Raw genomic sequence first — 213,272 nt, 5'->3', positions numbered from 1 at the left:
CTTCAATTTCTTATTGATTTTAAGGAATAAAGGGAAACAAAAATATTATATCTCTATAGCTCCACTCTTGTCTGATTTTCAACACTTCTGCTGCATTGTCTGATTTCATAAAAAAATGCAGAAGGAGAATATACTGAGGATTTTTTCAGTCCAGATAATTTTTTTTGTGTGTGGAACATCGAGCTTTGAAAAAAAAAATACAGTCATTGTTTTGTCTGTGTGTGTGAGAACTCAAAATAATATGCAAGATGAAGCCAGAGAACTGTATCTTGCTTAACCTCACAGAACTTCTTCTGCTCTGCAGTTTCTGTGGTAAAAGTCACAAGCAGGATAATTCAACATGCAGGGGAAAAGGACAGGACATTGACCTCTGTGCATTTGATTGTCCAAAGCACACATATTTCCATGCGGTCAAGAGAGTAGTTTCACTGCCTCGAATACTTCTGTTGAAAAGTTCAGACTAACAAAGACATTGTTTTCCATTGCCTCAATGTTATCTTCGAATCTGACACTGTTGGAACTGATGATTCTGCTTTCAGAGGTGGGACTGATGACAATTATGCGAGGAACACTCTGGGGAGACTTTGGTTCAGCGTAGGGTTTTTTCCCAAGATTCAGGGAATCAAAAGAGCTGCTCTTCTGGCTGTGCAGTCGATCCCTGACGTTGTTTTTGTCATTGCACGTGTTTGAAATCTCCTCATTTACACTCTCACTGCGCCTCCTGGTTAGAACGAGTAAAGGTAGAGTAGCAATAGTCAGAGAGCTGGAAACCAGGTCAGGGTCGCAGGTGCTCAGTGGGTCACTCATAGTAGGTGGTTGCTGTACATATGGACATAATAAAGAGAAATAATGTGTTAGATTTGAGTTTTGCTAGAGCAATAATAGCCAAAACAAAGTAACAACTAAATGAATTGCATTATCTCACCTTTTCTGGTGTGTATTTATTTGTTTTCTGCTCTGATGGCCTCTTGCAGGACCTGCCTCTGTACGACTGCCTGTATGATGACATGTTTTTGAAGGAACTTCCTGATTTCCTCCCCAAATGTTCCATCTCCATATCCTTCAACATCTGTTAAAAAATTGTCAAAAGGTTTGGTTCTACTTAAGCTTTGGAAAAACATTGCATGTGCTTAGTAAAAACAGCTGTGAGAAGATACCAAAAGTTACAAAATAGAAAGAAAAAAAAATATATAGTCATTATCCAGTCATGAAAGTCTTGCAGTCAAGTGGCAGAGACAATGGAAATTGCTGAAAAGCATGCAAAATTATATTCACCATAGTTCTTTCAGATTAAAGGCAATAAAACTCATAATTGTGGGCAAATGTAGAAATGTGTGCATCATTACCGTATCAAAGCGGTTGGGTATAGCGTTGATGAAATGAGTGCGTGAAGCGTTGGACTGTCTACTGATGATGGAGTCCCTCAGAGAGGATTCGCTGATGGAGTAGGACAGGCACTCCTTTCTGGGAGCCGGAAACAAAAACCACAGACAGGGCACCTTTTCTGCCAGAGTCATCCTGTTGAGTTTGAGAATAGACAGCACATTAGGCACATGGTGTCGAAACTAGATATTGTGTGCAGTGTATACAACTAAAGTTAACCTTTTTCTCTCTCTCTCGCTTATGCAAGTGAAAAAATATATTTCTGGTCGATTGTGATCACCAAAACGATGAGAGAGTTTCTAAACTATTCTTCTTTATTTTCTTTGAAGTCAGAAATGTACATACATTTAGATAAAACGACTATACCTTTGAGAAATTTTGGAAAGCCTGGATGCCGATGTAATGATTTTGTGGGAATCTAATTCACACCATACAGGTAAAAAAAATAAGTGCCTTCTGTGGATTTGTTACCACAGACACACAGCTTCCCTCTGTGACTTCATGGGAAACACTAAAGAAATCAATCAAGTCTGGTACATTGTAGGGTATATTTTCCAGATATATGTCCATCTGTTCAAACGATTACGCAAACATCAACTCTACAAAAAGGTTAAGACCTCATGCTGCTGATTGAGAAGCTTGTGAAAAGATACCAAAAAAATGATCTCATTTAACATTTAGCACATAAAATGTATTTAGGTAATTCTAACTGATCTAGGCTGATTTAATGTGTGTGTCTTTTCACACTTGTTTCTAGCCATTCTAGAGTGAGAAAAGGACAATTCTAGCAATCCTGTAACAATAAGCATATAAAAAGGCAGTCAAAAACAAAGCCTCCTTACTGGTTACCTGTATTTGTTGTGTATGATGGCATAGATAATTGGGTTATAGATTGTGGATGCCTTTGCAATGACTGCAGGGACAGCCTTGGAGTATGGCGATAAAATGTTGGCATAGCTGAATGAGACAAAAGAAAACACATTTAAAACTTTCTCACGGTGCAATACTAAGCATAATTATTCATTTAGCTATCTGCAGCTGTTTGTTTTGCTTTTCTGGTGAAAATATAATAACATCAAAACTGAGAGATCCTTCTGATTTTTTTTTTGTTTTGTGACATAGTGAGGGTTCATATCTGGGTAGAGATTAACTTCTGCCATCTGCTAGGGACGGCTGCTTAAATCCATCTGATCATGTTTGCTCAAGTGCTTAGATGTGTTTGTGTGTTTGCATGCATAGGCCACCGTCCCCAGAGAACAACCGGGAAAAAAAGAGATGTGATTTCAGACTAAAACAACTTCATTTTAATCCAGCATTTAGCCAAAGGTACAAGAGGCTTACTGAAGGTTGGGATAAGTATAAGAGGACCAATGTGCAGATTCAAAATCTTCAACTTATCTCATGTTTCATCAAGATGTACTTTGCTTCCTGGTGACAGTAGCATGTAATGACTCATCAGAAACCTGCTTCAGAAATCGCCTTCATTCCCAGCAAGATAACTCTTAGCAAAATGCCTGTGACAATTGATTTTTGCAGTCTCTGTAATGGATGTTTTAATATGTTCTTGCACTACCATGCATCCCCTTCATTTGCTGTTAAAAATGTATCACCTGCTTTGGTTTCACCATTGAAGACTGAACAGTTGTCTCTGTGAATCTAACATGTTCTTATTCCAACATTGAGAACATGCAATATTTTCTAGAACCCTCTCTCATAAGTGTTACCAGCAAGATTAATATTTTTTTCTTTTAAAAAAAACAACAAAAAAAACAGGCTTTGCATGCAATGCAGCTGTTCATTACAAGTGACTCGAAAACAGTCTTATGGTGTTGTGGATTATGTTACATTGCAGCTCTGTTCCTCTAATATAAGCAGGAATTATTGGAAAATCTCTTTCACTGTACTTTACTGTCTTAGATGAAAAAAAAAAGAAAAGTTGACTGTTTTTTCTCTGTTTTTCTTTCGTTCATGTGTGCAGTGTATGTAATCCCAGACATTGCAGTGCAACGTTAACTTGTACTTTTACTTTTGGTAAAAGATTAGCATTGATGGCTACTGCCTTTGTTTTTAAATCTACTGAACATTTTACTTACTACTGTCCTAAATAACATATATGTGAAAAATTCATTCCCTACAGCTCCAAAACCTTTTTTAAAAATCCATAAATTGATCTTACCCAGCCCAGGAAATCAATGTGACACAGGCGTATGGTGACCAGGAGAGGACATACACCACAATGACAACAAAGGCAATCTTTGCCAATTTCCACTCACTCCTGATGGACTTTTGTTGGATAAGAGTGGTTTTTCTGACCTGAGTGCCCAAACGTTCGACCGCCCTGTAAATGCAGCAGGACAGTTAAATAAAAATCCAGGTAGTGTTTGTGATGATGTATTTTTATTTGATTTTTTTTGCAATATATAAACATGTATGTGAACATATTTACGTTACAGTACCTGCCAGTCTTTCGTATAGATAGAAACATTCGAAGATAGCAGAAAAAGATAATTCCCAGCGGTATAAAAAAGACAAAACAGCAGAGCATCATGGTGTAGCTCCTATTAGCTGTTGTATATGTAACATAATCCCATGTGCAAGATGTCATCAGTCCCTCTGGGATATAGGAGCCTACAGGGTTAAAGGAGCATCAGATGAATGTTCAGAGAAAGCAAGATCAATCTGATTGTGTTCCTTTAGGTAGATGAATTACCATCTGTTAGATACAAAAAAATTCTAAAGGGTTTTTGTAAACAGGTAAAACATGCACATGTACTAATTTCCTTAAGTCTATATTTAATTAGCAGAGCATCTTCATTTCTCCTAGAGTCAGTTTTGTCACTTTGAATATTTATTTTCTCCTAAAGCTGCTATTCGTTGAATCCTGTTACTGTATGTATGTTCGATTTGATGCACCTTTATTTCACACAGTGTGTATTGGGATAAAAGGTGTGAAATTGCAGTGATTTCAGTGTCTCATTATGTTTTCCATATTTCAGGAGTAACAGACTTTCTATTAAATGTCCTATTAGTTCCGCTTTGCTGTGGGATTAATTAGAAAATAAGTCAGATGCTATCAGTTCAAAATTTTAGTCAGTGGAGCGACTTTCATTACAGCAGACAAAGTGTCTGCATAGTGTAGTAAGAGAATAAGTAGAATTATGACAGTCCTTTCTTTGACATTTGTATGACAGTAATGAAAATTTTATGATTAAATTTGCAATATGTTCAAATAATCTTTGTCAGATTGGCTGAGCTGGTAAGCAAACTCTGTGTGTTACAGTAACAAATGAGTATGAAGGTGATATTTTGTCAAAGCTGTACATTTTCCTACTTACTCCAACCAACAAGAGGAGCCAGACTCCAAGCCAAAGAATAAAACCAGATGAGAAAGATGACAAAAATCGTTCTCCGTTTAGAACCCCACTGCATGGTCTGCAGTGGTCTGGTGATGGCCAGATACCGTTCAATCGATATGGCCAGAAGGTTTATCATGGAAGAAATGCCAAAAAGGGCACCACAGAAAGCATAGAGTTTACAGCCTACAATAAAAGAACACACAACAAAAAACAAAAATAAGTACAAAAATAAATGACTAAATAAATACCCATCTGATGTTCCAACTTAAAGATGTTTTTCTCAAAGTAAAAGTCAAACTCACCAATGTCTCCAAACATCCATTCCTTGTAGAGGCAGTTGACAAAGAAGATGGGCGACTGTGTGAAAGCCATCAGGAAGTCGCTCACCGCCAAGTTTATAATGAAGTAGTTGGGGAGTTTACGGAGCTTCTTGTTGCTATTTAAACACAAAAACAGGGAAAAGCGGAACGTTTTGAGAAAAGTAACGTTTTTAAGACCGAACTCACTTATCTGGAAATTCTAGTTGTAGTGGTCATTGGTTATTTTTATGAGCACATCAGTTATTGTGTGATGACCATGTCCTAAACTGAACAAATTAAATTAATATAAAAGCATCCTCAGACTAAAAACGACTCAAAAAAATCAATTTTTTAAACTCCTGGCTTCTACATATAATTCAGTATGTTTAGAAATGGATGGATGGATGGATGGAAAACTTTTGTAGAGTGTTTTGTCGTAAACCTGAGCTAGTTTTATCTGTTATGTTTAAGCAGGCGATGAATCCCATCTCAGACCATAGTAATTGTTTGGAGATTCTACATAATTAATTTTTTTATTAACCAAAATGTAAAAATCGCTGTCTACTACTGTGAATATGATCCAAACGATTGTCTTATTCTTATACAACTTAAAATAGAAAGAAAACTTTAAAGCAAAATCCAAATGTTCCCCCAAAATAAAACAAAACATGTTGAGTTGGGTGGAAGTTGTGAAGTGTGTCTTCGACCGTCTGTCACTTTTGACCTCTGAGGATGGACAGTGTGTTTTTTGTAACTGCCTCAGTTGAAGAATTACATCACTTGTCTGACTGAATTTCCACAGGCATTTGTCAGAGTTGGCGTTAGTCCTCCTCCTTGAAGAGGAGTTCTTGGATGCGCTGCTGCTTCAGAGTGTGACCTGCAAACTGCCCAGCAGAAATGTTCATCCTTTCTGTTGTACAATTACACATTTTCCTTAATAACTAACAAATTTTAGTAACCATAACATGACTATGAAAACTTATACCTGTGTGAAAAAATAGTTGTAGCTGCTGGAACTTCTTGTCTTTTAAAGTAGTAAGCATCTTTAAATGAGATGCTTAATTTTGCTTTTCAAATTAAATAAATCAGTTCATTTTAACAAAACATCCATCAAGTTATATCAAAATGAATATAAGGATGCAAATCAAACTTCTCTGAGCCTCATATGGACTGCCCACTATATCAGGGATACTCATTACGTAATAAAAGACATTATCAAATTAGGTCATCCTTCATATAGATAGAAACACTAATGCCAATTTTATTGAAATCATACAAACAAGTGGTACTGTTTTCAGTGTTTCTAAAATCAAAATACTTCTTGAGTATGAAAAGTACTGTAAGTAATTCTGACACAGCAGTGTTTTGCATGCTTGTTCTTCAGCCCATTTATAGTGTCTGCCAAGTGAAGAAACCAAAACAACAAAATAGAGAAAGAGTCTAATCATGTCCGTTGATAGACAGATGGAATATGAGAGCTGCTGACAATCCCCAGGACACACACACACACACACGCGCGCATACATGTGCATGGCACGCGCACGCACACCCACACACACACACACACACACACACACACACACAAGCATTCGCATGTACAACCTCACACAGACACACACACACTGACCCAGTTTCTGTGGAACAGTTAACATCAGTAGCACAAATGACAAATCAGTTTCTCCAGATTATATGTAATGCATGTACTCCCTCCAGGACTTCCAACAGAAACTTAACTTTAACTTCAAGAATGACTCATCTCTGAGAATGACGCATCAGATTTAAAAAAAAAAAACAAAAAAAAAAAAAAGAAAACATTACCTAAATCTGACTATACGTATGGCACATCCACAGTTAAAGTAAGTACAAGTAATGGCCTGTTCCAAATATTTTATGGACTTGTGCTATGGGAAAAAGCTAATTTTTTAACAGTTTACACATTAGAGAACACTTCATTGCTCATGCTTAACAGATTTAAATGTCTATACATATGTTGGGTAAAAAGGCTTTTTGCTATTTTATTTCATGTATGGCACAAAATCTTCACATTTACATTTAAAAACTTCAGGAAAATTAAAGTTTGTAAGTGTAAAATAAACCTGATGGAAGTGGAATTTAGTGTTACTACAATTATTGTGTACAATAATGTCACATTTAGACAAGAAACATGTATTTAAATTTAAATGACGGGTTAAATATGTTCTAATCCTTTTTGTTGGTTTATTTATTTCTTTGTAGTTAAATACAATATTACAATTAATGGCCTGTTGAAAAAATATGTTGCTACTCCAGTTATTTTAGTTATACATTAAAGATTGAAGAATGAAAGGACTACTTATGAATAACTGCCAGCTTTCTGGAAACTTATACAAAATTGAATAAAAATACTCTCTTTCTTTTCTGATCTGTTATGACAACCTAGTTGGTCAAAATGATCTTTTCTGATTGCTTTATTTATTTTATCCAAATAAAAATGAACTGATCACAAATCCACAAAGCCTTTTTTGAAGGCAGTATTCTCCTCATTCTGTTTTGTTTTGTGTCATAGTAGACCCATCTAAGCAGGGAAATTAAGTCTCTGCTGTGCTCTCAGACGTCTCTTGGACTTTTTAGAATGATAATTTACATTTTAAAATGTACAGGGCTATAAAAGTAGAATTTAACATTGCTATTTGAATTCTTAAAGTTAAACAAACAAACAAACAAACAAACATAAAGAACCTCTTTCGGACTCACCTGTAGAAAGCAAACATAACCAGGGCATTCCCAATGATGCCAAGTGCCCCGATTACAATGACGAAGAAAGCGACGACATAGTGAGCATGGTCGGGCACATCAACCTTGCTGTACAGGCTTCTCTTGCTGTGCGCTTCCTCGGGCTCCATGCTCTCAGTGGACCACATGATTCAGACACCTTGGCAGGATTTCCAACCTGATGGTATATATTAGTTGGTAATCCCATTCTTTCTGCCAGAGTTGAGCCTCCATGGCTTTAGTATTGGTGCTGATATATGGCATCCTGAAGTCCAAATTTTTAGAGTTTACTCGAATTATTTTTCAGTCACACAGGTTGCTCCCGTTCTAGTCCATCTGTCCAGAATTTGCTAAATTTAACCAAAGTTTTCTGCACTATATATGTTGCCAAACTGATGAAGCCACTTCATGCTGGATGTGAAATGATGTCCCCACGGCTCTCCAAGTCTGCAGCCTCCACTTTCTCAATCCTATTTTACTCTGCAGCTCAAAAGCTGATCTCCCACGCGTAGTCTTCAAGTATTTCCTGTTGATACTGCGTGAACTGAAATTATTATGTCATTCCGGCACAATAAAGCCGACCCTCGCTCCACAATGTCACTGTCAGTCCAGTCAGTGTTTGCCTGCGACCTCTTCAGCCATCACACCCAGCTGTGTGCCCAGCTGTGAGTCAGTGGCTTGGCGTTGGTTATCTCTTAAATCACTGACATCTAACCTCTCGTCTCTTTCTATCTGTTCATCTCCTCCACTGTCCCGTGTTGCTCTGGGATGCAGTTCGCTCTCTTTCTCACATCACTCAGTCTCCCACCCCCGCTGCCAAGTAATATGGCCCAGCCCTGAGCTCTAACCCTTTAACTACCACATTCTTACATAACATGGTGTTCACAGCACATATTAACAGCCAGCTATGCTCAGACATATGTCAGACATATTGTTATTGTGGCATGCTATTTGTAATGCACCGATTCTTAGCAGTGAAGTTGACGTGTGGACATGAGGATATGCGATTGCGCTCAGAGTGAGACGGCTCAGAATCACTTGTTTGGCAAAGAATGACGAGACGGAGAGGCTTAGCTGTTCACATATGGTAAAGCAGATTGGTTTCATGACGAACCACGTATATCTGAAAAGCTATGAATAAAGTGATAAATAAACTACATCACCTGCATTGCCTTAATGCTCAGAGAACATGTTTCAGTTAGTCAACACAATATATACTAAAGACGGTAAATATTTTCACATTAATCTCATTTAATTGCACAGTGGATTTTCTTTTTATATCTGGAATTTCTATTGGATCACCTTTTGAACAAACATGATCAAACTCTACAACATTAGTTGCACAACTGTTTAGCTGGACAAGTGTAAAAAGAAATATGTCCAGCTTTACATGCTGGACACATTTAACAAAGAGAGATGAAGAAAACAGAAAACAATAATGTGGAGCTCAAACATGTCAACTTAGCCCCTAAAGCAAGAAGAAGTCTTAATCTGGACAGTGGTCATGCATGTATGTGGTTGAGTGTTTGATCCGTGATGGGAAAAAAAAACTTACAATACAATCTGGCTGTAAATGTGCCATGTGTTGTTTTTGCACGTGTGTGTGATTTTACGCCTCAGCATTTTGTTTCTGGTCTTTTACGGGCTTGTGCACCGCTGATCAAAAAGTAGATGGACGGACGGATGTATGTTTAGGGATTAATGTCGCCACTTCCACTGAGCCGGTCACAGCTGCTGTGTTTATGTTTGCATGTCAGCTGGGAATTATGCATCAATAAATCTATTGCTGCTGCACATGAAGACCCGCTATTCAGCTTAGTTTTATTCAACATGTAGTGCTAAAATGTTAAAAACATGTAACCTTACGGCACTTAGCATGAAACGCAAACAAACACACACAAGCCTAATTCAAACTGAGCTGGATTTGAGTCAAATGTTATTAAAATTATCCACTTTAGTCAAAGTCAAATACTATTTTAAAAAATCTGATTCTGGTCAGTCAGTAAAAAACTGTCTGCCTAGAGAAGACAACCAACGGCGTGAAATCCTGGTTTTCTTCCATTGTCTCATCATCCGTATATAAAAGGTGACAGTGGGAAGAGACAACTATCTACAAACAGACGAAAAACCAGCAGAACCAGACTTGGGTTGCGTGGCCATCTAAATCCTCAGCGAGGGATTGGGAGTACACAACTAAACACAGATGCACTTATAGACAATATACTTTACAATTATTACTTAAAATAATGAAAACTGGTCAAATAATGTTCCTCACACTGCTGTTGAAAAACTAGTTTTGTTTGGGTTTGGTGGTAGGAAATTAGTAGTTCAGACCTTTGAATTTTTAATAGATTTAGCTCATCATGCTTATTTGATCTGAGCTTCATCAGCATAACAGTACACATTTAGCCCAAGCCGTCTAACCATGGGGCAAATGTGAATTCAGACAAAATCCACTTGGGATGAAGCACTGCCTGCATGCATGTTCCACCCCCTGGTTTGCTGCTACTGACTTCCTGCAGCTGTCCACTAATGCATAAAGTACAAAGCCAGGAGTGGTTCTGTTCTCAGTCTCACTTGGCCATTTGGGGGAGCTTGTGAGTTGCTGGTGACTGGCACAGAAACCGCAACACTAGCCTGGTAAAAACCAGCCCCTTGTTTTGCACTTTGCTTTGTACAGAGGACGTTATTTTACCCAACACTCACTGGAAGGCTTCATTCACTTCATTCTCTGCCAAACTACAACCACAGGGAGACAAACAGCGTAGAAACTTGCTCGTTGTTTTCAGCGTCTCCTTCTGTTTGCTAATTGGCCAGTATGAAATGCATTCTGGTAAATCAGGCTCAATGAGACAAATCCCATCTGAAGTACTGCAGGGAGATGAGAATCAAGCCAAATTGAGTTGGAAAGCAATGGTAAGGCTAGGTCCAAGCCCCTGTAAACTTACAGTGAGTTGTATCAAAAGTAGAAATATAATGTAAAAGGAATTATAAGCCAATAACTAAGACTGTAGGAAAATAGCTTGTTACTTGATTAGATTTAATACAGAAACTATTGGAGAAAAGTATTTTGTGGCTAAAATGTGTTACGTTTTGGAAAACACCAGCAACTGCATACTATTAAAAGTTTCTATTTTCTCAATGAAAATCCCACAAATGTAAAAAGTGTCATATACCAATCAGGCGACGTACGATCTGTGTATGTATATTAAATGCAACACTTCATGTCAACACTTGAAACACGCCTCAGGAAAGAAGAGATTACGACAGAATTGAAGCAGTGGTGGTGGAAAAACATTTAAGAAAAAGAACAATTTTCAAAACTGAAGAAATTAGTTGACATTATGATGATCTGGATGCACAATCATTTTTCTTTTACATTCAGAAAATATTCCTGTAAACAATGTATTAAAAGAGTCAATGAAAATATGCACTTTTTATTTGATCGGCCGCAGCATACCCAGCTGTGTTTTTTTTTCTCTCTCTCTCTCTCTGATTGCACCAAGTAGTTTTTTTTATTTTTTATTTCAAAGCATTATATGCTTTGTCATTATGGGTAAAGACATCAGTGGTTTGGGATACAAAGAGCGTGACCTCGACACTGGCTCAGTGTTCCACATGTCAATGAGTCATTTACTATCGAACCAGCTGGTGACACTGGTGCTCTGCCTGGGCTGTTAGATAAATAGCGAGCACGCAGAGGAGAGAGACTAATTATAATTGACTGCTGGGTACTTTCTGACAGGAGCTGCAACCGCAGGCACATGAGACCCTTGAAAAATCGATGTTACACTAGACAGACGTAAGCAGCATTGAGTGTCAACAAAGTAAGCATGAAAGGCAGTGTTAGGTGTTCGTTGCCTGGAGACGACTTTTCTTGATATCAGCTTATCAATCTTAAGACGAGGGTTCACACATGGATGGGTAAAATGCATGTGAGCTTTTCATAATACTTTAATTTTAATTAAAAATGAGTCTATGTTGAATTCATTCAAAGTCCTCTTTTGCTCAAATTTGAATCTGCTGTCGGAAACTTGAACCTGGGCATAAACTATGCGATTTTGGGCCCATTTTTAAGCAATTTTCCTGTTGTGAAACAATTTTAGTAATTGAGCCGAGTCTCAGCCTAATCGTGTGCCACGCATGTTGTTGTATGCTGGGGGTAACGAAAAGCAATTAACATCTCACAACCAGCTACTGATCAGCAATTATACGGTCTCATAAAAATCAGTGAGGTTTGAAATTCTGGTTGCCTCTTGTGAGAATATTGCACTGTTGAAGCAGCGTCATAAAATGAATTCACCTTAAACTCTCTCACTCACTGGAATGCTCCTCACAAAAGTATATAAATGACCTAGCTTACTGTAATTAGATATAACAAGTAAGATAATATATTAATAATATTACAATGTTGCTTGCGTGAAAGTAAACAAGAGGAAGAAATTCAAATATTTTGAACTTTAGATCTTCAGCCACATAAACATTTCCATTTGCATATTTAATTTCAATGTTTACTCATCACTCTCAAAATCAAAATAAATCAGTATCTTTTTAAACAGATGGATTTCACTGTAGAGAAGTTAAAGTTGAAGTTTCTCCACACAGACTGGTAGGGATTGCCAAGGAAGTGCATTTGTCTTCTGGGGCATTTTCTGTTTCTCAGGGCGAGAATCTCCAAGTTTTTCTTTTTCTTTTCAGTTCCAGACTCAAGGTTTTTCTGACTGCTTTCCGCATTTCCTGTAGCAGAAATACTCTCTCTCTCTCTCTCTCTCTCTCTCTCTCTCTCTCTCTCTCTCTCTCTCTCTCTCTTTCTCTCTCTCCTTTCTCCAAAATTCAGAAAACTGGTCCAAGATATAAATATGTCTAGGAAACTTTCAGTATGACTGATGTGACTAAAGCATTAAATTTTGCTTTTGTCTGTAGGGTATAAGTGTTAAGTTGTTTCCAACAAAATTGTTTTCAAACAAACAAAACAGGATCAGATGTTCTCCATGTCACAGGTAAATTTATTAACCTTTTTTCCTCATTAGACTCCAAGTGCGTAGAACAGCAGCAAACAGTGGCATAATGCAGAGAATGTGGGATGTTCAGCTTTGAAAGACAGATGTGATACAAGTTTTAAGCCTCTTTCATGTTTGTGTTCACAATCATGCTAGAAATCTAGGTTAGCGATCAAACCATGTGGAAAAACCAGGTCATTACAAGCTCTTCAATACTTGAAATGAAATTAAGTCAATAACAAACCAGCACAGTTAGACTTTGCATGTCACACATAACCCACTTTTTACCTGTCAATTCATAACAGTGTCTTTATTTTTAAGCCTGCTCTTGTTTAAGCAAATTATAGCTCTATGTTTGCAATTGATTTTCAACATAATATCTTAGCTTGACATAACTATAATGTTTTGTTTTGTTTTTTTATTTAGCAAAACCTCAAAAAAAGAACATATGTTTAATCTGTGTGACATCATTTTGGGTTCAAATAATCAACACTGAAAACTTTTTTTTTTCTTTGTGATGCACAAAAAGAGTCAAGAAAAGTGATAGGAAAAAATGTTTCCTGTTTACCCAAAAATCCGTATCACCAAAAAATATATCAAGAAGAGAAGAAGAGGGTTTTCTTCAGCAATGCCTGCACTTGCATTCGTCGCCATCTTAAGACCACCCAGGTCCTCTAAAAATCAAAATATTTGGTGAATAAAATGCACAACTATTCTCAGCATTTTTTATTTATTTTTTTTGTTGGCCAGTCTGCTGTACTGTACCTACCACTGGGCAGAATGTTGGACCTCACATTTATCCAGTAGACGGTGCGCTGCTGAGCCACTGTGGCCCTGAAGAAGACAATAAACACTTAAACATTATAAAACACATCCACGTAAAACACAATGTGTACACAACCAAAGATTTTAATGAAAAAAATCTTTACCAAGGTCTGAAAAAATATAAAATAGAAAAAATTACTTTACTTGAAATACACCGGGTGCATAATGTCATGTGGTATCCAGGTGTAGACCGTTGTGTTACTCTTCAGGTTGGTGTTGGCATGAGTTATGGCACCTTGTGGATTTCCGGAGCACTGTGAGTATAGCATATTTATGAATTAAAGAAAAATAGCTGCCAACCTTTATCTTGTCAAGTATTTTCTATGGATAAATTAGAAGATTTGTGAATCAGACGTCTGAACTAACAAAGTCTAAACCCACATTTAAAGCCACATTTTTTTCAGAAGACATTTCTTCTTATTAAGTTTTGATCTGAATGTTGAGGGCACCTGGAGAAATTTGGTGTCTGGAGGAGGGGTTTTCCAGCTTCCATAAGCATCATTGAAATTTTCCCTTCGGGCTTCCAAAAGGACCCCTCTGTACTCCGGTCCGATAATGGTGACTGCAGGGGCGCATAACAAAGCAGAAGTTACCCACACCAAACGTAAGTGGTTTATATTTTTACAACAGTCTCCTTGCATTGAATCAGTGAACAAGAATGATGGCTCTAATGGTTTCTGTATTCCTTTCTTATTGGAGTCTTGAAGATCTTACCGGTAACAGGCATGCCAGGTAGGTATCGCTTCATGTTGGTGAGAATGGTGTACGGAGCTGGTGACGGCTGAGGGACAACTCCTGCATGACGAGGCATCATGTCCTTACAGGCACCGGTGGGAGCCCCATTGGGGTAGCAGTCCACAAAACAAAGAAATTGTAGGGTAAACAAACCGAGCAGCAGCATCGTGTTTGGATGTCTGAGGGGAATTTAGTCACTAGAGGAACTTTTATAAACTCAGTCTGCTGAGTCATGCAACCAAAACATTATCTCTGGCTATGTCATGACCGTGGAATATGGCTTTTCACTGCCTTTTGGATTTCTAAACAAAAGAGAGATGTGATATAAATGCTTCTCATCACCAAACAAAGATCTCTTTTTTTTCCCGTCCTCAGCACACAGAACCGTAGAGACTGGTACCACGAAGAAAATATTCATGTAAACATATAAAGTTAAAAAAGACTGTATATAGACTGAGATATTCAAAACTAGAGAGAGTTTAGGAGATAGCAGATTCCTTCTCTCTCTTTTGACATTGATGATGTTACATCAAATTTTTCACAACACCTGCTTACGGAAGCAGGACTTTTGTTGAAGCTCTTGTAATGATCTTTGATTTAGTTGGTTCATTTATTACTTACTTGGAATTTGTTAAAGCAAGAATTATCTATTTATTAAAGCTGTATCTCATCACTGGTCGATAAACATGAGGAAAGTGATATTTTGGGAAAAAATAACTCAATCACAGAGAAATTAACAAACAACAGCAAGAGTTTGGTTGCCTAGGTTAAGACTGCATTATATCTAATTATTTCACTGCTGCCTTTTTCTACATTCCACTTTAATTTGATTGAGAATACACTTAATTTACAGTATCTAATGTTATATCCAGTTGGATTGGGTTTCTTTATTACCATAAGTAGTGTGAAGATGGTCAACAAAATTTGATGAATAATGGAGAATTGTATATAAATGTATTTCTATGTATTGTATATAAATGAACTGTATATAAATGTACTGTTATAATATTCTAGCTGTTTAGAAAAAAATTCTTACTAAATATAAACATTTGTAAATAAATAAGCTCATCAGTATGTCTGCAATTATCAGCTGACAACACAGTTTTAGAAAGATTATGTACATGGCTTAAATTCACATTCAGTCACACACATTAATATAAATACCCATGTTATTGTGGGCTATCACACGACACATAGCTTGAGGCAGTGTTGTACCAAAACCCTTTTATTCATCTTCCAAGACCTATCAAAACTCGAACTCTGACAAATTAATAGTTGGTCAGTAAGTTTTTCACAGTTAAAGAAACTTCAATATATTTCTCACACTTGTTTTGGTATTTTTGATCATGCCATGCATCATGTTGTATAATTTCCAAATAATTATCTTGGATAGATGTATCAAAATGTATCATAAAACCATTTGTTTTCAAAATCAAGAAGTGTTTTTGTCTATTTTTTGCTGTCTCATTCTTACATTAAGAGAATATGTTTTGTTTCAGTTGATTAAAAGATTATTGCTGTATTGAAGACTAATTAATTTCCATGCACTGTCATGATCGTGTGGTTATGTATTAGAAGATATTCAGATTTTTTTCAGAATTTAAAAACAATGGTTCGCTTTTTTAGCTTAATTTTAACTATTAAATTTAACTATAAGCGTATCTACAAAGTTAAAAAAAAAAAAAAACTGGACACGGACCTCTCCGACGCCGAACCATGGATTCGTTCACGCTGAGGTAAATAGAGCCGTGCAGACCTCAACTTAAAAGCAGCATCATATGAACTTCTTCGTGTTGTTTCCATGATGAGGAGGTATGAGTTTGAAAATATTCCTCCGTAAATAAAAATTTGCGTTTTCTTCTTTGATTTTTGACTTCCAATGATTCACTTCCTGCTAAAGCGCCCCCTGGTGGTTGAAGAAAAATCCACAGAAAAGCCGCCGGGTTATAAGCCGCATGGTTCAAAGTGCGGGAATAAAGTAGCTGTAGTCCGAAAAATATAGCAACTCAGATGTGATGAAAAAACTATCAAGAACCTACAAACCAATTAAATCATCATGTGGGCTTTCCCTAATGGCTTAATAGCATATCATCTTAGTTTAAGTAAACATTTGACCTGAATCAAAGCAGTGATGACAATCTGTTTTCTTGTTCTGTTCTCTAATTCACTCAATAATAATAGCAACTACCCTAACTGTTTCCCCTGATTTAACTACAAATTAATTGAAATGAACCTTAAACAAAGTATAAAATACGGGCTTTTTGATGTGATTAATTTCCATTAATTTTCCTATTTAAAAAAATCTGTCTTCATAACTACCAATGCAAATTACAACCAAGAAATCTGATGGAGAAAAGTGTGTTAAAAACAACATTTGCTTTAAACAAGTGGTCTGATTGTTGACCTGAGTTTTTTTTTTTTTTAGAGATTGTGGATTATTCAGGTAAGTTTACTGGGGAAATCCTTTTGTCTGCAGCCAAATGCAACATGCAAAGCCACCATGCCACCAGTTGCTTGCAATTTTACTTGGTGATTAGGTTTTGGTCTTGGCATGTAGCCAACATTTCCGTTTCTTTAAAATCTCTAATTTGCAAAAACAAGCAGATACACATCATCTGCCCTGTAATGAGTGAGCTTACCCTGCTCCTATATGGCTGCTCCAAGCAGTGCTCAGAATCTATCCTGCCACTTTAATACCAACACAGTGTTTGAGGCATGCTAAAAGTAGTCCATACACTTTTGTTGCACTCCTGAGCCTACAGAACCATCCATGTTCTGAATAAGGTCTTAATGTGATTTTAATCTAGAGTAAAAGGAGACTTAAGACATATTTTTAAAACTTAATGTTATTTTACAGGGTAAAAAAATATTCAGAACCTGTACAGATGACAACAAGAAAATATATTTGTTTACTGGTGAACATGTGATCGACATGAAAGGAATGTAAATGGTGGCATTTAATGAGGTTTGTGTCAGATGACAGTGATCTTGTCTCTCTTTTAACCAAAATTCAACCCGTGTCAAGATTAGAATGTCATGTGACCGAAACTAAAAGATAAAACTGAAGGATAATTTGGACAAGGACATAAAACTGCTACAGGCAAATGAACCCTTTAGTGTAAAAACTAAACACTTTGAATATACTAAAATCACAAAATACTTTTCAAAATGTGTCCAACTAATGACAAAACATGTCAAACAAAAGAAAAAAAAAACATCACACAAAAGACACAAACGTCCTGAAGAGTAAAAACCAAGATTATCCGGAAAGAAGGTTATCTCCGCTGGCTGCTCAAGGTCATGGTGAATAAAGTTCCTTTGGTGCTTTCAGCAATCAAAGACGGGATTACAGTAAAAAGAAAAAGAGGACACATATGGTTGGAATTGTCCCATAAAAAAAAGTTTTTTGTCCTCTATTTAGTTTTTGCAAAGACCATAATCCATGACTGTGATTTCCAATTTTGACTTTCAATTATTCACTTCCTGCTAAAGCGCCCCCTGGTGGTTGAAGAAAAATCCACTGAAAAGCCGCCGGGCTATAAGCCGCATGGTTCAAAGTGCGGGAATAAAGTAGCTGCTTATAGTCCAAAAAATACAGCAACTCAGATGTGATGAAAAAACTATCAAGAACCTACAAAGCAATTAAATCATCATATGAGCTTTCCCTAATGGCTTAATAGCATATCATCTTAGTTTAAGTAAACATTTGACCTGAATCAAAGTTATTGTCTCTCTGATTTTTCTGGTACATAGCAAATATAAATATTTTTTTTCTAATCCCAGCAGACCAAAAAAAAAAAAAAAAAGCAAAGTTTTGAGATTTTTAATGAAAGAGAAAGAAGCTTACTTTTTTGGTTTCAACTATAAGTAAAATTCCTAAGGGTTTTTATTAGACCAGCATGATCTCATAATGTTCCTGATTAAATGAATTGCTTTGGTGTTAGAGTCAATACTGATGTTCAGTGCAATCACATGGATTTGGGGTTACATAACAGTTTTAATAACGGCATTAATGAAATGGGAACACGCAGTATTACATGGGTCAATGAAATCAAATCTTAACATATTGCTTTTCGCTCTTTATTATTGATTTTGGCAGATCTGAACAAATCCTGCAATGGTGAACTACAACCTTAAACTGTTATAAGATGAGGATGACCTCAATATGACTAAATAGCTCAATCTAAATTAAAGTGCTACATTTGGCTCCCAGTCCATCGGTTTGTGTGAAGTCTTTACAGAGTTTTAAGAGTGATGTGGCATGTAAAGTACTACTCTGAAAGCAGGGACGTGTTGATCAAAAAAGATAAATTGAAAAAGTCATCTAATCAACCAACCTGGTATGATCAGAAGGTAATGAACCACTTGGTTCGTTAGTTTCAGCAATCTGAAATGTAGGCAAAATGTAGGTTAACTGTTATCTTACATCACTGTACATCAAGAAATCCTAATTTCAGATCACAACAAAAGAAATGTTTTAGCCAGAGGGTTGTCACAAAACAACTATTTCAATCACTCCGAAAGGAGGAATTGAAATGTCAAATGTTTCTAGCTTTTTGTGACTGAAATGACCTGTTGAAAAAAGCAATATTGACATGGTTTGATATAATGATAATCTCTGTAGGGAGGTCACTTGTCTGTCAAGAACTGGATTCTGTTTCTGAACGGTTCACAATACAATTTTGGAGCAAAATCCATCTTCTTTGATGCAAATAAACTGTTTCAAAGATTTATGTGTTTCTTTCCACCTCACTGTGAACCTCTAGATTGTTTAAAATCAAATATGAAAGGGAAATTTGAAAATTATTTCTAACATTGCTTGCATAGAAGTTATTCTTAACTTAAGCTTTAATTTGTAGTCTGTGAAATTCAACAAATTTGGTGTTTTGTATTTGTCATGTGTATCACAGCAGCTGTCTATAAAGATGCAGGAAGCTTGAAAGGGTCAATTCCTATTGAGGCATAAACATGCTTTTTCTTTGTCTGGAGACAAAAATCAGGCCCTAATTTCAGCACACAGTCATAAGCAACACAGTGACTGTAACATGTTTGTGTCCTTCACAAACCTTGTCAATTGTTTCTACAGTTTACTCATGCTCAGTAGACATTTGTTTGGGCTAAAGAGCTTAAGAAATACATCCAGTTTATTTAAAGTCTATTTGTAACACTTACCTTTCCTCTTTTGCGGTTTGCTCATAGATCAGCCTCTTGGTGTAACTGAGTCACACCATATAGCGATGTTAAATCTTTCTGGCTTTATCATTGCTAGCAGATCTTCACAATTTGCTTTTTTTTCCCCCTCTCCCTTTTCTAGATTAATCTCATAATTTAGATTTGCTGGACAAATTATTAGCCACAGGTTCTCTGTTGGATTAAGTTTTAGTTTGTTCAAAATGCCTGCTTTGATCACTGGTCTACTTTTTAATTTTGCCTTGTGACATGGTGTTTAAAAACATTAACATTGAAATGTGCCTGGATTCTTGAGAAACGCTTTTCTTGGAAGGATGTAGATCTCATCATTCATGGTGATGGTGGTCGAGGCAAATTTGTGAGTGAGTCAGCTGTCTGTGATGAAAGGATACACCACACATGGATTGTGTCAGGATGACACAAGACCCATTGAAATTGCTCCCCCCCCCCCCCTCCTTTGTATAGTCCCTTTTTTGTATCTCCCAAACACTCTGGCAAAACGTTTTTGGAGAAAATATCGTTACCCAAGTCCTCTGGAGCCCAAGCCTGGTATTTCCTGTATAATGTCTCTCTGTCCAAGAAGTTTTTCTTGGAAAGAAACTGCTTCATTTCTGGCTCTCCTGACGGCAGAGCATGTTGACTTGGGTGAAACTTTAGTAGGAGACAGTAATAACCTTGCCTGAAGCCCTTTTAATTCAACGCAGTGATGACAATCTGTTTTCTTGTTCTGTTCTCTAATTCACTCAAAATGACAGAGTGATATAATAGCAACTACCCTAAACGTTTCCACTGATTTAACTACAAATTAATAGAAATGAACCTTAAACAAAGTACAAAATAAGGGCTTTTTTGATGTGATTAATTTCCATTAATTTTTCAATAAAAAAATCTGTCTTCATAGCTATCAATGCAAATTACAACCAAGAAATCTGATGGAGAAAAGTTTTTACTTGGTGATTAGGTTTTGGTCTTGGCATGTAGCCAACATTTCCGTTTCTTTAAAATCTCTGATTTGCAAAAACAAGCAGATACACATCATCTGCCCTGTAATGAGTGAGCTTACCCTGCTCCTATATGGCTGCTTCATGCAGTGCTCAGAATCTATCCTGCCACTTTAATACCAACACAGTGTTTGAGGCATGCTAAAAGTAGTCCATACACTTTTGTTGCACTCCTGAGCCTGCAGAACCATCCATGTTCTGAATAAGGTCTTAATGTGATTTTAATCTAGAGTAAAAGGAGACTTAAGACATATTTTTAAAACTTAATGTTATTTTACAGGGTAAAAAAATATTCAGAACCTGTACAGATGACAACAAGAAAACATATTTGTTTAGTGGTGAACATGTGATCGACATGAAAGGAATGTAAATGGTGGCATTTAATGAGGTTTGTGTCAGATGACAGTGATCTTGTCTCTCTTTTAACCAAAATTCAACCCGTGTCAAGATCAGAATGTCATGTGACCGAAACTAAAAGATAAAACTGAAGGATAATTTGGACAAGGACATAAAACTGCTACAGGCAAATGAACCCTTTAGTGTAAAAACTAAACACTTTGAATATACTAAAATCACAAAATACTTTTCAAAATGTGTCCAACTAATGACAAAACATGTCAAACAAAAGAAAAAAAAACATCACACAAAAGACACAAACATCCTGAAGAGTAAAAACCAAGATTATCTTGAAAGACGGTCATCCCCTCTGGCTGCTCAAGTTCATGGTAAATAATGTTCCTTGGTGCTTTCAGCAATCAAAGACGGGATTACAGTAAAAAGAAAAAGAGTACACATATGGTTGGAATTGTCCCATAAAAAAAAGTTTTTTGTCCTCTATTTAGTTTTTGCCAGGACCATAATCCATGACTGTGATGTGAATTCAGATGGAGCACTTGTGCCTCTGTAGTCAGTTCTTCCTGCAACCTCGGATCAAAGCTTGTTTAAACCGGAATATTTTCAAAAAATTACAGCAAACTTTGTTACTCTGCAAGTCAGAGAGATCATAAAAACATTCATGTGACAACACTTCTTCCCAGAGTGACTTCGGTATACACCCTATGATGCATTTAAAAATATTAACAATATAAAAAAACACTTTAGTTTTTACTGCTGTGGTTCTGACAAGTGAAATTCATGGTGACAAATCCAGCTGAAAAGTGTGTCGAAACTCTCCCCATATGTGAAAAAAAAATCCTCTAGTTGGAGCAGGTGTTAATGTTCTTGCCGTCAGCTGCGTCCTCCACCAAAGCTAAGTGAAAGTCAGTGGAAAGTGTAAAATGGGACACGCAGCCCACCAGTCCTCCCAGGTACTGCCTGTTTGTGTGAAGGGCGATCTCTTTCATGCCACCTATGGTTAAAAAAAAAAAAAAAGATATAGCAAACAAAAGAAAGGGAAGCTATGAAAAATACAGGAATAAAAAAAAACTAAGTGATGCTGACAGGACATAAACCACCTACCAACATACAAGGGTCCATTTATATTGAGTTGTCTCATCTTGCCAGGTGACCTGCCCGTCTTCGCTCCGTAATCATCGACCGTCAGCTTCCCTGATTGGCCGTCCCTGAAAGAGAGAAAAAAAACGTACATTCAAGCAAACGCTTACATCCTTGTGAAAAGCAGCTGCAATAGGTTCCTCTTAGAGCTCACCTGACCGCCTTGACTCTGTGCCACTTTCCATCACTAAACGTCCCGTTGACAACAATGTTAGCCATGCCGCTGCCCAAGTTATAGCTACGACAGAAATGTGTAGTGATTTAATAGCTGAACAACTCATTCTGACATGTGTTCATAGGTCATTTTCAAAGATCACTCTCCTCGAATTGTTATCAGTTTTGCTTCCTATCATTTCTGTTTGATAGGGATCAAACTTTTCTCTTCTGATGAAATCTGCGTTTCACAAGATACATCCTAAATTTCTCCACATTTGGCTAATTTACAGGCCACTTATTTCACTGGGCATTTCAGTACAATAGACCAACAAAAGTGCATAATTGTGAATTACAAGGAACATGACACATTGATTTAAAAACTTGTTTTTCAGTCTTTTTAACTCTGACACCCCTACAAGTTGTGCAACCAGTTCTAACTTCAGATGTCTCTTAATTGGTAAATAAATTCTAAGTGTTTAACCTAAACCCACTGTAAATTAGGATTCTACCATATAACCAAAACACATATAATTGGTTAATATTAACAAAATAAATTAAATACTCAGGTATGGGGATACCTGAAGATCAGAGCCCCATCCTGAAGCCCCATGGAAATAAAGTCACTGTTGGGTCTCATTGGACTGTCTCCTCGCCAGAGTAATAAACCATCCTTTGCTGTGCTCTTAAAATGCATGAAAAGGTTTGTCCTGGACCCAGACACCCTGAAATAAGAAAAAAAAAAAAAACTGAGAAGATGTAATACTTTTTAAACAGGTGTTTAAATTTATATTAATACCGACCTTTTCAGGATATCTCTGTTGTCATAGGTCAGATAGCTTCTGCCAATGAACTGGGGTATTTCTATGGCTTCAGTCACAGCTGCGTAGAGAGGGGAAGGTAATAACTGCATATGAACACAAGGTGGCAGTATCTGCGTGCAACAAGCTAAACTAGATGATACACAATACTGCTCTGTCTACAATGGGCATTATCAAAAGGAGCTCATTTCTATATATTAAAAATGTAGTAATACACTGCGTGCTTTTTGAATTTGCAGAAAATGACTTACTGTTCAAACAGTAATTCCCACACTCTGTTCAATGAAAGCATTAAAAACAAAGAAGACACAGACACATTTAAGAAAATTAGCTTCCAATATTTTTGCTTAATTACTTCTAAGTCTAAATATCATTAATTTTGCAGATAAGTAAACTATAAAAGCTTTACCTCATTAAGTATTGTAGTCCTTTTTTGTGAATTTGAACACTGACTTTTTCCGCTTTTTGCTTCATTTTCTGCATTACATTTAATATTTACCACCTTGATAAAGCAATTTCTTTCAGTGATGTGATTAATATTTAAAATCTGATGTTCTTATCGCAAGTCAAACAAGTACAATCTTCCTCTCCTGTTAACATTTCAGAAGACCGGATGTTGTTTGAGAAAGCGTGTGCCTTGTCTCGCGGGCTTTTAACTATTCATGACTGTGTTTATGGACTAAAAACATCCAAGCAACCACAGTGGAAAAGAAGCGGCTCGTTCATGGATTATGCATTTTTCTTTCCTCCTGCTGACCTTTCTGGCAGTGCCTTCCATCGTACCCTAGAGGGCAGTCACACTCATAGTCATCCCACTTTGGCCTGCAGGTTCCTCCGTTGGCACAAGGGTTTTCCACACATGGGTGTGCTGAGTTTGCGATATTTACACCGCCAGCAGAGCCGGCTGTGATTGGCATGGCGCGGTCATTGAGAATCAGCTGGGGAAGTAAAAGAGTAAAAAAAACAGCAAAAGGAAAATAAAAAAGAAAACATGCACAAGATTTTAAGAAAAGTTTAGAACATGTTGAAAATTAAACTTTCTTTTTTTTTTTGCACAGACCAGAAACATCACAGATGTAATTACGTTGTACAGTTGTAACTAGGAACTGATCCTCTGACTGTACACCCAGGCTTCTAACATTAACTATTGCAAAAATGCAATGAAAAAAGATGCCATCACTGATTCCTGTGTTATTTGTTATTCAATTCAGTCATCTATGCTTTATAAAACATACATTGTTTAACTTTACTATACAGTTTCTTCCACACATTAGTTATAATCCCATAATCTTATATTTTATGTTGTGGTTTGCTACATATTTATAGTTTCATGTTCACATTTAGATGTTTGTTATGTGAACAAATGTCCACCATGTCTGTATCTTCTACCATGATGTTATGTACCAGATGGTGTCACAGACAGCTTAACAATTTGGATCCTATTTGTTGTTATAGATTCCCCCTCTCATATATTACTCTTAAAAACACATCTATTCACTCTGGATTTTGTTGCCCCAAGTTCAGCCTTTTAGTCAGACATGTCATTGTGTTGCTGTTCCTCCGCAATTCTTGCTCTTTCTCCAATTCCGTGTAAAGTTTCTGCTTCCAAATGTGGAGTAATCCAATAAGCATAAGCAGTTCATCCCTGGAAGCTTTGCTGCCTCACGATTTTTACAATTTCCACTTCTATGTAATGGTATGGTTGCTAAGTTAAAAAAATGTAAATTATATTGGAGAAATCTAGGAGAGTTATTTCATGCAGATAGGATGCAATGACCCAAATGCTTCCATATAAAAAAGTTTTCTAGTATCTCACGTTTATTCTTACTCTTAGCTACTGAACAGATGCATTCACCTTCTGAATGATCCCAGTAAAGGGCTTCATTACACCTGCTGTCCTCTTGGTCTTTTCATAGTCTGGCACCCCACCTAGATAGAGAGGCGAACTGCAGTTGATCTGAGTGAAAGCTCCCTGAAAAGGAAATATAAGAGATATGAGATTATTTTTGGGATGAGATGGATGGATGGATGGATGGATGGATGGATGGATGGATGGATGGATGGATGGATGGATGGATGGATGGATGGATGGATGGATGGATGGATGGATGGATGGATGGATGGATGGATGGATGGATGGATGGATGGATGGATGGTGAACGAGCAGAAAATTAGATAATAGAAAGGATCATATTTTTACCATTACCAAGTCATTTATATAAAATGCATGTAACTTGCATTTGTTTTTCCAAAAGAACTCTAAAAGTCTCTAGTTTTGTGAAAAATGTAAATTGTGCAGTTAAATTTAGCTTGAAATGATCTCAATTAAATTAATCAACCTTGGAATTGAGAATATGTTTTTCCTTTTACTTTAGTTCAACCAGGAAACTATTGATGACTGTCAATAGTGAGTAAAAGTGTCAATAAGAGTCATGCATTTAAAGATGGAAGTCATGTCATTTTGACTCTGTTACACGTTTAAGTTAATAAAGCTAGGTTTGAATGATGAGTCTGAGAAACACCTCAGCAATTCCCTCCATCGGTTTTTGGGCAATTCCCTCCATCGGTTTTTGGTTGTCCACTTGCAGGATCCCACTTTTAGCAGTTCGAGATACTCTCAGCTCATGCCAGGAGTCCAGATTGATCTGCTCTTCACTCCTGCACCACAAATTACTTAGTCAGAAATCAGTTGGAGCAGGTGGCAGAGGAGGTGATCAGCGGTGATCAGTGTTTTACCTTATAACAGCTTCTCCAGAGCCACAGTCAAATCTGAACTCCAAGTATCTGTCCACCAAGTTTATGGCAAGGAAGTCTCTGCTTCCTGCATCGTCACTGTACAGCAGCACCCCGCTGGGTGCCGATGGCCAGAATGTCACCTCAAACTCCATGAAAGAGAGGTAACTCTGGGAGGACTGAGGCCACCGGATGACAGCGTATGAAAACACAGTTTCATTGAAGAGGGGTGAGGACAGAGAGAAACCTGAAGGATTGAACAAAGAACTTGAGAAAAGAAGAAGATTAGCGATGAACATGACTAAGCGTTAGGATATGTGAAAAGTGAACGGCAGGAAGAATTTAGGTGGGGAAAGCAAAAATGCGGAAAATTGAATTGTGGCAAAGCTTCTCTAACATGCAATCAATCGCTTTACAATCACGCTAGAAGTAATAATCTTCCAGCGAATAGAAGAGAGGCAGTTCTCTTCGATTGCCTCTAAAACGTAGAGCAATTACCACAAAAATGAAAGTGGTTAAAAGTTATCAGCATAAATAATACCTGCGTATTCTTTATGGAAAGGGCAATGGTGTTAACTCACTCTCTTCACACAGGGCTCCCTTGAAGCCGAGAGGACAGAGGCAGATGTAGCCGTCAGCACGGTTTGCAAAGCAGACTCCACCGTTGGCGCAGGTAACCATGTCACACACTCTGTCGCTGCACTCACCTTGCAGGTAAGAACAAAAAGCTCATCTGCACATTTAACTTGGGAAAAAAAGTCGAGTTTTTCTATTTCAGTGTGTGCTCTATAAGGAAAATACAAGAATACATTTTTAACTTATATTTTCTGATCTGTTATATTTTACGTTTTATTTTAATAGAGGCTATTACATACATAAAAACTTGCAAAATAAATAAAATAAAATATAACTAAGTGATAAAATATATGTAGTTCAGTGTTTATTCTCAGCTTTGAGCTGTAAAACAATAGTTTTTTGTTCCCATCTTGAAGCAAAAATTTACTTTTTTTGTTCTAATGAACCTTATTATATAATACAGGGTTTTTAAATGATGATGCCATTCATTTTTAAGCAAAACATATGTTTTAGTATTTTTCTATATGAAGTCACAGTTTAATTATCCGATTTCTGCTCAGCTACTGAAAAAAAAAAAAAACATTTTATATGATGCATACAGAGAAAACACATGAAAGAATGAAAGCCATCCATCCCTCACCTATATCAGCTCCGCTGAGAGCTTTGCCCAGTGGCCATGGCCTAATGTCGGTAGCCTTGTTGTTGATGGTCAGGCTCTGAATGCAGCCCACAAAGCCACGATTTGTGCCTGTCGCCCTGACCAGCCAATAAGCACCAGGAGATCCACCCACATACAGCGGCGAGCGAAAAGTAATCTTAGTGTATTGACCCTGAAGGAACAAGATTGAAAAGAACAAAGTGTGCCTTGTCCTCTGTAACAGTAAAGACACATTAAGTCTGAAGGCAAATCATTTAATATTTTTCTAGCAATAAATGACTAATGTGTTGCTTTTACATCTGATGGCAAAAATATGCTTCATTGGTGTGTTTCTGCCAGTAACACACTGATTTACATCGGCTCACAAACGTATAAAATTTATAGCTTTTGAACCTTTTCTGACCATGTATATTCAGACAAGTTGGTATTTTAGATAAAAGACAAACACCAAGTTTTGCCATTATCAAGTGCGTGGAAAGGAGGGCATGATTTTCAAAAATATTTATAAATTAAAATCTAACAGTTCTTTCATGCATCCGTGTGTAATTAACAAAAGAGTGTGCAACAATTTGCTTCCCACAGGACAAAGACCTAACATATAAGGCCAGAGTTAAAATGGAATGATTGAGATCAAACACATGTACATGTTAGAATGGCCCAGTCAAAGTCCAGACATAAATGTAACTGAAACATCATTAGCATTATTTCTCTGCATCGAGAAGGTCCTCGTCAAATCCTTTCTGCAAGGAGTTTGCAAGTTCTCCTCTATGTTTCTTGTTCCTCTCACATTCACAGACACGAGTGGCAGGTTCAACTGTCTCTACATCTCCCTGGGTTTTGTTATCTGTCCACCGGGTCTCTTTATAGCTCTGTCATAGACTGGTAACAGAAACCAGAACCCCAATGACCAGGCATGGATGGTAGTTGTAATTTATTATATATTTTCTTATATACATTGTGTCATTAAGAGCCAAGATTTCATCTATAAGAGAAACCTGTTTTGAGGTCAAATGTGGAGAGAAAACAAATACATATCTTATTTTAAATGTGTTTTTGTAAAAGCTGTAAAAGCTACTTCACAATTATTTATGTTGGTCCATCACATAAAATACCAATAATACACGCTGAGGTCGTTTGTACTTGAAAAACTGTCAAAACGGTCTGAATGCTTTTGCAAGACACTGCAATATCATTTCTGATGTTAAACATTTAAGTGCTTTGGTTACCAGTGAGCGTCCAGATATGGGGTTGTCATTGTCCATACGTAGCCAGCCGCTCATGCCGTCTCTGAATATAGTGACGATGTGCCACTGGCCGAGAACAACAGGGCTCTCGCTGATTATCTGGGCAGCTCCGGTGCCACAGTTGAACCTGAGGAGACAAATTATGCACATTATTTATTCTTGTTCCCATGAGTGATCAGGAAGATCAGAGTGATGCAAAGTGATGCAAAGTGATGCAAAGTGTGACTCCTTACCTGTAGTGAAGTTTGCCTTGAACCAAAGCTAAAGACGTAAAATCTCCGCGGCCATGTTCATTCTCTCCACAGTAAAGCAGCAAGCCGTCCTCGGAGTCGGCCTGTAGAAGAGAAATGACACGTTTCAAACACATTTCTTGACTGAGAGAAAGCAAAGCTACGAAAAAAGCCAAATGTCTTACCTTAAACTCTAATGTGATTTGAAAGGTCTGGTATGAATTTTTCAGGGGTTCAAAGGTCATGTGAGAGTAGCCATAGAACCTGGGAAAGTTCACTGTCACAGCTGAAGAAGAACAATGATAAAATTTGTAAAAAATGGATGGAAGATGGGAGAAAAACTACTCAAAATGATTATAATCATAGGGCAAGATGGCATAGCAAGAGCTTACCACCGGTACTGTCAAATCTTATTTTACATATTTAGGTATAAAATTAAGACATATAGAGTTAAACTTAGATATTTGATACACTGTGTGTTGACTTTGTTGTTTTTAAGCCACCTTGTAATCAATTTGATGGCACAATTATGTCCATTGCCAGTTTGGAAGATCCTTTTATGCTTTAAATTTCTGTCTTATGTCTTGAAATGTTGCTTCAATATGTCTATGTGTGTTCTTTCTCCATGATGTAAAGGTTTCTTTCTCATACAGAAATGTAAAAATGTAGCAAAGCAGGTATTACGTGTTTCAGTTTCTTACCCTCAGAGCAGGAGTCTCCTCTACGCCCCAGATTACAGTGGCAGCGCGAACCTCCGCTCTCGTAATCAGTGAGGCAGAAGCTGTCAGGCGGACACACAGTATCATCACAAGCCAGGTCGTACACACGAGGTATCTCACCCTTCCAGGGCGAGATGGTACAGATGGAAGCGGTGGTGGCTGAAGGTGGGCTGATGTCAATTCAAATATGAGAAAGAAGACAAAGCATAAAAGAAATAGCTTTATTTCCAATTATTAAGGCATTTCTCCAGTAACACCCTAAATGGTAAAAATGTTTCCCTGTTGTTGTTTCCAATACAGGCTTCAAGTAATGCTCTTTATATTGAGCCATTTACCCGGTAGTGGTGGATGGAGCGGTAGTGGGGGTGTCGGTAGTACCGCTACGCTCTGAAGGGACTGTAAAAACCAGATCTGTGAAGACCGAGAATATGGACGAGGGGGTCACATCGACTGGTTGATCGGTGACATTCGGAGGCACTTTGCCGTTCATGCGGTAAACGACATTTCGTCCAGATGGCGGACCAGGATGTGAACGGAGTTGGGACTTTCCGTTGTTCTCACCGATACCCGGGAACGGCTTCAGCTGGGGAATAAACAGGTTAAAAACATAACAACACGTCAAACTTTGCTCCAACTTTCTCCAACTTTCCAGTATTTTCAAATGAGCTGTGCTTTCTTGGGACTTATTTTGGATTTTAAAAAGATGATTGAAAAAAATGAACATGATTTGAATTACTAATACGCAACACCTACCTCTTCGATAAAGACATCATAATCTGAATCATCAATGTCAAATCCATCTTCATCTTTATACCTGGGATCAGTGTTGTAGCGTCCCACATCCCCACTGCCCATTTCTAGTGAACCTGTCACAAACATGAGCCAAAGGAAATATTGACGGGAGCATTATATTTAAAATACAAACAATAGAAACATAAACCAAAAGAGAGAAACCAAGAAGCATGTACATTTACTTTTCTGAAGGCAATTACCAAAACTGGTGTTAAAGTTTTTCTTCTGACTCTCAGCTCTTCAAAAGAAACAACTTAGAAAACCCCACTGCCCCCATGCTGCTCAAATTCTTCATTTATCTTAATTATCAGTGTTTTATGAATTTGTCCTTTCAGCTTTCAGTGTGTACAGTAATTAAGTACAGTGTACAGTTTAATGGAAAAGTCTTTTATCCATTAAATACAAAAGCTGATTTAGACACAACCAGCATTTAAAGAGGAATGGATGTGGAGATTGAGTTGCTAATTGGTCAAATTACATTAAAACATGAAAAAGCAAGTCAGACACACAGCTATGCAGCAGTTAAGTTATTGTATTACCCTGTTTACACTGCTGCACTGTTATTCTGGCTAAAACAGACAACTTCACATAAAGAGCACCAAGAAAAGTCAGTCACTCAGTCCCACCCCTGCTGCGCCCTCCAGCAGCGGTCCACTGTGTGCGTGTGTTCACATTTCTATTAACGTGAACAACAGTGAAGGGGTCCAGCATCACGCACTTAATCCTGTCTGATGAGACAGGGACATAACCCGCTTTCATCCCCTGCTGAGAAACAATGCTTCTGTATTGCTTAGTTTGAGTCAGTGTGTTTGCCTTTGACGCTCTAAACGGCTCATTTTGTTCCGTTTTATGTAGCTTTCATCTTTATTGCATTCTTTTATGCACTCAGTTTTGTCATGAGCTTTTGACAACAGTTAACTCAGCTTACCTGCCAACCATTTGCAGAGTAGCTAGTTAGAAAAGCCAATTAAACGAGTTGCCTTCTGCAGCCTCAAAATAATAAGTACACTTTTCCACATCACATGTGATCAACAACTGGATGTTACTACTGACAGAAAAGACAAAGAAGATGACAGGAAGTGACAGGAGGATGTTCAAAATGTCGTTAAAGCATACGGACGTAGGAGCTAATAGAGAATGAAGTATTTCAGCTATTAAAGTGAGATGGACACCTGGACTCACCGAGGGTTCGCACGGGGTTGTTGATGTGGCTGGGTGGGCTTACACCGTATATGTTGACGGCTCTGACAACAAACTGGTACTCGGTTTCTGGTAGCAGCCCTTTTAAAACCATGGAGCTGGTCTCAATGGGCTCCCGTATATAAGTCCACTCTGTGTCCATTTCTGGCCTAGGACAGAAATAAAGAACTTTACGTAGAAATAAGAGAGAAAGGAATAAAAAAACATATAGCACTGTATTTATACTTTACTTTTCCATTCATTTGTGCATTTGATTTTTCAATATGCAACACATTTTATATTATATATATTTTTTTTTATTTGCAATTTTTCTCATTTTCACTCTGGTACGCCTGATTTTGCCCATTTTGTGACAATAAAATTGATTTCTATTTTATTGTCTTCTTGTTTATGAAAAGATTTGATTCAAAAGAAAATAAAAATGGAAATCATTATTTTTTGTTTTTATTTGTTTCCTGATTAAAAAAAAATATTCAGGAAAAAAAAGTATTTAATATAGTTCACTTTTATTTCATTATTAAAATTAAATTGACCTCAGAGCGCTGGCATCGTTTCAATCCAATTCATCATGGTAACAAAAATTGCAGGAAATTACCTGCATGAATAAATAAATAGTGTTTCATTGTTTCTTCATCTTCAGCCATAGCAAAACACTTAAGGCGTCTCTTCAGCTGGGAGACGTAGAGAAGGATTTGCATCTGAGACGGCCCTTCTGGGTGAATACCAGCACATGCAAACCCAGACAGAGACATACATTCATATCTGACTGTCACAGTGAAAGACCGTCTCTTTTTCTCTCTTTGTTTCTCTGCAGTCACACAATTAAAAGCCATAAGCTCTCCATTGCAAACATCAGCACTGCAGGTTTACAGCATGTTTAAAACCTTCACAGCCCATTTTTTTACCTGTGATATTTCACCAAAAGCACATTGTTTATATATAGAAAAAAAAACCACATTGTTCACATAGGGGTTGGGCTATCATCAAAGAGACCCGAGTTACTCATTTGTGACTTCAGCGTCTCTGCAGACAGTCTAGACATAGGAGCCTCTTTGTAGTGTGTGTGCATGTGTGCGTGTGTGTGTGTGCGTGTGGGGGTGTGTGTGCGTGTGTGTGTGTGTGTGTGTGTGTGTGTGTGTGTGTGTGTGTGTGTGTGTGTGTGTGTGCGTGGGTGTGTGTGTGTGTGTGCGCGCGTCTGTGTGTGCTAACAGAATGAAAAAGAAATTCGTTCTTTCTCATGTTCCCACTGACTCTTGTGTCAAAACACAAGAGGTTACACTGAACAGACCAGCAGAGATGCATACAAAAGAGAGCTGTATAGTCAGAGTTATGCGTTTGATGAACATGTCAGATTCCCAGCCATTAATACACACTTAGAACTAATTTAAAAAATTGCTTCCAATGTTTACAAGGATGCACCATTAAATATGTTTGACACTTTAAGAGACCACCCATCGAATTTATCGTACTCTTTACCCTTCCTCAGTTATGCTTTGGATTCAAGTTTGAACAAATCAATTTTAAAAATTGAATCCCGCTTTCAACCAGATGTGTGTTTGTGCCACATGTATCTGCACAATAAAGATAACTGCAGTTAGATTTTAAAGTACATCCAGAAAGCATTTACAGTGCTTCACTTTTTCCACATTTTGTTATGTTTATTCCAAATAGTTTTAATCGATTTCTTCAAAATTCTACAAACTAATACCCCATTATGACAATGTGGGGGATTTTGAGGTTTTGAGTGTTTTGTAAATTTACAGAAAATAGAAAACCAAGAAATATGATTTACACTTCTATTGGCAGACCTAGTGAAATTCAACCCCAAATGACCTTTGTTTGCTGATAAATTGTCTAAGTAGTTTATTTAGGATTTTATCTTTACGCTTCTGTACAAATTTTGACATTTTTGTCCAATTCTGTCGTCCTTATTTTGCCTAAACCGTCTCACTACTGGCCTCTTAGGTCAAACGGTTCTCGGGTAGTTAAATATCGGTTGCAGTGGTACGGCTTGGTACAACTTCGTCACTTCGGACATAAAAGCACAGCGCCTTCCTCCAGGTTAGACGGCCGGCCAGCTCTACGTAGAATCCTGCTGGTTCCTAATTTCTGTGAGACCTTCACAGCAGCAGAAATGTTTTGGGATCCTCTCTCAGATCTGTGCCTCAAGACAATCCTGACTCTGAGGTTTATAGACAATTCCTCTGATTCCATGCTTGGTGACCTCTGACCTGATGTAAACAGTGGAACCTTAATTTGACAGGTGCGTGCCTTTCCAAATGAAGTCCAGTCCACTTTATTTCCTACAGGTGAAATAAGTTCAAGCTGTAGAAAAAAGCTGGTAATACTATAAGTGTGATTTCTTGGTTTTCTATTTTTAATAAATTTGCATAACACTTTTTGCCCCCATATCATTATAATGGGATATTTGGGTGTAGAATTTTGAGGAAAGATTTTAATTTAATACAATTTGCAATGAGACTTTAACTTAAAGTGGGAAAAAAACTGAAGTGCTATGAATACTTTCCAGTTGCCCTGTAACAAAGGTCATTTTGTAAAATGCACTTATTCACGTCTTGTCCAAGACTTGGATTAAAAGAATCTTACAGTGGATAAAGGGCTAAGACGTGATTAGCGGACTTAGCTTTACATTACTAGACTCATAAAGCAGAGGGCCTTGCAAGCCTCATTTGCCTACAATAAGACTAAGTAACAAAACTTACAACATGAACAACCGAAAACACTCGTCGTCTAACTCGTCGTTGCTGGCTGTTTGAGCCAAAAAGGGAGGCTTTTGCACGTCCATCGACAATGTCAGACATCTATGTGGTGAGTCATTGCTCTGATAGATCTCACTCCACCACAACAGATTATTGACAAAGCAGTGGGCTGAAGGACAGCCTGCACACTCACAGCCTTATTGTGTGTGCAGTGGGAGCTAGGGGAAAACAACATTAGTGAGGTTTATGAGATGAAGAAGGAACTCATGGTGATAATATGAATGCTGACAGAAGAAGAGAACCAAATGATGACCAATAGTTTTTTTGTTTTTTTTGCCACATTAACTGGATAGAGAGGAGCTAATGATAGAAGTGCTATCATTAGCTTAAATACATGCTGAATGTAATCACTTGAACTTTGCATTCAGAGTGATGTTATCGTAGAGAATTGCTGATTGGAGAAGGCACGCCATCTTGTGAGGATTGTTCTCTAATATTAAAACTGTCTTTATCCATTTTCGATTGTTTTTCCTTTAAAGAAACCAACTAGAGAGCTCTTCTCCCGAAAAAAGAAAGTCAGGACTTTTGCACCTAATTTAAATTCCATTCCAGCTAAACATTTCCACACAGTTTGGAGCGGTATTTAAGTCATAAACACTATACAAACTGAGATTAACGCCATATTGTTCTGTTTTCAATGATTTTTGTTTGTATTCTGGAGTCTGTGTTCCTGGATTGATGCAACACCCTGCATGATGAAGAGCAACTCTTTTTTATTAAGGTCTAGATTAAGACAATTATTGGAATATGCAATTAGAAACAATTAGAAACTTCTTGATGCAAAACAGGGTTTGAATATAAATCTGTCAGTCATGTCGCGTTTTGAAACTTTTTACAAATTCTTGTGCAAGACAGCAAAATGTTGTAATGAATTCAACAAACGTAATGTATGGTTCAAGGACCAGGTTTTTACAAGGCAGCTTCTTTGAACAGTCCACTTTTATCCAGAGACAGGGCTGCTCATAAAATGAGAAAATAAAGACTTCCCCCCCAACCTCCCCACATTTCTGTAAAATCCACGGCTAGAAAAGATGTTCACATAATAACGTTTTTATTTCTATTCTGTCAAGGCTTCCTCTGTCTTTAATCCATACACAAAGGAAAGTGTTCGTACTGAGAAAGATGACTTCTCCTTGTCTGCGTGCAAAAATGTCTTTAATGTGTCTGAAATTTTTATCAACTGCATTTTCCCCAGTTTGCAAATGTTGAATGAGTCAAGACTGACCTGATGTAAGCCACCAGAAAGTGAAGAACAGGGGAGCTTCCTTCACTCTCTCCTTCCTGCCACGATAAAGCCAACTCTGTGTCCGATACAGCCATGACGATTGGCTGAGTAGGAGGTGACGGAGGCATGCACATCTCTATAGGCAGAAAAGCAAATTAAATTTAGTTTATTCATGGTCCAGGCTACTCCACTGGGAACTATTAAAATACCAATTTCTTCCACTCACATATTCTTACCATGTGAAGCAGTACTGATGTCTCTGGGCATGCTGGGCCGACCCTCCCCGGCCCAACCGTACGCTCCAACACTGACTCTGTACTTGGAGTTCATCTTTAGGTTGCCAATGTTTACATCCTACAGAGCACAAACACACAAAAAAAATTATCAGATAAATTATTGAAAGACAGTGAAAGTGGGTTAAAGTTGGGGGAGACGAACAAATGGGCTCAATTTTACTTACAAAGCTGGCTTGTCCATCAAATTGCCCCTGTTGGAAAGTACAGATTTATTCAATGATATTAGAACGGTACTGTAACTTTAAGAAGACTAAAATATGACACTAAAATAAAGATGCGCTGCTCAGTGGTTTCTAAAGGTTTGACCAAACAGACAATAATATTAAAAGTCAGACTAATCAACAGTTGATAATTAACTATCAGATTTGACTTATCACTGTCTAAAGATAACAAATATAAAGTGATTTCTAATTTTTGTAATAGGTTATGCCTATTGCTTAGGTGTGTATGTGACTGTATTTTGTATATATGCATGGACCTAAACCACTTCCAGGCTTGGATGTTTGTTTCGAGTTGCTGTTGCTAAAAGATGAACCTCTGGCCCAGTCTCAAGTTTTTTTTCTACTCTAAAAGGTTTTCTTTCAGGATTATATATTTAGAACCACTGCCTTGTATTTAACACCAGACCGACAGTATTTCATTACAGAGATGGTGTGTATAGCAGAAAGTGTGTCATCCGGTCTTTATATCCGTGAAGATAAAACTTGTGAAGAGCAAAACTAAAAGTTTTCCTCTCATCTGATTTTACCTCCTGAATCGCGGATATCTGGAGGTTGTCATGAACCTATTAAATCCTTCTATGTTTAATTCCTTCCTTGCCAGCCTCATCAGTTTAAGACATCAGGTATGTCCTGATAGGTTTGCAGTCATTAGGTTGGCAGTCATTTCACACTCTTTAAGTTTTCCTTAAATGGATTTGACAGTGCTCTGTGAGATGTTCAAAGATTGACATATTGCTTTATACTTTGGCCCAGATGCACAGCACACTTTTTGATTTCTCCTTCCAAACCTTTTTTAAAGCCATGCATCATTTTCCTTTCCCTTCGCAGTCATGCACCACTGTGTTTTTGTCTATCACTTATAATAACTCCTATAAAATACTCTGAAGTTAGTAGCTGCAAACAAAGTATGAAAACATTTAAGAGATACAACCCGCTTTTGCATGTCCTTTTCGACTACTATGTCAAAACTGCCATATTTACGCTTGTTGCAATTAATATTGAAAATACCTACTTACTTTCATGCAAATATTTATTTATTCCAATGCAAAAAATCTGCATTTATTTGTCTTCCCTTTCTTTCCAACTTTGTTCTCTGTCTTTAAACATGTTGTAAAGCTTAAACTTTCAAATTGTAGGGGTTGGGTAAAGACCAGGGGGGAAAGAGCTGAATAGGACTTAGCCTCTAGGTGCTAAACTCCAGCTTTTTAATGCCAGATAACAAATAGCTCCATGTGTATACTCACAGTGGTTAGCATGTCCAAACTTAGCGGAACCTCCATGATGGATGTCGTACTAACTGGGCGGCCATTCTTCATCTCTGTGTAAAAGACCTGAGAAGTACACAAACAGATATAAATTACTATTATTTAGTTTTTGCAGTATTGAGACAGAACAGCAACAATTTATTTATGGCTAACCAGAAGAATGTAATAAAAAGAAACAGGACTTTTATTGAACTTGCAAAGCAACACACTTGCATCTCTGTAAGTTCTTGGGAAGCCAGTGTCCTGACTAATCCTCTTAGTGCAGACATATGGCCCAAGACCAAGCCCCCACAGTTACACTTATCCACAATTTCTTAATGGTTGATTCAAGGAAGGAAGAAAGAAACTTCTGGTGTGTTATGTAAGGCTCAAACACATGGCCAGCATTGAAACGGTGCATCAAAGAAAGCAATGAAACTATGCAACCACACTGGATGTGCACTTTACATTCTCTTTCTAACTATTGTACAAAATATGCATCACGTAGGTTTAAAAACAGATAATCCCACTTATGCATGTATGTTTATGTAGTATGTATTTTATTTGACCTCACCTTCCAGAGCAATATTGCACCTAAAAATTAACCATATATGTTTGGCAACGAAAGGGTTCCATTCAAATAGATGGGAGATAAGAATAACTTGTCCTTTTTCCTCATGGCCATCTTCCTGGACACATGGTTTTATGGGCACTTTAGAGCGAAGTGAAGAGTGTGTCAGCCATGCAGGAAGAAATGAGCAGGCACTCAAGAAAAAAAAACAGTGGAAATTTGATTTATTTTCCATCTCGAAAACCTTTGTGAGATTTTGAAAGGTGTTTCTGGTGTTTCCGTGTGTTTTTTGAAGACGCTCTACTTAGTAGAAGGACTTTCAAAATAAGACCACCAAAGGATGGCAGATAGGTAAAAACAGTCAGAAATAATTTCTAAATGATCACTACACTCATTAAGTATTCAAAATGTGGACAATTAATAAAGTGTCCCAGAATCTGTTTGCACCTACCTTGTATCCAGTGATCGTGCTGACATGTCTGCGGGGCATTTTCCATCGCACACTGAAGGCGCTGCAATTGAGGGTCTCCAGCTGGATGTCCAACGGAGGACTCAGACGATCTGGTTTGCACAAACATAAACATGGATATAATCAGCGAGGAAACCAACAAGATACAGACGGGGAGAGCACAAGAGTTACCAGGACAAGGCTCTCAAGAACTGTTGAGAACACATTCTGACTGACCAAGACTTAATTTTATTTATATATGTATTTTCAAATGGATTTCTAATGGAATTATTTCTATAAATGAAAGCTAAACTGCTTGAAACACAAGCTTAACAATATTCTCCTCTTTATACATTTATAAAGGTGGCTTGAAAATATTTATCAGAGGGGAAAAAACAGAATCACATAAGAACCATAACCTTTAATGATTTTAAGCTGACACAATTTTTTTTTTTTTTACAGTTTGCCTTTGTAAAACCTAAAGAAATCTATTGTTTTGTTTTGTTTTTTAGAGTTAGATTCCCTGCCTGAGAAATGCTTTCGACTTTTCACAAATTGGGAATAATAATCAGTTATAAAGATGGAAAATGAGTTTCATGAAGCTGAGGTAAAAGAGGATAGACATATAAAAGTTTATGTTTAAGGTTTTAACTCACTTTTACATCAGAGCATAAGAATAAAGGTCTTGAAACAGACGATGGTAATGCATTATCATCTAATAAAACTAAAAGAATCAGCTCCAGGTTGTTTTGATTCTGGCGAAGGAGCCATTGCAAGAACAAAAGGCTGCTTGATCAGGGAATAACATTATAACATGATGTAGCTGAAAAAGGTCTATTTTACATAACACTGTCCCTTTAACTGAAGTTAAATTAAATTTGATTCGTCCTGAGAAACAAAAAATAAATAAATCACCCCTCTTTTCATGTAATTGAGATGGTTTAATTGATAGAAAATAATTAATAATTTAGATTGATTTTTGACATATTATTACTGTGGTTATCAGTGGGAGACTGATCTTAGAAAATCACAGTTGTTTGCTCCTTTTATTCCTTCACATGATTTTTTTTTTTTTCTGGTAGGCTTATCTGCAGCTCTTGAGTAAACTTAATATCCTTAAGAAAAAAATCACTTATCTCAAGAGACTGGCTGGGAAAAAACATATTGGTTTTAATACGCAAACATTCAAGTTTGTAGGAAGATTAGGCACATAATTAACATTTAAAGACCATGTGGTTTTAAATAATAATCTGGATAATATGGTCATGCTAGTTGCTTTATCTTTGAAAGGTTGGAGGGATGACATGAAGAACTAGACTCTAACCAGGCACTAGTGGCCTTTCTTTTTCAGTATGCAGACAGGAAACAGGCAGCGAGAGAAGGGGGGAAGACATGCAGCAAATATCCTGAGGTCAGGAATCAAACCCCGGACAGCTGCGTCGAGCGCTAACAGCCTCCGTTCTACCTCTACACCATGTGACACCCCCGAACCAGCGTATTTATTTCCCTTGCTAACTGCACAGTTACAAACAAGAGCAGAGGTAAAAATAATAATAATAATAATAATAATAATAATAATAATATAATACAGTATTGATTTGGTGCTTTTCATCCTTTTAAATTGCTGAGAACTCAAGAGTTGTGTAGCTGAATATTTTTAAATTGGTCATTTTCTGTTGCAGACTGTAAATGCTGTTAGAATGGAAAGACTTGGACGTCACCTACTAAATGCATTATCAGCAATCATAAAAGGACATCACCTGCACCATGTTAGTCATTATTCTAAAACCTAAAGTCAAAACAGTGTTTGCTTGATTTCTCATCTGCTTATAATAATTGGAAAATAACCAACCAACTGAGGAAACATCGACCAGCTGAAACTACAGGTTAAGCATCATCTATTTAAATGTGTGCAAGTAGCCATAGCCTGACACATCCAAATATGTTCACAGATGTAACTTAAGACATCTACTAACATGTTTTAGATGTTAGTGTCAATGAGTACTTTATTTAGGACCTCCAACTCCAAAGACCTGATTATCTCTGTGGACCAGCATAAACCTTGGAACAGCGAAAAACAACCAATTATTAGATGTAAGGGACTCAGAGGGCACATATGAATGCAAGAGGGCTGGAGCGAGTAATTTCAGTGCCTTGTAGGTCATTGATAAAACTTTAAAGGTAATTATGAAGCGAAGAGTAAACCAGCGAAGAGAAGCAAGAACAGCATGTTCATGCTTTAGTGTGAAGTCAGAGGTCAGGCTGCAGTCATGCAAGGCAGAACTAACACCAATGTATAAAAGAGTTAATATATCTGTTGGGATGTAATAAAAGCATGCATGACCCGTTCAAAGCTTTTAAAAGGTAAAAATGATTTCACTGTAGATAAAAGCAACAGTTTAATACAGATATGTTACATGTGAATCACAAATAACCTCCAGATATTCTCATGTCACTCATTTAACAAGGATTGGTACTTCCATCAGGTGAACTTTGTATATCTCTGTTTCCCCAAACACAGACAGAAGAAAGGTCAAATCAGTCAAGATTAGGTAACTTCAATTAGTAATGTTAGATTTAACTTCACAGATATTGTTTTTGTTTTTTAATCAGCACATGCTACATCTAGTAATACTCTGTGAGGCTTGAGACATGCCCTCTTGTCTTATCGAGAAGATAATCTCAGAATCACCGCTGGTCTGTGTTTGCCAAGTGCCCTTCTAAATCCTTTGAGGCCACTGTCCACTTCAAACATGATAGAGACAGTTGAATGAATATTTTCCTGGCCTCTCATCCTGTCAACCTGATCTGTGGCTTCTAGATTGTGAGTGTTTTTTTCCCCGATTAAATATTGCCTAGAATTTAGGTTTTTCAGACTCAAATTAACCAGAAGTAATTAAAAATTATTTCAATACAAATTTCAATTTAATTGGGCATATGAAAAAAAAATTAAATTCAAATTGCAAATATAAGAAAATTCATTTGGATGTCATGATTAATCCCCAAATTTATGAACAAGTGATAAATATTTTGAATATTTTACAATTATATCAGATGTCCTTTTATGTTTCTTTTTTAATATCATGTCTAAGAAACAGAGTAAATCAGAAAATCAGTTGTCATTGTTAAATAAATTATAGGTCACATGTCTAAATTCTACCTTTGTCCAAAACACAGCAGAATAAACCCCAGAAAAAGAAAAAAAAAGAAGAAAAAAAACTTAAGCTCATCCAGAATGAGCTAGAAAGTGTTTTGGTATTCCTTTTTGTGTCAGGAGCACGGATGGATGGATGGATGGATGGATGGATGGATGGATGGATGGATGGATGGATGGATGGATGGATGGATGGATGGATGGATGGATGGATGGATGGATGGATGGATGGATGGATGGATGGATGGATGGATTATTCACATTCATAAATCCTGATGTCAGCAAAAACTAAATCTTCTAAATGTTTTGTTCTGTCTGATTAGATTCTGTATCACATATAATTGTTATTGTTTGATAAAAATGAATTCATGAACAGGAATTTTATTCGGTATGAGGATGTAACCAAAGAGCAGGTTATTTTGGTAATGAAAAATTTGGATTCTCTGTCAACTATTAATCAGCCTCAACACTCAACACAGCTTTTATGTGTTCAACAGTAATCTTATACTTAAAACAAAGCTGCAGTGTAAATAATCTGCTTATCCCCACCTTAAGATTTACGTCGAAAATATTTACTTCCCAGATTTTTGTCCCCCCCAAAAAAATGATCAGTGAGCCCCATGCAGCCGTCTTCCTTTAAAGAACAAAATGGGGCGAGTTTGAAGGTATGAAAACAAAACGCTGTGCTTTAAACAATAGCAACTGTTTTTGTCGTGATTAAATTTTAATTGTGTTCCACCAAACAAAAGTTCAAGTGCGAGAAGTGGTCGTGGAGGGTTCATTAAAATGCATGGTTCTCTTATCAACTTCATAATGCTAGATATGCATAACAATAAGAGTAAAAAATAAAAAAAAAACGAAGCTTCTGAATTATTCCATCAATAATTTAACTGTCTATTCTAACGGGGGAATGAAGCTGTCAAGGAATTAAAAAGAAAGACCACCTCAGGGGGGGGAGCTTCATTCAATTTTAACCCCTTTCTGAAAAACCACCAGCTTTTTTTGTCAAACGCTGATGTGATGCATGTGGACACTGAGCCCTGCTGACATTCTACCCTCCATGAAAACAAGCGCTGAGAGACATCAAGACAGAAAAAAACAAGTACAAATGTCACTGGCAGTCATAAATGCAGAGCTGCACCAGCCCTGTGCATGTTTGGCAGTCAGAGCTGTGACTCGGGCACTGTGCAGACAGACAGACGTAGAAGTCAACCCACATCGGCCTGAGGGGTCTGAGAGTGAAAAAAAAGTCAGTGGTCAGGGGGAATGACAGTGAGGGAAAGAGGAAGTGATGGAAAGAAAAGTAAAGGAAGTGGGACAAAGAAACAAAGAAGAAACGGATACAAAGAGGGTGTGACTGAGAAGGAATCCAAGGGTTTCAGCTAAGATGTACGCAGTAGTTTAAGAAATGGACAGAAGGAAGCTTAGCATTAACCTTTAACTAAAACTTATCTACATATTTTAAAAGCATTTATATTGTTTCTTGCAAAAAATCTTTGTAAAATAGAAGTTGAACTACATGCACTATAAATCTAGCAATGTAGAGATCAGACATCATGGTGTTGAGAAAAAAAATCACTTAACTCAAGAGCTTGGCTGAAATAAAAAAAAATTTAATTTATTTGTTATTTATGACACCATATTGAGTAGACTGCTTGGTGCTGATGTTAGGAAGATCTGTCATTGTTTAGTACACTAGTCATCTTGTAACTTCTTTTTTTTTAGCAGTAGTGTCCGACTTTTAGCTGTTTGCTCAACAAGGAAATTTGAGAAAAACAAAAAAAGAAAATTAATTGTGAGAAACTGCAGCGCAACGGTTAGGTTAGAAACAACATTCATGCTTGTTTCTGCAGTGAAAACCACATGTGATGCTGCTCCAGGGAGTTCACTGAAACATCTTCCAGTTTGTTTTGTGGATTTATTTCTGTTTTGAGTCTGATCTTCATCAAGTATAAGAGGTGATTGGGTTTGACTGAGGGCTTCTGATTGATTCCCTAATAATATTTCACCTCTTCACCTCTTTGATCTTTCTTATCTTAAAATTACAATCATTGATTTCCTGAATAATGAATGCACACACGCTCCCTCTAAAGAACTGTCTTTGATAGATCAGGTGGTGCCTCTGGATAAAAATCTTTATTCTGCAACATTTGTTTTTGCATATTTTAACTAAGAATAGTTGCTGTTTTTGTTTTTACAGTTAATAAACTGTTTTTCTTTCTCTGGAATCCATTCTTGATTGTAAGCAAAAAACACACATTTTCTAATCTCTACTTTATTTTTTCCATCACATTTCCCAGCATTTTTTGTGAATTTTATTCTTTCTTTTATTCTTCGATTTCAAATTAAAAAGCTGAAACACAGGAACAAAAATGTTTATCACTCTGCATAGCAATGGTTGCATTTAAATTTCTTCTCAGTAAGCTGGACTGAAAAAGAACATAAGTAAAAAAAAATAAAAAAACACATATTAAAATAATAATGGCATAATTGTACTTAATTTTGTTAAAAAAAAATGCAGTTTTGTTTTGTGGCATGAAATGGGCTTTGTTTTAAGTAGAGAATGTCCCAAGTTGTGTTTTTGCTGCCTATGAACACACATAAAAAGATTGCTTTGATTTATTGTACTTTTTTTACTAAATAGTGGTCCTTTGGTTTTCTGTGATATCATGAATAAAAGGTGAAAACATTTAAAAATACAGTCAGTGACACAAAGAAACCGTGTATGCTATCAGCCTCACGTTGCCATGTTACAAGTTCATTTCATTGTTATGCTCATTGTAATAATATTTCATGTTTCCAGTCCAACTAGTTTGTGGAAGCTGAACTCACCAGATCTCCGCGCATTTGATCTTCTGGCACCAAAGCACACGCTGGCAGAGCAGATAGCAAAGAAAAGTAAACATAGCAGACGCTTCTCTTTACATGTAAGATCCATAGTTTCACTTGGTCAAATCCACATTTTAGGACACATCCAAAAGCGCAACTTTATCGATAAGTAAATGCTCAGCTGGTGCGGAAGCTGTCTCAAATGAAAGCTCGTCTCTCTTCCAAATTTGGAGACAAACGCCCTCCAAAGACGCACGGGATCTGTCCGTGGGGGAAAGGGCAGCTACGCTTTGACACTGATAAGATTACAGGCTGCAAAAGATCAGTGGGGTGGGTCATGAACGGACGAGCAGCCTAGTGACCGAGCCCCGGAGATGCGCTCTGACAGACGATGGACGACAAATCTCGCCGTCAATTCGTCCTCGCAAACACCGATGAATGGTGGCCACGGTCATTTTTACGCATGATCGATGTCGTGCCACGCTCCGATTCGCCTCTTAGACAGCAGATGAGCCTCACAACCAAGTGCAAGGAACGTGGGGCCATTTAGAGCTAAGAGGATAATAAGCGTCTAATCCGCGCACTGGACACAGATGGAGAGCATGTCTTGGCGCAGAAGCAGGGGGGGGGGAGACGCTCAAACAACAGACTCTGAATATTAATGCTGTGCGTGCGGGGCAGCGGTTGTTGTAATCACTTGGCAGGAGTGAGATCTGAAAAAGTTAGTGCTTCTGCGAAATTCTGTTATGAGAGAAAGAGCATTATTTGGATAAGATCCTATATGAATTAGCTAAAAAAAAATTTTAAATGAAGTGGACCACCAGCTCATATTTCACTTTTTGTCACTTAGTTGAGCATAATGTAACTTTGCATAATAATTGGCCAGAAGGAGCAGGATTATTTCACCTATTGTTATTGACACAGTAGGCTACCATTCTAAAACCCCAGTCATCTATTGGCTTATATGTATAATAGCCTTAATTAGAATAAAAAATATATACATTTTTGACAAACATTTTATGTCAAACATAATTATGGCGTTCTAATGGATTAGAATGACATGCGTAAATTTTATTGTTGTAATTACATAATTTTGATCATTTAAGTGCATTCAAACTATCTTTATTTGTCTCCCATGGAATATGTCAGGGCCAATGCTGCATCTCAGTACAAGAAACAAACAAGTGTAAAGTGTGGTAAAAAAAAAAAAAAAAAAAAATAGGGACAAGCAACAGCAGTAACTGTAGCCTAGAGACGATTGGAAGGCAAAGCTCTTTTGAGAACTTGAGAAGATCTGGAGTTGTTGACACATGAAGCAAGGCATCTGAATTTCTTGTATTAAGGCGATACCTGAGCCAAAGACAGCATCAGAAACATTTTGCCTGAGCTAATGAGAAAACGGCTGATCGATTGCTCCGTGGTAAAAAGTCCTCTGTTCAAATAAAAGTTAATTTTGTTTATCATTTCTTAATCAAGGTTGCAAAGTCTGGAGAATGCTTGGAGAGGCGCATATTAGTTGAGCTCCAGTGTGAGGTTTTTACAGTAAGTGAAGGCTTCTGTTGGTGTTGCTCCACTGTGTTTTTGTGGACTCTGCCATCAACGCAGAGTTTGTGTTTCCTTCTGCTGACCAACTTCATTGACTGTGAAGTGACAGCCCGACTACAAACATCAAAAGCAGCAAGATTATCGCTGTATTATTATTAAAATGGTAAAAGGTCAACTAGGTTTCTTTGTCTTTCTTGACATTTTTATTTCAGCTGTGTAGTTTGAAGGTTTCAACGAGGCAGGCAGTAACACTATCTAAGGGTTTAGGACATTCCTCATATGCTTGATAGGAGGAATGTGTTGTCTTCCTTTATGAAAAATTAACCAGCACATTTAGAATGACAAACAATTAACAAAGCGCACAAATGGTGCAAAACATTTAAAGCAAAAATTAAAGTGTGTTTGCAGACTCAGTCTTTGTCTTTGTGGCAAAACTGGTAATCAAACACAGCTGAAACAAATCCAGGTGTCCTGTTCTAGGCTCGTTCTTGAACCACTGGCAAAGTTGGTTTATCCGGAGGAAGGAGAGGAAGAAATGAGAGGTAGGGTTGCAGAAGGGACAAGATCCTGTTGGCTCAGTCTGGTAATCCAAAGGAGAATGCAGCTGTGCTAGAGTTTGTTGATATCGGTACTTTGGAGAGCTGGCAGACAGGAGGTGAAGGAGATGTCTGATGCGGAGATTCTTTGACAACCTGGGTCTCGAGGATGCAGGAGGCCGATCAGACTGGATGTCCTCCAGGACAAATTTGAAGAGACGTTCAAGACAGAAGCATACAAGTTTCCTTGAAGGTGAATTCTGTTGTACCAAATAGGTTGAGGGGCATCGACTGATCGTCAGGCAGCATCTTGTGAACCCAGGCAAAGGATGAGAAGATTGCGCTCACACCTGAGAGCAATCTGCCTCACAAATGCCTCCCTGTCACTGGAAGCAGAGGTAAACAATGGTCCGTCCAGCATACCCAGCAAACTCACACCCCAAATCATGATACAGGGCAGACTTTTAAAATGGTATGCTGTCCACCTTGTCTTTTGTCAATGGAAATATATACACAGCAATGAAGCAGGCTTTGTCATCCCATTTTCAATATTTAAAGGTTTTGTTGGCTCTAGTGGCCTTTATTTGACAGCTGTCAGACAGTAGGTTGTGAGAGAAAGGGAAAACATGCGGCAAATGAAATCTGACCGGGACTCGAACCTGTAACGACCGCGTGGAGGACTAAGACCTCCATATATGGGCTGCACGTCTTAGCCTTGCGTCGTGCTCCCATTTTCAATTTTACTCTCCTGTGCTCTCAGTTATTTTTTTTTTCTGAGTGTGGAATAGTCCATCTTCATTGAAAAGAAGAATTAAATCATGTGATCATCAAATAACACATTGATTAAACAAATTTATGTTAGTCTCCATCATCCATGAAGTGTATTCTGCAGTTTTACTAAATTTAGAGGACAAAAAAAGACAAATGAAACACATCTGTAGAACATGATGCTGCTTTTTCAAAAGTTTTTGAAATTTTACTAATTACCATGTATTGACTTGACCTCCAGACGTAGCAGACTGGAAATTACATTACAACAAGAAATCACATGAATCCTCACTTTAACACAAGATGTGTTAGTATTTGCTGCACTTTGATGTAGCAAGTGCTCTTTATTTAAAGAAATAACTGTAGGTGGGTAGCCAGAAGCTGTATGTAAGTAAAAGCAGCATTACTTCAAAATAATATTACTCAACTAAAATGAATAAGTATGGAGCTGGAAAAGTTCAAAGGTTGTGTTACAGGAACGTCTGAAAATGAAAAACAGTCCACTTGCACCTTCTTGATCTTTAAACTCCTAAGTTAGATTTACTCTAAAACTCTATAGAAAAACTCTGGTTCTAGTTGTAAGAGTTTCACAGTGACATTTATGAAAAGTTTTGGTCTATTTTTAAACCTTCTTCCAGCATGGGAAACAAAAAAATAAAATAAGAGTTAGCCGTTTTGTTTGACCTTTTCAGGAGAAATGTGATTTAAATTGAAGACGTAGTTTTATAACAAAGAAAGAAAGAAAGCAGGAAACGTACTTAACATATGAAATCATTAAGTATTTGTACTTAGGTTTTGTGTTTCCTTTGTGAATCTGTGCTGAAAATCCCTGATATAATTTAGACTGTCTTTTTTTTCTGTTTAACAAGCTGGTCACATAAATTGCCATAAGAGCTTTTTGTTAGTTAAGACTTGTAACAAAATAAAGCCCCTTCTCCTGCCAGGACTTTTTATAAAAGCTACCATAGTCCTTTATTTCATTTCACATATGATTATAATTCCTTCCATCTCCACATGTAGACCAAAGGCTCTTGTTTTTTTAGAAGTTTGTAACAAAACTTAGTCATCTGCTCATAGAGCATAGCTGTATGTCTATGAAATAGACATGCAGTCCATGTAATACTTCGGTTTAGCGGCATCCTCCATTACTGGATAGATATTACCGTAATATTACAAAATAATACTCTAAATAGGAATAGATCCGCAAAGTAATTTTAGCATTACTACACCACAGCAAAGAAAGCTGATGTTTCTATAATTAAGCCTATAAAACATAAAGGTAATCTTGTCTTGGCAGCGTCTGCCTATGTAACATATATTAACATATTACTAATTAATAAATATATATAACACACTCAATATTTAGTGGGACCTGTAAGGACATCTTGATTTAACCATGTTTTAATATTTTTGTGTTTTAAATAATATTGCTCACTTTTGATTCGTTGTTTTCAATAATAATCAACGCATCTTTTTTTATTGCACTTTGTTTTGCAATTTGTTTTAATTTCTCATAGTTTTCTTTGGTACACAATAAATGGAAGAATTTATAAGACAATCTCTTGACTTTTACCGTTGATGCAGTAACGTCTACATAAAACTGAGATAAGTAAACCACGGCTGGCAGAAGACCTTCATGAAATCAGTTTATTAAAAGGTAAACGATCAAGGTAAAAAATTTCACGAACTTAGAAAATGCACAACTGTTGAGGCCAGCAGTCGGACATGTGAAAGCAGTTAAAAAGCACAATAAATGTCACCGTGAAAAAATGACTGGGTTTTCAGAACTGTTTTCAGATTGAACAAAATGCCTGTCTCCCTGATGTTTCCCCTGAGGACTGCTGCTGATTGAAGCGTTGACTACATTCAATAAAATGTTGCCTTTCACTCTGTTTTCAATAATGACTTTCATCTTTGGGGAAAACTGTCACATAACACAAACCACTGACAGCTCCATAAATAACCCTGTCAAAATGTAGAATTACTTATACCATGATACTCTCAGGGCTTAATAATAATAATACTCAAGATAAAAATATCCTAGTCTCCAAGTAATGCAGACTGGCCATCGTGTTCAATTTTACACATCAACTGGCTTAACAAGTATTCAACAAATAAACATGTTGCCAACCATTAGTCTCAATCTTAAAACAAAGAACAATTTTCATGCTTTTAAGAAGATCCACCTCATATCATGGAGATAATAGCTGTCAGCATGCCCTACATCACGTAGTAACACAATTAACTGAAAAAAGTTGCATTTAGGCTTATAATCACATTTAGAGTACGTTTCAAATGACTGATCTTTAACGTAATTGTTCGAAGTGTCAAAAAACATAACTTTTCATTGTCAGCACTATAGGTTAATGTCCTGTGGTGTGACATGCATTCCCTTAATTATAGTTGTGATACTTGAAACTGAGTGGCTGAAAAAATGATCATTTATCTCCACAAACGAAACTCAATGGTTCCCTCTCCTGGAGAAATAAAAACATATACAGTAGGAACACACATAGACATACTGAAAAACAAACACAAAGAAATGGATCTGCTATAAAACAGACATGAACAAAGTCTCAATACTTGAATTAAAGTATCAAATAAGTATTTTTAACATTACAGAATAATAAGGGATCCTATGGATGGAGGGATTTCTGTGTAAAAACAATTATGTTGTAGTATTATAGGCAGAAATAAACCATGTCCACTAATGGTGTCATATCTCTAACACTGCCACAGATTACACAAATTTCAATGTGAAATATTTGAAAATTAGACTTTATTTTCAGAAAATGCCCCACTTATTCCACAAAAGTATTTCCACACACTTGCAGAAATGTTTCCTAAAATTTTACTGCTTTGCCAAATGTATTTATTTTTTTCTCTTACAGTCCTTTTGTACTGTTTCAGGGATTCAACTCGGCTCTTACAGGATGATAACCTGAAGTAAATGATTAACTTTCTTAAACTGTTGCTGACCTTCTCTTAACACCGGTGAACTCCACATGGTTTAAGAAAGTGGACGACATCCACTCTCACAGCTCCTGTAGTCTGATCGCTCTCACCCTCGGGCCACAACAGCAGCAGCACATGGTGTTGATTACAGCCCAAACGCTGCAATGGGTCAAGAAAAATGTGCTTTTTACAACAGTCAATAATCCATTCATAACCTACAGCGGGCTTGGGAACTTGTTGCTTTTGCCAAATCATGTCTTGGATTTCTAATCTCATCTGTCATTATTTTGAAACATCCCGACATAAGAGAAATAATACTGCTTAATAACTTTGCGACTTTCCAGTAGCTGTAAAAGGTCTGACTTTTCCTGAAAGAGTTTGTCCGCCACAAATTCAGCAGCAATACAAGTTTTAATTGAACATTTTTAACATTAGTCAACATTTTAGACATTTAGATAAAGTCACAGATTTTTGTTAGATACAGGAATTCTTCAATCAAGCCAAAGTTTGAATTAACTGACCAAGCTAACAAATTAAATATTTTCTTCTTTACTTGTGATAGATGTATTGTTGTGCTTCTTTGAGCTGCAGGTTATTCTAGGGCGGATATCTGTTTGGTAGATACATTTGGGTTCAATTGCTTGAGGACATCCACATCACTTCACAAACTTAAATGAACAATTTGCAGACAATTAATATCGTATATCACCTATTTTACATGAGACACAAAGATGGAAACAGACAGCAACATCAAGTATATCTGTTTTTCTTTCTTATTTTTACAACTTTACTTAATAATTGTGCCTGGAAGTCATTACAATACATTGATGTTATATTCCGAACTCTTTCAACATTCACTTTATTTTGTGCATAGATAATCTCACATCTTTAAAAAACATAAAAAAGGTCTAAAATATTGCAGCCATAAGGTTTGCTTTGTTTTTTTTTTTAATAGATTAAAAATCCAGACAATCTTTAATTAACAGGGATTATGAATCTTGGCGTGTCATCTGGAAAACTGCGTGAATTAGACCACGCTACTAAATCTAACCTCTTCTGTTTTTACTGGTTTATCATCACAAACACGTTTGGATACATGCGCCAAAATCTGGAGAGTCGGGACGGGGAATCCGGTGGAAAGTGTGAAACCTCGCTCTCCCTTTCGGCCATCTGAATACACACGCCGACACGTTCTCAAAACATTTAACTCCACAACCAGAACCGGTTCTGGATCCCAGGGTCAGCCTTGGATGTGCGCGCCAGCCCCTCCGGTGCAGTCTGCGTGGGGAGGAGGAAACAGACACAGAGCGGACGAAGGACCGCTAGACGTCAGCACCTCTCCACATCTCCTCTGCCTCTCCTCGCAGCCAGGCCAGCTCGGCCTGGATCGATGTTCAATGGGATGGACTGAAATCAGCTGGAGCTCTCTGAAAAAGATCCGCCTGCTCAATGCGAACATCTGCCCAGCGTGGGTTTTTTTTCTAATTTATGTGGCAGACAAGTTCAGAAGAAACTTGGTGTTCCGGGTACACCAGTCCCTTCTTCTGCATCACTTTTTTTTTTTTTTTTTTAAAGACTGATACCATTTGAGTGCGTATCGCGCCATGTCCATCAGTCGGACTGAGGTGGACCATGAAGTTATGGGATAGCTTGACCACTTGTTTGATTCTGCTGAGTGCAGTGAGGCCCAGCTCGCTGCTCCGAAGCCGACAGCAGCCGGAGAGTCCCCTGGAGGCTCCGCCGGTTCAGATCCGTCTGTCCCTTCTCTCCCCGGACATGCGCCCTGCAGAGACAGCAGGCGAACTGGACACAGGAGACAGATGTAAGAGCTAAAAGTTCTACAAAAACTGTTTGTCGAAATATTAAATACGATCAGTGTTCATGATTCTAATTGTTCCTTAACTCATAAACATCTACATTATAAGTAGGGCATTAAAAACATTTAAAGTAATTGTTCATGCTGCAACTTTAAAAACATAACCATTCACACCAAGTTTTATTTGAAATGGATTTGTTCACTAAATTTAATTCCCATCAGGTGTATTCCAACAAACAACAGGATTAACCCGTTTTTGTGCTTTATGCATGCATTTTTTTTTTACATTAATGTCCTGAATTATCTTGTTCGGAAATGTTCTCAGGTTAGAAATACATGACAAAAACTTATTTGTTCAACATCAAACAACATTAACTGTAACTATGACAAAACTCGCTGCAGCTTTTGCACTGTGAATTGATTAAAAAATATAACTCTGTTTAACAAATGGATGAATTGTAGTGATAAACTAGCTGACGTTTTTTTAAGTTTGAACTCTGCAAGAGGAAACGTTCCCTGCAGTACTCTGTGGACCATATTTGTGAAGGTCGGTAGGCTAAAAGGCTTTCTGAAAGGAATGAGATCTTGGATCAAGTCCAGACTCTTAAGGCTTCCTTTTTTCCAGTTCTATTTAAAAGTGGCATATGTGTGATTGCTTATTTAATGCTTTTAAGTCTTTGATAATTAAAAATCTATCCACTTTAAACATTTTAGATGAAGTAATGACTTTAATTTGTGTTCTTGAATCTCACTTTTAAATTATAGACTCACATATTGCCCACTGGAGATGTGTGATCTCAAAGACTTGTGAAACGAACAAAAAAAGAGTGTTGTGTCTTTAAATAATTTAACACTTGTAGAGCCCAAAGCATTGTACATGCAGCAGATATTCAGAGGAACCTTTTATGCTTTATTATGTGTAGATTTTAATGTGCTTTGGTCGATTCAATCCCTAAAATACCTAGTTACTCTATGTGTCTCCAAACAATCACTGACAAGATACACAGCAGGGCCAATCCCCTAATCGTTCTTTGGGTCATCACAGCATTGATTCTTTATCAAGGCTCTTACCCATATGACATATCGTGGCTTAGTTGTTTTGAAGAACATCACAAACTCTAAAATCAACAAGCTAACAGAAAAAGTCCAAAGAGTTTTGGGAGGCGTGGGGTGGTAAGAAGAGGGAATCCTTGGAGGCTAAACAGCAAGGAGTGGACAGACAATCTGGCAACCGCTGAAGGACACTGATGGGACTAAAAGAGAAAAATGACAAAATGAGAAGGAAAATGCTGCAAGCTGCAGCCTTACTTGGAAGGTCCACTGTGAACACAAGAACCCATTGAAAAAAATGTAAATGAAAGCAAATTAAATGAAAGATACAAAACCATAAAATGAAATTAAAAATAATAATAATAATGCAGTCTTTTCCTGGTTGGATTGCCATGTATGGCTGACATATCTTCACTACAGCACATTTCAATTCAAAGCTGTCTTGTTGATAGTCATGAATAGATTCTGTTTGTAAAGTAAATTAATCTCTTGGAGTTTAATTCATTGGCTGAATAAAACAAGAAAAAAAACCCCCAGAAAAACACAACATATAGTTTTAATAACTAACTAGAGGCGAGTTCTGTGAAGCATCAGGCATGTTGGTGATTCTGGCACTTTTGGTATTCTGTTTCAGACACCATGGAGGAGCTCATCCAGAGTAACGAAAACGTTATGGACTTTATCAAAATAGTGGTCAGCAGAGTCCGTCGCTCCTCTGCAGAGCCTTCGTACACCTCCACCTCCTTTTCTTCCCACCTCAGCGAAAACTGGATCAGGACTCGTCACAGAAGGGAGAGAAAGCAGGGAGCGAGGCTGACGAAGAGCAAAGAGAGGAGAAGAGAAAACAAAGGAGATGAAACGAGCAGGAAGAGTGGAAGACGAGGAGGCGGTGGACGAGGACAGGGCTGCGTGCTCAGGCAGATTCACCTGAACGTGACGGACCTGGGCCTGGGCTACAGCTCCAGCGAGGAGATGATATTCCGGTACTGCTCTGGACCCTGCAGAAAGTCGGAAACCAACTACGACAAAATCCTCTTCAACCTGGTCAACAAGAGGAAGCTCGCCGCCAAAGACACGCCCCTGCAGGCCTGCTGTCGGCCGATCGCGTTTGACGATGACCTGTCATTTCTGGACGACAACCTTATTTACCACACTGTGAGGAAACACTCCGCCAGGAAATGTGGATGTGTGTAGAAACATCTGGTGGCTGAATTTGTTTCATTGGGAACGAGGTGTTTAGTGGTGTTTTTCTTTAGTTTTTATTGTGAAAGCTGCTCTGCAGTGTGGTTATGAAGGAATTCCTGCAAGTGGCCGACTTCAGGGGTTCTTTTCAACGAGTCATTTCTACTTTATTTCGCCTTACAGTTTTTAATATTAATCCTTAAACAAAGAACTGCCTTGCAATTATACCCTATGGAATATGTTAGTCACATATGAGATTTAATTTATGAAATGCGAAATGTTTTAACTTATTGATATTTATTACACTTTTATAGAGGAATAAATGTTATTTATTGCTGTGAAGGAATTTCAGACTGTGATAAAGTTAAAGGATTCGTGTTTACGGTGTGTTGTAGATGTCCTGCAACATCATGGATGCAGCTTTACACTTTAGCTGCATCCATGCAGCTAAAGTGTAGCTTTAGCTGCATGGATGTCTATAGACATAGACTATAGACAAAGACTATTTGTCTATGTCTATTTGTCATAGACAAATAGGAGGCAAAATCATCACGTTGAAACAACACAGAAATGGGTTTTTTATTTACTTTTACATGTTAAGCAATAAAGTAAAGACACAATGTTTTATTCAAACAAAGAAGTCTGATTTTTGTTGAATAGGGGTCTGTAAATTGTTGTTTCAAAACAAAAAGAATGGTTTTACACATCTGTCTTATTAAAAGAGAAGCATAGGTCTACCATTGCTTGAGTCTGAAATAAAAGAGAGTAGAAATAAATAACATTACATCTGAGTTACAAAATGACACTTTTTGAAATGAGCAGCTTTCAATGTAAAACTTATCAAACTAATATTTACTGTACAGAACAGGGTAAATGCCTGTCTAACATGTGACTGTTGATTTGGACCCATCATTCTGGTTCTTAACCAGTAACACATCACATCGTAGTTGCCCTTGGTAAGAAACAGCACAGGCTTGACATGGTCCTGAGCCAGAATGCAATGACTGAAGCTTATGCCAGGTCCATCAGCTTAGTGGTATGGCTGATGCATTTATCAACTACAGTACTATGGCTGAGCCTCATGCATGGAGAAATTCAGTCCGACTATAAGCTTCACGCATGTGGTTCTCACTCACGGTCCACAATAAAAAAAAATAGACAGTGGATAATTGTTTTTTTCTAGAAAATTTTCAACCTTCATACTAAGGATTTTAATTCACACTGAAAAATTCTGAGAAATAATAAATTTATGTAAGAAAAATATGAATAATCACAGGAAATGTATTTTTCCCACAATGTTTGTTCTCTCAAATGAACCTAAACAACCCAAAAACTTAACTGATTTAATCTTCGAAATGAAAGAGCAGATAATGAGGAATGTGTCTAAAACAAAAAGACAAAATATTTCCCACCCCAATGAAAACCAATAAGTCGCAGAGAGAGACAACAGACAGACCATAATAGCCTGCAGCTCTCCTATGTTGCCATGGTAATTAAGTATCTGCACCTGGGCTGACTGTCTGTCAGACAGAATGCTGGAGACAGTTTCTATACTTGTGAGACACCTAGAGTCGGTCTCAAGGACCCTGACAAAAAAACATAAGCCCTATGCAAAATTTTGAAAACATTTTACGGGAGTAGACAGGTGTATCTATGTCATGACCGACTTTGAGTCCAATAGGGTGATATTTGTGCCCGGGAGGGCAAGTTAAAAAGAGTTTTGGAATCAGAAATCCACTGTGTTGTCTCTGTGTGTTTCAGAGAGAAAGATTACTGATTCTGTGAGACACTCAGCCTCGTTTTTTTTCGCTCTTTTTTCGTAATTTATGTGGCCATTTTAACTCAGAATCCCTCTGAAAGTAATAGCTCCCTTTTTGGGATCAAGCTGAATGTTTTGATACCACTTTTGTGGGGGTGCATGCAGCGGTACGGGACGCATTAATGGTGATGGAAAAATAAATAAATAAAGCTATAAATAAATAAAGAGACCACTTATTGGGTGTAGAACAATAGGTTCCTGCCATGCATTGCATAGGCAGGCCCCAATTATTCCCAGTTGTTTTCCATGTAATTAGTCTCCAAATGCCACAACAGATTCAGCAGATAGAAATTAACAACAAAGCTTGTTTATGCACCAGAAATCTTGCTTTTACATAAACTATACAACATGTTTGTGTCTCATACATTTTTTATTTAATGCCTGTTCTACTTTCAGTAAAGTTATTTGAAGTGGGTAAAGCATCAAGAAATCATGTTGAAGTTAGAGTAGCAATGCTTCATTGTATTACTCAAGTGGAATCAAATGTACAGTTAGGTAAAATTACTCCTACTCCTGTGCTGTTTCACTTTTTCTTTCTTTCTTTTAGGTCAAACCCGGCTAGAGTGTTTGCTTAAAAAAAGTTTAGTCAAACCCGACCAAAGCACATGGTTCCACTAAAAGTCCCAGCAGCTCCTGTAGCAAAATCCAAACATTTCATGTGCGATGATTCAACAGAAAAGTTTTTTTTTTCTTTTTTTTTTTTTTTTTTTTTTGCTGCCATTTATTTTCCCACAGAATGAAACTAATCAAATAAATGGCTGGATTGCTTGTTTTCTTTTTTCTTTTCTTTTTTTCACTGATTAGTTGTGGAAAAAATACATTCATAATGGCCCCCCACTGCAGGACGTGTGTCCAAGACGCCATTTTCAGATAAAGGATGAAAAAGTGAACAATCACAATCTTTTCTGTACAAATGTGCTTTTGTTGCCAAATTATCTGCCAACTCCATGTAGGTAATCAGTAAATTTCTTTAGTATTTAAGTACACTAAATTACCAGTTTTGTATGAAATACAACATGAACAACTTATAAAATTGGAATGGAATATGTAATTTAATCCTTTTAAGAGGGCATTTTGATTATCTTTACATTATTTGATCATTTATCTTAATTTTGGGTTAAGTAGATTATCCAGTTTTCAGATTTTTTTTTTTTCAAACTGGTTGACTGAAACATGAAATGATTAATTTCTTCTTGTATCTAAAAACAGTTTTATGTAGAGAAAGGTTGTCTTTCCTCGGAAAGACTTTAAATGTTCTCCTTGTAAACGGAGCTGCACTTCAATTTCAAATAGCAGCGAAGCTAAGAACTGATACTGGAGTAGAAAGAAGGGAAAATTCGAAGTCATTATGGTGAAAATGTGGAAAACATCCAGAGATGACAACGAAGACAACAATGTTGGAACTGGAGCTGGGTCTCACTTCAATAATGTGTGTGGTACTTGATCTGCTTTTGCTCTCTCACGTTTCCGTCCGCTGTCTCCAAAGCTTTGAGTCACACAACTTCATTGAACAACTCGGCCCAACAAGTAGTTTTCCATCCCTTTAATTGCTTTATCTATTCTGCTGTTTGTTTTTCAACATAATTTACAGAAAAATCAAATCAAAGCAGTCAGAGCAGGGATGCATCCATGATTTTAGCCATAGCTGTCTTTCTGCACTTTAGGTTTATTAAATTTTAAATTATTGTACTAACAAACCTATCATTTCAATCTGTACAATCTAAACATGTTTTTAAAATATTGCTATAGAGTCATGTATCGCAATGATGAAAATCTCTGAATCTTTGATAAGAAACCACGTCTGTCAAATCAGTGACTTTGTCAAAAGAAACCAGAAGCTCAAACCAAATTGTGAAGAAAACACTGAAGATGTTCACAATTTGTGCTTTTTCTGCTCTTATTGTTCATACAGTATCTGCATAAAGATAAATCACCTGTTGGAATGTTGCAGCATGTACAGGGAAAGCAGGACATAATGGAAACAGTTGTTTCCTTTACAAGACACCAAAAATGCTGGTTCGTTCGGACTTATTTTGTGTTCATTTCAGTACCAATACATTTTGAATTTATTTGCTACATCGTATCAGGGTTTAAACAGTCAAATCTTAACAAAATGCATATTGGAGCAAAGGGTGTAGACTTCCACATGCCGTCCCTCTGCAACGTCTTTGCAACATTTTAGAGCTGATGTGCATGAATGCTACTTATGCTTCCAGAATCTTTGGCTAGAGGTGGACATACAACGAAACACATGAAAGCACAATAAAAACAAGGGAGTATAACATTTAAAAACATGACAACCACAGAATGAAGCTAAAAATGGAGTCCTACTGATACAAAACACTTTGAAACAAGGTTGATCTTCATGTCTGATTTAAAACCCCGGTGCATTCAGGCCTCCGACAGCAAATTCGGAGTATCCTTATGTTTTTAGTTAGGAACAAGGAACAACAGGACTTGATCAGAAAACCTTAAGAGCTTAGAAGGAGTGGAAGAAGTTAAAAGTGGGAGTCTGATTGTTTATGGCTTTATAGATAAGACAGAAGGAAGAGGACGGGTGATATAATAGTGAATTGGGATTTTGGAGAGATGTCCAAGAGCAAGTTTTGGGCCACCTGTAAATGAGAAACAGATTGTTGGCTTAAGCGGATAAACAGAGAGTGAGATTTTTCAAGCATTCATAAATTACAGCTTCTTACTGCAGGGAGGATAACAGAGGATGTGCTTGTTAGACTGGAATAGCTGGAGTCAATTCACTCAATGTGTCTTTTTGTCAACTATCAGTCCAAAGTGTCACCTAAAGATTGTTTCCGTTTCAGAAGACAATCTTCTTGTATGGTCTAGAAAGCCAAAGTATGGGAAGATTCTGTCAAAACCAGAATATCAGTTTAACCAAGATTTAACTGAGAAAGTTTAAGACATCAGGATGTTAGTATCAGCTAGACAACTTAGAAACACAGTTATGGTAGAGGCTTAATGGAAAGGCATCTTATAAATCAATCGTGAATATAATTTCTTTATTTTTCCTTTCACATGACTACAAAATAGCATAATATGGCATCATATTTATTATTATTATTATTATTATTATTATTATTATTATTAAGTAGTAATAATAATATTGCCTTCTTAGCATCATCTTCTTTCCAACATATAATTTCAGCCAGAGGTTTCTTCAGATTATTTATAATTATAATTCCTATAACGTCTCATTTCCATTTAGGATTAATATTTTATCATTAAATTAAACTTAATATAATCAACAGGTCTATAAAATAAGTTTGAAATGCAGACCTGAAGTACTATATTTCCAGAGGTAGCAACAATGAAGCAAGACTGTCACAGTCTAAATGTAACTTGCTTATAATTTGTTGTTCTAAAATCTTTGATGCAAAGGGTTCAAATGGTAGAAATAGCTTTCTGCTAGAACTATGAGCTAATGAGTTCACAGCAGAACTATATAGAACTATACAGTAAAACTTAATTCCAAGTGTCAGCTGCTACTGGGCCCAATACTGAAAGGATAAATCACAATACTGTCACCTATTGCTACAGTCAAGAGAGGAAACCATGAGAGCCAGTCGACACGTAGTGTCAGTTTCAGATGAGTCTTCTGTTCCTTTGTTCATGGCGACAGAGGAGCTTGTAATGAAGGCTAGAGTTTCTCTGTTTGACAGTGAAGGGATGATGTTCTAGGCAGGTGCTAAATACTGAGAGAACTGTATTAGCTGACACATTCTACAAAGAGCTAAGTCTCTTGTGCATTTTCAACTCCTTTGTATTTGTTTTCAGATTTGCAAGCTAGTAAAAAATAAAATAAAGTATCAACTAATCGTTTGTTTCATATTGTCTGTTTTATGGGTTATTATAGCATTTAGTTCCTCAATGAGGAAACTGTACATTTTCTGAAAAGTACCTTCTCAGATTAATTCGTCTCCAGAAAATGTAATAAAAAATTAAGAGTTTTAATGAGGCTACTACAGTGTTTTTGGTATCGTTTAGAGGGAAGCTTTCGCATTGGTGAACTTCTTTGAAAATGACACACTGTAGGAGGTATAGGTTTGTTATCGGTATGTTTTGTTTTTGAACCAATTTGCATTTTTTCTAAAATCTGTTTGACTTCTTATTTTGTGAAAACTGTTTATGCTTTAGGGGTCCAGGGCTTGAATCCAAACCTTAAGTACTTTGCATGCTTTTCCTGTTGATGCTTTTTGTTTTTTTTTTGTTTGTTTTTTTGTTTTCCTGAGATACTACGACATCCAGCCACGCTCCACCCAAATAAAACATGCATGTTTAGTTGAATGGCTCATCTAATCTACTCTCAGGTCAGAATATGTATGTACATGCTCGTCTGTGTTACTCTTGACGTATTTTTTTCCCTTTTCCTCATTTACTGGAGACAGGAAACACCTGCGAGGAATAAGTAGGTATAGAAAGTGGATGGACGGATGTGTTGTTCTCCTTTCCTATCTCACCTGATCATGATTACTAATCAGCACACCTGTCTCACGTGCACTCGTTACCTCCCTTGATACATTTGTCTCTTGGCTTGTTTACTCTTTGACCATCTGTCACCTTCCTCATCTGTCTTGGTTGGTCTTTTCGAGTTCATGTTTGTCAAGTTTGGTTGCAATTGCCAAGTCAGAATGTGCTGTGCTGCACTCTGCCTTCTTTACAAACTGCTTCTCTATGTGGGTCCTTCACCTAACAGCCTCACTTGAGATCAATATATATAATCTCACAAAAGGAAAGCGACTGGAAAAAAATTACATCCATTGGAGCATTCCAAGGCCAAAACCACTGCTGATCAAAAGTTACACAAAGACTAGTTTCAAGTTTACCAAACCTTTATAATAATAAGGAATTTGTTTTGGTAAAATATAGTGTTGACGAGACTAAAAAAATCTGCTCTGTAGAAGAAAATCCCAAAGCCCCCGCCATTTGTTTGTGATGGTACGCCCTAGTTCACTTAAACTTAAAAAAAAAAAAAAAAGAACAAATAAATGCAAGATTATGGAATAACCTGGTGAAAGTTCATAGTTAATTCTAATTTGGATGCTGTGATATGAACTTTATTAAACCAAACCTGAAATGGCTGAATGAAATGATTCTGCAAAGAAGAGTGGGACAGAAATGCCTCCAACAGTGATGAGAAAGTCCCTTCAGTCCCATTGCGACTGAAGGCAGTCGCTGTCATGCAACTACGTAGCAGCTTCAAGGGAGCATCACTTCTCCACATGTGCCATGTTGGTTTAAATAGATTTTTTTTCTCCTTAGCAAATAAATCACCTGTCAAAATCTTCCTTATGTTTTATGTTTCATATAAAAGCCCAAACACTTTGTAAAAGACAGAAAAACAGCTGAAATGTGAAAGGGGACAATAACATTTTCACAGCACTGTAAAGAAGAAAAACAGAAAAAGTGCCAAACTTTCTTTAGCAATGAGAAGTCATTTTATGTCGACTTTCATCATAAGAGGAAAAAAGATGTCCATATGAACAAGTTTGCCTGGACTGGTTGAGTTGAGACCAGCATGATAACCGAACGTTTCCAACATGTTTGTTCATAAGATGTCTACAAAGAGACTTTCTGAGGCATCACTGATGCACAGTGTCTGGCAGTATTTCTTAAGCTATATGATGTCAGTGTAAACCACAAAGGGTAAAGAAAAAAAAAGAAAAATCATCAAAACGTAGCCCAGAAAAGACATATGATGACATTACAAGACAAAAATCAATCTCATCTCTTTCTTGTTTTAACAAAAGAGCTCAAAGTTCTTACATCTTCTTACAATCAAGAATTTTTACTTTATGAAAGCATTTTGTTCCTACAAACAAAGGATTGGCCCCTTACAGAGTTCACTGCCACAGAAATGCCCTGCAGTGCCGTCTCTGCAACAGAAAGCAGAGGCCAGGGGGATTAAAGAGAGGCTGTTGCGCTGATCATCAACTGGTACCATCACCAAACCTCTAGTCTGGACCATCAGCTGCAGATCCTCCGCCTGTCAGTAAAGCCCCTGTGCATATTCCACTCAGATGGAATATGCACAGATTTTGGCAGTTTATGTGAGAGAAAGCAGGGAATACTCAGCATTTTCTTTTAGCATCTGGTGCATTGAGCGAAAAAAAAAGAAAGAAAAAAAACCTTTCTGACAGAATGTTTTGAATTTTGCACGGATTTTAAATTTTGCTGTACTGAAAGTATCGTAACAGCAGTGAAATACAACCGAGAAGGATCAAAAGAAAAGGAGCATCTGGGTTTTTTTCAATAATTAAAGCAACGTGTGACCGCTTGATTTATTTATTTTTTTTTCCCCAATGTGATTTAATCATTAATTCCAAATGTACTGGATATGGGTGATATTTTTTGACCCACTTTGTTGCAGTAAACGAAAAGGATCACCTGTATGTTGTTGTGGAAGAGGTGTGAGACGGTTAAAATATTCATGTGAAACTTGAGAAAATGCTTTCCAGCTCTGCACTACTGCTTCACACCTGTGCTGCATCACAGTGTGCGTGTGTGTTTATTTAAGCGAGCAAGCACATTAATATAGATTTATATATACAGATGCATGAAAGACAGAACAGCTTATTCCAGCTTGACCTCTTAACCTCTTTACAGTTTGTCCTTTGTATAAATTAAATGTGTATTTTTAATCTTAGTTTAAATCAAAATGTTAAGGTTTTCCTTGTAAGATTTTGTGCCTGTATTTACAAAAACCTGTTTCCCTCTAAAATTGCCTATAAGAACATTTTATCTGCATATTTTTGTGTTTTCTTGTTACACTCTATGCATAGCCATCATAAAAACATGTGGGACATTCAATATGTGGGACAAAAACTCTCTACATCTGACCTAGTAACAGTCATGCAAAAGAAAAATGCTGATGAAGCCTTGGTGTAAATTCAAACTGGAAAACTCTTCAGGCTCACCTGCATCATCCAATCACCACGTCATCCAGACTCCAGCCTATCAGCTTCGGGCCGCGCCCCGTCTTTGGCAATCATCGAATAAGGACCATCCGTGGCGCCATCTGCTCTCCAGAGGTGTTCAACCCGCCTCCGCCCCTTCTCCACCTCCGTGCTCTTGGCTCCTCGGGCCTCCGTCCTTCTCTGACCTCCACCACCAGTGTACTGACCTTGGGGGGGAAAGACATCCCTAATCAACATTGAAATGCTTATCCAAGCCTACCGCATTTCACAGCACAATGTCCTCCGCCGGGGTCCGAGCGCCAAAGAACTTTTATCCATTCATGTCAATAAACTTTTTAATCGCTGTTTTTTTCTCCATCTGAGTCTTTCCAGGTTTTAATAAATTTTTCACCTTTGACATTCCATGTTCCTCTCAGAGCTCTTAGTCATTCTAAATGAACATTATCAGAAAACCGAGACAAAATCAGAAGCCCTCTCTGTACCACAGATCTTCTGAAATCATATTGATTCTAAAACAGTTTCTCAGGATTGCATAACTTTCTTGAGTTGTAATGACAGAACAATATGCAGCTTTGGGTTGTTAAATATTGTCCTTCAGCACCTTTAGGCAAACTAAATCCATGTTCCAGTGTATGATTAGGCCAGAAATGTTAGAAATCTGCTTCCTTGTTTCATTATGTGTAGCCGTTTCGAACCACGTCTTGGATTTACACCATCTTTCTCCACTGAATGAAAATTTTATATAATGTTAATTTCCCAGCAGCTTTAAATACTAATGTTAATGAATAAAAATCAGATCATTATTTATTATTTGCCTCTTCTGTAAGAGAAGCTATGTCACACAGATAATGCTTGCATCTCACACACAGCTGCTGTCATTCTGGGGTTATCAAGGTTAGGAATGTGGGGAAATACACACTGCGTGCATTCTCAGTAGCCCGGTCTGCATTCTCCCCATTGTGTAAACTTTTTTTGTAAACTGAAGTACTTCTGCTAAGGTACCGAGTGGAACTGCACTAATCTTCTTTCTAAACACATTACTGAGTTGTGTGGGCTTTAAGGCCCCAGGAGGCAAACCAGATCTACCGGTCATATTTCTCAGCCGACCTCCATTCATCCTTTTCACATTCTGCGTTTTATCCCTCCTGCATCTTCATCTACCTTCCATCCTCATCCTCATCTCCCCCTGCAGCTCTGCAGACACACATTTTAACATCCCCGTCGCAACTTTTCTGAGGAATAAATTCTTCACAGCAGTGAATGGCATCCATGTTTATTTGTGAAAAACCACATTACACTTGTGGGGGGTTTGTCTGTATCTGCCTCAGAGTTTGAGTGAGGAACCTTTCGCTTCTTCAACAAACACTTCATGTTTTTGCCACACTATTAATATATTTATCCAAACTTTTAAGCTACACATTTAATTTGTACAGAATATTAGACACTAAATGTCTGAACCCTGAGTTTATGCATTCATTTATTAATTCGTATCAGAGAGGTCTTAAAAAAAACACAAGCTCACGCTGTGCTTCATAAACAACTTCCTTGGAGTGTTCCAATTTATGAAGACACACAACATTTAGAGGTCTGGATTATCACTTCCCGGCATATAAAGTTAATACTGATGAGGGAACAGTATATTTGATGACCATGCTATATTATTAGCCCAAAACACTTCAGTCAGAAACTTGTTGTTAAATATAAGCCTTGTGTGTTAGATTCCATAAATTCCTTTCAATCATTTAAAAGCCTGTTATTTCATGACAGACATCTGTTTCCCTTCTGAGGCGAATGAACTCTGAAATGGATCCCACCAGAGCAGAAAATGAATCACAGGGAGCCACTAGTTCAAACCTCTGACTCGGAGCCCCTTCAGTACCTCTCTGTGACCTGCCATCCTCTACAATGACCTTCTCATGACCTCTTGTAGTGCCATAATAACCCCTGTACACGTCCAACAGAGTGAGACAAACTGGCAGAAATCTGATATCTCCTGCCCACTTGCTCTACCTGTCACTAACACACATCATTTAACTTTGACACAAAAAGCAACCCAGAATCTGAACCTGTTTTTTTAAAAGTTACGGAGTGAACCTGGGCACACAGAGCGAACACGTTTCACCAAACATGGATAAGCAGCACACGGCTCGTTCACTTGCCCTTCGAGTCACTCAAGTTACGCCGTGTGGTAGAAAAAGTCTGTATCTCAGTGGAGTGGTGCATCTTCAAACTAACATCATTTGGACAGGAAACAAGACTGTGATGTATTTGCCCTTCACTAACTTTTAAGGTACAGAGCATAAACAAGGGTATGAAAAGAATCACAAGACAAACAAAGTGAATAAAACGTTAACGTTGTTGGACAAGCATCAAACGAGCATTCACGTTTGAAGGAGTCTGCTGATATCGGCAAACCGCAACCAAAAACAGCCGTCTTGCTTTTCCTTCTCGTTGCTCAGCTGCACCCGAGTGTCGCATCAAGAATACTCTTTATTTCCAATATTTATGGGCTGTTCTGAATTCTTCCAACAAAAAAGAAACAGCAGTTCCTCTTATGAATAAGATGAAATGGAAAAATCTCAAACCTGTCACTCACTTAATCTATCGCAGAACAAAAGATATCCTGATTACGGTCTTTCACGCCGAGACCCAACACTAAACAAACTGTCAACAGGCAGTCAAATCGCACTGGACGCTGCAATAAGGTAAACATTACATGAAGCCAATCAAAGGGATACACGGGCCTCACAAACACAAGAAGCTGTCATGGAGCAGTGAGACCAATAACAGATTATCTGCTGCTGTCACAGCCCAACGAAGGTTTAAAATGAATTAAAATTATTCTTCAATGCGTCATCTACTAGCTGCAGATAATCTGTCCTTGCTGTTGTACAAGAAACGACGTGATTTTATTTCTTACACAACATGTAAAAAATACTATAGACATAGTTCTGCACACTCACAAGAGCAAAAAACATAGCATATTATTTCTCTAATTGATTAATAAAACTTTTTTTTTTAAATCTGAGATGAACTAAGCTGAATGAATTGAATGGACACAATTTCCACTAAGAAACACACAATATCAGCCATAGATTTAAATACGCCTGTCTTAAAAAGTCGGTTTTTGGTGAAAACAAAATAAATAACTTCAAATACTTCTTCTACCGTTTATGAGACGATAAAAAATGTCTTTGAATCCCGCAACACAAACTTGTCTCCGACATTTAACTGATGCTGTACACACAACATATTTGGCACACAAATAAGGAGCCAAATTGGTTTCATCTTTGTATGTTTATTCCCTTCAGACACTACAATGCTGACGACAGACAGCATTAAGTTTTGAGTCAGACTCTCATTACAGTGGCTGCACCACTTCTCTGTGTGTTTTGGCACACAGCTAAGGCAAAGGTTGTTTTGTCTTCTGGATCTGGAGACAATTAGTGGCTGGAGCAGAATTCAAAATGCCAGAGCCATTCAGAGAGTGGGCCTACAGTTTCACAGTGGTGTTTTGATAGAGAGCTGTGAGAAAGAAAGAAAGAAAGAAAGAAAGAAAGAGAGAAAGAAAGAAAGAGCACCCATTCCCTCTCTGTTGTCTCCTTCCATACTGGAAAACAGATTGTTCTAGATAGGATTAGTCCATGATGCATTATTTTGGTTTCTGAAATGAGTCTTGGTTGATCTCTGCTTTATGTTTTCAGATCCATGCTTTCCATCCGACCTCTTCTCTCCTTTCAAAACACAAGAGTTGTGTTAAATTGAACACATTGAGTTATGAGAACATTACAAAGCACTTCCGTAACTTGTGATGAAAAATACGTCCATACAGGGCTGTCATTTGAAATGATGGTTACCTATGCCACCTGCACCTTCAGTCATCAGATAAACACACTCTGCTCTGTTTGGCTGGATGAGGTCCTGTAGCTGTGATACAGATGGCACCGACTTTCATCTCTTAACTCCCAGGGCGAGAACGCTCCTCTCGTGTCCACCACCCAAAGCTAACACACACATGGTCCAGGGTGTTTTCTGCTAGTGGTGGAAGTTATCCATCACATTTCCATTCCCACCCCCAACTCCATGGAGCCCCTCACAGTCACTTCATCTCTTCCCATCACATCTGCCAAAACATTTCTCCCACGCTTACAGTGTCGACACTTTTCAGAGGTTTCCCTGAGGGGAAAAAAAGGCCTATATGTTACCCCACAGGCATGATGGGAAGGGTTTAGAGTCAGACGCCACTTGAAATACTGAGACGTGTGTGTATTGTTCTGCACCAAATATTAGTTTTCTACTTGGTCGGTTATTTGAATCTGAAACCAACCAGCAGGTCAATCAGTCTAATGCCAAATAAACACAATGAGATATGCAGAATCCACAGTCATTCATAGAAGTGAGTTAAAATGCTATATTTTTTAAGTGTAAAAAATGAAACATTTATAAAGCAGTTTAAAAAAAAAAACGCAACCAGATTGCACAAGTGGGCACATCCTTAAACTAGATGTTAAAGGGCCTTTTCATTTAATTGCAACATTCAGTTTGCAGTAGGAGTCTGTCAGCCTCCTACATTTACAGATTTATCGTGTTTTGAGAAGATCTATTACCAACAGACCTTATTTCACTTTGTGCTGTCCTGTTTTTTTTCTTCTACCAATGTTAGTGTTTTGAAATGAGGCCTAAAAACCTACAGTTTGGCTTCATCAGTTCATTACTCCACATCCTTCGAGAAGATTGTAGTCAAACAGTGAAGTTTTCTTCAGACTTGTTTTATAGCCTTACTCCTTTAATCAGGGATATGGACAAAACACAAGACTTATCAGATAAAACATGTGCAACCTGAAACTCCTGCAGCACAATTAATGCTGCTTTTGGCCTCTTTGCAGACTCCTTAACCTCTTTGTGCCTCATATTTCTATTAAGTTGGAAGAAACATGCAGCCACGTCACCGCCGTCCTGTTTGTTTTTTTGCTGTCACTAGTTAATGCCATCAATGTTCCAGAGTGTATATCTGTCCAGAGATGGAACGCTGTGGAAGTTTTTGTTCTGACAGAGCAAATGTTGGCTCCAACTACAAAACCGCCGCCGCATCTTCATGGAACATTAACAAAGTCTGAAAAGACCCAAAGAAATTGAGAGAAAATTACATTTGAAAAGAAAACTTGGCTGTTTTGAAAGTTTATTGACAAAGTATTCATAAAAGTGAACAAAACAGAGTTTGAGCTTTCAACCAGAGAACCATAAGTTTTTTCAGTCTGTAAATCTGTGCTGCCATCTAGTGGTTTAATGCATTAAAATGCATCTGTGAACCAACAAAAATCAATAGAAAGCTGAGAAAAGGAGACAGAATAAGCACTTCAATACTTTTTTTAAAATCATTTATTATAGGATACAAATACTCAAATTTTTAAACTGACATATGAAAACTGGAGCTAAAATCTTGAAACAACATTAAAGTTATACATAACATTTAAGGAAAACACAAAGTGAACATTGTGACAAACATTTGTTGGGCAGGAACTTTTTTTTTTTTTTTTTAACAAACAGTTAAATCCTGTCTGTCTTTATAAACAGTTTGCCTCAGACAGGAAGCTCTTTAAAAGCTCCCGCAGGTTCTGAACCTCTGCCTCGTCTTCTTCTATGGCCTTAGAGCAGAGGCGCTGGACTCTGCTGTGCAGATCCTCCAGACACTTCTGCAGGAGGTCAAAGCACAGGAAACATTTGGTGAGAACAGAAACGCAGCTCCTTGAGAAGAACCATATTCTAAGAAATAAAAATAATGGACCCAAAAATTGAAATTAAATAAATTTATTCTAACCACCCATCAAATGCCAAAGACATATTCCACTCCTCTCCTCAAAATCAGTTATTAACAATTTAATATCACACTTATAGAAGTACTGTATGGTAATAATGAAGAAATTAAAGGAGAACAAGTGGTTCTTCTAAAGGAGAAGACTGATTTCTGAGGAAACGATAGTAGGAACGTTACCTCAGTTATGGCCAGGTGGGTTGCAGCTGTTGCGAACACAGAAACCAGGTTATTGGCTACGGTTCTCCTCTCTTCATTCGTCTCCTGCAGCACCAGGTGGTATCTAAGGAGAGAAGGCAGAAAAGCTCAGAGAGAAAACTACGACGACGCATCTTTATTGGTTTGTTGCTTCAGTCGGACTTTTAAGCAGACATTAAAAACACGAAAAGTAACACTTGAATTAAATTACAGCAGTCCAACGATGTCACATAAGGCACACGACTTCACCTAATGTGTTGAGTAATCAAGCTGATTTATTCAATGAGAGTTTATGAAGACAAAACATAGAAATATGCATGACAACAAAACACCAGGAAGTCGTAAAGTCTGGGTTCCTGTGTATATGTTGTGTAAAAGTTCAAAATTTTTCAAGAGTCAACTTTTTTCTTCATTGGTCTCTATTCCTTTAAAAAATGTAATGCTGTTACAATAACGTAAAGTTGTGCATATGCATCTAAAGTGGGCAGGATTTAAAAATAGGAACCACTGCAGTTCTCCAACAGTAATTACAGGTCTTCATCCAACATAGTGGACAAACGGCAGCTAGAAGAAATAGGCCTCAGTTGGCTTTTTCTTCTTAATGAGGGAAACGGAAATGAATCGATTATTATTGAGAAGCTTCCAGGTATTGATTTATGCTACTGAAATGCTGTGCGTGTTGCAGAGGCGTTAACGGATGTTGCCTACTGTTGTTGCGCTCCCTTCAGCTCTTGGACGGCCTCGTCGTAACCGTCGTTAACTTTCTTCTGGAGAAGCTTGAGGTGGTTCTCTGCAGACTCCACCTCTGCTGCCCAATCCTGCTCCTCTCGGGCCAACTTCTACAGGAGCATACCTCATCGTCAGGCACATACAGGACAAGCGTTTCTTTTATATATATATATAAAAAAAAAAAAGCTGACCTGCATATCAGTGTCCAGCTGTTCGTCCAGCTTACGGATCTGCTCTCTGATCTGCTTTAGATCGTTGGACTTGTCCACAATGTTAGAGTTGACCTAAAAGACAAAAATACTACTAGTAAAAATCCCGAAAAGATGTGCATGCAACATTTCAGCACCAAAAAATTAAAAAAAAAAATCTATTGTTACTTGTTCGCAAGACTCTTCCAGGCTGAGTTTCAGGTTTGACAGTCGGCTGTTTTCTTCCTCCACATCACTGATCAGCTTCCTCAGAAGCATCTACAACACGGCACGAAAAAAAAAAACAAAACAAAAAACACACAAAAAAGTTTCAGTTTTAGAGATATAATTCTGAATTAAAAGACGATTTGATTAAACTTTTTATTAACTTCAGTAAAAGAGAGAAAGTAACTGAAACTGTAGTGTTATTAGCTGAAGGCACCTTGATCTGTGTTTTTTGCTGAACTCCACTGCCAGTTCCACATTCAAATGACCTGATCTCAAAGTCATGACCGCAGGCGTTTTCCGCAGACATCGGGATCAGTTTCAGCTTCCGGGCCAGCTTGTGGTACTCGGCCACCTTCAGGTCCAGCTGGTATTAAAGGAAATGACATACAAAGAAAGGCCTCAGTTCAAGTCGGAAGAATGTGCGTCTTCCATCCAACGCAACCCGGCAGGTAAATGTTAGATACACGTACCGTCTCCTTCACTTTCGCCAGCGCGATTTCCTCGTTCCACCTGTGCTGTTCGGCGTCCTCAAGCGACTTGGTGAGACTGGCGATGGTCTGCTGAAGTTCTCTCTTCTCCCTGTTGATTCTCTCCACATCAGCTGGAGTAAACTTTTGGTTCTGCAAGAGGTGCTGAAGCTCGTTCCTCTCGTGCTTCAGCGTCTCCAAGTGGCTGACTGAAACGTTGCAAAACAGAACAATAAACACAAAGGCAGACAGAGTCTCTTTATGCGACTGGAAACGTTGTTTTCTCTCCATTTTTATTGGTCTTTTTAGAGTTTGTCTCCGACTTTCTCTTGGATAATGCAACTGAAAGAGCATTTCATGTCACAAGAAGTTTGTTTTTCCATCTTAAGAGATTTTTACTCCTGGCTCAGGAGCCTCCATATTTCCCTCCTAAATCAAGTCAGTAAAGGAGCTACTACTCCTTTTCATGTGCATGCTGGGTTTTCTCAAACCCGAAGTCACTCCAGCTCTGATGGAGGTTTCTACTAAATTAATCACTTGAATCAAAGTTAAATCAAATGCAAACATGTTGCAGAAATGTGTGACCCCTCTGACCAGAGGGGATTTCTTAGCAGTTGCACTTTTGTGATGTATTCAAGTACAACTGGTACAACAAAGATTCCTAAAACATCTCTGATTATTTTTAAGTATTGTATAAACTACCTATATATCCAGGCACCATCTATCCTGATTATCTTTATTAATAAAAAAAAAAAAAAATCTAATCAAGTAAGAATTGAACTGAATAGTGACTGACATTATATTACACTATATTAAATTAAATCCAGAAACACTGTCGTGCTCTAGTGTCGACATTTTCAGGAGAAAAACCGTTAGCTGCTCGTGTCTACCGGTGTTCTCCAGCTCGTCTGTCAGTTCTGAAAATTTGTTCTCCAGACTGGCTGTAAACGTCTCCAGTTTGCTTCGATAACTCTGCAGCTTTTTCAGGTCCGCCTGCAGCTTCACCTTCTCCATCCTCTTTGTCATCAGACGGTCCTGTGGAGGGAAGATGGACCAAAAATGACCGGAACCGACAAAAACACAGCAAAGTCCAGCAAACAACAATGAAGAGTGAAGGCAGAATTTTTATTTATTTATTTTTCTAAATCGCAAAAACAGTACATTTCTTTACATAAATAATATCAAGTATAATTTCACATTACTATGCTTTTTTTGAGCAACAAGTTTTTCTTACCGTCTGACTCTCTTTCTCTAGACGCTCCAGTTCCTTACTGAGGAATCTGTGTTTCTCCTCCATCGATTCCAGCAGGGCCTCGTCAACGTTGTAAAGTCGCTCTGTGGGGGAAGACGCGCGCCTTCATTTTATTTATTTATTTTTTTTCCTCACTAAAACCGTGTTTTTTGAATCGTACTCTAATTTGAAGCTCTGGAACTGCTATACTTACTCAGTTTGGTGAGGAACGCCTCATCCTCTTCCTCAAAAACATCTTCACCATGCATGAACTTGGAGTAGGTTTCAGCCATGTAGTCAAGGAAAAGCTGCAACACCGAAATGTATTTGTGCATCAAGTTATCGACTTTGATACAGCAAAGACAATTGAATTGGTTCTGGTGAAAAAACTGAATCCAACATACAGAGAAAACGGTTTTGTACGTGCTTCAAGCAAATTAGTTTAAATTGTTTTTCACTAAAGCTTTTTTTTTTTTTTTGTTTAAGTCAAGGCATCTGGATTACCTTGTTATATTCAGCTCCTTCCTCGATATTGGCAGTGTCCTCACAGAAGTCGCTCAACAGAAGCTCCTGCTTACTCAAACTCCAGTTGATCTGAAACACAAGTGGTTAGAAACCTTGAACACTTGTACTTTTTTTATTACATATATCTTTAAGGGGGCCCAGGGTTCTCCCTAAACAGTCGAGTGTTTCTGCAGTCTTCTCACCTTGACGTTATCGATGAGCCACATGAGAGCACCCAGAGCCTGGGGCCACGTGTGTGGAGCTCCAACCGAATACATGGAGCACTTGGAGAGAACGAACGGATATCTTTGTAGAAACAAGAACAGGAGCAGAGAATCAGCAATTTTCCCATCAACTAAAGAAGAATATTTGCATAAAACAATTTTAAAAAATCCAGACTTGACGCATGGTTAATTATTTTGTAATACATTTTCTATATCAATTATCTGCCATTAAATTTGTTCTAAGTTATTCTAAATTGCTCCTTTAAATGCAACCCCCCCCCCAAAAAAAAAAAACAAAACAAACTAAAATATTTTCTCAAATCATAATGTAAGCCAAATACTGTGTACAGTCCACATAATACTAAAAGTATGGAGACTGAACTTTTACCTTAAGGCTTTGAGCAGAGCTGGAACCTCCTCTTCAACTTTAGAGTTTGGCATCTCGAACGTTGGATCAAGCTGGCGGTAGATGAACTCAAACATCTTTACAAACTCCTTGGTGGAGGGCGACTGCAGTGTTTTGGCCGACAACGTTCCTGGGTAACCCTGTTCTGTCAAGAACTAAAATAATACATTTAAAAAATATATTTATTATTAAGGAAAATCCCGAAGAAGTGGCTTTTTTTTCCCCCCCACACATGCAACAAACATACATAATATTTAATCAATATCTTTGCACAGAAAACATCCTAATAAAAAGCGAGCACCCACACCACGTCATGGCTTGGGTGGTGAATTAAGCTTGAAAACTTGATGGCTAAAACAGAAATTACACAAACTACTAGTTCACATCATTATGGATGACCTTTCATAGAAAAATATATGGGCCTTACCTCGTGTAGCTGCCTGATGCATTGCTGAACAAAGGATTTATCATGGAGTGGTCTGGAATCTTTAATCTTCTCAGTTCCACCAAAGCCAGCCATGGTGCTGTTGCGCGGCATGCTGGCACCACTAGTCCTGGAATAAATGATCAATACACAATACAAATACATAAATAAATTTCCATTGTGATCTTCCCCTTCTTAAGATGTGTTTTAAGCACTAAAACGTTTTGTCTATTTTTTTTTACAGTACACAGAAATTATAAAATGAAGACATCTCCTTGGCATTAATGAATAAATCATGGTTACTTTACTTAATCTAACTTGCTGTGCAATTCCATGAAAATTAAAAATTACCATGCTACTCTGTACAAAGCTATATATATATATATATATATATATATATATATATATATATATATATGGTTGACTGAAATAAGCACTTTAAAAACTATTAATAATTTAGCCAGTGTTAACTCCATGTTTTTGTCCAAGAGTATTAATAAAAGCAGTGAAATAGGAAAAAAAAATATCCCATAGTTTAGCAGCACTAAGAATAAGTTGGAAGCATTTTGTTGTTTTCAAGGTTTTGGAAATATTTTTCCCTTACCGGGGACCAAAGAAGCTGGTTCTTCTTTCAGAGGTCCCAGATGGTGGTTTGGACATGCTGAGCTTTCCAAAGGAAGGCAGTTTACTACGATGAGATCCAAATACACACAGTAAATGGAGGAACATCATTCTACACTTAAAATGTTGGAATACATTTTTCTTTTTGCAGTTGTTCATTTAGTTTTACAGAATCATCTCAATATGTTATAACAATAACGTCCACAATAAGAAATTGATGCCCTCCTTTGTAAGATATTTATTAGCAGAATGTGTTGTGGGTAAATGGCATTTGAATAGTGCTTGATTCTAGTGGGTATGGTTTGTTGCAATAAACACAACCATAAAAAAAAAAAATTACATTTCTGAATCCAAAAAAAGATGCACTGCGTAATAACATACAAATATGTGAGAGATAAAAGTTAATTTTAAACAAACCTTTGAGGTGTTGTGTACACCATACTCATCCTGTTGCTGTCTTGAACTCTCATCGGCATGTCTGATGGTCGGCTGCCTGCTCGGCTTTTCCTTCCACTTGATACAATCAGAAATAAAGCATACGTTTATATCTAATAAACAGCTGCTACATAAAAGGCAACATTTGTAGCTACCAATTACGCTGATAATCAACCTAGCTTTGCTAGCTTAGCTGTCACAATCTGAATATAAAATAGCTTGTCGGGCTAATCAGAGATAATGCCATTTTTTTTAAATGAATCTAACGCAAATTCACGGAACATAAACTCAATATACACAATACGACTTAGTGAAACAAAGTTTGAAAATGGATATAAACCTCATAAGTCGGTCAGCAAACATCGCAGCAGCTGACTTTAAATTTAACGGTTGTCGGTTAACAAAAGCGACTCATCCAAGCAGGAAGGACATATTATACATTTTCCCTGAATTTAGTTTTCCTGCTAGATTTAATTCAGAAAAGTAACACTTACCGCTCCATATCTTAACTGTTTGATGATAAACTAATGTTTACTAAATCAAAAGTTCATCCGACTTAATCCGGCGAACCCCGCCAAAACATTCCAAAATCGAACAGCGATGACGTCATACCTATACGGCGTGCGCCTCGGTCCAAACATGCTTCAACGCATCATACGCGTTCCTAGTGGAACTGTTCATTTTCAGGTGTATGTGATTTATGTGATTAGCTTGTGTTATCAAATAAAAAAAAAAAATAAATAAAATGAATGAATGTGTCGATTATCCCATAAAGGGATGAATGACTGTAGCTATCTAGTAAATTACCTAATTTGTTGATGGTTCACTTATGGCTCACGTAGTGAACACGAAATTTATCTAAATACTTTGAAAACATGCAACATTTTTAAAATTTGGGACAATTTACTTAAACCGTTTTTGACGGGGTTAATAACCATCATATAACCATCATAAAACAAACAAAAAAGAATGTAATTAATATGGAAATTGTGACCACATTTAATTATTTAATTAAGCTGAGTAAAGACTTTTTAGAAAGCGCCAGCACCCTTTCTGGACAATTGACACTTAACACCGTCATTGATGTCCAAATCTTTCAAAATTTAATTCCTTCAGTTTTAATATCCTGTATTAAATTTTCTGTTACTGGGTCTATTATAAAATAATTTAAAGTGTCATTGTGGCGCATAAAACAGAAACCAACATCTGATTGATTAACCTGCACTTTAAGGAGAATTTGCACCGACTCAGTTTGGTGTACAAGGCCAAATCATGAAATAAATTGACAGAGCGACAGGCTAAGTTATTTAAATGTGTAAGATTGTGATTGCATGAACACAAAGTTTGAATAATTTCCCCTTTTTGCTTTAAATACATTATTGCAAGATTTAAATAATTAGAGAAAATGTTATTTGATGCATGTATTTCAAATTTTATTTAAATTATTGGGTATATAAATATTTAACAACTTATTTATTGAACTGTGGCAGTTTTGTCCCTCTATACTGGAGAAACAAACACATCGTATGTTATTTGTTTTGGGTCTATGGACTTGAAACCAATGCTCGGCATTACTGGTATAAGCTTACTGTCACATAGAAAAAGTTCACCCTAAGCATTTCAATGCAGTTACAACAACTCATTCATTATTTTTCATTTGTAAAATGAACTCATATTAACACTTTGAGCAGACAAGTGACAAAGAGAAGTAGAAAATTTATTGCAGTATTTGTTCCACCAAAAGGGTATGAATCCCCTTCCTCGTATTACTAGGGTGACCTAATACAACAAAATCTACATTTACAAAATATCCTCCTGCAATAGGCCACATATACTGCATGCGTAGTTCGAAATAGAATAAATTATATTCAGAGGACTCTGCCATTGTACAGCATGGACAAATAAACGTGAACAAAAATAAAAAATCTTATTTTCTTTTTTACTTTTTTTTCCCCCCAAGATATCTAAAAGCTAAAAGGAAAAACCCATCAGGGTGCTAGTCATATAATAAACTCCAAAAAACACTTTAATAAGAACATCAAAAAGACTAATTTCCAACATTCACTTAAGGTTTTATTCTTTTTTTTTACAGCTTTTTTTGTATTCAGAGATATAAACATTTTAGTTTTTTTCGTCATGTTAAACTATGGTACAGTGGGAGTAGAAATGAACGACTAGAATCTGCTGCACAACAGCGAAGGAGCTCCCACAACAATGTTGACAAAACATTTCCCTCCAGGTCTCTCTTCTGATAGCCTTCTAAGGGATAATTTGGGTGAATTATTCCTTTAATGCCTTCAGGATTCTATCCTCTGAACATTTACACAAGCAAAACATGAACAAGTCCCTCTAATATAAGTCTCGTGTTTTGTGTCATTTTTGCAAGAGTTAAGTCATGTAAAAGTATGTAGTGTCAAATATTCTTGCCCTCTTGTGTTCTCTTACAAAAATGAGGAAGAGGGGCTAGGTAGGAATCCAGTGAAGTTTGGCTGTGTTGTTGGAGGTGACAGGCTGAGGAGGAGGAGGAGGAGGAGCAGGGAAGGAGAGGATTTTCATAAAGTAGAAATGGAACAGGGGAACCGAAACAAACAAGAACAAAAATAAAAATAATAAAAAAAAAAAATACAGGAGCCATTAGCTAGCCCCTCCCTCCCGTGCTGCATATAGTGAGCGTAAAGTCTGTACAACTTTGTTGCTCAGTTTGTGGTTGCTGGTCAAGGCAATCTTTTTGTAAATGATGTCCGACTCCTTAATAGTGTCCACCCAAGGCACCAGTTTACGGCCGTCCCTTTTCTTGGCCTCTGCCCAGGGTCCCGAGTAAGAGCCTGCCATCCAGTGGATGGTGTATCCGTTGGGAGTCTTTTGGGTGACTCGAGCTATTTGCGGTCGGTCCTTGTATTTGGGGCAACAGAGGGCGATCACATCCATAGCTTCCACCGTTTCACTCATTCGGCCTGGATCCGAGGGGTCGCCGGCTCGCCTTGACCTTCGAGAGGACTGCCGAGGGGAAGAAGTTTTAAAATCGTTAGTTTCAGCTCAACAGGAGCGACTAAACATTGAGTGAATCTATCCGTCTCACCCCTGGGGTCCTTTCGTCAATATCGCTGTCGTCGTCATCCGTCTCTGGGCCCGCCTGATTGCGGGGGCTGGGTCCCGACATGGGCCCAGAGCCTCCCAACAGGGCGTTTATGGCTTTGTTTCTGATGTTGGCGCTGGCAGATGCCTCTCCTTCCTCGTCCTCTTCATCTGGATCCAGGTGTTCCATCAGAACCTTGAACTGTGTGCAACAAAGAGACATTTATTTCAAAGACCAGCAACTTGGTACCATCTGGAAACAAGACACACTTAGGCGACCCTGTCAAAGAGATTACAGCGCAACGTTTTACAAAGACTGATCTGAAACATGTCTGCTGCTTTATTACTTACGTCCAGATACTGTTTGACTATCCGCCTTTTTACATCCTCCGTCAGCGAGGCGTTGCTCATGTTGTTGAAGATGAAGTCCAAGGTTTGTCTTGGGTGGAAGTTCACATTGTTTTTCCTGTTCACTGCTTTATCGTACACCTTCGCTGACTCCGTTGGAGAGTACTTCTGGATTTTACTGTTGAGAGACGGAGAACGCTTCTTGAAATTTCAAGAGCTGAGCAATTCCAACTTTTGCTGAATTACCCAAACATGTAGCATGCGCTCTGTTCTAGACTCCTGATGACAACAGAGTCACGAAATGAGTTCACAACTAAGGCTGAGGATGGAACTCAACATTATGGTGATGGTAAACAGGCCCACCAAACTCAAGGCCTTCAACTTTATTAGAAAGTTGAATTATCATTATGCATTCTTCCACTGACTATTGAAAAGGGTAAAAAAAAAAAAAATGTTGACATTTTGTTGTTAAAATGTAAATAAAAAGTCTGAATAATTTGGAGCCTTAGTATATATTTCAATATTTCTAAATCTATTATTCCTTTTGACTACATTAAACACGACACGGCTGAAAATGATGCAGTCTGAACATGAATTCTGACAGAATCTTACCTGTCAGAAAATCCATACAGGTTCTTTAAATGCTGTTTGAGCACGAGGAGAAGCAAGATGCCCTGAACCGCATTGGCGAAGTCCAAGAGACCTATGGGATTATCTGGCAGAAGCCTCATTACTTTTTCCACATCCTCAACATCCAAATCCTCGAAGTCAGATTCCGAGCTGTCTGAGTTTTCAATGGGTCTTCTTGACTTCTTTGGCCGATGCACCACTTCGTCGTCATTGTCTTCATTTTCGTCACTGTTGCAGTTTTCCTCTTGGTCACTTCTGGAAGAATCGCAGTTCATCTTTCCCTCTTCATCCTCACCATCAGACGTGTTTTTCCACACCTTTACTTTCTTTTCCTTCCGTCTTGGCTCCTTTAGCAGGAGCTGAAAAGAAAAAAAAAAATTTCACAAAAACCTAAAACCACTAAAAAAGATCTTGTTTTTTTGTCTGTGGGAAGCAACATAATTATTGGTCAAAATAAAAATTGCTACGTAGAACTGCAGGGCTATTTAAAATATAAAATAAAGTTCACCATATGTCTGCAGTGGGGAAACATTAAACATGAAACTTGGAAAAAGAAAATGACGTAACAACGGTGGAAGGAAGGAATCAGAGGTGGGACATATGACTCTAGGACAAAAAGAATATATAGGAAGGACATGAGGTTGTGGAACACAAGGAATTTGGAAAAAAAACAGAATTGTATTGAAATGCAGAAGAAAAGACTGACCAAAGGGCACTTTAGACAATGGAGTATGGGATAAAGTCTCAAAAAACAAATATTTTTTAAGACCTTTTGTTCATACTTATGCAGACCTAGAAGACATTGAAATCAATTTTTTATGCTTTTTCAGACTTCTCTATATTGTGGAGGAACACTGATCCTGTCAACTTACCTCTTTAAAGGTTTGCAACAAGTTGCTGCCAGAAACAGACAGTGTGATGTCTATGTGGTGCATGATGAAGAGCGGCTCTTCTTGGCTCTGGTATGGGAAACAAGCCAAGTTGTCGGCGATAAACAGCAGCATGTTTACTTCCGTCTTCTGCAGAACCGCACGAAAACAAGGACAAAACAGATTTACAGCCTATAACAATTTTACTGCACTGACAAACAACAACTCTTCCTTAAAATAAACGATTACTTGGTATGTGATTTATAAGAAAATACCAATTTGCAAAAGGGTCTACAAAGAAGTAGAGGGTGGACATACAGCACTGTCATCAAAGAGGTTCAGTAGTGAGATGAGGAAAGCCCTCCGATGTTGCCGGTTTCCCCGGATCATCGTGTAGAGGTGGGAGCAGAGAGCCGAGTGTGTCTCATCGTGCCTGAAGCCTCTTACAATGCTTTTACGAGATGAATTGATGGCCTGCTGCAAACTGTACGACATCTTCATCCCTGCAACTGCCTTCATCTGTAATGTTACGGTACGAAAGAGTAGGCAGAAATTTCAAACCCTTGTTTGTTGAGGTCTAGTAAATCTGGCTGTTTTTCTTTTAGTTCTATACAGGAAAAAAGGAAACATGCATGTAGAATATGTTGCAAAACGTTTCATACTGACAATTCTGGTCTATAAGTAGCATGTAAAACAATCAATCAGTTACAAAAATATGTTTTCAAAGAGTTTTTTTTATATCAGAGTAACAGTAAAAATATATTTCAAAATGTTAATTATTCTATTAGCAATACAGCAGACTTTGTCTAAGGAAGTCATTAAATAAAATTGGTTGGCTGTACTGTTGCTGTGTGCGTTTTTTTTTTATTTTTTTTAATTCGTTCTTAACTTTAACAGCAAAAAAAAAAACAACAAAAAAAACCTTTAATAGCATCTTACATGGATGAATCCGGTGTATTTCTTGTCAATCTCCACCAGCTGCTGGTCGGCTTTGTTTCTCATGCTGGGCTCTGGGTCTGTTCCCATGGCAATGAGGTAGGGTACACACTGCAAGAACCAAGAAAAATAAAGTTGGTTGACGTGACAATGATTGTGACGTAGTTCTGACGGAGACAGTAAACAAAAAAAAATATCTGTTACTGATTTAGATATTTGACATCTTGCCTGTACAGGATGAATGAGACCCTGGTTGAGCGTCAGAGCGATGACATTGAGAGCAAAGTGCCGCACACTGGACTCTGTGTGAAAGAACGCCTCCAACACCTGTTTTAGATACAGCTGCATAATAGAGCTGCTCATCCCTGATGAAATGTCTCCCATCTCTTTCAGATCCTCCTGTTTGGACAGTTTCTTCCCTAAAATGATACAAAAACATTTGCAATTTTCTCCAAGATGATCGTATGAAATGAGAGCTAATTAAAAATCCCAGACCACTTTTTCATGACATCGTTATACTCAAAATACTGTGTAAGAAGGTGCAATCCTAAAGTGCTTAGAAGAAAAACAGAAGTTACGTCACTGATAAAATTAACTTACATTCTCGGTCTGCTTCCTGCATCCGTGAGTCTTCTTCTTGCAGGTACGTCTGCAGGTTTTTAAGGACCTGGATTTTGAGGTTGATGGAGGAGGAGGGGTCGGCCAGGATACCGTTGTACAAGGATTTCACCTCAGGCACAAACATCTGGCTTGGATGCATAATAACAAGAAAACCTGCAAGAACGCAGTGGAATATGATTGATCAGATATGTCTACAAAACCTCATTCTATCATCGACTAATGCAATTGGTGGCTTCGCCAAATATATGTAAAAAGGAAGAAGGAAAACGGTCAGGGAGGTTGCCCATGGCAACACTAAGGAGGCTGCAGGAATTTCTGGCAAGTCCTCCCTTCACATATCCTGGCAATCTCCTGTATTCTTTGTATGTTTGGACTAAGAGTTTTGAAGATTGAAGGAAGGATTCAAGCTTGACTAAAATAAATAAATAAATAAAAAGACTTAGTGGGAACTGTTAGGTCTGATGAAACCAAACAATTTTTTGTAGCATAATTCCAATCGACAAGTTGAGGATCTGGGTTGCGTTCCTTCAGATAGTGCAGTTTTATGTCAAGGTAAATTAAATTATGAATAGTTCCAAATTCCATTTAGCCGACAACTTTCAGGTGTCTACTATGAAGGAAGAAAGGAATCACTAACTGTGAACAAAAGACAAAGATGGAATCTGATGGATTTGGTGATCATTACAAAGTCATGATGCAAAGTCATGATGCATGTTGACAGACTCCTAGCAAAGGAGGAGGAACACTGTTTCTGAAATAATGATAATAACAAAGATCTTTAAGATGTACACAATTATACAGCAAAGTTGTTGTCGCCGCTTCCCAACTAATTAAAAGAGATTTTCAGTTGAAGTCACCTGACATCTTAACAGAGTCGTATAGACATTTGGAAGCCATTGACATTTTGTCTGCAGGAGCAAAACAATATTCTGAAAAGATCTTTGCTATTAACGTGATACATGTGTCTGTGAATGAATAAGCCAGAAACAAACTAAGTATACATATAACTTAGGCCAAATGGAAATTTGTGGAAATACTCCCGAAAAACCCACTCATATTTCTGTCTGATCTGAATTTATGCTAGATGTTAATCCTGGGAACATGAAAGCCTTATAAAAACACAGAAGAGCTTAGGAAAAAGGAGACAGAAAAACACCTGCAAGCTGGGCAAAGAGATATAGAAAAAAAAAAAAATTTTGACCTTTACCTAACCCAATGATGGCTTTGGTCTTGACCACCTCATCCTCATGTTTGGTGAAGTACAGCAGGAGCTCAAGAACCTTCTCCTTGATAATGATCTGTGAACAGCAAACATGCCATTTAATAAATTAGTCAAACCTGAAGTTTCATAGCCTTAACATTACTCAATTAAGTCAAAGCTCAAACTCAAAGCTTATAATAATGCTAAAGGTGTTGTCCCACCTTGTTGGTGCCCTTAAACTCCTCCAGATCGAAATCAAAATGTCGACCGAGGGCACCCACAGTGAAGAGCGATCGCAGCAGAAAAGGCTTGTTTGCTACTAATGTTGTGCTGTTGGGATCATCTTGATGCTGAATCTTGAATTTGTTAAGTGCACCTGAGGGGAAAAATCACCACAGAATGAAATAAAATAATAATGAAAAGTTAATGTTTTGTATTTTTATGTGTAAATGAAAGACCAGACTTGTAAAAAGACAACTGGGATACTCTGTTACACGCCACATTTTACGACAGGCGTTTTTAAGTAAATATATCTCACCATAGAATTTATTAAAGCAAGACCACACAAACTTGTAGTTGTGTGTAACTTTGTTTACGACCGCTCCGAGACAACTCACACAGTGCTGGACCACCTAAAATAAGCAGAAATACCGTTATTGTTAAACTTGAACTGCAGCATTTTATTTTGTAAAACAAAGCAAGCTTGTGAAGAGGCACCGTCACACACCGTCATGCCGTATTTGATGATGAGCTTCATAAGGTCTTCTTCAATGGTGGCAAGAAAAGTTTCACTTGGGTGCTCCATTAAGGGGACAACTAGCTCCAAGATCTTCGCCACATTGCAGATAACCATAAAGTCGTTGGCAGTCTGCAGGGAAAACAAACGAGACATTTTACCAGGAGAATCTGTTATACTGGCCTCAAGTAACTATTCACAGAGGTGGCACCAGGTCAGGACACACATGTTGCAGGTGCATCTCAAAAAACATGGTGAAAAAAAAAAAAAAAAAAAAAAAAATCTGTCTCCGAATATCTGACTTTTGGCAATAGTAACCAGTAACAACCTGGCGTGTGAAGCAGATGTGTTGAAGCAAATTACTGACTAAATCTGACTTTATAGAGCACAATTAATTGATGGTGCAGCGGAAAACAAATAACAGAACTTACGTTACACTTTGTGGTCAGATAAGGTTGCATGGTCATGGCATGTTTGACCATGAGCTGCGCTCTGATCTTGCTGAACAAGTATAAGGTGGTGATGCATGCCACAAGCCGTGTCGAGTTTACTCCTTTGTTTTCTGCAGAAAAAAAACCCCAGGAAATAAAAAACAGAGTCATTACTTTGTTCTGAAAACAGTCAAATAAAATAAAGTTTCTATAACATCAACCATTTGGATTCTATAAGGAAAAACTTGTATACCTGCTAGAGACTCTTCATATTTAAGAATGTGCTCGACCAGATTGTCGACTAGTTGAACACAGGCCTTTTTAGCTGGTTTATATGAAGCATCCTCTTCAGATTTAAGAAGCTGGAAGGAAAAGACACAATGGTTAGTTTTACAAGACTTTGAATATAAATTACAACAAAATTACAAGCCAGAAAAATTAAACTCACATTCTGCAGAAGCTGCTCAAACCAGTCGTAACCAGTGTCTCTACAAGCAGCAACCTAAAAGGATGAGAAATATAAAAGGTTCACTGTGAAACTAGAGTAGAATAGAGATAAAGTCTTGCATAAACAACATTCTATAATTACATACAAACCAAAAAGGCAGCTAAACTTACAACATCAGTGATGTTGAGAATCTTTCTGGTCATGGTTTCCTTGTCATGCGCTGGAGTTGGAGTGAACCACAGCTTCTGGAACGTCTCATTCACCAGTTTCTGCACATAAGTATTGTTAAATATATTTTATGTTCTTAACAAATAATTGTTCTCTTAAATCAGACTGATTCAAAGAAAAAAATATCTAAATGTTGAAAAAGATACATTTATAGTTTGCTTTTATTAAGAATAGAGGAAGCAAAAAAAGAAGAAAAAAATGATGATAAAAGGATGCTGCAGGTACCTTGATGCCTTCTTCATCGTTGACCCTGCGGATCATCTTCACACACATCTCAGTGATCTTACTGAAGGTTGGTTGCTCCAGACAGATGTCTCTGAGAATCTTAATTACCCGCTTTCTTACACTGATACCGGTGTCCTGTACATCAAAAATGATTTATCATATTATAAAAGCAAATATATTTACTGTTCTGTAAAGCATTACACTAAAAACAAGAAGTTTCAAATCAAATAGATGCATAAAGAGCAAGGACACCATTTCACCAACAGATGGCAGTATAAGACAGTAACAACAAGTGAACTTTGTATGAACCCATCTTCACATTTCCATGACAACCAGCCCAACAATGTCCATATGTTCACTCACCAGATGCAAAGTTTGAGACACTAATTTTTAAATTCCTTTTCAGTACATGTGGTTTTAAATAATCCAAACCAAAAAGGAAAGGTTCTCCGCTAATCCTGTTGTTTCAAACCACTTCATTTTATTCATGTAGCAAGAAATACTTGGCATTAATTAACCATTTATGTAAGTGTCAGCTAATACCTGCAGCATTCATTCATGTTATCACTTTGACATTTTGTGACCAATAAGTTATTTTATGGGAGCCTCTAAAGTCTCACCACTGATGACGCCAACATGAAAGAATGAACATATTTGGCCTGCAGGCAACAGTTGTTTAAGTATTTAGACACTATAACTGCTGTTCCTAATTGTACTAACAAGTTCAGCAACTCCCAAAACTTTCTGCTCTACACAATCCTACATAATTGAACAGACAACTTACCAATATCCTCTCTATGAGCATATCGTAGTACTGCTCAGTGAGTTGGGGTCTGCTGAGCACGAACTTGCCCAGCAGCTCCACAGCTGCCTCTCTCACGCTGGTGGAGTTATCCATCAAACGGCCATGAACGCCTCGCTGCATGTCAGACTACAAAACAAAGGAAAATAAAAGCGCAAGTTTAGCAGTATAATAGGAATTTATTCCAGTAACGATCAGGTATAAATAAAAGGGTCTGTTTACAATAAAAAATTTTTAAAATTGCACAAAACTGGACCACTGAGACATGTTCGTCACTAATATTCGTACGCTCACGTACCCTGGCCAGAATGCTGGGGTCTACAGCCACAACCTCCGACAAACACTTCATGGCTTTAGTCCTTACAGCGATGGCACTTTCCCCAAGAACTCGCAAAATCTATTGAACAAGAAAATAAAGCATAGAAAAAAGTGTTTTATAGATTACTCTAAAAAAAAAAACATGTCACCATTATTGATGTTGATGACATGTTTCAACTACTAACATTTATTTTAACTGAACAGATGTTCAGGTAACTCATCTTACCTGTGTTAAATAAATATCAAAGCTCTGGGCAAACGGCCTCATGGAGGCCAAATAACGCACAATTAGACAGGAGTCTTCATAGTCCACAGTGTCTGAGTTCATTCTGTAGAGAGGGAACAGATAAAAGGTTATAATTAAATCATTCTAACAGTGTATCATATGATGGCAAAAGATCCACGAGTCTATTAATGCACACATCAACAATCAGATTAGACAAAGACTTTACTATGGAGCCCAATGTGAAACTCTTACTTCAGTGTGGTGAAATGGGATGGTGTCGTCTTAATGATGTTACGCAGGAACTTCTTGCGTTTCTCTGCGCGCTGCATAATTTCACCAGTTGTTTCCAACTCCTTCGCATGCTGGGGTCCGTCTGATGAGTCCTCATCCTTCGGATTCTGGTTCCTCATGGACTTCTCAGCCTCGGTTGTGGCGTCGCGGAACCACTGGGCAATGTAGAACTTTCTGGCAAACTATCACACAAACACTAAGTATTAGATTAGACTCATTTGGCAAAAAGTATTTTTCTTAGACCGAGGTACTTATAAATTGTAATGATTAAAAAAATGCATGAAAATACAAAGAATATATAATTAGCAACTATTTTTAATTAGTACATTAAAAATCAGATGTTTGTTGAACAGAACACAGGATGAACTAAGTAAAAGATCTGAGTGAGCATTCATCTAAAGAGAGGGACTTTACATAGATTGCATGTAAAATTATTTATATATATATATATATATATATATATATATATATAATCAGTGTGTGGCTCACTGTGCAAAAATGTTTTGATCTCAACGCTTTAATAAGCCTGATGTTAACTCACCACCAGAGAAGGATCCGTCTCAGCATTTTCTTCCATATAGTCCAGTAAAGCTTTCTGCAGCTGCTGCGTCTCATCAGTCCCTGGAGACTAGATGGTCACAGAGACAGATTAGACTCAAATCCATCAACAACAACAACAACAACAAAAAAGACAGGATGTAAACAGCAATCAGTAAGCATCATCTTTCCTACAGTACATAACTCTCTTTGCAATTTTATTTGGTATTAATCCAGACTCAAAGACATTGATACATATTATTTAGAGGTATTTCATGAACCTTTAAACCAGCATTAGGTTTGCATTATGTGGTAATCCACAAAAAAAAGTTTAGTGTTATTTATTTTCAGGGAAAATAGAAGCGTAGAGGTAGTGCAAAATAATCTTCCCGTCTGAGAGTATGCACACAGCAAATTTCTTCATAACTGTCTGAAGCAGAAGTAATGGTGAGAAAAGTAACTTTGCATTTTCTGTTCACTGCACATTTCACATCAGAAGATCATCAGTAGTGCACAATCTCCAACCTCTGCTGCCTATTGACATTTACCCTCTTTGTTAATAACCATCCGATGCAGGTGGAACAAGATTTTAAAGGCTCATGAAAAAGTTCATTAAAAAGCTGAAATATTTCAAAGAGTGCAGCGGAAATCCAGCTTAGAACAGGAACAAACTCAGACTAGCTGCTTGCCTCAGCCTTTAGGACCAGCTGACCTGGGTTTCTTTTACATTTATGCTATATGAAAATGCCAATCTGCTACAGGAAAGACATTAACTGCTTACAACCTTTCAATAAGACTTCACTTTAAAACTCTAGGTGAAAAACAAAGCGACAGTCATGGTTCATATTAAAGTCAGATGCTTGTAAAATCACTGACCACCTTTATGGCACAGACCTGCAACTCTACAACAGCTCTGAGTTTGACCTCTGATATCAGACATAAAAGTCTGCAGCAGATTTTTCATCTTACTTAATTCACAAAAAGGAGGCTATATGAATTTTCCAAGCACATCCACTCCCAACCACACCCATTTATAGGAAATATAATATATTTAGGTAGAGAAGACCTACTTTGTTATTATAAGTAATTTAACCAGTGAAAAGTTGTTTTAGGTTTCAAGATGGGTAACAGTTTAATCCATTTGACAGTTCTCGACTTGACATTATGTTTCACGAACCAGAACCTCCCCCTAAAAGATCACTTTCGACCAAGTCAAATAAGAGCAAAATGACTCAGATTGTCAACTAAGGAAAAAAGGTGCAAGACTGTGAATCAAAATAACCAGCCATTGGTAATTACTAATTCAATAGGATCAATCATCAGCCAGTTTCAGTTTCATGGTTGAACGCTGGATGCAATGACAAAGTTTTCTACCCCTTGTAGGATGCGATCGATAGATCTCTGGTCCATCCTGCTAGTGACGGCGTCCTTCCTGAGTCTGGCAGCCACTGTGCCTAGGTAGTCCAGAGACGCTACTCTCAGAGCCATTTCTGTCTGCTTATTACTGAACTGGTGTACCTGACGGGAATAAAAGAGAGAAGTAGAAAAAAAAATACCTTAACAACAAAGCAATGCAAATTGCAATGATGACTTATTTACATGTGTATGGAAAATTGTTATTTCATTGTCACATCCAGGTCAAAGCTAATTATCTGAACAAAGCATGAGAGAGGATTGATTTTCAAAAGGTACCAAGTGGTTTTGGTTTCAACCAATCTAACACTAGCACTCACGCACAGATTTAAATATCTTCAGTTTCAAATATTTCTCCATACTAACCAACAGTCTTCCAAGAAGACTGAGCAGCAGCTCTGCTGCTGGCCACTCCGGTTTGTTTACAGTCGAGAGCAGGTCCTGGACAAAGTTTTCAAATAACGGTCGGTAGTCTTCTTCTCCCTGCTTGCTGCCACATCTGATACAAAAAAATAAAAATGGTGAAGGATAAGATTGGTTAATAAATGGTTAATGTAGTACCAGAAGGTTTAAAGATTCATCTAGTCATCATCATAATAAAAAAATGACAACTGAACTTAAATATTTATTGCAAAAGTACAACATAAAGGGTGAAAACAATCATTTTACTTTTTGAGGAAGACTGAAAGGAAGTTTTGCGCTGTCCGCATAGCCGTCTCATACGAGTTTGTTATCAGGACGTCCTGATCCACCTTAAAACAAAGAAAGATTAATCAGAAAATAAGTTTCCCACACGGATGGGGAGAAGGTTTTTGATCCGTTTGCTCTCCCACCTTGTCGTACTCTTCAAAAACATCCTTGTCACTAGGGAGATGGACCACACACTGGATCAGCTGCAGCACCAGCGCGGTCACCATCTGGATGTACATCGGTTCTCCATCCTGGTCTGAGCTGTTCAGTCTAGCAAAAAAGAGACAGCACATTGAGTTGGCTGTCATCACGGGCAACGAGCGATTCTAGGGCTCAAAGAAAAATGATACATTTCATTTTTGTTCCCCTTTGGTGCCTACAACAGTTTATTTTCGCGTCAAGAAGAACAGATGTTTAATCAAGCTACCTGAAATTCCTCAGAGAGCGCTTGCTGGTGGGTAACCTTGCCAAAGAAGTAAAGATCTCTTCCAAAATCAGCTGCCGATGCTTCTCATAACGTGAGAAAACCTGCAACACAAAGAAATGATTTACAAATCTCCGGTTTTGCAGAGCGGTAGAAACAAAAATAAGACATGGTGGAAAAATAAATCAGATGTCAAATCTAACAATGAGTTACTTCTATGTATTATTTCAGATGACTCAAACGAATTCATTGAAGTGTCTATATAAAAGCATTTTTTTTCCTTTAGAGAAAAGACTCACCGCTGTCACAAGCTTAATGGCACATAACTGCAGCTCACTGACATTCTCCACAAAAAACGGAGTTATTCCCATAGAGGAAACCTGCAAGACAAGTTAAAAAAAAATCAATAAATGATATAGTTTGTAATTTAATGCAATTCATACCAAGCTGAACAGTAGATTCCAACATTATAGTTATTTTTATTTTACATATATACATTTTTTTTTTTTTACCTGTAGGATGGTTGTGTCCGTAAGAAGCTGGATTTCAAGAAGCTCTGAAATGTTGCTGACGATGTCACAAACTTTGTTGTACAACATCACAATTACACGTTGTTTGTGTGTTGAGCATTTGGCACGCTTTGCCTTGGAGCTCAACATCCCACCTGGAAGGGGAAAAGGAAGATGTTAATTATTGACAAAGAAGTCAAGTAAAAAGATTATTTTTCCTATAACATTTTCTTGTGTGTGTAAGCACATAGGAAGACAGCTGGTAGCATCATAAAAAATATTTGAATAAAATGTAAGAATCCATAAATTGTCTCAATGATCACAGCATTCAGAGCATCATTGGGCTGAGAAAATGTGTTTTCAACTCCATGAACCATTTCCTGGAATAAGGAGTTTTCTGAGTTTTTTTTTTTTTTTTCTTTCTTTCTTTTTTTAACCACTGCCATGTCTACTGGGCCAAATCAGATTACCAGAATATAAAACTACTCCATAAAAAGCCCTGGCAGGAATTTCTGAGGTGAGTTTTCACAACAACACTTTCAGCAACAAGGGAACCTTTTTGGGACGGTTTTTCTCCCACATTTGCTTCCATGACAGGAGGCAGAGCCAAATCAGACAACTAACCTCAGCTAAAAACAGCTGTTGAGTTGCACCTTTTCATAAGCTTTGGAGTAACTTATAAATAATGTATAATTGCTGTGACAAAAAGATTTTTACAGATTTTTTTTTTGCCTGTCAAAAAATTTGATTAATCTTTGAAACCAGTAAAGATAATAATTCATAATTTCTTTGCTTAGAAAAAACCCAAATCGTTTAGATAAGCTTCAAATAGACCACTCCATTATCAGACCTCTGCTTTAGAACCTGATGGTGTTCTGTGACAATATTCACCTCCATGTGGGTCCACTCTGTAGACGGGATCATACTGTGGATAAAGTGTGTTCTGAAGGTGAAACTTGGTGTATTGTAGCACCCGCTCAATAACATCCTCTATGTACACAGCCTTTGGCATGTGTGTTGAGGTCATGATGTTAAGCGCTGTCAAACAGGCGTCGGCGGACTTCGTGACTCTCTCCATTATCAAGTCTCTCCAGAGTCTTTCCTCACTTTCAGCATCGTGGTCCTGAGGGGAGAAATGTTTTTTTTTTTTTTTTTTTTTTTTTTTTCAGAAAGCATAATTATTCTCTTAGGACAATAAAAATTTAGTTAATGTTCTGATATTTTCTTTAGAGTCACTGCTATAACTTGGTGATAAATCAGACAATTCAAGGGAAAGCACTCACATGGTTCAACAAGGTAGAGAGCTTGGCTCCATCCTGGATATTCTTTTCAAGGATGTTCAGAAGCTTCACCAATTTATCTGATGGGATCTACAGAAACACATAGGCCACTTAGACCAATGTCTAAAAAAATCACACGTAAATATGAGTCTAGATACAGATATTACACAATCTACTCTACCTTGCTGGTGATGCCCATGGCCTTAATTTTGGCAGACTCACTGCCAAGCTCATTCAGCTGGTGTTTACCAAGCAACAGTTCCTGAGGTATCTCGTCATCATCTGCTGCTTAGAAAAAGCAAACGGGAAAAGAGGTTTGATCAAATTCAAAACTTAAGTGTTTCTGCAAACACAATATAAACCGATGCTGATAATTACCCATGGTAGTGAAATCCACATCCTCCAGATTTTCTAGGATGTTGTCAATGCTTGCCAAGAATCTCTTGAATGTGGATGAGTCCATTAGCTCTTCTTGGGTTAACTTGGGTTCGTATGCTTTTCGTTTCTTCTGCTTCTCTTTCATCTTCATTTTTCTGGCAACTGAATATGGAAAAACATTTTTTTGCTGTGAAAATATTCTGTGTGGACCAGATATAAACACTTTAATATGTTAGCATCAACTTAATTTTCTATTTGCTTTCACAGAAAACAAACACTTTTCTGTGTAAGAAAAAAAATAATTTCAAAGTAATCTATCAAAGCATATAGTATTAACTTTAAAAACCTTACAAAATATGCAACAAAGGTCTTTAAAAAGAAAAAAGAAACTTTCAATGAATTTTTCATACTTTCACTCATGCTGGGTGGAGGCGAATCTTCCTCGGAGGAGTCGCGGTAGCGGCTGCCTGAGCCTCGCCGACCTTCCCGGTTCCCACTCTTCCGGTGATCCCCGGAACCCCGTCGTTCCCTTTCTTCAAACTCCCAGGCTCTGTCTTTGTCTCTTTTGTGACGCTTCCTTGCTGCTGTAAAGAACAAACATGACGACATTATCACAATTTTCCTAATATAAATGGTCTCTAAGCACGGCTTAGAGACCGTTTGCAGCCATCAGAAGGATTTCCTAGCATAAAACACCATAGGGAGACTAATTAACAAGTAACATCAGCGTTTAGCAATGATAATCTCTAATGATATACTGAATAAAGCATCTTAATATTCCTTAAAAGAAATCTCTCAAGCAAGAATATTTTACTCACACTCTCCATTTGCGTCATAGTCTTCATCTGAGCTGAATTCAGCATATTTGGGCTTCTCGTTTACTGTACTTCGTTTCCTCTTGTTCATCTTTACCCTTTCATACATTGGCATGGTTGACTCAATTTCTTCCAGTAACTCTGGCGGAAGCTCCCTTAAAACCTCTGGATCCATACCACCTAAATATTTGAAAGTATTACCTTAAATTACTAAATAACTAATGAGGAGTAGAAGAAAACGCAGCTAAAAAAACAAAAACCTATTTAAAACAGTACAAAATGTGTCTGGTGTTTCTTACTTTTCCCCGACTTTCCTGAGAACCGGTTCTTCCCAGACTTGCTGTGCCGAATGATTCTCTGAATCTGGTCGACTGAGAGCTTTTTTAACACCACGACAGGCTTGGGTCGCTTCTCAAAGTCCTTCACCAAACCTAGCCTCTCTAGTTTCACCTTAGGCTGGCCCCACATTTGACTTTCAGTTGATCCGCTGTTCTCCCGATCACGATTAATCTACAAGGAAGGAAAAAAGAAAAAGGAAAAAAATGATGTCAAGTTTGAGTACCTTCGAGCATGCTTACATAATTTTAAGACAGCTGAATCTGACGAAATAAAAATAAAACAATGATTCAAACTGACAATGTTTGTGATTTTGATGTTAAGTCCCAGAAACCCAGGAGCAAATACATAAGGAGATATTCCACTTTCTCATGATTTAGGTTAAAGGTCAACACTGTGGGAAATGGTAGAAAATGAGCCAACAACAAAAAAAAATCATTGCCACAAAACCCAAACAAAACAAGGTATAGAAATTTGTCTTTTTAAATCTTTGATTCCTTGTCCACTGAATTTAAAGCACTGACTAAAAAAGATGTATAGTTATTTTTGAAAATGACTGAAGTTTACCGTTAAATTGTTGTTCAGTCAAACATGCTTTGAATGTAGACGTTTCTGACTTTTTCAGAGATTATAGCAAGAAAAATGCTGTAAAATATGCAACTGATATTTAAGGTTTAAAAAAATTGTAAAACCAGGAGCTGAACAATAAATCAAACCATAATCATTAACCCAATATCAATGTCTGCAGTAAAGCATTCACCAAGGAGTGGTTGGTTATTATTTTTGAAGTGTCATGCATTCACACGCTGCACGGCAATGATGCGATTGGTCTGTCACATGTTTGCAGCAGCCTTTCATATAAACTACATGCATGATTTTAGTAACTCTGAAGCCAAAACTAACGATATACTGTAGGAAATTTACAAGGATGAAAAACAAAGAAAAGGTGACCTGTTGATTAGCTGGATGAAAGCAGGCAAATACATTTTCCTCTCATTCATAAGACTAAAGCAGACAGTCATAGTTTGAATCAAAAGGAGGAGGTTCTGGCTCTGATTGGTTATCTCTGACTAAGCGGTGTGTTTCTGCAGATGGCAGTAGGACCACAGGGAAGAACGAGGCAGAGGAGCTCGACTTTTTCGCAGATTTGTCTCGTCCTGTACTGTCATGACATACGCAACATTCACACTGCAGCCTGAAGTGATCTAAATCGAAAATGATCACTCAGGCTTGCAGTGTGAACATAAACATAGCGACTGATATCAATGTCTGTTATTAATATTGCTGTTAGATAGCCAATATTTACCAGTATTATACACATTTCTCCACCTTTTCAGCACATCGAAACAAAAACGATCACACCACTGCTTCTTTGCTTCAGTTACACTCCCCACAATGGCCCTATTTTATTTACCGGACCAACACTTATGTCTTAAATAGTTACTAATATTGGTCAATACCGATGTTGGTGTCAATATATCGTGCATCCCTACTATATCCATTCATCAATCTATATCAATAGGTAAGAGTTGACCAAGAGATTTTGCTTTACAGGCCAGATTTCAGCAAACAGTTAGCCACAGTGGAAGATGTCCTCGATGTATTTGCTTTTTTATGTCCACCAACTACTTCTATCTGTATACAAACTTAAAAAATATATATATCTGAGTTTAACAGATGGTTAGGACTGAGTTAATGTGCTAACAAAATTTAAAAACAAAAACCAGAATTAAAAGAAAAAAAAGAAGAAGGAAAAAAAACTTAAAATGGGAAAACAAAACTCAAGAGTGAGCAGGGGAATGATTTGGTTTTGTGAGAGCTGAATGATTGGTAGGCGGATATATATTTGGTTTGGTCAGCCCAGATCACCTTGGGGATCTGGAAGTTCTTCAGTGCTCCGGTATGCCCTCCAAGGAGCTGAGCAGGGAAAGAATCTGGGATTTTAGCACCAGTGGAAGAAGAGGTCGCTTTGGATCCGTCTTGTTTACCGCTGCTCCGACCGGGCTCTCCGGCGGCCTGGAAGCCAGACCGGTCTCGATCACTCCTGGAGCGGGAATCGGGGGACCGCCTGTCTCTACTGCTGGTCTCGCTTCGGTGCCTCCTATCCCTGTCGGACTCGCGGTCCCGGTCTCGCCCGTGCTCCGCTCGGTTCGAGGGCTTTGATAACTCTCCGCGTCTATCTGACGACTTCTCATGGTGTCGGTGCTTGGACGACTCCCGACCTTCTCTCCTGCTGTCGTGTTTATCAACCCTGTTTTTGATGACCTCCGGTCGCCCGTCGGGTTTCAACCGCAAAGCTGTGTCAGAACCTTCCACTGCTGCCGGCCCGCTTGCTGGTTCTTCAGGCCAGCGTTGGGCTTCAAGGGCAGGAATAGGAGCAGCCAGACAGGGGTCGAGCTGGCCGTCAGCTCTCCCTGCCTGCTGGAGGTCGATGCTCACCATGAGGGGAGGGCGACTGGCACCGTTTCCAGCTGCAGTGGCCTCTTGTGGGGTCAGTTTGCCTGCATTGGCCCCTCCTGTGGATCCACTCCCCGGGGCACCAGTGGGGGCCCCTGGTCCTCCTGCTCCAGGCTCAAGAGGAAAAGAGTCCTGTTTTCTCTTCTTAAGTGGCTTGTCTATACAAAGATAAACATAAAAAAAAAATCAATACCAGTTCAGTACCAATTCAATGTATTTTTCATTAACAATATTGTGACATAAAAATGAAGACATTTTTAAATCTCACCTTTGTCTTGAACTTCTTTCGAACACTTTTCACTCGCTGCCTCCCGTTCAATCCTTTCAATTTCAGCCAGAGCATCAAGCTCCACCTCATCATAAGGTGAACTGGGGGGCTGGAGACCACCAGCTCCACCAGTCTGTTGCAGGATCTGCTGCTGCTGCAGTCTGGCTCCCAAATTAGGCTGAAGAACTGGAACTTGCTGAAAGCCCAGCTCTGCCTCAATATTGTCAGAGTTCTGATCCATGCCTGGCCCAGCATCGCCTGACAAGATAAGCAAAACACACCGTGTCCAAACAAGCAAAAAAATTATACAACTATATTCAAGTGCAGATTACTAATAGACTAATACCTGATGGATCGGATTCATTTGACTTAACCCTGGATAGCTTGAGGGTGAGTTTGGTCGAGTCCTTGTTAGGAGAGCTAACAATGTCATACATGTCTTTCTCCTCTTTCACTGTGGGAGTTTTCTTCCTCTGCTGAAGATGCTGCTTCTGGTCATGTCCGCCTTCCCTGGGCGACGACGCGTAGGGAGGCGGCGACTGGAGAATCAGCGGTGGGCGAGAACCCGCTACAAACAAGCAGCAACACAGAGAAGCTCATTTTAAAGAATGAAATAACCTCCGCCAGTGCTACTGAGGCTTAAGCCTATACACATTCATTAAATACCAATTGTGGAGTTTGACGCTGATTAATAAAGTAGTCAAAGTTCTAGGACTGTATTGCCTGTTTACTCTCTAAGAGCCCTTACGTTTGGGTGTTCCCTCACTCGACGTTGGAGAGCAGCCCGACTGAGGAGACCTCAACTGGAAAGAAGGATTCCTCATGGCTGAATCACCTTCCTGCAAAACAACATTGAGTGGTCCATTTACATCAGACACTGGCTTAAAAGTTTCCAAAACATGTGCAAATACTCTGAATATAAAGTCCAAATCTAAACAATCCAAACAATTAAATTAAATCCACAATTTAGAGTCAGGCATACCTCGTTTCCCAGCCGCTGCACAATATTCATGTAGTCGTCCGTACCGTGCCTGTCTGAATGGTGATTGGGAGCATTGGATAGCTGTCCCGATACTTTGCCTTCTTGGATATTCCGTATCCCACCTGGCACCATTGGGCTCGCCACTGAAGCTGAATATATAAAGAACAAAAATTAGCACATTTCTATTTCCTGTCACAGGATTAAATTTAGGGTTATGACAAAATTATACATCTCTCAAATTTACTTGAGCATAAATATTTATTGTAAACATGTTTGATTTTAATGTAAGAACAGATTTAATGAAATCTAGCAAAATGTCCAAGTCATTATAGTTGAAATAGATAGATGTATTGCACTTATGGTGCAATACATCTATCTATTCCAGGGGTCACCAACTCCAGTCCTCAAGGGCTACCATCCTGCAACTTTTAGATTCATCTCTGCTCCAAAATGTCTGAATTCCCTCACCAGCATTCATTCCTCTCTGCAATAGGCTGGAAACGAGGAGTTTATTTGATCCAGGTGTGTTTGAGCAGAGACGCATCTAAAAGTTACAGGATGGTAGCCCTCGAGGACTGGAGTTGGTGACCCCTGATCTATTCTATCTTATTGTAAAACGTTTCTTTGGTTTGAGTTGACAACCAGTCTTGGTTTCTGATTCTGAATTACAAACAACTCAGTAAAACTGTTTAAATTAAAGATCTACAACCTTAAAGTTGGAAATAATAGTTCATCAGTCTTGAAATAGTAAAGTTCTCAAATAACATTCTAAATAATAAAATCCTAAAATTAAAAAGGTGGAAAAGGTACTAAAATTATTTGACATAAATCACAAGAACAATCTAAAAGCTGCCTGAGGTTATGTAAATAACAGTCTTAAATGTGCGTCATTAATGAGAAAATGTCCCAATTATGACTAACATTTTTCATACGCATTTAATAAAACAGGAGAGTTTCTTTAAAAATATGACTAATTTGAAAAGGCATTTTAAGTTTAGAATCTCTAACAATGATGATGTTTGTCTGTCACAACTGACTAGAGATACTGAGATACAAAATTTTAAGTTCAAAAAGTTAAGTATTTAAAATTGAAATGTTGTTTTCCACATGTTTCAGATGGCCTAAGATAAAAATAAAAATACTTTAACAGTGACTGACATGTGCAGTTTGAAGTTTAAACAACTGTTCTTTTAATGATAAAATGCATACAAGCATTTTGCACAAATCAAATTTCCACATTCCAGCGCCCACGTGCGCGCACATGAACATGCAACATGCTTACACATTTGTTGGTGTTGGTTGTAGCTGGGTGGTTGTTGATGGGGATACTGCTGTATGTAACCCGGTGCAGGGCTCTGAGGAGTGTAGGGGCTGGGCACGGGACTGTTCTGCTGACCTATGTACCGACTACTGGAACCCGACTGTGGTCCCACAAACCGGCTGGATACAATGAAGAGCAGCAGATGGAAAATTGGGGAAAAAAAAAAAAAAGAGAAGAATAGTCAAATTAATGAAACTATTTTATGTGACGTGTGCTATTTTGTATAGCGATTAAATAACAGTCCTTGTAATACTATCTTTCAAGATTGAACAGATAATGACCAGGTTCATTTTACAATTAAACCCACCTTGATGGATTGGGAGAAATTGCAGCCGGTTGGAAGTTTGCAGACTGTGCAGGGCTGTGCATGGAGTTTTGGGTGATCTTAAAAGGTGGTACCATTGGTTGCTGCATAACATCTGTTTTTAAAAAAATTATAATATTGTTGTTAAAACCATGAACAATAAAAATAATATTACATTACAATTTCAATCATTTTTTTTCCCCCCATACTTTTCTCCCTGAAGATGCCAGGGCTCCTGGCCAGCATGGTCTGCAGCAACAGTGGTGCGTCTCCCTCTGGCTCATCGCTACCCAGGTTATCCTTCAGTTCTCTGAAATGTTGCATTAATATCAGACAATGTTCAAGTAAACTGCCGTGTGGGAAAATTAATAGTAACATGCAAAAAAATTAAAATTGACTGCTCACAGATTTGAAAACAAAGTAAGGGAATTTTACCAAAAGCATTACACATTATTGGGATCTGCTGTGTTGCTGAGTCACAGAATACATATTATCATGACAAAGCGACAGAAACAAAGCCAAATATTTTCAATAAATCTTACTAAAATCTAGGACCGCCACATCAACTATAATATTCCACTAACGCTTTTAGCCAGCTTTTTTATTCATTGTTTTTGTGCCTTCTTCCAGCTTTAAAACCAAACAGGAACAATTTTTCTCAACACAAATGTTAATTGTGGAATTTTTTCACCTATTTGTTCAACACAAAAGAGCAGCAGAAGGTAAGAGCAACACAGAGGAACCTTATGACTGATGAAGATGCTCTTTAAAAGTAAACACGTTCTCTGTATGCTGAATCTTACCTTTATTAAAAGTTTGCAGGAATATTTAGACAAGAATCCTGAACTGATCAACGACATGTTCATGTGCTGATATTTGTGAAATTGACAGTTACAACTGCAACCAACAATTACTGCTGTTCTTTCCTTAAAGCTGTTTCTAAATGTATTAGATACAGTAGGCAAAAAAGACATTGACAAAATTTTACTTCAGCCTGTTTTAAACACATTTAACTACACTGATAACATCAATATCACAATAAATAACATTTAAACCAAACAAATACATAAATAATCACTAGTTAACAAATACAAATGACAGAAATCTCACTCCCCGTTAAAGCATTTAAATAAAAAGGCTTAAAAACAAGCTGCACTCAGCAATGGCATAAGGTCTATTTTTGCTTGTTTCCAGCTCAGTCTCATCACATTTGACCTTCATTACATGCTGTACAGTCAAGGTTTTTATTCTTAAATGCATAATAAGAACTTATTTGTATATATTTTTTGTTCATCTGGACTAGGGGTTTTATACCTTCGATCTACTTCAGACCTTAATGAGTCTTCAGTCTTGGTTTGCATTTTTCATATTGGCAGGCAGTAATTGTCAGATATGAGTAGGACTGTTTACAAAAAGACAATTTCATTTTGAAATTTTGAAAGAGAATTTGCCATTTCAATTAAATAATAATAATACATATATTGTGACTAATTTTAGATTGCTGCACATATAGAAGCCAAAACCATATCTCTCTATTAATGTCTTTCTATGGACCTTTCGACAGAAGGAAATAAACATCTAAAAATGTATATACCTTTCTAGTCCTGTCCAAAGCTCTAATTGTTCCCTTTTAATGGGAAATATTTAATAACATAATAAAATTATGAAGTTAAATCTGGACAAGCTGATGGCCAGATCATACACTGGAATGTATAAATTATTGTATAAAAATGTGACACATTTAACAGTTAAACAGAAAAATAATTTTAACCACAGATAAACTGAATGTTCTTATACAATATTTGCATCCTGCAAATTTAGCAGCAGTGAAGTCATTAGCATCTGTTTGTATCATCTCTGTTAAGTGTTACAACTCCACTGAAAATAAAATTGTTTCTTACACATATTAATTAGCAGCATAACAAGACGAAGCAAACGTCTTTTCAAACCAGAAGCAGAATCTAGTCTCGTCCTGCCATGCTGTCTCAACTTTCAAGCCATTTTATTTAAATGTGAACCTCTTCCAGAAACAGGCTTCTTCCAGTTTTCATATCGTTCTTTTCATCATGTAACAATATTAGAGGTCAAATCATTTTATACACTCACATGTGCTCTGTGGAGACCTGGTTAAGGCCATGGGCTAGTTGGGAGGCCAGATTCTCATCCCGACACCCCAGTAGACGGTTAACTTCCTCCGCTATCCTCGAATTGAACAAGAGGCTCTTAGTGGTGGTGGCAGGTAGAGGGGAAGGAAGCGGCAGCTGGTTCAACACTGGGAAGAGAGATAAAATTATTTCAAAGACAAGACGAAGAGAGAAAAGAAATAAGGAGCCCTACAGGTCATGCAGTTTCATGGAAACAAAGTAGAGAAAAAAATAAAGACAGCATAAAGTCAAAACCGAAAATTTTGTAGACAGAAAACTTTTTCCTCACATGGTCGCACAAACTTTGACAGTTTTTTGGTGTACAGCGTGGGGGTACTTACAGTCTGTGAGGCTAGCGATCCCAGCAAGAGTGGTGATGGGAACATGGGGCATATCCCCATTCATGCTGAAGGTGAGGGCGGGGGAGTGTGTTGATACACAGGTATATCAGGGGGTCGACGGACAACACCCGTCCTCACATCTCCTGGCACCTTGAAGAGGACGTGGTTAGAGTGAGAAAGAGACAAAAACAGAAATCAGTGAGGAGCAGAAGAGGACACATCTATTAGCAAAACAGAAATAGATTTCCAAAGCAGTTGTGGCTACTTAAAACAATTACCATGTATTGTAAAGTAATACCTGTCTGACCATTGACTGATAAAACATCTTTATGAACAGCGAAGGTAGTAAATATTCTCATCTTCTGATTGATAAGCATGTAAACCGTAGAGGCCTGTTACTTTTATTTAAAAAGAAATTAAAAACTATAGAGATCAAAATATAGATTTTAAGTTTACAAAATAATCTATAACATAATCTTTAACCTTAAAAACAACATGTCTCTGTATTGGTAAATACTTGCTTATATTGTTGTTTGTTTCCATTTATACTGTGATTGTGATTCTGTTGGCATTTCCTGAGAAAATTAAAGTTGTTCTTCAAATCACTCATGTTTTTGTTTGTGTGACTAAGATGGGATTTTAGACTAATTAGCGCAAAATTAGATGAACAAACGCAATGTCCACACATTTTAATTGTTACCATTGAAAACCCATGTATGGAAAGCAGATGCAAACAAAACAGATGCACGTAAAACAGCACATTCTTACTTTTAAGGATGCAGCTTCTTGGTAGGTACAGAAGTACATAAGTGTCTGCTCATGTTATAATGTAATCTTCTTAAGGTTCACTGTGTTTTGGTAATAAGACGAGTTATATGCAAAATACTGATGTGAACCACACATAGCTCAGCAGATTTTTACACATTTGCATGTCTGATATAGCAATTAATTAAGAGCTCTGGATAAATGAGATCCCCTTGTTACATCTGTACATTATTTTGCCTCATAGATTCTCCCGACTCTTTTGGTAGAGCTGCATGGCATAAGAAAAACACAGGATTTGCAATAATTCTTGATCAATGTCTCAATGATGACATGTCTTGTGACAAATAAAAGACTGATGCTTAACGTTAATCTCTAATTCAAGTTCTGTTGCAGACACAGAACCCAGACAGTCATTTTTTTTTTGCAGTTACTGAAAAAATATATATTCAATATTTCCACCCTATTTAACAGCATGGTTTTATTGAATATGTTAAATCTGGCTACATATCCTGTTATGAGAGTAAAATGATTTACTTTTGGTAATGTAAAAAGAAAAATTTCTCATGAGTGCAATGCCTTCCTAAATTATTGCCTGCAGCATTAAACAACAAGAATCACAAAATGCATTGTTTGTATGCAGTGCATAAAATGCATGGTAATTATGCAGGAAATACTTATTGCATTGAGCTGTTCTCTGCAATAGTAAAATTGTATGTGGTTACAGTGCCATAAGGAAACATCTGTGATACACCGTCCAAACCGAGCCTCAGGTAATTTACGTAAGGGCTAAGATAACGGCAGAGGAAAAGACATCACAAATTTGTGAATATTTAATGCATGCTTCAAAGGCTCTTGAGCTATTTATCATATTATGTATGATGCAAACATTTGCCTAATAAATGACTAAATAAATTACAAACTAGTATGTGCATTCATACTTCAGGCGGTCTCAATAATGACATACATGGCTGACACATATCTGATACAACATGACAATAATACCTTTTTAAAGAATCTCGTGCAGTCTCCGGTAGACTCACTGACATCTCAGATAAAATGTCCTGCACCTTCAGACTCCTAAACGGAAAGCATTTGTGTCAGACTTTCATCCGTCAAGTTGCACTTCATTCTTCACTGGGACAACAACATGCAAAACAACAACACAGCCTGCACCACTTCACATGCACTTATTCTTTGCAATGACACCATTCTTGCTGTCGTACAACCTTTGAGCCTGGAATGCAAAAACGTGCAGCGCTGTTAACCTCAATGTGGCACCCCTATGTCAATAACTTCTGAGGAAAGTTTTAGGTATAACTGAAGCCATGTAAACCCATCACCGCCCCCAGAGAGACGGAGACAAGAGCGTACGACTGAGATCACACACTTCAGTTTACTCGGAGCAGAGTCTTGCTGTGCACAAGCTAATTGTAACGGAGGGTCAACAGACGGATAATGCGAACTGTACATCAGTAGGTGTAAGCGTTAGCATGCTCAGTCTGTGTGGTTTTCCTCTGCACGCAGGGGCTTGGCTCTAGGCTGACAGCTGTGAGACTGACAGGCAGGAGGCAGCACAAAGGAACAGATGCACTGTGATGGTGGCGGCAGCAGTAGGGAGGGAGGGGGCTGCATCCTCCAGAAGCAAACAGTTACAATTCGCCTCTTGCAAACTAAGTAGCTGAAAACCATGCTCTGCAGTTTTCGTTCACAACAAAAACAAACTCCAACGGAAAAGCAGTCACAGCTTAGACAAAGTAGGCTGCACTCAGTCAAAACCTCCCCAATCAGACTCGTATCCAAAGCCACCACTAGCATAGTAAAAGGGTTCAAAAGAAAACAACATCACAAGATGTAAAATAATCTATGCTAACTTCAAGCTCGCGTTAGCATCTATTTTAACATTTAAATTTAAACTAAATAGCCCAGCTAAAGCTCCATACAGTCCTATAAAAACGACCGTCGTTAAACTGCCGAGAAGTTCTTGACTGTTTGGATCTTATACGCAAAGCCTGAAGCTACAGTAAAGCGAAAAAAAATACTATCTACGGCAGCAGTAATATCTGCTAAAAACAATTGTCGTGTTTTATTACCTAGCTAGTTAGGCTAACTAGCTCCAACTGTTTTTAGTTGGCTTCCAATGCTGTTACTTATTTAAATAGAAGGGGAACCCGATTCTTAATATTACAAATATAAGGAAGCGCTGGTCGCGGGTTGTTAAATGTTGGCCTATTTTCACTGAGCTCGGAGGAAAAAAGTGATGGGTTTGAAAGTACATGTACAGGCAACTGCGGGGATTGCAATTCCGTGGCAACGGCCCAATCCTCGGGCTCGACAAATGACATCCAGTGAGGGCCGTGCGCCTCGGCAGAGCAAAAACACACCTAGCTAGCTTGGCTAGCTAGTTAGTAGCTTCCGTTACCTCCCGGTCAACGATTAACGACGCCGTAGGTGGTCTTGCAAGAGAACAATTATTAACATTATTTTAAATAATTGCAGTCCCTAAGTGCTCTAAATAAGCATAAACTGCGCGGTAACATTTACCTTCGGATGTTGCGTTCAAAGGGAGGGCAATGTTTTAGCTGGGTTTGTGTCCGTATCTCTAGCTCCCCCTTTCTTCTCTCTCGCGGCTCCTCCAGAAGGAACTCGACTGGCTCGCCAGCTAGCCGACGAGCTAGCCTGCTAGCTATCAACAATAATCCGGGTCGGACCGATTCGTTCTTCTTCCGTCAGTCGAGGGTGAATGTTTCAACGTATAATCATGGGGAAACATTCGTTCTTCGGAGTTTCAGTCGGTCTGTGCCGACGTAAACAAAGTTGGTAGCCAATTTCGACCGTAAATGAGAAAAATGACGATTTTTGCGATCATCCAGAGGCTCTCCTCTCGTAGAACAAAATGCCGACCGGAAGTTCTGTCGTCTGACTGACCAAAGATCTCAGGAGTGACTCCCTCCATCGGCGCCAAACAAAATGCCATGTAGCTTTACATACATCATCCGCTAGGAGGCCCTGTAAGACAAGTTTGTCTTCTCTGACTCAATGTATCTATCGACACTAATAAAATAAAGCACCCGTTTGAATTTAACAAGCGAAATTAATGAAAGAGTTTATATTAATTTAATTTGGTTGTGTTTTAATTATTATTTCAAATTAAAAATTACGTACGTTTTAGAGGTAAAATAAGTTTTAATACATTATGCAAATTGCGACCAATTTTTGGAATACATTTGTGCAACAAAATTAGATAAATTCTACCCCATTTGAGATAATTTCCCCAAATTAAGAGTTTTTATACTCAAATAAATTACTTACTATTTATACTTACAGTTGAGCAAAAAAGAAGTTATATTAATCATTGTATATTTTATTAAACAAATGTACAAAAAATCTGCAAAATCAACAGTTCAAAACAACTTCATATTCAATTTCATTTCTAAATAAAAGCATAAATTTTGAAGAATCTTTTGAAATGTTTTAATATATTTATAACCTAGAATGAAAGATTCATTAACAGTTTCACAAGTGCAAGTCATTTGTGCACACAATTTGTGTAGATACATAGTATCCTATTTATCACAGCAGACATCTGTGGCTTATCAGACCAATGATTTATGCTGCTAGAGGTAGTTGAAAGGTGTGGAGGATATTTTCTTGGAACACTTTGGCATCCGAGCAGAGTTTAAGTGCAATAGCCTATTTGAGTATTGTTGCAGGCCACATTACTCTCTTTATGATCTTTGTTTACATATCTTCTGATGGCAACATACTGGTTTCTTATACATTATGAGTTCACTATATGACCTCCACAGTCACCAGATCTCAACCCAAAAGAGTGACTTTGGGTTGCAGGAAAATAGGAGGCCTGTAAATTATCAGAAAGGATTTACAAAAAGTGATGAAACAGTCAAAAGATTTTAGATTATGCAAAAAAAAGTGTCTTTAGTACCCAAACACCTCAATGTGTTTTTGAAGAAGTGCAGATGCAAAGCACTTGAAAAGATACTTAGGTGTTCAAATTTGAAAATACACATAATACAAAACTACACAGTTGTGGGTACTAAGAACATTTTGTATAATCATCTATAGATATTCATTTTCACTAGAAATACCAAGAATTTATTTTGAGTGTAGAAAATCAATGGAAGCTACAATCTGACTTCAAAAACAAGATTCTGATTGTGGCAAACTAAAAACGAAGGTTGTCTTGAATCTGTAATATGAGGTAGAGCATTAAATGAAATACTTAAATATATTATGGCTTACAAGTAGTTTCTCAAATGCATTTTGGGAAATTCATTTTTTCCCTGAAAACGTATAGTAGTTTGATATTAATCTAATTCCTGGATTAGGCAAAATCTTATTTAAGTAGATTAAAAACAGGTACTACACTTTATGCTCTCTGGCCACCAGTTTCTAAGGTTTAGTTTATTTATGGCAATTTTCTTCATTTCTTTAAAGATTTGATCAACATCTAGTTACCTAGTTGAAGCTGCATCTGTTGGCTACGGTTTGTAGTAGAAATAAAAACTTCCAACTTGACTTGCTTCACTTTGTCTATTTTAGCTACTGCAACCCAAAACAGATAAAACCTAATTCAGCTTTGTTTTAGATTTTTCTTCCTTGTGATGAAATAATGAACATACTTCCAAATGATTTGCTCATGTATTTTTTTAATAAAAATATTTCATGCAAATCAAAACTACAGCTATCTAATCAAATATGTTTGCATGCGAATGCATGAGAAGAAGCATTTGTACCAAATGAGTCACCAGCAACTGTAAACAAATTAACCTTTCAATTCCCATAAGTGTGTAATCTAATTACAGATTGGTCATAAGGCTAAAGGAGGATGTAGTTACATCTTCTGTATTTATACAATCTTCAAGAAACACATACATCGCAATTTGAATCCAAAATTCTCTTACATATTTATCTACAGGTCTTCATAAAAGTACACTATTTCTGAAATAACCTTCTAAACAAAATATCTACTATGAAAATGCAAATCCATATATTCAATGAGTTGATAAAGAAACAGCAAGCCAGACAAATTAAAAATGCAGCTGAAAATGAATGTGTTTAACAGGGAGCACAGTTAAATCAGACAAAATCAGTATCGGCTTTTGCTGAGAAACACAAGCTAGAAAATAGTGCAACACAGAATAAAATCTTTTATATTCTGCCATCTATTTGCTATTCAAAACCATCCAAATCTGATGAAACGTTCATGCATTTATGTTGCATCATATTATCACATATTGAGAAAATAAACAAGCTGGTAATTTGAAAAACCAAATAGCAAAGTAAATTGCATACCAAGAAAGACACCGTTTTCATCTTTTAAATGCCCCAAATTTCATGTTCTTGTTTAATCTGAGAAATAAAAGCTTAAACATGTTTTCTACTAAACATCACTGAAGTCTTTGGATTGTTTACATGTTTGAGTAAAATTATGCTTTTTTTTCCTGTTTTATTTTTGGTTAAAAATGAATGGCTTTACCTCTTGGATTAATAATCCATCACATCCTAAGCGAAGTCAGGTAAATTGACCTTGAATATTAAAGTAGTTTACTTGGCCTAGTTGACTCTAACCACTGGTTGAGGAAGCTGCATAACAAAAACAACATGACATCTTATTCCGGTTATGTGTACAAAAAATATATAGCTTCTATTACTACTACAGCTACACTTACTGCTTTGGTCAGTTGAGACCCAAAACTATACATTCCTAATTGTAGAACATACCATACCCTAATAAATCTAAAATATGTACAAAGCAGTTAAAGCCACTTGTGCTTGTGCAGGGGTTTGAAAAAACCCCTTTTGCAACAAAGAGTTTGGTAAACCATTCTATTTGAATGATATTTTACACATTTCATTAGTTTACAGAGAGTAGTATAACTATATGTTAAGGTTTCACATAAATCAGCAGTTACTCAACAAAAAGCCTCAATCTCAAAGCAGTCATTACTATGTACTCTGAGCTGCGTACTTAAGTGTTTAAAATAACAGAAATACCTCCCTCTAGTGAATGATGTTGGTCATTACATCTAGCAAGTAGGAAATATGGAATGAAGGCCACAGACAGCTTAGTTATGTATCTCAGGATGGATCTTTGTCCTACACTGTAAAAAAAAATGTCTCTAATTTGGTGGTTAAAGTTTAGTTGCCAGTATTTTACCATAAATTAGAGACATTTTTTTTTTTACATCAGAACAGCCAACATGACCATAGATTGTTTCCAGTCTGCAGGGTGTAAAGAGGAGCATCACACATTAGTGGAGCTTATTTGGCCTGAAATATGTTCAGGCAGGACATATAATTGCATTTAAAAATAACCCAAAAAATCCCTTTCTTGTGAGAATTCAAAAGGTCATATCAGAGAAAGGGTAGAAATCTCGCCACTACATTTTAGTGTCATCTGGAGTTGGCTTCTCATTCTCATATTCGTTCTCTGGGGAAATTAGATGATATGGCTTTTTCTCTGGCTGGTCAACCGTCTGGTTGCCCAACTCTAGGTCATTGACTCTCAACTCGTGCCGAGACAAATGTTCTACGATGCCAGCTCCGATGGAGTCACCAAGGACGTTGGTGGTGGTGCGCAATCGATCACTGAGAAACAGAGAAAGAACATGAAAACAGTCAAGAATGCAAAAACAGGATTTCAAGATGCACCAACAAAAGAACATAAAACACTGCGTCCCTTTAAATAATGCCGAGACTGCAGGGCATATTCAAAATTCAATCAATAGGCAAACAGAGCAATTGCGATGTATAGCTTTAGTACATTTTGAACAAAATCTGCAACTTGTTGTTAATTCGCCATTCAAAGGGAGTGGCTAAAGCCCATTCTCCTGGATACTTACAGGAACCAGTCAACAGCAATGATCAGTGAGATGTCGTCTGTCGGAAGACCTACAGATGTTAGCACTATGATCATGGTAACCAGGCCTGCCTGAGGTATTCCAGCTGCACCAATGCTGGCTGCCGTGGCTGTGATGCTGAGGAGAAAATGATAGACCCCAAAATATTATGCATCTCTTTTTTTTTCAGTAACCTTCTAATTTTGGTTGCTGTGGCATTTCTTTCTGATGGTGCTAAAGCAAAGGAATTCATATCCATTAAGCCTTTCCACAATTTATCACCCACAGCCAAAAATGTCAATGTATTCAGTGGGATAAGACCAACACAAGAGAATGATGGATGATATTAAATCTCTCTTTTGAAGAATAAATATATGCAAAACCCCCAAAGTTGTGCAGACACAGTAGAAAACACACCAAACATGGCAGCAGCTATGACTGAAGTGAAAGAGGATTGTACAAAGTGTTGACTCAGAAGGACTGAATGCAAATGTCACACTTTTTAGATGTTGTAGCACAGTTTATCAATCAAAGAGCCACAAATTTAGCAGATTTAGCTTAGTACATTTAGTTTGGGATAAAAGATTATTTAATTGAGTCCTGTTTTTTTTGTTTTGTTTTGTATTTTTGAACTAATATTGTTATGAGCAGCAAAATTTTGCAATACCTGATGGTGAGAATCTGTCCAAAGTTAAGGTCATAATCATTGACCTGTGCAATAAAGATGGCTGCCAGGGCCTCATATAAAGCTGTTCCATCCATATTTATGGTGGCTCCAACAGGGAGAACAAAACGGGTCACACGCTTGTCTACCTTGTTGTTTTCCTCCAGGCATTTAAAAGTGATGGGTAATGTGGCAGAGCTGTGTGAGAACAGAAGGAGTAATGGGAAAAGTCATAAGACACAGTGAAAATGTTCATGAAGACATCTCCTTGTCTATGTCAGTTGAATCACAAACCTAGAAGATGTTCCAAGGGCAGTAACAAGTGCTTGCAGCAGCCCAGCAATGAATAGAAAGGGGTTCTTTCTGGTGATAATGAAGTAGAGCGTTGGGAGGACTATGATGGCGTGGATGAGCAGGCCACTAATGACGGTTACTGTATACATTCCCAGTTGGCCGCCCATGGCTGAAATGTCATCCATCTCCACAATTTTACCAGCAATGAGGAACAAAATACCAACAGGGGCATACCTGAGGATAGCGAGTTTTACAAAAGGATTGAAACATTTCACTACATGTCATTTCTTTTTGATAATCCGTTTTTCTAGCTCACATTTCTAGTACATACCACATTATGATGGCGACCAGCCTCATGATGGCCTCATTGAGGCAGTCAAAGAAGTCTCTGAGGGGTTGTCCTTGTTCCCTCATGTTCCCAATGATCAGACCAAAGCACAAGGAGAACACCACCAAGCCCAGGGCGTTAATCCCATTCACTGATCCTGGCACTGGAATCATCTCCTCTTGGGCTATTTGCTGGCTGCCATTTTGGAGGAATATTGTGTCGTTCACCGTAACAGTCACATGGATTACTCTCTTGGCATAATGCGTCTTGAACTGAAGTTTAAAGAAAAACAAATGTGAGTTAATTAATTCCTGTTTTGGGAAAATTGATCTAAAAGTGTTTTATTTTCAGACTCAGTCAATGCTGTCTGGCCAGGACTGCGTGGTCTCGAGAGCGCCACAGTGCACACACAGGATCATTTGCGACCAAAATTAATTTTCTATTGCTTATTTGCATGTCCAATCACTGGGTGCAGTGGGTCAGGGCTGATTGGCCTGGATTTAAAGCTTCTTGTTTATTTCAAAATTAAATTGCTATTTTGGTGTTTTTTAGGATTAATGTGATTCAGTATTTTACATAACTGCCTGCCTGCCCAACAGCACATCCATTCATCCATTCATCCTGCTATTTTACCATTTTGTTGTCCATATCTCTCAGAGTGCTTCCTCGATTACATGCGTGTATAAAATAGGAAATGAGAGTGGAAACTTGCAAGGATCTCAACAGCTAAAGTTCCCATCCAACTTTTGGAAACTCCCCTTTGGATAATCAAATAATGCAATTACTATTCATATCGTTTTCTGAAAACTGTTTTGATGGGATTTTTCTTTTAATTTCTTCCCGACTTCAAAATTTCAAGAGCTCGATTTCATGGAAACAAACTCAAACAACATCCTGCAAAATAACTTTAATTTAAATTTTCTCTGGCTTTGGAAAATTCTGTTATACTGGCATGTTTTAATAATACAATGTTGATATTGAAAGAAGGCATGTGGGCAAAACCTAATGAAAGAATACAAATTTTTTTGTCAAAAGAAATCTCCATCATTCAGAGAATATTTAATGGCTGTTCTCTGACATCTTAAGTGATAAATTTTAAATATAATAATGCCAAGTTCGTATTATGTGACGCTTACAAAGTAAAAATATTCACCTGAGCTTTTCGTAAGAAGGACATTTGTGATGTTGGATGCTTCAGAAGGAACATGAAACCAAATCTTCATCTAGAGAAACATCATCTAGTTCAGCTACACTGGTGAGTAAATATCAGTGTAACGTCTCTTTGAGTGGCCTACATTTGGATGATATAATTTCATTTCACTTCTAGAATATTTAATTAGAGAGATCGGAAAAAGAAAATATACCTGTTTGGTGCAAGCTTCCACAAGGTTTGGAGGAAACATATTTCTGGAGAAAAAAAATAAAAACAATAAAAAGTAAATATTTTAAAGAGTGAACCTGGAGCACCTGCTTTTCTGTGATAAACAAGTTCTTCTTTCGAAATAGTTAAGTGCTTTTGAACAATTTGTGTTTCTGAACAGTTTCTAAATCTAAAAAGCAACAGTGTGGCAACTCCAAAGCGAGAGTAGGTCCTTTCATTTTCTTGCAGTTTTTTATTTCTTGCAAATAGTTTCTTTTTGTAGACACATGCACATTTTGTACAGATTTTCACTTTTCCCTACTCAGTTGCATGCTTTTTTAACCTGACATGCTATTTTAAATAACTGCATGTCATGTTCTTATGTTGTAAATTTGTATTTACTGTATAGTTTCTTCACATTTTCTGTTTCTATAATCCATTTGACTTTCACTTTGCTGCTGGTACACCTGAATGGATAAAAGATATCTCTATGTCCTTAGTCTATTTACAAGACAAAATGATCACTTACAACACATGTGGGTTTTGCTGCCTGATTTTTGGTGAAACCCTTTTGGGTTGTTTAGGAAGCACTGTTTTGAATACCTGATAAGATCCAGAAAGGCATCAGCAGGGCTGACCTGCTCTATCTGTTGCTGCTTGGTGAACTCGTCCTTGGATCCCTTTCCAGGGTGAATAATAAGCACCATGACTATACCGATGAACACAGCAATCACAGTTGTGGTGGTGTAGTAGATCACTGCCCTCACGCCCATTCTACCAGAAGCCCGTCTATCCAGAGAGGCGATACCTAAAGAGGACAAAATCATTCAAAAAGAAAAAATGTTTTGTTTATTTATTTTTATTTTTTTTTGATGTATTGCACAAAAATGTACTATTTCTGCCGCTGTAGGAGTGTGTTTATTCAGCAGCATATTTTTTCCCCCACCTTTAATATGCCAAGTAGCGGAAAATATTTGAACATATAAACAATGGCAAAAAGCTCCAATTGTGTCTGTGTACTGTGAAATTTCATGTTTGTGAGTAATATCTTGGCTAAAAACAAAAAAAGCTGATTCTGATAGCTTGCTTGCATAAGTGTGCACACCCTGATACTAATATATTACCAAAAGAACCCTTTTGAGTCTAAAGAAGCATTCACTTTTTATGGTAGGAGTCTATCAGCTTATCTGTCACATTTTGACTTTACAATATTTTCCACTGCATCTTGCAAAAGTCTCAGATTGCAAAGATATACTTTGTCTACAGGCCCTGCAGGTATTTCACATATTTTGTTTTTGCAAAATTTAGTTTTGTACTTAGACAAGGCCATTCCAAAACTTTAATTTTCTTCTCATGCAGTCATCTTTTTGTTGCTTTGATAATTGCATAGACTCACTGTGCTGCTACAAGTGAACTTCCACTTCTTTTTCAATCTTATACAGATAGCAGAAGGTTTTGCTTTAAAACAGAATACTTTTGAGGTGTTCATAATTTGATTTACCCTGACAAAAACCCCAGTTCTCCCTTTAGAAAAACAACCCAAGATTTTGATGGTAATACCACCACATTTCCAAAGCATGGGAACTTTTCATTGTTGGTTTTGTGCCAAACATATGTATGAATCAAAACCAAAACTTAACCTCCATCTATACATCTTGGATTTTTTTTTTTAATTCTTCACCAAAATGATACCTTTATGTAGTGAGATCCTGTTGATCTTCTCAAAATTATGTCTTAAGCTAAAGGAAATTTGATTCATAGCGAAATTAAATAAAAATATGCATTGACAAACAATTGTTTAAGGTTGAAAACACTAGCTGCAGAAATAGGTTATTTCAGTCTTTTTTTACTTACTTCTCATCAAATAGATTTGTTGACTTATCAGGTTAATTATACAGCATTTACATCAGAATAAATGTTAACGACATTTAAAAATAATTTATCATAATCTCTGTTATATTTTTATTCTTTAGCACAAAAGACTGTAACTTAGCAGGGGTGTTTGACTTTTGAAAGCTGGTAGTAATTTGATTGTGATTATTAGTTACGCCTGCCCACCGCAATCAGAATAGCATTGATGTGCCGCTAATTTCAGTGCCTTTGTGTGTCCAGTTAGCCTGGGAAAAGGTTTGGTGATTACAGGGGGAATACACCCAACTGGATTATCATCTCTGACTCCGACAACAAAGAGCCACAAGAAACACAATCTGACTGCGACCTTTAATGCTGGAAAAACAACACCTGCTGCTAAATCCCTTTGGGGGAAACTAATAAAATCTACTTTTATTTAGCAAATTCACAAACAGCTGCAGAGGTAAAATATCCAAAATATGGATCTTGAATTGTCATTTTGTCCACAAACCGAAGAAAGTAGTACACAATCTCTGCTTCTGCAAAGTCCGACATCTCTCTCTCTGTGTGTCATCAGTTTGTTGTGAACACAGTGTGCAGAGATGTTAGTTGCTGATTTCTTGGCTAAATCTAGGGCATTGTTTGTCCCTCAGAGAAAAGGATACAGGGAAAGGTGTAACTTTATGTACAAGTGATGTCTCTTTAATCCCTTTCAGCGCAACTCTTTGTTGTGTCTGGCAAAGTTTTTCAATTTAAGAACAAGATTTACTACTAAATTTCAAAAACCTGAAGCAGACTGAGAGCTAATGGTTCTCACAATAAACCATCTGTAGGGACAAAGATGGAAAAAAAGGCCACAAAAAAAAAAAAAAAAACCTGAATTAGGAGACAGGCTGCTTTAAAATAGTTCAATTCAACTATTATCTTTCTTCAGAGTTTTCTAAGCAGGCTTTGTCTGTTTGAGAGATTTATGTATGCCTTTGTAGCTCTTTGATTCTACAGATGTTTGCTGAGACGTCTGTGGATTCCTCAGAAGGTCAGTGTTGTTTGAAGATCACAACTTTACTGCCTGCCTCAAGAACTTTGGAGTTTAGGAATGACTCAGTAGAGTGAAAATGATTAGAAAACCAATTAGAAGTATCAAACAGTATCATTAGAAAGAGTACAAATGTGTTTGGATGGACATGCTGCCCCAGAATTGGACCTGTTTGTTCCTATCACCTCATCAGTTTAGGACTCAGGCTTTAGTCTGTCTCTTTCTGATCTTCTCCTTCTCCTCCTTCATTCACTCATCCCCAGTTTTTTTTCATCTCCTCTCTTTTCCACACCTCCATCACCATCTCTTCTTTCAGGGTGCCTTTTTGCACCCCAGTCTGTTCTCCTCTTGTCTCTCCCCAAATCTTTTATCCCTCCTCTCTTTTTTCTAGTTCTCTTTCATTCCGCCTTCGCTTTCTTCCCGTTCCCTGTCTGACGACCCTGGGAAAACTTGTTGACTTAGTCCACCCTGCACGTACTCACAATGATCTCCACACTGTTGTCCAGGCAACAACAGATGCAGCCTCACCAATTCAATCTTTTCAAAAGATCGAAAGGAACAAGATTGAAGGAGCGCAAGCTGAATGACTTTCTTTGTAGTTTGGGGGAATGCTCATCAGTCTGGCTCTGTGAGAGTCAGTGTGAAACACAGCATGTACAGTGCCTTCAACTTCCTCACATTTTGTCACGTTACAACTACAAACATTAACATTTTGGAAACTTTATGCAGTACAACACTAGAATGTGTTTTGTTATTTTCTGAATTTTAAAAGTTAAGACCTCATTTTGAATTTGAAATTGTAATACTGTATTTTCTTCTCTTCGGGCCTTTTCTTTTTCTTTTTATCTCTGCAACATAAAAACTCTCTGGTGGTCTCCCATTATTCTGTAAAGCATTTAGTTTTCAGGCTGTACTGAATCAAGTGCGATGGAGTCAACTGAAATGAGAAGAAATAAAAATGCATTAGCAAACAAAGCTTCTTCGAGGTTCTGTTTCTCACTTAATGAGCAGACCACATAAGCCTCTTTCTCATAAGTCTCTTTCTGTTGTTCTTCCCCTCATCCGCCTTACAGCTCAACCCTCTTTACCTTCCCTCATTTCTTACCTTCTGGGGCCCCACTATATTCAGCTCAAAACACTGCATAGGGTCCCTCTGAGGTCCGCTCGAATGTTTTTAGGCTCACAACTCAGCTTCAGTTGTAGATCGAATCAGCTCAGAAGCAAGACATTTTCACGTGGGACAACTCTTTTCACATAGAAGCACTACTCAGAATCATGTCCTTTGGACATGTCATTGTAGAAATTGCAGAAATAGATTATTCACAAAGTCTTGCTCAATATATGAAAAATACTGCTGTTATTTCAACAGAGTGGGATTAAAGCTGCTTGGTTAATTTAGGATGGGGGAAAAAAAGATGAAGCTAAAGTATGTGAGATTATTGTTTCTGATCAAAACACAGTGGGCTGGCAGATTCATTATTTTCAGCAAAAATGTGAAAAAAACTAAACAGTAATGAAATCAAAAAGCTGCATTTTAATATAAACAATATTAAATTACTAAATTACAAAATTAAATTGATGTCCCTGATAAAAATTAATTAGACTTACTAGTGACTCTTTACTAATTTATATTTGTGACATCAGAAATATCTAAAGTTGATGAAGGTTCATCATTTTATTAACATGTTTATAGACTTTTAAAAATAACAGTTTTAAATCTTTAGTACTTTTGTCTTTTACACTACTAACTTTTACTGTAATGACTCTTTATTTTAGTTTAGTGGTTATTTTTAAATGGCGTCTCCTCATATTTGATAATCATCAGCTGCATGATTTTTCATCAGAGGGTTAAAGTTAGCTCTAGCATTAAAAATATTATTGAATATAAAAATTAACAGGATTTTATGTAAAACAGGATTTTGACTTACTTGTAGAAATGATTATTCTAAAGAAAGATTTAAACACAACCTACCCATGGACATGGGAGTGGATACACAATTTTCTAAAGATTAAATCAAATATATGCTCCATGCAAACTCTTATTATGCTAAAGAAAACATTTTAAGATCCTGATGTTAAAGAGACAGTAATATGTAGTTTTCAGGCATATAGTAAAATTTCATAGCACAATCAAGTAAGTATGTTGACTTCAGTAGTTATAAAAATGCTATATATATTACCTAGAAGAAATTAGATTTTGTAATTTAATGCTTTGAAATTGGGCTGCTGTCTCTTTAAAAACTCCTGCTCCTCCTCTATTAACCAGCTCGTAGTATGAACTCAGCTGATGCGCAGTTAATTGCAGTTGGCTAGTCTGAAGGAGCTGAGTAGGGGAGTCACGAGGGAGAGCCACTTGGAAATTGCAGCCCTGAGGAGGAGCTGTGCCTCAAAGGTAGTACTAGGTCTACCTATTTTACACAGCTGAATTGGCAGGAGATTTAAGGCTTTCTCAAACATACATGAAAGAATCAAGGTAACACTCCAAGTATGTTACACAGGTTATAGCATTATAACATGCTGTAAAGCTCAAAAAGAGTGGATTTTACATAATACTGCACCTTTAAATACAATTGTGGCTCTGGATGACAAATACAAATAATTTTAAAATGCTACTTATTATTATAACCTTTGTTCTGTTTTTTTTTTCTTCATGTCAGACAGCTTTTTTCACTATAGTTTGGTTTAGTAAAACAAATACTGTAGGTTTTGACAAACTATGAGTTACAATTTTTTCTTAATACTATTCGGGGTACATCATATTCCTCCTATGATGCAATCCATTCATTAATTTGAATATATAGCATTTGTTAACTCTCTAAACATTGCTCAAAACTGAAATAATTACTACTTTAAAATCATAATAATCAAAAGATAATAATTACTCCTAATTGGCCTTGATGGACAAAGGAAAACAGCGCTCGAAGACAAAAGGAACTGTTGTAGTAATGTAACTGCTGATAATGTATACTTTTCTGGAAACAGAGACAAACAACCTGGAAACTGAACGACGTACTTCTGTGATCTCTACACGTTGTGGCTGAGATCATGTGTTGTGAACAAATCAGGATGCTGATGTTATGCTCTGCTGTAACACAAAGCCGACTATTATAAGATGCGTCTGTGTCATCCCCACTGAAGACCGGGCTCTCTCCCTGTCAGTCACTACAAAAGCCGCACATTTACTCCTGCAGTATTTGTCAGTCAGGGTTAAGTAAAACTAACCACTGGCTGCATCCTGGCACTGTTGGCCAGGTGATTATACAAGTGAATACAATTTCTCCTTCCAAACAAACAGCCCACGATCCATAGAAATCTCACCAGGACGCCTTCTGTTTTTGCTGTTCAGAAATACTGGTCCGACTGGGAAGGGCTCAGAACAGCACCTGGGTAACGTACATTAAACACAATAGAATAACTGCTGTTGTTGCATCCGAATCAAAGCCATTATTAGGTCAAACATGTGATTCAGAACAGAACTGCAAGTCAGCATGTTTGGATGTCGCTTATGAGCTCATCCACCTTGATAGCAACAAAGCATGTTGGCTTACAAAACATATGGCTCACTTTACCGCTTGTAATGTACTTATAGATCGGTGGAGCCGCAGAATAATAAACAAGCAGGCATCTGTGGTGTTTCACAACAGAAGGGCTTCATCCAAAGACAAAGCTCAAAAGTCAAAGAACGAAATGTAAAAGGAGTTGTTGACAGAAACAGTGTTAGAAGACGAAGGGGGAGGATTTTCTAACGACAAAATGAGAAGTAAGCTGTGGAGTCATGCAGAGGAGACACAGAGAAGGTTGGATGAGAGAAATACAATATTGTTAATACGAGGCGACGGAGGAGCATGTTGCGTTGTCTTTAAGTTGTGAGATAAAAAGGTTAAACGAAGGACCGTGGGAGTAGATCTGTGGATGTGTGTTACTGAGTATTTAAACCAGGTGCAGTCAAGGACAACACTTTTTACATTAAACAAGCTTTGAGGGTGATCAGTTTTACTACATTAACATTGAGATGCTGGTAAAAAAAAAAAAATTAAAAAAAAAGGATCAAATGAGTGCAGCACATGAAAAAACTATTAATACACCATTTAATATCTGTCTCTTTCTCTGTTACCTTTTTTCTTATTTATGTAAAATAAATAGCTTATTTATTTATTTTTCGAATTTTTCGAACCGTGGTTTTCTAATTTTATTATCCGATGAAATGAGATGCATTTAGTGATTTCAGCAGGGTGGATTGTTCAGTCAGCTTGTTAAAGTAACACAGAACAGGAATGTGTGCCTCATCAGACAATGGCCCGGATGGCCCCCTAGCTGGTTAACATTGTTCTAGTGTCACTGTTGATATGCTATGTAAAAAGAAGGCATTTTAAATATTTTGTCATCTACCCCATAGTGTACATGCAATCTTTTCTTTTTATGAACTTGTGTTTTTTTTCACACTAAAACCTTTTTACTAATACAAGTCAAGATATAACAAGCATCCAGCAACACTTCCAATTAGTTTTTTCTTGTCAAATGAATGCACGTCCTCTTTCTGATCCAGCTTGTTGTTACACAAAGCTGTTTTATAATACCTGTGATAAGACTCGAGACCAGCAACGGCAGCACCAGCATCTGGAGCATTCTCATCAGCAGCTCTCCAGGAAAGGAGAAGTACTTCACTTCACGGTAAGACAGTTTGTATGGACGCAGAGAAAATCCCAGGATTATGCCTGCAGGGAGATCAGATGTGGAGGAAAAAGTGGTAAATTATGATATTCTACTCAGGACCAGAAAGAGTCGAGCAACAGTGTTCAACCAGAACAAGTCACATGTCTATTTTTATCCAATTAGTCAATTGTTCACTCCACCACAAATATATTGACAGTTCCAGCTGACAGATTGTGAAATCTGACAAACATCCTAAATTTAACAATCTGACTTGGTGTATTTCTAGCTGCAGATGTCCCTTGCTTTAGTCGGGTCAGCTTCACCTCCTCCTGGGCAGAAGTCAGGGGTCAGTAGAGAGAATTCAAAGGTCAGGCATGGGGTCAAGGAAAGACTAGTCTGTTAAATCCATCAGCGCTGACTGTGTTAGGTCTTTGGTCCATTATGTGGGGAATTTTTACAAGGAATGATGAGGTCTCACTTGTAATTAATTAAATTGCTCAGAGAGCCCAGAACATAAACCATTCAGTGGTCCAAGAGAAAAGCAATCCCTAGACAATTTATTCCTTACCTGTAATAACAGCAGTGATGGTTAGAATGACAAAAGCATTTTTCATGAAGAACCCCTTCACTTCGTCCTTCTTGATGTTCTCCACTCTCTTCTTGGCGAGCAGCGACCTGGACTGGATCCCGGCTCGGATTTGGTGAAGACCACTGCGGCTCCTCTGTGGATTCTCTCCATTGCTTTGAGTCATATTTGTGGCTGGAATCTGCAGAGCTGCTGTTCACAAGCAGGCCTTCGCAGTGACGGAAACACTACAGATGCGCTGATGACTAGGTTCAAGTCCTGTTGCTCCTGAGTGTCACACCTCTCCTTTGGTTAAAGGATTAGTAGTTACCTGCTCAAAAGAATGACACAGACAAGAAGTTTTGTTAGATGAAACATGGAGCAAGCACAAAAACAAGTTATCTGTGTTAAATTATAACATTTCTGACTGCTGTTGTGTCTGACAGAAACAATCTTAACACCAAGACAGATAGAAATCCGGTGTATAAAAGATGTTTTAACATCCAAGTCAAGACAAAACTGCATTCTGAGTGAAACACCAGCATTCTACTGGCAGCTGTAAAGAATTTGCAAACTTCCTTTTCTGCACACACGTGTACAGTTTGGCTTAGACAGGCAGGTCAATTCAAAAACAGAAGCTCTGCTTCTGAGTTGTACAGTAGATGATAAAATATGGACACAGAGGCTATTTTCAATACCTTTAGGTTTGAGCAATAAGGTCCTCTGGAGCAATGTCTGAGTTTTCCAGGGAAAAGGTCAGGTTTAAAGCTTGGATCGGTGTGAGAGAGGTCCTTTGGCTATGAGCAGACTGTGCAGCCAGCAATGAAGAGATATTCAGTGGAGAAAGAGAGGGGTGGGGAAAGGGAAGGAGGGCTCAGCGTCAGGGATGAGGGAACGAAAGAGCCAGTGAGAAAATGGAGGCGGTGCCCTCGCAGAAAAGTGGTAGTCACTGAGTCGCACAGCGTGGGCTTGAGGGGAAATGGAGGGCGGGGAGTAGGCAGCTGAAAAAAATGAAATAAGGTAGAGGAGGGGTGCTTTTCAGGCGGAGGCAAACTTGAGGAATAATGAGCTTTTCAAAAAGAAAAAAGAAAAAAGAAAAAAGGACCTTCTTGTGTTTTTCTGTCTCTCTCAGCTGTCCTTTGAGACAGTGGTTTTTTTCATGCTTCATAAGTTCAGCCTGACCAGGGGTTCCTGCAGAGAATGAGTCAACATAGTAAAGCAAACCCTATCAAACAAAACGGGGTTGATTAGCAGTGTGTTGTGAAAGTTGAACCATGGGATAGACTGTTATAACCAAGTGGACGGCTCTCAATTAGAAGAAAAATAGAGGCTTTGCAAATATTTTTGCAAGTAAAATCTGGTGTGACTAGGATATGGATTTGGCTGACTGTGATTAGCAAATAAACAGCGTAATTAAGTTCAAAGAACAGGGGATGAAGTTGTAGAGACATTAAACCAAGGTGAGCTTAACTAGATGTAATAATAATGCATACCACCATTTGTAATGTGTAAAAAAAAAAGAATAAATTTAAAACCACTTAGACTATTCCTTCTGCTTTTATGTGCTCTAACTAATTTATGTGGGCCTGTCAAATAACACCTAAGTAAGATGTACTGACAATTTTATTTGTAACAGATGTGAAAAAGTTCAAAGGGCATGAACTCTTGGAAAGCTCAACGTGTGCATGATGTTGGAACATCTCCAAGAAGTCAGCAAAATGTGGCCTTTCAGTACATTTCCTCTATACAAAGTCCTGTTGGTGTTTACATAAAAAAAAACCATCTGTGTAGAATTTAGTATGGTAAACTAAAAAGAGACAGCAAATATTTGCCAATTGCAAGTGGGGCAACTGGCTAACTAGCTTCTGCCAAGAAAGCAACGTCATTTGTACATCATGCTTCATGGAAGTTTGTAGAAAATTAGCAGAGTGCAGTTACACTTCATGTTATTTAAAACAATGGATGCTTCACTTCCTACAAGAGTATTATGCAATGCATTGGTATTTATTCTGGCAGAAAAATCCACCAAATGTAAAACGATCAGTTTTAAATAAACAGTGGGTTGTTATGTGCACAATTTTTCACCCGAGTTGTTTTTATTAACTTTGTGTGTTTCGAACATGAGGAAAACCCGCAATATGACAAAAACCGTGGATGTATGCGTACTGATTAACAAAACAGGATTCATTAAAATTAGAAGATTTTTTCTCTCTCTTTGCTTTGTGTTCGGATCAGATTATTTAGATGCGCTTTAGGAAAAGGAGCTGCACATTATTACAGTGTTTGGTTTGAGTTAGTTTGAGGAAAATTCCAAGTGGAGCTGCAACATGTTTTAAATTATGAAAGAGTCTCCCACTGTGATGTAAAAAAAAAAAAAAAAACCTTTCAGATACAAATTGTGGTCTCAGAGGCCTTGAAAAGCTCGGGGGAATAATACTTGTGATAAGCAAGACTTTGTTTCTCAAGACGTTTTGTAGCAGATAGGCAGACACTTCATACTTAACTTATATGAACAAGTACAATGAGTTTCAAACTTTCTTTGTCAAGTGTGATTTCCGTAATTCATGTAGGACTATAAGGGTAATTCGACCGTAAGATGGCAAATTTAACCAGCTTCATGTAACAGGGAAACGGTCCCAAAATAATAGGTTAAAAAGATGTTAAGTGTCAAACTTTTTCATTTGATCCTTGGATATAAAGGATCACTTTAACTTAGCTAATTTATCAAAAGGTTCAATGTAGGACAACGAGTAACAGCTCTCATACCTTATGTCAGCATGTCATTGTGACTTGCAGATTTAAATTTGTACAATTGGCTGTGTAATCACCAAACATTGACTCTGCCTCTCATGTGAGACTCTGTCTCAGTACATTCCAGAAATCAACAACCAGGTCACTTGAGCAGGTGTCTATCACAAGCCTGGCATTCGATAGACCGATGAAACAAAACAAACAAACATGTGCTCACATACTCACTCGATCAATTTAGAACTGACTGATTTCTGAACGTGAATGTTTCATTTTCTGGAATGTAGAAGAAAGACCTAGTAAATTGGCTTGTAAGTGTTCATATTACAAAACCCTTCCACATTTTGTGACATTAAAATCACACATTTTCAGAAATTTAAAATATAATTTTATGTGAGGCACCAACACAAAGAACTTTTCTAAATGTTTTACAACTAAAGATGTAAAAAGACTTAATGAATTTGTATTCAACCTCCCAGTTAAATATTAGCAAATAATGATTTTTCTCTTCAGTCACTACAACTCTTTTGGAAGATTTTGAAGTTTCTTTTTGTTAATTAACACCCATTGCTTGCAAAGTGTATCAGATTATCAGATTGAACCGTGATCGTCTATAAAAGTCTTAAAATGTACAGGCTCTCAGTTGGTTTTTTCTTGGATCTTTCTTGCCAATGAATACACTCATTTAAACCACTTCATTGTAGCACATAGGGTGTCAGTGCTAATGCCCTCCTCCTGGCTATGACTGGTTGTTTCTGACCAAGGAGTGTGTTTCTGCAGGTGGCTGTAGGACTGCAGGGAGGAGACAGAGGAGCTTAATTTTTCACAGATTGTCTCATATTCTACTGTCAGGACACAGGGACAACTTAACTCTATAAAAGTTATCTACTGTAGTTTTAAGAGGTTTTCTTTAGTTGTCCTGTGTCCATCTTGCCATGAGAACAATCATCCCAGCAGCCTTATACTGCCACCTCTTCTGTCATGGTGGTGATTCTGTGTAGGGTGATGTGCAATGCTAGTTTTCAGCCTCACAGAGTATTTTGCATCATCTTCCTCATATTTGTTGTAAACCTACATGGCTGCTGCCAAACTATAAAGCTAATATAAGTTCATGCAGGGGACCCTGCCAGTGGCTGAGTTAGAATTGGCTCTCTAAATAATGCACTCATTGCCTGGCCTGCTAGTTTACAGTTATTTCACAGTCAATACATTTCAAATGAGCGTAAAAAACAGGGATGCTTTGAGATGTCAAAGCCACAGATATTGTTTTACATCCATCTCCCCAACTTTATTCCTGGCCTATCATCTGTCTTCTGTGGTCTTTATAATGCCGTTTCTTCTCTAATGTTCTCCAACAGAGCTCTGAAATGAAAACTAAAAAGACAAGATTGATCTGAGGGTATGCGATTGTTAGGAGATAGTTCATATTTAGACAACCTCTAAATTCAACAATGAGAACAAACAGAGATAAAACCTTTTTTAGGCAGTGAAATTATACCATAGTACAATTAGCTGTTGGTTAAATCATCATTCAGCCGAGACTCCAGGGTGAGCATTGCTGGTTTTGAGCACAAAAATCGATTCCTGTTTATGAATGTCCTTGACATGTAATCTATCAGAATCCCTGTCCATCATCTCCTGGGTTTCAGAAACCCTGAACGGCTTCTTTCAACACTTTGGCTTTAGCCCGAGTCACATAGAATGCAATGTCTGATGTTATGTTGTCAATGCTGCTGATCCGATTTTTAAACTTGCTGCTTTATTTGTTTGGACAAAGAGACAACAATGAAGGAAATCGAGGATGATCCAACAATTTCTTTCAAAAAGCTCTTCTTCGAATCTTGCAATTGGTCACAAATGTCCAGGTTTATTTTCAGAAAACTTGTCTTAACATATAGTTGCTTCGGCAGTGGCCTCAGCTTCATACATGTTACCGCATGTTAACCACATTTTTGTGGGAGGAATGTAAATATTTTTAAGAGGATTCATCCATTACTTTCATTGTTGTTGGTTCAGTCATGAGCTTATGGTGACATTCTTGAGCCAGCATGCAGGCAGTGAATCCGTCTTTAATCTGTGATCACATTTTGTATTTCAGCTTCATGTGGACTACATCAAGAGTTAATAGCAAAAGTTCTCCCTGAACATTGTATGAACAACACCAGATGCGACAGAGCCAAACTCTTGACTTTATTTAATAATAAAAAATGTAATTTGTTATCACTATTCCACACCTTCATAACAGAGACCCACAGAGTGACTGTCATACTGCTAACGTAATTCACCGAGCCAAACCACAAAAAATGGATGTTGAACGTATCACAAAACTTTTATTTAAAACTGCTAAATGAGTATGTGAAGATTTTCTGAAACACCTCTTAACCCATTTTCATTCGGAAAAAAGAATGACACGATTTGATCACTCTATTGCTTATATGATGATTTAAATGGCAGCAGGGCACATTTTAGCTTAGACTGGCTCAGTTTAACTTAGTCTAACTTAGTTTAGTTTATCTTAAGACAACACAATAAACAGAAGAGCATCTGGTTAAGTGAGTTCAAAGGTACAGGTTTCTATCTCTGCTGAAGCCCTTTTGGCTTTCTCTTTATAAGATTTGAAACTGTTTACTGTGTTCCAAAAATAACCCAACTTTCACAAGAATTAGAGAAGTAGTTCATTGATATAAATCCTCAATAAAATGGTTAAGCACTGAGATTTTAGTGCCTCCATGTTTTAGTCTCAGAAACCATGGATTGAAACCAAAAACCTTTACTGTTTTGTACATTTTTGTTTTAAAATATATTTGTCAAATTTAAATACAAATTATTTTCTGTTGGGATAAAACATGTTCTTGTAGGAATTGGGTCAAATATTTTATGTATAAATACATAGACTGAGAAGAACTCAGACATATTTTTATTTAAAGAGCTCAATCAAAACAGTGACACTCTTCTGCTACAGCTCTTTTAAAAATAATATGTGAAAATAGTGAGTAAAAAGGAACTATGCCCATTATGCAAATAATAAACATAAACTTGGAAAAAGTTTTCCCATTTATGTATGTGAATACAATCAAACATTTTCTTAAAAACGAATAACCAGAAATCGATTTTTGTATCTATGTGGATGAGGATTCTAAATACAAATATATTCTTAAAACTCATAATGAAAGAGAAGCAAAAAAAAAAAAAAATCTGACTTCTGACACATTCCCAAACGGGCACTACAATTATTGTATACTTCCGCTGTAGGAGGCGCTGTTTCTTCTGTCATGATGAGTTTATATTTGGATATTTTTTTTTAAAATTCTTTTTAGTTTCGTCACATTTTTCTATCACATTGTGAGCTCTGTGTTAAAGCAACACCGATCAATGCCAATATAAAATATGGGCATTGATGTCATGGGCTGAAGCATTTACTTTACTTGTTTAGGTGTTGAGGGCAACAGAGAGTGAGAAAATTGCAAAATGTTTTGTTTCTCTTTGTCAAAGAGTTATGGGTTTTGTTTTCAGATATAAAAAGAAAATCAAACCAAATTAAACCTTGTTGCTAGTACGTGTTTGATATATATTTTTTTATTACTGATGTTTTATGAGAAAATCCAATTACCCGAAAATCTCTTAACCCATCAGAATTAATTACAAAGAAAGAATTTGATTTAGAAAAAAAAAACTTCTATATTTACAGTACATCTCATTTCCCTTTTCATCTTATTTTTTTTAACTATCCTGCTTTATAGCAAACAGACTCTGTATTCTGTAAGTGACAAAAGCAATTACACCATCGGAGGTCTGCACTCATAAGTTAAACCAATTATGGGTGGAACGTTGAACTAAACTGTTTATTTTGTTAACTCTTGGCGTGAGTATCTGTGGACTGATTGTCGATTATTCTGTTAAAGGCGTCACAAGGAGAGCTGGGATCACAGAGAAGATTTCCAATGTTGACATAATTTTTCTAAGTCATGACAGAAAGAGTAAATATTTGTATTTAGTCCAAAATGAAGAAAAGTTCATTTCCGTTCCAACTTGATCAAATTATACAGCATTGAGAAATATTTTATTTGCAACTTAATGCAAACTTTTAAAATAAGTCATGGTTTGGTAGCCGAAGGGGGAATTATGTAACCAAGTTCTGCTTTAAATCCCCTCAGCCCACCTTCATATCCACGCATACCAACACACATTTTATCCATGAACAACAACCGTGGCCCAAGTCTCGGTACCAGAAAGAGTATGTAACTCTACCTTCTCCTAGTGTACCAAGCCAGATGGGAGTGGTCCATTCCCAGTGGGGAGATGTATCCAGGACAGGTCATAAGATCTGCAGTGTGCAGAGGCTCTCAGGGGACACTCCGAACTGGGGCTACATTGTTAACCAGCATCATTGTCTGCAAGGGTTTCCCATGGATCAAATGTTGAAAACTTCAAACCCAGAGGTCTCATAGCTGCTCAATGAGCACGCTGGGAGACAGGACTGTTCACACACGGTTTCTCACTGATCTGAACGAGGCCTCGTTGGACACAGTCACCGTGGCTCATCATCTGGATGCTGAAGAAAGAAAAAGGGGAGATGCTTTAGCAGAATAGGAAAAAGGGAAAATAAAGCAGCAGCAAAATATGCAGAGGACGACTGAAATGCTGTATTACTGTTACATAGTGGCTAAAAGCAGCAAAGCTCACTGCACAGAAAAACTAAATTTGTCATTTCATTTTCAGATGACAGTCCTTCAAACTATCTTTGCATGAAAAGAGCTGGAAAGAAAGCAACTTCATTTGCTTCATTTGAGATAATGTGACTGAAAACTCAAGATAAAATCAAATGTAAAGTTTGTGAATCAATTCTGCAGCAGTTCACTTTAGGTAACAAAACAGCTGGCGCACAGATTTTGCAATTGCATTTGCTCTAGTTGTTGAAGGTCATCTGTGTTTGGTCAAAGAGCAGCAAAAACACAACATTGACCTATAATCTTTACCAAAAAAAACCTGTTATTTCTGCCTGCTTTAGCTTAAAGTGCCCAGCAAAAGCATTCACACCGTTTTGAACATTTCACATTTTATCATGTTTCGACCTCAAACTTTTATGGACTGTATTGAAATAAAATCCAGATGTCACTTTATTAGTAATTAAAGTGGCCAGTACATAAGCTTACATTAGCTTAAATCCAGTAGTTTGTGAAGACCTAAGATGTTTGCCAGAGAACAACAGCATTATAGAGAACAAGAAACACAGCAGATGAGTCAGGGAATAGGCTGCACAAGGTTGAAGTTGATGTAAGTTATAAAACTTTATTGCACGCTTTGAGAATCTGATTGCACAATCCATCACCTAAAAGTGGAAAGACTGTCACCGTTTCATCTTGACTCTTTCCTAGACAAAGTTATTGCTGCAGCTAACTGTTTGTGCTCTCTTCCATCCTAAAGCCTTTAAAGAGGCAGTATCCTTTAAAATCAACTTTTTTAGATGTACATTTCATATTATAACATACCTGGGGCGTTGCCTTGATTCTTGCATGTTTGTGAACTCCTTTGATCTCCCATGGCAACTATTCAGCTGTCCAAAACTAATGGTTGGACCTAAGCACCACCTTCAAGGCACAGCTCCACCTTAAAGCTGCAGTTAGCTTCCAAACTTCTGCCTTACAGAGCAGCCCAACCCCATGGCTCCCCCAACTCAACACCGTCAGACTCGCCAGAAGCAATTAGCAAACCACCTTTTGTAATTGCGCATCTAATGACCTCAGGAGCTATTTCTCAATGCAACACTAGTAGAAACATTGTTAAATGGTTAATAGAGGAGAGCTGTTGTGATGACTTACTGAAGGCGGAGTTTCAGAAAGAGCAGGAGTTTTTAAAGAGACAGGTCCAATTTCAAAGAAAGTAAAATGTATTTTATTTTCTTTAAACACTACTGTGTTGTGTTTTTGCTGCTCTTTTAATATATATAGCATTTTTAGAACAGCTGAAGGTAACATAGTTACTTGATTATGCTATAAAGTGGTACTAGCTGCCTGGAAAATACATAATTCAAGCAATTGTCTACTGTCACTACATGCCCATTCTGGAGGAGTGAATTTCCTTAAATAGAAAACATTTTTTGTTCATTTTTTTTTTTTTTTATCAATTTCAATAGTGGACTGTTTAAATATGATCATTTGGAGTGAATGTATGATTGGATAGAACACAATTTTTTTGTAAAGTGACTTGAGATGCCATGTGAATTGCTGTAAACAGAACTTAAATTGAATTGCTTCATTATGTAATACGTAGTAAGATCACATATATTTTTATATGTCTTAATTTGTGTGAATATTTTATGCCTAATGAAAAGTGCATTTGGAAGCCTTCCAAAGTAAACAGGGATACAATTTCAGTGTACTTTTTTCAATCAAAAGTATTAGGTTCAATGACTACAACATTTAAGCTTCTCAAATGCTGTGTACTTTATGATCCCAATGGGGATAAGTTGAAACCTGATCAGAACTTTATTAAAAGATCTTCTCAAAGATTTGAACTTGACACAACTTCAAAGTGAAAACCAGCTTTATAAAAGACTAAAGAGACAAAAGAATAAGCAAAAATATGGCAGCGACATGAAGAACAGAAGATTATCATGTCACTTTATCAAGGTTTGCTGTCATCATATCAAAACTGCCTTTCAGATTATTGCTTTCAGGGATTTATAGTCTTCTTTTAATGTACATGGTGAATACAAGAGTATCAATGAAATAGCCTAATTTTGTTAATAAATATCAATATTACCCAAAATAATAATTTAATTTGGGTAATATAATGGTATAGTTATTTGCAACTGTAAACATATAATTTTCCTTAAATGTTGCTACATTTGCTACAAGACTTCGGACTGGAAAAAGAAATCTTGAAGAATAACACTGCCTCCCCCTAGCGGTGACAACTGCAAAGGATTAGTGTCTTTATAGTTAATCAGAATAGAATAGAATAGAATAGAATAGAATAGAATAGAATAGAATAGAATAGAATAGCTACATTATAACATTAAAAGATTTTAGCTAAGAGTTAAAATAAATAATCACATTGACATAATGGTAAATAGATTATAAGAAAAGAATTGACTAGGGAAATGTTAAAAAGCTTGAATATTTGAATACTTACTGGTATAATTACATTGTGAATGAAAACATAAAACATGATGAAATAGACACAAGCATATTATGCAGTAAGCAGGAAGCTGTGACTTTTTCCTCTTCTAACACATTGTGCAAATGAGATTGCCCTGAACTGGTAGGAACTCAAGCGTGTAATGGCTCAAGGGATGAAAATTTCAGAATCTGCTCATACTGGCCTCGAAGATTACAAAAAGAGAGCAGTTCATGGTGAGGATAACTGGGATCACAGATGATGGCGTACAGACACAAACAAAAAAAAAAGGTTGTTTCCAGCCTTTAAATAAACAAATACATATTTGTGTAACAAAATGTCTGTTTTTAAACCAATTTTTTTTTCTTAGTTTCAAAATAAATCCACAACTAATAGGTTTCCTTTTTTACTTTACTTCCCCGCTGTTTAGATGACAACCAGTCTATTGATTCTTTATCAGTCATGGATTGAGAATAGAATAGGAAAGCATCACGTCTCAGTCATGTGAGGTTCTCAATAAGAATCCTTCAGGACATAAGGTTGAACGTTGTGGGCTTGAATGGTCAAACACCTACTACCTCTAATCTGTGTAAGGAGGTTTGATAGGCTGGGACTGCAGGTTAACAGATGGCCTCCCTAAGCACCTGTCAGTGGATTTTATCTGTCCTGTGACAGCTCAGATCATTACCAATCAGCCTGGTAATGCAGAAACAGCAGACAAAAACTATCAGAGAAGCACGGAAAAGTGATTTGCCCCACATGGGTAAACGAAGCAAACCGAGTGTGGAACATTCCTCCTTTGAGTAAACTGGTTTATTTGAGCCTACATGTGAAATTGAAAACAGTTTTGTGGACCAGATGGAACTACTGGGATATATTCTGGAGGACTGGACAGAATCTCTGGACATTTTTGGATCAGTTTGGCTGGAAACATTGGGTATTTCCAGAACAGCGGAAAACTGGACTCACTCTGTAAATCTTGCAGAACTTCTGCTCCTGGATGTGCTGTGCCACATGGATCTTTTGCTGGAACACCATGCAGTTTGTTTTAACATACTGGGCCCACTCTACGCAGACGATCCATGCCTGTGGCTTTTGCTCCAGTCATGAAACAGACTCACAATGTTTTTATTTCAGTTTCTTTTTATGTATGTTTGAAGTTTACTGCCTGGAAATCATTTAGACTGAGAGGTACACTCTCCACTATGTACCAAAACAAAAAAGAAGACATATGGATAAGATATGAATATAGTAGACGATCTGTTATGTTATAATTCTGTTTTCCCATGTGATCTGCTGCTGTATTTGAATGAGCTGTATGTTTACTTGGTAGCTTTGATCCTTAAAAACTGGAGACAATTTTGTATTGAAAAGATTCAAGTCATATGTTGAAAATAAATCGTCATAATAGAGAAATATCTGGGAACATGATCACAGTCAGCGAACGAATCCTACAATACCCACAATTCCTTGCATCCCTTGCTGTGTTGATACAGCAAGGGTCAAAATATGTCCGTTACGCAATGTGGTTTCGAAGATTTCGTCTAACAGTTGGAGTTGGAAGGGAAAAAACGGAACATAACTGTCAGCTAACTTTACCCAGACAAGGTCTTCAAAGGTAAGATTTAGCTTTCTAAAGGCATTTTTAGACCTCTTGAGACTTTATTGTTCATGAAGTCCAATGTTAGCACAGTGATTAAATAAAACAATCTAGTTAGCTTTGTAAACACTTTAAAAAACAATAGCAGCGACAACAACATTAACGTTAATAAAATTAACGGTAAAACTTAAGGGTTGTAGCATGTTTTTTTCCGTATCCAAATCAGTTTCCAAGGTACAAAGCATGTTAAAGTACCATTATTTCTGGTATCCTTTTCCCCAGGTTTTTATGTTTGCTGTTAGTTTCAGCATTAGAACTTTATGTTGGTATCTATGTTGGTACCCTGCATTTTTGACCTTTCTCATTTTTGGCTTCCCTCTTCTCCTTTACTCATCCCAGCCCTTATGTCCTGAGTTATGACATCAGGCTGGTTAGTCTTCCTCTCTTGGAGATAAGAGCTGATATCCTGTAATAATGAGTTCCTGTCTTATTTCCTTCTCTCTGTCTCTTCGTTCCCAGCAGACTGACTGTCATCATGACGTTTGCACATATGATTTGATTACTTATCGGCATGTCTGCTGCTGGATTGTGTGCTGTGGTGGTTGTGGTTTTCTTCATGGCCTTCTACCTTCTCCATCGTTATGGAGACTTGAGGAAACAGCATCGTCTCGTCCTCCTAGGGACGCTTCTGTCCTGGTACCTCTGCTTCCTCATCGTTTTCATCCTCCCACTTGATGTCAGCATGGTAGGTGTTCATGTTTGCCTGAAACTTTTAAAATTTATTAACAAGCACGTTTCATTGTTTGGGTACATCAAATGTGTTTGCGTCATTATATTTCCGTTGCTCTTTTCTTAGACCATCTACAACCAGTGCATTCATGACAATTCAAACCACACTCCCTCTCAAACCAAAGGTGAACTTTCTGATTCAGCTCCTTTACAGCCTTCAAGGTAAACTCTGCTATTGTAGTATTTCTCACATTGATCATCTCATTTCTTTTCAGGTCGGAGTCAGAATGATCCTTCAATTGGTGGTTCCTCCAACATAATAACTTGTTACTTTTTAGTTAAACACAACATTTAGTAAAAAAAAAAAAAAAAAAAAAAATGTAGGGGAACCATACCAGCCTTTATCAGCCTCAGTAAAGCGCTTTTGTCCACTTTAAGCTTTTGAAACTATCTACAATTTACAATTGGTACAATACTCTTAACTACTTCTGATTTTGGGAATGTTAACCAAAAATGTGTATTAAATCCCTAATTACCTGAAGTTGTCAAAATGGAAATTCTAACAAGCTTTTTATTTGAGATGCACTGATCAGAAACTTGAGGCTTTTTTCTAATACTATATTTTTGTAAACCTTTGACCAGCTGATACAAATTTTAGATTGTTCCAATTTTTATTTAGTAACTATCGTGTATTATTAGGACATGTAAGAACGGCAAACAGTCAGGGTCTGTCATGCTGTAAGTCGTCTGATTCCAAGTGAATTTTCTCCCCCAATTGGTGTGAACACTGTAGAGCTGAATGCCATACTGCAATATATGTTTTATTCCAAATCCAAGTTTACGAAGCTGTTGCGAGCAATTTTATCTTTGTTTTATCTGACTTTGTGTGTGTTTGCTTACTTTCAGTGTAGCAAATGTGTGTGTGAAGCCCTGGAGTTACATCCCGCATCATGTCCTGCCAGTGTTTTGGAGGGTTGTCTATTGGACTTCTCAGTTTCTTACGTGGTGAGTTCCTTTAATCATCCAGGACCTTAAAATAGACTGAGACTTACACTTTTAATGAATTCCAGAGAAAAATAAATATATATGGATTTATTTATAAATATTTAATACATGTGTTTCCTCTGTGCATGACTGCTCAGGCTGCTGTTGCCCTTCATGCAGTCCTATGCACGTTCTGGAGCTTTCTCCATTGTTGGGAAGGTTAAAACAGCTCTTATAGAAAATGCAATTTATTATGGCACCTACCTCCTCATCTTCATCTGCCTGCTGATCTATGTCTCTGTTCATCTAAAGCTGAGGCTCACACGGTACGTAAATATTGTTTAAATTCATCAAGGAAAAAGAAAATATTTTGAAAATATATCATATGTTGCATATGCATATGCATTCTCTGAGCTTTTGTTTTATATTGTAAAAAAAAAAAATATCCAGTTCGGAACTCCAGACCATCAGTATTACGGCTGCTAACACCTGGGGCCTGTTCCTTTTGGTGCTGTTGCTTGGCTACGGCTTGGTGGAGATCCCACGATCCTATTGGTTCTCGTCTTCAAATAGTTTCTTACTGGCCAAGACGTACTTTAAGGTAGCGAAACTGGCAACGGAGAAAGCTTCAGCAGAGGAGGACTTGGCAGATGTTATGGAGGTGAGAGTTTTTTTATGATATGTTTCATTTAAATCAGAACGCAATTTTTTTTTTTACCTTGTTAGTTCGATGTGTTTTTTTTGTTGTTTTTTTTGTAATTATTAAAAAACTTTATTTCTGTTATCAGGAAGTTGCAGTCCTCAATGAGTCTGTAAGGTTCAACCACAGCCTCAGGACATGTGTAGACACTATTTTGACAAAGGTGAGAATTGCATAAAGGCCATTGTTTACTAAACAGTGCCAGTTTTTCTTTCACTATGCATGTATGCATTTTAATATTGCTTGATGCTACCACTCTGAAATAACCTGCATGTGAACTACAGTGTCCCATTAGGTACCAGGAAGAGATGGGAAGAAACCCGCAAAGCTCTCATTGTGAAGGTGCTTCTTTTCCTACCAAAAGTGGCCTAATCAAACTTCATGAAAAAGTATCTACCTTCTCCTTATTTGTAGTGTTGATTTCTCAACAAGTTGAGTGTGTGAAGGATGGTTAAATAAAGTTGTACTTGTTTGTGTTCAACTTAGGTCATTTCTGCCGTGCAGAGGCACAACCAGACTCACGTTCAGTGGTCCCTCTTGTTGGATAAGGCGTTTCATCTGGAAGATATTGCTAAAAGCCAGGGCAGTCCAGTGCGAGTTGTCAACAGAACCTTCTCTCCAAACCATCTCAGCTGGGTCCGCAGGTTTATCTACACTCCCACTGTAGGTGAGTTCTTTCAGGGCCAAAATCTTCAATTTGCATTTGAAGTGGATCCCCTAACGTTTAAATATTTCAGCAGAGGTAATGCGTATTGCTGCTGAATGTATTGGCAATTCTTTTTTAGAGAAACTTCTTTTGCCTCAGTGCATTTTAAGGTTCTCCTCCACTGCAGCTTTCTCAATTGCTCGTTTTGCACATGCGATAACGCCACAGCTAAACAACCTCATTGACTAAATAGCCTATGTTCCACGCACAGATACTTTGGAAGAAATACAATGCGACACGGCAAAACCAGGAACAAAACGCCAGATACATTAAATCTAAGTTCAGCTTTTGTCACAAACCAGAGCCACCCATGCTGTAAAGTTTGTCTGATAATAATTTTGAATCCACAGTTGTCGATATTTGGAACTTAGAGTCCAAATATCTCTAGGTGTTTCTGTTCAAAACCTGTACTTCTGTTTGTCATTCTCAGAGTGGTACTGGGAGTGTGCTTTCAGGAAGACTTTCTGCAGGCTGCTGGCGGTGCTCCTTTCTCTCCTCTCTGTGGCAGTCGTCTGGTCTGAGTGTACCTTCTTCAGTGCACAGCCTATCCTCTCTCTGTTTGCTGTCTTTGTCCAGAAAGCTGAACAACATTACAACTACATTTTAATTGAGGTAGACTTCTTTTTTTTGTTTCCTAATCCAGAAATTGTCATTGTGAAGTGAGTATTTTTTTTATATATAATTCTAATAATCCCACTATCTTTTTCAATGGCCTTTATCATTTTCTCCACCAGATAGTGTGCTTTGTCAGTATCCTCTTCATGTGTGTGTGCGTGTATTCCACGGTCTTCAGGATACGGGTCTTTAACTACTATCATCTGGTGCCACATCACCAAACTGACGCTTACAGCCTGCTGTTCAGCGGCATGTATGTCCATCAGTTGGAATGCTTGATTTATTTACTTTTTTGGATAATTTCTTATAGAAAGTTTTCATATGATGCATTTTCATGTTGTGTTATTGAAATTTGCATAAATGATCAGAAAAATTCAAATCTTAAGATCAAGCACATTTGGAATGGGTCATTCTAGGAGAATAACAGATCAGGTGACTTCTCAGTTTTTCTTTACTTAGGCTGTTTTGTCGTCTGACTCCTCCACTGTGTCTCAACTTTCTGGGCCTGATTCATTTGGACTCTGCCATCTCACACCAGGACAGAATGCAGACGTCTTACACCTCTGTGAGTTCATATACTGTACAGCCTCATTCAAACTACCAAATACTTCACAAGTTGATCAACTTTAGGACCACAGCGTAGAAAAAAAAAGTAATCTTTGTGTTAAATGTAAATTGTTTTGTCTTCTTGCCTCTCTGTCAGATTATGGGCTCTATGCGGCTGCTGCCTGTGATATCTGATGGATTCTACATCTATTATCCCATGTTGGTGGTGCTGCTTTGCATTGCAACTATTTACAAGTAAAGTAACCATTCAGAATTCCTGTATATAACATTTATGTTTATGTATCCCATACTATATGGCTACTCAAACCGGATGTGGAATATTATTGTGTAATGTTGATGTGTTGTAGATGTTTAAGTATTGCAGAGGACCGGAATTTCCGTACTATAAGCTGCTGCTTTTTTCACACTGAAATGCAGCTAACATAAGGCTATTAATCAACGGGTTTTGAAAGTGAAACCGGTTGTGGGGTGATGGCGGGAACGGAGGTAGGAGTTTGTTCTGTAATCGATGGGTTGCCAGTTCGACTCCATCTCCATCATTGGATCTTTGGGCGAGACATTTCACCCAACTTGCCTGCTGGTGATGGTAAGAGGGCCTGATGGTGGAAGACTAAAATACTAAAACAGTGCAGAATCGGTTGCAACTTCTCCTTCTGTTTGCTGATTGACTTGGTTGAAATTCAACCGGAAAAATAAAGGTCAATGGGAGAAATCCCAGAGAGCATACTTGAAGAGAGATGAGAATTGAGTGGAATTGCGTTGGAAGGCTAATTTGAGGGGTAAAACGTTTACATTTCCTCTCGGTTTTGGACCTCAAATAAACAATATCAGGCGTCACATTATAAATCCAGAATCACCTTTATGCCACTAAGAATGTTTCATATCACTGACAATTTTCTTAGTTTTTCTCTGATTTGATTCACTGTCTGATCTAAATGTTCTCTTTCATGTGTTCAACTTATCAGTTTTTCCTCTAATGACACTTACTTGGTTATAATTTGCTTACTTGTAGTACAAATAGAATAGAGAATGCTTGGTAATAGCATGTAATTGTGTTTCTTTGTTTGTATAGGTTGGGCTCTCGCTTCTTGAACCTCCTAGGTTTCTATCAGTTCATCACTGACAATGAATTTACCTCTGAACTGGTAGATGAAGGCAAAGAGCTAATAAGAAGAGGTATTTTTTTTTCTTATTGGCTCTGTCACTTGCTGCAGCATTTAAAAAAAAATCAAATTAGGTTTAGTTTAAAATAATCTTGAGGTTTTGGTATTCATATTTTAATGTGTCTTAATGCTGTCATGTCCTATAATGCACATTTTATAATTATCAAAATATCACTGAATGCAATTTGCATATCATGAAGAACTGCCTGGATTACAACAAATATTTGCAATTTATTTAAATACCATAATTAAGGGTCGGTATACCATCGATGTATTTGATGACACTTCTTTTTAAAGACAACATAAAATGTTTTAAAAAGGGAAGTGGCGGTAAGGGATCAGGTCACTACACAACTACAACTAATCTGACGGAAAAGCATATTTTCAGAAAAACATTGACAAGGTAGAAATAATGATTTTAATTTTTTTTCTGTAAGCTGTAAAGTCTGCTCTCTATCAAGTGTCTATGCAGAAAGAAATTAATAATTAATTTCAATTATTTGCTTATTTATTTCAAGTCATATCGTCATTGCCACATTCACCAGCATTATTGCATGTTTTACTAATATTGTGTAGCCCTGGTTTTTATTAGAAAAACTATTTTTGTGCTCTCAAAATTAGCACAAATACGTTGATTGACTATATTTATTATTTTTAGAATTTGAGGAGATTTTTGAACTTAATATAGCATTTACATACTCCTAATTCCCTATTTGCTTATTCTTTATGGCTCAAAACCCATGGCTTGTGGGTTGTCATCTCTTTCAGCTTATAAAGCTTAAAGATACACACACTGTTCCAAAGGATAAAATCAAAAGTTATTCAAGTTATTCTTAAATAAAAAATAACAATCCTCCTATGCATAAATTATGTTTAAATGGCAATGGCTATTTGAATTTGTAAAAGTCAAATAAAAGTATCAAAGTTCAATAATGTTAATTGAAATAATGTATATTTAGCATATTATATTTCAGGCCTGATTTGTCTAGTATAAATAAAGTAGATATTGAAATAGCTACCGCCTAGATGTCCAGAAGGCCAAAAGGTTGTGAAATAGTCCTTTAACTAAATGCTGAATCAGAAGCCAACTTCATTGTGGTGTTTTTATGACTTACAAATTAAATCCAAATCAAGTTTTAAATTGACATTTTCTTTGAAATGTTCATAAGGTTTTAAAACTTCTACAGAAATCTAAACATTTGAGACTGAATTAGGAACTGCCATCTTGTTACACTCGTTGCATGCATTTTTGGTCCTTTCAAAAGGAGGAAAATCTTGTTCACGAGTTTAACTGTGATTAATATTGCTCATTTCTAGAAAGAAGAATAAGGCAAAGAGCAGAGGATGGGCAAAATCGAAGATGGGTAATAAATTATTTTATTTTTTTTTATTGTCCAATACATCCTCTTTGTAATTTTGTTTCTACTATGTTAGTTCATGGATTCTGTTTGTTTGTATAAAGTGTTCTCAGGTATTTATATGGCTGTTTTGGCTTTTACTTTAGGCTTGGAGGGAACGATACAGAGTCCTGGCGACCTCGGAGCGAAGCAGAGCCAATTATAGTGAGCTGGACGAGAACTCTCCTGAAACAGAGATGAGGACAAGCGGTAGGTACTAAGGACAAAAAAACACTCAACAGCAAATATGAAGAATACGTTTGTACTTCTTGTGATCTCAGTAACTAGTGTAACAGGTAATACAGGCATTCACTGTCAATAAATGATCACGTTAAAAAATGCATTTATGTCAGTAAGTCAGTTCACTGAGTGAAACACACAGACTGTTATTTGGCATTTACAGATAATAAAAACATGACATTTAAGATTATAATATTACGTCAGTCCATCAAAATAATAAAATGTGTTTAAAACTCCAAAGTACATTTGAATTTTGCTTATTTAGTACAGATTTTTTATTATATCACTGCCTGTATACTTTAGTCCTCTGACTTTAAAGGACATTGAGATCACTAACATCCCTCAGCATGGTTCTGTTTATAAGCATGTCCTTCTCTGTGATTGCAGTCAGCAGAAGCAATGGATACATAGAAGAACAGCACACAGGTTTACTGCAGGATAACTCCGGTGACAACAGTTTCCCAAATAGAAGGTATTCCTTTAATTAAACTAAAAATGTTACATTAAGAATGTAATTTTTAATATTGTTTTCCATAAAGAACTTAATTTCCAAATTTTTGGGTGTCACTAATCTTGTGTTTTTATGTTAACTCCACAGATCTGCGGCTGGACAGTATCTGTCTTTCTCACCTTCTCTGAAAAGCTTGTTTGACGATGTGTAATCAAATCAGGCTCTCTCAGGGAATCAAAAAGCCAATAAACACTAGAAATCATTTAAGTTATTTCTATGTTTTTTAAAGACATTTTGAAGGATTGATTCTGTGGAATAAAAAGTATTGTGTGTATCTAATAGATTATTACAGTTTATAGATAAAACAAACTGTTTAAACAGCTGGTTTCTTGTTAAGAGAACTTGGTAACAGACCGGGGTATATTTATCCAGAGTATTTGGCATTTTATTTTAACCAGCCCTTTTTAAAATTTATATTTTTGTAAATTGTTTTGAACTAGTTTTACATGTATTTTTAATAAACCTCTGTACATAATGAATACTTCTTTATGACCTGTGATACTGATTCATATATTGAATCAGTATCACAGGTGAAGAAGTATTCATAATGTGCATGACACCTTAACCTGTTTCATGTTGTAGATTTTCTTTTTTTATTTTTTTTATAAAGTATTTTATTTATTTGTTTTTATCTTATTTTGTGTGTTATATTTAATGTATAATAAATTACCCCGGCAATAAATGAAAGGGGGGAAAGTGCAATTAGATGCAACATCTGAGGTAAGGACGTAAGGTGGTACTTTTATTTAACTATTGTAATCACCTATGGGGTGAATAGAAAGGTATGTATGTATAGATTCTTCAAGAGAATTTAAAAACTGAATATGGCTAAGTAACTACATATTTTTATAAAATTAAAATCATTAAACGTTTTAAAATCAGATAGTTTAATTTCCTTTTTAACGTATTAAGGATATTAATTATATAAAATAGATATTTCTAATTTAATGTATTTAAACAAAATAATAAAGGAAAGAAAGAATAAAAGAAAAACAATATATTTTACAGTTTATAAAAACAGTAACGGGTTGCACGTGCTGCATTTTCGTCCTCTCTGTAAAATACGGTATTCCATTATGTCTTGATTGCAAATCGGACCTTTCATGAAACTAATAAAAAAAAAAAAATCAAACATACAGCACACTAAAATCTCCTTATTTCCATAACAGAATGTCAATTAGCTTTTTATCTATGCAAATTTGATTATACAGATTGAACTATATCACTGTTTTGTTTTTGCTACGTCGATATGGCAAATGTCGCACGGCCCATAGAGGCATCACTACTGACTGTTCCTCCGTACCACACACAGACGTTGCTCTTTACAGGCTCGGCTGTTTGTATGCCAGTAATATTGTAGCGTTGCACATTTTCTGAAAAAGCAATCTTCTTTTTAAATATATCACAGATTATCACTTTCTTAAAACCAGATATTTTAAAGTATTTTTTTCTGACGTTCATATCTGGTAAGTAAATAGTTCTCGAGCTATCTTAACGCCAACATGGAACAATCTTTGTTGCTAACAGTGTTAGCTTAAGCTTCTGATATACTGGTTGCTGTAGTAAGTAAATTGACAGCTCACGTTTAGCTATGCTTTCTTATAATAGTCTGTATTATTTAGATTTAATTGACTCATCTATTTAACATTAACACATCCTGTATTTTTATAGTTCCCGACGTTGATTCCCATCGACGATAAAACGGAAGCCTTTTTTAATGCTGTACGATGCTAACCGTTAATACCGTTGGAGAAATGTCTCCCTTTTTAATAAACCCATAAGCACGTTTTAAACTGGCGTTATTTCATAAGGGTACAGTGTTGCAAGGATATATTCTGTTTGTACAAGTTGCATTTTTCCCTTATTTTTTGAGGAACATACCGGGTTATGTGGAAATACCCAACAGTTGAAGTTTTAAGTGAAATCAGCATGGTGTAATATCTTTTACTGAACTTCTTCATTTGTTTATTTGCCTTATCATTTCCATTAAGAAAGCATTAGAAAGGATAGTTTCGATTTTATATACCCTTTCAAAAATTTGCATACCTCTACAACATATTTCAAATCTAGGCTTTATATATTTTAATGGGATTTAATGCAATAGATCATCATAAAGTAGCACATTATTGTTACGTGGAATAAAAAGGTGGGATATTGTAAATAAAAATCTTGAAGGTTGGGTGTGCTTATTCACACCTGCCTTCAGAGGTAAAGTTATTGGTAAGTAGAGTCCACCTGTGTCTAATTGACACAAAGTATAAATCCTCTAAAGCAGGGGTGGCCAAGTCCAGTCCTCGAGAGCCACCATCCTGCAACTTTCAGATGCATCCCTGCTTCAACACACCTGAATCAAATGAATGGCTCGTTATCAGGCCTTTGTAGAGCTGATCCCGGTCTGTTGGAGTAAGAATACTTCTAAAACTTGCAGGATGGTGGCTCTCGAGGACTGGACTTGGCCACCGAACTCTGCGAATTCTTTAGAGGATTGCTAAAGCATTTGTTTGCAATAAAACTTTTGTAAACAATCAGCATGATGAAGACCAAGGAACACAGCAGATAAGCCAGGGATAGAGTTGTGGAGAAGCTTAAATCAGAGCTAAATTATAACACAATATCCCAAGATTTAAACATCTCACAATCTGGAACTGAAAATAAAAAGTACTGCACAAATTACACTTGTGAAGAAATGGTCAGCCTCCTAAAACTGACAGCCGCATTTGATAGCATTATTTTAAGAAGTAACCCAAAGACAAATCTTGTAAATCTCTGGCAGAAGATGAAGTCTCCACATCACCTTGTGTCTAAAGGTCCAGACATAAATCCAATTGAAAATCAGCGTAGCACTGTTGCCTTGCAGCAAGAAGGTCTTCCCAAAGTCCAAAAATATGACTGTTAGGTTAATTGGTCTCCCTAAAGTTCTCCTTAGGTGTGAGCGAGTGCGTGCATGATTGTTTGTCCTGTCTGTCTCTGTGTTGCCCTGTGATGGACTGGCGACCTTTCCAGGGTGTACCCCACCTCTCGCACAAAATGTATCGCTGCTGGAGATACAAGGGTGTAAGAAAATGTATGGATTACAACATCCAGTCCTCCTACTTATGTGTTAATTATTTCAATTACATGGTGCTGTCTGCAACATCTCCCCTGTTCTCTGCAGAGCTGAGTATCTAATATCTCTTGCTAAACATGTTCTGGTATCTGTATAGTGAGGCAGAATTTCATGTTTCAGGTCATCCTTTCTTTTGTTGGAATGCAATGGGATTAGTGTTGCTTTCGCATGGATGCAATATAAAAAAAAAAAAGAAAAGAAAAGAGGAATTCTGTTGACATTTATTATCTGGTTTGTAGGCCGCCATGGGTGGACTGGGGAATGGTCGTCGTGGAGGAAGAGCCCCTCCTTTAATGGTTGCTGCCCTAATTGCCTGTATCTTGGTTTTGGGCTTTAACTACTGGGTGTCCAGCTCTCGCAACCTGGAGCTACAGGTAGGTGAACTTACACATGTGTTTGTTTTGTCTGATGAAAGCTGGGTTGGTATCTTTCTACTAGTACGTACATAAAGAGCTTTCAGATTTAAGCTTTCCATGCTTTGAAATAAGTTTAAAATGCATGCTTGTTGCAGTGGTCGCTTCTTGGTTCATGTATCTGCCACACCCTGGTGTGCTGTTCACAGTTTTTGTGATTTTGATTCGGATTGTAAAGACAAGTAGTTTGTACTGACTGGTACAAAAAAAAAAAAAAAACTGTTTCCAACAAGAAAGATTCTTGTACTTTATGTGTATGAGGTATATGAAAACATTGAAATACTAAATCTTATTTCCTACAGTTAGATGAGACATTACAGAGTGGCCTACTTCAAAAATGAAACAGGAAACCCTCATAAAACTCAACACTTGTTTGAAGCTAAACTGAGCGTGCTAAAGTACACTGTTTGAATCTAAACACATGCACCTGCAGCTTAATAAAGCATGTGATAGGAATTTGCAGAGGAACAACTGCACCCACGCTCAAGCTTGACAAATAAAACGTTACAATAGCTGTGATGTGCAATTGTTTGAAAAATAAATCACACATTCTATGATAAGAAATGCTAAGAAAGATTTATGTGACACAGATATGCTCTCCTAAATCAGAACTGAGGCTTTAAAGATAAATCTTGGACATGGGATAAGATTCTAATGTTGGCTCTAAACTAAAAATCAAATCTAATTTCTTCACTTTGATCTGAATTCTAAAAGACAGCAAGTTAATAGCCTTAACACTGAATTTATTGCATTAATATTGATCAGAAAACTGTTGCTTGTCTGGAATTCTGCTGCTAAGAAGGCAGAATAAATTATACCAATGCATCAACCACCTAATCCATGCCAATAAAATGTCATTTTAAAAATGCCATTATTTAATGTAAGTCAGGTTCTAAGACCTAAACACATTTTATTCAGACACATAGGGAATGATTTACTTTCACAGAATCCAGACAAAGCAAAGTAGAGAAGCAGCTTGTCGTTTCTACACACCTCACCTCACCTAGGTATTCAGGAACTCTAACAAGTTCCTGAATACCTGAAATCTGGAAAACTTTCAGCGTATTTAAATAACTACTGAAGGCATTGCTCCGGTTCTATGAGTGTTGGATGCTGCCGTCTGTTTTTGTTCTTTTAATCCTCCTTAGTGCACAATTTGCTTGCTTTTTTTTTTTTTTTTTAAAGTGCATTTTAACATTTGTATGTGCGGGTTACATATCTTCCCTTTGTGGTGAAGGTTAAGCATCCTCTTGTCTACACGGTGCCAGGGCAGAAAGCCTTCACAGGAAAGAACTAGATGAGGCCATGAGACCCGATAAAATATTTTGTCGCATTGTCTAAATTCTCCGTCGGTTGCTTTGTGGGCTTCTGGAAATATAAGAAGCAAACATCTCACGTGTTGTCCCTATCTCCTCTCTCAGATAAGTACTGTCACTATCAGATGTGTCGTCTTGTTGTCAGAACGTGAGATGAGCACAACGGGGTGACATGAGCTGATCCAGAATCTGTCATTGTGTGTTTGAACAAAGACCAAGCTGTATGAGCTGGAAGGCCAGGTGCGACGAGGAGCGGCTGAGCGAGGCGTCGAAGAGATGAAGAAGAATGAGTTTCAGGACCAGATTCAGAAACAGGTGGAAGAGATCAGTCACATTGAAAGCCTTCGCAGGAAACAACTGGACACGTACAGCCAAGAGAAGGTAAACACCATGACCACTAAGCCTCGGGACTTGTAGGAGCAATCTAATGGTTAAACAGTTAAAATAAATAGTTCTGCAAGATTTGGACATTCCTCTCGTTTGCGGCTGTTAAAATTAATGCTGCTTTTGGTTTTGCCTGCAGGCTAAATTGCAGCAAAATATTTCCTCCAGTACCAAAACCATAGAGGAACTAAAAGGTAGCCGTTAAAATGTAACCTCTGGTTCTCAGAAATTGACTGATCATGTCAGTGTGAAGCTTACGTGTCTTACACTGTGTTTTGTCTGCTCTGCAGGTCAGCTGAATCAGATGAACAATGACTTGGGGAAGCTTCAGAAAGAGCTGCAGCGTTGCCAGGCCAACACAAGCATCCTCGGCAATAAGCTCACTGTTGACATGTAAGGAGTTTTGTTAGAAGTTCTTTAAACAATATGCTTAGTATTAGCTTGATTCATAATGAATTTATTTTTAAAAGACACAACTATACTTCAGTTGTACTTCTGAACTTTTTCAGAATTAGTTACATAAATCATTATTAATTACAACCACAAACTTCAATAGATTTTGTTTGGATTTTATGTAAGTTACCAGTGCAAGTAAGTAAATGATGGCTTTTGTTCTGCCCCCTGTTGTCTGATGATGCCCCTAAATGGAATCACTTGCAACCAATTGCCACCAAAGATTACAATATTATTAAATATTCTATGTTTAATTTAATATCTGTATAAATCCCTCTGTTCTGTGACAGCTTTAGAGATTTGTTAAGAACATTAGTGAACAAGCAGCTTCATGAAGACCAAGACATAAAGCCGTGGAGATGTTTAAGGCAAAATTATAAGAACATCGAAGCTGCAGACGTCCAAACAGAGCACTGTTCAGTCCAATGTGGAAAAAAAGAGTGTGTGTGAAAAAAATTAATCTAAAAAGACTAAAGCTGACAGAATAGACAAGAAGAGCATTAAAGGTGACTTATTATGCATCCTTGAACAAGCTGGGATGGCTCTGTGGGCTGTACAAAACATGTTCATTACATTCATACATAATATTCTTAGATATTGAGATTTAACGCTTTCAGTTCTGTCTGTTCTGTGCGGTTTTAGGGCTACGTCGCAATTATGTAAATAAACTGCTGCTGGTCAAACCCTCCCAACTCGGTGTTTCCATTAGCACCTTAAACACGTGAAAATGTCTACAAACAGATGCAGAGTGGTGCAACTGTACATCTTTGACCCGGAAGCAGAAGAAGCGGAAGCTCCTATACAACCATCAAGCCACAACCCCTGAAGGATCTGTTGCACATTTATGCCCTTATTAGTTTAAACTGTTATGATTCTGCCTCGCTTCCACCTCTGCGCCACAATCTGCTCAGCTTGAATGTGTCACCGTGTGCCATGATATGAAGTCGAGCAGCTGACATCAGCGCAATAATTTAGCACAAAGCAATATTTTTCCCCCCCACAAATACAGCTTGTTAGGTTAGAGGAGGAACATGTCTGGAAACATGTAAAAAACAAATTCAGATGATGTCGGTAATGTCCAGGTGTCCAACATGTTTTCACAAACATCTTCTCGTTGTAGACTATCATTTCTAGTTTACTACAGTTTCAACAGTAAATGTGCAGATATTGTGGGTAACATAACATGAGACAGAGGACTAGCAGAGGCTATTGTAAAGCATTGGCTTATGCAGAATAACACATTTTGAAAACATGTCATGTAATTTCCACTTCAAAATTATGCACAGTTTTTTTTTGGGGGGGGGACAATTACATAAAATCCTTTAAAAAATACATTGAAGTTTGTGTTTTCAATTTGACAAATTATGGAAAAAGCTGGATATCGATTCTTTGGTGATTGACTGTAAAGTTGATGGTTAACATGACTCAGTTGCATTGCACTTTTCTTGCAGAGCTCACTGTCAGTCTCAAGTTCTGTCCCAAAAGAAGCTGTGTGACGAGAAAGTGGCAGCTGTTAAACTTGAAGTTCAGAAGAATGTTCAGAAAGTCGTTCCGCCTGCAGGTTCTCCCACACAGGTAACTCAGCTCACCTGTTTGACTGTACGTTTAGGAATGTTTCCCTCATAACTAAAATGATCAAAACTCTTTAGCTTTGGAATTAGGGTCAGTAAAAAGGTGATTAATAAGCCACTAAGGTTAGAAATTCTCCTGTGATTCAGGAATAATTACTGTTTACATGTGCTGATAAACAATGTTTCGTTTACTTGGCGAAAACTCTGAAACAGTGTCAGTGTCTTTGCACAATCACAGTAACACAAAAATGTCTCATTTTCTTTTTCTACTCAGTTTTGGCCTCGGTAGGTGGTTATATGCATATTTACAAATGCTGTTGCGTATTATGTACATTAGTGCAACCATATCAAAAAGAACAGGGGTGGAGGTGAAACACTTTCCGCTTTGTGGGTTCTTCTGCTCGAGTGTTTTGCTTCAGCTTTGATGCAAGTAAGAATAGTTCTTTTTTTGACACTTTCCCCATCAGCAGAAAAAGGCAGAGGCTGGAGAACAGAAAGAAGAGCCAATAGGAAAGGCCGCTCCCACAGAGGCTGAAGCAGCAGCAGCAGCAGCAACTGTGAGCCAGAAACCAAACATCCCTCAGGGCAAAGGAAGTAAAGCTTCTGAGCTGCTCATCAACAACATCAACACTGACAAAGGTAACAAAAAAAAAAAAAAGGATGCAGTAATTCATGAGTTATTTTAGGTAAATGTAAAAACAATCCAACATTATTATTTTTGAAGCATACTTATTAACATTGAACATATATTGTTGATATTTAGATTTTAAATAATTCTTGGTTATCATTAAGACTGTCATTGAAAAAAAACAAAACAATTTCACTTCCAGAGTGGTCAGAACAGCCTCTGATAGACGATCTCTCTAAAGCCGAGTCCCAGAGCGTTCCCATGGTTGGTTCAGAGAATCGGAACAAACTGCAGCAGAAAGAGGGAGAAGGGAAAACTTCCGAGGCGACGACCAGAAAAGGTTTGACAAACCATCTGATGGACGATAAAGACATAGAGGTGATGGACGTTCACGAGGAAGATGCCCGAACTGAAGGTGAATTGAAGATAGTATATAGAAACGGTTTTCTGTCTGTCGGTGTCAGTGACGTTATTCTAAACAGCAGTTCTTACAGAAGCAGATCAGGGAGTGCAGGACATCCTAAACGGTCAAGAAAAGCCAGAGGAGACGGCTAACGGTCAAAGACCTGAGGAACCAGATGAATATGACGGAGACGAGCAAGTTGTCGATGGAGTTGATTTGGAGAAAGAACAGAGAAGTAAACCGGCCAAAAATATGCTAAATATGTTTCTTTTTGTTTTGTTCTGTTTATATGTAGTTGCAGAATTAATACATTTTTTTTACTCCTACTTTCTTATTTTTGACAGATAAAAACACGGAGGAGGAAATGGCCGACTACAATGGCGACGATGAGAATGAAGGAGAGTTTGAAGCTGACAAACAAGCTGCACTTGCTCAAAACTGAGGTACATGCTGAAATCTATACTCAGAGGTTTATTTGGTTTCTTATTGAACTATATAGTTCAGGATCACACAGTAATTGTAGCAAATAAGTAAATCGAAAAGTAAACCTCTCCTATATAGTCTTTACAGATAGATACACATTTCAAGCATTTACTTCTGTTGATTTTTGATAAATATGAAAACCCAAAATTTGTATTCTTAAAAATTACAATTTTACATAAGGCCAAGGAAGCCGATCTCCAATCTTCTAAAAAGTATGTCCATGTATGGAACGGTATATGCCCTCCACCCTTGGTTGGCGCCCTTTTTGCAGAAATACAATAACTGCATCAGTGTGGCATGACATGCTCTGGTCTCTCTAATCAGGCAACCACAGTCGTTACCACAGTCGTTAAATCAGACAGAGACCCTTGTCAGTGTGGTCAGGTGGCAAATTCTTCTAGAAAATAAAAGCAGCATCTCCATAAAGTTTGTTTGCAAAGGGACAGATAAAACTCTGTGGGCAATGCCTGGTGATGGTCTGATGATCTTCAGATCATCATTGACTGAAAACGTCATGAGACCTGAAGCAACTCAGACTCTGCACCTTTTCATCCAACCTGGAACGTTGACTTCCAAATGAAAATAAAAAAAACGTTTAATTTGGAGAGAGAACTTTGGAATATAAGTAAGTAGTGCAGTCCTTTTTCTCTTTGTCAAGTTGGGAAACTTCTGAAGTCGACTGTGTTTTTATTAGGAGGCTCTTGGATCTCCAGGCGAACGTTACAGCTTAAATTTCCCACAAACACTTGTCTTAATCCTACATTCATCCCTGTCGCTTCCACACCTTTTCCTACAACTTAATGTTTTTTTTTGTCTTGCACTTAATTTTCAGTTAATATGCTTGGACAGTGAGCTTCACTAGCAGTGATTTGATGTGGGTTAACCTTGTGAATGACTGCTGGAGAAATGTAAAGGCAGCGGTCTTCCCTGTGATTGTGTTCGAGACGGCACTACATGTTCCAAATATATCTCTTATCACAAAATCAGTCTGTTCAATGTTCATATTGCAAAGGGCTGTGGAGAGAACAGCAACTGTTGGTCTATATAATCCCAGTTTTATGAACTTGTGTTTTACATCTCAGGGCAGCAGACGCTCACACTGCACACGAACGGCATTACCCAAAATACTAGAGGTTTCATATCGCAACAGATTTTTGTTGTGGCAAAATTACCAATATTATCGCCTAATACCATATGCAGTCCTATTCCACAATAACATTTCCATTTCTGTATTCAATTTATTCTTCTAAAACGGAAAAGAAAATGTGTGTGTGATGAATAAATATATTATTAGTGTTATATTTTTAATCTAACACTAATTGAACTAAATTTGTTATATTATTTCGGATGCACCAGCAGCATAATGACATCATCACTTTTATTTTGTCTCACTAACAGAATCCTGCTGCTGTTTTGCAGACACAATAGAGGAAGAATCCTCCAAATCTCCCCTTTCAGAGAGCAGGAGATGTTTGTGCACCACAGCTCTGCAGCAAACACAGCAAAAACACAGACCCGTTTCAGCGTTTTCTTGATCTCGTTTAGATGATCAGATGACCAACTATCGTTGTTCCTCATTTGAGGACATGTCATCCGTTTCCTTCCTGTTTCTCTCTCTTTTTTTTGCTTTGTTTTAGTGAATGTCAGACATGACTGAAGACATCTCATAGCTTGACACCATTTGGGCCACGTCGATGTGGATTAAAATGAGAAGTATTTCATGATGTGTTGACAGCTCTTGAGGTCACTTGATAGCAACTGTGAATTCAGATATCAACTTTCCGCTGTTGGGCTTCAGGGTGTGAAATACTGAGATGAGCTTCAAGATCTGTGTGCTTGCTGTGACACGCATCAGCCACCAGAGAGCGCTGTTACTTTTCTCATTATTGTATCTTTAACAAGCCTTCACCTTTCTCCAGTATAGTTTCTTAGAATATTTTTTTTAATATTTGAGTTTATTTCAAGTCAAGTCTCTTAAACATTCTTTAAGCGTCCAGCCCTGTAGCATAAGGAAGTTACATTTCCTGTAGTTTCCTGCTATATTTCTCTCATAAAAAATGCTGTATTTGTAGTTTGGTTTAATTATTGATCATTCCTAAAAACAGAAAGGAAAAAAAACACAAACATACTTACAGTTTATAGATGATTCGAACGTTTTGTTTGAAGCATGATTTTATTGCAGTACAGTTATATTCAGTAATTAACTCTACACCATCACTGAAATGTTCAGGCGCTTCATTGGGAGCAGGCGTTTCCTTCTGAGCTGTATTTTCCACAGAGCATCATGTGGGTTACTGTTTGCATCTTTGTGTATTTGAACTGGAATAAGGGGATGCTGGAAGTGCTCTCCTGCAGATCCTAAATGTCGCTGCTCCAGGCCGCATCTGCTTTTGTTGACCAGTTGTGTGTCGACATCTTAATCTGCTGTCTCTGTGGAGGTCGAACGTGTAAAGACGGTGAGATATCTCGTTGCGCTCACAGTCTGCCGCATCCTCTGTGTCAGTATCTGGCAGGGACTTTTAAAAAATTGCTGTAATGTAATTGTAGACATTTACACGAAGCTTCGTGGCTCCTCGGAGACAGTAGAAGTGAACTGCAACTCTGAGATGCGCGTGTGCATTTCATAGTGAAGCTACACTGAGCTGGAAACTGGGTAAGTGCAAATATAAGCTAGTTGTAGGCGTCAAAGGTAACAAAAAGTCGATCTGAATTTATTGAAGGGAAATCGGTTGCCTTGTGATTTATGCAGGACAAGATGTATTTTATTTACTCAATGTCTGTAATATAGATGTAGTGTAGATTTCCAGAATGTTTTATCATCAGTTGTCTGCTCCAAGATTACATAATCTAGAAGTTGGAATGACCTTCCTAGAATGTTTTTTTTTTTTTTTTTGCATATCTGAATGATTTCCCTGCTGTACATTGTGACTTGTATAATGTTTTATAAGTGTAGATGTTATGCAGCTGAGTGGCTGAGATGACACATGTTGGAATATCATTACATATTGAAATACAGGTCAAAACTTCAAAAATGTTGTACATGTAAATAAAACTCTCACTTTTTCTGTTTTCCAAACCTTTTTGCAGCATTTTTGAACTCGTACAAACCTCTTAATGTTCAAATTTCGTCATTTTTCTTTTATTTTTTTATGATGCTGAATTATAAGATCTGACTCAAAACCCTAGCAAATTGTGGAGATCTGTTAATCTATTAAGCAGCTTTGTTTATTTTCACAGTCCAAAGGAAGAAATTGCCACAGTTTAAAGGAAAATGTCAAAACAGTTTAGGTGGAATCACAAAGTGACGTACCTGCTAACAAGCAGAGAGCCTGTAATGTAATGATTTTACCAGAATTATTTAAAGTAGAATATCAGCCTTGATGGAGAACTGCCAATGAAAATCCTTGAGTACAAGATTGTTTCTGTTTTCTTTCTGCTTTTTACATATTTTACTATTGTCCGTTAATGTAAAGTTTAGATGGTTTAATTGTGGTATTCAAATAGTTTGTGTTAAAAAAAAAATAAAAATAAACTTTTCTAAAATGCAAATGTGCTAACCTTAAAAGAAAATATGTTCTTTGTATTTTGTTTGTTTTGTTTGATTTGTTTTGTTGCTATGACTTCATTTTATTTCTAAAATGAAACATTTAAATTATCATGTTTTATTTACAATAGAGTTGAATAAAAAATGTTTTTATTAGTATCGTATTTTGTGTGATTTCTTGTAACCAAAAGTGATATTGTTCCTTTCATCATTCGATAATTGTTGCATCGTTTCTATTTTGACCAGCGAATATGTTCTTGTAACATTTTGAGGTCTTTCTGCTGATAACTTGGCTTCAGAAAAGCATCTTCTAATTTAAGCAATAAACATAGCTTCACTGATTACCCAACATTTGATCATTAGATTAGAAGTTTTGTCATTTTAGTTGATCTGTCTTCTGTTAGTAATTTTAAGTTTTCTTCCACATATTTTTTTCCCTCATCATTTTAGTTTAACTTTGCTTTTCATTCACACTACATTGTTCTTCTGAATGATGTCTGGGGGGAAAAAAAATATTTTTCTTTAGATTGTCAGAGATGAATGCACTATAACTAGCAAATGCAACATGTTTTGCCATCAGAACTCACTGACCTTTTAAACCACAGGACTTTGCTTCAGCAAAGTTTCAACTTTTAGTGACAATGTGAAAGCACACAATCTAATTGGTCATAAAACATTTGAATAATTATCTATGTGCTTTCAGATAAAAAATGTACCACAGCATTTAAATAATACAGTTATCTCAAATGCAAAGCAACGTACGAAGACAATTTGTTAGCTCATTTCTTTGTTTTCAGTTTAAAATATTCAAGATCAGCAAGTGGGAGTATAAACTGGAAGCATACTTCTCAAAACGTCTGCAGGGATATTTTAAGCTGTATTTAACTGTGTACTGACAGCCATAAATTGTCAGCTAGGCTTTTTTGCTCGATTTTATTCATCTGTGAAAGTTTTAAATGTAATTTCACTTGAAGTGGACTCATCTTCATCTGATTCACATTATAAGTAAGCAACAACTCTCCTAGTAGTTTTACTTTCCATAAACCCTGATTCTCCATTGGCCAGATGCAACTTTTTAAATGCAGCAATAAATTTAAGATAGAGGGATAAAGTGCAAACTTTATGCTGCTGTATGAACAATATGTTTACTGAACTCTGGAAACTCTCACACATACAGTTCTCTGCAAAAAAAATAAAATAAAAAGTACTATGTCATACAGCAACTCTTAGATACATATGAAAAGTTTAACTCTTGCTTTAAGGCTATTTTCAAAAGATATGTTTAATCTGACAAACAACCTAATCAGAAAATATATTTGAATTCATTGCACATGACTGTATTAAAATTTCTTGAACGTATGTAATACTTCTTTGTTCATCTCAGGTCCAGTAGATTGACTTCATGGCTTCATGAGTTCACTGTATTTATTCTGACAAAAGAGGAAATCAAGTTGGTGGTAACAGATGACGACAGGAAGAGGGGACATGCAGTCATAAATGTTAAGAATAAATACGTTTTGACAAACTTCACACCTATAAAATTGACATAAAACCTTGTTGCACATTTATGTTCCACAACAATATGACATTTACTGTGAGCTTTATAGGAACTCCTTTTACAACAAGGTTAGCCTCATTTGTGTCTTGTTGCTAAAACGTTGCTACAGTCCAGTAGCAACCTTTCATTTAACTCATCCATTCCTCCGTTTATCTTCTGTGCTGTTCTGTTCATTTGACTGATGCACCATGAGGGGAACTTGTAATTGGCTGCCTAACCAGACTAGCCAACGACAAAAAAAAAAAAAAGTCCCCCAGAATCTGATAAGGCCTATAAAACACAGTCAAAGCATCAGTCAGACACCAGAGGTGATCCACATCAAGAAGAACCAGGATGGAGCATTACTTTGTATTCCTTTTGCTGGTTGCAGGTGAGTTTTTTTTTTTTTTCCTTCTCTAGCTCCTTGGACCTTACCTGAAAGTTGTTCGGTAGACATTCTGCTTTGTGCGTTTGGTACTTGCGGCACGCTGAATGGCTGCTGTTTCTTCCTTTTCAGGTGCTGCATCAAACACTATTGAGAAGAGGATTCTTGGGAGTGAATCCTGTGGCAAGAACCGGCAGTACCACGTCCAGATAGAGTCCGCTCAGGGCGGGAAGTCCTGTGGAGGCGCTCTGCTCAACACCCGCTGGGTCATCACAGCTTCTCACTGTGCAGAGCAGTAAGACATCCACAGTTCACTTTTGCTTGTACTTTTCTTTACGTTTTTTTTTTTAATTACTGACTTTGCAGCGTGTGTTTGAGCTGATTCCATCCAGTAATTTCACTACAATTTCGTTTCTTTGCAGGACAGTCAAAGTGAAGCTTGGCGTAAACAACGATGTGTCCATTTTTACAAAAGCCGTCTCCTGGTTCAAAGGCAACTCCAAAAAACACGAACAAACTATTCTGGCCAAACAGCAGCACACCTTCAAAGATGAAGAAGGAAATGCCCATGATATAATGCTCATCCAGCTGAATGAGGACATGTCAGCCAAACTTCCTGCCATCAGCCTCCCTTCAGGAGAATGCACAAAGCTAGAGCCAAAAACAAGAGTGCAGATTGGAGGAATGGGAGCAAAGGCAAAAGGTAAGGAAAAAAAAAATATATATATATACATATATATATATATATATATATAAAATGAAGCAATTTATTTTTGGTAAAAGGAAGTGACATTTCAGGGCTTTTGTTTTTATCAGGCGGTAAACCGGTTAATGAGGTGAGATGTGCCACCACAGAGATCTCTGAGTGTGGAGAGAATGATAAACCTGACAGTAAATACAGCAGCGGTGAATCTACAATCTGCGCCTTCAAACCTGGAGTGGAGTCCTGCTTTGTAAGAAAACCATTCTACTGATATAACTATATAATACTTCAGCTTTGTTTTTCTACGCTGTTCCGCATGTGAAACCATCCTGCCTGTGATTTCTGTGTTTCAGGGCGATGCAGGCTCAGCTGTGGAGTACGATGGACATCTACAAGGAATTATTGTTAGCCAGCCTGTGGATACATGTGCTAAGACCATTGTAATGCTGGACATCTGTCAGTACATGGAGTGGATTGGTAAAACAATGAAGGAGAACTGATGAGTACGTTACAGATATATCTTGTTTAATAATTAAAATAACTACCATATTTACCTATTTATTTGAGCTTATTAGTCAAACTGCAGCCTATCATCTTAGTGTGTTTATTTAGATGTGCTTTTCAAATATTTCAAAAGTATGACGTAAGACTATAGCAAAATACAGTAATTTTGTCCAGCTGCCCATTTTACAACCACTCATCTCCATAAATAAAAAGATAGAACTATCAAAACTTCATGCCTTGTCTGCTGTGTGCTATCTGTCTGCTATCTGAACGTTCAAGGTCTCATTTCCATAACTGAAAAACTATTATCGCGTTCAAGTTTCACTTCCACTTTTCAAGCTAGAGCATCAAACTATTCCTAATATCCAGAGTCACATCTCACAATTCATTTCCCCACGTTTTTAAATACTGGCTCGGCTCAACCCACCACGGAGCAGAGCAGGATGATTTGTCTGAAGACCAACACCATAAACGTGGCCTACAGGCAACGAGGAAAAAGAAAGCACTTGCTACACAACACCTCAGTGTTTGAGGTAAAGACATAAGAAAATCTAAAAAATAATAAAAAAGGAGGTTTTACTTGACCAGGGGTATTGAACTCCAGTTTGAGAGTTACTGTTCTGCAACTTTTAGATGCATTCTTTCTCTAACAACTTACTGCTGAACTGGCTCAGCAGCACATCATCCGACTCCACAGACCCCCAAATGAGCCATTCATTTGATTCAGGTGTGAGAACATTTGGAAAAAACAAAGCACCCTAATGTGCCATAGACAAGTCGTGTTAAAGTGCAGTCTTCAAGAGCTTTGCCGCCACTTATCTAGAGTAATTTAGGGTGTAATTAATTTCTCTCAAACTTTTACATAATTGATTCTTCTTTGTCTGAATAAATAATAACATGGTAGTAATCTAATGACTGTGGGCTTGAACACTTTAGGCTTGATTGTAGTTATTTTTATTTTGACACTCCCTGCTTGTTTAAGTACGCTTAGATTAGACTGGCTTTTTAAATAAGGGAAGTCCGAGTGACAATGTTACAAGTGACTCCTGCTAGTCTACAAACAGCTGCATGCTGATGCCTTGAGCAGACCAACACACTCCTGACATCCTTGCAGGATGAATGATGTTCTGTTACTGTTACTGTTTCTTTTCTTATTTTTATTTTTTGGTTTCTTAGAGACAAGCTACCATCTTATGGTTAAATATAAAATCAAGCTGTCAAATACCCGTAAATGTATATTGTGCATATTTTATGGGTGTGCAGCTGTGTTAACAATTGACAGACGGAACCTCTCTAAGTGGTAAAGAGTGCTGTGACGGTAAATACCATTATACTACAGCATCATTTGAAGCTTCTCTTTATTTTCATTGTAGTGGCAGAGATGAGGCTGCAAAACCACAATGACAGAAAAGACTTTTAGCAGACCTAAAACTTCATCCGGATGTTTATGAAGACAGGACTGATTTTGTTTCCAAGATAGAAGTTCAGTCTCTCAGTTGTGAAATATGGATTATTTTGTTTGTGTGCTAATAAATCTACGGGAAGCACGGGAAATCTATTTCCTTGACATTTCATTGAACACATTTGAAGGCCTGACACTATCTGGACTCAATTTAGAGCATGTCCATGTTGCTAAAAATTAGAAGATTTTGACGATGTGTTGACACGCGTAATGGTTACCCGATACCAGCTGGGAGCTCGGTTATGTGCATACCCTTGTTGGGTTTCAGGGTGTGAAATACTATTACGGGTTTCAGAGATCAGAATGATTGCTGTAGCACAATTTAGCCAGCAGAGGGCTCTGAAGTACAGGCAACCTCTGAGTTTTAGCAGGATTCTCTACAAGGCCTTAACTTTCTGCATTATAAATAGCCCGTTTATTGGTTTGTTTGATGGAGGAAAACATAATACGAAGGTCTCTGATTCTCTGTGGTCGTTCTGCATGGAGTGTTGCATGTTCTCCCCGTGCATGCTTTAGCTCTTGATCTTCCACTGTCCAAAAACATGGTTGCTCTGTGATGGAATGGCAACCAGTATCTGTACACCGACTCTCACCCAGTGACTGCTGGAGACAGACACCGGCCTCTATACCCTGCAAGGATAAAGAAGGTCTCTGGATGTTGGCTTTGGAGGCTTAGCTATGTTTTAGTCCGACCAATAAAATACCAGAAATGCGGCATGCCTTCCAGGCGAGTTTCTCTGGTAACCGGCTAAGCAGATCCTCTGAGGTGAACACTCTGCAGACTCGGGGTCTAAGTATCGCAGGCGCAGATAGCTGGGTAAGTGTTAACCTTTCTGAGCAGGAAGTGAGTTGGGTCCTCAGTGAAAGGAGCCAGAGAGTGAGGGATGCAGCGCCTCACACATTAACATGCATCTTACTATAGCCTGTTTTATACTGTTACAGACTCTATGTTTATTCTAACAGATGTAAAAAAAAAACATTAAAACAAAACTTGTCTTTTGAACAGTGCAGTTTATGCTTAAGATTAAAACTAACTATCAATAAATCACAAGGCATATCCATTGTTTCTGGTTATTATTATTTAATGTAACTTAAACAGGTTAATTGCACAGGATGACTATTTTCTACTTTCTGACTAAACGTGGCAAGAGAGCAAGTTAATCAAATTTTTGAAAAATCCATGTTACTTGCTAAATACTAATTATAACTACGTAAGTACACTTTCCCAGTGTCCAGCCATATGTAGCTCTTTCTTTCTTTCTCTCTCTCTCTCTCTCTTTTTCTACTAGTAGGAGAACGAAGCTGTGCCAATAAGCCAACAGAAATACTGAAGAGAAGAAGAGCTGTCATCAATACGGTTGCAGCCATGCATGTTTTAATGTTACACAATACCGTAATACTTTATGTTTTCAATACCGTATAAGGTAAACTTTTGGTCCAAGGTAAACTTTACACCAAAAGTTTACCTTGGACCAAACGCCCCCCAAAGCAATCTCAGCGGCCCCCTCTTTAAAAATTTCCGCCAGCGCCCCCTGCCGTCCTCTGAACGCCCCCGTTGAGAAACGACTAGTGTTACACGTGTGAGTTTACTTAAAGTGTCATCTGGAGATGCCAACATGTGGTTAGGAGTCCCACTGAATTCATTTGAATACTTGTAGGTTCTCCTTACACAACCACTCCTTTCTGCAGATTAAACAATTCAGCACTTTCAGGTTCTGTTTTGACCCCAATGTGGCACACCTCACATCAAACTTGACCATTTTCGCATCACCAAATCTAGTTCAGTTACAGGAGTGTAATCTTAAACAAATTATTCTCAAACTTGCATCAAACTTGTGTTGTTGCTAAGAGTGACATTAATTATTAGGTTCAGAAGGCAATTAATTTTGTCCCAGAGTGCCAGCTGGGTTGCATAACTTTAATTTAATGATTTGAAATGTTCTTTTTGTATTTACTCATGTTATCTTTGTCCGATATTTGTGTGATCTGAAACATGCAAGCGTGACAGAAAAACAGCAACTTTTTCCTAGCATTGTATACATGAATGTCAAATACTAGATAAATTATATACACAGAGTGATCGATTTCTCTTAAGCTTACTGAATAATGTATACGTAACAGCTAAAGGAAACCAAAATTAGAAAAGTAGAACATTACATCAGTCCACCAAAAAAATAATTTTTAATACAGAAATGTCACATTATGGAGAGAACTGGAGACCAACTTGACAGCTGTTCAGTAAAGTCAACAGGAGGGTCAGCCAGACAAGATAGAGAAACTGCTAAGACAGAACTGTATCCAAAAATATCATTCGGAAAGTTGAGTGGAGGAAAAAAGTGCGCTAGAAATAGCTGAAGCAAGCAGCAACAGAAACAACTGCAGCCTTGCTATTGCTCTAAAATGTATTATTTTCTGAGAAATCCATTCTTTTTTTTTAGAATTTGACATAAATGAGCCAGAATGATCTAAATTAACAGGAAAATATTTTTGAAATACTTAACTGTGTGAAAGGAATCTATATACGACTTTCTCTTTTGAGCTGAATTCAATATTCAGGGTCAACATGGGGCCATAAGCAGCCACGAAATTACACTTCAGGTCAGCTCTGAGTCAATGTAAAAATATCTCCTTTTACAAAATAGTTCCAGAAATGACACAAATGGAGCTAAATGATATTTGTTTTCAAAACTACAACCACATAATTTAATTTTTTTTACACATTAAGAACTGGTCAAGGAGACTTAATCCATAGCATACAGCTAGAAAATAAACTCCCCCAGCTTATCTGTGAACATTTTTATGAGTGGACTGAATAAATGTTGTCCTTAACATGATTTTGAAGCCAAGTTTCTCAGTGTAAAAACTCATGCTTTCATTTGACTCAACACTACCACCAACATTAAAACAGAGATTTAATAAACTATAAAGACATGCACACATTATTACCACGCAGTGTTCAGGAGATGCTTTTTAAATGGGATAATAAAACAAAAACAATAAAAAAATTACGTTGCATACGTAACCTACATCAATGTAAATGTTTCTGATTCAGGCCCAGATTAGTTTTCAGGTCTGGTTTCACCTCAGTAAAGTGAGAAATAGAAAACAAGACACAGCTCTACATGATGTTACAGCTGGGTGATTTTATTATCGTTCCAACATGGACTGGGTCAGGGTGTTTGCGCGCTCCTGGTGCCGGACTGCGGGATTCAAATTATCTTGACAATAGGGAAATATTTGTGAGCGGAGAAGTCAAACTCTGGCAGCACCTGAAGATACAGGAAAATAAAATTCATCACACTCCAATAAAGGGGAGCTGATACATAACAACAACTATAAAAAGTACTTGACAGAAAACAGACTGCTTTCTTTTTAAAAACATAAACTAGTCTACATTTTCAAACAGCTCTAAGGTATTTTCATTGTAAATAAATTGCGTTACCTTGGTTTCCTTCTTGTGGCCCCCGGCTAGAAGCTTCATCACTACTATGTTGGGCTTGGCCACCTTCAGTGTGCGGTTTACCTGCCATCAATAATTTATTATTTGTTATTGATAGCCATAAATAATGGAGAAGAAATAAATGTTTGGGCCAACAAAGCAGAAATAGATTGGCAATAGGGATTAATGTTTGATTAAAAACATTTTAAACCACCAGGTTTTTTTTATTTAAAATGGTGCTGATCATTTCTAGGCATCAAATTTTGTCACTGTAGGAATTTAATTGTTCATAGATACTTTAATATTTATCTACTTTTAGAGCTTGCAAAAGTTGAAAAATGTTCCATCATAAAAGATTAACAACAGATTGACTTCCTGACCTCAGCGTCTGGGTTTGGCACACTTTCTAGGATGAGCTTGGCCTGCTGGAAGTGTTTGCTGGCAGCCAGGTAGAGGTCTGCAGAACCTGGTGGAGGATTGTACTTCTTCAGATCCGACATTTCCTGGAGAGGGGAAGAAAAGCAAAACAAAACGGTTCAGAAAGAGACACGTTTGAGATAGGACAGGAGATCTGCTGGACAGGTCACACACTGACTTTACCTTAAACTGGATGTAGTGCACAGGCGGGGGAGTTACTACGCTGTTGAACGGAGCAAAGCGATGCTCGTAGCGGACTTGTTCGCTGTCCAGCTCAAACTGGGGCTTTCGCACCTTTCCGTCCATATCCAAAGCTACCATGGTCTGACAGAAGAGAAGCAGGAAGGACAAGAATACTTGTCCTTTAGCATGGCAGAAAGGGTGTCAAAAAACATAATTTGTTGTTTCCTACCTTGTACATGCCAGCACACATATTCTGGTACGCCTGACTCATGGTGATCTCTTTGCCAAGAGGGCGAACTGCAAAGCAAAATAAAGCGATTTCAGTGCTCTGGAGCCTCATGTCACTTCCTCATGGAAATGAAACATTCTGAATCACGCTTAGGTTAGACGTAAAGACTGCACCTTTCTTCTTCTTCTTGGTCTTTTTGCTGCTCCGTCCTTTCAGCTGTTCCTCCAGAATCCGCTCTTCTGCCATCTGAGAGGAGTCGGCTCTGCTTAGTGTCGACATCAGCCACGCATAGAGGAACTCTGACAAGTACCTACAACCAAAAAAAAAAACAAAACAAACACAGTTGATTAGTTTATATTAGATTTTTCTTTTTTTTTTAGATAAAGCCAAATTAAAAACAATACATGAGCACCAACCAGTAGATGTAATAGTATTCATGCATGCTGTAAAGCTCCAGTTCAAAACCACTCAAGAGATACTGGATCATGATCCTCAGGTTATGATAGAGGATCCAGGTGCCGAGACAGGCCAAATGTTGCCGTTGAGGCTCCAATTTCATCAGTAAGCTGTGCAGTGCTGCATCCACCTTCTCAGCCTGAAGAGCAAAAAAGATAAATAAATAAATAAACAGCACCTAAACTCCCCAGGCTAATCTAGCTTGTAATACACACAACAAAACGCTGATTATTTTGTTTAACCTCTAAAATGACTGAATCTCACCTCATCCTGTAGCGTAGCAAACTCTTCAAGAATGTGTCCCAGTTTGTCTCTCTGCCGAGCGCGGTTGTGTCCGTGGATCTGGATGAGGTTGCAGAAAGGCTGCACCGGAAAACAGCAGGTGTCAGTGGAAGTGTTATTAAAACCATAGCAGTTGGTATGCAACAATCATATCTCACTGGGCACAGATCCCTGTAACCGCACTAATGATCTAAGCAAATGTGCATAAATCCCAGGAAGTACTTCAATGCACAAATTTGAATATTTAAAATATACCCTGGAGCAGTGAGTGACAAAGGAGTCGATGTAGTCCTTGGCCTGGTGGTTGTTGAAGAGACAACATCTGAACACAGAAATCACATTATTTACTAAATACAACACTAGTCCTAACCTTAAATGCAGCTAAACTGCTGACAGAAACAAAGACTGCACACACTACTCATAATCTCCTGATTGTAATAATGTGATAATCTTATTGCCCTACAGTTAACAAACACTTACTTGTAGGAGAGGACTGGTGGGCTAACAAAGTATCTCAGGGCATCTTTAATCATATCTTGCATCAGGTGAGTGCCGAACACTTTCTTATTGTCTATCAGGAACGTCGTCTGAAAAGAAGAGACTTACATGAACTTAATAAAAAAAACAACACATTCACAGTTTTTCTCACTGTATTCACATGAAACATTTCCTGTTTCAGGTCAAATCAATATTATTTATGTTTGCCAAATGTCAAAGCATCATTTTTAGGTATGTTTTCAAGCTGTGAGGACAATAGAGAAGACTCATATTTACATACCTGGAGAAGAGATCTGGAGAGCACACAGGGTGACTGCTCACTGAACTCACAAAAGAAGTCCTGAAAAAACAAGATCCTTCATCCACAAAACATCCTGGAGACCATATTTTACAGGACGGTTTACGGAGAAGCCAAGAATAGATAACTAAGAATCATTTGAAATGTAGAGTGACAAAAACCAATATTTTTCTGTGTTTTTTTTTTTTTAATGGAAGAAAGATATAAACAAAATGGAAAAGAACATTTTGTGTTCTGAAGTAGCTTATTGTACTGTGTTTACCAGAATGCCGTGTAGGTTTGTGGTGTTGACCACATCACAAACCGTCTTGACGCGTTCTATGAGCTTGCTGAAGTAAGCCACCATGTCCTCCCTCTTGATGATCTTGGCGTAGCGAGGAAAGGTAGGTGGCAGCAGTCGTTGGTTCACGAGAGGCTCAAAGCCCATCATGATGGGGTGGTCTGCCATTTTCACACACAAACAAGTACATCACATTTTTTAAACTAAACACTGAAAAGAGCTTGTAAAGGTCAAATCAAGCAAAATGGAGCAAGACTAAACCAATATTGGCTAAAAAAAAAAAATCTAGAACACAAAAATGCAAATAATTTATACATAACTTCATAGACAGTTTACTTAAAGCTTGTAAATAATTTCAATGTCAAAGCTTATGTTTGACTTGGTGGTTTCAAAGTGTGTGTTACCTCCTTTGGTTGTGTCATTTTGGGACTGGATGCCATACTGGATGCTGGAATGAATGGGTGGCAGCAGGTCAGCTGCCTGAGCTACAAGCTTCTGGGCCTCACTCACTGAGCTGGTCTGGTGAACACACAAATACAATACATTTTTCTTTCATTCACATCTGGTTGTGCATATTTACGTTTTCAACCTAAAAAAAAAAAGCTTCTTTATTTATTTGCAGGGCTCCTTCCCTCTTTTCCTTTCCAAAGTTTATACTTATTCAGATTCTGTCTAGTTATTAGACTTTTCCATCAGTTTTTACAACAATCTTGTCAGGTTTTTGAATTGCACAAAGCAGTTGTCAGTGACCTGTTGTACCACCAGAGTGTTTCATTACTTCTTTCAGCATCTGCAATAACTTAGTTCAAGTCTAATTCAAAACCTACACCACTATTCTTGTCAAATCAAAATGTGCAACTTTATGATTAATGAATATTCATTCTTGCAGTCTTCATATACTCCAGACCAAATAATAACACAGCAGTTTTAAAGGTCGCTATTTGGAATCTAAACAAGACCCAAAACAAGACAAAGTTTAAAAACTTTTTAAAAAATTCTCCAGAAGTCCAAAAGCAGTGAAGTTACTCTTTTAGAAACAAGCTGCAATGTGGCAAGTTAATGTTTAAAGATATCTGTAAAAGCCTTAATTGTCACTGTTTAGATTTTTATCTTCCATAGGAATACATCTGAATGTTTTTTTTTTTTACATACTTATTGAGATGTTCAAAATGATGAAAGTAGTTTAATATTTTCCAGACTTTTCAAGGCTGTATTGGAACCCTGTCAGGCAGTTTTGTTAAGGCACCGACATATTTGTGCATATATTTAATGTTCCAGTCTCTGTGGTTCTGAATTGCATGTGGCCGTTTTCCTGATCTTGCACGTTTCTTTGTTTGCACCTTACCTCTTTCTTGGTGAAGGCAATCAGAGCAGTCAGCAGCAGACGTGTAAACTTGATTCTGTTGAAAAGTGCCAGACACTGCTGGTGCTACAAAATAAATAAATAAATAAAAACACACAAGATGTCAGTGTTTTCCTGGCATGTATTTCTTATTTTAAATTAACAAAAAGTTAATCTTCAGGACAATTTCATTTCCCATATTTATTACAACAAAACTAATGGAAACTGTTCAAAAACAGTTTTAAAGCTCATTTGAATTTCACACAACCACAGACGAGATGGCAAACAATATGGGAGATTTATGCAAAAGTGTAAGGTTATTAGTTGAAGAACAATGGGGAAATAAGGTAGCACATCTAGATGTGCTAAAAGAAAATCTATACTAAATATGTGTAACACAGTAAACTCACCTCCAGCTCAACGTCTGGGTTTCTCTGCTCGCCTTGCCGGCTGCGTGTGCTCTGTGAGGAGAAGCAACGTACATCAGGACATAGAAAGTAGGGGACATTGGGCTCAAAGCATAAGCTGAACCACCTCTTGTTTCTAGGAAATGGTAAAAAACATTGATCATGTGACCAAATAATTAGGAGGAAGGCATGTTTTAGTTGTTGAAAGTAAGAACCTTATGGGTAAAACGGTTTGTCTTCTGTTTCTTAAAAACTGTTTTTCAGTTTTGAAAGTGAATTTAATCTATCATAAGTTTTATAAGAATTGCATTTAAGAAATATTTGAAAATCAGTCTCATATATCAATTGTGATATGTATGAGCTACAACGTGAGGTCATAAACTGAAGATAAAAGTGTAGCAAATAAAGTCGAAATGGGGCAAGTTGAGCCATTTAACCATACACTGGCTCAACTTACCCCATATCCTTACTGCAGTTATTTTGGGTGTAGGCTACATATCTTCAATATTAAGTCAAAATTGTGCATTTATATGATTACAGAGTGGACATCATGCCTTGTGCATGTAAACGAAAAAACAATTAGGGGGGCCACCACCAACATTCTTCAAAGAGTCAACAGTTCTCCACCAAGTTGGAGATCTACTGGATCAGCAGTAAAGCTTTGCAAGTGACACTGAAAACCTACACTGAAAAAAAAAGAAAATGCGCGTTTGAAAATGATAGGCTAAAAGGATTTTCTCAGATGCCATGGAGTTTCAAATTTCCAAACATATTAAGAAAGAAGCTAACATTTCCAAATGTTAATGTTCGGTTCCCAAGGCCACTTAAAAACATTCTGTTTGTTTTTTTTTTTCTTGATCTAGTGATTCTAAATATGAAAATTGGCTGCAGTAATAGACAGTAAAATACCTTGACTTTCCTCTGTAACTCGTCTTCCACGTCTTTGAGCATGCCTACAAAAGATCGGCAGGAGAGAAAGAAACATCTTATTTATCTGGACACACTGCATATGTTTACAACATACAACAAATAAGCACCTGTCACCCGCAGGTCCGTGACATTATTGGCCATCTTGAACCCATAAGTCATTGCCTGGAAATCCTCCTGTATAAAACATGAGTTAATAATCATTATTTTAGACACTGAAATTAAAATATGTTTCAAATCCTCTTTCTTCTTAAACGGTATAAGACATTAGTAAATTAACCAGTTTGTCAATGTAATCCAATTTGTATCTTAATTTAGTTTTTTTTTCTTTGGTGGCTAAACATTTTTAAGGAAAACAAATCCAGACTTTTCTAGACTTTACATTTCTGAGTTCTGTCATTTTAAAATGTGAAACAACAAAGTTCATTATAAATTCAATGAAAATTTGCCTGATTTTTGATAATTACTTGGCAGAGATGTATAAAATGGACATATGGAAACTTGGTGAAAAAAAGCAAGAAACTGGGTTGGATATATGGAAGTATGGAAGGAAGGGCAAAAGAGGAGGGAGATCAGGAAGGAAGGACCACAAAAGAGGGAGGTAAAAATTAAGGAATGAAAAAAAATGAATGAGTAAAAGACAACATTTAGTCAATCGGAATGAAAATATGAATATTTTCTACACTCATATTTTTTTCCCTGTATTAGTAAATCTCTGGAACATGCAGTCATCAAATTCCATACTAAATGTCCTGCGTAGAAATCTTGAAATTTGTCAAGGGATCATTTTTCTCGGAGGTAATGGCCTGAACACATTCAGTTATTTACACACATTCACACCTGGAAGCTGCCAAGTGCAGTCGTAACCAGGCCTACTCTTCAATGAGGCGCTCCAGTGGAGCTGTAATGCACCACAGTGGTGTTAATGAGTGACTTAGCATACATACCTCAAGGCTCTTCTCACTAGACTTCATACCTGCAGCCTTCTCTAACATTTATCCCCACGATGAGCAGGAGAGGTAAAACAGCTCACCTCTTCAAACACAGCTGCCTTGTTGACTTTTTCCCGCGCGATGTCACACACTTTTAATAAACCCAGGGCAAAGGCCTTGAGTGCTGGCTCCTCGATGAGGTCGGGGTTATGTACGTACAGGCAGGTGAAGACGGTCTGTGCCAACGAGTGACCCTCCAGCCATGTTATCTAGGTAGACGCATGTAAAAACACACAATGTATGAACACTGGGTTTTATGTTTTTAATAGTTTTACAAGTCTTTATAAGTACAAAACCTTTGCATATATTCTCATTAGAATGAATGTCGTATTAATTTGGGTATTTTAAGTTGTTTGAATGCTTCTTCATCATACTAGGCTGACATTAAAACAAGTATCTTTAAAGGATTTAAAAACAAGGGTTGGTTTAACAGGTTTCACTGCGGCCAAATTGCTCGATCTTTGTCTCCTCTGGCCATAAAACGTTTTCCCAAAGGACTCTCACGAGACAAGGATTTCAAATACATCGAAAATAGTTATGGATTGGACAAAGGAGGCCAACAGACAGCTGCAAGGATGCTCAGCTAAAACAAACTCCACCCAATACTGAAGAAAAGTGGTCAAATATCCAGGCGGAATTGTGCCAGGTAGACACTTACTGATGGATACAAAACCATGTGACAGACTGCTAAAGGTAATATTAACCAAACGTTATCTGACATATTATTAATCAAATTAATATGACACTTAAGCATGGATGTATGTAAACTTCAAACCAACAGAACTAAGAATTTTGTGGAACAATTGTCTTGATACGGTTTTATTAGTTCAGATTCTTCAATCCTTCAGTAAGTAGATAAATGCAAATAATTGATGTAACCAACTTTTAATGTTAATTTTTCTACATCCAGAGAAGTCTCAGAAAACCTCTGCATGTTCTTGGCCAGTCACTGCTATAATTTAAGAGAAATCCAATAATACTACATGTCCACTTGAACTTCAGGAACTATAAATAGGCAATTTACCAAAAATAAAAAAACCCTCACCAAACAGCAGAAACAAGTGTCAATGATCCCAATGAGCTCAGGAAGGCTGAGGTCTTTCACCTTGATGGCACCCTCCTGGAACGAATGTCAAATAGTAAATCAAGTTACACAAAGATCGCTGCCTTATTAGATTTCTAAATAATAGAGCAGATAAAGTAAATGTGTAAGTTGCGTGGTAGAACTTTTGCCTTTGTGTTTTTACTGCTGTACCTTGATTGCTTGTTCAAAATTAAGCACTTTCCTGTTGACCTGGTTTCCGATCATCCCTGCGTCCATCTTAGGATCCATCATTTCGATAGCAGACATGGCCTCAAACAAGCCAAACCTGCACCACAAGAGAAAACTCACTCTTTTCTCTTCTGAAGAATGATATGAAAATTATTTTGTTTTCATTAAATAGCTAAACTACAAACAACATAAAACTGAAGTGTTAAGGAATATTAACCAACAACAAATCCTCTTTTCAGTGAGCTAAACTTTAATTCTGATTAGTTTTTTTTTTATTTGAGAAGTTGCAACTAATCATGTAGTAATGAATGCAATTTTGTCATGCTTACAGTTTATCGTGAAGCAGTTCTCCAAGGTTCAGCTCTGCAAAAACAAGATAAGAACAAGTTTGTAAAAATAATGATCCCTTCTGGATCTGCTGAATTTCCAAACAATAAAATATTTTACCTTTGCAGGCACCCTTGAACTCATGAGTGATATCAACCCAATTGGCATTGTTCTTCATCTTTTCTGGTATGCCCAGCACCCAGCCAGTATCATCATCTTCAACTGCTGACTTCATCACCATGGTAACCAATAATAACTTAAAGCGAAAAGAGAAGATGAGCATTATGCCAAGGATTAGACAATGTGACACTGTAACATTATCAGAGCTCAAAAATAGTTTACTCAATAATCAGTTTCCCCCACTACTTTTTTGAAGTAATTTTTGAGTTTGATGGACTTTGACTACAGCAACATGCAGTCCACCTCCAAAACAAACTGCAAGAGATTTTTGAACTACTTTTACAGTAAATATTAGTAGTTAATGAAATTATAGACTAAGTATACTTTAAAGTGGGATTACCAAGTTTTGATTGATTTAGTAAACTGGTAATCAAAAAAAGACCAGCTTCATTAGTATAGTAATCGGTTCAAAGACCAACTCACTGGCGCGTTAAATTGACTAAATAGTGGACATATTAGCACACTTAGATCAATAAGTGGTTATAATAAAAGACTATGGCCACGATATGTAATGCAAATATGTTGTATGGGCTTATTTAAATCGATTTCACGTTATGTTCAGAAGGACATTGAAGATGATTTGAGAAACTCTAAGCATACTATGTAAGGCACATATATGGCACTAACTGCGTATTTGGGCTTTCTGCTAGTGCTTTCAGAAATATCAGAAATAACCGCGTGACATTTTACCAAAAACGTACAAACACAAAGATGAAGCCATCGCGACAGTATGATGGTAAAGACGCGTGATGATGTTAGCTAGCTTTCGCCAGTTTCAGATACCGTGTGCAAACTAATGCCAGCAACGACATATTTACAGGAAATAAAAAACAATTATGATTACTTTATAGGTTGTTTCCACTATCTCCAATATAACAAACACGAAATCTGTGATTCATGAATCATTAAATTGTTATAAACCAGCACTAACCTTGTTTTTTAATTCCTTCGAACACTGTATAGACTGGAACATAAATTTTACGTCATAGGCTGCAGTCAATCTGGGATTTGTAGTCCAAATGGGTACGGGGAACGGTCCTATACACAATATAGCGCGGAATTGACTAAATTAAAAATGTAAAAACTGAAGATAATTTAAAAGTTGTATTATAAAACGTGGTTTACATTCGGTTTTATTTTAATTACGCATAGAACAAACAAAACAGAAAGACGTAGTCACTCTCGCGTTGCTACTCCCTCTGCTCTCATCACATCATCAGCAGGGCGTTTCAGGCAAACAGTAGCAGTCCCCCTTATCTCAGACTTGATCCTCTCTCAGCTGGACGCAGCTCCTTTTCGTGCAGGTTTGAGAAATGGTATTTTGCTTTTATTGTAAGAATCTGTTGTTTTGTCTCAGCTCGCTTTGTGCTATAAATTGAGCATTGCTAGCTTATTTCACCGTTAGCTGGCCTGCTGGTGCAGACTTGCGGCCGTTAATGAGTGACCAGCACAGCAGGTGCAGAGGCCATAAGCTTCAACTGGGTTATCCAACTTGGCATCTTTAAGATAAACAATAAAGTAAAATACAAATTTTAACTTGCTGTCAGAAGCAGGAGGCAAAATTTTGTCTTTAATAAATTCTACATTGTGGGAGAAAACCGGTCTAGCGTCTGTTCTGGCGAAGAGAAGTATGGGTAATGTGTCAGTTGTTAAACTGGTTTTTTGAACGTATGAGCTACTCTTTGGTTGCAGCTTTATTCCCCCTCAAACCATAATTATCACTCTAAATTATCTGACAAATTTTCCTGCACATAGTGATGATGAAGGGCTGTTTCAGTACGAGTATGTGAAATTTTGTGGAACCCCCCCCAAAAAATAATTGAGTAAGGTTATCCTGATTTTCAGCTGCTTTTGCACCTTCTGTTCATATTGCAACAAAACTTTAGGTGAGGAAAAATTTCTTTTCTAAATGTATTTATTTTTTAAATCTAGTGTTTTCTCAGCGTTTTCCACATACTTTAGCTTTGACCTATACTCCATATACTAGTCTGCCTGGATATGAAGATGTGAAGACAATTTTTTTTCATGACATGTTCAGCCTGTTAATGCATTGCCAAGTAGAAGGCACATCACTGATAGTTTTAGAGAAGCGGCCATTGCTTTCCATCAGTCTGGCATGGTTTATACAGTCATATCCAAACAATTTTATAAGTTCATCATAGTACACTGGGTCTGCTACATTTCCTGTCACAGTTACATGACCTGACCAAACGTGATGACAACCAGGAGTTTATTTCCAAAACTAGGGTAAATTAGGCAGTAGCTTGTGTTGTCCTGAGAAGACTCTTCTTTGTAAAGCTGTAATAGCATGGATTTTGAACTTTCTCATTTGGTTTTATAAGGCAAAGGTTTGGATGTTTTTACCAAAATTCACTGCCGTTGTTGGTGAAAACCTTTTCTAGCGGTTAAGCACCTCCATGCACACCAGCAGTGACAGTGGTTGAGGGCTAATAGATTTTGACTTGTCCAATCCAGAGCTAACTATGGATTACTGAACTCCTACTCTTGTAGTTTAGAGGAAGATGTAGGTGCATTAGTCCTTAACACTAAAGCAAATCTACAACAGAATGGCTTTACATGAAAAGAAACGGGGTGTTGCAATGCTCATTCAATATCACAACCCAATGCAGTCTGTTTACCTATAAATCTATCACTCCATGACCCTAAAGCCTCGTAAGCACAAGCAATGCTCTAAATATAAATCTTACCCATTATCAAATAGGCTGTTTTACAATTGCAATGACATCAAATACTACAGCTATGACACAAAGCAGTTTATTTTGAAACACAGATGTAGTATTTATGCTTATAAGTGAGATTGACACAAATAGCTTGAGAAGCAAAGAAAAAAAAAAGCAACCTTATCTAAACCAGTTTTGGGATTTAACATGAATATAATCATTATCACTTAATGAATGCCTATTCCTAGTTGGAATGCAGGATTTTAAGAGTTCTGCACTTGCTAATGTTTGCTAACCTCAATATGTTTGTTTATATATGATTAAGAAAAAAAAATATTCCATCCGTTTATATACCTCTCATGGTTGTACCAGCAGTGTTGCACACAAATGGAGTCTTTCTGCATTTGAGTGCAGCCTATGTTAAAAAATGTAATGTGTAGCATCAAGGTTAGCAGTAAAAGAAGGCCTTGCAAATTCCTGAAACTGAAAGAGGAAGTATTTAGGTTTTATCATGAGTCTCTGGACTTTTCCCATGTTTAAGGTAGAAATGAATATGCATGTACAGGAATATTTCACTCTGATATCTACTTATTATTCAATAGCATATATCGTAATGCTGTAAAACATTTTACTCTTTCATGACCCTCCTCAGGTTGCCAGTTTGGGACGAATCCTGCACATATTTATAGACTTGTACATTCAAAGCTGGGGACAGATGAGCTTTATTGTCAGCTGGTTTTGGCATAGTTGCTTGGCCGGCTCCAGTTGAGAGTCCTGTGGGAACTCATGCGACACCGGGGGTGAAGGTTAATCATGCTTGTTTCCAAATGATGCACAGTGTTTTGACTTGTGCTCTTTTAGTAATGCGGACTTTGTTTTCATTCTCTTGCAGTCGACATGACCTTTTGACGTGGGGGAAAAAATGAACAAACCCAAAATGGCCACAGAGAAGGGGTGAGCTGATGCGTGCACAGCCACACACACGAGCAGTGATGTGTGGGAATGTGTGTAGCTTAGAGAAACATTTTTTTGTTTTGTTTTATGAGCTCCTTTGCTCCTGATTTGCTTTTATGATGTTGTTCTGTCCCTGTGCTGTTTTAGTTTTTGACTCACTTCAGAACAGCGTCTGATCCCACTGTTTATCTTCTGGTCGCACCATGTGTGACCATGTGAGAGAGAGGCTGTCAGCATTTGTGCCAGAGAGCCCTGTGCAGAGATAATTACATGGCCTCCAGAAGTAGCCATGTGAATTTGTCACGACTAAAAATAATCTGTGTTCATCTCTGTCTCAGGTTTATTTAAGCTCTACATCTGTTTTTGTGTCTTTGTCCGCTCAACATTACATTCTCCCATCATTCTTGACATTTTCTTTAATTTTCTGTCTTGATCACTCACTTTCTATTTCTGTTTTCGTCTCCGTCCCCCTCTCTCTCTCTCTTTATAAGGAATGAGAACTTCTGCTCTGCTGGGTATAATCAGAGTTTAGATTTTTCATTGTTTGCCCTTGCTGTACCAAGTGACCCCTAATCTCTTGCTTCTAGTTCAGTGCCAGGGAAGTTCATATTTTTAGAAAAATATTGGTCACCCTAGAAATAGCTAATCTCTCAGGAACAGCCATTAAGTCAGCTTTAGTAGAATAATAAATAAATCTTAAAGTAGATCTGATGTGTGTTTGGTAACTGTGGGTTACCAGTGAGGCTGTTCCTATTTATATTTCATTGTTTTTGACATGCAGTGCCTTGCAAAAGCAGCGATGCCACTTTTTTTTTCTCATTTCGTCATCTTCAACCTCAGACTTAAATGTATTTGCTACTTTGGGTCAAATAAAACCTCAAGAAAATACTGTGAAATTCATCAAATATAAATGTATTTGTATATTAGATCATAGTTCCTCTGTTGTACAGCATAGTGTGTCCAGTTACATGGAAGACAGAAGCGATATGAGAAGGACCTGTTGAGAACTTTGTGAATTCAAGTTTCAATGTCGTTTTTTTTTTTTGCCCCAGTGTTCCCAGTAACTCCAAGATAGCAATGCTCCTCTGCCAGCTGGAGAAGATGAACGAGGAGGTCCTGGTGAGAGATGTAGAAACAGCAAGGCTGGTCACAGCGAAGATCCTTCATCTTATACAGACACAGGGTAAGGGAAGATAAAAAGCAAGTCACTTAAGATATGCTGGCCTCTTTATTAGGTACACATGTTCTTGTTAACACAAATAGCAATTCAGCCAATCACATGTTAGCAACTCAATCAATTTAGGTATTTAAAAACTTGCTGATGTTCAAAACAAGCATCACAATGGGGGAAGAAAAATATTTACGTTACTTTTAGCGTATTTTATGGTTCCAGAAAAACTGGTCTCAGTATTTCAGGAATATTCACCATATTCGCAGATTTACAAGCAGTGGTTGAAAAGGAAGATGAGGAATAAGGAGGTGTGTGGATGAAAATCCTTTTCTTGCTGTCAGAGGAGAGTTGGCAGACTGGATCAAGAAAGTAGAAAAGCAACAGCAGTTTAAATAATTCCCTTGCTAAAACCAAGACATGCAGAAATGATCACTGAAAACACAGCATGCTGAAACTTGAAGCAGATGGTCCACAACAGCAGAAAAACACAACGGGTGTCTCTTTAGTCAGCTAAGAACAGAAAACTGAGGCTCCAGTTCACACACTCACCAAAATTAGACAAATAAGTGCCTGATTTGATAAGTCTTGATCTCAGCTGCAATATTCAAATGGTATGGTTAGAATTTGATGTAAACAACATGAATAGCATGAATCTGTCCTACCTGTTTGGGAATATTCTCATGACACACTATTAGCCTGGGGATGTCACTTGAGCATCGTTTAAACACCACATCCTAGCAGAATGTCACTCAACTTGTCCAACTCTGGGTCACCTGATCTACCCATTTTCTGAGGCTTACTTTCAGCAGGATAATGGACCATGACCAAAAGTCAAATCATTTCTGCTAGGACTGGACGATACAACCCTAGTATCACGATATAAGCTTTTTGCATCAGTCGTTATCAATAATTAGTCATTAGTTTTCAGTTTTAAATATCTGAAATATTACCAAACTAGTAGCGTAACTTTGCTTCTGTTATCCACAGCTGTTATGAGGCAGCAGTTATAAAGCGTGGTGTCGAAACCTAAACCGTTGCTGTGCAACTCAACAAATTTATGCTAGGTAACCAAAGAGTGAGTGAGTGAGTTAGTTTATGCCTCTCACCTTACTTAGCTGGTTGAACAGCTTCAGTCTTTTCCCTGCCTACATCCCCCAAAATGCTGTGCGGTTCAGATTGGAGTTCTATTAGATGTATCATATAGTGATATGCATCACATCGCAATATATTGTCTATCGCGACATATGTTTTTATGTATCATGATATACATATTGTTTAGCTCTAATGTCAACTAGTTTCTTGAACATGACAATGAGTTCACTGTACTATAATAGCTGTCATCTTACCATCCTGTCTGACTCCAGTAATACCTTAGGTATGAAATAGAGCAGGACAGGCCAGAAATCTGCAACAGCCATGTGATGCTATCCTCTCTGTCAGAGGAGAGTTGGCAGACTGGATCAGGATGGTAGACAATCAACAGCAGAATTCTTTGTCCAAAACAAGATTTGCAGAAGCAATCAATGACTACATAGCGTGTTGAAACTTGAAATGAACTGTATACAATGTAGGATTGCACTGAATTCAATAAATGGCAATAAAATAAACAGGCCAAAATAAAGAGCCTTCCAAAGAAAACCATCACACAACGCGATCGTCGTCCACCTTCTGGATCAGTTTTCAAATCCGAGCATAATTATCTTCAGTTTTTGCTGATTGCAGATATGAGGTTATAGCCTGATTTACTTTTAGCTCAGTGTTGCTAGGGAGCCAAATATTTATACATATAAACTTACAAAGTAATGTTTTAGCCTCTTTTTCTTTTTTTGTTCTTTTTTTAGATATTTGTAACCTTAAACAGCTAAACTCCAGCAGAGATAAATATCTGACTGATGAGGTCCGATAAGCTCACTTTTTCCTAAAAGCCACTTTGCCAAATGTTTAGTTTTTTTCCTTTTGCTGTCCTAAATTATATAGTCTCCAGTTTGTAATATTGACATCTCTGTAGACTTGATCTTTTTACTTAAAACATTAAAACACTTTATTTTTCTTCTTATTTTTCCTTTACATTTTCAAAAGGTTTTAATCAGGAGTTAAGTTGATTAAAAGCTCGTTTTACCTCTCTGTGTGTAAATGGGTGCGGCAGTGGCTGAGGTGTAGATTGACTGATCTTGAGCCTCACAGTTTCTGATTACTCTTAAAGAGCAGTCTTGATCTCACAGCGGAAGGAGAAGGCATTGTGCCACCTCACGGTGTTGAACACAGTGTAACATGAGTGCAGCCTTGTTAGCAGGGAGCCTCTGTTGTAAACTCGGATTAGTTCAAATATCAGTTTCACATTGTTGTTGCACTCTTACTCTCAATAAATGTATTTGTCTAAGTGGTGAAACTAACTGACAATTTTGATACTTGTTAAGGTCATTTATCAAGTAAATATGCTGAGCGTTCTAGTTGCGACATGTCAGGATTGCCTGCTATTCTGCAATTGACAACGCTGTAAATAGCAAACACACTCACAAAACTAGCAATGTAAAGACATGAACTCAGGCTGCTGGATATATGAAGTGTACTTTCAACAACATTTGACTCAGTCATCTCGGAAAATAATTGAATCATGAATAAAAACGTCATCATAATCAGTCGCAGATTATTGACCGATTTCCAATTCTAAGATTTCTTTTTAAATCTGCTATAATTTAACTGGTTTCTTTTTAAGGTGACAAGTAATCACATAAAAAAAAAAAAAAAATCTGGCCATTCTGTTGTGTTGTGCGGGAGCCAAAATAATAACACTCTGTAATAGGGCAGACACTGTGATAAAGTTTTTTTTTTTAATTTAAAACAGAAAATTAATTTGGAGTTAATACTTTAAGCTGTCTTTACTGTCTCACATTAGTGATCTGCATTACTAACTGATATCAGTCTGCTTGTGACCTTAAGAAATGCAGACCCTTACCGTGACGTAAGAGATTTGCAAAGGTCTAACATTTCCAATTCCAGTTCCAATTCCTACAGGCTGAACACAAAGGAATACAATGAAGCCTTGAGCATGCTGGTATCTAATAACATGTGCTCCTGTTAAAATCACTCCTACGCCATTTCAGGTATGAAATTACCAAAAATTCAGAAAGGTAAGAAATGACAGGCACCCATCACCAAAGACTGACTCTCCGCTCCAGCTGTTGAACAAGCCACATGCCGCCATAGAAAATACAGTAGCCTTTTAAATAGCTTCTTACACTGCTGTGCTTCCTCTGACTTTATTTTTAAACCATGGCCTCTGCAGAATCTTAAAGAGTCTTTATACTTTTCTCCGTATTAGGTTTGAATGTTAGACCTTGAAATTATACTAGCTCATCAATGTCATGTAGTTAATGTCGGTCAACTTTTCTTTAGCATGCCAAGTCGGTTTCTGCTGGAACTGTCATGGTGTACATTTAGGTTACTACAACAAAAACATTCCTTGAATTTTATTTGATGCTTTTTTTTTTAATAAGGTATAAATGTAATGAACTGGATTTCGACGGAACCTGCTACAGTTAACCATTCCATTATGAACCTCACTGTCTACTGTACGAAGGTGGTGAAGTTGGATGACCAAGGTGTGAAACACTGGAATAGCATTCCAATCGAAAAAAAAATGACTAGGTTATGTTAACTTGCTAAACACATTATGCAATTTAAAGTGATAAACATAACTACTCTGAGTTAATAAAATTTTGAAATCTAAGATATAGTTGTATAAAGTCTTAAATTTAACAAATTGAAACTTGCAAAATCATGTTGTAGGAGACACCTCACTGATACTGAAAAGAGCTAACTTTGACTCTTCTTCCTTCAGTAGCAACTTCCATACTGAAGAACTCAAGGTGACCTGGCAGAACCTCCTTGCTTTGTGTTCATTGGATGTAAAAATAAATGATTTTTCCGAGTTTCCAATCGGGCTGTAAATAATCTGATGCTGGTCACCAACCATTTTCTCACTCCTTCTCTTAATATTTGTAAACAAGAACAACCTTCAGAGAAACAACTAGGGAATGCTTGTGTTATGTAATTAAGTAAAGAATTTTGGTAAATCATTCTTTTTCCCATGCCAACATGCTTTGCATTCCCTCTGACCTTGTTTCCATCTCGTCTTTCCTGAATATCATCTTTCCTCTTCCCATAGTTTAGTTCTTCTCCTCTCTCCAAAGTCAAGCAGCTAATCCATTCTGACTGACGGGCACAGTGGAAAACTGTCTGTCTGTAACTCTATCAATCATGATATACAGCTGTTCCCCTTCTCATCTCCTGCTTTGCTATCTGTCAGTGCCTCCCCTGCAACTCCAACTTGAAACGTGTATGAGTATGACGTTGGTCAGAGGGAAGTGGAAGGGGGGGCTCTGACCCTGTTCACAGTAACTATACACTCCAGGAGGGACTTTTCTGTACTCTGTCTTAAGTTCAGAGTCTTAGGGGCTTAGGAGGCAGTGAAGAGGAACCTAAAGAAAGAACAAGAGAAAGCTAAGACTTATTATAGTGTCCTTTTCAGAGTTGTGTATTCCCTTATATCTTACCAACTTTTACTTGAAAGGATGCATTGTAAGCAACGATTTTCTGTTGAAGCAAGCAGTAGTTGAGTTGTTGGCAGAGTCTAAAGGGAGGTGCTTGTTACTAAGTGTGGATATCTGTGCACACACGGTAGAAGAGCAGGTGGATTGTGTTAACATCTAAGGAGATCACTGCTTGCCATGAGGGGATGCAGACATACCAATGAAGCTTTGGGAGTTCTTCAACTTTTGGCATCATTTACTGTAACATATCAAACTCAGAAGGGTTCTGATTTACTGCGGTAAAGAAAAGCTGGTAACTGGGAAAACAGTGTGCATTTTCATTCATCCCATCTGAGAAGTATTAGGTTTGTTTTGTTTTTAAAATGGATTATCACTACACCAAGAGATACTATCCATCGCTGGACTATGCAGATTCATCAGGTAGGGTGATAAATGACAAAATACACAAGTGAGTTATTTAGAGAGTTGGAATTGAGTGTAGAATTTGAAATGTGGATACATTCCTAATTCTCTATTTTTCTTACTCATTTGTGAAATTTGTCGTAGTCATAGGCACTAGCAGCACATACCAAAAATGGCGACAAAAAGTTGGATTTTAAATGATTTTGTGGTGGATTTTTTATTGATTATTTTTTCCACATCTTTTGACCTGATGACACAGACTTTACAAGATCCCAATTTCTGTGTAAAAACTGAGATATAAGAACAACTTTAAAAATGTATACTTGTAGCCTTACTGTTCTGAGTGACCATTAATAATAGATGTAGAGGTAGAATCAGACTTTTGAAAATATTTGAAAACTAAGTTATTGCAGGGTTAACATTTAAAATTGGATTTAATTAGTATCTTAGCAACAGATTGACATTACTAACTGTAAATACTGGTTTTCTTGTGCATTCTTTCCAGAATTTAGACTCTGAAGCTTTGAGGTTTTCTGAAGGTCATCAATATTTCCAGTTCAGTCATATTCCATAATATAGTTTTAAAGCTTGAAAGCTAAAACCGAGCAGCTCTTGTGTAATATATTTAGCCTTCCTGTTATCTGTTTTTAAAAATCTCCCTGTAATTGCTTGAATGAATTGCAGACATATCTGGACATGTCATAGAAAATGATTTGCTTTTAAATTGCTTCTTATATTTCCTGGTTCCTCTGAATTCATTTTAAACACCCCACTCATGCCAAAAATGACAGTGTTCACTGATCAGTAATGATCAGATTTTTATATTCCCAACCTGGTCCAGTCAAACATTTAAATTTCTGTACATCTCTACTTGAATAAAAACATAGGAGTTCACTGTGCTGAGATTAAAATGTAGGTAATTTTGTTCTGGGAAGCATTTTTACAGAAAGGCATCAATCACCTTCTAGGTGTCGAGGCGCTGATTTGTTTAGAAGCTCTTTTAAAAGTCTGGCATGTTACAAATGTTTTCAGAAGATGCTGCGCCCCTCTCCACTGATCTAAAGTGTGTGCAAGGACAGACTGGACAGACACGATTCCTGTTTGGTCTCCAGTGTAACTTTGGCATGTTTTCCTTACTGCAAGTTGTAAGAGCTGCATACTTGGCACATTTTACCCCCACTAATGACGCATTGCATGTTGTGCCAAACACGCAAAGCTGCCAGACATAAAGTCTAAAATCTCCATCAAGTAATGTAATCCTCCACTTGGGTTTTTTTATATAAGGTCTGCATTTCTGTCATAAACTGCTGACTTAAAAGAAATTTAATAACTCCATTTACGTCACTTTTAGTTCCCTTTTTGTCATTATTTTTGTTTGCATTTTTCCCCCCACTATATTTATGTGCTCTTTGTCATTGAAACTTATGAGAAATCATAAAGAGTTTGTTGCAAAGCCTTCAGTGTCTGTTCTGGGTATTTCTTGTTTTTGAGAGTTCTAATGTGTTCATTTTAATGTGTTTGCACTCGCAAAACAAGAGAAAGTATCTTTTTTATTAGCTTTTGGAAAAAAAAGAAGAAGTCAGACAAAAATGGAGAGGTTGAGTAATTCAAGCACTGATATGTTAAAAGTCGTCTTCTGTTGACTCGAAAATGTAATCTTATGTTTGAAGAGTCGTTTTTAAGTTTGTTTTAAAAGTCTTTAAAGGTTGAACATACAAGATGTTGAAAACTAATATAGATGCAAACAACGCTTTGCTATGTAAAGATTCAGTGGATTAAATGTGTCCGCCGCAGAGAATGAAGTCACTTTCTTTGTCTGTTGTAACGTGAGCCTCTGCACTCTGTTGTGGCAACCAGTGTAATTGCAAAGCATATTTTCGAACGGGAGCCCTTTAAAGTTTGAGCCGTTTAACCAGAGACAATCTTCTACACTGTAGCTCCTGAAAACAAACCAAGGACTCCAGCTAAGATGGCTGCTATAAAGAAAGGATAAAACCTTGCATTATGTCGACTCTGATGAGATACAAACCTCTGAAGGACTCTGAACTTGTTTTCAGTTTGCTTGGCTTTAGAAATCACAGGAGTTTGGCAATGGTGGTCATCACCTGCTCTGTGGGATTAAGATTAAAAAGTGCTGCTGTTCTTTTTATAAAGTCTTTACATCAGTTGAACTAAACAAATTTCTGTGTTTTTTACATTTCTGATTATTTTTTTTATTCTGTGTGGTGTTTCAGAGAGGAGTGGAAAAGAGGTGATGTCCAAAGGCTCCAGTGGAATGGAGGTCATCCTGTCTTCCCTGGAGGTCGGCACATGTTCACTCAACCACAGACTTTCTCTTCACGGCATTGCAACACAATCTGTTTAATAGACCACCTTTTCTAAAATTCAACAACCGCAGGATTAAGTTACTTTGCATGAACAGTCTTACATTTACCCTTTTGGAATCAACCACATAATGGAGGTTTTTGGCCCCTCAGATGCAGGTTTTAGAATAAATAAGTTTCACTTGAAAACCTCTCATTTATATGTCTGAAAATGTTATAGAAAATATGAAAACAATCCCGTTTACAAACAAATACCACAAAAGGAACCATAATTCAACATGAAACCATCTATTCACTTGTAACCATAGAATCACATAACTGTTCTCAGTTAAAAGGGTTTATTAAAAGCAAATTAATTTATCTTGCTCTTAGTGAACAATCTTCTCATTCCTAAACTTTGTCATTCTCCTTTAAAAACTGCAATTTTGCAGCTGATTTCACATTGATACCAAAGTCTTCTACATTTAACCCAAAAATAAAAACTTCTGAAAAAAGCGTAGAGAGAATCGCGCTTCATTTTCCAATTTGCAAACTTTTAACATGTGGTGTTTGTCACTTTGACAGAACAGCAGGGATGTCCAGACCACCTTGAACATCATGTCCATCCTCAGTGAGCTGCTGACAGTTGGTAAGACGACTCCGATTTATTTTCTTCACATTAAAATCAAGCTGCCTAAAGTCAGAATACCTGCATTTACTTATAAGTGCAATAAATGATTTTAAAACATGATACATGTTCTTAATGCATACACAGTATAATGTGATTCCACAATTAACGATGTGGTAGAAATAAATTGTATCAATGTTAACTCAAGTGGTTCTAATCTTGTCCTGAATTAGGTTTCAGCTCATTTAGTACAGTTCTATTCTTGGTTTTCTGTCTTAGGCAGAGGCCGCAGAGTGGGAGTGTTTGTTTCCAAAGGAGGAACTGGAGTTTTATTCCAGATTCTGATTTCCGCCAGTAAAGAACTTCCTCCCAGTGAGGAACTTATGTTTCAGCTTCACTCACTACTGGCGAAGGTTGGACCAAAAGGTATTTTTATTGTCACAGTCTATCACCATCTATTACCATCTAAAACATGATCTTGAGCTGTAAAAGTGTAGAATGCCTTCTCTGGGTCGGGGAAGAAGTCCTGCCCTAAGTGGAAGCGTTTAAGTGTCTCTGGATCTTGTTCTATGGATCTTCTTTTCCCTCTCTGGAAAAATGGAGATGTAGATCTATAGGCAGACTGGTGTGGTGCCTACAGGGAAGTGGGTGCTGTGCCGGTCTGTCATGGTGAAGAAAGAGCTAAGGCAAAGTTCTTGATTTATCGGTCAATCTAGATTCCTACCCTCTACTATGATCAAGGACTTTAGGTCATGACTGAAAGAACAAGATCACAAGCACAGGCAGCCAAAATGAGTTTCTCAGACAGGTCAGAGTAAAGCCGCTGCTTCTCCACATGGAGATGCATTTCTTCAAAGTCAAAAAGTTGATTAGGTATTTTTGTAACTTTTTATGTCAACTTGACTGTTAATGATGTAGTTATATAGATGTAAAAAGAAAACTGCAAATGCCTGATTTAAAAAAAAAAACATTGGTATGCTGTGGATAACTCGGATTATAAATTAATTCTAACTACATGTTGAGTGCGTAATCTTAACGTGATTCTTGTCCTACACTGTTAACATGTTTAATCACGTAAATGATTAAAAATTGTTAAAAAATAAAATCACACATTGAAATATAGGTGATGTTTATCTGCAGTGAGGCACAGTATAAGCACATTGTTTCTTTCTCGTGCATTGATATTGAACCTGGTGTATGTTCAGACAGAAAGTTTGGAGTGAAGGCACGTCTAAGTGGAGCTCTGAACGTCACGGTCGACGTAGTGAAACAGAATCTACAGAACGCTAAAGTGCTTCTGCCCTGTCTGCAGGTTCTCAGGATTTACTCTAACAACTGTAAGTAAAAGGCGTCCTTTGTGTCTGGGAGTTGAGCAAAGAAAGCATTTTACGACAAATGTTTTTGTTTCTTTTGAGCATTTAGCACAATTTTCTAAATTTTTTTTTTCCTTACTATATAAAGCGGTGAATGCTATTTCTTTGGGCAAGACTGGTATGGTGGAAATCATTTTCAAGATTGTTGGGCCGTACAGCAAGAAGAACACAAGCCTCTTTAAGTGAGTGTTTGTTTTTTTGTCTGGTAGTGAAGAAGCATGAACTTGTATTTAAAAGATACCAGTGGTATCCACAGGCTACATCTCCTTGGCCTTTTTCTGATAGAGTCCTAAATCATCATGTAACCCTTTTGCCTTGCTTTAAAATTAACAGGGTAGCTCTGGACGCACTGGGAGCTCTGCTCAAATCCAGTGAGTAATTGTTTTTGTCGAGTTAAGCTTCATTCTGTGGTAATTTCTCAGCAGCATCTTCATCTAGTGTAGCCTATCGTTTCCTTTTTCTCACCATTACTTTGAATAACCTAATTTGCTTTGGATCCTACTTCTGTCCTGTTTTTTATGTCTGCACTTGATGGGTTTATTTTAATTCATCACACCTTTAGTTAGTCCATCCCACAGTATGGAAGTTATATGTGGCAATACTTTATCAGCTACTCCTTTTACTCCCGTGTGCAGAAACTAATGCCCGTCGTGCAGTGGACAGTGGCCATGTGCCCGTCTTGCTTGCCTTGTATCTGGATTGGCATCGCAACGACACTCGACACCGCTGTATGTTGATTCGTAAAGGATTGCTGGTATGCCTCAGAAACATTACCAACATCAAACTAGGCCGCAGGGCATTTTTGGAGGCCGACGGCATTAGGATCTTGTACCACTCCTCCACTGTGAGTAAGAAAATCTAAACGAGAAGAAACGAAAGCAAACAGTACAGATATACGGTCTGAGACTCTGCTGTGCTTTCTGTATTTGTCTTTCAGGAGTGTCTACCTGTGCGGACACTGGATCCTCTGATCAACACTTCAAGCCTCATCATGAGAAAGTGTTTTCCTAAGAATCGCCTGCCTGTGCCCACCATCAAGTCGGCCTTCCACTTTCAGCTGCCTCAGGTCCCTCCTGGAGGGCCTGTGGACCAGCTGTACAACCAGCTTTCTGGGGGTGAGGTTACACAACGTATTCACAACCTTATGTGGATTTTCAGTTTAGTGTGCTCAGATTATAAATATTCTCAGGGCTTCAAACAATTTGCAAGATACCAAACTTGGTATTTAATGCAACAAAAACACTTAACCTACCCAACAGTTAATGCAAGTGGCTCTTGAATCTGTGGCACAAGATTTGCCTTTTCAGTGAAAAAAACCCCACCATAGCAGCAGTTTTTTAAAACAGGGTATGTAAATATTATTGTGATTTTATAAAATTACTCTGAGAAGAGCGTAGCAGTAGTGATGTTTAAGAAAAATGATATAGGTTTTTCATGATGTTTGTATTTTTTTTAGAAATAAAAAAAATTGATTGTGGCATTTATTTGTATTTGTCCTTCACTTTTTTAGAGAATATTAAAGGTACCATATTATAGTACAATCATGTAACTATTTTAACTTCAGCTCACACAGATAACTGCATTTTCAACATCTCATAATGCTCTATAAGTCAACATGACTTAAAAGAAATTTGATCATGCAATTTGACGCCTTGAATTTAGGAGCTCCGTCTCTTTAAAAAGCTCCAGCTCTTTACAACTCTGGCCTTCCTTCAACAATTTTTGTCCAGTAAGCCTTTAAAAACATAGGAGCGTTGCACTGAGAAGTAGTTCTTATGAGCTCAGCAGACTCGCAGCTCCTCCAGATGTTTGCTAATTGCTGCTGCCACTAGTCTTGAGGAGCTGAAGGGGATACGCTCGGCTGGAGACTGCAGCTCTGAGGAGGAGCTGAGTGGAAAAGGCAGCGCTTGGTCAGAGCAAGCGTTTGGGCACCCTGACTGGTTGTCAGGGCAGATTAAAGGATTTCTCAGACATGCATGAAAGATGAGGAAATAACATTATAACATGAAGTAAACCTCACAGTTGATACTCCCTTTTACATAATGCACATAATACTGCATCATAAAAACCAAAGGTATCTCAAATTTTCACCATCTCGCGTAGCAGTCAATTCATCTGAAAATGGAAAGAGGTTGGCACAACACTCATATTAAACACAAAAGTATGCCACACTTCTCCGATTTTTATTTGTGAAAATGTTTCCATTTCCCTTCCACATCACATTTTTGTTTTACTTTCTTGTGGTCTATCCCATAATAAAACAGACAAAATGTATTGAAGATGGGGTTTGTATTATAAAAAAAAATGGAAAAAGTTTAGTCTTTTTGCAAGTAACTATTTGTACATTAAACTGGTTAAACACTTCCTTGGACAAAGTACAAAAATAAACGTGTGTCTATATGTTTTTTGCACAGTGGATGATGTTGTGGATGAAAGCGATGATGATGAGGAGGCCGAGGGAGAGACAGACACTGAGAACGATGAAGATAAGGATCAATGCAGCCTGGTAATACCCAGTTTTAAATTCATATACAAAGTTTGATATAACAACCTGATATATTATTTCTATTATTATTTTAAAGGTTAAGTGTTTTATTTTTTCCTTTTGTTTTTCATGCTAATTTAACTAAAGTAGCTTTTTAATGTACAAACTTCAGTTACATGCCATTCCCTGTATTTGCAATTCTTTTAATTTACAGCAGATGGCAGTCTCTTCACTTAAATTGAATAAATAAATGTTCTGCTTTTTTCTTCAACTATGTTTGTTTCCATTTGTGTTGTTTCTGGCATAATTTTATTGCTGTCTTCTCTCAATCAGAATGATGACATAGAAACGGATCTCAACAAGCTGCATCCCAATAGGAACATTGGACGCCCATTTGAGGAGCTGAAGGACTATCAGAAGTTTTTCTCAGAGCTGTCTGAAGACTTTCAGGTGGGCATTGTCTATTTTTAGGATCCATGGTCTTTTTTTTTCTTGCAATATAGATTTAATTTTGTTTATGTTGGACTAGTTGGCTAAAATGTCACAGTTGTCTGTTTTTAACTGTAATTTTAAAAGAATCACACCCAAACTGTCACAGCTACATGGCTCATAAACTCTACATTTCAGATGATAATAGTATGCCTAACACCAAAATTGTATTTGTGCTGCGCTGGAGTTGGTGCAAATTCAACCATCTGTACCTGTGCAACAGTCTGAAACCATGGCTTTAGAGAATATACAGAGACAGATGCTTCCACTTAGTAATTTTAGCTGCTCTAACGGTCCTATTTGCTAATATAAGATTCTGAAAACAGTGTAAAGCTTGAAACCATGCCTATTTAAAATGGTAAAAGCCATTGTTCTTTGACTATGCTTGCTCTGGCATAGTGTGTGTGACATTCCTCCTGTTTCAAATGTAAATAGATAACAGCTCAGCTCATGGCAGAAATGCTAAAAATAACTATTTTGTAGGCTGTTAAAGTTCTCACAAAAAATGAGAAATGGCTAAAGCATACTGGAAAATATTTTAGCAGTGCATTTATTTTTTTATATCATAAATAACAAGGTAAATTATTTTTCCTGTCATATTTTTAAAAATATATATAATTCTGTCAAGTGTTTAAGATTAAGTGAAACCGAATGCAGTAAAATTTACAGCACAGACTTATAGCTCTGCATTAAAAATGAAACCTCTACAAACCATTTTCCTTTCACCACTAATGCACAGGGCTCTCCAACGCTTCAGCCCCTGTTCACTGAAACCACATGTCAATGAGTTGGTCTCTTGGCAGTATTTAACACTATGCTCAGTAGCACAAAAGTAATTTCAGTTACGTAGAGGCCAAGCGGTACCTTTGTCTTTGAACCACTGGTTAGGTTTTGTGTGAGCCCGACTGTACTGACTGAGCATGGCATCTTAACCTTAAAAATAATAATATTGTGTCACTGGCAGATTTGTTGTCTGCCCAAGATAATCCAACATATTTTTCCAACTTGATTACTCAAAATTTACTGTCCTTTGAATAAATGTGCATATCTTCATTTTTTACAGGGGTATAGCTTTGACTTTTCAAAGAGCGCCTCTACAACATCTCCGTCAACATATCTCTTCTCATCATCGTCTGCTCGGTTCAGTCGGCCAGCTGAAGTGCCCACAGCTCAAACCCCGTCTCCAAAGCAAATACCAGATTCTCAGAACGTTTGCACCTCTGTCAAAGAGCATCAGACTCTATCGTCTCCCTTCCTCGCTTGTTCTCAAACTCCTCTGGACCTGGACACAATCCACCTCAGCAAGAACAAAGAAAAACAAGAGGGCATCAACATTCCAGCCCCAGATAGACGCACCGCTCCAACCTCCATCTCAACGTCTCTCTCTCAAGGCCACATGATAGAGCAGGAGCTGTCCCATCCACTGGAAGGTGTCTCTCTTGAGGACAAAGGGAATCAGAATGCAGAAGCTGGTTCTGAGAAGGTCAAACACGAAGGCTCTCCAGTTAACAACTTGAGACACTTCCAGCCACCTTTGCTCCTTGGGGGTTTCCCGATACGTCGCACAGGTGGAGGAGGCAGCAACGTGGGTTCAGATTGCGGGTCAGAAGGTACTGAAGACGAAGCAGGTGATGCTCCGCTTCTGGAGGTGCCAGACACTGCTCAACTCCTGCCACTGCATGACCCTGACCTTTATGTGGAGATGGTGAAGGGGACACAGTCAGTCCCACAGTACGCTGAAGTGGCTTACCCAGATTACTTTGGACATATAGCTCCAATGTTAAAGGAGCCTCTTCTGGAGAGAATTTATGGTGTACAAAGGTGAGACAACTGCAAAAAGAAAGTGGCTAAAAGAAATGTTTACTTGAAAAGTCGCTCCATTACATGATTACCAAAATATTTTTACCTCTTCAGCTTGAATATTAAATTTAAAATATCTTTATCTTGTAATAATGCAAGTGGTTCTTTCTTTGTCTGTAGGTCTAAGATATTTCAGGACATTGAGCGGCTGATTCATCCCAATGATATCCTAGATAAAGTAGTTTACGACATTGATCATCCCAGGTGAGTTATGACATGGCTGCTAAAGGTTTTTTCGTAGGTGAAAGAGTTCAATAGATTTCCGTCCAGTGTCTTAAGTGTTTATATTGAATTGTTATCAGAGAGAGCAATTTTTCATTTTGTGAGCATTATCTATACATTAAGAAATTGACCACCATTTTTGTTTCAGTTCCATGATTGAAGAAAAAGGCGAATCACTGAAGTTCAACTCTCAGTTTGAGTCAGGAAACCTCAGGAAAGCCATTCAAGTTAGGAAGTAAGTTGTCTTTTTGTGAGAAATATTAGCAGTGTACTCTTACAGACTTACTCAAGGTAATGCCCAAAAATATTCACATCTCTGTCAGATTTAGGTGTGTAGTAATCTTTCAGTGTTAGCAGCATTTTTTTTTTCAATGGGAAGTAATTTTAATGTTTTGGCTCAACTAGAATCCAGACTGAAATCTAATGACAAACCTGTGGAGAGGACTAAATATTTCTGTGCTCTTCAAATGGGACAGGGGTCATTATCAAAGATAAGTTGTTAGAAAAGTGGTTTTAATTAAAAAAGTGAAGTTTGTTTGTTTTGGGTTTTTTTCATTGAGGAAGGCATCAGAAGCTTCTTGGTTAAATGAAAAATAAATTTGAATCTAAACCTTGAAATAGGATGAATAATTTTGGGCTTGACTGTATGATACCCTTGTACATTTTCTTTTTATATATTTTGTATAAACACATGTGATATAATGAATTATGTGATATTTTTTTCTGTTAGTTGATATTTAGGTTCATATTTATTATCTCTGCTTTTTTAAATTTTCTCCAGATACGAGTATGATCTTGTTCTGAATGCTGATATCAACAGCAACCACTACCATCAGTGGTTTTACTTTGAAGTGAGTGGCATGCGAACCGGGACTGGGTACCGCTTCAACATCATCAACTGTGAGAAGTCAAACAGCCAGTTTAACTATGGTGAGACATGAAGCATCATCTGAAGGAAAAAAAAACAGACTCTGGCAAAGGAGATGCAGTGTGGTATAGTGTAACTTTCTGCATAAATCTGTTTAAACATGTTTGTCTGCGTACAGGCATGCAACCACTGATGTACTCTGTCCAGGAGGCCATCGGCGGCAAGCCTCAATGGGTCAGGACAGGAACAGACATTTGTTATTATAAGTAGGTGAAATCAACAATTTGTAATGGACATGCAAATAATTTTTTTTATTTATTTATTTTTTTTAAAGAAGCCATTAAAGAAACTTTGCAATTAGTATTAGAGTTCCATAACACCACAGCAGTTTTACACTTTAATGTAGCACACTTCACTGAGCCGTGGAGCACACACTTGACTATATTATATTTTATACTTGCTGCATTAATAAAAATTATGAGCTCATAATAACGGACTTAGTGCTCAGCCATTTTTAAAAGGCCTCTCTTAGAACGTGTATCACTGCTTCACTCCATCTTCACTTGTGTTTTAGAAAGAACAGCCATGTATGATGTTGGAGATTTTTTTTTTACTGTCTAGATGTGAAAGAACTCTGTTCTATACTGACCTCGCTTAATCTTCCAAATCTGAAAGTGACTCTTTTAGTGGATGATTTGTTTTATTGCAGGAATATGCAATATAACTTTACAGAATAAATGACCTGCTTTGAGGGGGTTTTTTTTAGATTGATTTCCTTTGTACTGTTCAACTAAAATGTTTATATTCACAGGAATCACTTTGCAAGAAGTTCTGTTGCAACTGGGGGACAAAAAGGAAAATCGTATTATACGCTGACCTTCACCGTAACCTTCATCCATAAGGATGATGTCTGCTACTTTGCCTATCATTACCCTTACACATACTCCACGCTCAAGGTACTACTTCAGTCCCACTTGTAGTCTCACAACTAAATGTTTTGCTTGTCAACATACACTTTGCATGAGAAATATGAATATAAGTATATTGTTTTGGCTAACAGCTAGTATCACTTTATGCTCATGTTGTTAAACATTTGATACTTCAACAGAGTAAATTCTTGATGAAGTATCAAATTATTTTGTCTTTTCCATTATAAGCTTGTACAGCATTCAATGTTCTAAACTATAGTCATTTATATTGAGCAACTTAGTAGAGTTTCATAGCTGAGTCAGTCAAATTTGATGCAATGGTACAAGAACACATTTCAGAAAGCCAGATTAAATCAGAGTTGGAATAAATTCAGACATGTTTTAGAAGGAGAGAACTAAGGACTTACATTTTTTTTTTACCTCTTACAGATGCACCTGTCCAAACTGGAGGATATGAGGACTCCTCAGATCTATTTTAGGCAGGATGTTCTGTGTGAAACCCTTAGTGGAAACACATGTCCACTTCTCACCATCACTGCCATGCCAGAGTCCAAATCCACTGATCATATCTGTCAGTTCAGTAAGTGAATGAGTTCTGGTATATTGCCCATGTCTGGTTATTTACTGAACAATAAGCAAGGTTTAAGCAAGGTTTAGTTATACTGTGCTTTAAAAAGTAAACTGAAATCTAAGTTCAGTGGTTGGCGATGTTGAGTGCCGTTTACTGTTTATACACCAGATTCAAAAAACTTTGGTGTCTTTTACAAGATGCAACAACCATGGTGATTGCTGCTATAAATAATCAGTGAAACAAAACCAATGTCCTATTCAATAATATGTAACATATAATGCCATCTGTTGCTGACGAGTAAAGTTTGACTTCATCTAATTTAAGAGCAACTCAGATCATCTTTTGGCTGCTGGAGGGTAAAAATTTGATTGAATTTGATCTCCTTAAAACAAGACTGTGAAAGCACAATATACATTCTGTTTATTAATTTAACATTTTTATTTAATTGTGAAAAAATTTTATTAACATTTTATTCCTCCTCATCCCATTGCCTTATACACATGTTCATTCTGTACCTCTCTTTTTTTTTATTTTGCAAATCTTACATTTCTTATGTTGGCTGTTAATTATCAAAAATTTGTTGTAGATCTCGGAGCAATAAATTGTCACAGGAAAAGTGCCACACGACATCTTATTTATGGCACCGTGTGTGTATGCTGGCCAATCTTAGCAAGCAAACAAACATGTTTATAAAGATGGTGACTGCAAACAACCACTAGTTAAATACCACACGCTTGTTTATTTAGTTATAGAGGTGTTCATCATAGAATAATCTATGATTGATTGCAAGATGGTAAAAACTAGAGATTTTCTTTTTTTCCTCGTTTGAAGTGACCGTAACATCAGAGGTTTATTGGTATGTTCTGTATTCCATTGTCCTCTACATTTGTTTATTCTAGTGCTATCAATCGATTAAAAAATTTAATCATCAATCATTGGATTAATTAGCATTTTGTAATATTTTTCCGATTAATTGTTTATTCTTTACCTTAATTTTTTTCTCCTACTCCAGGGAATCGGCCATTTATCTTCCTGTCTGCCAGAGTGCATCCTGGGGAGACCAATGCTAGTTGGGTGATGAAGGGGACGCTGGAGTTCCTCATGGGCACCAGTCCACTAGCAGTCAACCTGAGAGAGGCCTACATTTTCAAGATAGTCCCCATGCTCAACCCTGACGGAGTTGTTAACGGAAAGTGAGTTCACAGAGATGGAATGAAAGTAACATTTTAAACTTTAAAGTATTCACTCATCTGATGTAGCTGCACCTGCACGGTGGTCATAGCTAGTTTAAGGCACATATTAAATCTTGACTGGAAGAAATCTGTAGCTGTGGCTCTGTTCTACACTCAGTATCCTGCACATCTCGTTTCTGCTGCAGTCATCGTTGTTCACTGAGTGGAGAGGACTTGAATCGCCAGTGGCAGAACCCCGATCCTGAGCTCCACCCCACCATCTACCATACAAAGAGCCTGCTGCAGTATCTTGCATACATACAAAGAGCACCTCTGGTATGACTTTTAATTAACTACACTTAAATTACTTTGGGATATTTTGCACTTTGTGTCGTCCTTTTTCCTTTAACTGCCTAATTATGCTGCCAGTTCTCGAGTTCAGTGGCACAGCACAGTGTAACCGAGCAGTGCAGCATAAATGTACGTTGTACAGAAAACTTGGTGACAAGTCATCTATGAATTCATCCCAAACAACTCACTCTGCTGGCCTTGGTGCTATACTGATCAGAAATTTTGAAATGTTTTTTTGTTAGTTTTTTTTTTTGTGCAGACTTGTTTACAAAGCATGATCGTTTAAAAAGGAGGCTAATTATTATTTTATTTTCAGTAATTAAAATTTCTTTTTATAGTACAATCCCTCTTCAGTTATTATTTGCATGAATGTTATTACTTCTACTATTTTACGGAAGAGGTTACAGCATGCATCATGAACCCCTGTTCATCCTCTCTGTATCCATAAATGCGCAGGTCTTCTGTGATTACCACGGTCATTCCAGAAAGAAAAATGTATTCATGTACGGCTGCAGCGTGAAGGAGACTGTCTGGCAGTCCGATATCAGTGCAACCTCGAGCGACTTACAAGAGGACCTTGGATACAGGGTAAACACACACTTGCACACAGGACAAGATACACCCTTGTAGCTCTACAAAAGGTTATGTATAAGTACCGAGTCTTACTGTCCTCTATTAATTAAACCTGCTATAAGGTAGCTAATATGTATATTATAACACAATCATGTTGTGTACAACACTGTTATAGTATTAAATTGTCCCTCAGAGAAATTGCAGGGGCCATCTTATTTTTATTTAAGATAAGCAATTCCAATATTTCACTTCTCTCCTTTACATGATCAAGCATTGGCCTTTTACCTGTATTAAGGTATAAATACCAAGGTTTTTCAAAAGTTTCATTCCCAAAACAACTAACCATTTCTACAATTTGAATGGTGCAGCTCTATGAGCATCTGCATATCTGTTCATGTTCAGTTTTCATGATAACTACCTAATTAAGATAATCAAGGGCTAATGGAGGCACTAAAATCTTTGCACAGTTATTTTTGCTTAAGACGGAGAACAATGATTGGTTTATTTTACAGACTCTTCCCAAGATCCTGTCCCAGATCGCCCCTGCCTTCAGTCTGGCCAGCTCCAGTTTTGTTGTGGAACGCTCCAAAGAGTCAACTGCACGAGTTGTTGTTTGGAGAGAGATTGGAGTAAAACGCAGTTACACCATGGAAAGCACACTCTGTGGCTGTGATCAGGGCAAATATAAGGTATGAATTTGATATTTTGATATGAAAAGGGTCACTTATAGACCTGACTTTGATGATTAAACTTTATAATTGATGGCTTTCTTTGACCAGTTTCTACTGTAAATAAGTCAATAAATTGCTTTTTGCAAGTGTACATTTTTAAATACAATTCATGCCTTACTAAGAAAAATGTATGTTTTAAATGTTAATATCTTAGTTAAACTTCACATCACTTGAACATCCTAAATGTCCACCAGGGGGAGCTTTGGTTCTATTTTCTTCTGATGATTTCCCATCTTTTCTCCTTCCTCTTTGGAATCATTACCATCTTATTTTTTTGCCTGCATGTTTTTCCCATCCCAGCTGATTTCTCTCCATCTGAATTTTGCCAATGTCAACATCTAATATATTTACAGTTCTAGGAGGTCTCTCTTATACCCTGTGAAAATATTTGGCAGGATGTGCAGGAACAATTGTCTATTGAGTTGTGGCTTTATACTTCAGTGTCCAAGCCAAGTTTAGATGTTTCCAGTTTTCCTCTGGAGAAAAGAAACTTGGAAGTTTTTTTGGGGGGTAAGATAGAGGTTAGCTTTGTGTGTGGTTGCTCCCTCACTGGGAATATTTTCTCTGCATGAATGTGTCCTTCTGTGGTTTTACATAAAGGTTTTCTCCACAAAATATGTTGCATCATTAAAAAATAAGCTTTTTGAATGTACACCAAAAAATGTAAAATAACTATATTTAGGCTAATTTGTGTATATTTGTGTCTTGCTTTGTTCTGATACCATTGCGTGTTCCTGCCAGGGACTCCAGATCAGCACCAGAGAGCTTGAAGAGATGGGGGCCCAGTTCTGTGTAGCCATGCTGAGGCTGAAGAGGTTGACTAGTCTCCGCAATCACCAGAATCTGCTGGATTTGGAGAGCGATATCATTGGAACACAATCCAAAAACGTCAGGTCTGTCTTGTATGTTACAGTCAGTCTAAATATTTCTTCTATTGTGGCACTGATTAGAATGAGGCTGGAAGGGAACATTTTGTCCTCAAAGTTGACATGCTGGATGGAGAAAAAATGGGCAAATTTGACAGTTTCACAAAGATACAATTGTGATGATTAGATAATTGGGTCAGAGCATATCAAGAACCGCAGCTATTGTGGTCCCTTTCTGGTCCACAGTCCTCTGTATCTATTAAAATTGGTCCAAAGAGGACAAGGCACACATGAACATGGGGAGCAAAGACAGGCTCATGTGCTCTGATCCAACAGGTGAGCCTCTGTTGGCTCAAATTGCTAATGAAGTTAAAGCCAGTTCTGATTGAGAGGTCTAAGAATACACAGTGCACTGTTTTTTTGTTGTTGTTGTTTTTTAAATGAGGCTGCAAAACTACAAGCCAGCCAGACTACCATTGCTGATTTAAATTTTAGGTCTAATTCCTAGTAAGTCTGTAGGAGTACCGACCCATTCTTATTCAAAAGCAGTGAGTTCATTCAGAATATCACAAATTATGCATAAACTCAATTAATCTGTGACGGCATCACTGGAAATGTTTGTTCAAATCTGAATCATAAAATTGTCTCAATGTAAAGTTTCATCTGGGGCCTTGAATGTATTTTATTTTCCAGTAAACGGCCATTAAAAAGCTCTGCTCTGCTTACCTAGTGTTTGGCCGCAGCTGTGGCTGTGTGTCGCGGAGCCTCAGTGAATGTTTTCATATGTGGTGAAGAGGGAAGATCTGATCACAAGTGGACACTGGAGACACATTGTTACACCAGGTGTGAACTGAAGCACATCAGAGTCTCCACATGTGTCCCGTTCCTTTAAAGATGCTTGTTGAGGCCAGATGTAAACAATCTGTGTTGTTATAGGATGGGTCTTTGTTGAAAATGTAAAATCCTGGATATTCTTAGGCTGATTCTAATCCGACATGCTGGCTTCCAATCAAAGAATCACTTTCACAGCATCGAGTCTGGACAAGCGCTGCTTTTGTGGTTGAGTGGGTCTGCTTTTTAAGCATAGTCTGAAAGCCGTTATGATTTGTCAGTACAATCTACATTCTCCTCTGATGCACTACTCAAGATACAAATAAAGACATGCATTTATGCAGGTCTGGCGCGACCATCATTGAAATTCTATCAATTCTGTCTCCCAGCGGAGGTTTTCACGGCCACATTGAGCAGTCAGTGGCACAGTGTGGATTAAATGCACATTGAACATGTAAACTAGCCTTGCCCCTCTGCACGACCGGAATAAATTTGCATGTTATTATGGACTTAAGTAGGAGTCTTTTCAGAAGGAATTGTGCAGTCTTCATAAAATAGCTGTATGACAAAGCCTGGCCTAAGCAATCCAAGCATACCTCACATCTTCATACAGTTTACTTCTTAAACGAGGTTTGCTCTGTGAAAGAGATTCAACAAAGATACTTGCGGAGGTTCAAATTATAGTGAAGACTTTGTTTTTTTAGGGATAACTTTTCTTTTCTCCTAAACCTACAGTGTTGTGTGGAGACTGAAAGGAGATACAAATATTCAAACATCTCCTTGTTTCAAATTACAGATACAACGACTTGTTTTTGTTTGTAGAAGATAGAAAGAGCTCTTGTTGTTTTGATGTATTGCAATAGAAATCTGTCAGCAATGCTCTGGTCCCATCTTCCTAGTTAAGAATGCATTTCTATGTGCAAGTTATACATATTGTACTATGCAGAAGTTTAACATGGGTGCAAATGAATGCCACAATCTTAGAATGCATTTAAGAATAAAAGTGTAAATTTTTTCTCAACGTAACAAAATGTTGTGAACTTCAAAACACCTGCAGTTCTTCTCTGAACATTTGCACAGTTTCCTGGATAACTATTGACAGATTTTCTGTAGGCGTCGTCAAATTCTTCAGACAGAACTGATGATGAAGGTCAGGTTTTTTACCAATTGAAATAATTTTACAACAGTAACACTTATTGAAAGTCATTAGTGTTAAGGATTTTTTTCAGACTGTGCCGACATTGCAAAGCTGAAAAAGATATTTAAACCACACTGGAGCGTGTTGCATAAACATGAGAAAACACAAAGACTTCTTTCTTCACAGCTTTGCTATGTTGTCCTCTAACAATGTTTCTTAAATGCTCATTGGACAATAAATCAGCATTACTCCAAAGAGAGAGTTGGATAGATAGATGTAGGTAGATGTTTGTGGAGAAAAAGAAAAGAGCCTCATAGATCAGATGAATTATTCTTCATTGAGCATTGTTCAGGTTATCTTTATGTCTGGAGCTCCAACATTCTCTTCTCTGGGGATTTGTCAACTCTGTTAATTTGCAAGAATGCGTTTGTACCCCAAACTGCCATTTCTGTTCCTCCTTCACTTCACTGCTCTCCTTTTTAGTAGCATACTCTACTTTCATATTGATATATTCATTCATCATTTATGTGGCCGATCATTAAGGGACTCCAAAAGTGTTTGTTTGTGTGAGTACCCTTTGGGAAATGGTTGCTCTCATCCTTGATTTATGGTTTTATATGTAGGTCTCTGTATGGTAGCACTTACCATTTTAACAGGGCATGCAAACAATGGCTGTAGCTTTTGGGAGGTCTACCATAATGCCCCTGAACATGAGGGACATATTTATTTATGTTTGCCTTTCAGGATAATAGACGTTTAAATGTGTCAGGGTCTCTTTCCAAGGCAAAATACAGAGATTTTAATCCAAATTTTTAATGTTTTAAAGCACATGTGACAAATTCTGAAAATGTCAGTGGCGTCTGGAGTTTTTTGTAATGGCCTTTAATGGTTGGTGCACAACTTCTGCAATCCGATTCGATAATATTCTGTCTGTCATTACACACTTACTGTACATTTACTGACGCACAGTTTCTCTGTATCTCTGTCCATCTCATGCACTCACCAAGGGGAGCTCAGTGGGAGCTCATTGTCTATACACCCCTCTCCTCCCACCCATATGATCGACTGTCTCTCTCGGATCGCATTTCAGACCATTAACACCATTAAAAACCCACTAAAGCCACTAAAACCTCAAAGAACCAGCAACCATTTAACCATTAGGACCCATAGGGAAAAAAACAGCCTCACTGGCGGGAGCTTACAACCACTGTTTGTTAGCAACATGAATTTAGTTAGCATTTAAAACTCAGTTAATATGTATGGGTTGTTTTTTTTCCCTCATTTTTCGTACTACATTTTGTTTGTTTGTAATACATTTCTGGCACAATTATCTTGCGAGAATTGCATACTGGCCTATGCATAATTATGTCGTTATTCATTGTCAAATGATTTCTTTATTAAGAAATTAAAAGAAGAAAGAATAACTTTGTCCTGATTGTAACAAAAGTTTTTTGTTTTATCATTCAAATTCATGTTCTTTTGTTGTTTTGTTTCTGCAGCAGCTGTACCACTACCTACGTGTTGGAGGAGGATGAGCCATCCTTTCTGGAGGCCATCGACTACAGCGCGGAAAGCAACGACGAGGACGCAGAGCCTGAAAGCGATGTCTGCGGTGACGGCCAAGAGAATTTCGATCAGCTGTCAGACTCTGAAACTATTCACAGGAAATAGTATTAATCTTCCTTATATGTGGTGGTTTGAGCTTACAATTAGTGCTTGGGTTATTAGTTGAACAACTTTAAGATTTCACTCTTCAAACAGAAAGATGCATCACCTCCTACTGTGTCTTGCAGATAAATAGTCACACCTGTATTCTGTGATGGATTAGTCTTGGTTGGGCCTCTGTTAGCAGCTTGTTGCTCCTCAAGGTGCATACACCACCTGCCTTTCTCTTCAGATATATTAGCATTAGCAACTCTAAGGATAAGGATGGATTTCACTGAATGTTTTCACCATTTCAGCACCAAACTATAACCCTCCAAAGCCTCAGACACCATACAGCCTCTGAGATTCACATGTACATAATCGGAGTTATTGTATATGAAACTCCTCTCACCTGCAACAGTATAATTTTTAAGAAAACAAAAAACAAATATCCTTTCTAGTGAGAGAACCACCCTGCCTTCTTTGTGAAAGATTGGTGAGCTGTGCTTGTTTTCATGTTATAAAATTACCGTTCTTCACTTTTAACCCTTCACATTTATCAAAAACTGAATCTATTATATCACATGAATGTAAATCATTCACATCTTTATGAAAATGAACCTTCTTCCTGATGTATTAAGATATCAACACACAAACTTTCACAAGCTCAAATGCGCACAGCAGTTTAACATTTAGACTGAATGTATACCGTCAGTGTTTATTGTTTTCACAATCCACAGTATTCTGAAGCAGTATGAACAATAAGCATGATTGTCAGAAACCAAAAAACATTTATTTGCACTGTTTCTACAACCAGTTAACACTTGAAACGACAAAGAGCAAACCTGAGAGTAAAAACTCATTTTATGTGTTGCATATAATCACCTCTGAAGTTCTCTGAGCCCAGTAAAAGGTGATGCTCACATTAATGTGACATTAAGAAAAGATAAGACTGGAATTTTGCCACCACTTTATCTTTTTCTTATTTCTTTCTTCTTTTTTTTTTTTTTTGAAGTATACATTTTGCTAATTTGCAGAATGTCTTGTCAGTAAGAACAGATGGTGCTGCTTATTAAAGTGTGAAATAGTTTTAAATTTTTTGTTTTGTTTTTGCGGATGTGTCTCTTTTGGATTTGTACAGATGGTGCATGGCTTATTGAAATATTGAATTGGAAATACTTTTAATTCATGAAGTCTTTCATATGCATCCTGCATGTTTGTATGACTCATTTTAGTGTATGAATGCAAAATCTGCGTGCCCATGATTTTAAGTTGTCCCATTATGCTGCTCAGCTCTTAAAAGTGTGCTTCTATCAGATCTGTCGTTTTTCTTTTGCCTATCTTATTCCCTCTCTTTTCTTCCATCCTTTACCTTTTTAATCCTCTTCTATCCTTGGACTAGATGTCCTTTCACATTTTGCTCATGAGCATCTTAAAAACCCTGAACAATGTGTGTATGTGTGTGTGTGAGTTTATTTTATTGTAAAACTGTGTGCTGTCTTATTTATGTTTGGAACAGTTGACGTTTACACCTTGTGGGCTGTATTTTATTTGATTGTAAACGAACAGAAATGGTCTATTTAATTTGTGTGGCATAAAGTTGATAAAAAGCAAGTTTCAGGAAATAAATTGTGAACATGGAAAGCTGTTGTATTTTTCTTTATTTTTGCCTTCGTGAACTTAATGTTACCAGCATTGTAATACAGTTGTGACATATTGTTTCTTGAATCATCAACTACCGTGTTTCCCCGATAGTAAGACACCCCCGATTGTAAGACGTATCGGGGGTTTCAGGGGGGTCGGCTAATATAAGCCGTACCCCGAAAGTAAGACATATGTCTTACTTTTCGGGGAAACACCTCTCATCTAGCTGCGCGCCGCCTCCTGCCCACGTCCGCACCGTCCCCCTCTCCATACGTCACCGCGCCGTCCCCTGCACTTGTCACTGCCATTAATTTTATGGTTAAAACAAAAAATTCGACAATTTTTTTCCCAATATAAGACATACCCCGAAAGTAAGACATAGTGGGGCTTTTGGGGATAAAAAGAAAGTAAGACACTGTCTTACTTTCGGGGAAACACGGTAGATGAGCACAAAGATTTGTCCTTGGGAATGTTTCTTTTTATCCTTTGGGAACCAGCCCTAATTGAACAGACTGAATTATAGTGAGAGGGAAATGAAACTCAAATAATGGAGCAAGACTGTCCTACTTACCAACTATTTAATTCAGATCATTTTAACAGGTGTCATCATAATGATTTTATATTCATTGCTATATACATTAAATTGTAAAATTATGGACCTGTTACAATAGACCCTGAAATCAGTTATTTTGACCAGAGTAGCTCAGAGAGTCAGGTTATTGGTGATCAATCAAGTTAGATATGCATGTTCTGTTTTTAAACAAGTTTTCTTTTTTAAATTAAAATCACATGAGTTTATTCATGTCCAAAATCTTTAGTGCTGACATATTTTTGCAAAGAGTTGGACAAATGTCAAGCTTTTAGTTAATTGAAAAAGGCTGCAGCATGAACAACAGTAAAATGTTGTTTTATCAGCGAGCTGTGCTGCAGGGGCAGATACGCTCGAAACAGTTTGCTTGTGTTGGCCGTGGTTACCTCTAAAGACAAGCGTGCAACCAGGGAAAATGTCTGAAGGAAAAAGGCATCAAAAGGCAGTTTTCAATCGAAGGTGTAATGGTAGAGCAGAGCTCCATACGCAGAGGCTGAGGGGCCATTCAGGGTTTGATTTCTAATCTGAGGCCCTTGCTGCATTCCTTCCCTCCTGTCTGTCAAACAATTGTGTGGAATAAAAGTCTACTGGCAGCACAAAATTATCTAAAAACGTTGGTCAGGTATTTTATTATATAAAATGGGAATCTGAAAATAAAATCTCTCCATTCCAGGCCTTTGTCATGCTTTGATGATGAATTATCTAGAATTTTAGCAGTACTCCCGACATATGGATCAGGGAAGTTTCTGCCATCATCCAGAATAAAAGTACACTGTACTGTACAACAGCATGTAGAGTGCTGTGACCAGCTAAATCATGGTTTACAATAAAACCACCACTAAAAAATTGCAATAAAATTTAGCTTCACATGCTATTTTCTCAATTTTCAATTTTAACTTTGACAGCTTATTAAAGTTACTTCGCTGAGGGAAGAGGAGGAAAGAGCTACCATGAAGGACTCTGATGAAATTCCTGTGTATTCTTGTACAATTTATATCCGCAACAGATGGAGTTACAAGAACACAACCAGGAATGAATATGGTGTCAAAAGACTCTAAGAGCAATGTTGTCCAATTACAATGAACTAATTTGATATAGGACAGTTTTTGCAAGTTAAGAAGGTTCAACAATATACTGATTTGTTTTTAGATTAACAAAATTAAATGTATTTGCTTATCAAAACAGCAGTTCTATAGAAATGAATGCTTAATAAAGCATATTAACTTTTTGATTGTTCTTTAGCCCCTGCAAAAAAAAAAAAAAAAAAAAAAAGATAATTGCATAAAAATGAAAATAAAATTAATTAACATCTGATTTTAGTCCAGAAGAACAGATATGAACAAGTTTATGTGAATGTAACACCAACACTAAATATCTAAACAAGCCCTGCAAACTGAATAGAAATAGGGTGGGGAGGATACATTTCAAAGGTCAAAACTGAGCTAAACTTTTTTGTTTAACCAGCTGTTATAGCTTAAAATATACTACTATTACAGTCAATAATACTATAAAAACAGAATTATTACAGCCAGACAGAAAGAACGTATGGTTTCTTGTGAAAACATTACGCGATCAGTTATTGACTGATCTCTTCTAGCTGCTGTGTTACCATAGGAATCCAGACTTGAATGTCATCTTAATAATTTCATGTGGTCAGGTCTGTGGAAGCCCAGTTTTGTTGTTAGAAGTAATTTGAAGACAAAAAAAACCCCATAAAGGACTTAAAAAGTAAGTCGAAACCTCAACAGTCCCAGTTGGAGACATATTTGTTGTCTGTTGTATTGTTTTTGTTATTCAGTGCTGGGCTGTCGTTAGTGGTTGCCTCAGGTATAGGAGACAGGAAATGTATCCACCAGCAACATGAAAAGATCATTCTCACTGACAGTAGCTTGTCAATTATAAAACACGCTGTCCAAGCACCTTTAAAGACAGCTGTTGCTTTGAATTATAATTTGTGGCTACAGCAGATTCTGCTGTAGCCACATGGCAGAATTAGAAGGTTCCTCAGGTGTAAAATTACACCTGAGCCTCTTCTGCCAAGGTCACTCAGCAAAGAAATATGAATATCTACTCTGGATTTTTTTAAACATTGGATTGCATGATATAAGAAGAAACCTACACCACTAGTAGATGCTTCTGTTTTTGTGCAATGCTATTTTTAAACCAGTTCCAGGCAAGTAAGGTGATCTAAATATGGCTTTTGAACTAATTTAAATGTCAGGATTCAGCTTGCAGGTAGATGCGTAAGAACTCAGATTTCAGGTCACAGACATTCAAGAAACTTTCAGTATATAAATGTAAAAACACCTATCAAGATTACAAATTCAAACATCCAGCTTTTGAAGAATGCTTCTCTCAAATTTGCCTACTTTTTTTGCCCCGTTAGCCTACTTTCAGGTGATATGTGACAGGAAAAAATATAATAATAAAAACAGAAAGGCGGTACAAAACAAAGTTTAGTCCAAATAGAAAAAATACTTTTCTTTTCTCTAAGTATGGCTGTTTTACATAATGTTTAGCCCAATTTTAAAGATTTAGAAAGCTATGTGGCATTTTAACTTTAATCAAAGTTTTAATTTTTATGCTGTTTGACCCTAAAATATGGTTTCCATGTAAGGAAGTACAGATAATTTTATATACTTTCATATAATCAGATTGTAGCTACAATCAGACACCCTCCATCATTTTGCTCAGACACAGAGAAAAATTAACTAAGCAGTTAGGTTAAGCTAAGCTGCTTTTTCAGACATGAGAAGAATTTTACTGACAGAGTTCACATAAAAGTTAAAAACTTTTTTTTACCTCAAACTTTATGCTCACAAACGGCATCTGCTACCGCACATTCATTCAAAGAATTTAGTTTGAAAGTTGTTTGATTTAGTCTGAAAAACTTTCACATCCTGCATATGTATACATAGCTTCTCGTTTTTAATAAAGCCTTTTTATGGCAAACAGGAGGATTTTTGAAGATTTTTTTTTAGATGATAATTTTAAGTTAGACACCATTGGTATCAAAGGTATAATGAACCTTTAAACTTCCTGAATATATTTAGCACTGTTGGATCTACATAGCCCTGTTGTCAGCTAATAGAGCATAAGTAGATACTCAGTCACTCTATTTCATTGGCACAGTTGTTCGACCATTTGTTCAGCAGTGTACCTCCGCTGCTTAAGTGCACCGAGTAACATAATCTTTTTCTTCTCAGGAAATGACAAGGGCAAGGAGGGAGTGACAAAAAGCCTTTGCAAATGTCCTGAAAATAAGCTCTGAGTGATGCTCAATGTAAATGGATATAAGTGGACAGGAAGACTCAGAGAGGGGAAAAAGCGAGAGCAAAAGTACAGAGGAGGACGAGAGGAATTTGAAGAGGTGGAGAGGCATGTTAATCTGGGAAAGGCAGCGCAGAGAGAAAAGCTGCTTTCCGCTTTAAGCCCCACGCCCTCACTTCCTGTCCCAGCTGTCAATCACGGGTTCTCAAGAGCATCACACAAAAGACGGCCCTCTTTCCTCCAGCCACTGCCACAAACACCAACACAATCCAACCAATTAAGAGGACTGGTCAAAAGAGGGGATATTGTGCATGCGTATGAATGTATGAGTCCTGCAGAGGTAGAATGGTTCGAAGTGCTTCTGCAGGTTTCTCATGTCCAGCAGAGACCACTAATTAGGAATCCCTCTCCCTCTGCCTCTCTGTGTCTCCTGCGTTCTCGCAGGCACTTTGCCCAATCTCCGTCCTCACACTGATGAGCTCATTGCTGTAGTCAAAGTGTGGCTCTGTGGGCGTCTAATAGTGTAGCCAATTAGTGCTGGAGTCTGACTTGGCAGCTTCTCTAACTCACTGGTGGTCCCACAGAGGGACAGAATGACTCCCTGAAAAGGTACAAGTTCACAAAGAACAGCCCAACAAAGACCTGTGTGTACAGGCTGCGTGTCATGGCAGAGCACAAGGGAAGGGTAGCTCTGCATGTGTGTGTGGATGTGGGTGTGTGTACATGTTGAGTATTGTAATTTGTGAGCAGAAATCGTCAATGAGGAGTCACTGCAGATTATGAAAAGAAACGCTTAAGCAGACGGTTTGAAAACTGGGCCACCGAACATCTGAACACCTATTTCACCGGGGCACCATTTTTACTTCCAACACTGAACAAACACTTTCCTTATTTCATTGCAGGAGACTGTAAGTAGATTGTATGACATTAAATTATTAATTGTTAAAGTGACTTCAAAAACGTCCTAATCCTGGTATTATTATGGGTGGGTGGTACGTAGCATTCGGTAGCAAACGGCTTACTTTCATGCATAAATATTGCAAAAACACATAATATTGTAAATGTATGAAGTGACGAAACAAAATGTTTTCGGATTCACAAATTAGAACTTCATGTGTGAAATTACCAAGACGAAGAATTATTAATGCAACATTTACCTATAGTAAAAAAAAAAAAAAAACATATTTGAGTATATGTGTTTTTTGTTGACATCTTAACTTTTTGATGTCTAGGACTTTAACAAAAATTAGCTGCTCATTAAGAGGTTATCAAATTACTTCAGTATTTAAAACAACAAAGGACAATCATATTTATTAAATGTAGTAAAATACGACAGATGATGGAAAAACGAGTATCAAATACATTTTAGCAGACTGTACTTTATTATCATGTGAATATAGTTAGTTTCAATTGACCCCTTGTAGCAAAAATGTTAAGAAAGATTGATATTGTTGTTGAAAAATGCACAGCTGTTGTAATATCCAGGAAATATCTATGTTAATGTTTTAACTAATTTTACTAATTGAGTGCAATTTGAACCACCTGTTCTATGATTAATCTGCAAAGCATAACAAAACGTAAAAATATAACTGAAAGTGCTTACAAAGGGAACGTTTGCAGGCCAACACAGTGGCACAGTTACATACATGTATACATGCTGTTATTGTCTTGTGTGGCAGGTGTAATCTGGTCACTATAATCATTACTATTAGTATTTCCCAGTGGTTTTATATGTGAATGAGCTATGCTGGTTATGAAGCTTGGAACTGCCTGCAGACCTTTGACCCTTTTGAGTCAGAATGCTGACTACAGGGGGAACGCTTGTTGCATTTCCCACTGGCAAAAATACAGTTTTGCAGTTCCAACGGATTGCAAAACTGAACTGTGCTCAACTGAGACGTGACATCATTTTCAGACCAACTTCCAACACAAATCAAACAGCATGAAGCCTTAATATGGGGGCCAAGTATGGCCTCCAGCAAGTAATCATAATGTGTTTCTCTGGATTGCAAGTCAATAAGCTTACTCATTTCTGTCATAAAAACAAAGGTATTTTTTCTCTTAGAATCTGGAAAGAATGATGTTGTAATGAGGTCTTGTGTTGCAGCTCTCATGTCACTTTGGAGTGGTCTATAATGCTGATGCACTGATATCAGTTCAACAGGTTAACAACTGATTTGTACTGCATACATCGTGTATACATCCTTAACATATTGGTTTTTACAATCTAATTCTTCTTCAGCACTTATGAAAGGGGAAAATGAATAAATTATTTGCAAGCTTGACAGTTCATATTTCAAGAAAGTCCTTCTAATTTGTTTTTCTTATTTATGTTTTATTCTACAAATCACATAATTAAACCACCCTCAACCCAAAATTTGGTTATTTTGTGGCCCACTGATGGAAATAACTCACTGTCTTTGGATTTTGAAATAAGTATGTTCAGATTTGACAGATTTTGTACTCGAACTTGTTTTGCTAAACTAACTTTAAACACCAAAATAATTAAATATTGACCATGTATTTATCTCGTGACGCAAGCTGTCCGCAAGACGGACGTGAAAGAAGGTTTTTTTTGTTAAACTCCCCATGCCTAAAGTAAACATGTCACACAATGGGTTGCATCTCCTGCCGGAGAGCCACTTGTGATTGTGCTCTTTTGCGTGGCTTTTTGTTGACTGTCACCAAACAGTGCAAAATCATTGGCTTTGTTCACTTGTGTGTGCAATTAAACAACAGAAATGCCAGCTCGTGACAGAATGACGGGAGTCAGCTTGGCACAAATGCCAGATGCAAAAACACGATGTTGGAGTCAAACGGCCTGGAAACATTTTTACAAGCTCACGTGGATTCGCCTTCTCGTTTGCATATCAATAGTCATAGACAGTACACGTACACACATGCGCACATGCATTGCACGCACACACACACACACACATAATTGGTTACACAGGGAGCAAAGCCAACTTGCACCTCTCGTTGCCGTGGTAACCAAAGAGACTGATTTTTCTAGAAGCACTTACTCACATCCCGTCTGTTATTTACTTGTTTGTTCATTCATTCCTCCATTTAGCCTCCCTCTTTTTAACAACACCCTCTTCCTCCCTCTCTCAGCTGCTTTTCAGCCTATTTCCATTCCCACCTCTCATCCAATAAGATGCCCTACTGGCATGCATATGCAAATGAGGAATACTTGACACCAATTAAGGAGAATTAAACAACGAACAGCATTGTGTCCAGCAGCTGGATTCATGAGATGGATGCTTCTATCCAACAAGATGGAATCTAATGCTTGTGTTTTACACTTCTGATGGGACTGAATGGGTATTTTATTTTCTTAAAGGGAAATTAAAATATTCCAGGAGTTCTTGCATGACTTGATCCTTTTTCAAATACAACAGACTTTTAAGTACATACAGCAATGACAAAAGTATTCACTCCCTAACACTTTTTTTTTTGTTTCTGATTTGTTTAGCTAATATGAGACGGGTCTTTCTGTTTCTTTTTTTTTCCCTTAGCAGTATCTTTAACTTAAGAAATCTCCCATAAATTCTCCTTTTGACCTCTTTCTTATTGTTGAATACTGTACTTCAACAAGTGAGGCCTGCAAAACTGTCAATGACCTCTTGGAGTAATTTTGATTGGCTGAACATTTCCAGGAACGTGCACTGTTGGTTCACGTATAACCCGTTGTGGGTAATGGTTTTTCAGCATGATTTGCTGGAGCTAGCTTTGTAAACCTTTCCAGACTGATTTGTGTCAGTGAGTTTGTTTTTAATTTTGTTCTTGAAATCCTTTAGTTCAGGGCTGTAAGTGTTACCTTATATGCCTATTTCATATTATCAGATGGGTTGTATTTAAGTGAATATTTAATTTTACAGAGCTGGGGGTAAATAAGTCCATGCATCACTGGAGAAAACTGACAAAACTTTCCAAAGAAAAAAATTGTTTAATTATGGATAATAAGGAGGGTAAAAACAGCAGAGTGTTGTTAATGAAAATCTCTGTTTGACGAGCTGAAACACTGAAGTCTGACAAAAATGCTAAAACAAAAAACATTCCTGTCTATAAAAATCTGTAACAGGATGAGTGCTTTGGACGTGTTTGCTTATTTATATTCTTTTTTTTTTCTTTTTTGCACCCCAACCCTTCGCACACATACGCACCCACGCACGCACACACACACACACACACACACACACGCACACACGCACACACACACACACGCACACACACACACACACACACACACACAGCTCACCCCCTGCCACCACAGTTTTCTCCAGGGTGTATCAGGTTATCGCTGGTCGACAAAGCAGGAAACAGGAAGTACATTCTGCTCTGTAGACAGAACTCTGGAGATATTCAATGGCCAAACAGACATGCACACACACACATTTATGCTAAACAACCATACAGAGCCTCTGCACAAAAGTCATGAGAAGGACGTCTAAAAGATTATTTTCATGACATTTAAAAATAAACGTCTAGGAAATTTAACAAAAGAGTAACTGAAATGTTAGCTTTCAACAACTTAGGCAGCGTTCAAGCAATCTTAACAAATAATGTAAATTCTTTAATACTGGCTGCTTGCCCCTAGTCTTCCCAGGGAAAGAAATGTTAATGTCCACTTACACATGCATGAGTTTGGGAAAGACTCATTCCAGAATTGTGTTCTTTAATTTGAAATTTTAAGCAGCAGGTCTGCTTTTAATAAAAGTTATAATAAAAGTGTGTTTTGGAAAAGTTCCAAAATACCAGAGAAATATGGACAGTGAAGCATATATGCATTATTGTTTGACCGTTACTGAGACATTCAGCAAAGGAGATAAAGATGCCTCCCTTTTATGTCAGCATTCTGTCAGGTTGAGTCTGTGAAAGAAAAGAAATCCCGGGAGACGACAAGCTCTGATAGTCCTGCGTCAGCGTCCAGTAAGACCTCAGACCAAGGCGACCTGAAGACGTCAATGGATGGACGCCAGTAAGATCCCCAGTCATAACCTTTAGTTTCACATGTAATGCCTATCAACACATAAAACAAAGAGACACACATAAAACATACTACATTCTGTCAGTCACAGAGCAGAGATAGCATAAAGTACACGGGGTAGTTAAGGTTAAACAGAGTGAGCGCCGATGATGAATGGAGGAAACACAGAGACAGACTGGCACATACACTGTCTCACGAGGGTAATTAATATGTAAGATGAAGTACATCTGCCATCTGAGTGTGGTAGTCTCCGTCCTGCTCAATTCTTTCATCACAGTGCTTCTGCAAGGGCAGTTTGTGCTGTAGCAATATAAAACAATGGGAAAAGATGTGAACCCCCCCCCTCATTCTCCCCCCCCCAAAAACAGGACTCAGCATGGGATGTTATTCGTAGTGTCTGAAATGGATCTGCTGCTGCAAAAATCCGGCCATTGTGCTTCGGTGGCTGTGAAACTCAGAGCAGACTGGGAGGGAAGTTGGTCTGAAATGATGATAACCTTCTTTAATTGTATCGAAAACATTGAGAAAAAACCAAACACTGAGAGTAAGTTAAAAGATCAGCAAAATATGTCAACATTAACACACAACAGAGACAAGAGAACAAATGAGTCCAACCATCTGCTTATTTTGTTTGTCTGTAATCTCAAACTTATGCTGAATCTGTGTCTTCTTTCAGGATCTTCACTTAGAAACGGCTATTTTCTTGCTTATGAGCAGAAAGGACTTTGAGTAAGTTTGGCTATGACTTATACTCAGTGGCCACTTTATTTGGTACACTTATATTACCCGTTAATGCAAAACCAAATCACCTGATCACATAGAAGAAGCAAAATGCATCCAGACAAGTAGATGTGACATTCAAACTGAACATTAGAATGAAATACAAAATGCATACCTATATTGCCTGTCTATGCTGACTAATATTGACCAGTTCATTGGTTTTAATTAAGAAGTTATCTAGCATTAGTATCTACTAATTAATAGTAAAAAGGCTAATGTTAAGTGATAAAAGTTTGCTCTCATTGTGAACTAAAGTTTTGCACAGAACCCACTGAAATTGACAACATTGTACAAATTAATTTTACCTTTGGCACAAGTTTTGATCAAATATTTGCAGGAGGGTGAAACAACCAACAAGTTTTTGTGTGGATATGTAGAAAGGTTTCTCCCATCCCCAGAAGGTATTTTAAAGATGGACCCTCTTTTACAAATGGTTTCCCAGGCGGTTCTGTCCAACCAACATCTGGCAAAATTATGCTGGGGAATATGAAACATCCATCTCAGGTTAATGGTACCAATGGGAGTTAAACATTTTCAAAGACTTCCCGTGTTCAGGAACATATTGCGTGGTTCAATGCTTAACCAGAAATCAGAAAAAAGAAAATCATCGGCTGCATTTTCGGACACTTGGAAACCTCCTTTTCCTCCAAAGTTCATGTTGATCAGATGTTTGTGTGTCATGTGATTTGCTCTGTGTCAAACTGAAAGGGGAATTTTTACTCAGTTGTTGGATTTATGAACATCTTCATTTGAGCACTGTCAAAAAAAAAAGTCAAGACATTAAGAAAGTATAACTTTAACTAACAAGAAAATCACATGCTTTGTTATTCTTCCACAATGTTAAGGTACAGTGCTGTGAGTGCAAAGCTGAAACAAGCTTCCCTTCAAAGCACCAGCACTCCTCCACCTGAGATGAAAAGCAGAGATCTGACCTCTTCATACCATTTCACATATGTTTCTTGTCGAGCTTGTCTCACCTTGAAATCTCATTCATGAAAGTCACAAACAGGGATGAAAAAAGTCTGTTGTCTATTCTGGGCAGGTTTGCCTTGAAGTTGCGAAAGGAGTCAAAGCTTGAAGAAAACTGTCCTCAAAATGTAAACTTAGTGACTGAAGCATTGTGAGGACAATATTTTATCATTATTTTTTTTACTTACAGCTAGAATACCTCACACACAAAAAAGCAACGCAATACGTGTAAAAACAATGGAATATCCTGTTCTGATTCCAGATGTTGAGTGATTGAAGAACAAAGTAGGAGACTGCAGTATGTCCAGATCTTCCACTTGATAAGGTTTTATGACAACAGCACATAAATACAACTTACCGTTAAACTTTATGACTGAACATGCCAAATAATGTTGTGAACATGTCATAGTGTAGCTCTTACTAAGTTAACACTGTCTCAGTTATAGCCATAAATAACTAAAGAGTAAAAAGCTGACAGGATATGCGACAGGAAGGCTTTTACAATTTTTAGTCATTGGTGTCTCCACCAACCTAGTATTTTGTTTCTTTGGGATTTCTTTAGAATCTATAATGACTGATTTTCTTATGAACCTCATTTTGTAACTTTGTGGATGTTACGGCCCTGGGCCTTGTGGGCCTGGGTTGCAGGTCTTGTCTGTCCTTGTGCTCCTCCCCTTTACAGGTGTTGCTGATTTGTTCATTTGGAGTGCAGAGTACTTGAACCTGGCTGTCTCCGTCTTCTGGGTCGCCTTCAGCGTCCACTCTGCTGCTTGACGCTTGTGATGTTTGGTTGCCAGGCCTCAGCTCCCCTCCTTTTGCACTTTTGAGTTTGTTTTTGTTTTGGCACCTCAACACTTCCATATGCACTCGTACAACACATCCAAGCATTTGCATTACACCACTGATACTGATATCCACAATCCACTGTTGTTTTTATTAATAAATATTCATTTGTATGCACTTTAACCACTGCATCGTCACCTGTTATTGTTATGACCTTTTTGTTATTTGCCAATAGGAGGAGCAGAGCACAAACTCATGACTTCATGCTGCAATAGGTTTCTTGGTTTTAATGCAACAAATTGGAAAAGAGATGCTTGCCTGATATCACAACACTCAATAGATTTCTCATTGAACAAAAAATTTGAGTGGCTACAAAGAGGGTGATTTAATAGAAAATGTCATTTTATATTAAGAAAAGAACACAAACCAAAAGCAACGGACAACAGGAATGTTTCAAGCATCCTGTAGAGGTTCAGTTGTTCACAGAAGCAGAGACCTATAAAGAAAAATAGTCATTTTAAGCACCTCCAATTTGTGTGGAGCTACTGAGGTGCCAACCATATACAAGGAAATGACTTTGGTAACTTAATTTGTGCAGAGTGCAATATATTCTGAAGAAAAATGCAGAAATCAGATTAAGACTCAGTGTCAGCAAATGTAGTGACGACCTGTGATGGGCAGCGTACCCTGCCTCTTCTTGCACGTGCTCCTACCTTGTTCTTTAAGTGAAAAATAATCCGTTCAGAGACGTATAAGGACATAATCTTGAACAGATGAACAGATGACGCCTCAGCAGGTGGGGAGTTATTGTGACATATGATGAACAGACGTGTTTAAAACCTGAGCATCCCTGAACTGCTCCATCAAAGACAAAACACATATGTTTCTTATTTTCCTTTTAATTTAACTTGAGTTACTGAAGAAGAGCAGTATGTTGCCAAAAACAATGCCACAGCATAAGTTATTCAAAGTTGCTCTCTGCCTAAATCTTCTAACAAAATATGTCTAAAGGTTAAAATATGACCCCCCCTGCTTGACCTTAGCAATTCACAGAGTGACAATTTTGTTTCTCGTTGGGATAAGAGGAAGCTTCCAATCCCGTCACCGAGGATGTTTTGTGACACTTTGTCAAGATTTAGGGGGTAATTTAAGGATTAGGATAGATTTCTCTGTTTGACTGAAGAGTTGTTATTGATGGATAGAGGCAGGCTAGAGTGGAGCTAAGGAATGAGGAAAAAGGCCCTTCCTTGAATCATTGAGAGTAAAGACTCCCTGGAGCCAAAATGTGTCACTAAGCATGAAATACATGACCCTCGAAACGGGAATATTACGGCTAGATTTTAGTTCAGAGCAGGATAGTCTCTGAGCTATCCTGCTCTGAAGCAGGATAGTCATGGAAGAGCATTACTGTGATTACGCACAAACAGGGAAGTGTTGGAACGGGCAGGAGGTTCTTAAAGAGACAGAAGTCATTTTCAGTGTGTCAAATTTTTTAAAAGTTATGTTTGATGTTTACAGTACTTTTAACAACTTAATGTAACATAGTTACTTTATTGTACTATAAAATAGCACTGTGTAACTGGAAAATACATTATATCCCCACTTTAAATAATCTCAGTGATGCTATTGGCCTGTTTTTACCTCTGAAGGTCCAGAAAACCCTGTGGTGTTCATGACATCATGAGCTTTTTAAAATATACCTGCATCAAAAGGTAAAAATGGATCATCAGTGGATCTTTCAGTAGCCTTTGTATAGCTGAATTTGTCCAGACGCCTAAATCTTGTATACATCTTGATGTGAGCAGAAGAGACGTCCCAATGAGGCAGAACACAGGACTCTGAATTATCTAGAGTACACTGTATGCAAAGTGGGACGGTCAACGATCCCTCTCTCAGTATGCTTTGTGAAATGTTATAGAAGAAGTGCTGTATCATTTGGCATTGTCTTGCAAGTACAAGAATGGTTCTCCTTGAAAACAACATCTTTTTGGTGTCACTATTGCTCACGGTTCTGTATAATGCATAAGCTCCTGCTGATGACCAAGTTACCCAACTGCACCCTCAGAGAGAGTCTTAAAGGTGAGTCATCATTTCAACGTCCATTTCCAGTCCCAGTTCACAAATGCTGTCCGCTCTTTCATGCTTCATGATAAAACACGCATTCAAATATGTCTGCCAATGATACGGTAGAGTTTTTACTTGCTTTTAGGGTTCCATCCATTAATTATCTTCAGAAATAATTTGGTTCTCAGAAACACGCCACTTACTGAAATTCTGCTCTCCACCAGAAAACCCTGCGTTAGAATGCCCAGCCATCTCTTTGTGACCTTTAAGCTCAAGCGCACTTGTGTTAAAAAGCAGGGCAGTGATCCAGAGCACGCCATCAAGTCCTGCTCTGGATGGCTCAGAGAAACAAAACAGAAGATTTTGGAGCCGCCTGAATTAAAGTCTGAATCTAAATCTGATTGTGACTGAATACAAAATAAATAAATTAAAAATCACAAAGAAGAGTAGTGGGTCAAAGTTCTCCCACAGTGATGTAAAAGAGTCACTGCCAAATATTTTCGCTAACACAAAAACCACCACGACACAAGGGTGGTGTGATGTTCATTCTTTCATTATTTTCCTTCATAAAAGTAATTTTCCCCCCACCACTGTGTAAGCATTTTAAGAAACTGTTATCAGTGTTAGATGTGTAAGAGCACACAGAGGATGTGGCGCTACATTTGTGGAACAGCGTGTGTTTTCTTAAAAAATTTTTTAAGATATCCACTTCTTTCGATGAAAGAAGTCTTGGAATATGGCATATAATGGGTTTGTTTACCCCTTTGCACCTGTGCTTTAGTCATTCTAATTACAACCATTGATGGGTGTCTTTCCCTGCATCTCTGGAAATGTGAGTTAAAGGTTTAATTAGTCTTTCATGACCCTCATCAGAGCCAGTCAGCCTCAATAATGCCTGCCTCAATCAAAGCAAATAATAGCCACACGCAGGTGCACACAGAGCAAGAAGGATACCAGGGGATTGTACGCATGCGCACACACACTCACACTCACACTCACACACACACTTGCACAAGCCCCCTCCATGTGAAGGGGTGAAGAGCCCCCTCCACCCAAGGATTATTAAATTATTAAGAAGTCTATCCCTCTAAGAAAAAGTGTTATTGATTGATTATCGCAATAGGTTTAATAATTTATTTGTTTTAATAGCACAGATATGGAAAAGGATGAGAAAATGAACAGACCGGGAAAGGGGTGGAGCAGTGGGAGGAGGAGACGGAAAGGGAGGATGGAGGCGAGGGGCGGAGACGTCATGTGGAAGGAAAGGAAGAAATCGAGCAGTGAAGAGATGACAGGTGAGTAAACCAGAGTTAATAGGTGACGAACATGTCGATTCCAGAGCAACAATCCTTTCCTCAAGGTTTATAAAAGAAATCATTAATCCTACTTTCATTCTTCACTGTCACTATTGATGCTTTACTTTAAAGGTCAGTTTATCTTGTTTCAGTCAAGCCACCAGTCAATCAAAACCCTGCTTTGCTGTTGCTTCTTGAGCTAAAGACTAAAATTCTGGGATAAACATGTCTGCAGTCTCTTTCCTTGTCCAAACCAGCCATTTTGGTTTTCTTCCCTTACCTCGGTTACGCTGCCTTTATCATTCAAATTATTAGCTATCATAACTTTTATCTCCAAAAGTCCTTGTTCATGTCTGACAATTTTAATTGCTTGTCTCCTAAATTCAAATGACCATTTCTTTTTAAAACCCTAATATGTAAGATGCTGCCACAAAAGTTGATTGAGAGTTTATAAAAGTAATTTTAGAGTTTACTGTGACAAAATAAATACTATAAAGACAGGGCTTACACTCTTAACATTTAAGTAATAAAAATGATTAATTTAATTAAATAATCTTTAAAGAGATATCCAAGAGGAAGTACTAAAATGATATTAATCAGAATAGGATAGTTGTAAAGGTCTAACATCTTGGCTAAAATAAGAACAAGTTGATATTCTTATAATCGAATATGAATTTCATTTTCATCAGTTATATAACAAATGACAAATACAAATATATGTGAAAGCCACATCTATATTTGATTGATCAGTGATGAAAAAAATAATAATGTTCAGTAATTTGAATAATAAAGCCTGATTATCCTTGTTACACACAGAGTAGATGCTCTGCAATGAGCACTGAATTTATGTCAGCAGGGCAGAAGAGCTCAAGTCTTAAAGTTCATGAAAATTATTACAACAACACTGTTGTTGTTCTGGAGCAATTTTACCAAGCCATTATGCTCTATCATTTTCCTAAATAGCTGTTTTGATTGTTTTTGTGTGTGTGTGCATGTGTGTGTATTGCCTCTGAATAGAGAATGTGTGTTTGTGTGTACATCGTCCCCCCCATCTGTTTTTGTCCTTTATGCTTTTCCATCAGGCCCCTGTTTCAATTCTCCTCCCACTCCCCGCTGGCATTCATGTGAGCCAATAAAAGACATTTTGTGAATTGTAAAAATAAGAAGACGCCAGGTCAGCTGCTCTTACCTCTGCCCTTTAAGTTCGTGGCATTTTGTTTGCTGTGTTAAAAATGCATGAGCAGACTTTACAGGAGACGAACCTCACTCTGGAGGACTTATTGCTTTTCAGAAAATTCAAGGATTTTTTTTTTTTCTTTTGTTCGCCCACTGGTTTGTGGAAATTGAGTTGAACAGAAGGGAGTTGCTCTGTGGTTTCAAGTTTGACCTTATTAATCTAAACAAAATAAATAAATAAATGGTATTGTGTAGAACTTTGCTCATTGTTGTCCAAGTTCACTATCTTAAGAGTTCAGTTTCTCAAGCATAACATGAATAAGTTTATGGTAAAAGTTCATCTTAAACTTTTAAACAAATTTCAGGCTCAATTTCAGCTCATGCCTCACTGAGTCAGTTTTCACTTTATTATCTCTTGGTTGTTTATGCTGCATTGAGACTGAGGGTTGACAAACTCAGGTAAATATTCTCATATTTAATAAATTGAAATATGTGTTCAGATGAGGCTTGTTGTTCAGATTAAAAGTTCCTTTGGACAAGCAAAAACCCTTAAGCAGGTATTAAATACTGTTCTCACCAAACCAGCGTTCTGCAATAAAAACGTCTTTTTGATGTTGTGATGTAATATTCTTATCGTAAATATTATGTAAGCAGAGAGTCATAGCTAATCATGAAGGTTTTAAACATCAGTCGGTGTGTAATTAATCTGCATAATGTTTTTCTACTTCAATAATAGAGTTTTCAAAAATTTACTGACTATGAGCTCTAGAGGAATCAACCATTCCCTTTCTAAGTAATGGCTGTAAAGAGTGACTCAGAGACGGGTGGATGACTTTTCAATATGAAAACGATTGAAACCCTGTTCTGCAATGACTGCCCCAGATAACAAAAACAAAACCTCTGAATAACTGGAATAACTGGGGTGAACACGCTGTGCCCTAATCTGTAACTTTGTGCTGATGTTGGTGTTGCTCTGCTGTAAAATGATCTTTCCAGGACTAAAATATGATTCAGTCCTGGAGCCAGGAGTCTTTGCTGGAGCTGCCTTTCTCCCTTATTTGTTTTCTTCACAGTAATAAAGTATTGGTGTTCAGACGTTACCGGCGTTTCGCACAGACAGTGTTGGTATGCTACAGCTGCAAACGTTGGTGTGCAACAAGTAATACATTTAGTTTGCTAAAACTTTTAAAAATTGGGTCAAATTCCAATCTGTGTTTTTTTTTTTTTGCTGAATTAAGTCAAGTGATTTGGTTTTTTTCTAAGCCGAGGCAGAAAATTTGTATCAGTTATACTCGAAGGACCTGCAGAAATATATTAATCTTTGTATTTATCCAGCTGGGGAATCAGCATTCCTGCGCCAGTGCAAATATCTAACTCTTAGGTTATAAGTTTAACGCTGTGAAATGTTTTTCACCTGCAGATTGGGCTTAGTTACATTTAGAAACACTGTTTCTAAAT

At 37.5% G+C, this 213,272-nt stretch overlaps 12 protein-coding genes across 25 annotated transcripts; 5 read left to right on the top strand and 7 right to left on the bottom strand.

The window, feature by feature from the left end:
• Positions 1 to 353: 353 nt before the first annotated feature.
• On the bottom strand, positions 354 to 8,411 carry LOC106916790 (melanopsin-A-like). The gene is made up of 9 exons (XM_014985319.2): positions 7,772 to 8,411; positions 5,042 to 5,175; positions 4,719 to 4,922; positions 3,840 to 4,011; positions 3,560 to 3,721; positions 2,233 to 2,340; positions 1,347 to 1,518; positions 926 to 1,069; positions 354 to 819 (listed from the first exon to the last, which is right to left on the bottom strand). The coding sequence occupies exons 1-9, from the start codon at positions 7,936 to 7,938 to the stop codon at positions 412 to 414; spliced, it is 1,671 nt and encodes a 556-aa protein (XP_014840805.2). The 5' UTR covers positions 7,939 to 8,411; the 3' UTR covers positions 354 to 411.
• Positions 8,412 to 13,353: 4,942 nt separating this feature from the next.
• LOC106916783 (putative defense protein 3) lies at positions 13,354 to 14,515 on the bottom strand. The gene is made up of 5 exons (XM_014985305.2): positions 14,329 to 14,515; positions 14,064 to 14,176; positions 13,759 to 13,868; positions 13,559 to 13,623; positions 13,354 to 13,463 (listed from the first exon to the last, which is right to left on the bottom strand). The coding sequence occupies exons 1-5, from the start codon at positions 14,513 to 14,515 to the stop codon at positions 13,354 to 13,356; spliced, it is 585 nt and encodes a 194-aa protein (XP_014840791.1).
• A 6,273-nt stretch (positions 14,516 to 20,788) lies between these two features.
• Positions 20,789 to 44,467, bottom strand: egflam (EGF-like, fibronectin type III and laminin G domains). The gene is made up of 25 exons (XM_014985323.2): positions 43,932 to 44,467; positions 37,949 to 38,058; positions 36,927 to 37,013; positions 35,626 to 35,652; positions 35,402 to 35,519; positions 35,166 to 35,301; positions 31,143 to 31,309; positions 29,922 to 30,034; positions 29,504 to 29,751; positions 29,151 to 29,338; positions 28,635 to 28,735; positions 28,453 to 28,553; positions 28,202 to 28,346; positions 26,958 to 27,147; positions 26,323 to 26,448; positions 25,745 to 25,988; positions 25,531 to 25,666; positions 24,864 to 24,980; positions 23,766 to 23,946; positions 23,260 to 23,283; positions 22,991 to 23,069; positions 22,769 to 22,912; positions 22,189 to 22,272; positions 21,999 to 22,102; positions 20,789 to 21,888 (listed from the first exon to the last, which is right to left on the bottom strand). Exons 1-25 carry the CDS (start codon positions 44,035 to 44,037, stop codon positions 21,737 to 21,739), a joined length of 3,228 nt encoding a protein of 1,075 aa, XP_014840809.2. The 5' UTR covers positions 44,038 to 44,467; the 3' UTR covers positions 20,789 to 21,736.
• A 6,075-nt stretch (positions 44,468 to 50,542) lies between these two features.
• Positions 50,543 to 54,420, top strand: LOC106916786 (glial cell line-derived neurotrophic factor-like). The gene is made up of 2 exons (XM_014985306.2): positions 50,543 to 51,554; positions 53,233 to 54,420. Exons 1-2 carry the CDS (start codon positions 51,365 to 51,367, stop codon positions 53,790 to 53,792), a joined length of 750 nt encoding a protein of 249 aa, XP_014840792.1. The 5' UTR covers positions 50,543 to 51,364; the 3' UTR covers positions 53,793 to 54,420.
• Positions 54,421 to 67,693: 13,273 nt separating this feature from the next.
• ndc80 (NDC80 kinetochore complex component) lies at positions 67,694 to 74,695 on the bottom strand. Of its 2 annotated transcripts, none has more exons than XM_014994270.2 (17): positions 74,611 to 74,695; positions 73,981 to 74,076; positions 73,547 to 73,630; positions 72,946 to 73,072; positions 72,501 to 72,673; positions 72,092 to 72,194; positions 71,889 to 71,978; positions 71,599 to 71,692; positions 71,388 to 71,488; positions 71,044 to 71,188; positions 70,157 to 70,362; positions 69,901 to 70,050; positions 69,648 to 69,737; positions 69,462 to 69,554; positions 69,250 to 69,380; positions 68,524 to 68,626; positions 67,694 to 68,224 (listed from the first exon to the last, which is right to left on the bottom strand). In XM_014994270.2, the coding sequence occupies exons 1-17, from the start codon at positions 74,637 to 74,639 to the stop codon at positions 68,096 to 68,098; spliced, it is 1,944 nt and encodes a 647-aa protein (XP_014849756.1). In that variant the 5' UTR covers positions 74,640 to 74,695; the 3' UTR covers positions 67,694 to 68,095. The 2 variants fall into 2 exon arrangements, with proteins under 2 accessions (XP_014849756.1, XP_014849757.1); XM_014994271.2 differs by lacking the exon at positions 74,611 to 74,695 and adding an exon at positions 74,493 to 74,604.
• Positions 74,696 to 75,406: 711 nt separating this feature from the next.
• nipbla (NIPBL cohesin loading factor a) lies at positions 75,407 to 103,281 on the bottom strand. Of its 4 annotated transcripts, none has more exons than XM_088008828.1 (49): positions 102,889 to 103,281; positions 101,350 to 101,424; positions 99,583 to 99,732; positions 99,204 to 99,369; positions 97,307 to 97,407; positions 97,101 to 97,212; positions 96,755 to 96,912; positions 95,473 to 95,621; positions 95,239 to 95,329; positions 94,837 to 95,058; positions 94,491 to 94,748; positions 93,635 to 94,380; positions 91,729 to 91,939; positions 91,433 to 91,609; positions 91,025 to 91,195; positions 90,615 to 90,776; positions 90,418 to 90,521; positions 90,240 to 90,326; positions 89,848 to 90,079; positions 88,960 to 89,111; positions 88,747 to 88,827; positions 88,451 to 88,551; positions 88,167 to 88,293; positions 88,003 to 88,085; positions 87,700 to 87,832; positions 87,295 to 87,438; positions 85,925 to 86,011; positions 85,345 to 85,565; positions 85,093 to 85,195; positions 84,847 to 84,945; positions 84,531 to 84,677; positions 83,747 to 83,881; positions 83,464 to 83,562; positions 83,294 to 83,347; positions 83,099 to 83,207; positions 82,846 to 82,976; positions 82,406 to 82,546; positions 82,217 to 82,310; positions 81,900 to 82,054; positions 81,685 to 81,775; positions 80,457 to 80,630; positions 80,085 to 80,275; positions 79,860 to 79,967; positions 79,239 to 79,439; positions 78,924 to 79,070; positions 78,034 to 78,410; positions 77,425 to 77,599; positions 77,078 to 77,275; positions 75,407 to 76,995 (listed from the first exon to the last, which is right to left on the bottom strand). In XM_088008828.1, exons 3-49 carry the CDS (start codon positions 99,644 to 99,646, stop codon positions 76,633 to 76,635), a joined length of 7,632 nt encoding a protein of 2,543 aa, XP_087864954.1. In that variant the 5' UTR covers positions 99,647 to 99,732; positions 101,350 to 101,424; positions 102,889 to 103,281; the 3' UTR covers positions 75,407 to 76,632. The 4 variants fall into 4 exon arrangements, with proteins under 4 accessions (XP_087864954.1, XP_014849750.2, XP_014849755.1 ...); XM_014994264.2 differs by having other exon boundaries at positions 91,025 to 91,198; positions 102,889 to 103,280; XM_014994269.2 differs by having other exon boundaries at positions 91,025 to 91,198; positions 94,205 to 94,380; positions 102,889 to 103,279.
• Positions 103,282 to 104,994: 1,713 nt separating this feature from the next.
• slc1a3a (solute carrier family 1 member 3a) lies at positions 104,995 to 126,455 on the bottom strand. The gene is made up of 12 exons (XM_014994272.2): positions 126,196 to 126,455; positions 124,955 to 125,258; positions 118,657 to 119,149; positions 117,962 to 118,289; positions 117,318 to 117,455; positions 110,457 to 110,661; positions 109,858 to 109,900; positions 108,497 to 108,765; positions 108,166 to 108,399; positions 107,875 to 108,069; positions 107,211 to 107,345; positions 104,995 to 106,956 (listed from the first exon to the last, which is right to left on the bottom strand). Exons 4-12 carry the CDS (start codon positions 118,143 to 118,145, stop codon positions 106,749 to 106,751), a joined length of 1,611 nt encoding a protein of 536 aa, XP_014849758.1. The 5' UTR covers positions 118,146 to 118,289; positions 118,657 to 119,149; positions 124,955 to 125,258; positions 126,196 to 126,455; the 3' UTR covers positions 104,995 to 106,748.
• A 2,870-nt stretch (positions 126,456 to 129,325) lies between these two features.
• Positions 129,326 to 137,602, top strand: LOC106922115 (G protein-coupled receptor-associated protein LMBRD2B-like). Of its 2 annotated transcripts, none has more exons than XM_014994274.2 (18): positions 129,326 to 129,443; positions 129,945 to 130,170; positions 130,282 to 130,376; positions 131,061 to 131,159; positions 131,297 to 131,464; positions 131,589 to 131,799; positions 131,927 to 132,001; positions 132,123 to 132,227; positions 132,325 to 132,505; positions 132,975 to 133,156; positions 133,279 to 133,412; positions 133,619 to 133,724; positions 133,863 to 133,960; positions 134,799 to 134,902; positions 136,207 to 136,253; positions 136,394 to 136,496; positions 136,914 to 136,998; positions 137,125 to 137,602. In XM_014994274.2, the coding sequence occupies exons 2-18, from the start codon at positions 129,997 to 129,999 to the stop codon at positions 137,186 to 137,188; spliced, it is 2,031 nt and encodes a 676-aa protein (XP_014849760.2). In that variant the 5' UTR covers positions 129,326 to 129,443; positions 129,945 to 129,996; the 3' UTR covers positions 137,189 to 137,602. The 2 variants fall into 2 exon arrangements, with proteins under 2 accessions (XP_014849760.2, XP_014849759.2); XM_014994273.2 differs by having other exon boundaries at positions 129,330 to 129,443; positions 129,948 to 130,170.
• Positions 137,603 to 137,722: 120 nt separating this feature from the next.
• On the top strand, positions 137,723 to 149,494 carry LOC106922116 (uncharacterized). 6 transcript variants are annotated; one of them, XM_088008826.1, is made up of 11 exons: positions 137,723 to 138,503; positions 140,383 to 140,517; positions 142,086 to 142,253; positions 142,396 to 142,450; positions 142,547 to 142,649; positions 144,161 to 144,284; positions 144,751 to 144,919; positions 145,111 to 145,323; positions 145,403 to 145,546; positions 145,656 to 145,754; positions 147,193 to 149,494. In XM_088008826.1, exons 2-10 carry the CDS (start codon positions 140,389 to 140,391, stop codon positions 145,751 to 145,753), a joined length of 1,203 nt encoding a protein of 400 aa, XP_087864952.1. In that variant the 5' UTR covers positions 137,723 to 138,503; positions 140,383 to 140,388; the 3' UTR covers position 145,754; positions 147,193 to 149,494. The 6 variants fall into 6 exon arrangements, with proteins under 6 accessions (XP_087864952.1, XP_087864951.1, XP_014849762.2 ...); XM_088008825.1 differs by having other exon boundaries at positions 145,394 to 145,546; XM_014994276.2 differs by having other exon boundaries at positions 144,748 to 144,919.
• A 1,681-nt stretch (positions 149,495 to 151,175) lies between these two features.
• LOC106922110 (serine protease 1-like) lies at positions 151,176 to 152,700 on the top strand. The gene is made up of 5 exons (XM_014994261.2): positions 151,176 to 151,266; positions 151,393 to 151,555; positions 151,683 to 151,963; positions 152,077 to 152,213; positions 152,317 to 152,700. Exons 1-5 carry the CDS (start codon positions 151,230 to 151,232, stop codon positions 152,461 to 152,463), a joined length of 765 nt encoding a protein of 254 aa, XP_014849747.2. The 5' UTR covers positions 151,176 to 151,229; the 3' UTR covers positions 152,464 to 152,700.
• Positions 152,701 to 157,052: 4,352 nt separating this feature from the next.
• Positions 157,053 to 166,590, bottom strand: naa35 (N-alpha-acetyltransferase 35, NatC auxiliary subunit). The gene is made up of 23 exons (XM_014994286.2): positions 166,391 to 166,590; positions 165,400 to 165,535; positions 165,282 to 165,315; positions 164,935 to 165,049; positions 164,725 to 164,799; positions 163,721 to 163,888; positions 162,798 to 162,864; positions 162,670 to 162,713; positions 161,764 to 161,814; positions 161,357 to 161,440; positions 160,416 to 160,530; positions 159,994 to 160,172; positions 159,714 to 159,773; positions 159,416 to 159,522; positions 159,191 to 159,257; positions 158,918 to 159,016; positions 158,614 to 158,792; positions 158,371 to 158,507; positions 158,198 to 158,265; positions 157,969 to 158,109; positions 157,749 to 157,871; positions 157,372 to 157,452; positions 157,053 to 157,198 (listed from the first exon to the last, which is right to left on the bottom strand). The coding sequence occupies exons 1-23, from the start codon at positions 166,430 to 166,432 to the stop codon at positions 157,139 to 157,141; spliced, it is 2,232 nt and encodes a 743-aa protein (XP_014849772.1). The 5' UTR covers positions 166,433 to 166,590; the 3' UTR covers positions 157,053 to 157,138.
• An 88-nt stretch (positions 166,591 to 166,678) lies between these two features.
• On the top strand, positions 166,679 to 195,898 carry agtpbp1 (ATP/GTP binding carboxypeptidase 1). Of its 4 annotated transcripts, XM_014994283.2 has the most exons (27): positions 166,700 to 166,775; positions 168,793 to 168,946; positions 169,033 to 169,094; positions 170,147 to 170,277; positions 177,455 to 177,522; positions 178,109 to 178,172; positions 178,431 to 178,577; positions 179,357 to 179,488; positions 179,613 to 179,706; positions 179,858 to 179,895; positions 180,160 to 180,368; positions 180,462 to 180,639; positions 181,939 to 182,030; positions 182,343 to 182,459; positions 183,562 to 184,319; positions 184,479 to 184,562; positions 184,729 to 184,815; positions 185,362 to 185,510; positions 185,627 to 185,714; positions 186,260 to 186,404; positions 186,807 to 186,957; positions 187,961 to 188,141; positions 188,327 to 188,456; positions 188,928 to 189,059; positions 189,557 to 189,733; positions 190,517 to 190,668; positions 194,110 to 195,898. In XM_014994283.2, the coding sequence occupies exons 3-27, from the start codon at positions 169,063 to 169,065 to the stop codon at positions 194,279 to 194,281; spliced, it is 3,708 nt and encodes a 1,235-aa protein (XP_014849769.2). In that variant the 5' UTR covers positions 166,700 to 166,775; positions 168,793 to 168,946; positions 169,033 to 169,062; the 3' UTR covers positions 194,282 to 195,898. The 4 variants fall into 4 exon arrangements, with proteins under 4 accessions (XP_014849768.2, XP_014849767.2, XP_014849769.2 ...); XM_014994282.2 differs by lacking the exon at positions 168,793 to 168,946 and having other exon boundaries at positions 166,679 to 166,763; XM_014994281.2 differs by lacking the exon at positions 168,793 to 168,946 and having other exon boundaries at positions 166,687 to 166,775.
• Positions 195,899 to 213,272: the final 17,374 nt, after the last annotated feature.

The sequence above is a fragment of the Poecilia mexicana genome, unplaced genomic scaffold, assembly GCF_051168715.1.
Source record: "Poecilia mexicana isolate PSO_F unplaced genomic scaffold, ASM5116871v1 scaffold_9, whole genome shotgun sequence".
Classification (NCBI taxonomy): domain Eukaryota; kingdom Metazoa; phylum Chordata; class Actinopteri; order Cyprinodontiformes; family Poeciliidae; genus Poecilia; species Poecilia mexicana.
This window is presented reverse-complemented; position numbering and strand designations above follow the sequence as displayed.

What these genes read in the sequence shown, in the direction of transcription:
- LOC106916790 (XM_014985319.2), bottom strand. Translation starts at nt 7,938, where the DNA reads ATGTGGTCCACTGAGAGCATGGAGCCCGAGGAAGCGCACAGCAAGAGA. An exon ending in ATGGATGTTTGGAGACATTG is followed by an intron (nt 4,923 to 5,041) that starts GTGAGTTTGACT and finishes CTTTTATTGTAG; the next exon opens with GCTGTAAACTCTATGCTTTC. An exon ending in TCTATACGAAAGACTGGCAG is followed by an intron (nt 3,722 to 3,839) that starts GTACTGTAACGT and finishes CTGCATTTACAG; the next exon opens with GGCGGTCGAACGTTTGGGCA.
- LOC106916783 (XM_014985305.2), bottom strand. Translation starts at nt 14,515, where the DNA reads ATGCTGCTGCTCGGTTTGTTTACCCTACAATTTCTTTGTTTTGTGGAC. An exon ending in ACCTGGCATGCCTGTTACCG is followed by an intron (nt 14,177 to 14,328) that starts GTAAGATCTTCA and finishes GCGCCCCTGCAG; the next exon opens with TCACCATTATCGGACCGGAG. An exon ending in ATGCACCCGGTGTATTTCAA is followed by an intron (nt 13,624 to 13,758) that starts GTAAAGTAATTT and finishes TGTCTTCTTCAG; the next exon opens with GGCCACAGTGGCTCAGCAGC.
- egflam (XM_014985323.2), bottom strand. Translation starts at nt 44,037, where the DNA reads ATGGATCTTACATGTAAAGAGAAGCGTCTGCTATGTTTACTTTTCTTT. An exon ending in TTGATGGACAAGCCAGCTTT is followed by an intron (nt 35,520 to 35,625) that starts GTAAGTAAAATT and finishes TGTGCTCTGTAG; the next exon opens with GATGTAAACATTGGCAACCT. An exon ending in CGATGGAGGGAATTGCTGAG is followed by an intron (nt 24,981 to 25,530) that starts GTGTTTCTCAGA and finishes TTTCCTTTTCAG; the next exon opens with GGAGCTTTCACTCAGATCAA.
- LOC106916786 (XM_014985306.2), top strand. Translation starts at nt 51,365, where the DNA reads ATGAAGTTATGGGATAGCTTGACCACTTGTTTGATTCTGCTGAGTGCA. An exon ending in ACTGGACACAGGAGACAGAT is followed by an intron (nt 51,555 to 53,232) that starts GTAAGAGCTAAA and finishes ATTCTGTTTCAG; the next exon opens with ACACCATGGAGGAGCTCATC.
- ndc80 (XM_014994270.2), bottom strand. Translation starts at nt 74,639, where the DNA reads ATGTTTGGACCGAGGCGCACGCCGTATAG. An exon ending in GCATCAGGCAGCTACACGAG is followed by an intron (nt 72,674 to 72,945) that starts GTAAGGCCCATA and finishes GTATTATTTTAG; the next exon opens with TTCTTGACAGAACAGGGTTA. An exon ending in GGCGTTCCTCACCAAACTGA is followed by an intron (nt 71,489 to 71,598) that starts GTAAGTATAGCA and finishes CTTCCCCCACAG; the next exon opens with AGCGACTTTACAACGTTGAC.
- nipbla (XM_014994264.2), bottom strand. Translation starts at nt 99,646, where the DNA reads ATGAATGGGGATATGCCCCATGTTCCCATCACCACTCTTGCTGGGATC. An exon ending in AATACACCGGATTCATCCAT is followed by an intron (nt 79,440 to 79,859) that starts GTAAGATGCTAT and finishes GTAACATTACAG; the next exon opens with ATGAAGGCAGTTGCAGGGAT. An exon ending in ACCTCTTTGATGACAGTGCT is followed by an intron (nt 79,071 to 79,238) that starts GTATGTCCACCC and finishes GCGGTTCTGCAG; the next exon opens with AAGACGGAAGTAAACATGCT.
- slc1a3a (XM_014994272.2), bottom strand. Translation starts at nt 118,145, where the DNA reads ATGACTCAAAGCAATGGAGAGAATCCACAGAGGAGCCGCAGTGGTCTT. An exon ending in GCCCTTGGAACATCTTCTAG is followed by an intron (nt 108,070 to 108,165) that starts GTTTGTGATTCA and finishes GTTCTCACACAG; the next exon opens with CTCTGCCACATTACCCATCA. An exon ending in ATTGCTGTTGACTGGTTCCT is followed by an intron (nt 106,957 to 107,210) that starts GTAAGTATCCAG and finishes TCTGTTTCTCAG; the next exon opens with TGATCGATTGCGCACCACCA.
- LOC106922115 (XM_014994274.2), top strand. Translation starts at nt 129,997, where the DNA reads ATGTCTGCTGCTGGATTGTGTGCTGTGGTGGTTGTGGTTTTCTTCATG. An exon ending in ACTTGGCAGATGTTATGGAG is followed by an intron (nt 131,800 to 131,926) that starts GTGAGAGTTTTT and finishes TTCTGTTATCAG; the next exon opens with GAAGTTGCAGTCCTCAATGA. An exon ending in TATCTACACTCCCACTGTAG is followed by an intron (nt 132,506 to 132,974) that starts GTGAGTTCTTTC and finishes TGTCATTCTCAG; the next exon opens with AGTGGTACTGGGAGTGTGCT.
- LOC106922116 (XM_088008824.1), top strand. Translation starts at nt 140,389, where the DNA reads ATGGGTGGACTGGGGAATGGTCGTCGTGGAGGAAGAGCCCCTCCTTTA. An exon ending in CTCGCAACCTGGAGCTACAG is followed by an intron (nt 140,518 to 142,085) that starts GTAGGTGAACTT and finishes GTTTGAACAAAG; the next exon opens with ACCAAGCTGTATGAGCTGGA. An exon ending in CAACATCAACACTGACAAAG is followed by an intron (nt 144,920 to 145,110) that starts GTAACAAAAAAA and finishes TTTCACTTCCAG; the next exon opens with AGTGGTCAGAACAGCCTCTG.
- LOC106922110 (XM_014994261.2), top strand. Translation starts at nt 151,230, where the DNA reads ATGGAGCATTACTTTGTATTCCTTTTGCTGGTTGCAG. An exon ending in AATGGGAGCAAAGGCAAAAG is followed by an intron (nt 151,964 to 152,076) that starts GTAAGGAAAAAA and finishes TGTTTTTATCAG; the next exon opens with GCGGTAAACCGGTTAATGAG. An exon ending in CTGGAGTGGAGTCCTGCTTT is followed by an intron (nt 152,214 to 152,316) that starts GTAAGAAAACCA and finishes TCTGTGTTTCAG; the next exon opens with GGCGATGCAGGCTCAGCTGT.
- naa35 (XM_014994286.2), bottom strand. Translation starts at nt 166,432, where the DNA reads ATGTTCCAGTCTATACAGTGTTCGAAGGAATTAAAAAACAAG. An exon ending in ATTTTGAACAAGCAATCAAG is followed by an intron (nt 164,800 to 164,934) that starts GTACAGCAGTAA and finishes CATTCGTTCCAG; the next exon opens with GAGGGTGCCATCAAGGTGAA. An exon ending in ACACTTGTTTCTGCTGTTTG is followed by an intron (nt 163,889 to 164,724) that starts GTGAGGGTTTTT and finishes GCGTCTACCTAG; the next exon opens with ATAACATGGCTGGAGGGTCA.
- agtpbp1 (XM_014994282.2), top strand. Translation starts at nt 169,063, where the DNA reads ATGAACAAACCCAAAATGGCCACAGAGAAGGG. An exon ending in AAAGCCATTCAAGTTAGGAA is followed by an intron (nt 184,816 to 185,361) that starts GTAAGTTGTCTT and finishes AATTTTCTCCAG; the next exon opens with ATACGAGTATGATCTTGTTC. An exon ending in AAACAGCCAGTTTAACTATG is followed by an intron (nt 185,511 to 185,626) that starts GTGAGACATGAA and finishes GTCTGCGTACAG; the next exon opens with GCATGCAACCACTGATGTAC.